This window comes from Calonectris borealis, chromosome 2 (genome assembly GCF_964195595.1).
Source record: "Calonectris borealis chromosome 2, bCalBor7.hap1.2, whole genome shotgun sequence".
NCBI classification, from domain to species: Eukaryota; Metazoa; Chordata; class Aves; order Procellariiformes; family Procellariidae; genus Calonectris; species Calonectris borealis.
Window position 1 is genome coordinate 38,409,610 of NC_134313.1, and position 259,681 is coordinate 38,669,290.

Below are 259,681 nucleotides of genomic sequence, written 5' to 3' on the forward strand. Positions count from 1 at the left end.
GAGTGTAATTTTATTAAATATGAACAACTCCCAAAGAATTCTTTCCCTAACCCTATACAACCCTTTTTCTTCCCCAAAAAGCAGATTGATAAGAAACCTTGCACATACAGCTTCAAAAGCCACCAGACATTTCAGCATGCAGGATGGGTTGATGCTGTTGGCAGGATACATTTAATTCTTACTGTAGATTGCAGACAAAGGCAACAGCACCTTGAAATGGACCAGCTGTTAATATTTGTGGCAGCTATTTGTATGGTATTTCCCTAGTACATGGTGGGGACAGACTCAAATTACTGACTTGAACAATTTGGTATGCAGATAATGAGAAACGGTGGTTGGATAATGTAATACGGTAGTGCCAAGAATAAGCATTATAATATGTCAGCAGCTTTTTATTGAATTAAAACATGATTTTTAGGTACCAAGTAGAGTGCAGTTTCAGTGCTACTACTTTACACGTTCTCTGAGAGCTTTTCATCTCAAAAGTTCTAAAAAAACAAAATATAAGTGAGATACAGAATTTTCTTACCTCCTTGGTGAAACTGAGCAGCTGTTTAACATCACATACAACAGCACAGTTTAGGACAGCAGTTGCTAATGTGGGAAAACATACCCAGATGTTGACTCCTTGTCATTTTAGGATCACATCTTGCTTAGATATTCATGCTCAGAAGACTGAACTCTTTCATGCGTTTGAAAACTCTCTTTTCCCCTCAAATTCAAATATGAGAGGAAACCATTATTTTTTTCCACATATAAAAGCAAGATGTATATATGACTTTACTGACATTTCTCAAAGTCCCTGGTCTCAAGGCTTTGCTTTCTTGGACTTCAGTACTGTGGCGACACATGCCTGAACACTTGCATCTCAAAAGGCATTGGTAAGGAGGAGGAGAAAGGACTTATTGCTTTTACTTCCAGAAAGGCTCATGAAAAATCAGAAAGGGTCCTCACAGGGGTCACACAGACATCTTTAAGGACGGTTAGCCAGTTTTGACAGCTACAATAAAGATTGTCTCAAGACTGGAAACTGATTTTCCAGGCTAAAGCAATTTCAAATCCCCAGACTGTTATCTGACTTAAGTCCTTTAAAATTTTATTTTTATGTTCTTTTATGCACAAAGCTATTTTGAGTCACGTAGCCACATTTACATATGGAAGGAAGTCCAACACGCCTGCCCAGGGCTAATGTGTTCCAATAGGTGCCACAAGCCGGGGATTCAGAGCAACAAAATGCTCCCAAGTGCTTTGGCTAACTCAGAAGTCCGAAAACTGCTGGTTTATATATATAAAAATGTATACATATATATATTTAAAATATATTTTATATGCTGACCCAGCCACCATGCACACAGCTAGCAACAAGATCACGAGAGTGCTGCGCTTAAGGAGTGCTAGACTAGGCAGTAGCTGGCTTGGTCATTATCAACAACAAGTTTGTTCAGACTGCCCGAAGATGATCTTCAGCTCATGTTGAAGCACTATGCTTGGATTTAAGATTTTCCACACGGGATTGATTCAGAGCTCAGTGTGAGCCTATATAGCTAGGCAGCAACTGGTTTGTTGAATGTAAGCAAGTCTGTCCATGGGCACAGAGTTAATCTGGTGCCTGACTGACCAGGTAAATATAGCTTGGATATGCCCTCAGTTTTCAGCTGGAACCACACAGAATAAATATGACCACAGAGTAAGCTTAAAAGAAATAATTTTTTCCTCCGTCACAAAGTTGTGCAAGTACTGTTACTTAACTTAATTGGCAGGGGGGGAGGGGGACAGAATATATTTCAATGTCTAATTTAGACATCCATTTTTACACATACTTTTGCTATTGTGCCATACTTTTCCAAAAACCAAACACTAAACATTCAGTTTTACATTTACCAGTTCCAGCTAATCTCTTGTCCACGGGTTGCATTAGCAAGGCAACAACACGTCAATTGATAATGACTTACCAGCACAGTCCCAGAACAGATGTTAGAAGGAGATCACCCGTCAGGCGTGGCTTTGGAAGCTTCCCGTCAGAGCACGTAACAGAAGACTGATCCCATGAGCCTGAGAAACAGATGATTATTAACGGGACTTATATGACAAAGTTTTTGGCTCAGTCCTGTAGAGTTCAAGGACTGAAACAAACCTCGAAAAAGTTCACCACAAGGACTGTCAGGAGGACAGCTGCTTAGGGAAAAAATAAAAAAACAGTGACCCACACTACGTGGAAATGGGTGGAGTTCAGTCCATAGACAAAGTACAGACACAAAATGAACTGAAAACCCTGCTGCTAAGTAACTGTGAAGTTTCAATACAAAGGTGATTCTGAAGCTCTAAAAAAGGCAAAATATCTTAGGAAAAAACTGACTGCAGGAACCAAAGGGATACAATGTCCCTAATGACATCCCCAAAAAATAATGGTTTTGTTTATGGTAATAGTTTAAATCAGAGCCTTGGTGATGATATTTTAACCAAAGTTAACTAATACAGTTAACAACAGATGCAGACCATATGGAAACCAAGGTAACCAAAGCTTTCAATTCAAAGGGGTAAGCCTAACCTGGCCTACTCAGGCAGATGGGAATGTGTTCAGCCAGACAAGAAGTGACAAAACTTTTTTGAAGAATGATTTTTTTAAAGTCATATCAATGATTTTATACTCAACATAGAAACATTTAAAAAACATCAACAAAAGCAAAAAATTAACTAAACAAAAGTAGAAATAGTTAAAAAAAAAATAGTCTCTGGGAGACAACGTGATTATCCAAAGAGCCTTATCTCTATTCTCCTTGCTAGACTAGGAGGAAGATTGAAAGGAGGGTAACAGTGTTAGAAGGAGGATATCAAATCTTTTTGCTTCATCATCTCTCCAGAAAAGAGCAAAGAAAATGTTTAGAAATTAGAAAACACAAAGACAGAAAAATAGGTTGCTGGGGAGGGGAAAGATCATAGCATCCTTCAATTACATGAAAAGCTCTTGTAAAGAAGAAGAAAATCATCTGTTCTACTTGCTCATGGTGGAAAGAACAAGTAGTGACAACATCAAAGGTTAAACATTAAGAAAGAACTTTGGAATAGATTTTCTGGGAAGGTCACAGAATTTCCATCACTGGAAAAGGTTAGACAAACATCTTTCAGGAAAAAAGATAGGTATAGCTGATCTTAGTTTAGGGACTTCGTGATCTCTTAAGGTCTTTTCCAGGACTATTCTCTATGATTTGGCAACTTAAGCAGTGATGACAAACTTCATAAGTTTTCCTTTGAACTCTTCAGATGTCATTAAGATTATCCAGACCCTTTATTCTAACAATTACTCATTACATAGATAACGAAGGCAAAGAGATGACATCCGTTATTTTTCCAACTACACCAGTCTAAAAAGATAGCATTTGAGGCACATGTGCCTTTCTGAGAATAGCAGACAGAAAAGCAACACATTCCCGTCATTTAAAAGGACTGAGTTGCTAGTTGGAGAAGAGCAGGTGTACTTTGTACTGGCTTTTAATACGAGGTCATGATGTTACATCATTCTTATGGAAATAGTAAAAGTTAACATGCTGAAGCCTTGTTTTTAGCATCAGAAACAAATTCTAGTCTCGTTAGCATCTTCTTTGTTCCAGTTAAAAATGTACATTTACCTCCACAGTTGCTATATTTCATACTGAGAAGGAAGACGTAAGGCTTCAAGGGATAAAGTTCGCTCATGGGAGCTGAATTATGATTCTTTTTCCCTGTCATTAAAAGGGAAATAAGATAATGGTCAAATGGGAATAATGGTGAGAATTCAAGTATTATCCTTAGCATGTGGTCAAGGACTCTAGTGACATGAAGAGATAAGCACCAGCCTAGTCTGATCACATGGTTGCCGATCATCCTTCTGTAGGACAGACTCTTGTACGTGCACTTGGTTGTGACAACTACTCGTTGCCTGTGCATCCCTCAAGAAAAGAACAGCAAGGTCTGGGTTGCAAGAACAATTCTTCCTTGCCATCCAAGCCCTCACCTGAGGCTGTCAAAGGAAGGGAGAAAACAAAGACTGGGAAGGTTTGTTCATGAAACTATCTTTGCCCTTCTCTGGAAAAAGAAGGTCATTACAGGAGTGTGCTATGCAGAAAAATTACTTGTAGGCAATTTTTACAGGTGATTATAAATAACCTTTCTGGTTATGAGAAGTATAACCACTTCAGTCATAAGACAGACAATAGTGCTGTTGCACAGTCCTGTATTCCCACTTCACTCAAAATAAAACTAGATGCCATCAACATAAGCTGATGCATGTAGCCTTCTTTACAGATCTTGTATTTCCTTCACATTTTTCCCTATTAAATAATCAGACCTGCTCTGCAACCTTGTTCTGTACTTTCTATTTACCTCTACAATGACCAATGGAAAAAGTTCAGGATACCTTTCTAGAAACTGTATTCTACAAACTCTACACATCTATTGAGGTTGAATTTCCCTTATTCCTCCCAGAATAAGCTTTCCAGAGATTTTCTTTCTTTCAGGAAAACCTCTATCCTATCCTATCCTATCTTACCCTATCCTGTCCTATCCTGTCCTATCCTATCCTATCCTATCCTATCCTATCCTATCCTATCCTATCCTATCCTATCCTATCCTATCCTATTCTATTTCAATCCCTTTAGCCTCATTTTTGAAAAGTTTCTATGTCCCAGTTTTGTATGGCCTTTATTGGCCTTGATATGTACATACCATCTAAAGATAACTTTAGAAATATGACATCACACAATATCTACATCATTAGACACTAATTACATGACATCATTGCAGGCCAGTCTATTAGATCAAAATTTCACTAGCCTTTTTCCTGCTTTGCAAATCCCATGAAGGAGCTGATACTGCCACTGAAATCCCTTTTATATGCAAATCAACAAGTCTGTCTAAGACACAAACAAATATAATCTGAGTTGTTAGCTATAGCTTAGAGACTCTGCTTGCAACATTTGGACAAACAGAAGCAGAGGCTTCTCCCTGGTGATCTTCTATGTTCCATAGATCAAAGACTTTCTAGCCTTTTATTGGAGCCAGTTTAGGAATTAAAAGATGACTTGGCCTGTTCAAACATCAGACTTCCATAATACTTGGAATGGAATTAGAAAGCCTTAACAAAGCCTGTGGTTTAGAATTTGCACTTCTCCTTTAAGCTTAGAATCAAATCATATTTTCAGTGTTAACTACGTTTAAAAAAACAGCCTCTCTGCTAGCTAATAAAAACTTGCAGTCATCTTAGCTGTACAAAGTCTCTAGTGTGTTTATCTGTTTGAAGGAACTAGGTCCTTACTTCCAGATGGATCGAGTTCAGCACTTATTAAAATCAAACCAAGCCAGTTTATAGAACAGAAATGACATCCTTAATTATTATCCAAGTATTTTTATCTATTGCTTGTAAATATGTGAGGTCAGATGTACCTTTATAAGAAAACAAACATAGGAAAATAATTCAAAGTGACTGCGCATGTAAAATAACTTCCAGCTAAGCAGGAAAAATCATTTTTGGAAGAAAAGCTGCAAAACCTCTCAAAAGGTGTTCCTGTGTAAAATGGCCGTGTATTAACATGCCACAGCAGCAGCTGGCTCTTTACGAATGTCTTAAAGACAGCAGTGGGGTTTGACACCCCTATAACCCTCTTGCAGTAAACCACAACTTCAACGCACCGTCCTGAGCACTTGTACTGCAACGGACAGAAGCGGGAAGTGCAGAACAAGCCCTACACCACCAGCACAAAGCAGGACATGTCCGGAAGAGAACAACGCCACAGAACGCAACTTGTCTCCAACCCTGAACTCAGACTGACTGTGCCTGCTCCCAAATCAGAAATGGGCTTTCCAATTTCTGAAAGCAGAACAGTCTTCTGAGCCTCTAGCACCCAATTCATTTTTGCTTGTACTATTTAAAGCAACATCTGCTTACCAGGCATGATTGACTGAAGGAAAAATCCACACGTTCGTTAAACAAAATAAGAAGCAATTATTGAGATAAGGTGCCACTACATGGCAGTATGTCACTACTGGAAAAAAATGCTCAAGCTATTCTGTCCCAAAGCTATATAATAGGGCTTTTTCCTTTCCTTTTTCCCCTTTAACATCATATTAAAAGCATCCTATTAATTTAAATTTCTTCAGGGAAAAGGGATAAGATGGAAGGTTGTCTTTGGCTAATTTGTTTATTGGTCATGCACAGTAAATAAGATTTACATTTCTGTAGTTTCTACATAATAGAGAGAAAGGCTTAATAAAATTTTAACAGATAGGAAATATATTAATATTGCAACAGCATCAATCCTAATGATTTCTGACCATTTCCAATCATTTCATGATTTTGAGAAGCAAGTTCAACAAATAATGTCTATTAATGTCTATACCTAGCCAAATATTACTGTACATTTGTCACTTTATTTCTTTCATATTTCATCAAGCATCAGTAAGTCCAGTATATTTTTTGCCAGAAACTTGTTATAAAATACCCTTATTTATTACACACTATATCTCTGCCTACTAAATAAACTTACAAAAGCTCTGAGAGAAAAGAGGAAGATAAAAGAAGAGCAGAAAAAAGAACAATATTCTTTTAATCTTCTGTGGACTCTTTGTAATGTCAGTTACCAATAGATCTCCTTTCTCAAGCAACTGGCATGTGACTTGTTCCAAAGATAGATCAGCAGAGCACCACGCACAGTAGAGGGAAAAAAAGAAACCTGGCATCAATCTCCTAAGAAGGTATTCCCAACCAAGCCAAAAGCCTGGTTTATAAAGCCCACAGGGATGATCATCCATTTAGCCATCTGCAGACCAAACCACAGAATGTCCTTTCTTCCTAAAAAGCAAAATTCATGTAAAGTCAGATGTGCAGGGAAAACAAAATCTTCTGTTCCCAAAAGCTTATGCAAACAAAAAGGGTTTGCAGGCTCCATATCCCATGATTTTTTTGTTCTGCTGCATTTTTATCTGCTGGAAAAAATGAACACAGGGCTGTATTACCAACTGGTAGCTCACAGAATTTCTTCAGAGTGCAATGCAGTAAGGTACCATTCTCTTGTTTGTTGTGTTTCAAATGAGAATTTCAGGAAGGAAAACAAATAGTGTAAATGATACATAAACACCCTTGCTTTTACCCACTCAAAAATCTATGGTTGATATATACACACAGTGTAAGATTTCATAAATCCAAGACTGTCTGAGACAAAACAGGCAGGTGAACTACCACAAAGACAAGGAGAGTGAGAGCCACAGGCTTGGCTGCTGTTTTGTGCTCTAAAAAGGTCTTCTGGAGGCCAAGCTCCCCGAACCTTGGGGAGGACAGCAATTCCTTCAACAGACTTACTCTCTCGGGAAATGCAAAAGAGCAAGCTCATCCCTGAGTTCAACTCGGACTATGATACAGAAAGCCTATCCATAGAAAAACAGAGCTAGAAAGGATGTCAGAAAGTTGTGTAGGAAATTCCCAATTCCTGTGCAGGACCCACTATGCCATGCCAGCTGAGGCAAAATCCAGAGCGTGTCTTCTTCTGTGGGGAACGGTACTCTAGGAAGCATAGGGAACAGTTGCAATATGCACCATCGACGGTGTTTGTTACCAATGACCGGTGCTTCGTGGGTAGAAATGTGCTGCCATGGCAGCAAGGGCTGAACACAAAGGCAGGAATTAGGCTGAATTAAAGGAAAATGCCCAGTCATTAAGACCATTTTTATAATGTAGAATAACATCATTTAGTCTGCTGGAAGCATAGGAGGCCAAATCACTTTCCAGCACTCCCTCTCCCACAAAAACTTCTGACTTATTTCGCTGCTAACGACTTCGAGTCCCTTCCCTCTTCTCTCTAAATGCTCTTTTGCAGTGGTCCTTCCTGTGATTTAGATACATTAGAATTGCAAGCATGAATAAGTACCTCACTTTTCTATCATGCTGTGTAAGTACAACACATTTAAACTAATAAATGTTCATTCTTCAATTTTTTAAATAGTTTTATTACTGATAATGGGAGCTTCTGTACTTATTCATTACATTTGCCAAGGCCCTTCTTTAGTAATTGATTTTGAGTTTATATTACAGTGTGCTCTGGATTAATATTAACGTGTAATTCTAAGCCACTTTTGTCTTGCCTTACTGGATTAATTTAATGTCTTTTTAAAGACACAGCTTTCTGTGACATCATTACACTGCCAGATTTATAACGGCCAATGAAGTCACCATTATAGCTTCTCATAATTTTCCTCTTTCACCAATGGTCTAATATGCCATTAGTCCTACTTCTCAATTATGAATCTAGCTTCTGGACAGGTAACCTTTACCTAGAATACAATATTTAACTCACAATAATGGTAAGAATTACTTTACAGTGACATTTTGATTAATAAACCATAAATCAGTATTACCCAATTTCAGTATATTTCAGATGCAATAGATACGAGAAACGGTATTAAAATATAAGGATTAATATTGAAAATGTTGCCAATGCTTCTGAAAGAACTATAGTTCTTTCCAATTTTTTAATCCTAGTTAAAAATCTTGTTATCTGTCCTGTTTGTACCTATCTGTAGCACAGAAATTTCCTTGTATAAGGACATGCATATGAAATTACATTCAATATTATATGAAAAGCACCTATTGCATATTGTGTTTTCTCTTACTTCTACCTTTGTTAATGAGTGATTCAATATGTTTGTGCTCCTTGTACTAGGTCTAACATCACTAGTATAGAGAGTAGGTGTGAAATTAATAACTTTCTGTAAAACCATTAATTTTGGCAGTTCAAATATTTTCAGCCATAAGCTGTACCTTGGGCAGGCTGTACCTTTATGTCTGCATGCTTGCTTTCAGCTCAGTCACATTTTCTCCTTTAGTTTCTCTCAGTTTCAGGGTCTCTTGGATGACAACGAGGGCCGCATGTGTTTTCTTTCTGCCCCAGTGTAGTGTTTGAGGCTCAAAGTATTTATTCTCGTTTCTTAACATTAAGACTTTTGTGTGTGTGTGTGTTGAATGGTGCCAGTGGCTTTGATTAATGACAAAGTGTTCACGTCATGAAAACGTAGTAGATCAATAGCTGGCCATGGCCGTCAGATAGGACTAGGTTTTCTCTAAGGAGAAGATTCTTTATTGCAACAAAAACTAACAACCTATATATCTGTCTACACAGTTAATTTGCATAGATATACCTCAATTGGTTCTGAAATTAACTTCAGATCAACAGTCATAACTTTGGTGCCCTGGGCTAGTACGGCTACAGGAGATAGATTTATGTTATCGTAGTTGTATAACATTTTTGTAAATGAGGGAAAATAACTTATTGACAACCTGATCATATGAACAGTATTCCTGTTCCAAACTTCAGATGTGTTTAAGAAATAAATACTCGTGTGTGGTCTTTCATTCCCTCCCCACCTTAGCAACGATTCTATTTCTCTGGGGATAGAAAAAGGAAAATGCTGGAAACATGGTGGCCTGAAGAAATAGCAAGTCAGAGAAATAGCAAAAAGAAGGAGGAAAAACATACTGGACAAATCAAACTGAGTACTAATCTTCAGACAAGTTTCCTTGGATTTTACAACCTCTATCATACTGTTATGGACATTTTTCATTTATCAAACCTCCATTCTGACGATTCACCTATCATCTCTATACATCTAACTCCTCCAAGTTTGTTGCAGAGTTCAAATGAGAAATAATGATGTAGAAGTTGCTCTTTTCATAGCATCCAAAGTATTTATGAGGATAAATTTGCTCCAGGATCATTGCTTAACTCTTCTGTTTGCCACAGGGCAAACAGTTCCACCCATAAATTTTTAACTGTCGATGTGAAGAAGAAATAATAGTTTTGATTTTTACATTTAAACTTTTAAATCCAGGATTAAATTTACAAAAATCCACCGTATATAAATTTGCCTTCTTACTTACCTTTCAAGAAAAAAGACACAAGGGGGGATGAAAAATATTTTTAAAAAACCCAACCTTTCCTAAAACAAAAGTTGAGTATCAGTCACTGATTTAACTGTATTTTGCATTAATGGATCAACTGTCCCTATCTCTGACAACTAAAGATAATGAAAAAATACAAACAAAATACAACAAAGCTTTGTCCTTTGTTGCAGGGTCAGGAGATACAATCACTCACTTAAACTATTAAATGTAATGCATACAGGCATAGGGAGATGAAAAGTGCCAGTTTAAATTAGCTTGACCTGAAGTGTTGACTCCTGGACAGATGGCATAATATACCCTGACTTCATTGCTGAGGCATTAGAAGTACACAGCAAGAGCCCATTGTGATATTAAGAAAAAGCTCAGAAGAAAACTCAGACTGAGATCCAAAAACCTGCTGGCCCCCTGTGAGGCTCTTGGCTTCCTTTTGCCAGACCTATTACAATATAGAATGAAGTCTTCTCAGTTTTAGCTAAAGCAATGCAGTGCTCAGGCAATGAACACTCATTTTCTACTTTCTACCGTCTACAGAGCAGGCTTTAGGATGAGATTCAGAGTCCTAAAGACCAGGCTAACAAAGGGCAAACCAGTCAAAGTCAATGTATTCTTTCCAGGAGAAGGAAAAGCTAACTGTACCCGAACCTCACTGTTTGACAAAGCTGGCGATCTTTTTAAGGAGGAGTGTACAGGCATAAAAATTAGGTAGATCTGTAAATCCGCATATTGTATTTCTCATGAGACAGCAAGAGTCATCTAAAAAAGTTTCTCCCCCTAAATCTTTCTACTTTTAGCAGAAACCAAAGGATCTTCCCACATACACACACCAACCAACACATAATTTTTTTTTAGTAGATTTTAAATTAGAAGAGAAACAAAGTGCTTATCCAAGTTCCCTTTTGCATTCATTCTCAAAATTGGGAGGGATGTCTCTGAAGTGAATAGATAATTCACTGTCTAACATCCTGAGAAACAGAAGCAGGGGTATAGAGTGCGGAGCACTAACAGAATAGTTGGGTATATAAAAACAAAGAGCTAAAGGCTAATGGCATCTCAGCGAGTGAAAGGCAGTTAGGAAAGAAAAGCAATTAGCCATTTTTACAATGCATGAAAGTTGGCATCGTGAAAATGGTTGGCTCCAAATATCAATGATTTACGTCCATCTGTTTCTTCACCAGCACAGGTTTGCAGCTACACACTTTGGGAATTTAGATTTTATGGGCTCTAAGTGGAAAGGACACATCACAATACGAGTGCCCAGCATTCATCAAACAGGGTCACCGCAGCTCTAAAGGTCATCTGGGTTCTGTTTTGTTATCTGGTCCCTTTATAAAACTAGAGAAAATAATATCCCTGAAATCTCCTCATGCTTCCCTCTCCTGCAAAGGCAGAAAGCATAACAAAGGGCAAAGAAAGTTAAGAAAAGAGATGGTGACATTGGATGAACCTTGCATGGAGAGAAGTTGTGGGATGCTCTGTATGCCATGTTTGCATTACTTTGAATAGTTGTGCCCAAGTTTCTCATTCTCTTTAGTCATTTTTATGTACTGAGATAATCCTACAGGAAGCCAGATAGTGATTTATTCCATAAAATGTATCTAATTCAAATTGTTCCTGCCAGTGACCACACTTTCCATTCTGTTTTGGGGCCATAACATAATCTTGTTCTTTTCCCTCACCCTCCAAAATCTTTATTATTTTACAGACCGTAAACTTGGGGAAGCTCTCATTTTAAAGGAAGAAAAGAATTAAAAAATAGGAAAACATTTTGTCACCTACAAATCAGCTTAACATGAAACTACAGTGATTCAACCTCAAAGCCTGGCAGCAATCTGTGGCTTTCAGGACGGGCTTCACTACATTTTGCAGCTTCTCCAGGCATTTGCCTTTTAAAATTGTGTTCTGCCTTTGTTACATGGCTTGCAGAAAGTCTGCACACCAAGAAATCAAGTATAAAGTGTGGTTTATTTTCAGCACAGAACACCTCTTAAAGTGTGAATGATTTCTCCAAAATTTTAAGTGCATAACAAGAGAATGATTTGTGTTCCTACGTCTGTTTTTTCTAAATAGTTAGTCTATTAAAAGATATTTAATGCTACAGATACTGCCTTGCCTAAAATTAGTTATCTAAGTAAGAAGTTTGGATTTAGCCTTCACCTAGCTAAGGCATTCTGGCACCTGCTTTATTAACTTAAAGCACCCTCTTAAATTTAAACATATTTAAGCACCAACACCAAAAGTGTTGGGCAGTTTCCATCAATCTCTGAAGAAAAAGAAAAAACAACACACATTTATCTCCCTGACTAAATTTAATCATGCATATTAAAAATGTTGGCTTTTATGACTAATGGAAAGTCAAAATACTTTCTCGGTGTATTATTTTAAAGGATTTGCAGCACAGTGGAGCTTTCTGAGCAATCACAACACTGTGCCTATATATCCTGCTTCTTATTTATACCCTGATAGCGCCGAGGTGGTGGATAATGGCTCCACTGTTGCAGTTATTGTACAGACAAAACTTTTGCAGCAGCCTTTGCCAAATGTACAGTTTGGGCTAATACCGAGCTGGAGCTGAAGGTCTAATCAGAGAGCACTCAGAGCAAGTGAGGGAATATTAAAAGCTCCCTTGCAGTTCAGAGCAAAGAGAGGCCTCTAAGTAGGGCAGATCTCCATTCCTGGCTGTCAGAAGGCTGAGTTGTAACATGAGCTGGGCTCCATTTGCTTTTCCATTTATATAAAAACCTTTTTGTTTCTTTTGTTATAAACTTAGACCTCCAGAATAAAGCCTGGAGGAAGGGGGGAGGGGGAGGAACACTCACTGCCTGAAAGATGTAGCTTGTTGTTCGACCACCTTATGCAGCATACAGTTCCCAGCTATCTGCCGAGCCTGCAGCAGCCCCTCTATGCCAGCTATAATCTCTTAAAAAATAAAGTACTTGTCCACATCCAGAGAATCCAACCCAGTCCCTGCCCCCAAGGACTCTACATTGCAGAGGAAAGACTAAAGCACACCGGGAAAGAAGAGCAAGCAAAATCGTTTCCTTTTACAATACTTATAGAGTAAGTCAGTCTTTAGGAGACATTTTAAGATGGGAAGACCTTTGCAAATCAAGACTTCAAAAGCAGCTCGTGGCAGAGAGGAAGAAATCAATAGGATGGGAATAGGGTAAGCATATTAAGAAAGCTCTGCATTTGGCATTACTGACGGCAAAGGGAGCAAACCTTGGACAGAAGAAGATAAAGCTGGGAGAGGCTATAGGAAGCTGCCTCCAGGGGCAGCTATATCTGTCAAGCATGCTAAGGGGAAGTGGCTTGGTAATAAATAAGAATAATGTATTGATCATGCAAGAGCAGCATATTCTACTACCTTGCTACACTTCAAAGAGATTAGAACAAGAATAGTAAGTAGTAGGACATTACAAGAGTTAACGTGGAAGATATGAGCGAAAGCACAAATATAAGTGTTCTAGTTTTCTGCAAGAGAAGACATATTTACCTCTTAGTCATGCAGGGAGGAAGCAACACCAGCTGTGTGGATGTACTGGTGAAGGGAACTATAAAGAAATTAAAAGACTTTACTCAGCTGAGACTTATGAGTAGTAATAAACAACAGCAACTATGCTCTTCATAAAATCAGTTTTCATTGCTTTTATGAAGAACCCTTATCACTGCTTCCATTTTACAGAAGAAGGAAAAATTATGTATAGCTAAGTGATACAAATCACCCAAAGCTGCCGAGGGTGGCAGTACAGGGGCAAGAACAGAAGCACGGTGCTTGGAAAACCCCACAGCATTTCACCCGTGAGGCTGCATTCCCGCTGAAGCCAAATGCTGCCGTAGCTAAAGGGAAGGCAGAGGGAAAACTCTTTTGCAATGAGCAATGTGAGATGCATGAGGAGAGAAAATGAACCTCCAGGTGAGACCTTCGTCTACTCCCCTCCATTGAGCAGGTTGAGTGCTATATACAAGGACTAAAAAAAATTCATTCTTCCTCCAAATGTAAATTAAAGTGTACTGTAGCTATTCAGTTACTCCCTATGGCTTATCTCAGGCCTGTAAAGACAACAAAACCTGAAAAGAGAGGGAGTTGCAGTAAATAACCAATTACTAAATCACTATTTAGGGCTGTACCTGGTTTACTATGCTAAATGTAAATTGAAAGAAGGAAAGATGGATCTCAAAAAAGAGCAACTCCAGTTTGGAAAGCAGTAATATGATTACCTCTCTATGTATTGTGTGAGCTCTATAACTTAAGCTAAAGGAACTAAGCAAAGTTTCCAAAAGATAAATAGCCAACAAATTTCAGAGATCTGCAGAGTGATAGGAACTTTTATTTTTGAGAGTCTGCTCTCATATATGCCCTCTCATTTAAAAATTACACAGGAGAGTTCCTTATCACAAACACTTCAGTCATTATTTATATGTAGATTTTTAAGGCTATATATTTAAGGGGGAGGAGGAAGAAGCAAGTGATCTGGGCAATAGCTACCATATTTGATAGCACTGAAGGTGGTAGCTATTCCAGAATTAAGTATACACACACCTCTACCATATATAATGGCAAGTATTTTATTACTGCACATGCGAAGGAAAAACCTGCTCAGAAAGATATGAAAAGTAGTGTAAACACATATATGTACATTGAGGAAGCTAGTGAAAATATGAAGGTGAACACAAAGGAAGAGCCCTGTTGCTCAGAACCTGAAAACTGCGCAACATCTCTTACCACACACTGCAGGCCCCCAGTGCTTATAGAAAATATAAGGGCTGAATGCTCATAAGGTTGGGAAGAACTTAATATGACCTATCACTTGGATGATAGGTCTGCCATGCCTTGCTCCATTTGAACCTCTCTGCTTCCCCCACCACTGGAGCAGAAAGACCTTGGGGCGGGGGGCTGCAATGGTCTGAGGTGAAAGGAAAACAATGGGAGAAACTGTTTTCTTTTTCTTCCCTCCTACGAATCCCACAGGGGCCCAGAAACCACATTTTATATCAGATTTTGAGGGCTGAGTTCTCAGCCAGTGTTCTGTAAAACATGCTTTTTCATGTTATAAAACCAGAAAAAGCCAACAGCTTTAACATTTTAAATTCTAGTCTGTTAAAACAAGCTTATTTCTATTTTCCCCTCAGTTCCTTCTTTTTTTTTTTTTTAATTGTTCCAAAGCCTATAGTGGCAAGTTTGACATTTGGCCAAGTTTCAGTATGAAATTTTATAGCTGAGATAATATAAACTTCTGTAAAATGAAGTGGCAAAATGCTGCCAATTAGCTTTAACAATAACTGGAAAGGGTAATATTGCTTCTGAAATAAGCCCCTTTCCTCTACTTGTTATTAACAAGTGCTGAAAGAGATTACTTTTTTATAGGTGCTATTTATCTTCTGCTTCTCCTTGCTATTGATTTATAAACATATAAATAACATATGAAACATATCCAAGTATTTAATAGCACAGACATATGCAAAGTCTCAGAGTCCACTGTCATACTGCTTTTCAGTAGCACAATTTCATTCATTTAATTGACCTATTCCTGATTTATAAGCCACAGAAGTAGAGCAGAATCTGATCCACAGAGCAATAGGATCTTTCTCTGTAAAATTTGGTGTTAAATGTTAAATAGTCAGTGCCGCAATGATCAAAAGATGCCACAACAGTAGCAGCATCTCTGTTATTCTGAAATTTTCTTGCTTGTAAACTTCAGACAAAACCTCTTTTTGTTTGTTGATGTGAGCATTTTAACAGGAAACAGGAGTTCAGCCACTAAAAAGCACTTTTTTCCTGACACAAATTTCACCATTGTGCTGTGATTGACAGCCATCCCAATGTCTATAAACAACCTACAAGCCTCCCAAATTGACCATTCAGTTCCTGCGTCCAACATTTAAACACTGAGCGGTTTTTGCGCTCAATAAAATTCCTTTTCATTTCACCCTGGGTTGCCATGTCTCTTCAAACAGAGACAGAAAAGCAGTGCTCTGTGTCAGACAGATTTTAATTTTCAGTCCTCATCCATTCGTACAATGTAGACACAAGCAAACAAACCCTACCCAAAGCCTAGCAACCCACAGTTTAAACAGTCAATGCGTATGAGCTACGGGATGAAGGCCTGGACCTGTTCACACATGAATAAAGAAGATTAAGATTTTCTTTCAAAGACATGAAGCCTTTTTGACAGCCTGTGTCAACAGCGCTGTCTGCCTCTCAATGTGAAACAGTCTTCTATCACAGGTTCCCACAGGGAGGTCTTGCTTATTAGCATGCTTTACACTTCCATTCCTTGTCAGTATTTAATTTAAGAATAAGGGTGCAAAGTTTTGCAAACTCTTACTTACCCACAATGAAAGGATAACTTACTGGAGACGCTGAAAGGAAATACCAGCTAACATGAACACCTACAGGGTAGACTTTTAAAAGAGGATAACCTACAAGGGAAAAAAAAGCAGTGGATGCAGTTATGTTCTCTATTTGCCACTGAGGGAACGTACTAGTAAATTTGTAATCACAGAACATCTTTTTTAGCAGGTTATTTGTGTAGAATTTCCATCAGCCTGCATTTTAAGTGTAATACGTGTGCTGCTGTGCAGGGCAATATTTCAACTAAAATTTCAAACAGAAAAACAAAAAAATCCCCATCCAAACACCAACAGTAATACTGACTGAGTTCACATAGAAACAGAAGACGGGAAGGGATCTCCAAAGTCATCCAACTGAGTCCACTGCTATCACAGGCAATATGACATATAATCCTTCTCAAAAAGTGACCAAGCGCTCTTCTAAAACAACACTGTGCGCAACAAAAAGCCAAAACCATGGTTTTCGCTGAAGAGAAAGATTAGTCCTGGCTGAAACAATTTAGATACCATTTTTCTGAATGAATGACAGCACCAAGTCACCATTACGTACTGATGGTATCGTATTGTTTAAAATCAAAATATTCTAAGACTCCAATCTTGCAAACACACTTAGGGAGCTGTTTAGATAAAGAAGTGAGTGGTCCCAGTGAAGGTAATTGCATCATACAGATGCAGAGCACATGCAGCTTTCAGGATTATGGTTTAAATCTTTGGAGCTAAAAGTAATAGGAAAAAACCATACCTCCTTCAATATTGGTATAACTTTTGTTTTCAAGAACAAACGAAAATGTTGAGTACTGTATTAGCCCACTGCTTGGGTAAGATCACAGATTTGTTATCAATTTGATCATCCAGCTTAACATTAAGAATTTATTTTGAAATTATCACATGAGAAAGTTAGAATGTTCAGGGCAAAAAACTATTTCAACAAGGAATGGATTATGTCTCAGTGAAGTAAGTGGGAAAAGCTCCAAATTTGTCTCAATATTGGACTTAAAACACACAATTAAATGTGAACCGTCCTGAAAGCCAAGTCATAATCAGTATCATGGGAAGCAAGATCTCACGCAGGAAAATTATAAAGATTTTTTTCCAAAATTCCTAAGATTTTTCTTAAGGTTCAAAATACTTTGCATCTGTATTTTTTAGGGATTTTTTTTTAAAATCTTCCAGCTGAAATAAAAGGAAATTAATGTTTCATGGCTCTAATGTAAAATTCAATGTGAGATACAGAAAAGAGCTGAATGACCTTGTAACTAGAAATAAACAGCTGAGACAAGGAAGGATAACTAGGATTACATGGATCAACATTTAATGCATCAAAAATCTTCCTTTAAAGCTATGTACTGTACACAGTAATGATTCATAGTCTTTCACAAGTATCTGCTTAGCAGATGCTTTTTAACAGTATTCCTGATTTCTTCCCCGCTGTCTGAAAATTGTAATCGAGTGTGTGAAAACTAATACAATTACACCAAAGATACACTTCCTTTTATCCTGGTTTAGTACATCCCAAAGAAATATTCTAGGTTTTTAATTAGGTATTTTTAAAACAGTACACTTCGAGTTCTACAATTTTATTCTGGCCAACATTTATTTCTGTCAAGCAAGTATGTGACTTAGTGCACTGCAGTTATAATGCATAACATATTTAGTTATGTTCTCAAAGCTACATATTTGTTTAACAGAAATAAATGTCATTTCAAGTTTTAATTTGCTAAAGTTAAATTTGTCTAGACATCTAGAGAAAAATTACATAGGCAAAACACAAAGATAAGTAAGTAAAGAAGATGTACAAATACAGTATGCGTGCAGGAGTCTGGATTTTATTCTTTCCAATGTCAGTTATTTATAGGTATTAATTTTGAGAAGGAACACTAGGTTCTAGCAACTGTTAGTGGCAGGCCTATAAATAAAGCATCATTTCCACTATAAAAGCAAAAAAGCCCCAACAAATAAAATTGTTGATTTTTATTTTCTGATCAGTTCTTTAAAGTTATAACATAAAAAATGAAAGCATATATCCATGCCTTTGCATCTTTTTCTTTTTTTTTTTCCCCACAAATTAATTTATTCACTGTCTCTCAGGGTCTCAGGATGCAGTCTTTTGTTTTGCTTTGTTTTATTTGAGACAGATGCATTACTTGGAATCAAACACGCTTTTTAGGTTTAGATGTACAGTGCATACTATTTGCAAGAAACACTCTCAAAGCAGTTTGGGGACCCCTGCATAATTTCATTCACAGACAGGGACTCATCAGAACCACAGCATTTGTAAAAAAAAAAAAAAGTGCTAAAAAAACCCCTTGAATTATTGTCAGTTTTTGAGAAAAGGAAAATTTAGCGATTTTCTGCCATTTTTGTGTTAATTTTCATCACCGAACAAGCTGCATAACAAAGTTCATCAGCAGAGAAATTTCACAAAGCCTTGTGAAGTCCCCTTTCAACATGGCTGCCATCTCCCCTTATTCTTTCCCAGTTGACCTCAGTGGGCTGTGATTTTGTAAATGGGATTTCTAACCCTTTGTTCTTAATGGGATTCTCTTTTCTCCATCTCCTAACCAGTTAGGAGGTCATCCTTCTCCCTGGGGGCATTTGGCTTTACTGTCATGGAGCACAATGGGAAATAGCCACCCTTCAAGCAATTCTCAAGAAATTTCTCTGAAGCATGAGATTTGAGGGAACGGTGGTGGTGTTATTTCATAACTTTCAGTTACAGCCGGCAGGAGTAAATGTGAGCACGTATATAAAACGCTTCTCAGAAGTCCTCACACACGCTAGATCCACTTGATAAAGCTGGCAGGAAAGAGGAAGAAACTTCTTTTAAGAGTGTGTCTGAGTGACAGAAGGGAAAATTTAGGAATGTGTGTCAGGGGATGGGGAGTGGAGAGCGATGGGGCAAAGGCTGGCAGATGGGAGAGGGAGGAAGTATGGGTGTTGCTTAACCGTGAGCAGCTACTCCCATTCATTTTATCTGGGGTATCTTTGGAAGATACTAGTGTGACCTGTAGGCAAAACTGGTGGTTGCCAAAGGCAAAATCTGTGTGTGACTGAAACGTTCTGGCAGTTTCAGCTGTTTCAGTCATCAGAGAGAAATCCAAGCCCTGGTCATGTAGCAGGAGTATGCACTCGTGCTCCAGCTCTCACACTCGGAGGCAGTGCCCTCGCACACACATGCCCTTACCAGCGGCTGTTTACACAGGCATGCCAGGCTGTTCCACAGACACTGAAATTCCATAATCATAATCCAATTGTTACTGTATGGCACGTGTGGGACAAAATCAGGGTGAACTGGATTTTCTAATTTTGTCTTTCTGTAACTCAGCATTTGTAAAGCGAATGGCTCACAGGGTTTCTTCTTTTTACTTTAATCCACATGTGCTACACCTGTGCATGCTCAGGAAAAAAAAAAAAAGACACATTCTGATCAAGGTTTTGGGTTTTTTTAATGATTTATCAAAATGGTGAAGTGTTTAAACTGGAAACCAAAATCACTTACATTGAGATGCAATTGCAGTACCTCACATCTTTTTTCACACACTGAATTCCCTGCGCAAGCCACCGCTTCCACTGGAGTTCCATACGTCTCTCCCTTGGTACATAGACTATGAGATTGTAACACCCCTCAGCAGCTTCTAAAGAAATTTTGGGTTGGGCACTGAAAGGTTTCTGCCCCCAAATGGCATCTTACAGGCAATCATCATGTTTCAAAGCTGGCATGACATCAAGATGATCAGGATTCATGCCCCTCAGAGCTAGTGCTCCCTGATACCCACAGTTCATAAACAGTATTTCACTGTTCACTCTCAGCCAATATTATCAAAGGCAGTTTTACAAGCAATCATATTCCAAACATAACTGAAGCTACCCTACAGTTCTAGGATGTCCCCCTGCATCAGTGATCAATTGCATGGCACCTCCAGAGTGCCCAACTATAGGAACACAATACAAAACGTAAGGCTGGTCTGTTCAATTTATTATCACGTCACAATCCTCAAACCTTGCTTGGTGGGATTGGGAGCATGGCCCTTCTTGTCTTATTCAGGCTTGCTCGGAGTGTGAACATGGCCCAAGGGGTTAGATCATCTAGCTAGTATCTTAGGTAAGCAAGTGGACAAGCATCAGTCAGGTCAAAATTAAGAAAGAGAAGTTCTCCACCCTCGTGAGTGTGAGGTTGGTTGGCCATACTCACGAGGGACAGTAAATTTCTTCTGAAGATTTCGGTGTGGTAATGGACAACCTTCCCAGGGTGATACCTAACAAATGATGGCACCTGTAGAACAACAATTTTGAGGAATTAATTTGTATGTTGGACCCAATTCAGTGTTGGGCCTTAATCCGTAATATTTCAAAATTCTATGGCAGGATATGTTCTGTGATCAAACAGACTCTCAGTTTTTCCAGTACTTGTTACCCTCACCACAAAGGCAAACAAGGCAAAAATCTGTTGCCTAATGTTTTTACAATTTATAGTGTGTTCGACATTCATTCAGTTTACCCATGTTGTTCCTAATCCTAAAATACCCAGCTTTAAAACAGGGTATTTTGCAGATTTTTACAACTTTAGAACATCTGCACCAAATATTGTGGGAATGCTTTAACCCAAGTTCCAAAATTATACATGATTTAATAAAAGAGTTGTTTATGTTGGTTAAACAACAGTCAGCTATTGAAAACAGATTCATGGAGGACAAACAGCTCTCGTATGTGAATTGTTTAGGTTTATTGCATTGCCCTTAAGTGTATTGAAATATAAGTTATTAAATTAGTTACTAAGCTAGCTTAGCCTTACAAATCTATGTTTGGGGACTCTGTAAGCATTTGATGGCACAACAATATTAGCATTTGCAAATCAACCTGTTTGAAGAGTAACGGATAAACAGGAACAGCATCAACAGGAAATGTTAAACAGTTATTAATGTGTTTATCTGAGAAGTTTTCCTGTCTGTAAATACAATTATTTTTGCATTGCCACTGATGACGATTGACTGTGATGAGTTTAAATCTTTCGTAACTATGGCTCCACTTAACGCAAGTGATCGTATGTTTATGCTGAAGTTTGCAGTACAGCCTAGATTTGGTCAGTTTAGTACCAGAAAAGTTACTTAAGGTCCCGAAAGAAGTACAGTGTGATCTCTCTTTGTGAAATAATTTATTTTCATGGCTGCCGCTCCATGTAAACTGTTTTCTTTGCAATTTTGATGTAGTTTTAAAAAGCCATAGTAAAATGCAGTTCCTGCTCCAACATGCGAACAATCTAAAATATCAGAAATATGTTGGGTAAAACACGCAAACAGAAGATGGGACTAGTTAATATTGAGGTAGAAACAATTAATGACTTCTCTACACACTGTTTTTTGCATGCACTTTTCTGCAAGTAGCTCGTTTATAGACTAGTGAGCGCATAGATCATCTTTACAAAGCACTGCCAGCAGACGAAAAATAAAGAGTAGAACAGAGTGTGGGGTGGGGGTGGAAGAGGAAAGAAAATTATGTACAGCCATTAGCAAGGCATCTCTCACTTAGAGAATATGTAAGAAGGCAGATGTCATGTATTTGCTGAAGTATATTTCCACCTGTTCTCTATTCCCCATCCTCACATCCTCACACACAGCTCTGCATTCCTCCACCAGGGCAAAGGAGGGCTTAGCTGTGTTAACATCAGGGTTGGGAATTTCCCTCCAGTGTTCATTTTTCTGTGAGACAACATATTCCTTTCTCTTTCGGCAACACTTGGCTCACTAACAGGAGAATGTGACAAAATTTGGGTAAGAAAGCATCCAAGGTTTATAGCCCATAGAGCCAACTCTTCCCACCGCTCTCTGCCAGCCTCCTAGCAGATGTTCTACAGGTAGTGCCAGGGTCCAACTGCTGCTCCTGATAGAAAAAGCCATTCAGCTCACCTGCTGGAGACAGGAGCTTTGCTATGACTGCTTCTGCAGCCAGCTCATTTACTCTAACTAGAACAATCCAATCTCTCCCCCTGGGTTAAAGAACCCAGGACCGTAGGAGACGCAGATGCCTTACTGGATAATTGAGACCTGAGCATGGCTAGACAGGAATTGCAGCCACCTGGTTTGCACACAGACGCAGCTTTTCTCCTGCCAGGGAGGCAGGCTCAATGCAGGCTTCTGAGAAAACATCATTTCATGAAGTGCCAAACACCCAGCGGTGGCACACTTCCTTCTTTGTTCTCTGCAATACAAAGCCAATGGTCTGATTTCTCCCTTTCCAGAGGCAAGGCTAATTGTCTCTCAGAGAATCCGTAGAGCAGCAACAAAACAATGTGTTGAGAATAGATATCAGATACGGTAAGAGCAAAGGGAGGCACACTCATGCTTCCTCCTGTGCAGCCATCAGCAGGCGTGGAGGTCTGAGCAGTTATCTCCCAGAAAAATACTGAAGCGTATGTGGCATGGCCACAACAAGCCATATAAGTGGTAAACAAAGCCTGACCCATGTCCATTAGGGTCATAAAAATAGAATAATTACAAGTAATCAGGTCCCACATTAGTATCACTAAAATCTTTGGCACTACCACTTATCACAGCTCCTTCAACACCCCGCACAAGTTCTTGTTTAACACTGACTCACACAAAAGTGTATCTTACATTCAAGTGATAACACAAACCCTTCTCCACAGTTCTGAGGTTCATAGTTCCCCAGTTCCAACAAGACCTTATCATAAATTATCAGATAAGATGGGATCACAGCGTGACTGAGGACAGTTATGAGAAATCTGAAGTTGTTTGGTAGGTTTAGTAGAATAGCAATGGAACACAGATGAAGAATACAGTAACACAAATCATAAAGCCTTATTGTCAGTACTGGAAAAATCAACTTTTATGTGACTAGCCCCACTTTTAACAAAACATTAACTTTTTCCACAAGTGAAATATTGGGTGATTTGGTTGTTGGGAGTGGGCTGAGGTCTGATACGCCTGGTTAGTCTTTGGTGGGTAATTCATTTGGATCCTGAACACCTAAACCAGATGTTTGTATTTAATAGGTCAGTGAGTCTCATAAGCAAGTCATTATTTAATAGTAGAATTGGGTATTTCAACATCTCTCACTCCTTTTCCACTACCAAGCAGACATAGTGTCACACATACATGCTTTTATCACTTGTGTGCAGCATACTGTAGGCATTTAATAGCTTTAAGAGTTGTATGTAGAAGACTGATGTAATTTTTTGCAGTTTATGAGAGCTCTAACTGTAGGTTTATAGGATACAAAAGTTTAAGTATTCTATATTTGGGGCAGATTTGGAGGTGAAGCAAAAAAATAAAGTGATGTTTGGAATATAATACAAGTGTGACACAAATACCACAACAGTCATCTGTTAAGTCCTCCTCCTGACTAATTTGAGTTACAGTTGTATTCATTAAATTGCATTCACAGCTAGATACTCTACTGAACCTTTCTTTAATGTTAATCTGGAGTGAATTTATTGGGGTAAGTCTGAGTTCCAGTTCTTTTTTTTTAAATGCTCTTTTTCTTCACTGAATTATTTTGGATTTACTCCAGTGAAATAGGGTAGGGTTTGGCCCATCATACTCTGTTTCAAAGATTCCATTGTTTTCAAATATTGGGTTGCAAGTGAACCTGTGATATCCCTAATTTATGAAGAAATCTATTTACTAACTGAATTCAGATTTATATACAAATAAGTAGAAAACAGTCAAGAAACGTAAATTTGAAGCTTATCAAATCTATCTTGCTCCTTTTTCTCCATTCTAGAATCTGCCAACTCATGTTAAGTAAAGCAGAGTTTACAAAGTGGCAGGGCAGAATTTGGGTCCAAAACTGCCACAAAGTCAAAATAATCACTATTCTTAATACCAAAGTTATTTATTTAGAAATGTTATATGGTAAAATGAAATTTTGCATGGTATCTTTATTCAGCAACATATCTTTGTATAATCCAGAATTTTAGAATAGGATAGCCTCCTGCTGAAATGACATTTAAAGACAGATTTTAAAATAAAGGAATTGTCCCTTAATATGAAAAAACAGATCCTTTTAGATACATAATTTAATTAAAATTAGATATTTAAATCCAGTTACAACTGTAATAGATAAACATTGTCACATAGTATCAATAAATAGTTAAATATTGAAACAAATATTGAAGTAAATATGGAATAAATTCATTGGAATCTCCAAGTTCACCGCAAGTTAAACATGAATGGTAACAATGCCTAATTGCCCAAATTTTTTTCTATTTTGAGTTGCTCAGAACTTTGCCATATTTCAGTTGTTCATGATGAAGTATGCCCTGCTGTTTGCTTCCTTCAGGCTGAGTTCTTTTGGAGAGTGTCATCTTAAACGGGTCACCCATTTCCAGGAATAATGACAAGATTAAAATGGTGCTGCCCATGTAAAAATGCTTCCAGCTGCCTCATGAAGGAAGTCTAGCATCCTTGCCGCTTGGAGCAGGGGCATGAATCTGCTCAGTTAGTTTCTCCCTACAAAAGTCTGTGGCAATTAAAAAGTTGATGGAGACAGCTCTGGAAAGCACATTGCTACATGCTCAGCACAGTCAGCTGGAGTCTGGCAGCTAAATTCTCCAAGGATCCTCTGGGCCTTGAGCGTGCCTTGTCCCCACACAGCTCCTGTGTGCTGGCCAAGGGGCAGAGCTGACAATGCTCCTGATTCTAGCCCATCTCTTGCACCATATTATGTTTTTCTTAAAATGCCAAATTCTGAAGTCCTGCTGAGCTTAAGAGAATCTCAGCTGCCAATATATTTCTAAAGGTTTCCAGCACTCACTATTACAATGAAAAGCCTGAAAACATGGCGTGAGTACATGCCGAAGTCTCAAAAAAAGATTTGAAAAAAACCTCAACAACCAAAAATTCTAATAAAAAGAACAACAGAAGTCTTTTTTTTTTAACGCAGTCTTATGACTGTAAAGGCAGTTTCATGATTTGTTGTGGTCTGCCTCCTTATTTTTTAAATGCTTGTGGCTGAGAATACTGGAAATATGCATGCGCTTCCCTGGGAGAAGCGCTGCAAGGGCTGGGGTAGTCTTGTCATGCAGTTACTCCAGAACTGAAGACGGAAAACTGTCCTGGCAGTAAAGGAAGAAACAACACGATGCAAAGGGAAAGGGAGACGAGGAACCAAAAAGCACGTGTTGAGAGAGGTCAGAACCAGAAGCTGGGGGACTGGACCAAAGCAGAAGGGAGCAGGAGAGGGCTGGGAAGCAGAAATGAACGTGTCTATAGCTGGTGGTGAAATTGTTCCCTTCAGAAATTTGGCAAGGAAAGCAGCAGTCCTGAGTCCCTCTCTGGTGCGATGAAACCCACTGCTGTGAAAACCACTGCTAAAACGTGTGGCTGCACGCTAGGTCATAGCCTACCACTGCAACCGTGGACAATTCAGATGGCTGAGATCTTTGCTGAGTTCTGCAGTTTCCAATCTTCTTGCTGGCCCTGCAGTTGTAGACAGGCATTCCTTTCCCTGCTCCTTTCCTCAGTTTTCCCTGTTAAAAAACCATACAAAATAGAACCCAGAAAAACAAAGAATCCCCCCCAAAAGCGAAAAATGTCAGCATTCAGGTTGTTACAAATCAACTCTGTACATGTTCATTATGGCAGTCTCTAATGACACTGTTGTCCATTTCTTCCGCAGCCTCCTTTGTGTGATTATAGAACAGACAACAGCCGCTACATGGCTGGTTCTTCTATACTTTTTCTCAGATCAATGTATTAAATACAGGATAAGTATTTATTCTTGGTCTTCGCGTTCGGTCCTATTGTTAGTACTATCATAATGCTTCACAAATAAGCATGATTTTCCTGAAGAAGTTCTCTTTCCATTTCTTACAGCTGGTGCTGGGATTGGCAGTAGGCAGCTGTGAGAAAGTTAATTAAAAGCATTTGATCACCATCATATGAAGAACCCTGTGGCAGAAACAGAGGTAAGAGCCAGCTCAATATCGGAGTGTTTTTCAGCTTCTTGTACTACTAATATTATCCTTTCTCTTCCTGAAAGCCTCTGTTTTGTTCACTGACACCTTTCAGCTTCTGTAAAAATACACCAAGCGTTCCCACAAGCAGACTCATGCAATCAATCAGGTGACCAAAGCTCTGTAGATGCAGGGCTAGCTCCTGCTCTTGGGATTTCTTTTTGCAGGTGATGTTGGCACCGTGACTTCTGGCTCTGAGCCTGGCTGCGCAGAGAGACGTGTACCTCCCACCTCCCCCTCTAAGAAGGATGTCATCAAGGAGACCCCGCACGGCCCAAGCATCTGGCCGTATGGAAGAACAGCAATTGATGGGATGGAAACAGTCCAGCCAGAGCTGGACTAACAGTTGGATCTTGCCCTCGTAAGTACACTACGTTCTGAGCACTTAATAGGTATTGCAATTATCATGTAATTAAAGAACACCGTAACATGTAGAAGTAGGTTGAACTAATATTACTGAGGCAGCTTTAACCCCAGCAAATTTTAACTTCTGAGTGTTTGACTTGCAATCTTAGCATTCCTGTAGTGTACTTTTCTGGATGTAACAGTCTCTATGTATCTGACAATATGCTTCATGCTTCATTTGCCAGAAATGTTATGAGCTTTGAGTCAACACATTAGGAGCATGTCTCTGTTTTCAGTGGCAAAAGGCCAACTTTTAATTTCACTTATTTGCCACTGGCTAAACTGTGTCATTTCCTAAACATTTCTTAATTTTTAAAATAAACGTCTCACCAGTATTGCAATATACTAAAGCATACTGTTCAAATGACTGTAAGGGAGAACAGAAATATGTAGATAAAGCATTATATATGGGGGAACTAGAGGTTTCTACTCCATTTTTGTTTTGACAGCATAGGGTGAAAATTTTTGTATGTACTCCTCTGTTTCAATTTAAATGTTATTTTGGGTTTGGCCCTATTTTGCTTTGAGCAGGATTCTGTTTAATTGGCTTTACAGTTTTGAATTCATTATATACAATGTTACAGAATAAAACAGCAGTGCAAACTACAAGGTAGTTTGGGTGTTCCTAGAAATATAGGTAATATGGATTAACAAGATTTGGCTGTGCTTAAAAAAAGTTTTGGCTAAGGACAGATTATAATGTTAAGAAGTTAGATGATTTTACTTTTTCTCCAGAACAGTGGATTAAAAAGACTCCAGCACTGTTCTTCAGCAATGGCTGTCGTCTACAATCCCTATGTATGCTACAGATGTTCACTTGTAGAGCATCTCTTTATTTTTAGGAGAAAAGCTCCTCTAATGTATCATGATTTTTTGTGAATTCTCTGCAATATTGAGAGTTTATTGACACCAGTGTGCATTTGTTCACAACAGTACAGTCTCTGGTTGATAGATCCAGTTACAGTAAAGTTAACCTTTCTAGAGGAACTGGGGACAGTTGTGATGGGAAGAAGAATAAGAATTAAATACAATCTGTCATCAGACTGTAAATGTAAATCAGATTGTAAATGTAATCTGTAAACAGAATTTGTTTGGAATAGCGAGGAGAATATTATTGCTAAACATGCACCAGATTTACTATGAGGGTTTTAGCATTCACCTGAACGTTACACCTTCAAGAAATGGACTTCTCCTTCTTCATGACTGAAGGGTTGGTTTATTGCTGACTTTGATTACTCAGGTATTGCCATCATCACCTGAGCAAACTTCATACCCAGAAGTCACTCCCAATAAAAAAAACAGGTCTGTTTGACCTTCTCCAAGCTGACCTTTTAATTAATTTTAAGACTTTTAGATTAATTCTTAATTGAGTATTCAATTACTTTTAAAATCTTAAGCCATCACAAATATTGAATAACTTTAAGGAAGATCCATTTCTGCTGTAAAAAGAAATGGCACCACCACTCTACAGTTAAGGAATATACAGCCATTGAAAATAACTGGAGCAATCGTCTTTTTTTTTCAGCAAGGTAGGTAGCTTAAAGCTACTGAGCATTAAGACATCAATAAAAGTGTCCAAGACAGTAAATAATCATAATAAGTGATGTCAGCAATTCTTCATGACCTTCCAATTTTATAGCCTTTTATTTGAAATACATTAATAAAAGAACCCATAAATCAAGTCCCGGAATGTAATTAACATGCTCCTATATCGAAATGTCCATTCTGTATTTCCATTGAAATTTCCATTTCATCTGTTTAAATATCCATTGCATTAATTCAGACATAGACCTAATGTTTCTATGCTATGGGAGAGAGACAATTCACTTTAAATATCCATTACAAGTATTTTTAGATTCTATTTAAAGCCCCGAGGAAACGTATGTGATATGCACTTGAACACCAAATTAACTCATTAAGATAAGCACAATTTTGTTAGTGTTAAATCAATTTCTAGTAAAAGCTTGCTTTTTTGTGCTGATAATTTATGGAAAGATTTGACTGTTATAGCTCCCAGCAAATCCTTACTAGGATTTAACGTGTCTGTAATCTTACTATGCTGAAAGTATTATAGATAGTAAAAAAAGATGCTTAGGCATCATTTTTAGAGAATGTACTGTACCTTAAGGCATTGTGGAATCTTCATCCTCAAGAATATCGTTTTTCACTTTAGGGAACTTCCAAAACAGTACATGAAGTGGGCTCTCTCTTGCCTTTTGCTAGTGCTCTCTTGTCATGGTGTAATGTGAACTTTCCACTCAGAGGAAAAAGGGGTAACAGAGAGATGAACCAGGGAAAAGATTCCATTGAAAGGGTTGGGGGTTTTTAAAAAATTCATTCCATTAACTTGGACAATCCCAATTCTGCAGTGGTTCACACCGAATATGGAGTGAATGCTTTCTGAAATAGGTACCAGATAAGATTTTTCACTTAAATTTTACAGGCCATGTTCTCAATGTCTATAAATCAGTGTCACTCCATTTGCACAAGCCTGCAGTTCCTCTGCAGTATAAAACTATTTAAGTCTGAATTATTGTGGTCCAGGCTTCATCCCCAATCCTGTCCCTGTCCCACTGTCATCCTTGCCATAACAGTGTGGCTGAGAAATGGCAAAGCGAGCTGCCACAGGTAGCTGACTTGCTGAAAACAACTCCACCAAAAACCTTTGACAGAGGGGTCCCTGAACAACTCCTTTGTGCAAGCATTTGGGCAGCTGAGTGTGGCTAAGGAGGAGGGAATACCAGTTTAGCAGGGGCAGCCTGGATTGAAACTTATTGGCTGACAAGCCTAAATTGTGTTGGTTTTAGGGAAATAATCTTGCCACCATAAGAATGGGGTGGTTCTTATGGTGGTTTTGCAGGTAAGAGTTTTTCAAATAACATATGATTTGTCTATAAACACTGAGATCATGGTAGCTTGAGACACTGACTGAGCAGGGCAGATAGATGCAACACATCTTTTCAATGAAATTACATTTGATAATAGAAAGCCATAACTCCAGCTTCATGGTTCTCTGATAGAAATTTAAAATAAAAAAAAAAAAACAACCAAAAAAAACCATATCACAGACTCCTTCACTGCACAGATGTGCAGCAGACATGTGGGTTAGTTGCTGAGGCTGCAGTTACAGTCTGCTTTGTAGTAGGGTCATGAGGAACATGGTATGTGGCTGTATCTACCCTGGTGAGTCATGCAGCCCAACATGAGCAGATCTGGAGACCGAAACAGTGGGTGCCAAGGACCTGACTTCCAAATTATCTGTGTTCAGGGGGCTGGCTCAGATGAGCTGCGTTCTTGTCGTGTGAAACAAATGCCAGTATGCTATGGCAGTGCATCAGTGCAGCTCCTGCAGCACATTTTCTGGCTTGGCTTAGCCCAAAACACAGCCGGTCGGTGTGCTGGGAGAGCGCTCTGCAAGGCGGACTGACGACGAGTGGGGATGAGTCTCCTCAGGAGTGCTTGCCTGGTCCAAGCTAAAACACTCATAAAGATACGCCCATATTTGTGTACGAATGCCCGCTGTGATGGAGCAGATGACCTTTTCTGGAAAGATAGAGTCCACCAAGGAAGCTGGTGAAAGTTGTATGTGTGGAGTAAGTTATAGTGTACCCTAATTATTACTCCTTCACTTTTAGATACAAGGCAAAGTTCACCTTTGATACCTGTAATTGCTTTTGTTAATGGTGTTTTTTCTTCATGGCCAAATGTTATATGAAGCCTTACACATCCTCTGGTTTATTTCAGGCATTTTGCTTGAGTAAAGACTCTAGGATCAGGCTTATAGATTCTAAATTCTTAAGATCCTTTGGGAGACATAAATCATGACTGCATATAACTTGGCTGATTCAAGTGAAAGAAAATATATGTAAGAATGTGTACTTGTTAGAAAAATATGTTTAAAGATATATTGAAAAATCAAGTCCTGTTGCACTGATGTCATCTACAAAGGTGGGGCACTGCCTGTGAGGTACTTCAATGTTTTGTGGGTTCCTATAAATCTTGGCCAAGGAGCAAAGGCATTTCAGTTTAACAAGCTAATAAATAGTTTTGAATAACCCACCTTGTGTCTCATAACATTCGGAATTAAAACATAAAGAAAAGCCAAGGAGGACAGAAAATAGAGAAACGCAAGGCTGCCCTCTGCCTCTTACACTGGAAGGGATGTAGGCAGTAGTGATGGAAACGGTCGCTTTTTGACGGATGTCATCCATCGGCTTTTCTGTTTTCTACCCTCTGCCTCAGTAAATGGGGCAGTATATTGTATTACATAAAATTAAAAAGATATTCTGACACAAATCGAGATTTGTTGAAGAAAAAAGTGCTGTGCAGAACATTTTTCAGGGAATTACAAGATATCCACAGGTATGCAAATACATTCAAATGTCGCAAGAGGAAATCATACTCTGTCTTGAGATCTAGCCTAGAATTGATAGAGTTGATTTGCATTTAACATTTTGGGTGGGGCTGGCCCTTTTCAAGGATTTTTTTAATGTTTTGGGATTGCAAGAAAGTCACCGTGGTTTCAGCATTACAGAGTCCCCAACTGCCAGATAACCTGTCAAAACTGTTGTGATCCAACCAGACATTTCTAAAGTAGGAGAGGAAGTGAAAGAGGAGGAGAAAGGCCATGTTCATACAGGATGAAGACATTTTAGTGGACAGACTCTGCATTTTACTGCTGGCAGTCGGTATTAAATTCAATGAAGTGATTTAGCCATAGAACAAAGATAAGTGCAAGGAGCATTATCTCAAAAATTTTTATTGTTGGTATAAGCTACACCTTTATGATTGATAAACCAGTGTCTAAGCTGACAAGTTTTGGCTTTTAACCTGTATTTGAGAGGCAATGTTTCTTTGTGGCTGGTGTCTAGGGTAGGAGGAATAGGAGAAGTAGATGATGAGGATAACATAATTCAATGGTACCCCTAATTATACTGCAATTGCTTTGATCTTTAATGACTTGTTTTAGCTACTTTTGATGGGAACCCTTAGGCTTTTGCATGTGGAATACAAGAAATAAATTTAAAAGAGTAAATTTTAAATATTAATTTTATACATGAAGTGTCATGCCATGGGTAACGTCTGCTTTTTAGCTTCAAAAGGCGCAAGACTGAATCCACACATAGAATTTCAACCAGTTCTTGCTGTAGTTCATATAAGAGCACATGAGCACTATGTGACCGCTGTGGGGCCATTATGCAGGTTGAACTTACAAATCTTTAGGTGTCTGCCATCTTTAGTAATACCTGAGTGCCCCAATTTAAGGTAGGGAATTAAATGTGTAGCAAATGAGAATCACATGGGTAACATTTGGAAAATAATTACAATAAGTAAGTTGATGGAAATCATCCAAGAAAAGCTTTGGCAAAACGAGCTCTGAAGTACATTTCATCTGTGTTTACATTTTTAACACTAAAATACAAAGTTTATATTGTTCCCCTTTAGTCCACCTGGGAAATGAGGGATACTTCTCTTGTATGTTTCCAAAAAACCAAAAATAAAATTGGAAATAAATGTTAAACTGCTAGCTTAAGGGCATATTTTCATCTTGTTTGGAGCAATAATTTTTAATAGCATTAATAAGAGGCATACATACTGGGAGAATAAATCCACCTGGGCTTTTGTGTCAGAGGTAAGTGAGCTGAGCTGTGCATATGTCTTTGTCTACGTGAAATTGGTCCAAGCACGCTTTGTATCTGATATGCACAAGGACCTCAGTCAGTGGCTTTGTCTTCACTTTGCCAGTTAGTCCCTGCATAAATAATTAAGAATTTCTGTTACTTGACTATAGAGTACTTCAGAAACACATAATATCCATTTATTAACCTTTGCAGATTAATTTTCACAATGGAAACACAGAAAAAAAGTACTTGCCAAAGCCTGCCTATGTTAAAATGTTACAAACACAAAGCTCAAAAGAGTATGAGGGCTAAGATGAAGGTGTTATTATTTGTATTTATTTCTCTGTTAGAGAAGCACGTACAACTTTTAAACAAGGATAAGGGCCTTATTGTAGTAAGCTCTGCACATAGTCCCAGACCTTCCCCTGGAGAGACCTCTAGGTCTTCCTTGTGTCCCAGCCACTCACTAGTACCTTCCAGTGACTCAGGCTATGCAAGCACCACCCAGTCAGCTTCCCTTCTGCTGTCCAAATAAATATCAATAAAGTTAGGGGTACAATGGGCAACTTCATCTAGTGAAATAAGGTAAGGCAGCTCCTTAGCCAGAATAAACTGAGGTGGACCATAAATATGACTTGAAGGCCTGTTTAGCTGATGAGTTGAGAAGAACAGTCAATTTTTTGACTGCTGTCTTGCTTAGTGTCCTGGTTTCAGCTGGGATGGAGTTGATTTTCTTCCTATTAACCGGAATAGTGCTGTGTTTTGGATGTAGTATGAGAATAATGTTGATAACACACTGATGTTTTAGTTGTTGCTAAGTAATGTTTACGTTAGTCAAGGACTTTTCATCTTCCCGTGCCCTGCCAGATGCGCAGGGGGCTGGGAGGGAGCGTGGCCAGGACGGCTGGCCCAGCTGGCCAATGGGCTATTCCATACTATATGACGTCATGCTCAGCATATAAGGCTGGGCGAAGAAGAAGAAGGGGGGGACGTTTGGCGTGATGGCGTTTGTCTTCCCAAGTAACCGTTACGCGTGATGGAGCCCTGCTTTCCTGGCGATGGCTGAACACCTGCCTGCCGATGGGAAGTAATGAATGAATTCCTTGTTTTTGCTTTGCTTGCGCGCAGGGCTTTTGCTTTCCCTATTAAACTGTCTTTATCTCAACCCACGAGTTTTCTCACTTTTACCCTTCTGATTCTCTCCCCCGTCCCATTGTGGGGGGAGTGAGTAAGTGACTGCATGGTGCTCAGTGGCCGGCTGGGGTTAAACCACAACACTTAGTAAAGAGCGCTGCAGCAGAGCAGCAGGGATTTAAACAGAATAGATGGATGCCTGACTGGAATTTCCCTGTGAATGCATAAATGCATGTAAAAGACAGCAGATGATGGCTACTGAGGCTGGCAAGGCTGGCTTAGCCAAGACAGAGGTCAGACACGGGATAACCCAGCAGAGGATAAGTGGTGCGGGTAGGCGGTTGTGTCCACCACAGGAGTCAGTAGACTTATCAACACAAAGTGGAAGGAGAGGAGATTGACTAGAGGTGGACTAGAAAGAGGATCCTAGAGGTGGTGTTTTGAGATTAACCACCTGAAACAGATTAAACAGACTTTCTTCTGTGACCTAAGCAGGTATAATTTAGACCTACAACAGGTAAAATAACTAAGATATATCCAGACATGGTTTTTAATTGCATGTACTATTAACGTCACTGTGATTTAAAACATCAGAAGGAGTTGCACTGAGGTTAGTAAGCACAGACCAAGAGGCAACAGCACAGATTACATCATTCAAATAAATTAAAAGGAAAATAAACAGAAGTAACTTAATGTTGTGAACTAGTAGTGGCATTAGCTCTTACAGCAAGTGCACCCTGGCTCTGTTAAAACACCGTTAACATTCAGGTAAAATAACTAAAGTTCAGTAACCCTTGAGCCCACCCTTGAGCATTTCACTACAATCATTAAGTCAAAATTAGTAAAACAATTACAGTAGAGTCTTCACAGAAGGGACACAATTTTATTCCACAAGCGTAATCATCTTCTAATGAACACTTGATTTCTGAATACAATTAAAAAACTTCTCAAAAGTGTCCTCCCCTTTAATTCTGTAGATCTTGCCATGGCATACACACTGAAGTGCAAAACATTCAGAAAAGGGTCTGGAAAGTTCACTCGTAAATCCTAGAATCAAATGCAATCTCAATGGCTTAAGACTGTCAGCACATGCAAACTTCCTCCAGTGTCAGTAGTGGGAAAACTGTATTACATGTAAATTAAACATACAATTTGCAAACTGATAGCAGCTGATTAGACTCTTAGCCCTCAAGCTTAGCTTGGTTTCAGCTCTGCATGTATTCAAAGTACCAAATTATCAATTAAAGAATCTGCTCCTAACCTTCATGGTTCAATGTTCTGGAGAGAAACATCAGTTTATGTGCTCCCCTACTTCCAAAGTCTCCCAGTACAAACTTGAGGCTTCACCCTTTCAATTTACAGGGTCTCTGGGACATGAAATGACAGGACTGCCACCTCTGCACAGGCAAAGGGAAAGAGGGTCTCATGACTCCTCCAGAAAATAGGACTTCTACTAAGATAAAGGAAATTCTTTCTTGGTTTTGGACAGAAAAATTCACTGGCAAAGGCCTGTTCATAACAGAGGTTCCTGTAAAGATGGGTCCACACCACTGGTAGAAACCAGCATGCAGATTCCTGTCTTTAATCTAACTTTCTGGATACTCTGTGAAAAGTTTTGGCAAATTATTATTAATAATAATAATAACCCTGAGGATCCTGGGCTACCCACATGGCCTATAACCACATTTCTAGTTGGCTTGTGAGTGTAGCCTGAAAACATCTGGAATTTCTGGGACTTCACTGTAGCAACAGCCCCACTAAAAAGTAAATCCAGCCACACCAAGACCCGTGCTGAATCCTTCTCATTGATTTTCCTACTCAGAGACCGTTTCTAAAGAGACATCTGAAAGACCATTTTAAAAAATTTCATTCTACTTTGTGCTCCAGCGTGCCTTATATTTGGCTCCGTCATGTTGTGTGCTCACCTTGCAAAGTAGCTAGCATGTTCCTTCATGGCTGTCATGTCTGTTCTTTCTCAAACTTTTTAAAGTTTTCCCCTTTTGTTGCAACTAATCTGGAATGTTTGGCCAACACTAGAAACTCATCTTGGAGGATGTGGTGTACTGTAAGGGTTTTTTTTAAAAAAATTTAAGATTATATCAGTGCTGATGATAAATATCAGCATGAGGGACATACATGAAATTAACTCTCTCTACTTTCGTCATCCTCTGGGACAATAAGAGGACAGCAAGGTCATATCTCTCAAATAATTCACAGCTCTTTGGCACTTTTTGAAGCCATCTATTACTCAGTAAATTGATTTTCTTCTACTATCGATTTTGAGCAACAGACATTTTGTGGAATCTTTCCCATATTTCAGGAAAGGAGCTTCATTTCATCTTTACACCATGAGCATGTCATAAGAATCTCTGTGACAGCAAAACCAGATAGACTTACGCTGTGTGAGATAAACTCTGTGTTTAAAAGCCCTTTGAAACAGTTTTCTGTTATAAACAAACTGCTCCCACTGGGCTAAATTTTACATGTACATATATAATGTTACAGAAAGAAAAAGAAAAACCCCACAAGCTCTCTTTACCAACTAATGGGTACACTTTTTATTTACTCTGTGTACAGTTTATAGCAAAGTCAACAAGAATGAAAATGTGTTTTTAAGTTGCCAATTGCTAATATGATTTCGTGCTTAAAAGCAAATCACAATCTCCCTTATAAATTAAAAGCATCACAGATAATTTATCTAACACACTTGCCAAGCTTTTTCTTTCTGTCAGTTTAGATATAGTATTAAAAATCAACTTGAAATAATAGAATGGTTTATGAAATGCAGCTACCGTCTGTTCTACATTTTTAAGTAAACTTGTGCCAAAAGGAAAGCTCACACAGAGCCAGAAAGTCTGTATGAAATCATTTACTACCCCCCAAAAATGCACTGAAGAGAAATTAAGTTCTGAACTTTCACTAATCTCTAATAGGGCTCCCTACAAGAAGTTGTTTATTGTTCATGGACCAACACTAAAAATGTGATTAGTTTCAATTTGTGAAACATGCTTTGATCATAATTATTACATATTTGAGTGAATCATTAAAAAAAACACCCTCGTTTGAGATGGGATTGCAAGTAAACTGTTCTACAGTAAGGTGTAAGTGGGGTGGAGCGGTTGGAGAGAAGAGAGAGAGGCAGTAGGTAACTTGCAGAAAGGATGGCGTGACTTTGCATGCACTAACATTGATTGCAATAAATCTCTTCTACTTCAAATCAGACATTCCAGTGCTCTATCACTGATCAAATTCAGATCTCAAAAGGCTGCAGCCAGAAAGCCTGGTTTCAATCCACCATTGGAATGGGGGCATGGGTGAAGGGAGGGAAAAATGAGCTAAACTGAAGATGATGAGATCAGCTTTTAAAGTGCAACATAGTGTATTTTAATTGTGGTTTAAAATATATAAAAGTATAAATTCAGGATGTCAACCGTCACGTTCAGAGAGACAATATGAGGTTATTCCAATCCTGGTTAGTGAAAGTGAAACTCTAGCTCAGTAACATAATGGAAAAATAGGGGTTTGGAATCAAATTATAAAAGAAAAAAGAAAGAGGTGATTGATTCAAATTATATTCTGAGAAAACTCAGAAAATACCAAACACATCCAGTCTTCAGCCTGTTCCTCTCAGAGTCCAAAAAAAGCAGAGGCTACAAAATTGCAGCAAAGCTGCAGCAAATTTCGATTGCTTCAGCGCTGGCATGTTGGCAGAGTACAGATGCAGAGTGCAGGTGGGCATGTCTTTGTCCATAGGGCATTCAGAGGGAGCTGAATTATAGAGCTGTCTTGGGACTGGTGGTATGGTAGTGATTGTCCAAAATACATAATCAATTCTAGTACGACATAAACTATGTAAACATTATTACCCATTACATGTCTGTGTTTAACGGTCAGGTGCTTCAAGGAGATCACGAGGACTGGATTACAAAAATAATGTAAATTAAGGTGGTCCAAAATAACACACCTTTGATGATTTCAGTGTTAATGGAGTTGGAGCTAGCATTCAGATCCTAAATTAGTTGGGAACTGAAAGAGCTGACAAAGGTTTAACCAATATCTCCTACCTGTGTGTTAGCCTCCATTAACCAATTCAAAGGACAGGGACTTGGAAAAAGAAAAAAGATCTCCAAAAGCCTCTACCAGCCCAAGAAAACACTGCTCTAAGACCAACATTACCATGACCAGCAGACCTCAACAAGCATGCAATAACTACTGCCCTCTTAAAACTGAAATTGTAAAACCATTAAAAAGCTATGAGATGTTGTTTAACTCATCTTGTTTGGAGATGTTTAAGTACTTGTGAATGTAACTAATGACAGTTTTATATAGCGATATATTAAGGCCAAGTCCCATTTACTGTTATTTACTCTCCTCCTTCAAGCGCATGCTTCCCAGTTCAGGCATTGTTGTGAGGCACAAGCAAACCTCACAACTGCTATCTGGTCTCCTCCCCATCCTGGCTCCTGAATCTGGAAGAGGGATGCTCTCCCAGCCAGCACGTTACAGTAATGGGCAGCAACAGGACTAAGGAGTGCAAGACTTGGAGTCTTCAGTTTTTTATAAAAAGAGAGGTTGTTTCCACAATCAAAGATACTAAGAAGTAAGGAGGAAGGAGGCAAAAGAAGGGAAATGAGGAGGAAAGATGGAATTTCTGAGGTTTGGGCTTTGCAGCCAAAAGGATGTTTGCCTTGATGGCCAGGTAAGGTATTTTGCAAAACCCTGACATTTTGTTCAACCCAGGTCCCATTTTGGTTTAGTTTCTTTGTGAGTGAGCCTTTACCACTCACAAAAGTCTTCCTGTTGCTAACCACAGACTAAGTCAGGAGAGATTTTCAAGACCCTACAAGAGAAAGTGTAGGAAAACATTTAGAAAGCATGGCAAAGAAGGCAGGGTATAGGATACAGAGGGAAAAACAAAACTCAGACTAAACCAAGCTGAAGTATACTGTTCATTACTTACAAAACCATATAAAAATAACAGTTTACAAAGACATAGATCTAAGTCATTGATATAAATGCAACGTTTGAAAGGGGTCATACCACTGTGATGGGTACAGCTTCGAGGCTCAAGCAGAAAAGAGCCTGGTTCCAGCATTACTTAGGAAAAATATGGTGTCCAGCACACATTAAACCTTGCAACTAATACAGCAGTCCATCATAACTGGCACATATTTCTGAGGATGTCAAGTGGAAAGAAGCTTAAAATACAACAGCTGAATGCCATGTCTACCTGAACATAGCTCATTTTTTTAGTAAAACTGCTTTTAAATGTATATATCTGCAATATCAAATTAAACACATCTTTTAGAAGTTTATACTTACAGTGTCACTACCAGCTATAACAGTTTTTTCACAGAGGTACAATGATTACAGCCCTTTCCAGCACATTATTAAATCAATGGACATTGCTCTAAAAGTAGCAAATGAGATTTGAGATGTCTAATTGTTATAAAAGGGTAATTTTATTAGCTCAGTTATACCCAATATGTAATACAGTTATATCAAAGGAATTAGCTCCATTAACATGGTCTTTCTGACGGATGTGATTTGTGATGGGCTTCCCATACATACAGTGTGATATACAATAAGTAATTAATAAAAGTAATTTAAATTGTTGCATAGTGTGCAACCTCGCTGAGACTGAATAGATGTCTTACATGTCATAACAAAAAAGGCAATCAACCATAATACAAATGGAGGTTACTTCTACCCCAGAAATCATAAGATAGTTCTGAGGAACAAATATTTTTGTGTTTGGAACAGACCAGCCTGTGCCCCATAATGAAGCAAATGACACAAGCCCACTTTCCTCCCAGCTACGTAGGCTGAATATTGGTACTATCACAAATCCAAGAAGCAAAGCATAAATATTTCCAGAAAATGCACTTAGTCCAAATGTGCTTCCTAATGATGCTTGTGTCTTCCTGTTTATAAAAGCACTGTCTATTTTTTACGTAGGAGGATAAATTAAAATAGCTCCACTGCTTTCCCCTTTTTGGAATACCCAGTCTTAGCAATGAATTTTAAACAGAAGACACGGTGGGATATTTCTTTGGTATTTCTTTGTCAGGAAGTGGGTGGAAAGAAGGAAAATTTCTTCTGCAGCTATTGGAACTACAATACCAGGCTTGCAGCAACCATATGTTCACATATAGGTGACCTGGCTATATAAAGAAATTGATCGTTATTTAACAATTTAATGCAATATTCTTTATTCCTTTTGTGATAGCAATCACATTTTATAGCAAAATAAAGGCCTCCCCCTGAAACTGATTTAATGGGGACATCAGGGCATTGAACCCAGGCAAAGCTCCATCCGGGCAACTGGACCTCTGACCTACCCATGTGCGATAACCAGAAGGACGTTTTCAGCATAGGTCAACCTTCACAGCACCACTGGCAACTACTGAGCCTGCTCACCAGACAAAACCCTGCATGTCTATAAGGCCAGTAGCCTGTGATTAAGTTGTAATATGAAAAGAGACTTTTAACCTGTGCTGTGTTTGAAGCTCTGCCATAGGTTTTGTGGCTGACTTAGACAATCTTATAACTTACTGATTATGCAATACACACTATATCATATGGAGCAAACACAAGCAGGACCACCAGGCACAAAATGGGTCATTTAATAAGAGAGAGAGGGAGGGAGGGAGACAGAGGCCTGTTCAGACAGCATTAGTGAGTCCCTCCAGAAGATACTTTCAAGCTGAATATCCTGATGGTTGGAGACAGCTCCTTGCAATGCCAGTGAGTGCAGAGCCAGGCTTAAAACCACCCTGCACTGCATTTTTCCTAGCTGTCTAACCACTTTTGGTAGCTTTCTGCATAATTTTCTAGATATGCTGGATCCTACCATGTGGCATCTCACTGTCCTTGTGCCCTTTCTGGAGACTGCAGGCAGATCACTCCATGCTCTGGATACCGTTCCAGAAGCAGGCTTCCAAAAGCTGTGTCATCCGCTAATTACAAGGGTCTTCAAATCAGTATTGGATTTGTTCCCAAGTAAGTTTGCGCATGCACAGGTACAGAGCAATGCCACGTGATGCAAGGCACAGGATGTGCAATATTGCGCTGGACTAAATAACAGCTGTGTAGTCTTTACCAGAAGAGCTAAATTGCCTTTCCGAAGAACACCTCACAAATATTCATATCCTTATTACAGTAATTGGTTTTTACAGTGGATTAAATGAGTCAGTGTTACACTTCCCTGAATTAATGTAAGATCTAGAAATCTAAATGGTTGAATATGTCACCAAATGACTAACAGTAGTCTCGACTGATCAGGACAATACTGTGATCTAGAAATGTCATTTAGAAATGTCTGCACTAATAATTTCTAAAATTTGCATTGTCTTGGCATTATCAGAGCTGTTTTTCTCACTCAGTGAAAACACATGGCAGGAGGCCAGTGGTACAGAATAAAACAGAAAGATGACCATTCACATATCTATTTTGTCCACCAGGGCTAGTTACTGATTTTTGGCACTCAGAAGCAGAGAAGGGTCAAGAACTGCCGGTGAAATATTTCATCATTGGAAAATATTAATTACAGAATCTTCCTGTAGGAACGTGCACAGCCTTTTCAAAAAGGTTGGATGCAAAAGTGAGTGGCCATGAACCATTCAAGCGTGTGTCCTCACAACTAGAGCACTAATTATACTCACATAGCTCTTTTGCCTGGTAGGGCAGTTCCACATTTCATAAAATTTCAGTACTCACAAGCCTAGAGAAAAACAATTTTTTAAAAAAAAAGGTTCTGTATCCTGCTGCCTGAAGCACTCAGGATGTTGGAAAATCATATTCAAAACCTTGTTCTGAATCAAGAAGAGCAAAACCACGCAGCTGTCTTTCTGTGGGAAGTATCTTAAATACCAGAGTGAGCTAGAGAGTGAAAGTAACCATTTCTCTCACTTTTTGTAAGACCTTGATTTGAGCTCAGTGGGGACTAAAACACTTTCTGAATTTGCAGCCTTTCAAAAGACAGGATAGTTGGTTTTTCTGCAGGGGACCTTGCTGGATTTAGCACCTATCTGTGCTAAAATCTATCCATTGGTTTTCTGTCTGAAAAGATTCAGGACATTTAGTGTTAGTTGTTAACTTAGAGCTGTTAAAATTCAAAAGTTACGTGTGGACTCAATAAAGTGAGGCCTGTGTGATTAACTCAGTATGTTTTGGATGTGAAAATGAGATTCTATTAGTGCTGAGATAATCTACATATGCATTTAGTGACATTCCATTAAAGGAATTGTGCATTCTATGCATTACATTGCTTCAGTGTCCATGTGTAGTCAGAAACTCACTTAGCAGTTTTTATTCCAATTTGTCTGAAAAGACAGGAATGAAAAAAAAAAAACAACAAAACCCACAGAAGATAAGAATGAGTGGTTTTCCCTAAACTGTGGGGCTGTGGGAAAAAGTACCTGAAAAATCTTCTTGCATAAGTTTGATCCCACATCCAGATCTCTCATTGCTCTCAGTGGAAGAAGGAATACTTACCATAGAGATTTAAAAGGTAAAAGACAAAACTTGATTTTAGCATAGCTGAAATATGGGCAGTAATTTTGCTGTGATGACTACAATTTCACTTGGCAAATGTTAATATTCATGTCAAAATTGAGAAATAGCAGTTTCAATGCTGGTTTGTGTTTCTAATGTTCTAGTTTTGATAAAATGCCTGTGTTTTGTACAGGAAAAGTGTCTGAACTATTAAACTTTGTTATTTCATAATACACTGTAAGTATGAATGGAGGTGCTTGAAAAGGTTATTTAACCAATGTCCACATCAGGCTTGAGACAAACTTTTTTTAATTAGCTGTCAGGTTAGGATAGATACAGCCTTGATGTTTTTATAAGCAAAGGTCATTAAAAGTCTACCATGATCTCTGTGGGATTTTATTGATAATGGGTAGGAAAAGAAGTAGTGCTGTAATCCAGCCAGGTTCCATGGGGAATTCAATAACATGGTATTCAAAAATATTTCATACAGTGATTCATAGTACAGCTATTTTCCATAGCTTCTAGATGAGCAATAACAGAGAGGCCACAAACTCTAACAACTTTGTTGGCTCAGCTTAAGAATAACCTTTTTATCTACTCTATTATTCACTATTGACACGTCGTTAATTAATAACAGGTTAAATGACTAATAGTTTAACATGAACAATGTGAAGCATGGTACAGTCTATATAGTATATATAATGTCTTCTTTAAAATCAAGTAGGAATGCACCAATGCCTTGCTGTGAAGTTGGTTGCCACTGTCAGTATATTTTGTTTCCTACTTCATGTGAATAGGAAAGTATACTTGAAAACAGATTGTATTTAGGTCACAAATACTTCGAAATTTTGACATTTGGACAGATTGATTTGTCACTGCTACAATGCTGATTTAATGTAATCAGAAGTATACAGCGAACTGATTGCAAGGCTCATCCCTTGGTTAGGTTACAAAAATACAGTTTAGTTTAGTTTGGGGTTACCATGCTTTATGTCCTGAGGAACTTGGAATGGAGGGAGCCCTTAAAATGAGGCAGGCTAAAACCAGGAACTATTCTGCATTCTTTAAATATCATGGCATTCATCTAGTGGTTATCCTCTTGGAATAAGATAGCACCAGCTGAGCCAACAGCACATATGGTATCAGCTGATTGGACCTGTCAAAAATTTCAAAATGTATATAAAAAAAGATTAAAATCTAATCATTAGCCCTAATGGAATTTAATTCAGCATTTTAACATTCATATTTAACCAGAGTAAGATAATAAGACAAAGCTTTCTGAAGTATTATTACTCTTAGCATGGAAATGTCTTAAATGTTAATTTAAATTTAAATGTTTTAAATGTTTTTAAAAATTTGCATTCAACCATTCATTCATATATGCTTTTTAACAATGCACAAATCCAAAAGAGATTTTTTCATTGATGAATTGCTGGGCTTCAACCGTAATCATTATTGAAGTGATACCACATGACATATATCATTTGATTCTGCTTTTATTGCCAGCCATCCAAAGCCAAAGATTTTCTAATGGAAATAATAAATGGATGGGAGATACTATGAAAGCTACCTACCAAATCTACTAAAAACAGATTTCAATAGCGCCTGACTTTCTAGTGTTGTACACCAGTTAAAATCAGAGCAGATTAGTTGGGTGCTGTACTCGTGAGGAACAAAAAGGCCATGTCATTATATTCAGTTACTGAGTGTTGTGCTTTAACCCCAGCCAGCAACTAAGCACCACCCAGCCGCTCGCTCACTCACCTCCAGTGGGATGGGCAAGAGAATCAAAAGAGTAAAAATGAGAAAACTTGTGGGTTGAGATAGAGACAGTTTAATACGTAAAGCAAAAACCGCACTTGCAAGCGAAGCAAACCAAGGAATTCATTCACTACTTCCCATTGGCAGGCAGGTGTTCAGCCATCTCCATGAAAGCAGGGCTCCATCACGTGTAACTGTTACTTAGGAAGACAAAAACACCATCACTCCGAATGTCCCCACCTTCCTCCAGCTTTATAGGCTGAGCATGATGTCATATGGTATGGAATATCTCTTTGGTCAGTTGGGATCAGCTGTCCCGGCTGTCCCCTCCCAAGTTCTTGTGCACCCCCAGCCTACTGGGATGGTGCGAGAAGCAGAAAAGGCCTTGACTCTGTGTAAGCACTGCTCAGCAGTAACGAAAACATCCCTGTATTATCAACACTGTTTTCAGCACAAATCCAAAACATAGCCCCATACTAGCTACTGTGAAGAAAATTAACTCTACCCCAGCCAAAACTAGTATATTCTCCACTCCTTATTCCATATCATTTATGTCATGCCCAGGTCCCACGCTATCTGATACAACCTCATTAACCACCACCACCCCTTCCCATCCTTTGATACAATACACAGCTATCATTCCCTTAGTCAATGGATCACCTCTGTGAAATGTCTGTAAAATGTGCAGAAATGTCCACAAAATGTCCATTGAGTTCATTTAGTCCATGACTTCAGGCTCCGTCTGTTATGGTGGTCCCTCAGGACAGGAGAGGTGGTATGTTGTGTGGAGTTACTCCCCACCAAAGCCAGCTCACGTCATGTTACTGCTGCACTTGCACTGCTTCTTGTAAGGCTTGTCCTCCATTGGTTCAGGTGGTTCCTGCTACAGTAATTCCTATAACATACAACTCAAATCATGAGTTACAACAATTTAAAGGTATTTCCATTACAATTGGCACCCCTGGTCCCTTTGGGCCAGATTATAGGGTTTGACATTGCAATGAACTCCTCCCCTTGCTCCTACGCTGGCTAGCAACAAGGGGTTCCTGCTATAGGAATTCCCATAACACGCAACTCAAAACCCAGGTTACAACAATTTAAAGGTGTTTCCATTACAATCTCAACCATTGGCCCCTTTGGACCAGACCATCGGGTTTAACATTGCAATGAACTCCTCCCTTTGACCTGCTCCGACTTGGACTTATCCACAGACTGCAGTCCCTTAGGGGTGTGACTGCTCCAAGTGGAGCCTTGTCTATGAACCACAGTCTCTCCAGGGGTATACCTGCTGTGGCATAGACTTACCCACAGCCACAGTCGCTTTGACGTGCACCAGCTCCAATGTGGCCTTTTCCGTGGGCCACAATGCCTTCAGAGATATACCTGCTCCAGCGTGGCCTTATACACAGCCACAGTCCCTTCAGAAGTAAACCTGCTCCAACATGGCCTTATCCATAGCTGCAATCCCTCCAGGAGTGTACCTACTGTGTCGTGGGCTTATCCATGGCCACAAGCTTTGAGGTGCTCCAGCACGACCTCATGCACAGCCACTGATGCTTCAAGGTGTATCTGCTGCAGCATGGACTGATCCACAGCCATGTGGAAGCTTAAGTGAAATTTGATCAAGAGCCATTCTTCAAACATGCCTATGACAAGAAAATACTATTGCTATTGTGTATCTAAGATAACCTTGATTCGGTGTTGAGATCTACTCATTTAGTGTTTTAAATCAATCAGAACATAAACATGAAAGCAAAGGAACACATCCATCAATGGGAAATAGGGTTAATACTGGATCCCAGATAAAAAGTAACCTGATCAGATCATGACTTACTTTCTCTAGATGTTCTTGATTAATAACCAGCTTTATACAACATAACACATTACAGTATCATGTTGTGCCTGTTTTACAGCATGTTCATGTAGAAGTGCTACTGGTAACCAGAGTCAAGCCAGCCTGGGGAGGTTCCCAAGATGAGTAATTATTCTTCTTTTCATTCACAATTTGTTATCCCTTCAGTTTGCTCTTTTGCTGTGGAAGATGCATTACTATTAAGCCCAGCATCTGAGCAGTCTGGTGTGGAGCTTGGATACGTACCCTTCAATACCCACACTGTATTAGCATGGGTATTTCTGGAATTACACCATGAATCAGATCAGTGTGAAAAAAACACAACATTTTTTGTTTGCTGCTTTCTCCTCCATCTTGGAAAAAATTTTCTTCCGTTCCAATCCAGCTCACATCGCAACCACCACAAACTGTTTTGCCAACAAGATTGGGAGGGCAGCACACATCAGCACTGGCAAACCTATCATGAGGGGCAGCAATACTTCAACCAGTATTGCTGTAAGAACTTTTTAATCTCAAACTGAAATGACTGTCAAGAAAAGTCACATTTGATTCTCATAATAGCAGGAGGGTCCTATAGAAAGCTTGTGGCTGAAACTGTGTCCAGCCCACATTTTACTTATGTGACAGGGGTCCTTGTTCCACGTGCAGAGAAGCTACACTAACCGCAGTCAGTTCCAGTAACAGATTAACCAGACCATAATCTTTTCCTTGATTTCCAGGTCTGTTATTCCCAAGCACACAGCCAACAGTGCCACTTAGACACAAGGTCCTTGGACCCTGAGCTGAGCTGGGCACCAGTGGAAGTCTTGTAAACTAGAAGTGCTCATCACGTTCATCTGGCAGAGTTGTGAAGCAGCACATTTGGAAGGCAGGAATGTCAATACGAGTGGAGAACGAGCAAAAGGGTCAATCTGAGGATTTTATGTGAAGCAAGACACCTCTTAGACTGCAATGTATTTAACTATTTTCATTCTGGGAAATGAGTTTACAACTCCTGAAGGACTACTTCAAAACATTAACCACAAGGGGGACAGTGCACTTAGTGCTTTTACATACAAGAAAAGTGCGTTCTCAGTGTATTTGTTGACAGTAAGGCAGAGCCCATTTATGATGCCAACTTCTGAATTCTCTTTGACTTCAGTCTGACTATAGGCATGAGCAAGGAAAGTTCTTCCTTGGACAGGGACACTAATTGGCACTTGGCAACCTAATGAGGAATAGTAGATGAAAAAAATCAAAAGCTTGCATGTAGAGTTACAGACCACAGGAATGGAAGAAAATCCACACCTAAAGGCACAGCAATGGATGTAAACATAATGCATGCTTTACGGAGAAAAGAAATGACTCAAGCAAGTGACTTCTTTTTGCCTTATGGTGTATTTTTGCATCCTTTCCACCATAGACAGTCAGTGTATTAGGAATTAATTTTGGCAACAGTTATTTCCTATTCTACCATCTCAACTGATAAAGTATGGACAAGCCCATTTCATCTAAAACACGCCATCCCTCTACCAAGTTGCTTGGAAAAGTTCTTATTTACAACCTCCTCTGGTAATAGCAAACTGGTGGCTGAAGGGGATCAGGAACTCCGTCACATCAGCTGCTTTTCCTGCTTGTTAATTGTAAAGAAGATAGTGCCATGCCAAAATTTATTAAAAATAGATGGCATTAGTTTAAAAAAAAAGGCCTGGAGATTTTCCAGAGACCCTTTTAGCTAATCTTTCAATGCACTGAGTGGTTTTACAGCTAAGTGAGCTAAGTTATTCAGCTAATTGGCAACTAGGTAAAGTAACTTCTCTCTTCCTTTCTGCATAGACAAACAATTTTGGGAAGTCTATAAATGTTCAGTGAAACACGCATTATATCTGACTTCAGATGTTCAACTTAAAGCTTTTTTTAAGTAAAGAAGATCCAGACTTCTTAATCTGCTAAAAAAGGACACCAGCATGCTGTTGGTATCATTTTAATTGCCACAACACCATTATTAAATTTAAGGGATTATATACAATAAACAAATTGGCAATAACGCTATTAGTAGTTTCTCCTCCCCCCTGCTAGGTGGTATTGTGATTAACTCTCCTGGCATTTAAGAGAAGCCTCTTCCTTTTTAATTAGTCCTAGACCACTAATGAAATCTGAAAGCAAAAGGTGTGAAATCCCACTGCTGAAAAATCAATACCAAAGCTCTTAAAATTTTAGTGGTATTGGTCTACAGCCTATACTTTGAAGTTTCTCATTACTTCATTCTAAGAACTGTATTTCTCTAATCAGTCAAGTTCCCTTTTTACTCTACTATCATCAAAGGCAGTAAAAAATGGCCCTACCTGATAGTAAAGGATAGATGATTGCAAAGAACTAGACATGAAAACCAAGTTCCTTTATTTGTTCATTTTCATTACAGTATTGTCTGTTCCTGCAGCCAATAAACACTGGTGTTCAACATAGAGGAAGTCAGTATATGTTACATTTATATAGGCATATTTTGCATACTTGGGTAGAACTTAAGATTCTTTTTCCAAAAATAAATTATTGCTTGTCTGAAAAAGTACGTGTTGGGCAAGGACAATGAATTCCCACCAGAATTCTGCTAAGGAAACAATATATTCAGTATTATCACAATTATCAGCAACAGCAGCATTTTTTACCTTCATTACAAACCAGATTGGGAAACCTATACAAATTAAGGGCTTGCCAGTGACAAAACTGTTGTAGCTACGCTGACTTCTACCAAATATGGCTCTTTTCATTTTACAAAAGACACAAGAAATGCACCTCAAATCCAACCTCCCAAAATGTGGGCAGAACTCCTTAAAAATCTGTATGACATACATTAATATGAAACAAAACATGAGTAACACTTTAAACACTACACATTTACAAATCATATATTTAGGAGTCTAAGGATACTGACAAGTCCATGACAGAACTGAGGTATTTTTAATGAAAGTGCTCCATCCTTATAAATTTACTAAATTTTTACAATTACAGATGGTATTAGAGCAAATCATTGTGATTTGATGTGGCTGAAATGAATACAGAAACAATAAGGTGTGTCTAAAGAAAGTACTTCACTGTGTTAAAAAAAAAAAAAAAGAAAAAGAAGAACCACCACCAAGCAGATTAATTCATGGAAGTTAGACACATAAATGTTCTGGAGAGATAAGAAGCAGGAGTCCACGGAGGTGCTCCTCACATGATTTACTGTTATGCAGGTGAGTATACAAGTTTATTCCCTCTGTGATATCCTGTAGGGTCATTCAGTAAGTTTTGGTAAGACCCATCATAAAGGATACTTACTCAAACCCAAATGCCAGCCCTTTGTGCATACATAAATAGGCAGCTTGGTGTGCAGGACCTGCAAACAACTGAATGTCTGAAAAGGCTAGACTGAGTCTCACCGAGACCTAAGTGGTGTCCAGCCAATCTTTATTAGCATTCTTGAGGCAGAAGGAGTTGGACATAATAATTTTCTTCTCTCGGGTTAGTTTATTTTCCTTCTCCTTGACTACAAAAATTATCACTCTTGTCCTTCCCAGAACTTATTTTTTCTCCAACTCTGTCATCACAGCAATTCATTCTCACCACAGATACAGTAAATGTGTTTTGAGCTCTCTCCTTCTCTCTTATCACTTAATTCCATTTTCCGTTATAGAAGCAATTGTGGGATCAGAAAGCACCTGACAGAACTCCTAGTAAAGTCAATAGTTCATAATTGATTGCAAAAGGAGCTGGGACCAGATGAGATGTTGCAGTCTTAGAGAATGCGTACTGACCATTTTGTCCATATGTGGTTTTGCTGTTTATTTATATGCACTGTCTGTTTATATTGGATCAGCATTTCTCCCCACCACGCCTCATCCTCCACCCTCCCACCCCACCTCCATGTGCCTATGGTGCAATCATGAAATCTGTATCTTGGATCCAAGACGGGACTGAGGTTTACAGAAACCTGTAGCTAGTTCAAATGCAAATAGCAGTAGATCCAGGAACCAATCTGGCTGAAGGCGATTGACAAAAGCCAGTGGTTCATTTTCAGGTTATCACACAGCCAGCGATACATTACCCCTGGCACAAGGGAAGGGATAGTTTCACAGCAGTAGCTGGTGTAGACTCAGTATCAACAGAACAGGCCCTGATGACGTGAGGATGCACGTACTGGCCGTTAGGTAGTCAAACTGCAGAGCCAGATGCTATCCAGCCTCAGTGAAACTGTCATGACTCCCTCACAAAGTTTTAGGTATTCAATAAATCATCCTGAGTCAGTCAACTGAAGGGCAGAGCTCTACACACACTGTCAGCAAAAGAGGTTGCCAAATATGTTGAGCAGCATGCCGCTACGTAAAGATGTCTGGCAGGTCTGGTGGCACTGTCACTAGATGGAAAAAAGTAGTTCCGTTTTCAACTAGCCACACAGAACCAGTGTATAAATAACGTGGGTACAGGGAGGTACCAAACTGAGCTCCCTTGACTTGTACCCTAATGCCCTCCTACAGTCCTGCATGTCAGCAAAGTCACTGACCTCAATGAATTCCAATAATGGGTATTTCCACAAATAATAAAAAAAAAATGTTTCCTCTCCAAATTCTAGGTTAAGTGTTCCTACCTTCAGTTTTGTTCCAATACGCAGCGCAGCAATTAGAACTGTAAAACTAAAGAGAAATTGCTAAGAGGAAAATTTTCACTGTGAAAGATCTGGAATGTTCTCATCTGAAGATGTGAGCTATAGCGTCAAGGATTCCCAATAATAACATTCCCTTCCCATTTCTTGCATAAATTAAAACTATCTATTAATATAAGCTAAAGTAAGACTGTGGGTTATATTATGTAATCTTGTTCCATGACACCTTTTTGTCACCACGTATTTCAAACACACAGTTTGAAAACAAGCTGGCACATTTGATAATTCAGTAGTGTCAAAATAATGCAATAAGGTTCAAAAGCCCACAGCCTGCTTATAAAGGATTCAGAGAGATCTAATTATCACCGCTTTGTGCTATCAATCAATATGCCACAGTGCAGCATCCTCTGTCTTAGTCGAATTGCCTGGGAATAAGGTTCACTGCTTTGTGTGCTACTGACATAGGTCCCGAACAATGTAGGTGGTGCAAATTGCCATATGGTCAATATTAAATGAAAGTTGCGCTGCTATAAATCAAAGAACGGTGCTGGCTGTCATCACTGGAAACACACAATCACTTTCCAAAAGGGCCAAAGGCCGCTACTTGTTTTGTTTTTGCACTGGGCTACAGCTCAAAAACTAATTTCCCAACCCTCACGCAAAAAATACATTAAATTGTACAGTGGTAGATTAAACACTGTTACCTATCTACTTATTCTCCCTGTTTCCACAGTCCTGTATGTTAGCTCTAACTAAATCTCATTCCTGTGAAATATGCCAGTATTCCAGTCACTGAAAGTTATTTTATAGAGCAGAAAACATCATAACGACATGTAAAGAAAGGGAATATTTTATTAAATCAACAAGTTCAACTTCAAGGCAATAGAAGCAAGAAGAAAAGTCTCAATTTCCAAATATTTCACCATAGAAACCTTAAATCTTATCAAAAAGGAGTTTTTAGAATGCAAAAATTGGAAGTGTGTAATAAATTTAGAATTCTGTTTAATATATTGGTCAGTGTTCCTCCTGTCTGTGACATAAATATTCCTTTCCACTGCCATCGATAAAATGATTTCCTCATTCTGTAAAGTTACAGGATCTCTCACCATGTGAATAACTGTTCCCTCCCTCACGAAAGAGAAAATTGGTACCTCTTCGTACAGAATGCACACAGCGAAGGGCAGATTTGAAAGCTCTGCAGGTCAAAACTGGATTACAGTAAATATTGTCTGTAAGTCAAGTTGTGGGACTGGGGGAAACACTTTCTGCAGTTTCAGCACGTCAGCATCAAATAGATGGTTTTCAGAAAGCATTTTTGAATGCCCTCTCACAGCCCTGTCCCGAGCTAGAAAGTCGCTTGGCAGCAGCATAAGCAACACTAAATTGCATCATTTTAAGGATAAAAACAACACCCCTCACTTGTGGATTTAAGTCTGTTCTCAAACCGGAGACAGGACCGTTCATCTTGGGACAGTAGCAGGGCACCCTCCTGGGACACCAGTGTCAGATGACCATAGAAGACTCAAAGTGCTGTCAACAGGACAAGGGAACTATGAGAAGACAGAGGATTTGGGGTGCATCAAAGGATGTCAGTAAGGATCTCTTTGTTTCCCAAACTGATCTAGCAGTCTGCTTACTTGGGGGGCTTCTCTTCGCAGTGATGAAGTAGCCTAGCAGTAGTGGCATGGGCCCTTCAGAAATATATGACCAAGCACTTGAAGAAAGTCTGGATGTTCATTGTGAGCAACACGAACACCTTCCACCATGGTACACAGAGATGCCCACCCGATTCCACTTGCTCAAAAAGACAGCAATAGAGAGATGTACAGAAATAGCCATACACACAGTCCATACAGCGGTACAGAAACACCCGTGTACGAACTCCTTCCACTTCCCAATGCACACAAACCTTTCTCTGGCTGTGAAGACACAGCTGAGGCTCTTCCCATGCTCCACCAAGGAGAGCTACAATGGCAACAGAGCAGCCCAGACTACATGCAAAAGGAAGAGCTCCATGTGGCAAGCCACATGCTGAAAACAGTCCAGGAAGAGAACAAAAAAGGTGCAGCATCAATGCCATTACAGAAGCTTTAAAGGAGAGGAACTTGAAGAGCTCGGAGCACTTGAAAACACACAACCTTGTGGAGCTCAGGACAAATTTCGCTGCCCTTCAGGCTTATACACTTGGCAAATGCCCACAGTTGCCTCTACCTGAAGGCACTCTGAACCTGTGAAAAACTATTAAACACTTACAGGTTGTCATAATGTTAGCCCACACTCAGCTACATATTCTGTGCGGTTAAATGCCATGGCATTCACCCAAGTAATTAAAAAAAAACAAACAAATGATACAAACAAGAAAAGCCCAGAAAATTCCTCTTATCTGGTAGCACGTGATTTCTTGCTGAGAAATATGAACTAATACAAACTAAAATATAAGCCAAGACTACTCATTTTTCATTGAAGAATGGAGAAGAACAGTCTGTAAAAATTCACACCAGCCTGTGAGAGTGTTTAAATACTAGTTTGCTACAGAGAAAACTAAATTTGACGGTTAAGTGAACTTCTCCAATACTTAAAAAGCATGAAGACCATAAAACAAAACACTACAGTATTCATATGACATCATAGGGTATGAAATGAAAATGTAGGCCAATTGCTGGCACACTAAACGGAGAAATGAGGAATTTTTTATTGGCAGATCTTATGAATGTGTTTCATATAGAAAAATTCAGCTTTTACAAACATTACAACATCAACAAAGTATTAAAATTCAAAGATGCTATGGACCCCAACATGCTAAAAGGCGAAGTTGGTTTCTCATGTGGCTCATTCCTTCAATCCTAAGATAAAGACATAGATAGATAGATAGACAGACAGACATGTCAAGGTAAAACTTACAGTTACAAGCATAAGATGAATCTTACCAAGCAGGCAAAATTTTCCTAATTCTTTGAAATGCTTTTGGTAAAATTGAAGAAATACAATAAATAAAATTCACCATAAATAAAATTCAACAAAATCATGACTTTATCATATTGTGTCAAAAAAGAAATTTGAAAAGGTCAAGCCATTTATATTTAAATAGTAGTTTGTTCATAAACCCCCCACAATTTTATTCTTCAAATTCCCCAATATTTTCCTGGAAACCAGTTTTCTCTGACACAAAAGCAAAGCTCTGTTTTCCTGCACCAACATATATTAAAAAATAAAAACAATTCAGACCGTGCCATTACACACACATTATTCACATGGCTCCGTTCCAGTATCCACACTTCGGAACTCATATAGTGGCCTTGCCTGGCATCCCCTTGATGTTCAAAAGAGAAGTGACTCCATGTTTTGGCAATGAACATATTAAAATCAGCAACTAGACTCTCCAGGACAGGCAAGGTATCGAAGGAGAAACATTAGGACTCTACTATGTTAATTTTGTTCAGGCAATCACTGACCTATGACAAGATCAGTTGCCTGCCTGTGGCGCTCTCAAGGGTAGAAGGTGTGGCGATCCATCGAGCTTGAGCAACAACCTGAACTCACGGTGCCATATCAGTACTGTCTGATGCAGATAATTATTGTGACATCTGGTGGGTTTGATCTCTATTTTCCCAAAAATCCTTCAGTATGAACAAATAGGGAAAATAATAACATATTACTCTTATTTGCACTGCATTAGTGGTATGATGGTTCAAATCTTAAAACAAATGAAATATCTTAAACATTCTTATAAACAGTCTGTCAGAGCTGCATTCAGACCAAAAAGCAAAATTGGAAAGAAGGATCTCAGCTTCCTCTTGGAAAGGAATACCCTGGGGGGTGGAGGGGGAGTATTTCCTCCCTTGCCAAGGTACCAATGAAACATAAATCCACGCAGGCTTGTTCCTTGTGCTGAAAGAAACAAACAGCTGTGTTCCACTTCAGTAAGCAATATATTAAAAGAGTTGGCGGGGTGGGGGCGGGCAGAGGGACGACCTAAAGATGTCCCCTGTCCCTAAACATCTTTTGCAAATTGAGCCAACTTAAGCTTCAAGTCTATCATCTCAGTTATCAACCCAACTCTCCTGAAAATCCCCTGGTAGTGGTAAATTACAATTACTAGAAGGAAAAACTAGCATTGCTTCCCAGAAACACTCAAAAATGCTATATTTGGATTGAAGTAGCCACCTCAATTAAGTACTTCAAACAGTATTAGTATGGAGGCAGTGGGAAGGAGGAGAACAGATATTCCTAATGGAAAAATTGTAGCCCTGTAATTAATCTGTGTCAAAGTTCTCCTATCCCCAAAAGAAATAGTTTAGAAAGAATGATTAAAACTTTCAGATGATATTTAATAAATGTCCAAGAATAAAACTGGATGACTTCCAAGCTCATAAAACATAAGAACTGCAGGAGCTGGAACTTCACTGTACAATGCAGAATCTGCTGGAAACAGCAGCGAGGATGCGAATGATCCTTCAGTGTGCCAAGAGGATGCAGCTGCTGGGAGGCTGCTCTCTTCTAGGACAACTTTGCCCACCAAAGAAGAGAATACCCCAGGTCAAAAAGACATCCAGGCAAATGTGGTTATGATGCTTTTCACAGTTCAGAAAGGAGTGGGCTTTTTGAACACAGAATTTATTAATGCTGTAAATAACGGAAGACCATTCTAATGGATGTAGCAAAAACTGTGTCACGGAAGTGAATACCATATAGGCAAAAGTTAATAGTAATATTTCCTCTGTATCAGTAAGCACAGGATAGAACTGTATCTCAGTGTCTCTATTATAATAGACCAATGTATAGCATTTTATAACTAGACTAAGCATAGAACTGAAAAATATCATGGGTCAGGTAAGCAGTTTAGCCAAAAGCATGATACCACATGACCATCAGAGGTCGAAATCAAGCAAAAATCCATGTCAATATCCCACATACTCGGTAGAGGTTATTCCTTAGTATTGGTAATGTTTCGTATCTCTCTGAAGAGATAAGGACCACTTTGTATGACACTTTCAAGGTTTTCAGATTTTTCTGAATCACTAGTGAAGACAGAATTAATGTTAAAAGTATTACGAAGGGTTGTTGAAGTATCTTATCTACTTGAATGTGGTTCCAGTGGAACAGAGCAGAGAAGGAGATACTGTATATTTTTTACATCGAGCTAGATTATGGCCCAAATAAAATGTTCTGACCACAGATACTTCATCTGGATACACGAATAAAAATTTCCACATTCCTAAATTCATTCTCTTATACTGTTAAAATCTACAGGGTACAACATTTACTTTTCTTGAATGAGTTAACCTTCTTCTGACATGTCTGAAAGTTGAAAAATCAGTGTTCCAGCATTTGAACATGGTATTATTCTCTACAAACATTTAGCATACAGAACAAGTGACAGAAGATAACATTTAATTTGTCATACTGTGAATTAATTGCTTTTAAAGGGAAATAGTGAGCGTACATCTCTATCTGGAGTTTTGGCTATGTTTTTACCTGAAGAGCTTTAGCTCTGTCTTTTAAATCGCTTACTGTCTCTGCATAGAGCAGACACAGAATTATGGATGGAGTTGATGCTACAGTCTTTCCCAGAAGGCCTATGCATCACAGTACCCCAGGCAAGCCCATCAGATGTTTTCAACACATCCGCATAGGAAAATATTTCAAATTCTGTAAGATCTGTGTCCAGATGAAAAGTCAATAACAGATAATGTGTTCTGGACACAGAAATGTAGCGTCACCTGGGGGGATAGGAAGTATAAGTTGCTTTGGAATCTCAGCTAAAGGGCCCCACACTTTATTAAACCTGGAGTTGTGAGTGTGTAGGTGTTGGATTACACACATCAATAGGAAGAGAATGATTTCTGGAGGCACTTATGGAGAGATTTTGAATTACAGTACTTATCAGGCCCCAGGGAGCATTTTGGCAAGTTTTTGAAATGCACTCATGAATTCCTCACGCGCTGTTTGGAGACAGCTACAATGAGTGAAGCGTGGAGGCTCGAATGACCCTTTGCTGTTTCATCACATGTGATTTCCAGTGCAAAAGCAGGGCTTCTCAGAGCAGCACATGTGCACCCTGTAGAGCACAAGTCCTTGCTGTCAGTGGCTGACACATCTCATGGCCTGTAACAATGCTTCTTCAGTAACTGTCTGTAACTCTGGGGTGAAATGCTGGCCACATTTACATCATTGCAAAAATTCAAAAGGTTTTACAGGACCAATATTTCATTCTGTTGCTTTGGGTGGCATCTGAATTCAATGTTATCTGAGCTGAAAGAAGACGCAAACAATTAAGATGTGAAGAATGTATTCGAGGGGAAAAGACCTTGTTCTGAGAAACCACTGTCAAGCAAAAATACAAGCACTCGGGTACATGATTTTCTAAAGATAAGGAGAAGGATTCTCCATCTCCAGACATTCTCAGAACAGATTAGACAAACATCTGTCAGAAATGGTTTCGCTGCAGTTATGCTGCCTCAGGGGTAGCAACTAAATGATATCTGGAGGCCCTTCCCAGCCCCATTTCCTATTACACTCCCTCTGTAGGCAAACACATGTGTACGTTTCTGGGAGAGGAGGTCTCTGGCGAGAATCAGCAGCTCAGCATTCAAGTAAGTCACAAGAGGAACGATTTATGTTCGCTCTCCTGTGGTGTCTCTTTAGAGCTGTGCTGTAGCTGGTTTTGGTGGGCAAAAAGAAGGTTCTTTCTGTCTCTCTCACACTTCAGAACAACACTCCGTCACTAAGCTCTCAAAAGAAGGTCCATGAATCTACAGAAGACATTGTGATTCTACTTGTTTCAGAACCAGAAGCATTCTCCAGGATTGGCTGATAATTAATTAAAGAAAAATAATGTGAAGCTCAAATATAATACAGATACGACTCATACAATAAAGATACACTAGTTGGAGGGTGTGTCAAATCCTACAATAGAAATTCTTCTGGAATAGCAGCTGGCATAATATTAATTATGCACTGCCATCTTCCAACAACAGAGATGTGTGGAGCTTCATAGATTAAATTCCAGTTTTCGATAAAGTGAAATTTATACATTTGTACTGTGGAAACACCACTAGACTGCTTTGCTGATTCAACTGAACCTAAGGTCCAGTACACTGTTTTTACTTGACGATGCACCTTGGTAAGTTTAAAGCTGTCGTAGAGGAAACTTCTATGGACAGTATGTATTAAATTTGCTGCATGTTGTCTTAAGCAGAAAAGCCATAGAAAAGAGTATCTGACTGTACTATCCAAAGGAAAAGAAAAAGCTATCAAACTAGATTCTATTTGGCTATGCCTTAGTTTTATATAACATGCCAGGAAACAAAACAGCAACCAAAGTCATAAGGAACAGTCATGTCAGAATTCTAAATTATAAAGATGTGCCTTCTTTTAAACAGCAACTTGGTAATTAAAAGTAATTAAAACTAATTTGACTAATATTTCAGCAATATACCATTAAGTAAGCTAATGCTGTCAAACCAGTGGTCTGTTTAAACTTTCCTGGATTAACCCCAAGCTTTTGCACTTTCAGCTAAAACTGTAAAGGGCAAAAATATCTACAAAACTAGGTACTAACTAGCTGCTGCCTAATCCAAACAAAGTAGAAACCAGGGCTAAGAGTGAATGGGCACCAAACTTCTATAAGCACAGCAAGAGCTCCTTGCCTCTGAACACGGATTTTTGCACATCTTTTTTTGTTGGGAAGCTGCCTGGAGCTAGTCATATAAAGCTACTAAAAGCATGGTAACTTCATGGTTAGCACACTTGCTGCAGAGAAGTCCAGGCTGCTGTAATCTATCCCAGGGGAGCTTTTCTGTATTTTACATTAATAGTTCATTGGATTAAATGTAAAGCATGTCCACATATAGCCAGAGCAATGAAACAATAGTGTCACACACATGCGTGTGAGTTGGCTTTCATTTAGTTCATATATCTCTATGAGTTTAGTTGTTGCAATATAGAATTTCCCCTGCGCTTAGCTAGTTACCTCTGTGACTGACATGTAGACATACCTGAAGCAATACTCCAGGAAGCAGGAAACAGGTTTCCCTCCCTCTCTTGTAATTACTGACTCAGCAGAAAGAGACTTAAACTGCGAATAAAGCCATATTTTTAGGAAGCATAGGGCCAGAAGCTTTTCTTAATATTATATGTGCACAGTACAGCACATATAGTGCTGTTATGGAAGTGTTGTTAAATTATTGCTTAAGTTTTCCAGATAAGGATTTGCTCAGAGAAATCTTCCACTGGATAATATTTCCAAAGAAATTGTTTTATTTTAATAACTTCTGCAAATAAATTTTTTCCCCCATTTCGCCCTCAGCCACACCTACAAACCCTACAGCTAGACACCGGGGTAGCTAGAAGTCACTCTTTCAAATCTGCCAAATGATGAAGTTGACATGAGCAGTACAGAAGGGAACCTATTAATATTATTGTGTTATTGAAATTAATAGAGATACATTAAGGCTGCTTTTAAGATTATCCAGATAAAGTATCAAGGATGTGAAAGTCTTAAAAGGAAGCAGCAGAAACTCATATGGCAATAAAACCCATTTTATTACAAATTGGCCTTTGAAAGAAAGACAGCTGCTTATTAGACAAGCTACACGCATTTTTATATACTGAGATACGTTTGTATTTTTTTCATTAACAAGTACTATTGAGAATACTATGTCCCTACATTATTGCATTAGTAAATGCTTTTAAAAACTAAGATGTAAACATATGGCAAGGAAAAATGTATCTGTTTATCATGGCTCTTTTTCCATCAAAAAGCAGTAACTGAATAGCATCAGCAATGACCCATGAAGTATCTTTCTGAAAAGCACTAAATCTACTCTGTTCCATGCAACTAGAGAGAAGCACATTTCTATGTAGCTTACACTGAACTTTTTGTGATGACTTTGAAGTGCTTGGTGCAGCGTCAAAAACAAAAGTAAAAAACGCCACCTTGATACTCTTGCCAAATTAACTAGAGCAGCACCAAGAAGAATTTCCACAGTGGACTCTCAATTCAATTAGGCACCACGGAGGCAGAGTTTATTCCATAAGCAATTGACAAATGGGAACTGCTTCCTGAAGCTGAAAAGGTCAAACAGAAAATGAGTAAGGCTTCCTACAGCTCAAAGGTGAAAACAAGTTTATCACACATGCCTTCTGCATGGCCTTCCCAGCTGCTGTTTATACTCCCCAGCCCCCTAAGCCCAGCTGCTTGTTGCCTATTAAGCGCATCTCAGCTCCTCCTTGGAGTTCTCCTGACTTGTTACGCTTCATTGCCAGCTTGTTCGCAGTCAGGGTACCAGGTGGCTGCTTCTCCTCTACAATGCCAGCAGTGGTTGCTGGGCTGAGTGCTAGCATCAGCCAAGACTGCTTGCCATACGCTTTAGAGGGAGTAGTGCCAACCACAAGTGTTAAAAAATCATGAGATCATGTCAAAATCATGAGAACTAAAACCAAAAAATGACATGGGATTTTCTGTATGTTTTAGCGTGAAAATAAAGTAATATTTTCCATGGTTTTATCCTCTACCCTTCAGCTTACAAAGTGTCCCAGAAGAATACCATTATTCCGGCCAGTCCCAAGAACAGATCTCAGGAGCCCAAGACGTCACAGCTTTTACAACCGGGACCACTCAAGAGTCAAGGCATCCTATCACACTTCGAGACACGTGCATACAATTCACACTTGCTAAATTTTTAATCATTCTAATGAGCGTTGATGGTACCCACTATACCTGTAACTGAAAAGTTTTTTGCCCTCTGAAGACCAGAAGCAGGATTGATATTCTGCCTTCTGCATAAAGCTTGTCTGCTGTTTCTTCACATGTAATCAAAATATAAAACCAGACATGTCCCTGACCAAATCTCTCTGCACTACCCAGACAAAACTGTCTTCAAGTTCTTAGACATGCAAGAAATTCTAGAATTATGATGCTGCCAAATTTTAATTTCTTTCTCAACTTGTTGTGGGCAATCTTAGTTCCACTGAAGTCAATGAGATTTTTTCCCAGGGATTAAATATGGTCATAATTTCTCTCAGTAATGGCATGAAGCAGAAAGAATGGAGCTTAACAGATGTTCAGTGAAGCAACTGGCAGAAGAAAAAAAGGCACTTTACATTTTTCAGTAGTGTAAGGTAAAATACGAAATGCAGGCCACTAAGGAAGAATAAAACCCATGAAAAGGAGGTATTAGTTTCACAAGACTGCTTCACTGAGCGCAACTGACTAAATATAGCATATCGGTGATAATATGCTCTCCTATATGCAAATGGGTCTTTAAGTATATTGCAAATAAACACAGCATAACAGATTTTCTTTATTGATGACAAATTATTGAAGCCCATCTGAAACGAACTTCAAGGGACTATCCCCATGGGGTTCCATTTTACATATAGGAAGTCTACACTATGATGATACATATAGCAAGTACTTGTTCATCACAATGTTACCCTCCATTTTACTTGCTCCTGACTAAGACAGACCATACAGTTTCTGTGTAGTTAGCACTGTATGTTTGTGGGACGGCAAAAAAAGTTCACACTATGAAACATTCATGACAGACAATTCATTTTTATTTCTTAAACAAATAGATGGTTTGTTATACTGTAATTTTTAATAGTTGCAAGCAATTTCATTATATCATTATGTCTAAGATACAGGAACCAAGCGTACATAATTGAAGACAAAGGAAATTGAGAACACACTTGACAATTAACAGGTAAATGAAATCAGTAAATGCAACTGCCACATCCCTTCATTTGATGTCCGTGCAAAAGCATCTTCTAAAGTTCCAAGCACACAGCACACACCAGTTAGCTTATTTTAAACAGCAAATTTGTTTCAGTAATCCCTATGGGTAACTAATGCTTTATCATATATATGAAATTCCTTTAGGTGCTTTATTTTTGCATGCATGCTCCATTCCTTATTGATATGTTCCCTTTTTAACAGAGTCTTTATTTGTTTTAAAGATCAAAGGAGATAAACTCAATACAAAGCTACGCGGCACGGGCAGCACCTGTTTCTGCTACCCACACACAGACTCTTTCACTCACTCCCCCTTCTGACCTCTCTCTGCAGGTGACCATGAGTGAACAGCTAGTTCTCTGTGAGACCTGAATGGGACATACACACTGGCAGATGTGGGCGAATACTTTAATGTTTATTAATCTAAAAAAGAGTAAAGATTACAAAAATATAAGGAGTAGAAAACCTTAGACAAGTTAAAATACATAAAGTCTCTAGGGATAGTTTATTTTGGTCAGGCAGAGTTTAGTTTATCAAATGTCAGTCCAAAATAACAGGGGTATAAACAAAACAAAAACATTATATTAACTTTATACTAAAAGGCGACAGCTACCCTTCTTTCCTAAGGCCACTGTACCACAGTAAATACTCTGATTCAGTGCGTTAGAGCATCCACATATCAGAGCGGTTCCACTGCTGATACTAGAAAAATAACTTTATTTAAAATTATTATGTATAAACTAAAGCAAATTTTCAGATGTAGTTTTGATCACCATAATTTTATTTTAAATTGTTCTTCAACAATCCCACTGATTTCACAAACCTGTGAAATCAAACAGAAAAACATAGAAATTAGCACTAAAAGTTAATGTACACAAAAATAGGATAAAAGGGAAAATTAATCCTTCATTGTGTTTGCATTTTGTAAAAGTCTTCCATAACGCTGAACTCACAGTTAAATAAGCAACATTGATCAGTATTTTGACGAATCCCAATTCGTTTTTATTTCTAAAATATTCAGAAGCAATCACAGCTTCTTTAGTTATATTGTTTGTTCCAATTATTCAGTCGTTTAGAGGGTTTTTCTGCTGCTTCTTTTTCAATAGTAGTAATAGACTGCAAAAAATTACCAGTGTTGCAAAAAGCATCAAACATAATAGGCAACTGTGATGAATCAGATAAGCTGAGATAGCAATGTTTTCATTTCTGATTGTGTTCAGATTGAAAACCTTCCCCAAAGCAAAATGGAAATTTAGCTTTTACAAATATTTATATACACATATTGAAATAGATTGTTTTGTAAATGTTGCTGACTGTAACACAACTTGCCCCTCCCCAAACGTTTGTAAAAGATGTAACACTGCAACTGGACCTATTACATGGATCCAATTAGAGAATCAGGGTTATAAACTGGAAATAAACACCACAACCACATTTAATTACACAGCTGAATGCATAAAGGTCTGTATGTTACCTTAGAAGCCTTCACCTTGCCATTTTTAAACACTGAAGGAAATCAGGCACAGCAGCTTCATATTTATTCACTCCTTTTGAACATATAAATATGCAAGCCCTCTTTGGGAGATTAAAGAAACTTGGCAGGAACAAACTATTCCCATTATCTCCAGCTAATCAATTAAATACAATTGGAACAAGATCCTTAAGTTTCACTTTGCCTGGTGATAAGCCTGGGCTTTATATCTGATACTGTACTAATATTCAACAGAGCAAGGTACATACCATGAAAACCTCTGCATCAAAAAAAAAGAAATAAAGCCTAGGAAATCTTAGCAACAGTTCTTATCCTTTATTAACCTTATATGTATCTTTTTGTCATTTATACCTAATGTTTAACAACTGTTTTCCTTGGAGGCACTTCATGTAGCAGATATTCAAGCACTGTCACAGTTTGATCTTTAAGTAACAAATTTGTCTTAAGGAGGGAAAAAGAAAAGCAAATATATGTAAGCCTGTTTCATTTGCAGATTCTTCTCGTGACTGTTACCCACAAAAACTCCAGGGATTGTGGTCTTCTTAGCTGCAGAAGGAAATGGGATGCCAGCCAGAAAATATATTCCGTGCTACCCCATATCCATTATGGAATTCTTGACTGATGAGAAATGATATTAGCAAGATCAAATCAACTTTCAGCTGACATGAGATAGAGAAGCGTCAAGGTGGAGATGCAAGAGATGAAGGACACCCTGCAGGGGTGATGGGACTCAATGTACCTGTCTCAGTCCCCCAGTAAGACAGATCTCTAGCTGTCCTCTGAGGTCCCTTTGTTTCTCTCCTTACTTCAGAGAACAAATAGCTTGGACTAGACTCTCACTTTTATATAGCTAAAGGTAGATGAGACGAGTCATACCCTGAGAGGCTGATTTCTCCAATACAAAAAATAATTTAAAAGTAGTTAATACAAGCAGGAAGCCACCACTGACTTACTTGGGGAAAATAACTGAAAAACTACAGCCATTTTAAATTTAGTGAAAGCACACCAGAAAGAAATACAGATAGACATTAGAATTGGGGCCCAGACTCACGACACATTTTAGAAACATTAACTGGTGATTTCTCATAGCTTTGCTGTCAGTTATCACATTTTATCATCCCTCTTCACAGATCAGGGAAATAAGACATGGAGAAAATAAGCGTTGCCCAGATCCTGCTGTAACACTCACACTGGCACTACCATTGCCAAACAAGATCTAACCAAAATGAACAGAAGTCACATATCAAGGATCAACCCTCCTCTCTTCTCCCTCTCCCCCAGTCTCCACATTCATGGATTTTCTCCCTAACAGGGGCAAGAAGAGTCACCATAATTATGTTACAAAATCTTAACCTTTTCCATTACAGAGCTTTTCCTACTTGAATTTGAAATCCTTCCTCTTCATGATAAAAGAGGAATTTCTACATTTTTGGCTTAGAATAAATCTCGGCCTTGTAAAACACATTTACTGCAATAGGATAATAGGGAGTGTTAATTCTTTTTTAGAGCTTGGGGAATACTGGGCCAAAGAAAGAAAACAAATGTCTTTCATAGATCCTTCACCTCCTGGTCATTTTTGTACCCTGGGATTACAGTCAAGCATTCTACTTTTTTTTCTGGTTTCTGCAGCAATCTGGCCTCTCTGCTGAATCAATTAGTCAGTTGTAGAGCCAAAAGACTTTCAAGGCTTTATTTAATGCAAAAGGATGTACTCACTGCTTGCTGCTCCCTGGGTCTTGCACTTCATGGGGTCATTTGCATTCAAACAAATTGAGTGAAAAGTAGGTGTAGAACATGACCAATGTGCTTTGGTAGTACTTCAGGGCTACTTCGTGCTCTTTCTTCACTGCTCTAAATAACTACATAAGGCACTGGTGAAAGATGACTGGGTTTGATAGCTCTTGAAAAAAGTTGGGACAATTTAATGGAATAAAAAGCACACATAGGTTTGCAGCAAGACCTTTTTGGCCTGCAGTGAAACCACTCAGGCAGCATGGCAAATGAAGGAATCAAGAAAGGCATAAAAGAATGAGCCCAGCAGCATAATTTGGTCCCTAACTCTTTCCAATGCCCTGTACTATGAAGGACACATGAAACGGCCGGTTCCTTCCAACTGGAAAGTCTGGACAGCAGTCCCCCAGTCGAACAGATCATCGATATGCCGCTCTAAGGCCAGACGCAGGTCAATAGGATGACTTCGAACCTCACAATTTTCATACGGTTATAGTCACTTGTCTTTACTAAAACCCTAGGGGTATTGCTTCATGAGCATTTTTTGGTTGAAAGGCCAGCTGAAACAGTTTCAGTTCACCACTGTCAGACTCAGATATTCTCCATAGCTCCTCCCGATTCACGCAGCACAAACGTTGGGCAGCCACAGGGCTGAGCAACAACACAGGACTGAATTATCTGAGTAAAAATATTCTTTTTACTCAGAGCTTTTCAACAAGATCAGTTCTCAGTTCACTGCATGCTTTCGCAGAGCTACATTTAAGTTACCTTTACTCAACAAGCGTTCCGGAAGAGCAAAGTCTAAAAGGGGATGGATCAATCTGCTATAATCAAAACTGAATCAAGTGATTTAATTAAAGTTTCTTCATCAACATGCAGCAAATTAGGCTGCATTCCCATTAAAAAGTTGCATTTCTTCGCTATAACGGCTAGCCTTGTTAACTGGTTGTCAGTGATTAGTCAGTAAAAGCTTTAGTTTATTTTATTCTCTGAAATTCTTTAATATTAGAGAAGAGCTTTACTTTCCTAGAAGTTCATTATTTTTTATTATGTCCTTTTAGACTGATCTTTCAACAGCACAATATTAAACTACCTGTGTTTCAACACATAAACTATACTTTGTGATTCAAATCAAATATATATAGCCTGCTATATCAATATGCAGCTAGCGGAGTACTTTTATTGTGACATATGTAAATCAATATGTGTATATATTCTTACTTTGGAAGAAAATTCTAATAAAGCTCAGTACAGTTTTTTTAGTGATGAGCATAGATGATTATCTGTTGAACTTACCTGTATATCTATCCCGAGGAGTTTATACAAGGCATAGAACTCTGTGGAATTCAAAAATTAAGGACAGCCAATATTTTTTTCCTGAAAGCTTAGAACTCCACTTGCAAATGTTTTTTGAATTAAAAAAAATAAAATCTTTTAAAAGGAAAATATTTGTATCACTGCTATTATATACACTGCCATTTAACACTGGACATTCACATAGACAAAATTAGCATGAAAATATTTTGTGCTTTGAGATCTACAGACTTCTATGACTATCTAGAGCACAGTAAAGTTTAACAGTATTTTATTAATATCTTTGTTATGGTCAATATTAATTCAAATATCTTATATTTCCCAGGTGTCTATTTTTGGATCACTAAGGACCGCTATTACTTTATCCAGAGGCACCCTGCCTTCTCAAGTAAATTATTTTTATATTCCAAGGACTAAATTATGATAATAAAAACAACGGGGGGGGAGCTTTGCAGTTTAAAATTACTAGAATAAACCTTAGAATAAAAATCACAAAAATGTGTTTATATGTACATACAGTTATGCACATTTTCAAGCGTTTGTAAGAAAACAGGTAGCGTAAAGGTAGAATCACGATCATTACATCATGCGCATCTTTATCAATGCCTAACATGTAGAGTCCAGGAAAGCAACTGAAATTGCACGTCCAGACTGCTCTTTATGAGAATGAGTAAGTATATTCATAGACACCAAGATAAAAAAATCGTGCTCTGATCATCTAGTTTGACCTCTAGTTTGACCTAGATCATCATAGAGCCCACTATACCTATATAAAGCCCACAGAATCTCCTGCTGGATTATCTATTAGCTGTCATTTAGAAAGCCCTCTCACCTCGTGTTAATGACTCCAAGTTCATTGCCTCCCTTAACTTTTGCTTACAATGCTTAAGGCTCCTGGTTGCTAGGACATAGCATTTAATTTCGTCGTCACAGTTTGACGAGTTGAATCTTTTTTATTTAAATGTCTACCTACAGATACCAAGTCCTCTCTGAGGTTCCTAGTTAAATGCCTTTAGGTTAGGCAAACTCCTAACCGGTTTTCCCAAACCCTGGGTCATTTTTAATCATCTTCTGAAATCTCTCAAGTAATTCCAATCTTTCTTAATGGCAAGACACCAAAACCACAGTTTTTTACTGATGTGATGTGGAATAATTACTTTGCTACTTAACTTTTTAGGCATTCAAGGAATGGTCTACCCTTCTTTGTGACAGCATTATGCCGAGAGCTCACACTGAGATGATCTTCTATGATCATCCTAAACCCATTAGGTCACTGCTTTCCAGGACAAAGCCTCATTATTCTGGAGCGGAGACAGATATGTTTCTCTGGTGCCAGATATATTTCATTTGGTTCAAATATATTTCATCTGGTTATAATAAAGTGCATTTTACTGGAATGTGGCCGTTATACCAGGGGATTCAATTCATTTAATAACTTCAACTTGTCCTTCCCACCAATTATCCAAACCTATCAGACCCTAATGAGCCCCATTCATCTACATCTTCCCACTAGAAAAACTAGGTTTTGATTCCTCAGTGAGCCAGCTTTTAATTTACCTAATGTGTGCCCTGATAATTCTCTATGCCATTTTTTAAATTACAGTGTCATTTTTTATTACATTAAATGTCTTTGGGAATCCAAGTTTACCATAATAAAGCAAGTTGCAGAAAAAGATAACCTTAGGTTTGGAAGCTGTACTGAAAACAGCTTTCTACACTGAAACAAATTTTGAGAATTTTTTTTGCTCACTGCAATGGAAAATTCATAGAATCATAGAATTATAGAATCATTAAGGCTGGAAAAGATCTCTAAGATCACTGAGTCCAACCATCAAACCAACGCCACCATGCCCACTAAATCATGTCCCTAAGCACCACATCTACACGTCTTTTAAATACCTCCAGGGATGGTGACTCCACCACTTCCCTGGGCAGCCTGTTCCAAGGCCTGATCACTCTTTCAGTAAAGAAATTTCTCCTAATGTCCAATCTAAACCTCCCCTGGCGCAACTTGAGGCCATTTCCTCTCGTCCTATCACTTGTTACTTGGGAAAAGAGACCAACACCCACCTCACTACAACCTCCTTTCAGGTAGTGGTAGAGAGTGATAAGGTCTCCCCTCAGCCTCCTCTTCTCCAGGCTAAACAACCCCAGTTCCCTCAGCCACTCCTCATAAGACTTTTTCTTCAGGCCCTTCACCAGCTTCGTTGCCCTCCTCTGGACACGCTCCAGCACCTCAATGTCCTTCTTGTAGCGAGGGGCCCAAAACTGAACACAGGATTCGAGGTGCGGCCTCACCAGTGCCGAGTACCAGGGGACAATCACCTCCCTACTCCTGCTGGCCACACTATTTCTGATACAGGCCAGGATGCCATTGGCCTTCTTGGCCACCTGGGCACACTGCTGGCTCATGTTCAGCCGGCTGTCAACCAGCATCTCCAGGTCCTTTTCCTCCGGGCAGCTTTCCAGCCACTCTTCCCCAAGCCTGTAGCGTTGCCTGGGGTTGTTGTGGCTGAAGCTGCAGGACCCGGCACTTGGCCTTGTTGAACCTCATACAGTTGGCCTCGGCCCATCGATCCAGCCTGTCCAGGTCCCTCTGCAGAGCCTTCCTACCCTCCAGCAGAGCAACACTCCCGCCCAATTTGGTGTCATCTGCAAACTTACTGAGGGAGCACTCGATCCCCTCATCCAGATCATTGATAAAGATATTGAACAGGACCGGCCCCAGTACTGAGCCCTGGGGAACACCACTCGTGACTGGCCGCCAACTGGATTTAACTCCATTCACCACAACTCTTTGGGGCTGGCCATCCAGCCAGTTTTTTACCCAGCGAAGAGTGCACCTGTCTAGGCCGTGAGCCGCCAGCTTCTCTAGGAGAATGCTGTGGGAGACAGTGTCAAAGGCCTTACTGAAGTCCAAGTAGACCACATCCACAGCCTTTCCCTCATCCACTAGGCGGGTCACCTGGTCATAGAAGGAGATCAGGTTGGTCAAGCAGGACCTGCCTTCCATGAACCCGTGCTGGCTGGGCCTGATCCCCTGGTTGTCCCGGACATGGCTTGTGAGTGCCCTCAAGACAAACTGCTCCATAATCTTCCCCGGCACCGAGGTCAGGCTGACCGGCCTGTAGTTCCCCGGATCCTCCCTCCGGCCCTTCTTGTAGATGGGCGTCACATTGGCAAGCCTCCAGTCGTCCAAGACCTCCCCTGTTAACCAGGACTGCTGGTAAATGATGGAGAGCGGCTTGGCAAGCTCCTCCACCAGCTCCCTCAGTACCCTCGGGTGGATCCCATCCGGCCCCATAGACTTATGAGCGTCCAAGTGGCATAGCAGGTTGTTAACTGCTTCCTCTTGGATTATGGGGGGTTTATCCTGCTCGCCGTCCCTGTCTTCCAGCTCAGGGTGCTGAATACCCTGAGGATAACTGGTCTGACTATTAAAGACTGAGGCAAAGAAGGCATTAAGTACCTCAGCCTTTCCCTCGTCCTCAGTGGCAACGTTCCCCCCTGCATCCAATAAAGGATGGAGATTCTCCTTGGCTCTCTTTTTGTCATTAATATATTTGTAAAAACGTTTTTTGTTGTCCCTTATGACAGTGGCTAGATTGCGTTTTAGTTGGGCTTTTGCCTTTCTAATTTCCTCTCTGCACGACCTAACGAGATCCCTGTACTCTTCTTGAGTTGCCTGCCCCTTCTTCCAAAGGTGTTAAACTCTCCTTTTTTCCCTGAGTCCCAGCCAGAGCTCCCCGTTCAGCCAGGCTGGTCGTCTTCCCCGCCCATTCTTCTTTCGGCACATGGGAACCACTCCTGTGCCTTTAAGACTTCCTTCTTGAAGAATGTCCAGCCTTCCTGGACCCCTTTGCCTCTCAGGACTGCCTCCCAAGGGATTCTCTCAACCAGTGTCCTCAACAGGCCAAAGTCTGCCCTCCTCCTCCCAAATACTTAGTTCAATGTGAATTTTTCCAAGATGAAACCAAATATTAGTCAGTAGAAATAAAGTGACATGAGCTAAAACCTTAGTAGTATAGGAAAATAACGGCAGCTTTGAATTTAAGCACATCCATTCAAAAAATAGGATTCTTGAGTCTAGCTCCAACTTTCCCTAGCTGTATTTGAACTCTCCCCTCACTATCTAACAGATATCTAACTTCTGGTAGAAATAATGTCAATCTCTACTTTTGTTTCACTATCTATAAATAATTAAATCCAAGAGAGCAAGTTTCCATGCTAGAAAATTGTTTTCTCTCATTTTCAGGCTCAAAAAGCAGTTATATGAAATAGCGCAGCTTCAGCTATGGGTGTTACAAGACATCCAGCCAAGACCATCCAATAGGCCTGGAGAAATTCTGTTTACAGGAACACAGTCCTTACTGGTATCCATTTCTGAATAGCACATAGAACTGTCTCAAGCTAAATACCTAGCTAAGCCACTGGTACGGAGAATGAGAGACAACGTATCTTCTTTAACTTACATAAGTGCACACTGCAGAAATTTGGAAAATTACTCATAACCCAAGCAGACAAAAGCTTTATGACACTCCTTAGAAAGGTTATGTGGGATGGGGAAATATGACTTTTTTACTCCAGTTTATATTACCACTCTTGAAATATTAAATGAAAGAAAGATACCAATAAATTTCTCCAGAAGATTTATGAATCTGGAATTAAAGTCTCCCAGAAGTTCAACCCAGATTCACTTCTGGGACAAAAAAGCACATATTTATAGTTACTATTTACTACTCACTGGGAAAAATTTCCAACTACAAATACTATGTTCTTATTAACCAGACATGTAATTGACTAATACGTTTGAGCAATGCCTCATAAATACCATACTCCCTAAAGAAACCAAATCTAGCCTTGCCCTAAACTCATACCCACTGAAAGAGATGTTTCCAGTACTGCTATACTCCATCAGAGCAGAACACAAATACAAATAGCTGAATTTGACTGACAGAAATGCAGTGTTTGTGCTAATGTCATAAAGGTTGCAATCAACAGTTGCTGACCTAAGCCTGATTCTGTCATTCTTAGTCATACTGAGTACTACCTGGCTCTAGCAAAAGGAAACTTTCACAGAAAAAACATATTCCAGCAGTAAACTCCTCCTTATCAACTCTGATCAAGCAATTTTCCAAATCTTAGGAACACTTATTTTCATAATTAAGAAAACTAACTGCTTAGCCATGTGAATTTGCTCAGTGTAAGGAATTTTACCCATGGACAAATATTGTACAGTTTGGAATTTTACTGGGACACAGTCTGAATTTCTTGATTCTACAAAAAACTGTCTTTCATTCTTCGGGTCTTTTTCCTAGGTGGACATTTGTGAAGGTTTTTTTTCAATACCTGTTGAAATCATCAGCAGAGTGTCTTTGACTGCAGAGTTTCAAGACCAGTGCAAGAATTAATGGAGTGGAAATCCCACTTTTTCCCAACAATCAGCTTTGATTTATCAGCAGTAGACCTTCCACTGCAAACCTTAGAATAGAGTTTGTAGATGTATAGTAGCAAAACATTTAAGTTTCTTGCCACAGGTCAGAGGGTGAGAGTTCAAGCTTTGTCCCAGATCAGCCAAGCTAGAAATGACCCTCTAGTGCTCCTGTTGGCAACTTGAAGTTAGAGTGAACTGATAGTAGCCACACCACTTAGCGTGCCATTGACTACAGAAACTGACGTGCCTTAAGCAGATTAGGGCAAAAGAATGTATATACATATAGATATGTATTTAATATGGATTAACCAAGCAGCAAGTTCACTAAGAGTTTACATTATTCACCTATCATGTACATCTGCCAAACGGACCAACTGCAGGTAGGGATCCTGGTGTTGCTTTTGGATGGGAAAGAGTTAATTTTCTTCACAGTAGCTAGTATGGGGCTATGTTTTGGATTTGTGCTGGAAACAGCGTTGATAACACAGGGATGTTTCAGTTACTGCTGAGCAGTGCTTGCACAGAGTCAAGGCCTTTTCTGCTTCTCACCCCACCCTACCAGCGAGGAGGCTGGGGGCGCACAAGAAGTTGGGAGGGGACACAGCCGGGACAGCTGACCCCAACTGGCGAAAGGGATATTCCATACCATATGACGTCATGCTCAGCATATAAGGCTGGGGGAAGAAGAAGGAAGGTGGGGACATTCGGCATGATGGCGTTTGTCTTCCCAAGTAACCGTTACGCGTGATGGAGCCCTGCTTTCCTGGAGATGGCTGAACACCTGCCTGCCAATGGGAAGTAGTGAATGAATTCCTTTGTTTGCTTCGCTTGCGAGTGTGGTTTTTGCTTTACCTATTAAACTGTCTTTATCTCAACCCACGAGTTTTCTCACTTTTACTCTTCTGATTCTCTCCCCCATCCCAACTGGGGCAGAGTGAGCGAGCGGCTGTGTGGGGCTTAGTTGCCAGCTGGGTTTAAATCACAACAATCCTCTATGTCCAAGGCTGTGAGACCTGGGGAAATCTGCTGTGTTACTTCTTGAGTTAGGCACCCAAGAAAACAGACTCGGGCATTTGGACAGTAAATCCATGCCAGGACTACACATAGTAGCTCAAATTACACCAAAAGACTGTCTTTGTCTTTTCAAGGTTCTTGGAAGATAGTGATGCATTAGAAATTTCCCCTGTCCTCAAGGGAAAATTCAAGCTGACTCTTGCCAGTCCCCTGAAAGGCCAAATTTCTTCTCATAAAAGCTGGCTAAGAAGTGCTCTGATGGTTGTAGATGCAGCTCTTCTGTTTCCTTGCATCAGTACCCCAGAAAGAAGAAAAACATTTTGGCCAGCTCAAAGAACTCCCACAAAACTGAAGTATTGTGGAAGTGGTAAATATTTTCTCCAGATCCCTCCTCTTTCCAAGAATGATCTCTATGCATCCTCTGAAAATTCTCTGCAGAGAATCAGCACACAAGCAAACTACTACGGGTAATAACAGGGAACTGTCTTCAGAATGACAGCCGAGGAGGAAGACATGTGAGGCCCTGTCTACAGGCTTTTTAGTGACACTAAAATCAAAAAAGAACCACAAACCCTTGGTTTTGGATCATATTGCCTCCGCCATTTTCACTTCTCTTCCCTCAGTGTGTACAGAGTATCAAAGGAGAACACATCTAGCAAGCAGAAGAGATTCAGTTACTAAGTTATAGTAGTTATTAAAAAAGCATGTGTTGATTCCTATTTTTTAATAACAAAATTTACATTAAAAGAGCAATAATTATACACCTCTCTCTCTCTCTGACATAGAGCCACAAACTTAATTAAGCACATAAAGAGGAAGAAGGAGAGGGTATGCTAAAAAAATCAACAGTGGTTCTTAAAAATGTTTTTCTTTCCTTCTTTAACATAACAACTCTTTTAAGCTGTAATCATTTATACTCTTTTACATGAGTACATATTTTATTTCAAATTTTGTCATTATTGGTATGAAGCTTTAAAAGTGATTGGCTTCCAGTTATCTTTGGATCTTGCTGATGAGGATAAACTTTTAAAATGCTGTCAGAGAGCCTGAAGGATTTAGAAAGTAAAGTCTGATTTACAAGAACTGAGAACCTAGATCTCATTTCCATAAGACAAGATGTGCGCTGACGTATCTGTTTTGCAAATGATGTTTGTTGGGAGATGTTGAGATGCCAAAGTGACCCAATTCTGTTCAGCTATCATTGGCTTTGAAAATAGCCTCTTTAAACTCTTACATCTGACTACATTTGAAACTGTTACCCCCAAATTTTGTCATTCTTTTTCTTGTAGAACACTAACCAGAAGGTATTAATTTAAAAGAACTCAAGGTGACTCACACAGCTTCTTTTTGCGTTGTTAGTTTTCCCACTACCAAAAACTAGTTTTACACCTGGCTGCTATTATCTCAAAGTAGTCAAAGAATGTGGTAAATATTATCCACGTATAATTTATTAAAAGCTGAGTCAAAGAACAGGTGTTGCTATTGTAAAGATTAATTTTGCAGCTCTTCTGCTCAAACTCATAAATTATGAACTCCTGGGCCCCCTCAACACTAAATCACACACACAACATCCACACAATTTATTAACTTTGGGGTGAAAAATGATGTGTAATCTTGCCAGCTGCTCTGCCTACAAGCACTGGCATCAGCAAGTATGTCAAGCCCCTCACTGATTCTCCACTTTACAACTGGGAATTGGCAGCTTCTCTTTGACAGTAGTGGCAGTTCTGCACTTTCTTCTTGCCAATGACACTAGCATATAATCTCAGATGGGGATGATTACATTATTGTTGTTATTTTTAATAACATTTATCATTATTAGATTTCAGATACAGAAAGTATTGCTTTGATCAAACATTTTTGTTCTACTCCTTTAGTTATATTAGTAGAAACACTGACCTACTATAAAGGGTGCAGGAGTTAACTACACTGCAGTTAACTGCACAGTCAACATGGGTTCACAAAGGGAAAGTCTTGTTTAACTAATTTGATATCCTTCTATGATAAGGTCACCCGCCTAGCGGATGAGGGGAACACAGTGGATGGATTTTAGTAAGACTTCAGTAATTTTTTGGATTTTAGTAAGACTTTTGATACTGTCCCTCACAGCTTCCTTCTGGATAAGTTGTCCAACTATGGGATAAGCAGGTTCACGGTGCACTGGGTCTTCACCCAGTGAACTGGCTGAAGCACAGAGCTCAAAGGATTTCAGTGAATGGGGCTACATCTGGCTGGTGACCGGTCACCAGCGATGTTCCTCAGGGTTCAATTCTAGGGCCAGTTCTGTTCAATGTATTTATCAACAATCTGGATGCAGGAGTTGAATGCACCATTAGCAAGTTTGCTGATGATACCAAGCTGGGGGTGCTGTTGGCTCTCTTGAGGGACAGGAGGCCTTGCAGAGGGATCTAGATAGATTGAAACATTGGACAATGATTAATGGGATGGAATTTAACAAGTCAAAATGCTGGATTCTGTACCTCAGATGGAGTAACACCAGGCACAAGTTTAAACTGGGAGAGGAGTGGCTGGAAAGCAGCCCTGCAGAAAGGGATCTGGGGGTGCTGGTCGACAGCAGGCTCAATACGAGTCAGCAATGTGCCCTGGCAGCCACGAGGGCAAACCGCATCCTGGGGGGCATCAAACACAGTGCAACCAGCCGGTCAAGAGAGGTGTTTATCCTGCTGTATTCAGCATTGGTGCAGCCTCACCTTGAGTACTGTGTGCAGTTCTGGGCCCCACAATTTAAGGATGTGAAGGTCCTTGAATGTGTCCAGAGGAGGGCAACAAAGCCGGTGAAAGGGCTGGAAGGAATGTCCTATGAGGAGCGGCTAAGGACTTTGGGCTTGTCTAGTTTGGAGAAAAGGAGGCTGAGGAGCGACCTCATTGCTCTCTACAGCTTCCTGAGGAGGGGAAGTGCAGAGGGAGGTGTTGGTCTCTTCTCCCTAGTATCCAGTGATAGGATGTGTGGGAATGGGTCAAAGCTGTGCCAGGGAAGGTTTAGAGTGGACATTAGGAAGCATTTATTTACTGAGAGGGTGGTCAAACACTGGAACAGGCTTCCTAGAGAGGTGGTCGATGCCTCAAACCTGTCAGTGTTTAAGAGTCATTTGGACAATGCCCTTAACAACATGCTTTAACTTTTGGGCAGAAACTATAGCTTACAGCTACCTTCTTTCCCTTCTCTGTTCTAGGTGCCATCAGATCTAGGAAAAACAATTGTTATTAGTTAGGCAACTATCATCTCTACTGACCTGGTGGTAGGACCGAAACTTCTATCTATAATTTACCACTCTGTCACACTGGGCAGTGACAATGATCTACCAGGATTCTTAGAATCTTATAGCACAGGATCTTGGATGCTCAGAAGTCCTGACACCCATGCAATTCAGGCACAGCAGCTATAAAAGAACCATGCTGTGCATCTGATGTGTCCTGAAGCATCAGCCTCTCTGATCACATAATAAGCACCAGCCTATATGTGCACAGCCAGTCCTACCAACGTTTGTGGGATTGTAAATTCATTACAGAAAATACAGAGGAAAATTCATGTGCACAGAAAAGGCAGGTACCAGGCTCTCCCTTTGGCCCCCTAAGGTGAGCTTCAGCCCAAAGATAAGTGAAAGATTCAGGCGCAAGTCAAACTGGACTTACTGGCTTTGGACTAAGATCAGCTGGACACACAGAACTTCATTTTAACACTGTACTAGTGTTAAAAACCTGGCACATGCTCTTCAGTATCTCGCTATGCAAATTGAAATTTCATAGTCAAACCCTGGGCTACATATGGATTTGTGAAACGGGTATATGAATAGAAATTCTTAATTTTTTGAAGTGGTATAATTTAAAAATGTATTCCATTTATCTGGCATGATTATTATTAATCATTAATCCCTTAAACAACTGTTCCATTCTGTGAAGAAATTGGCTTTTTCTTATTTTAACTCTGCATGCTTGAAGCAGTTTTAGTAGAATGTATTGTTTTCTAAACATGCTGATTAAATCATCTGTTCTTTTCAAGTATATCACCTAAAATGTTAGAAAATAGTTTGCATATTCACCCTTGCAGATTACAAAACTACTGCGAATTAAAAAAGAAAATGCAAAACATCTAATATTTTCAGCAAGATTATTTACAGGTACCTTGTAGGCAGATAGAACTTGCTACAGTTTGAATGTATTGCAATTTATAGCATGTTACTTGTTGTCACTTGTTCTGTCATTTAGGTTATGATCCTGCTGACCTTTGCTTATATGATTAGACAACTGCTTCAAAGAGTGTAGGATATTAAGGATTACTTGTGTGATTAAGAATGTTTTTTTCATACGGAGGAATTCAAAAGAACGCAGGCAAAATAGAGATAACTGAGTCACAGGCCTGAGGAGGAAGGCTCTACTTTTCAGAGCTACTGGGTTTTTTTGTGAGTTTTTTTGCTGGTCAATACAGACTTACTTAACAAAGTACCTATTTCAACTTCACGTTACTTCTCTGGAACAGCTACTTTAACACATGAGGACAAACTGTTTCACTTAGTTAAGTAAACTGTGATCTGTGATCATTTTGTCATTGTTCAGTGACTGTCGGAAAGCTTATGTAAATCAACCCTATAAAATTCAGCCCTCAAACAAATGAGTAATTGGTACTTATGAGAAAAACTCCTGTGAGCAGGCATGTCATCTTCACAGGATTTGAAGATGCCAAAAAGAGAAATTAAAAGTTTGAGGGTTTTCGACATATTATCTGGTCCTAACAAATATACTTACATTTGTCTTGATCAGCTTCCACTCCTTCACTTTCTGTGTCACTCGGCAATATCCAAGGTTGATGAGCAAGCTGAAGCTGTTGTAAGAATTCATCCTGCCACAAACAGATCTATTTTAGATAAAATGACAGAGAATGGTTCTATATAAATGCAGACTGTAGCAAAGACTCTAGCCTCAATTAACTAGAAAGGAGAAAGCCTTTAATAAAAAAAAAAATCTTGCTGTGAAATAAAACCAGAATGTAGAGGATATGCACGGTCCCTAGAAATTTTTTATTTAATTCTTATTTATTTATCTATTCTGAAAAAAAAAAAAGGTCTCTTTAGCTATTTATCTGTTATAGCCACAGATATATACATACTCATCTTAGAAATGCAGCGACACAGAACAAAATCTTAATGCAGATATTCCATCTGTCCCTGCAGTTTTTGGACTATGCCTAGACATGTCATGCACAATTTGCTTCAGTAAGGCTTTGATTTGTCAGAACTTTCACTGTCTCCAATCTAGTAAGAACAAGGACCTGAAACTTGATTTAGAACCTATGGTTTTATTGGAGAAGAAGAAAGCCTAGGAAGGAAAAATGCTATGGAAACTTTTGTCTCCAAGATACCATAAAACTCTAAGCATCAAAATATAAATGTTTTACACAGTTAAAAATCCATACACAGCTGAATATATGCTTTTAAAAATGTTTTACAATTGCCTCCTTTTTTATATAATGTATATATGTATATAAAAATATTTTTCCATACGCACACACACACATGTATGTGAGCATGTACACACACAGACATATAAAATACTTTGACAGGTTCCTTTGCAATATTCAAGGTGAGAGATGAGACTGGAATGCATAGTTTTATTTTCAAAAGCAGTTCAAACATGCAAGACTAGTCTCTCAAACAGAACTTAAACATTGGCCAGATATCATAAAATTACTGGCCAGATTCTTATAAGCACCTGAAAAAAATGGGGGGTAATAGCCCTGTCTTCTTTTACACCAGCTGAAAAGCAAAATCTACATATTCAAAGTTGAATTGTATTGCACAGCGCTACAGCATAATTTTTATTTTTAGGCTATCTGGTTTAAAAACAGAAACCAGGCTTTTTAATCAGTTCTTGGAGACTGAAGTCTGTTCAATCAATATCTAACTCACTGGGAGTAAATTATTAATTCTGTTAGTAATCTGTTAAAAAATCCACAAAGACTGCTGCAATGGCCCAACACTAAGCTCAGGCAGGAGCTCCAGGCCTTACGCATGTATTGCCATTTCAAAAGTGCTCAGCGTTCCAGAAGGTTGCTGACTACAGCACTGAACTGGGCAAAGTGTATTGGTTCTCGGAACAGGATTCTTGCAGTAGGAGCGAGTGGCTCTCATGCTGATCAGTATACTTTTTAATCTTCCAAAAACACAGAGCAAAGAACTGAGCCAGGCAGCAGAACAGAATGGAAGTATCTGACCAAAAAGAGAGTCCTCATCACATCGAGTTATGCTCTATACTCCAGTAAGTAGGAGGAAAACTTGTGTTAATCACTGCTATATTCAAATAAGCTGAAGTTTCCTGCTGTTAAGAAAGACAGACCAATAAAGATTACTGAATATCTCTTTAAGCTATCTGGATAAATAAAGTGATTGTAAAATTCCAAGTGTTCAGAAAATGAAATGGCAAACAAGGGAGTCAGTAGTATTTTCATCTCAACAGCTATTGATAACTATCACAGAATTGTGTCACTTTAATGGAATCCATCCTAAAGAGATAAGCAGGATTCAACATTCCTTTGTCAATTTATACAAAACACCAAAGGATAAGGTAAATGCATAAAAGTATCTCTGCCGAAGGATTTGGAATCCTGATTTATTAGTTTTATGGAGATAATAAAACTATTTCTCTAGGTAGCATTTCTTTGCTATAATTCAATTCAGCCTTGAACAGAGCTGATAATAAAACACACCTGTTAGAACTTTGTAATATTATGTGTGCCAAGAGGCAGAAACTCGTCCACAAAATCTCAGATCATTATAAGTCTTGAGCACTAAAAAACCCCAAAACATTCTTAACAGCTCATATGTTAAGTACTTGCCAAATTATTTAAGATTTGTGCTATAAAAAGATTAAACCACCCTGAGCTACAGCATGAAGTTTACTAAACCTTAAGAACAACTCTGAATTGTATTTATCAGTAATATTTTTGTATTTTAGACTTGTTATGTTACTCTGAAACACATTACAAACTAGGAAGCATATATAAGGCATTCAGAAATATTAAAATTCCTGATAAATAAACAGGTGACAGCACACAGTGTAAACCCATGCATATTATGAATTCTTTAATTCAAGCCCCTTATGGTAAAACGTGCTCCTGGTAGCCAGTAATCACATCCTTTTCAACTGACTTATTCTCATCAAATATGTATCAACTTTGTACTGGTTAATTCCATTAACAACACCTAAGGGTAAGGAAGCGGAATTATTTGCAAAATCTTATCATAGTATCTTCTATAGGATTGGCAATATAACCACAGTGTATTCACATCTAGTGGAAATTCCCAGTTCACACCATAAGGCTAAGAAGAATAAAGGCAATTTCCCTTCTTTTATTTTACTGTTTTTATACAGGAAGAGGATACAAAACCTACAATGAAAGTTGCAAAATAATTTACAGCATCAGTCCTGCGTTTTATGTTTGTGATCTGTAAAAGTACACAGAAAGACAGAACTTTGTTGTTCTTCTCCTACCCCAGGCTACCTTTGACTTTTTAAAATTTGTCTCCACGGTCAGAGAGAAGCTGTGACACAAAAGTATGAAATCACATGGCCACAAACAGGGGCACACCTCTAACATGGCAAAAAATGTCACTGAACAGAGATACTTCCTGGGTGCGTTCTGTCTAAACCCACTTCTCGAAGTGACCAGGAACTTCAGTGGGCAAAGATAGCTTAAAAGGGCTCCCAAAAGCTTCTAGTATAACACTCCAAAGATGGGGCTGGGAGCGGCAGATTGGCCATCCATCTGCTGCTTTCTGACATCCGAGGGCCTTTACAGCTTGGCAGAGGAAGGTCTTCAGTATGAATGTGTCATATTAGCAGTTTTCCCCTTGGAAGCAAAGCTAGTCCCAAGACAAGTTTCCGTTAAGTCAAAGGTCACTTGTGCATGTCAGGAAAGGATAAATAGGGTTTGAGCTGGGTCACTAGCAGCCAGTGTACTATTGTGCCCAGTGAGCAAAGAGAAAGAAAAGAATTTGTCACTTCTAGAAGGGATTATAACAGAGGAAAAGATCCTGCATAGAAATGCTGAGATTTAACACCAGCTTTACAGTGGGCTTGCTGGATGAAACTGGACATGCTATTCTAACTGCAAAACGGGGTAATAATACTGTTCATTTCTTAAAGTTCTTGAGACATATATATACACATACTAGAAGTATAACAGGACACTTCTTGTAAGCGCTATCAGCAAAGCTTGGGATTTGGCAAACAGAAGTAACAAGTCACAGCAAATGAAATGGGACTCATGGTTATTATTACCATAACTACAGAAAGGCTGTGGAAGAAAGCATTTTTAATTGCCTGCCTTGTTACAGGAAACATCAGAAGTGATGGACAGACTGGATGTCCCTTGGTGGAGATGCAGTGCTCATTACATGGCACTTTCAGGAGTCTGTACAATAATTCTAGTTGGCATCACATCACTAGTATCAGTTAAGAACAGGATTGCTTAAAAAGAAAGAAAAAGAGGAGTGAAGTGTTTAGTGGGAAACAACGAAACCTTCTTCTGAATATTTTTAGTTAAAAATGAATTTCAGTTCTCATTTTCTGGTATGTGAGAAAATTCCAACACACAAACACACCCACCCCTCAAAACAGGAGACAAAGGGGTTTGTTTGTCAGAAAAGAAATTTGTTACAATCACATTTTTTTTTCCATGGAAAAATTCTCTTTGAAAATATATCAACTGTCAGTGAAGATATTTTCAACAGAACTGTAGTCGCCTTCAGTCCTCACATCTTTAAGTTGGATATCCAATTCTAGGTGAAGAAGTAGCTCGAGTGATGGGATTAGTGCACTGCCATTCAAACACCAAAATGAGGATTTTTTCACCACCAAATTTAAGTTAGATTTCCTCCCCAAATTCTTTAGTTTTAGAGTTATCTGTGCCTCATTTCCTTTCTTTCATAATAAATAATGGAGGCCATATACTTAATCGCAAGATTATACTAAATATCAAATCTCTAATTTTCCTACAAGCATCTCTAAGCAATATTATAATAAACATCTTTAAATTTTTTAAGAAGTCATTAGACTGATAATACATTGTGTCAAGTGTCATACCCAACAGATTTTTAAAACAAATGATACTTCTCAGAAACAATTATCTAAAGGTATGATATTTTTTTAGTCTTGGAAAAAAGCTCTCCAGGCTTTGACAGATGGATTACAAAGAGATTGGTAATAAATGGTGGGAACTGACTTATTCCACCATTAAAAAATTAGCAGTCTAGACATTTAGGTCCTTCTCAAGTCAGTATAGAAGGACTGGCATTTCCTGAGAAAAAACTCACCTTTGTAAGGCATGTATCTGAGATAGACAGCAGGGCTATTCTTTCACAGGTGCTTTTATTTCCACTGCCTACACACTGAAGTTATCTTTAAGGCAGATAAGGTTAGCAGAGGAGAATCCCACTCAAAATTTACAAGGTACTTTAATTTTTTGTTTTGTTTTGTTTTAAACAAAGACTAATCCTGTAAAAGCCATTAATATGGGACAGGATATGCTCTGAATCAACCCTAGTTAACATGCACATAGTATTAGACTGTGACTCAACAATGTTGGACATTTTCTCATTGCAGTTCAGTTTTGTGTTTCGGAAACAAACACCAATGGAAAATTTGTCCATTCAGCGATGCCTAACTAATCATTCCAATGTGTCCAAAAAATGAAAGAAAAAGCAGTCCAAGGAAATACTATGCACTGCCAGCGCGGCAGGGAACAAATACCCTGGAATCATAAAGATAAGATAAAGTTGTGTTTAATATTCCAGAGGTACGTACCTATTAGAAACTGTAAGCCTAATAAAACTGCTATGCATCATGCAGGCAAAACCCTACAGAGCTCATGGAAAATTTGGGGGGCACCAGTATTTCAGTATGGTTTCTGTAATAATCCTGACATTCTCTAATCAGTACCTCTTAAAGCTGAGCAGTATTTCCTTGCTAATTTTCTCATTATTATATTTCAAGTTCTTTTCAGAATAGTAAGTTACATTAGGTATACTGATGCTACTTCAACATAAAACACAATCTAGTCTTCACGTTATAGCAGCTCTTAAACACAGCAAAAACATTAAATTGAAAATCTTACTTCTGATAAACTGCTTCTCTGAGTAGTGACAGTTCCAACAATGTCTCCACTCATTTGCACAGAAAGCCCTGAAGCAGCGCTGAGTGTCCTCCCCATCTGGCTCTTAGATGTCAAAGATCTGCTTCTTTGCATACTAATGATGCTTTCCCTATTTCCTTGGTTGCTAGGGGTAAGAGGCCGTGACAGCAAGCTATTTGGGGTCACAGGTCTGCTCCCCGGAGTTGATGGAGTTGGTGGCCTGTTGGTTTGCGTACTGGGCGTTGGAGGCCTACTGTTTGCAACACTGGCGACCTGTGTTCTGCTGTTAGTGGGCAGCGGTGGTGATTTGTTTCCTTGGAGCTGAATGTTCTTCCCCGTCTGAGTTGGCACCTGAGGCTTCGGATTTTGGCCCTGTGTAGCTTGAAGATTGCCTTGATGGTCAGATGTAACTAAACTATGATGTTGGATACTAGGGCTTCTAGAGAGCCTTGCTTCTTCCCATAGCGCTAGGTCCTTCTCAATATCTGTGCACACACACACAAACAAAAAAGAAAAGAAAGAAAGAAACTCACTTTCTGTTTCTCTCTGGCTTAAAACTCAGTTTACTGATTTTCTCCAATGCAAGTGACAACCTGAAGCTGTGCAGAGAAAAGCTATTCACCCTTAAAATATAAGGCATCAGAATTAACAGTTCAAATGTTTGACAAGTATTTCCTCAAAGTTTATTTACATTTGATTTACTGCAAACACAGCTATCCCACAGAAACAAAATATTACCACTTCATTGAACGTCAATACAACCTATAAAAATCCCTCTCATTTCTTCGAAGTTCTCTCTCTGTGGCTTTTGCACAGTTTCTCATTAGTATCAAACCAACATGGAGCAGTGAGCTAAACTTGCCATCCTCAGCTGCAATGAAGGGCAATCCAAAACTGGTTCAAGGTGAGACTTTTGCTTTTGGCCTCACTGCCTATTGCCCAACCAAAACTCTGGGGGAAATAACTCTTGAACTCTGGCACATCTGCATCTGTGATCCTGTTTGAACCTGAATATTATGCTCTGGCCGACCATCAGTGCCAGAGCAGGTGACAGGGTCACCAACATCTAGAATCCAAGCAGAAAAGGTGGCCACCATTTGGTGGTCCAGTCCCTACCCCTAATACAGCCATAAGGAATAAGATCCTATTTAAAAACATAGTAGATATGGGGTAGTGATGGAAAGTGTCTTCTGAATTAATTTAAATCATATTAATGCTTCTCATAAATTAAATCAGATACATTCAACAAAGTTAGGTGAGGGTAACTGGAATTTAGGTCAGCATGGCTAACATACGAAAGTCCTTGCAAGTGAAAATGTCAAGCTTAAGGAACAGTTTACTTAAGTATATTTTATCTTACACAATTGTTATGAATTTTCACTCTCACTAGCATGTACTCTACTGTAACTTGGTTTTGATAGGGACAGTTGGTTATCTTCAGAAAAGCAATGCCATTTCCCATTAAACTGTACAAGTCACAGACCTAGAAGCTGTAAATCAGCAAGGCTCAATCAATTTAAACATGTATTAAGTGACCTTATATAAAATAAGCATTTCATTTTTATTTTGATAACAATAATTTCAGGTTCTAAAAGTCCTAAAAGAAACAGATTCTAAACTGCATATTGGAAAATCAGATTTTCTTTCACTTGTGTTTACCAGTAGGTATAAAAGGAATGTTGTATGCAAAATACTTAATGATGTGCCGCCTTTAACATTAACTTATTTTATAATAACACCTTGAAAACAGGAAAATAAGCTATGTCAGTTTCATGTTACTAATACAAGATATTCCACATATTTCAAATGCTATTACGAGAAAAGCTGGTAAAACTAAAATAGTTGTGAAAGTCTCAGACAAAAGTGTCTCTCAACTCTTTAAAGATTAAATGTTTTGCTGTTACAAATTTCAAAACATAATTATTGTTTCTAGCACACAGTTAAGAATATTTCTAATTGCTACCTTGCTGACCGCTTAAAATTAATTATTTCCATTTTGAAATAATTATGTCTTGAAGTACTCTTCCATTATGCTTTTAAAAAAATCAATACACATCACTTTGGAACTTGTAAGATGCCTGGCAAAAATTCAAGGGTCAATAAATGACAACGTGGGCTACCTGATTTAAACCTAATGAGGAATATGTCCTTTTAAAGATTCAGCTTAGCCTATGTCTTTGCAAAATTACAGACCTCTAACTTCCCTATGATGATTCAGTATGCTAAGAAATTATCTGAATATTGAATGATTTAGTAAGAGTCAAATAAACACTTTATTCTGGTTCATGTTTCCTTAATTCCATATAGTAATCAAGCCTGCAGATAAACCAATTATTCTAATCTTTTCTCCACATATAATTAACACATTTCCATAGCGTAATTATTCATTTTTATTTAGCATTCCCTTTTTGATTTTGCTTCAATACAAGCTTTTCAACCAGAAAGAAAAGAAAAAAAAAAAATCACACATCTCCAGCTTCACAGTATTATCTGTGTACTATCTGATACATAGTAAATACCAGAATTGAATTATGACTTGGGTTTTTTGAAATCCCTTGTCAATGTCACAAAAAGGAAAATAAAATGCAGGCAACAGAGCAACACAAAGGCATTTTGCTTTCATATCAGAAATACCAGAATAAGAATATGATTAATAATGCACTTACAAACTGTTTATGCATTTAACAGTTCTTCTTGTGATAAAATATATTCCAGAAGTATCCAAAGACCACAAAATCAGTGTAACAAACCAAATTGGCAAGATACTGGAATTAACTACCAAAAAAAATATATTCTCCACTTGCGTGTGATATAAAGCAGCCACAATAACATAAGAGATCGGATCTTAGACAAAAGTATTATGAGCCATAAGTAGAGAAGGAAAAGAAAACTGATTGCTTCAATATCTGATTTTGTAAAAATTCTGCTTTCAAATATCAAGGTACTGAGGCAGTTGCTGGCAATTGGTGCTCTTCCCCAATTTAGGCACAGGCACCAAATTGTGCCTTATGTTACGAGTGAGTTTTATCCAGCACGTAGTCCGTAAGAGAAAGCCAGGCTCCTTAAGAAGGTGTATCTGAGACAGGGGACCACATTTCATCATTACCCAGGTAATCCAAGTCATAATTCAGGCATCTAAATGACTGCCTAGTATTGGGTAGAATTAATAGGTTCCAGTGCACTTGGTAAGAGAACTGAAACAAGGAGACTTGCTGATATCAGAGACACCTGAACTTTTGCAAATGTATGAGACAAATAAGGCTAAGCAAAAACTCAGTATTATTATCTGAGGTCCTCTGAGCTAATTCTTCATGGAAATTATGTTATGCTTGTCTGTGAGGGGAATAATTGTCTCAAGCAGCACTGGTGTTATAATAGGGTATGAATTATTAGGAATACAAAAGTCCAATGTTTAATAATTGGGCTATTTTCTTGTGAATTTCTCAGGCAGACAAAAATTGCTGAATGGCAGAACGACTGAATCCCAAGTTACAGCATTACTGAAATAACGGGCCCAAAGCCAAATGACAACAGAAGCACCGATGTGAGAGAGACGACCTTGTACGTCACACAACAGCAGACTGAATCTCGGAGACTAAGTGAATGTAGTTAGTTAGCTTACGGTCAATTAAGTATTTAAAATTCCATATTCTATTGAATAAGGTAGTTATTACTGTCAGCTTTGTCAAGGGAGATCTAAAGGAACTGCATGTTTCAGAGTATACTGCATACAAGAACAGCTTGTACAACCACGGAAGTGTGACCAGTTAGGACATAAATCAAAGTAGGGAGATCTTCACCAGACCCCTCCTGAGTGACAACTGCAGCAACACAAGGGAAGGCAAGTGCTACCTCAGTGGCAGAAGCCCCTGGAGTACTCAGGTCCCTGCTATGCCACAGAAACCTGATGACCACAGCTTGCCCTGCTGGTCTTCTGGTTCCCACTAGATGTTCCTGGCAGTTTCAGCCTGGAGAGGGGGCTCATGGATTTTCAGTCTAGTTTGGCAGTGGCTACATCTCTAATAGCTACAGTGATTTGAACCAGTCAAAAAAAATTGAATGACAGTATCTCTGTTGTCAGAAACAAACATCGTCTAAAATATCTTCATTTGTAGATATCATAATTTTTAGTTCTTGCTCCATAACGAGCAAAAACTTTTTCTGAAGAGCTTCCCTCGTAGCTTTGTCTTCTGCCTTGACTTCAGCTGCAACAACCCCTAGACAGAAGTACAACAGCTGTACTTCCCTCTAAAGAGGATACAGCTCCCAAGCCTTTCACACCAGTACTATTGGTAGGATAAATGTCCAAAGTCTTTTAGAAAATCGCACTGGAAGTGGTAAGTCTTCTGCCTCACTCTCTGAATGACTTGAAAGAAGGGTCAGACAAATTTCATTTCTCTCTCCACCTTACATACACAGTCTTCATATTCCAATTCTGCGTTACTTTTCATAGAGTCGGCCCATGAAGCTCAGCTTTCACCATATGACAAATAGCACGCATAATACAGGACTACCATGCTTTAGGTCTATGTCATACCTTATAACTAAAGCTGAAGATAGAAAATATTGATTACAAAGAACAACAAATTGCAAACTATATCCTAGGACATCCCTCATTAATTTTTACAGAGCTCTGAAACATATTTTCACTGAAAAAAGGGGGGTTTGTTTGACCTTTTAGACATGGTTACCCCATCAAAGATGTTGCAGATGTTCCACTGCCCACAAGTTAACAGACTTCACTTAGCCAGAAGTCTCATGAACAAGGTGAGCTTTTCCTGCAAAGCAATCTATTCTCAAGCTAAGGGTCCACTACAGCCTCTTCTAAAGACTACTGTAGGTGAAGCATCAGTACCTCCTTATTGCATAAGTCTTGGTGAAATGTGAAAACAAAAAAAAAGTGCATTATTAGGCTGTCAGACTGCAGTATATTTAACACAGTTTAATTACTGTTTAATTACTGCATTTACTGTAATTACAGCAAACTTCATTACATCTACAAACACAACAATAATTGTGCTGTTTCTCTTCAATGAAGAAAAAGGGAAGTTTAAAGTTTTTATCTGTTTTCATCAGCATGTGAGATCATTTTTTCTTTCATCTAAAATATTGGCAGAGCTATGTGGGTGAGTACTGATAGGTGTTTTATGATTCCTTGCTACCATACATACCAGCTAGGTGTTCTTCCATGGTCTGAAGTTCTTTTGCTGCTAAGGAGTCCTTTAAGAGTTTCTGCCTTGGGGAACCTCCAGGTCTGACACCCATGGCATCCAGGGTCCAAACTGTCTGAGACTTACACAGATAAAAAGAAAAGGGAATATTTTTAATCTAGTTTCACATTTACACGTGAAACAATAAAAAAGGTGGTGTCCTCATTTAGAATAGTGAATCTGGTGCTTTTTATGTAGAGTACATAACATTTTATGCAAAATATTACAAAATATCATGTCTTACCTTAAATAACATAAATAGTAGGCATTACTTAAAATCAACGGTTCTAAAGTAATTCAAATATCTACCTTCACACAAGGTCTTGTTCCACGCTGAGACATCATAACAGGACAAATTCTTCAATGATTTATATTCTGTGCAGTTCCAGTTACTTAGTGGGGGTTGCACTTACTTTAAATTACCTTAACATTTGGCACCGTATCTCTGCAAAGCAGCACTTCTGGGAATATCACAGAATTTCCGAATCAAAATTGCCAGTGCTGTTTTATCACTGCAAGAAGTATTCCTTTCAGAACAGCAACTAAATCATCAGGGCAACACAGCAGTTCGGAAGGGATGCCAGCAAACAGACCACCTCCCCAGTCACTTCGCTGTGAACGCTGTGGTATTCAAAATTATCTGCATTTTCTGGAACCCACTCAATACAGTTTCAAGAAATTATTTTAAAATATACTATGAGGTAAACTTGATATGTTTTTTTCATGCTTGTTTTAAATACACAAAAAATATATGACCAAGCATGCAAGACTTGGTCATAAAAACAACAAACAAAAACATTAATTAAAGCATTCTTAACAGCCTATCTGAAATAAATCTTACATTATTACCTAACCAAAATATTTCACCTGTAGTCTAGGGGGTCTTGTTGATTTCCCAAGTTTCCTAAAGAAACATGGCTTATGCAACAGTCTCATTGTCATTCACATCTTACTAATTTTTTAATCTTTCGGTAAATGTCAAACAAATTTAGAGAGGGGCCATGGTTTCAAAGACATTAAGCTAATGTAATTCCAGGGAGAAGAATGATTGAGCAAAGGAGGGAGAGCCAAACTGGTGATGCCATTCATAGAAAGCATACAGGGCTCCGCTGCTACGCAGTCTGCCTGTCTGGAACTGTATCATCAGCAGACACGTGGATCGCTGCAGATAGCTGCAGCACCTGATGGTACTTTTCTGGCTGGACTCTCATGTCATAGGGAAAGGTGTACCACAGTTCAAAGGGTGAACGCGAAAATACAGGTTTGATATAATCTCTATTCACAAAAAATTTGCTTTAACCATAAACACTAAATAAAACATTGTAGCTGCCTTCCCTTTTAGAAAAGTAAGCATAACTCTACAGAATTGAAATGTTATATGGGATATATTTTACATCATTTAAAATCTGTTCCAAACAAACACTGCCTTGTATGCAACCGATCATTGTGAACCATGTATTTTTAAAATATGTTAACACATATTTATAAAGCAACAGCTATACTGTAATGCTGCAAATGCATACATAAAAAAAACTAGTCGTATTTACTAGCATACGAAATAGCTCGAAGCTGCAGATAATTCTGTTGTTATTTACTCACAACATGTTTAGAACACTAATGACATTTTTTGATTTGCCAGTTGTTGTTTTCACACTAGTTCTGCTCTGGTTAAAGTTACGCATATTTAATCCCAGGTAAATACACAGCTGAATAAAACAGTAAGTTACTCAGAAGTGGAGCTGATCCTGCAAACACATTTATTTCAGACATATCACTAGACCTGATTCTCCTGGTCCCCCAAGAGATTTTGAGCATTTGTCACTTCAGTCCTCATTGCGAATCCTCCATCCAAATCATAATCTGACTTGTTGAGGTCACTACAGAATATTAATCTGTATTAAAATACTCACATCTCTAAATGTTTATTTCTAATAGATATTAGTTACCCAATATCTATCTCTAGATGGGAGAATATTTTATTCTGTGAACAATTCCTCCAAAATAAACGAAACCAAATAAGAGATGGGAAGGGGAAATAGAGCCTGTAACAAAACTCTAATATTTTAATTTTTAATCTATTTTTAGATATACTCTTGTCCCCAGATTTTTATGGCAGAAAAAGGCCGTTTGTATATACATTTTATAGTGTATATTTTCATAAGGGGGAAAAAACAGCAGGACTTCAATAATGACTATGGGGGAAAAATCCCCAAGGTTATAAGAATGAATCCTTTTTGAATATACGATTTCATGCACCAATACAGCTCTGATGAAATATGGAAATACTTGAAGACCAAACTGCTCTTCTAATATTCTTAACTCTACTATTCAAGTTTATCGTAAGCAAATTATTATGGATTTTCAATAACTCCCTAACCTCCTACAAACACAGACTTCCAAATGTTCGCCTGGTGAGAGGGTTTCACTCTCCATGTCCTATTTTCTGGAAATGAAATGAAGTTATCTTTCTCTTCCACAAACCTCTACTGTTTCTTCTTACATTCTACCTCTTCCTTTACTGTACTTCTTTCCTTTACGCACAGCAACCATGTAAGACACATACAACTAAGATGACTGTCTGACTAAAGGCAGCTCTCTACTGCCTGTAGTAGAATCTAAGATAAATAGAGAAAAAGTATTCTCTAATGGTAGAATTATATTCTCTAATCATTATAGTCCTTTATGAGTAACATTTACTCATAAAATCATGAGTAATGTTTAAATTAAATCACCTGCCATTAAGAGACTCCAGATCACAAAGATCATCAAATGTCAGCAATACCTTTGTATGTTTCAATACAGGTTTTAAAATCTTATATAAGTTCATGTAAGACATATAGATATGCCTGTGTATAAGCACATACAGGCACACAAAGGCAAGTACACACATGCATTCAATAAATATTTGTGTCTGCCTTCATCCTGTTAACACACAGCTACAAAGACATACAGAGGTTGTGTTCAGTTCTGGATGTAGCACAGATGTATACATTCTTTCTAAGAATAAATATTAATCTTGTATATGATTTAAAACAAATACATTTACATATATTCAGTCTCTACCATTACATATTGTTATATGTTCAAACTCCCTTTCAGATACGCAGTTCCAACACCCTGTGAAATTAATGAGGTAACTTTGGACAATTTTTTTCCCCAAATTTTGTAACTCTTCCTGTGCATTTTTCTGTTCTATGTAATATCATAAGCTTATGGCATTTTGTCAGGCAATAGCTTCACAAAAGACCAGAACCGTATTGCAATACTAGTTATGAAAGATGAGATATTTAATATTAGCAATTTAATTTCATGATAAATTATGTGCTTATAATAGTGCTTCCCAATTAAAGACTCACTTGATAGAAAATAATAATGATCTGGGGAAAAAAAAGGTGCAACAGTTTATTAAGACATTAAAACTGTAGCGTAAGCATTTTTTGTTCCTTCTCTGAAGCTAGGTATTTCAGGGCTATAACTAACAACATTTTTGTAGGCAGGCTCAGGTAATGTTTTTTTCTATATATCTAAATATTAGTGAACATAAAAGAATATTTTTTAACATTTTGAGACTATGAGTTAATCTAAGTGAATAATGCATAAACACAGGCAGAGGTCCTCAGTGTCTCCAGCACACAATTTATGCAACAGCCTTATTGCTAAAAGATAAACACAAGCTGAAAGTAGGGGATGTTATCAAGAAGGCTTTGGAAGCATGTCAGTTCAAATGCAAGGATAAATGAATTTGTACAGCTCTACCAGAATTCACTGGTGCCCCTTCTCTCCACAGGATGAATGGCAGCAGTTCAGATATGTCACCTAAGAGAGAGATTCAGGCTTGCAAGCCATTTATTTAAACCTTCTTATTCCACTTCGCCAAAATCTATCCTTTGTCTACTCGCCAGGAATTGCAGAGATAAAACACTAATGTCAGTCAACTTGGACTTTAATGATAATGACAGTAGGCTGAAAGTAGTTGAAAAATATAGCACATATACTTCATAGAATTCCTTCAGTATCTTCCAAACCACAACTGCCCTTGATCACTCATTAAGCTTTATAAATATTAGCACAAAATTTATAAATGGCCTATTTACATTAACAAGATCAACAAGATCTAAATATGAGGATGTTCCCGAAAGACATTCTTGTATTTCTAACTTGTAGAAACAGCTCTGTGCCCTGTTCATCACCTTCACACTTTGAAGGTGAGGCAATGTCTCTTTACACCAGAAATATGTCCAAACAAGGCCCTCAGGATACATTTGTCAACTTTTAAGGTCAATTATGTGTCCATTTCTTAAGTGGCTTTCTTTACATATCATCATAATTTCTTCACATACATACATTCATTAATGCTTTTTTACATAGATCATTTAGCCAAATTACTGCTAAAATAAAAAATTACAAAAAATAGAGCCAAAGGTAATCTCTCTCATCACTGGTTCCCTGAGCTTCTGGAAAATACCATAACTTACTGGGAATGCCACAGTGGAACAGAAATACAATTAAGGAGGTCATCAATAAGAATAAGAAAGTTTTTCCAAGATCACTATATGTGCTTCAATCTGCAGCACAATGTTAGTTTGACAGCATGCATTAGTATAGATTTTATCCCTAAAAAAAAAAAACAAACCAGTGCAGATGTGAATGTCTTGATCCCACCATTGAGCTGACTTGACATGGGCTGCGTAATACCCACTGACACCGGGGAGTTCTACAGAGGTGCAACATTTCAGAATAGCTGAGGCCTCCAAATTACCTCCAATTACAACATCATCTGCAAATTAAGTGCTTGTTAGAAGATAAATTACTCTTTCTTGCTGACCATAAAAAGTGTTAATAAACAATGCAGCATTACATTTCTATGTCATTTTGGCCTGCTTCAGAGTAAAACACCCAGGTACTTACATGCACGTCCATGCACATACACAATCTCTTTTCAGGTGTGGGAACAGCTTTTTTAAAGACTACCTGAATTGCATGATCACAATGAAACGAGGAAAAGGAGGTGAAACCGAATTAATTAGTTAGTTGCCAGCAAGCTGTAAATATATGCAATGCATTTTGAATGAACTTTTTCTTCTACATAGTTTTGCTAATCAAGTGCAAATTTTATTGGTAACTTCAGGAGATAATACTATAAGAAAGACAACCATGTTTAGCTTTCTATGTATAACCCACCATTTCTTTGCTGAATAGCTTAACTATCTTAAATAGACACATTTGACAGAGATCCCTCCAAATACAAAAAAAAAATCCCCTTTATTGAACGATTTGTTTGCAAGTGTCCCTTCTGTTCTGACCAAGCAGATGGCAAGGACAGTTGTTATTCATACAGTGGAACTTTTTGTGCAATATTTTGTTTGAACATTCTTCACACAACATGCATTTTCTGTAAGAGTTCACCAAATGTTTAATCTTTCAGCTTCCATAGTCTGTTCAAGGACATAAGGTGAGCTAGTCAACACGTTTTTTTGGTACTGTAAAAATAATAAACCTTCTCAGAGCTCTCTTGCAATATTGGCAGCCACCTCTAATCCCCACCTTCTACATTAGGGCCTGTTCTACTTGAAATGCCATGTAATTGAAATTACAAGCTTTTTGCTTCCCATGGCAGTCAGCCAGCAGATTTTATGCTAAACCTTACACTAAAAAATGGTAGTTTGAGTTAACTTACACATAGTTTTTCTGTTTACAGGCAAGAGGGAAGGAGGAAATATGTGGGCACCTGGGAATCACATTTGTTTCAGTTTCTGAAATGTAACCAGAAAAATTTTTTTCTAAGCTTCCGTCCTCTTTTATTTATTGTTATTTGGACTAATATTTTTGAATTTGTCATGCCCAAGAAACCAAAATTTTAGCCAGGTAAAAACAAGGCACTCATTGATTTTTTTTTTTTACATATTTTTTTTAAAGTTCAGAAAAGTCTTTCAATTAAAAATTGAGGATTAAATATTTTCAAATAAGAGTATTTTCACCCCAGAAGACATCTGCCCTTCTGTCTGCCCCATGAAAGGTCTCCTTGGAAGCACTAACCACACGCCGCATGCAATGCCTGCCAGTGGGGCTGATGAACTGAACTTGTGAGGAGCGGTGACCTTTCTGGAAGCAGTCCTTACCCCTGGGCATCCGGGCAGGGAGATGGAGCAGCCCCGCCACGCATGACAGGGGTCAGGTAGGTACCCAGGGGAGCTCAAGTTTTGCAATATGCAACATGATATCAGCAAAAAGCAGGTAAGAAGTGAAAAAAAATTTAAGTACTTCAGGTGTTCTCCAAAGTCAAAGAGAATTTTAGAAGTAAGAAATAATTATTTTGCAGCTATTTGTACAAAATGCTATGTCTGTTTTATACAATTTGTTTTATACATGGGAGGTCTCAACCGAAGAGGTTCAAGGTATGTAATTCAAACTACTTGCTTAACTACTTGCAGGAAATATCACATATTTCCCAAGAACCTTGATATTATGTTCTTCTACTGTCTTGTATTGTTAATTTAGCTAATAGTAATTAAACTTACATATTTGCAGGGTTTTTTGGACTAGCTGTGGAAGAGTTGCACTCATCTAATATTATCTGTTATTATTATTTTTACAGAAGATTTAAAATTTAAAGTTAACATTTAAAATTTTAACTTTATGTGCCTGAATTTCCACATGCTTACAGAAGTCAACTTGGATTTGAAAACTTTTGTATCAGAATACACTAATTTTGTGTATTATAATTCATACTACCTCACAGGCACACTGCTGCTGTTCCTGATGAGGCAGTGGAACCTTAAAATACTTATTTTAATGGCTAATGCTATTAAATAAATGCTAAATGCTAAACGCTAAACAGTGACCCCAACCCAGCAAATAATTTATAGATTTAGTTAAACACTGATGTTTGGGTGATTTAGAGCTGTCAATTATACTCAAACTTGTACAAGTAATTAAGTTGCTTCTCAGCATTGTTCCCAGGGAAAATAGTGGGAAGAGATAAGAAAATTTCTAACAATTACAATTTAAATCATGTATAACTGGAATATAACTATATTCAACATATATTGATAGCAAGAATTAAAAGCTTAATTTTATTCGTGCATGAAGCCTCAAGTCATTTCACAAATTGAATTACCATTAAGGAATTTCTGTATTTATCACAGAAAATCCATGTGTGTATTCCTTCTAGGAAAGCAACTGAAAAGTTCCAAAGCAGTAGGGAAAACAGGAGAAAATTTATTTAGAACAAAACACCTTTATAAAACAATTCATTAGAGTATTTTTCCCACAGTAATAAAGAGCAAAAACCCAAGGCAAATTCGTGCCGAAATGCCATTTGTAGTTGGACAACATTTTTTTCCACAGTTTCTGTTACACTTGGATTGGTTTGCCTTACATGGATAATTTGCAAAGAAAAATATATCTTTTTATGTGCACATGCAAGGCAAGATGAGTGAATGCAAAGATTCACATAAAAAAAACCAATAAGCATGAGTCCTGTTAGATCAGGGCGTAAAAGAAGCAACTCAGAGGGAAGACAAAGGCTACTCAATGTGAACTACTCACTGTGCATGTGCCCTTTCTTTCTGCTAGTCAAAGTAAATTTAGTAACTTCCCCTGATACCTTACTTTTCCATTTCTGTCAGAATGCCAGCCCACCTAATTTTTTCCTAGTATCACTTCAGTGTTTTCTTAAAGCTTGCTAGCCAGATATTTATAAAACTCATTTACAGAAACATAAAGTAAAATAGGACTCTGAGTTCACCACACTGCAAAAATCTCAAGAAAAACTGCATTTTGCCTAGCGCTTTTTGTTACGTTAAATGTTTGTCAGAAAATGAGCCCTGCAGTAAACTAGGATCTCTAAGGACATTTTGAATGCTTGCTTCCACTTTGAATCCTTGCAAACCACTTGGGAAGAGAGCTGATTCCTGTAAATACTTCAAACTGCTTTTTGCTAGCTTTATTCGTTTACTCGTTCGGTACGCCTTGTTTGGGATTGTGGAGCACTGAAAATGTAAGCTCTCGATTTTTCAAAGATCAACTCTCTTCCTGAAAAATAAAGCGTAGCAAAAGATTCTATTAAAAAAGATTTAAAGGAAAAAGGTCTAATTACAAAAACTTCCAGATTCTTCAAAAATAGAACAGTAAACATATACAACGTTACAAGAAAAATCACAATGTAACCATAGTATAAATTACATGAACTATGTTATAGACATAGATGTTGCCTATCGCTTCTAAGTACTGGTATCCAGATTGCTTTAGTCTCCACATCAAAGATCTTACATGTGGACTTATACACTGGACACGAAAAAAGAACCCACACAGCCCTTTTCTAAAGATCCTTATGCATAATTCTTGCTGCTTTATCCCACAATTTTTCTCAAAACACTTCTCCTCCGAAGGCTGAGGCACTTTTAAAGAAAATCTGTCAAATATACATGAGTAGAGAGAAATTTATGATAATGATCCATTTAACTAGCAACAGACTCAAATTACCCTATTGGAATGCAGTACCAGTATTAAGCATGGCACACCTTGAACCAGGTCAGGAATTTTTAAATGTAATATGCACATTTGAGTGAATGCCATGAACAAATTTGTCCAATTTATGAGAAATGTCTGATCAACATCCTATTTATTCTATTTTTCCCACATCTTGTGTCTCGCATAGTAGCTCATATCTCATATAATATCTGAAAATCATTTCAAGTCATGAGAATGTATTTTGGTATCAATTCTGAAGTAATTTTACAGGCGTATTTCTTACTGTTTTGAAGGATTTGTGGGAATCCATTGCAAGAATGCATTTATCTTCACAGCCTTCCTATGAGGAACCTCAGTTTTACCTCTATATTTTATATGTCAAGACTATCAAAGAGTAAGTCTCACTAGAAGTTATTAGGGGACCATGGAACAGATCACTATTCCTTCAGAGCCCTAAAAGGCAACAACAACAGTTGGATCATTTTTTTTCTTTTTGAGGAGATATAGTTGCAGACAAACATACAGTGTTGGATAGCTGAATCTTATTCTGAATAACAGGCCATTTTAAAGAGATAAAAGTACACAATCTACACACTATTTAAGCAAGAGCTTTAAGATACAAAACACAAAAAACCCCAAAAGCAGATGAACTAACAGTTACTGGTTTATGGCTCCTTAGTAACTCAGGCAAAGGAATTTTCCAAGAGCTCAGGAAAGTGAAGCTAGCTGCCTTTGCCCTAGGGAGAGGTTGAGTGGGCAGAGCAATTCCTGCAACTGCTCTTCTTGCCTTCTCTTTGCAGCACTGGCAATAACAACAATAGCCAGTGTGGCTTTCAGAGATTCAGCCCAGGCAACTTTACTGCCCCTGCAGTCTACTGCTCCAGGCAACCTTACCTATGCCTAGAACTAGCAGAGCATTAGATGATAGATATACATATTGTTCGTCTGTTCGTAAGCATGCACACACAGAGCATATACCTAAAAATACTCAGTTGAAGGCTGTACATTTCTGTAGCAAGATTTTGCTAATAAACATAATGATCATTTGCTTTCCTTGAATCTTTATTTTTCTGTGTAATTCAATTTATTTGTTGCTCTTTCCCTATGTCTGCAGAACTGATAAATCAAAGCTGGTAGGTGCGGGTCCAAATCAATAAGAAAAACGTGGGTTCAGAAAATGCTGCAAAATTTATTATACCTCTCTGTTCACTGGTGTGAAGCAGAAAGGAGGTTTGAGAAAGAAGCTCAATGCAATGGCAACTAAAGTTCCGCTCCTTACTCCTTTTGCCCAATATCTGCAAATGCTCTGTGAGGTTCTTGCACTCCTAATTCTCAAAGAGCTTTAGGAATTGACCTGGAACTCCGTATCTGTCAACTGCTTTGATAACTCTGGTTGGAAATACTCTATGTTCAGTATTATTTAGCTTTATTAGTAGTACTTAATCAGCTGCCTGAAAGACCGCAGGATCAGTCTGCATTGTCATTTTTCTTTTTTCTTTAATACTGCCCTTTTTTCCTTAGCTAACAAATACTAAGCCCTTCTTTTCACTTACTTTATCAAAACTAAGTGTGCTATAAACCAGTATTGCTATGGTTGAACAGAAATTAATGTGTCCTCTTACAGCTGTCTAAAATTTTGCAATACAAACAACTATGGTCAAGTTATTTGCCTTAGGAAAAAAGCAATCCCTTCTTTAACCTATATTCAAATTTCTGATGAAATACAACTAGATTCAAAATTCTGATTATATCATTTTTCAAAAATTATTTTATTGCTGGTTATATTTTCTGCAAACTGCAAATCTGCAAAGATTTTCTGAAATTTCAAAATAAAAGAACTGATAAAAGTATTATCAAGCATAATACTGCATTCTTTAAAAAGATAGATATATAAATTAGCCATACATCTTAAATAGACACCTCTTGTTTATTAGTTTCCAAGCAAATGTTACCAAAAAGCTAAATTATAGTTGAGACATTATAATGTCATATTTCATAATGAAATTTAGAGTTTGAATTTTTGTTCTCTTAACTTTGTAAAATTGAATATTATCTGGTGAAATAGATATTTGACTAACTTTTAAGAACATACAGACATAGTATAAAATGACTGCACTTTCAATGGGAGCTATACATGTAAGTCCAACAACATATGGTTTTGTATGAGATTATAATAATTTATTTCAAAATATCACCCTTCCTAGAATGAAAAAATTAAAACAGCCAGAAAACTGAAAATTCAGAAGGGCTAGGTAAATTAAGTTTTCTTCTCTGTAGGATGACAGTGCTGGCAAGCAAAACTTTTATCTTTATGCAAAATCTAATTTTTATCAAACTATTTTTAAAAATTACAGGATTATCCATAAGGGTAGATACTTACAGGTCCTGCCACTTGAGAGGCACTATGAAAGTCGTCAATATCTTCCGTAAGTGTTTCAACCCCGGGTACTTGAGCTGTTCCAAAGAGGTAGAAAAGAATTAAATCACTCTAATTAAGTAAGCATTAGTCACTTCAAAAAGAAAATGCCTATAAATTAACTGTTGGGAAGGTAAATGTGGCTACTGTAAATGCACTGCTTTTCAGTTACACTTCAATGGATTTTAATTTATGTCTGATTTTAATTTATGTCTGATTTTAATTTATGTCTGATTTTAATTTATAAGCTTAATGCAATGTGAAACAGTGCCTTTAACACGATTAGAATGATAAGCAAGCTTCCTTCAGCTGCCAAGGTATCTTGTAGGTTATTTATTATTTTTACTATTAAAACTAAATACTGCTTGTCCTTTACACAAGTGAGTAGTGGATCTTCAGCTTTAATAAAATCAATTGAATTAAATTTAATTAATTCCGTTAAACTAATTAGAATATAATTAAAATCCTTGAAGTAAGAAGTTCTGGTCACTTTAGGCAATGTTTAAAAGCCATACAACCTATAATTTTTGCCCATACTGCCACATTTGTAAAACAACATGACTTGGTGAGAAGTCTAGAATGCCTCTTTGACACATACGTAACAACTTAAAACAGAATTTATGTACCTATGTCAGAGAAAGCAATTTCCAAGTAACATGCTACGCAGTTACACTCTTTGCCTGACAGTCTGCTAGGCACTTAGATGCTGTTCACAAGCAGCCTAAGAAAACAAGATGCCCCGATTTTCCACAGGTCCTGCTGTTCTTCAAACACTTAGCAGGGAGGTCCTTATGTTTCCAGAGTGCTCTGATTTATTAAACATCTCAGATTATACTTACTATAAAGACGGAACTATACTGAAGTATGGCAACTTGGTTACCACATTCATTGCAAACACAAATGAAAGCAGAGGAAGAAGAGGTAATGATGATGCAAAGTTGTGGTCAGAGAACTGTGCAGGAATTGGGAGATGAAGCCACATTTTTGCCACTGCCATACCTAATTACCACATATTTGCATCCTTATTAATTTTTTACTCTGGTCATGCAGTTCCATCTGGAATAGCACTATACGTGTTTTATATATTCCTATTTCTATTGAACATCCCCAGTTTCAAACTTTTCCTCTACATCCAAATGCCTGTTTTGAACTTTCTACTATATTGGCACTTTAAAGGAAAAAAAAAATATGTAGAAGCGACACATCCTAGTCTTTTCAAGTTTCTTCAAGTAGAAACTTTGTAGTTTCTAGTACCATATAATCTATCATTTTCGGTCCTATTATTCCAGGTAGAGCCACAAAAGAAACAAGTCTTTGCCCACACCTCAGAAATATGTGGCGTTGCATACTACACTGCAAAGTAACTCACTTTACAAACAGCTTTTCTCAGACAAATTGAGGAGTAGTTTAGAAATTCAGAAGTGCCACACTTTTCATTTATCCAATATTAAGAGTTTACTCCCTAATAAGTTATTTGTATTTTAAGCTTCCTTCTACAAGAAGGCGCTGACTGTAAAGATCTTATTTGCAATGTCTTCTTTTACTGCCTTGTATCATGGCTTTCACTCAAAGGGTAAAGTACTTTTCAGCAAAAGAGACTGAAACAAGTGAAACAAGGTCCTATGGTACTTATAGGCAACTGGGATTAAATAAACAATTATCCTTTAGTGATACTATTTCTTAATATCCAAATTAAAAAAAAATACACAGTAGTAGATGACCTCTACAATTCCCCCAACCTGAAAAACAGGCTGGGGGTTGACAGATGCAGATTTTTACTGCATCAATCCTGTTGCAGTGTCTATCTTTTGAAGCCTCAGCTGCTCTCCCCATCTATCTGTACAGAAGAAGAGCAAGGCTTAATGGAGGACTGATCCAAGAGACAAACCTGACAGGCTTGGCATCTACAGGGGAAGTTTGCTGTGCAGTCTACAAAGCTGCTTCTTCTAATAAAAATCAACAACATAGCTATTAAATTCTTCCCTTAGTTCTTTCCTGTGAAGTGGTCCAATGGGAAAGAGAAACAGTTTTGAGAGGTGTAGTTTAGGACAGTAAAAAGAAACTGCGGTGTTAAAGCATCTTGTGTTCTCCGATCTTGAGACCTGATTCCCATCTCTCATTTTACTACATGGATCAAACACACTTCTGCCCAATTCAGCAGAATTATACTAGAGGGAAATCAGTGTAGTGGTTAATTAGAACCAGATCCAGATTGTCAGTGGAGTCAGTATAGTGCCTGATGCTGCAGATGATCTGTTTACATAAGCTATTACATTGACTTTATTAGGTGGAATTGATTTAGTAAGGCTTATTTATACGGGCTGTTAGATCAGAAGTGCTGCCAATTACTTCTGAACCTAGTTCATCTGAAATCCACAAGAGAGATGCTCCAGACCTAACAACTTAACAATTTCCCACTAACCCAGAAACAGATCATTATCTAAAGAAAGCTACCCTCAACTTTGCTGTGCATCAGCACCTTGCTTGCATATTCTTGAACGAATGGTTTACATCAGCACTTCCCAATGCATAGTTTTCTCTCAGTAAGATCATTGGTACGGATAAGTAAGTGCAGAAAATAAATTCAAATAAACCTGGTAAGTGAAGCCTGTTAGTCACTTTTTCATGATATAATACATTCTTAAGAGGACATAACTAAAAATTCCGTGCAACATGATGCCTTGGTTACTTAGGGCTTTCTAACAATACCTTTAGGAGTCTCTTTTATCATCTTCTCATACATAATATTTATTGGAAATAAATATCAGATGCACAGAAAACAAATAATGTGCTGTATTTCTAGGAAAGATTGATAGAATGGACAGTTGCCTGAGTTCTGTGCCTGTTCCTAGTCTGTGCCTACTTGTAAAATCCAGCTGTGCTTTTTTTCAAATCAGGATGTATTACTAGCCAACATTTTAGGAAAAAAAAATATATTTTGAAAGGCTGAACATTTTTGAGAGCACCTCTGGACAGAAATTTGGCAGTACCTCACTGTTGACCTCAATCCTTTTGCCCTAGGGGCTTTGCTATTTTCTAGCTATATGACTAACAGGTTCATATATATTCACAGACATGAGGTAGATGTGTTTATAACAACATGAATGTCATTGCCCCACCTACCTATCTAACTTTTATTCCCTATATTTTTATTGGAGGTGGTTTTTTAGGGAAAGCGTTCTCCATCTTCTCTATATCCATACTGACTACAGAGTCAGAGTAGTCAGTAGCATATAAAGTGGTGCAAATTACAACGGCTATAGCACTCTTGTGCTCCATACTCTGTGACCATGAAAGGTCCAGCTTCATTATTACACAGCATCCACCACCTTCTGACAGTTTCACCTTCTCTAATCCTGGTGCCTCTGCCACTTAGCAACAGCTTACTATTTTATTGAAGCCTACAGTTTCAGAAGACGGCCTGGAAAAGTGGGCATATTTCCACTTCAAGAACAAGGGTACACAGAAAGGAAAAAGGAAGGCAGAGATCTGTTCAAAACAAATTGTTTCAGGAACTGTAGAACTTTTTCCTACATGTATGTCTTACCCTTCTACTTGTTTCTACTGCAATAATATCATACTTGCCTATCCCCTTCCTTATCCCAAACAAGCCACCACCACCTCCCTTCCTGGAGATTACTCTCATAACAGAAGAATTTCGCCTTCCTTTCACAGGGCTTGAGTGCAGTCACCAGTCTGGGTCTCTCCTGCTGACAATCTTCACCAAGCTTGTAAGAACATCGTGTTTTGAGATACTGAGTCCCCTATTAAATTTTTTCATAAAGTGATCAATGGGTGATGAAAAGAAAAACAAATGGCGTGACTGCATGAAACCATGCATTCTCACAAAACCAGTTTGAAAAATTTATCTTTAAACACATACTAGTTACTAATGCTGACATACTTTGGTTTACAAATGAGTAAAGAGAAATGAGCGAAAGCTCAGGTTGCTGTCATACCTAATAGCACACCTAATAGCTGTTAGTAGGATAATTAAAAACAACAAAGGGTAGTTCTGATTTGTTTTGCATTAATTAATCAACATAGCTAACTTGTCTGTGGCTGCTGAAGACTAAACTGCAAACCAAATCCTCCAATTAATAGACTCGGCTGGTTCTGCCCAACAGTAAGGGAATGGACTGAAAGATTTATCTTTGCAGATTCTCTGTCCAAACCTCTATTCCCTTCTGTCCCCATTCCAGTGACAGCTAAGATAAAGTTAACCTTCATCAACTTAATCTTCCATAGGAAAGCAGGGCATTCTCTGGCAAGGTATCCCTTAGGAAATACCTTTTCCGTTAGATTTCAGGTATTATTCTTTTCAAAAACATGAGCAGAAATTGAAATAGGACTGAGTGTCCTGACTGCAGATTAGCGCAACATATGATTATGTTTGTACGAGAAAAAATGTTCTTCAGATCTATTGTATAAACTCCTTTTTACTGTATTTTAATTTTAGTCAGTGGTGTTTGGAGAGATCAGAGAAGCATTTCTGATACTTAAAAACAGGGGAGAAATTCAGTAACTCTTTTTATTTTTACTGTATCCTGTGGATGCATTTGTAGTATTAAATATTTCAAAGACCATTCTTTGGCATAGAGGCCAACTGGCAATGGACAGCCCATGTCTATGCTATTAAGCTATTTTACATACAAAATAGTGTGCTAACATACAAATTGTCTACTAAGAATGAATCCTGGCCCAAGGCAGCTTCCAAAATATGCCTAAGAATTATTCTGGAGTGCTAATTGGCCATGACAAAAACCATGTTAGGGGCTCTTCTAACAGATTTGAAGTGTAAATGATTGAGTTCAAATGCCCAGGGACACTCTCTGGAAGTGTTTAATCTGCTTTTACAGATATAACCTCTACTCTTAAATTCAAGATGTTGGTGTTCGGTTTTTTTTTTTTTTAATGAGCAGCAAATATATATATAACTTACCATCAGAGTCTGACACTGCTGGCTCAGATGTTTGAGATACCATGGAGACATCTTCTGGCCTTTCTGCCAAATTATCTCCTTGCAATCTAAATTGTGGAAAAATGGAACAAAAACATTTGCAATCATATTCCATAGATGAGACACAGAAGAGTGTTATCTCTGACTACATACCCTACTCACAACATTGTCCTAATTAAAAGGATAGTTTTGCTGAAAAGCCAACATCCATGGTTCAATCACATCATCCCAGATTGTCTAGTAACCAAAATTAGCCTCTAAGAAACTGTCAACTGAATCCTAGCTCATGTATTTTTGTAAGACTTATTTTAACAACAGAGGGGTTTTGGTGGTACCACATGCATATGAAACTGCAAGCTTCCTCCACTACGTTCAAAAATATTTTAATTGAACAGGACTGTACTGGGTGTCCGTGTCAAGGTGTTGGCAGTGGGGGGGCTGCAGGGGTGGCCTTGGTGAGGAGAGGCCTGGGCTGCCCTGTGCCAGACACAGGCGCTTCCATCTGGCTCCAAAAAACCCACAGCAGGACACAGCTGAGCCCCTCAGCCAAAATGGCGGTGCCTTGGAGAAAACATAGTTAAGGAAGAGCAAACAATGCCACAGAGGCAGAAGAGCAGGGAACAGAAAGAGTGGGAAACAGCAGAGGGAACACCAAGGTCAGAGGAGAAGCTGCTCCATGCTCTGGAGCAGGTACTCCCCTGCAGCCCATGGCCAGAGCTGATACCCACTGCAGCTCGTGGAGGACCCACACCAGAGCAGGTGGATATGTCCTGGAGGGACTGTGGCCCGTGAAGAACCCACAACGGAGCAGATTTTTTTCCTGAAGGACTGCAACCTGTGGGGAGAGCCCACGCCAGAGCAGGTGAAAAGTGTGAGGAGGAAGGAGGGACAGAAAGGAGCCATTATGAACTGACCACAACCCCCCATTCCCCGTCCCCCCTGCATCGCTCAGGGGAGGGGAAAGGAGTCTGGAGTGAAGGAGTGAAGTTGGGCCTGGGAAAGGGGGGAGGAAAGATGTGGGTTTAATGTTTGTCTTTTTGTTTCTCATTACCTAAATCTATTTTAATTGGCAATAAATTAAAATAATTTTCCCCAAGTCAAGTCTGTTTTGCCCACAACAGTAACTGGTAAGCAATTTCCCTGTCTTTATCTCGACCCATATGCTTTTTCATTCTATTTTCTCCCCTTGCCCTACTGAGGGCAGTGAGTGAGCAAGTGGCTGGGTGGGGGACTGGCCCTTAGCCAAGGTTAACCCACCACAGGGAAATACATGCAAGAATATTTCCTCCTCCTTTGTTACTTTTTAAAAGAAAAATACAGTAATTACGGCAGGCTTCATCTTCAGGCTTTCCCCCTGCATCAGCTGACTGCAATGCCTTGACAGCAATTTACAAAAATAGTCCTTGTATCTGTTCTTTTAAATGAGCATCCCAAGAATCCCACCATCCTTCTTCAGGCTCTTATGAATCCTGAGTACAGATTCAGCTCTGAAGAAATGGTTTGTAGCTCTTAACACAATATAACTGCCATTTACATAAAGGTTATCTTACTTTGAATTTATTCAGACATGAAAAGAGTAAGAAAAATACAATTCAATTTTGCAAAGCCCAGGAATCATAAAAATGCATTGAAGTAAAACCTTGGGGAAAGAAATAACTTATCTCTTAAAAAAAGTTCCTTTCTCTCTGTATTCTCACTCTCTGCAGCTGCTTTACACTAAACTTTGAATTAACCTTTGAAACCAAGCAGAACTCCCATATCTGCCCTATCTGAACTTCACATTTCATGACCCTCACAGTTATCTAATATATTTTGATCTTAAGTCATCTATTTATTTGTACCTTCTGAAACCATTCCCCCACACACAAAATTACTTTATCTCTTTTTATTGCCCCTGGGATGGTTTATTTATGACGGAAAGCTCAATGTAAATTCATAATGACTCTTACCTGAGGAGGCAGTTCCCTAGAACACAAAGTCCTCAAGGCAACAAAAGTGTAAAACTTAGAAGCTGTAAACCTAATTTTGAAAATGACTTCTATGAATCCTTTATAGCTCTATACTTGGTTTGTAATGCTCTAGTTACCAATTCTTTAAAAGCCTAGCTTGTCAAACAGGCTCTTCTAAAGATGACAGTCAAACAGAAGCAAATAACTTTGAACCATTATCATAAAGATATTCAAATAGGGAGAAAAGAAATTGCAAATGAAATAACCACACAAAAAAGGAAGATCTCTAAAATCACATCATTTTCCTTTGCATTAAAATTGACCTGTCCTCCTTCATTACATACATATACATGTCTACTGCAAGCACGTATTCAAGCTTATAAGGATATGCATGGAATCTCAGGAACCAGAAGTGATGTACTCTTCTCTGTAGCCATGTTGATAGTTTATCTGTGTTTAATTAAAAGGAAAATTACTCCAACCTACTCTGTTTATATTGCATTCATTAAAAAAAAAATCTCTAGAAGTAGGAGCTGCTTCTTTTATCCCATCAAAATTTTCAAGATTTTATAATAAGTTCCCATTCTGAGCTTTCATAAATCCAAACCAGACATGAACAACTGAAATTATTCTCATCTTATTCTAGAAATTACATATATTTAAGTGGCTCGTTGCCTCATGAAAAAGATGCAAAAAAAAAAATCTTTTCAATGTATCTGGTCTGAAAAGCCATTTTGTATGATTTCCCTTTGTAGGAGGAAATGGCTGGGTGAACTGGGTGGGTCGATCGTGGGTGGATGGGCGAATAAGATGTTTGACATATCTGGACCTCAATTTCACATTCAATTTTCAACTTATTTATGTATTTCTTACATATGGATTCATATTGTAATAGATTTTCATGTGACTCAAGCAACAAAAGAAGTCACAAACACTATTGCTCGCCAAAAGAATTCTGTTACTTGGACTATTCTGATTTCTTCTTCAATAGCAATACTATTCATAAGACACTGCCACAGAAAAATGAACACACTTAAAAATTCTTAAGCAATAGATTAGAAAGAAGCATACGTCTAGAAGAGAGATTATACAATCAGAGATGTATTTTTAATCTGTCCTTGTTTATGCTACTTTCTTCCCTGGTTCATTCTTGCTGAACATCTTCCAAGAAAACTGTGTTGCACCATGCTGCAAGCATCATTAATGTTAGAAGGCCTAAGCTATGAGATCCACTTATCTCGTCCCTGGTACTACAAAAGCATTTTCATCTCCAACTCTTTTTCTTGCAGACTAGTTGTACACAGAAGCGTAAACTCTAAGGTAGACTTGATTCTTTATTGCCAGATAGCAGATAGAAATTCCTTTAGCAAAAAAAGGTAAAATGATTACCAAAATGTTGTGTTGGAACTTTTCATCCACTGCTTTGGAAAAGGCAATTATAAAAAGAGCAATGTATATGAGAATCACATCCCTGTTTGCAAAGCAATCTAAAAAATAGTCGAGCTTTTCTAAACTGGTGGCTAGCTTTGAAAATCTTGGCTGTTATTTGCAATGTGTACTCTTAAAAAAACAAAAAAAAACCAACAACAATCAAGTTACCTAAAAATTACTATCTTACTAATACTTTCTGGACTATTTCAGTTATTAACCAAAACATTATTTCAGCTATTAATTATTTTAAGGAGAGTCTAAACTTGATACCTGATAGCCAACATCTTTTTCTATATACATTCTGTTTATAGTGTGATCTCTTGCTTAGAGGCCATTGTTTCAGTTACATTCAACCAGCTGCATGTTGGAGCTTCAAGAGCTACAAAGGCAAACAGACTCCAGGCAAATATTCCAATTTCCTTTGACCCAAAAGTAGGACTTGTTCCATAAAAACTGCCAAAGACCTGAGGACCAAAGACATTCTGAATAAGTTCTACAGGATGGGTGCAGCAGCATTATACCAGGTCTATCACTACAAACAAGCTTGTGGGTGTGTGAAACACACTTGTGCTGCCAGTATGATTTAGAAAATATGATACTATAAGAGTATGCAAAAAGAGGACAAAACGATTTCATCTACATTCTTTGAATGAGTCACAGCATAATAAAATCCTGTATTGCCTCATCAGAGGAAGGAAACAGCAAATATAATAAAATCCTGTATTGCCTCATCAGAGGAAGGAAACAGCAAATAGGAAAAATAGAGTCAAGATCGAAATCATAGATTTTTTTTTCTCATCCACTACTTTGAAAAGGTCTTTTCACACTCCTGAACAATCTATAAGCACACACAGTATTATCTAAGAAATGGCAGTGACTAAAGGCAGCAAAAAGAAAACATGTTGATTCCTTTAGGATTGAGATCAGGAAAATATTTCCTCTTGACTTGATATCTGAAAAAGCAATGTTTTCTACAAATGTTTAAGATTTATCACCTTACCAAAGATTTTATATTATTTCCATGCAAGTTGCCTTTTTCTACTATGTTAATTATTCTATTAGTGATGGTGCAGTATTTGGAAGTAAAAGTAACCTATCTAAAAAAAACCAACTTTTTTTTTTTTGTCTAAAAGTTCAGCTATCTTAAATTTTCACTAGAAAAATGAAAAATTACTTCAGCATGCACAAAGGCGATATGAAACAAATGTTGCAGTTTTGATTCAGTAACTCATTTATCTAAATAGATTACTCTTTGGTTTAAAATCATGCCCGTGTTAAGGGCATTGCTCAATTCGAGCATTTATGATGTTTTTCTTTCTTAAAACATAGATTGTTGGAGAATAGGTATGTCCTCAAGATGAGAGTATTACAATTTGATATGTCAATAGAAGTCACTTATTTTACCAGATGAAAAAATACTAAGATTAAACTATTATTTGAATGCCAGTTGCTAAACTGAAATGAAAATGAGGTTAACTCTGAGATTTACATTGCATAACCTCTCACCAACGAGGCTGTGTGAAATAACCTACATAAAACCCCATTCTGACTAATATGACAACCTCTTTTTGAACATCTTCAATATTTCCCTGGCAATTTTGAGTGCCCGACAACACCTCAGAACACATTGTTCTGTGGTATCACAATTACTAACCGTCATACTGAGACACTTGTAAATCCCTATGACTACAGAGGTTGAAAAACAACTCACTGACTCACTGATTTCATCCTGCAGGCCGTGCAAGAAGCAATACCCTACAGAAGTATCAGATACTAGTTCCTACTATAGTTCCATTTGCTGCAAAAAAAAGTGAAATAAAGCAGACTAATGGCCATAAATGTTTCAACTTATTTCCATTTTCAAGATGACAGAATGTTCCAGGGGAATTTTACAGGGATTAAATATGCAGCATGTATCTGTAACACGAATTCAGTGACTGGGACATTGTACACCATGCAGGTGGGCTAAGGATTCCGTGCAGGTCTGCATTTCCTGCCTGGTAGATGAGCTCTGTTGAGTGGCTGTTTGGTGGAGTCCAGCTGGAAGAGACTCATCAAGTGCTACAAAGTCTCAAGCTTCTCCTGTGCCTGACCTTTCAGAAAGACCCATTCTAGCACTCAGAGACAGACTCCTGAGCTTTTCTGATGGCACAACTTAATGAGGCAGTGCCTCATGGACTAACTTTATTTCCCTTCATAGTAACCTCCTCATCCCCCCACCCTGTTTTCAAAGCCACAATAACATCCCTGTGGCAATTCAATAATTACTCTCAGGAGAAAACACTGAGTGCATCTTGATCTTTCCTCTAGCATTACTTAGCAGCTGGAAATAAATTGGCAGTATGAGCAGTCAATCTGCAAGATCAGCTTTGCTTTGAGCTTGAACAGTTATCCAGCATATCGTTTGTTTCTAGATTGTACTGTCTGTTTGAATCAGATTATAGAGTCAGATTCTTCCATGTATTTGCATAAAGCAAAGAGTATTCTGATAGTATTAAAGACAGAATGAGTAAGTAATATGAGTGAATACATGCTGTAAGGCTTTTTTAAAGTCAACAATGAGATTTCCATAGCAGCAACATATGCCCCATTAGATGATTTTGAAAAACTAAGTGTGTTTCCCTTTTAGTTTCTGAAATTTACCAGTAAGTCCTTTTGATACTGTAACACATGCTACTTAATTGTGCCCAAAATATTACAGTTGGAGCTATCTATATAATTTTATCTAATTACAGCTATATAGAAGTAGATACAAGAAAGGACCCTTACATAAGGAAGGTCTGTTTTCTGCAATATGCAAATCTTTGAAATGACATCTATTTTAGAAAAAGTAGTTAGAAAACACAGTTCACTAGGACATATTTCTCAGCGATCTTTTCTTCTAATCAAACTGATATTACTTAAGCAGACTGTGTGGTGAAACTTGTCACCACTATCTGAAAATTAGTCCTTCCCAAAACTTGACATATTTGACAATAAAATAAATGTTGACAGTATCCAAAGTCCAGCTGAGTTTATTGCTCTTCTTTATTGTAATCAGCTACATGGCATGTCATTACACTTCTCCATTCTTTTTGTGTGACAGAACTAGTGGTTTTGTTTTAAAATCTCTCCGATACCCATCAATATCCAATTTACATGAGCTATTAAGAGGACAGCTTCTTGACATTACGGTAATTGCTGATTTAGAAGATGTTAGATTGACGACCTCACTTAGAAGCTGAAAAGAAAGAGACAAGATGATCCTACAAAACAATTCCTTATATGAATCCAAAATCCATCTAACAGCATCCTAAAATGACTAATTATAATGGGTACCTAATAAAGCGTGGGCATAGTGGAGATGGAAGAAGAGTAATGCTACACGAGCTGTGATTTCTTGTACCACCCCTAAAACAATGCAGGAGCCCTCATACAGTTTCTAGAGAATAGGACACAGGAATTAAACTATATATTGGGGAAAAAATAACAGGGAACAGTTGAGGAAGCTGAATTAGAATTGTTTTTTTTCCTCCACGATTTAAAGTTGGCATGTATTTTCAGATTTGAAATCTGTGGAAACATTTATGCTTGAGCAAAATGGATTTTTAAGACGTAAAACAAAGTCCTGCTTTGAGGGCAACTATGGGTATGTCTATGCTTGAGCATGTACATGACTGCAAGTAGAGATGAGGACAAATTCCTACCTAACAACTCCTCCAGTGCACTAAATGTAGACATACACTATGATTGTCCTCTATGTCAACACTGTTGTCCTATGATATTCTTAAAATTAGTACTAAATGAAATTCAAGTAAGTCCACGTTACAGCAGAATACTACAATAAAAACAATTTAAAAGTTCACTGGTGAACACCATTCTCGCAATATTAATGGATTAAAAGAAAAAAAAAAATACTTCAAGGACTACCTCAGATTCAGAAAAATAATTAAAAACACTTAACCACAAGCATAGGTACTTTGTAACATCAGGGCCTAATGAGAAGGAATAAAGTATCCAGAAAATAAAGAAACTGAAATGTTTCTGATACCTAATATTGAGATATATGCTCTTTAGTATTTGTTCTTTGTGGAGACTACTAATTCAAAGTATGCACATTATAAATTGCCTTGTGTTAGTGTATAGTAGAGGTTGTGCTTTAGGAAATTTTTGTGTCAAATCAAATAGTAAACAGGAGAGGAAATTCACCTTCAGAGGAGGATGATTGTTCACTCACAGACAGAGGAATTGGGATTATATTTAGATTAATACTATTCTGACACAGTCTTCCAGAAATATGTCACTTAACTCAAATAACCAAATTCCCAGTCTATTCCTCCCAAAAATGAACCAAAAAAACCCAAACAGAAGAAGGGTTATCTTTTTTGGACAAACTCTCCTTTAATCCCCAAATAAACAACTACAGGCAAGAGTTATATAATCACAGGGTACATGGCTGGCCTTCAAATTCTGGTACATGACTATGGGACTTCTTCTTCTTTTTAAACTTAGCAAACTAAAGCTGGATAAATTTGCTCAAATTCTGATGTTCCCAGAGGTTAGCAACAACAGAAACTTTGAAATTCTACTTGAGAAGAAATCCTGAAAACCAGTTATTTCAAGACAATACAAATGCTTCTGCTGGCTTTTTAGTAATAAAGAAAAATTCCTCCAGGGGTTCCAAGACAGTAAAGGGCACTCTCGGAGAAGGAAGTGGGAAATTACATGTCTGAGAATTGCAGCTCCAGCCATTCTCTCCGCTCTGCCCTGTATCATCTAAATTTTGTTGAATCTGGATAATTTCTGTAAAACATTTTGGTTTTTGTGAATCATTATTTCCTGAAGAACACACATTTCATTGGAAAATTCCTGATCTGCTGAAGACTCACCTGACTTCTTTTAGATAAACATAGTGAGAAGTAGGGGAAAGTTCAGCAAAGAATCCTTAAATCTTTCAGCAAAAAGAGCAATAAAGCTGTGTTCATGTTCACCCAAGATCAGTGTACATTTTTAAGGCTACAACCACAAAGAAAAGTTCTCAATTCCAAAAAACAGAGGTAGCATCATGTTTGTATTAGAATCTTAATTAAGGAGATTTTGGCTTGTTGAATCACTGATTTTGCTTAAATTATTTCAAAGTAGGTTAACTATGCTCTTGAAAAAATCTTAACAAATACTGCAGTGATTTACAGTTAGTTTCTTTATGAAGTAGTTATTAATTTGGATCAAATCCTGTAATATACATTTTGTAAGATTAATGAATATCATGAACTTATTAACAAAAGAAACTTAAATATAACATGATGATATTTCTTTGGCAACCAAAAGGAATTTCAGCCAGAGATGAGGAGAGGGATAAATTGGACTTATTGGACTTCCTTTTTTTTTTTTTCCTTTCAAATCATCTGCTTCCTTTCTGTAATTTATAACATTACATCTACATCTAACATCTCTCTCTGATATCACTGTAATACTGAATTATAATTTCCCTACAACAAATACATAACTCCAGGAAAGTTATAGCAACAGAGATCAGACAACAGAAGTCCTGAAAGCCCCCACATGCTTTTAGGTTACATTGAATGTTTTCTTGCACCTTTCCCTAGCAACCTCAACACCACTCCAGTAACAGTACTCCAAGCTTTATAATAATTTGTCCTGACTTGCCTATAATATGGTGAGTCTTTGTTCTCAAACATACTGATCCAAATTCTGATCTCATGCACCTTGACTTACTGTCTCCACAAGTTCTGCACTCCTCTATACTGGTGTAAAATCCAAAGCTTCTCCAGTACCTAAATATAAAGCCAGGAATTTCTGACCTATTCCATTTGTTCTACTAATGTCTTTTACAAAAATAAAAATGTTAAAACTGTGCCAGCAAAATTCTTAGTGTATTCACAGGTACAGAGACAAGAAGGTATCAGTTTTTCAGCATAGACTATGCTATAATGGTAAAATTATATTAAATAAATATTATTAAACAATATACAGGCAAAAGTACTCTTTTGCTGGTAAAACTCTTCATCTGCTTTAGCTATGTACTCTAGCTTCCTAATGATTAGATTTTAAAAGAAGTTGATACACATTTCAGATCAATAAACTATAGAAGAAAAATGTCTTAGATCTATGGAGGCAAACAACAGAGGATTGTGAATTCCGTAAGTAATGAGAGTGGCTGGCATCTCTCAAGTCTGAAGTAATAATGGGAAAGGTCTGCAGCATGTCACCTTGTTATATTAAAAAAATCAGTGTCATAGCTTCTGTTTTCACCATAGACTAAAATACAGGAAGCATCTGCATTGAAGAGAAATGAAGCATGAGGACTATTGGATTATCCTGCAGAACATTATCCAGGAAGGCAGATGGTTCCAAAACTAAACTATAAGACCACATGAGTAAATACAGATATTTAAAAAAATTCTAAATAAAATGTAGGAATATAAACTTAGTGACATATTCAGCATACTCCCCAACAGAGATTTATAATTCCTTTAAATCCATTTTAAAGAAGTGGTGCAAAGCTCTCAGGCAGGAGTATGTTGTTTCTACCATCAATTCTATTTATGTGAGATATACAGCGTTCGTATTCTTTGAGTTTCACCCTGATCTAAGTTACAGTTAATCTAAAATAACTCCATTTTCACTGATACTATTTGGATCACCGTCTGTTTCTTAAGGTCACTATCTCTCAGTGCTTGCACACTAAAACATAGCAAATTATTTGAAAATTCATAAAAACCATAGTTAAAAATGGATTTTGGTTGAAGTCCATTCTCTTTCTGCAAATTAAAAGCATTATTTTCCAGTCACCCTTGAAGATTTTTGTGGAAAGTTTCCATGTCATCAATACGTAATTCACAGCCATAATGTTTTCAGCTGGTAAAACTAGAATATCCACTTGCTGAGCAAAACACAGCCTGCAAAATAATCTTTTCTGTGTGTTGTTTGCCTTTTCAAAATGTCTGAATGCAGGTCTTTGTCCATTTAAATAAGTACACTCTGCAGCTATTTCTGAGGAGAACCAAAAGTGGAAATATATTTCCCAGAGTAAGGAATCCATAAAGAGACTGAATTATCTAATCCTTTTACAAGATGGGGAATTAAGCCATTCTTACAGCAATCTTTTATCTGCTGCTGGCTTCAAACCATTATCTCACAGGAGAAAAATTACAGTCTTTGTCAGTCTTTTCAGATTTAACACTCTTTCTTCCCCTGTGAACCATTTTTTCTAGGACTTGTGAAAGAGTTTTGTGTGTGTGCGCTTGTGTGTCTTTAAGAGCTATATTAAACTGTTATCCAGAGCCTCAAATTATGACCAACAAGCTTCCCCAAGCTCATGATCTCCTGGCTTCCTCCCTATATCATTTGCATCCAGAAGCAACTGCTATTGCTGATATACATCACAGTGTAGCACCAAACAGCAAGAATCTATAAACACTGCAATAAAGAATTAGTTTGCAAAGCACACATCAAAAGAGAGCAACGGAAAAGAAGGGAGAAAGGCTTGGGAAGGCACTTGTCTTTTTAAATTATTGAGGGGGTTAAATGTGTTTTGTAGCAGAAAAGAGAAAGAGTTGTCTTGACAAGAGCTACAAATGAAGGACAGGATGGAATGGATGTTACCCTCTATTAAACTGAGAGACAGTACAATAATTTTCAGGACTAGACAAAGTAATATTAATTTCATTTTCAAATATGCTCCTACTGCTTTCATTATTACAAATCAAGAATGGTACATTCAAAAGAACTAAAAAATCCTTTAAGTCTACTTTTCCCAGAATTTCTCAACAGCATTTTTAAATGTTTACACGTGTACCAACCTCCTCATACCAGTTCCATCTTTTTACAACCAGCCTGAGATTAAAAAAAAAAATAGCTACTGTTGAACAATAGTTCTTAGAAAAGATGTTCTAGTGACACATCATTAATTCACAGCATCTTATACTGTATTCTTCCTTCATAACCAAAACCAGATACTAATTCCCTGTCTGTAAAGCTACAGTAGGGCTACCTCCAGATGAACTTGGCGCACTAAGTGCCACATTTCCAAAACCTTATCATGAGAACAATACGTTAGTACGTATGTTAAAGATGCAATTCACATGCAAAGTTTATATACCTAATATATATGTTTCAGGTATAAGTCTACTTTCACTAGCATGCAAGCACTTCTCTTTCTTCAAACAGAGTTCTTCCATTTTTCTTATGCTGATCGACAGTTATTTATGTCAAAAACAACAAGTCTACCCCACATGTGCAGCCTTTAAGGAAATAAAATAGCTGTTAAATCAAACGCAGAGGGCAACGCTTCGTCTCTGAAACTACTGCGTAATGCAAGGACACAGACACACACTGTTCCTTTTAAGGAGATATATGTTTCATCTGAAAATACTGGTTTGTTCACAGCTTACATAATTTTTGGTAACAGATGATGTTTTTATTATCACAGTATTTTGTGGAACTTCTGATAGGTCTGAAATTATTGCTTGGTGGATTTATCCTGTGGGAAATTCTGGTAAAAAAAAGAGGGAGGAAAGAAGTCCAATCCTCCTGGGATTTCTGTCTGAGCACTTGATATAAGTCTCCTGTCTTGTATTGTTCCCTTCCCAAGACACAGTTAAGATTTTGAAAATAGAGAGACCTTGGACATTCTTTTAAAACACACATTCATTGGGAGTTTGCTATAAAACTAATTAAGGTTTGGGATTAAAAATGATAATATCTTGTGCATTTTAGAGGTCAAACTTAGATCCATGAACTCTAAAAATAATTTGAAATTACACAGATATTCTCTATTTTGCATATAGAGAAACACGAGTCGGTGAAAGAAAAGGCAAGCCAGTATGTTACTCTGACAACTTAGCAAATCAACCTACTAACTCTTAAAAATTAATTTATGTTCTCTGTCTCTGATAACCACTAGGACCAGTAAAAACATTTTCTGAATTTTTTTTTTCTTTAGTATTTTCCTATTTTCCTGAAAGAACAAGTAAGATACCAAAGTGGTACACCACTCCAGAAAAGTGGTGTAAAAAAAAGATAAAAGTAGTTTATTTTAGCTGTATTTAATGCTTACAAAATCAAGAGAAGACAATGAAAACACTATTGTGGTTATTTATGCATCAAAGCTGGGCAATTTAATCACTGCCCAGATTCAACTCAGCCAAAAAGCTAAATGAAAATTTTTTGCCTAATTTTTTTTGCCACAACTTTTTCTTTGCTTGGAATTCTTTTCGTTTTTCAACCTTCTATATGAAGTTCTAAGTAGCAAAAGGAAAAATATGGGTTTTCTCCACAATTTTCCAAAGACATTTTTAAAAGTTATAAAGCACTACTATACAGAGTTTCATTTGCTTGTTTGCCACTCTTAAAAGGAAAAAGATGCAAATAAAACACTTTGTTTAGGGCAAAACCTGTGAAGCTAGCACAAACAAATATGAGGAAAATTCAGCTCTTTGAAACAAGAGGTCAAATAAAACTAAGGTTACAAAAAAGAAAATAACGGGAAAAAAGAATGAAAACTAGCGACACGAGTCATCTGGAATGCTTAGTACTTTCTCCTCTGTAAGAATAGCCACTTAGAAATAGTACACAGACAGAAAGCTAATATGAAAAGCAAGACAGGAAAGAAAAAAATATGTATATATAATCAAAAGGTTTGGTAACATTTGAAGACATAAACTTCTTAACATTCTGTGCATGAACTCCAATCAGAGAATTTTTCCCCAAGAATTATTTCTGTACCAACTACTTTAGTTTGGAAACTTTTTTTTCCCTTGGTACTTTGAAGTCATTTGTTCCCAAATTTGTTTCTGCCAGAAACTGAGTCACTAAGCTGGCCTTACTACTACTGGGCAGACATACAAAAAACTGTTCTTTATGCAAATACAGGTACCAAACCACACATATACCTATATCCATTCCCTAGTACTACATCACAGTGTACAAAGCCAAACCAGGGATTATATGGAGGATTTGAGAGGTTATTCTTTCTGACACATCCATATATTACTGATTAATTAAAAATTAAATTGTATGACACGATATCGTCCTGTTTCCTACCTTTCTGCTACATGATTAGACAGAAATTAGCTGTTTCTTTTAAAAGATTATATGTTTCAAAGGTATTTGCACATGGAAAAAGACTTAAAACTTTTCTAAAATGCACAAATAAGCAAAGTACAAATCCTACAGGGTTCTTTGTTACATTTCTGTGAAAAAGGCTGCACTCTAGACACATCAAAACCCATTTAAATGTACAAAAGGACAAATTTATCTCAAATTCGTCATGGAGAATAAAGCTAGCAGGGAAAAAGGGGTCATAATGATTCAAAATCAAGCGGTCAATAAAAAACAGAAAAAATGGAACTTAGTGGGGAACAAAAAAGATTTAGATGCAAGTCATCTGGATTGCTCTGCACCTTCTGCTCTGACAGAATACCCACTATACATTTAGTTACACAGACCTTTGGGGAGTAGCAAAGAAAGCAAGAAAAAGAAGAATCAAAACTATGGGTCAGGTCTAAAGAGGAAATGTAATGTTAGGTTTTCCAAATAGTTAGATCATGTCACATGACAATTTTGATATCAGAAATTACAATTTATTCTCCTCAAATCCTAATTCCTAGTCATATGCATTCCAGGATCCACGATTTGTAGGTTCCTCCCCACAAAACGTTAAATTAGGAAGGAAGTTAAAGTCTATAAAGAAAAACAGGGATTTAAAGACATCCTTTGAAGTCACATACACAGTGCTCTACTCCTAACTCTGTTAGGAATAGATAATTTTATATTCCGAGTGATCAGGATCTCTTCTATCTAATTCCATCACCTCTTGGTTTATATTAACACTGCAGTTAGAGGGATGATTATAGTTCATGTAAACATACCTGAACTGCCTATAAATACCTGAACTGCCTTTAAATTAGCATCTGCAGATGCTATCACTGAATAGTTTTGACAATTCATGTAGCAGCTAAGGAATTTTTGCACAAGCAGAAATCTCCCTGCCAGATTTCAGTGTAGGCATAGCCTTTTATCATCTCACCCAGACACCACGTACTGTTACACATGCTCAGGATAAGGGGAAAACAGTCCATGGAGTTTTAATGTCTTTTAGTCCTGCATGCATTTTCAAGGTTCTACTTCCTTTAGAGTGATTCACACCAAAACGGTTCAGCCTGGGAAAGAAGACTTCACACTGAGACTCGAACAGCAGTCTGCTAAAAACAGAGCAGTCTGCTAAAAACAGACCAAACCAAGTGATGGTTTGGTCTAATTTGGCAGAACATAAACCTAGACCACCTATTAAAAACCACACCAGCAGCAAACTCTGCATCCTCCCTTCTTCCAGGATCTATGGCATCTATATGGGATGTCAAAGGTTGCCCCTCTTCTTCACCCTACCTGGTCAGACTCTATCCCAATGTTGCATGGTGCAGCAACCATTCCCTGACACCTTCCTGTCCCCAGCTGTGGAGTTAGTCTGGGATTACATGCCTGGACAAGACAGGAGAACCCATCCCATTTCAAAAGACAAGTCAGCCATCCCAATGATTTCTGTGCAGGGAACACAATGGCAATGAGAGCAAACTAGCCATAAACAATAAGGAAGGGATCTAGTGCACAGCTGAAGTTGAGGAAGTTCAGTAGGCTTCCTTCCTTCACTTGAGGAAATCTTCCAGGAGCCCATCATCTTTAACTGCTTTTTAAATGCAGTCTTTTGTCAGTATTTATGATCTTCCTCACAGAGGAAATTAATTTCATTAATTTTTCTCTTTGTTGTCTGAAGTTTCCGTAGTGGTGTCTGTGGAGAGTACATACAGTAACATGGCTTGTTTAAGAGCAGTTTTTTCTCTATTTACAGTCATCAGCTTTTCTGCTTTTGATAGTGAAATGAGATCCACTTGTCAAGCTTCAGACACTATTTTCTGCACACCTCATTATCAAATTTTCCACCAAATGCTTCTTAATGACCTCAAGTCTCATGAGGATTGTTGTAGTTTTGTGATACTCAGATAGAGCATCTCTATACAAACTCTTACTCTGTAAGAATCTAAAATGATCGAAGCTAGATTAACACCAGAGAATTCCCTGACCAAACAATTAAGTCCTGTTCTTTTCTAGAGAGATATATCATGGCCAATTCAGACAACAGTTCTATTCTTTCCACCATTATTCTGCAATTTATGACATATTATAGCTGGTTCCTTCAATTCTCTTGTCTCCTCCCTGACACGTTCATAGTCCTTATGGCTCTATGTCATGAAGAACTGCTTCAAGTCCAGTGGTGTATTTCAGAGAACCTACATGTGATTTTTAAATTTTACATAGTATCATGTAGTTTGTATGACTATGTCCCAAGTACGCATGGAAGTGGTGGAGATCACACTGTAGAAAACCACACTTATTAAAATATTGCAAAAATCCAGATGGTTAAAGAAAAGTTAACTGGCCTTGGTAAATAAGCAAGCTAACTTGAAGATTGTTTGGAAGACGAGACATCTTAAAGGAGTCAGCAGTACAGATGATGAGCAGGGCAACAATGAAGATGTCGCAGGCAAGGCAAACTGACACGAAAATTTTTGAGTATTTTTTCCAAACTAAGTTTTCAGAGAGCATCTGTAAATGGCAGCATGCACAGAGCATCTCATTTATTCTCATTAGCAGCTCAAGCACACAAGTTACTACACTTGAACTGTACTCCACATCCCAATGGTGACAATTAGAAAAGCCACATCTACTTTTTTAATGTACAGATGTACTTTGTTTGTTTATACCTATATATTTGATTCCTCTAAAATGTTAAAAGGCCTTAGGACATCGTACTTTTGCTCTAGCTAATATTAAAATATTAACTAAAATATTGCATCTCAAACCTACATTTGTATGCGACTAGTGCTCCTTCTCAACATTCTTGTTCAGAAGCCTTCAAGCTTGTGGCACAGTATGTTTTCTATAATCCCATTTCTTTTTTAATCACATGCAACCCCTTTTTTGTATTCTATTGATGTTAAGAAGAATGAATGCAGCCCTTGCGCTATTAAAAACAAAAAGCTTCTTACTTCCAGGAATGCATTGGCAAGACTCCACAAGAACAAGATTTAACTTTTGAGCATGGCAGTGGGCATACAAGGCTAATGGGTGGTCCTTACAAAAAAAAAAAAAAAAAAAAAAGAAAACCCCCTAAAATTTATTCAATAGTACATAAATATTATCTTATACCTTATGCCTGATTAAATTCTTGCAAAACGCTCAATGTGCAAGTAACAATAGATGAGAAAATATGGAAGTGTTTTTTGGCTTTTACAAATTGTCATTCAGATCTTTATTTAACCCATATGAGTGTTGCTTATGTGTGAGGGTGTCTTATGATTCATCGGCCAAACCTGAATTTAATTTGTTTTGCCTGTATGTGAGAAAGGATTCACAAAATTGTGTTATAAAATGAGTCAGTCTATTCTCTAAGTCAGTCAGACTAGCTGTGCCCTAAGATGACAAAGGAATTTTTATTATATTAATTTTGCTCAAATGATCTAAATCCAGATCAGTTGTACTAAAAGTGTCTTTGCTAATTTTCCGGACTAAATAAGAAACAGCAAACCTTCCAAATACAGGTTTTTTTGTAGCCTTTTTTTCTGTATCTATAAACCTTGTTTTGTTCCACCTTGTGAATGATGTCACCCCTTTATTTAGATGACTTAATATGCTTAACTTGCACTGTAGTCCAAGAGCAGCTATGGGAATAACATTGTTCTGTAGCTACTTTCCCATTTGAAAAACCTCTTAAAGCTGTTATCCATCTGCATTTCGCTCATCGTGTGTGAAACATCTATACAGAAAACAATAAGCTCTCTGTTTCTTACAGCTATATTCCAATCTACAAACCAATTTATACTCCAGGAGAATTAACCTCTCCTTTTATTTCTCTTTCTCTCTCTCTGTTTTTTGGGTTTTTTGTTTGGTTGGTTTTGAGGGGAATTTTTTGGGTTTTTAATCATAAGCTGTAAAAACCAACTTGGTGTGATAGCTTGAATCTCCCATCTTTACCTCCTAGATGTCTGGGTGGAGAACTTTACCTTTTATTAAAATTACTGACCTTAGCTGTGATAACTCTATCTACCTATTATTTGAAGATGATTGGTGAAATTACCAGCACTGAAGGTTAGATACCAGTTTCCAAAAACTTAAAAGTTTGGGGGTTTTATTCTAGTTCAAATTATGTCCATCTCAGTCTCATTTCTTATGGTTCATGAAAAAGCTCTTACTTTTGTCGAAGAGACTTAAGGCAAGGGAGAATGTTTTGGCAAATGCAGCGCCTCAATCGCATTGCAGGTTTTCCCCACAATATAAACTGGATTTAATTTGCCTTGTAACAAAGTAGATTTTTATCTCTAGCTATAGTCACTCCCATTTGGTATTCTTTTTTTAAGATCTTCCTCTGACACTGTGTTAAACACTGCATCAGATATAGAATAGGGGATTTCAAAGGGAAGAACTATTACTGCACAGAGTAACAGCCTATTGATAATCGGAGAAAACCAGCTACACAGGACATTTAATACTAGCTTGAACTAAATGCCAGTTACCAGCAAAGGAATAGGGCTGTACTGACAGAGAAAGAGGGAACCAGAAGCTGCTATTATGGTCCTCCTATTATTACATTCTAGAATTTGGGTCCTGATTTTCTCATATATTTGAGTGGTACAAAGGGAAGGAGCTAAACTTGAGCTAAATGAAGTCTGATGACAAAGATGTCAGCATGGGGCAAACAGTTGGTTCAGTCCATTCTTCTCACAAGTCACTGTACTCCCATGTTTAGCCCATTTGTAGGAAGCTATAGAAGCTACAGAAGAGATAAGACATATTGCTGTACTGTACCCTACTGCAGGTGCTCTCAGTGGGCATACAGAATTAAACCAGCACTCCTCTCAGGCTAAAGTAACCTACACATAGCCATAGACCTGATCTCTCTAATTCTCAAATAATGAGGAAGCTCTAAGGATCTAGAGCAAGAAGATGTAATCATAGTAGCAGGAAGGTCTAAAACTTACACACGATTTTAATGAAGAAGTAGGGTGGAACTTTGATAAGACTGTCCTTTCCAAAAAATTAAGCCAAATTAAGTTAAAGCTAGTACTGAGGAACTCCTTCAATTGTTTAAATAAATCCCTCTCAGAAGAGCCCCAACATGTCCAAGGAAGTAAGGAACCTTCTGGAGGAGGTATCATAGAAGGTAAATTGACTGGCGAGTAATCAGAGCAGAGCGTTTTTTAAAAGAACTAGATTATGCAAATGCAAGAGTAAAATTAAACTTTTTGTCTGAGCCAAGAAGCACGTTTCCTAACATTTGGAACTCCGCCAATCAATTTTGACAAGCCCTATTATCTACAGAACACCCACTGCCATTAATAGCTCCATTCATTTCAAATCATTTTATACAACCAAAAAATAGGTAAAATTAAGAGGAAAGACACCTGTTTAATTGTAACCAAAAGTATGCATAACAACTTATACTGACTTCCTTTTCAATTGTATTCAAATGTGCCTACAATCAAATCCCATGTATTTACATACAAACTGTACAGTGCACAGACTACTTAGAGAATATGAAAAAATAAAAATATGCTTTCTAAAACAAATAAATATACTAATAGGTTCTGTATTATGACCTTGCAATAAATACTAGGCTTCGTCATAACAAAAGATGACCCAAATACTCAGGCTGTGATTTTATAGCACACTATTTTCAATGGCTATATCACTGAGTAACAGAAAATTGAATTGCTCTGGAACCAAACAGGAAAAAAACCTATCTTCATGTCCTTGAAGCCACTTGCTTCATGCAACTCTCTCCACCCACTACTTCAGCTGCTGCAAGGAGGCACTGGACAAATCTGCTGTGGAGGTATTGAAAGAGAGACCTAACTGCACTAATAACTCTGTCTTGAAGTAAGAGAGGAAAGGTGTCCTCAGACTCAGTAAGATGGAAGGAACATTCCAAAAGGATAGACTTCATCATCTTGAAGAATAAATGCTAGTTTCCTCACTACTGAATACAACGGCAATACACATTTCTCTCTTGACTTCCCTTGCTACTAATGAGATGGTATATTTTTTTAATTCCTCCAAAGTTTAAAGAAACTGCTAAACCGCAACAAGAGTGAAAAGAATTAATGAAGTAGGTATCATTCAGTTCCTCACTGACTTCATTAAAAAGGGTAGGGAATGAAATGAAGGTGTATAAGTGAAATAAAGCACTGCTTTATATTCTCTGATAAGTGAAGTGACAAAAGGGGATTTTATGAGATCTTTCTCTCACAACTCATATTTTAGACTGCAGAGTCATACAGTACAGCCAGTTAAAGGACAATAACAATAGCCAAGGTTGCTAGGTTTGGCTCAAGATCTGAGCCATTTGTTCCCTGGTGTGCAGGATTGAGAGAATATATAGTATCTGGGCACCTGCTGTTAGCAGCTACTTTAGGGAATTTAAAATTTAATTAACATTCATAGTAATCCACACAAGATTTTATGTAAGTTCTAAAAGACCATGTAGAAAACGTAATATTTCTATTTTCCATGGAAAACCGATGCCAGTTGAAAAAAGGTGACACGCTTTCATGTAGCTAGTTGTTTGGAAACATTTTACAACATAAGCAATTTGTTTCTAGTGGGAATTGGGAAGAATCCCATGACTAGCATGTTTGCTCTTTTCTTAAAGCATAAGGCCACACTGCTGACAGCAAAACTCACTAGAATTACAAGGCCATCCAGTCACTACTGCTCTGACAGTACGGTGAGCTGAAGTTCCCCGAGCTCCACAACCTCCTAAAGAGATGCTATTGCATGGGATATTCAGTATGCCTGTAGTTATGCTCCCAGAGCATCAGAAAATGTTTTGAAGCCCCTCTTCCTACATAAGTGCCTTTTAAAAGTAGTAATTTACAAGCAAAATGGGAAAAAAGTAGAAACGTAGGGTGGCATATGGCCAAACTTTTGACTTAATTTCACCACAGGTTGCTTTTTATTTACAAGCGGCTAATCCCCTCTCAAACTACACAATAGAGCAGCTATTGGCAAAGGCAGGCAGATAAAATTGGCATGCCTCTGTATTGTTCTTGCTAATCTGAACCATTAACAGAAGGGTGAGAAGGCTAGTTTTGTCATTTAAACAGGCTTAAATCCTTTCTCCAAATGAGCTTTTGTCTACATAGAAGAATGCATCTAGGAAATTTAAGGGGTTTCTGTTAGTGTTGCATTCTCAAGTTGACTTGGCTACAGGAATACTAACCTGTTTATTTGGCCCTTATACTGTAAATGCAAGAATTATTTCCAGCTGTCAAAACCAAAAGGGGTTCAACCTGATTAAATTATTTCTCAGAGGTGAAACAGGATGAGATTATAAAGTGCTAAGAAGCAACTACTTGAAATCCTGAACTGCACCTGTGCAACTAAATCTCCATTTATACAGGTGCTTTTCAAATTGGATTTGAACCTTTAAATTCCCTGATTCATCCCCTGAAAAACCACAGAAGCTCAAATAACTAATGAAATTCAGAGACAGAAAGGCTTAAAATAGTTTCAAGCTGTGAAGTAAGGCCTAAGACTAACTATGTTCTTTGATTCATTGTTGATGCGACATATCAAGCATAAACGTAAGTTGCACAACCCAAATGCCACAGGTCATAGGGTAGCCAGTAGCTAAGTAATTATTTTTTCTTTGGCACAGGAGAGGTCATCACTTGGCCCATAAGCACAATACATAGCTGAAAATCTGGGGAAAAGAATGTATTGGTTAGCGTGGTCTGGTTTTGTTTTGCTTTTTACCTGGCACATCTTGCGCAGATATTCAGTGTGACCTTTGCTTGAGGCTCAGCCGTATAAGCACTTCGAGTTTGATTGAATTTGCTCCCAGAAGACATCACACTTGTTACTCCTTCCATTCTTAGATCATCAAGATCCTCTGCAATAAGACAGAGTAACTGGATGAACACATGATTAAATTTTGTAGCAATAAAGGTACTTCACCTGTAGAATCACTAAAGAATGGAACAACTCAAAAACCAGGAAAAAACCACACACAGTTACTTGTATAATAATAGGAAAAGACATTTGAGAGGATTTTTATTTATACATATTATCACCCTGTTTCAAGGGGTTCCTTGAAAAATATTCAGTATCATTTCCACTTCAAACAGCTGCATATTTTTTCAATCTTTATTTCTCTGATTCATTTATAAAAAACTTGTCATCAAGAGATGCTGTCCAATAGCTCCATTTGACATAGGGCACATCGAAGAGAAAATTATTTTTTTTGAGGGTATGCGCCTCCTCTGAATTTTTTCGTGTCTATTCACTTAGCAATGAAGAAACATTGCTAAAATAAAAGTGCTCTGCTAAACCCAGAAAATGTGAAATGGATACATATATCACATTGAAAGAGACCATAATGTGCACACTTATACCCACCATATTGCTGTAATATTCGGGCAACTCATAATAATAACTGGATTTTTTACTACTGTAAAATCATTCCCATTTTGCAGGAAGACAGCTGAGGCTGTCAGAGAATTTTTTGCCCAAGATCACACTGGAATAGTGTAGCTCAGTTAGACTGTAAATGAATTCTCTTGGTTTACAGTCAGGACATTCTTTAGAGATAATCTAAAGTATTTTTTGCTAACAAAATATAGGCAAGTTCTGTATACCTAATGTATCCATAAAGCCCAATTTTCAGTTGTTTATCATTTGGTTAGGTTCTAGCTGAAAGGTGAACAAGAAAAACACTGACTAGCTCCTATTAAATGAGCACCAACCATTCCATGTACTGACTGATGCATGTGGCTTATGGTATACAGTATGTGATCATCTAATTAAAATGTCTTACAGATAATGTATGTACATGTATTTTCATATATTTATGTTTACAAAAGAAACCTGATGTTAAAGGATCTCAGGGGAGCAGAAAGTGCATAAAGACAGACTTTAAATCCCTACATCAGATAGGGAAAAGTCACAGAGAACTTTAAAATCAGAATAGGCAATGTTCAATTAGAATTTAAAATACACAAGTAGTCATTATAGATACACAGTAGAGTACCAGGCTCCTCTTCATACACAAAAGAGTGAGATACAATTCCTCTAATCATCACCTGAAATATTTCTAGTTGTCCTCTATAGTTCATAGACGCTATTCTTAGCGCTGTGCTTCAAACTCTGGGCAGTATGGTCAGATTGTCAGGATTATGCCATGTTAACAATACTCTTTTTGGGAGACACCCATTTTAATAAGCAACATCCAAGAACAGCAAGGCTAAACTTAAATGAAATTTTTGTGACTAAAGTCCTTGAACTAGATTTTCTTATCTGTAATGTTTTATTTTAGTGCTTAAGAAAACTCTCCTCCCTCCCAAAATTCATTGACTTGGTGGTATAAATTGACAGTTCCACTGAAGTTTCTGGCATCGATTTACACATTTCCACACCTTTTTCTTTAAATTTCATCTATGGTTAATATACAAACTAATTCAAAGGACTTGAAAGGCTATATGATAAAGAATTATGAAATCAATCATCTATAAGTCATTTCAGAAAAGGTATTACATATTCGGAACACATTATGTATTAAAATAAATACAGTTTAATTGTGCTTTAAAGAGGTGTGAAAAGTTCCATATTTTTTAACAGATGTAAACCACTGGATGGATTATAGTTTAAATGAAATTGAAGCATATGCCTCAGGTTTTTTTTCCCTAAACAGATGCGATTCCTTTAAATGAGGTTTTCAACTGTTCTCTGCTTGATTAACTTTTGGCTCTCTGATGACTAAGACTGTTTCAATAGAGCGATGACATAGGCTGCCCTGCATCATACCTTTTATATGTGAATCTGTATATGAAAAACATGCCATTTTTCATTTTTAGTCCACTATCAACATTTTTCTCTCAAGAGAAAATTAAGTGAAACTTTGTGCAAGAAACATGGATTTCAGAGGTGCCTATAGATGCAGCTAAGAGACAAGCAGGCAGACTATTATGCAGTACTGATTTATTGTCACATGCTGTTAGACCAATAGCAGTAATGTGCATGCTAAAATGCAGATTTTAAAAAAAAGCCTACATGATATACAGTTGCTAATTTTTTTCAAGGAATTTTCATTGATCTAATTCAGCATTGGGTGGAATTTGTCCATGGCAAGCTACAAAAAGCTGTTAATATTCCAACTAGACAGAGAAGTATAACCCCATCTACCAAATCCGAAGAATAACTGCAGCGTTTGATTTAACTTTGATTACTGCACTTCTGCCTCAGTATTGAATGATTTCAGTTTCTTCTGGATGCCTCAAATTTACAGTGCAGATATTGCACTTTCTTCTCATGAAGCAACTGGGCTTTGAGATGCTGCCTGGTTCCCAATACCCGTAACTTTGGATGGGAATTTTTGAGTTGTGAGCAAGTTTACGTGCCATCTGGCAATCTTCCTGATTGACCACATTCATTATTGAAGGCCTTCAATCAAAAAAACCCAACAATAAATCATACAGTAATTTTAGTACTAAACTCTGTGTATGTGTGTGTATATATTGTTCAACAACTGATGCATGTTTTGCAGAGGAATATTTGTTCATAAATAAGGATGTTATTAAAATAAATACAAACTATGAGTACAATAATGCATTTTAGGAATAAAAAAAAGGTTTCCAAATGTTCAGATGTTTCTATGTAACATTAGAAAGAATCAGTCTTAGCAAAAAAGGGTTTAATTGAGAAGTCAATTCAGATACAGGGTCTGGAACACTGAATCTTTTCTCTTTCTTTGTATTCTTTGCTAGACCAACTAGTGATGATACAGCTCAGCGGTTCAGGGATTTTATTGAGCAGCAATGAGGTAATTCACTGAGAAGAGAGAGAAAGAAAAGCCAAGGTGATGACTGCTTATATGATGGCAGACAACAATACTGTGAAACTTCTCAAATCCTTAGAAAATTGTTACCTATCTTTGTACAGTGATAGGCTGGAAGTTCACATAAATGAAAAAATCTTACTTGTGCTAATAAAAGTTTGTTATTTTAATGCATGACTGTGCACTGTGTTTCTGTGTTTTAATGTTAATTCTCTGCTATTCTTTACATGAATAGGGTATGTGAAGACCCTACCTTGGTCCTATAGCAATTTCCATTAAGTATGTTCTGTGTAGTAAAAAACCATACCTACAAAAAAACCAAAACACCCTTACATTTTTCTCAAATCAGCAATTCACCAAAATAAATTCACACAGCTGCAATCTTCATGCATTGCCATAACAATACGTGAAAATACTTAAAAGTGAGATAAAGATCACAAGTGTAATATAGCATAGCACAGAACCAGATGTTTTCTATATTAATAATAATGCTGCATTAAGCTAAATTCTTTGTGATTTTTTTATAGACAAGTTTCATCAAAAAGGGAAGGGGAAAAAGGGTATCTATTTCAGCTAAACAAGAACATAGCCCAGTACAAGGTAATGTTTTTAAATAGAACGTTGTTTGTAATTATTTACTTCCTTTCTTTTTGGGGAGGAAGGACTGAGGAGAGGGAAAGGGGCACTAATGTCAAGTATTCTAGAAACTGTGCAAGATTGCTTAATGTCTTGGGATGAGAGGGTGTGGAATCATCTTACAAACATCTCCTACAAGACTCGCACACCATTCACTTTAAGGACAGAGCTCTTCTTATGCAAAACTCCTATTAAATGGCGTGAAAGTTCAGTGGCACAGAAGGCTTATGTAATCAGGTTATGTGCTACATTGTTTGATATGATCCAGTCACTTTTGTCTCCTTCCTCCGTTATAAAACCTGTAGTAATTTCCCAGGAGTAATTCAAGAAGTATAAGGTGCAAAGCTGGAAAAAGTCCTGGTTCATCTTTAGAGAGGTTATGACAGCTTAGAGTTTGTCTGTTCAGTCTAATGCTAAGAAAAGCACTAAATGTTTTCATGTGAGAGTAAAAAATTCATATAATGAATTCTGATTTATGTTCTTGCAGGTCACCAGTCAAATCTGATGCACCAGTAAAATAATCCCTCTTTCTCTGAAGCAATGAATTTCTCAAGGCAGTGTTCTTACATCATGGTAGACATTGATGTATTCCATGTACATGGCATTGATTTGTCAAGGATTGTTGACTGAAGCACAGACTCTTAATATGCCCTACTACTCTCATTTAAAAAAAAAAAACCACAACCAAACAAACAAACCTCCAAAAAAACAACAAAAAAAATCAACCCAAAAAAACAAACCAAAAAAACCCTACTGCTGATAGCGGTGCTGCTTGCGTTTCAGGAATTTATGCTACTTTATATGTCATACTTGGATGTTTCTTATTATGTTAACCAATCCTCTCTGTTTTAGATAAATTTTCTTACCAACATCAAGAGAGCCCAATAAAAATCCCACCTTAATTCCAAAAGAACTGTTGGGACAAGCAGGAATTAAGCTTCCCGATGAAGAAGAATCATTAATTTAGAACACCTGATGCTCCACTCCTGAAAATGATGTTTAATCATTTACTTCAACAGAAGCAAAATTGGACTTATCTTCTGCAATACACTAGCTACAGGACATCTCACTTTGTTTCTTCTTATTCATCTATGACTTTGATGTCATGGAGTAGACAATGCTGTTAGTCTGGTACATGTGTTCTAATATGTCTTCCTATTAACATCTTCAAATATCGGAATTTGGCCCAGTTCAGACCCATGCCATAGATGCTTGATGCAAATATCATCCTAAGTAAATCCATCAAGAGACTTTCACTCCTTAGAGCCATTTTAGATTCTTGAACCCAATGTTCTGAAGACATCTTACTTTATAAGCATCTCAAGTTGACAATAAATCCCCTAAATGCTTGTGCTTCCACTGATGGACACACACAAAACCAACTGAAACATGACACTGCTACGTCCTTGAGTTTGCATGTCTACTTCTACCTGTATCATCTGTCAGAGCCAATCTAGCAGAATCCCACCCCATGGTCAAAAACACAAAACCAACATAAGACTACAGAAAGCAGCATTGTTTGCAGGTACTGAATCATACAATGAATCATTGATTAGAGTTCTCACTTTTAATCAGCAAGAGTGAGAGGAATCTGTCTTCAGTTTCTCCATCTTCCTATTTTAAGCTGGGACTGGAATTAACATAGGAGGTAGCCTTTTCTGATGAAGATGTTCTAGTTTCATTAAAGCACACTTCAGTATCTTAGACAACTACACTAAGCACTGGCCCACAGGGCTCCTGCTTATTCTCCCTTTTTCCACTAGGTGGGATATTTGTTTACTACAGAAAAGAAATTACTTGCAGGCAAGACTGATGGAGCACTGACTTAGGAGATGAGAGCGTCTCCAAGATGCAGTGTCTGGGCTCCAGACTCTTGCTCCAAATCAGGCAGATGAAGTTTATGAAACAAGTCTTGGATATCCCAACTGCCCAAACCACTGACTTGAATGCAACATCATAGTCTCATTTTATTTAAATGAGAAAGTCCATAACCACAGTTGAAAAGAACTGGCATCATGCCCTCTTATCATTCCCTACTGGTAATCCTAGGACAAATGATGTAATACCACCAAATAACCCCTGCTCACCCACTAGTTCAGCAACAATAACTGGCTACATAACCACGGTTGCTCCACACCAATAGTGATTTCAAACACATTGGTTTAAACTATTAACTAGGTAGTTTCATTCAGTGCTAAAGAATTATTTTAAGCACTTTATTTTTACAATAACAGGAATCTACTATTGATTGGAGCACATTAATTACTTCTACATTTCCAATAAAATAAAATTTAGAGTATTTCAGTTGTTACATCACATTCTATAATGCATTACTGCAACTGCCATAATTGTACAAAACTACTTGCACTATAATAATAATAATATAGAACCACAAAAGGGTCATAATGAGAAAATCCATAAAACAACCAGAAATTCTGGACATCAGAAGGCATCTAAAGGAATGTCTTTTAATGTTTTTCCTTGGCAAACTTTCTCTTTTTTGCACTTCAGCTTTAAGTAAAACAACTTTTAAAATTAAAAGCAAATTTTGATCAATATTTCTAATCAGCTCCAATTCTGATGTCATTTATTTATGCAACCACTTATTTATTTGATATGCAATTCAGACCTCAGTCCAACTCTGCATTCTTAAAGAAAACCACTAAAAAAGCTTTGTCATAATAATAGAATAAGCCATGTTTAAATCAGTAAGCTTTTTTTCAATCATATCAAAAATATCAAAGCATTAGAAAGGAATGTATATTTAAAAGGTTTCATTTTGTTTTTAATTTCAGTTTGTTTTTTTTATTTTCTAACAAAGAGGAGCCAGCCATAATATTTTTCAAGTGTATTTGGTTAACGTAGTACAGATGTTCCTTACAATATATATCCAAAATATTGAATTTCACATTACATTGTCGCTTACATTTTTCTTTACTAAATCTATTTTGAATTAAACTGATAATTTGCATGCTGTTCATATGAAGTTTTACAAAAATGAGGTAAGATGAATAATAATTCATTAATTAAGTAGTACAACTCACTAAACAGAAAGCAACTACAGCGAATTTTCAGCCAGTCAGAGAAGATACTAAACTGTTTAGCTTTGTATGAATCAATTTTTGCACTGAGGGCCATATTCGTATTTCTTTGCATCTGCCTAATGTACTCTACCAGCCCCTTGGCAGGATTAAGCTTAGCTGGCTTGTCAAGAGGCCAGCAGAAATTCATACACCTTTTATCGAAATGAAAGTTGAGGCAAAGCATAAAAATTACAAATAATCTTACGCCAAACATTTCCAGTAACACTGAACCTTCCAACAGCTTTCTTTTGAAAAATTATTAGTACAAGCATTGCTGGAGTGCCAGTTACTAGAGCATCTTTATGCTCTCCTTCATAAGCCTATCTAGATCAAGGATTCCTATAGTGGGAATATCTCTTTTTCCCCAACTGCTTTTTTCTTTTTTCTTTTTTTTTTTAATTAAAATTATCAAATTCCAAATGTATTCAAACACCTTACTTGTCCTTCAGAGAATCTTCTTCGTGAAGAGAGAAACACACTAAGTAAGAAGCAAGATGCTTGTATAGCTTAAATTTTCTACTGAGAAACTAGCACATCTCCCATTTTAAAAAAAGTGCTTTTCAGTCAAGCACTATACCCAAGTGCACCCGGCTGCAGACCAAGCTGTTGTGTTAGCAAAGTTCCAGTAAATTTAGGGACTCGTATATGACCAATCTCAGACTGGACAGTTTGGGTAGGCAGAAAGAAATCTCTAAACTCCCTGTGTGCACAGGCACATTTAGCAAAGGATACTTAGCATGTTGTATGTGAAAGTTCATAGTAAGCTCTAGGTGCATTAAAGTCCTGACTGAGACAGTAACGTATCAGTAATTCTACGATAATCACCAAAACTCTTAGATAATAAGCTAGAAGAAACAAACTGTGGATCTTTGTTATTGCTCTTCAAACTTCTGCCTAGCTGCAAAGGGACAACTGCCCTCCTTGTTACCTCTGCTAACTGTGAATCAAAGATATGAATGAGTATAAGACGGCATCCGACAACTGCAGCTCTGCTGTTTCTTCCAGTTCCATCCCTCTATCAGCTTGCATCAACTCTGCTTTGTCCTGAGACAAGACCATCTGTTTTGTATCACTATCCCTATTTTGGCCAGACACTGGGACATCTGGAAGACTGCACTGTCTACACTCAGAGAAGCAGAGACTGAGCTGGATACCATCAGCATACCAATGGCATCACAGCTGACAGTACATGCTCTTCCTCAGTCATTGATTAAATTCATACCACTGACATCTTTTGAGAGAGGGTAGAACAAAATTCTTAAATATAATTTTATCTCTCCAGCTGGGTCAAGCAGATAAACTAGCAGGTATGTCAAAACCATCCCACACATCCAATAGATTAGCCAGGTAATAAAGTTCCAAATAAACCACACATTTTTCCAATAATTTTTTTTACTGAAGAGAAGTAAATGCTTTTTAAAGAATCTTTTGGTTACTGAAAAACCTGTGTAGTTGGGGGTGTTGTATAGGTGCCGCTTATTCTGTTAGATTGTTTTGTGTAACCTACCAGTTCAGTGCACTATCGGGTTGTTTGGTCATGCTTTTGGTTTGGATAAAAGAAAATGAGCTTGCACAAGCATGCTGCAATACAAGACAGAGAGCTGGCTGAAATGGAAAACAATCTAGTGGTACATATAATATATATGATTGCTATACTTTCACTGAATATTGCAGGACAAGATTATTGCCTAAATAATAAATTAGGCATTGCAGCATGTTAGTTCATGTAATGTTAGCTCACACCTACTATGTTATACATCATAGAGATACATTTGCTTTTACTCAGCACTACTTTATCTTCTGGATATGAATTAGAACCACACATTTCTCCAGAAGATCTCATTACAGAACTATAAAACCATCTTGTAAACAAATCAGAAAATGCTACCTGACAATTCTGCTTCTCAGGACATACTAAGGTTAATCATGACTCATTCCACTGAACTCAAGTGGAATTTGCCATTGACTCCACAGACTGAAACTTTATCTAAACTATTGCAAGTTTCTCTCTTTTGGGTTTTAGCTCCTTAATACGAGAGCTGTGAAACTCCCATAGATCTTGAGACGTGTTTAACTTTGGAGCCCACAGCACTGGAAAAGAATGTGAACCACATCCCCTGGTGGCCACCGTATGCCATCCTCTGCAGAGCATAAAAACTGCAGGCTAACTATTCAATGTAATTCTATCAATTGAGCGGGAGGCAGAGATCCTAGAATGGAAAGCCAATTCAACATCAGATAGCAAATATTCCTCAAAGAGTTGTAAAAAAACAAGGATGAGGGAAACAAAACCTTAGGAAGCACAATCATCATATGCTGGAAGGAGGCTGCAGAAGAGAGTACATCATATCACAGAAGATAAATTACTAATTCAGTGTATTTCCCTTCTCAAAAAGAACCAGCTGTACTAAATTCCTAGAGTGCAGGCAGTTTGACTGATAGATAACCTAAAAATGAAATGAGGTCAAACTTGCAGTACAAACCATATCAACAGGAGGAACAGAGAAAATTTAAAAAATTAAGAAGTCTACACTGAAAGCATCTTCAACAATATACGGCAGAGGAGATCTATTTCAAGCAAAAAGAAAACAGGTAGCATTGCACAAAGAGGAAAGTTAGGTCAACACAAAAAGGCCAAGTGATTCATGGTTTTCAGTCTTCAGGCGCACTAGCAAAGCTCACTGGCCCTGAAATACCATTAGCTCACGTGGTGGATGAATGAGGTCAAACTCCAAGGCGCTAACCAGCGGTCACTGAGGTGCAGTTCTGTAATCCAGTAGCTTGTTCCCAGTGATAGAGAAAGTCCCACTTATTTCTGTGCTCTTTCCCCTTTCTACCATTCCCAGAGATATTGGTGTTTGATTCTCATCTGACCCTGGGAAAAATATTATGTTATTGCTGAAATCTGTTGCATCTGGCTTAGTGAGCTGCATTGGCACACTGAGGGGTCATACAAGCATTAAAATCAGTTTAAAGGAAACAACAGGAACATACAGCCTTGTGTGGAGGAACAGAGGAGGAAGTAGGACCACCTTCTTTAATGAAAGAAATCTATCATATTCAGTTAGGCTCAGCCCATCTCCCAGAATTGTATCCCAAGGGGTAAAAGCATGAGGTATTTAAGCAACACTAACAATTCAGAATATGAACATGTTGCTACAGGACTAAAGCACCAGAAGAAAAGAAAAAAAAAAAACACAAAACAAAACAACATGTTTATCAAAGTATCAGAAATAAAAGTAAGACAGACATCATTTTTACACTGATGGAAGGATACCCCATCTGCAATTCACCTGCTGCTTTTAAGGACCTTAAAACTTAGTGTAATTTTGCTTCTCTCAAGACACAAGAATCACAGTTTTTCAAAACTTTATATACTTTATATTATATCAGAATATTCAAGTATGTATTCAGAAAAGCATTCCTAATATATCAGCACAATATGATTCTTAATAGTATGTGTAACCACATTAAAGATATTACTTCGGATTTTTTTTAAAGAAATGTATTACATTTGCCAAGTAATCACTGCCTTTCTGTTTTTTTTCTTATTTAACTGAGTAATGCCAAGCTGATACAATGTAATATGACTGAACTTGTAAATAAGCTTGAACATAAGCAGGTTAAGATCTCTTGCTATCAACATAGTGTCTTATCTTCTCATCACCTTTTCTTCATCTGTTTTAGAGTTCCTGAAATATGGTAATGTACATGAATTAAATGAATTCTAATATTTGATATGACTGCTCAAAGACTTTTTAAAGTGAATGAAGATTTAATGGATGAATCTTGCTCTACCAATAGTTGAAAGAAAAACTGAAGTTGCAGCTACTTTGAAAGTTATCACAGAGAGGTCATCAATGTGTTCAAAGAAATTTTCAAAACTTAGTAATTTATCAGTTTCATTATCATGGATACAAATATTATTCTGAAACTAATGTACAGATACATTTGCTTATCCATAAAATGATGTCATATCAGTTCAACTGCATTCTTCCAAACGCAGCACCCCTTCGGTTTCCCAAAATACAAGAAACACTTTGTAACACCTGATAATACTTCAGCAGATCCACAGAAATACTTTTTTCAGCTCCCAAATGACATTTTCAATTGTCTATGTAGGCTCAAAGTTCCCTTCCAGGTGAGTACCCCAAAACAGTCCTGAGCAAGAAGCTCTCCCAGCTGTCAAAAACTCTTACTATTCCCTATCACCTGAGCAGCTTAGTTTGTAGACCTTCTCATAACTCTTTCAGTAAGCACCCTGAGTAAATACCCATAGCAGCTAACATAACTCCCCATCACACCAGTGAAGTCTCCCATCTGTTTAACGTTCTGTTCAGGTATCACCTACTTATGAAACATTTATCTATGTGAAGATTCAATATAATGTGAAATACTGCCAAATCGTTGCTCATTTACAAGTTAGAAATTATGTCCAATATAAACAAACCAAACCAATATAATCCAAACCAATTCTAAAGAACAGGTTATCAGAAACAGAATTCCCAAGGCACTGGTGGTATAATTATGATGTTTATAGAATGTGAACGTTTTCACAGAAGAGTTTTGATTCCTTAAGCAAATACATTATTCAAGCCTTTTCACCAATGCTTTTGAACATATCAATAGACAATCAATATGCAAAGATGAAAAAATAACTACTGCTCAGCAGCTAGACCTTAACAATATTTTGTCTCTGGTAACTAAACATACATTTAGAGCAAATTTCACAAAACAAGTATTATATTTATCAGATCATTATGTGAGTATTCATGAAAAAACACAACATTAAATTCAGCCTAATTATTTGTGACTGACATAACCCAGTTGCTATCCATTTCCTGAAAAACATCAGGAAAATGAGTTCCTCTCAGAAATACTCAAATATGTCAAAAGATTTTTCTCTCCCTCTAAGGGCATCCAAGTAAGCATGAAAAGCATTTGATAAAATCCCCCACAAAGATACATCTCCCCATAGAGCCAAATAATGTCTGCAAATGAAATATGTCTGCAAACTATTGTCAGACACCTTGCCAAGTCTCCTCTATCCCAAACATTACTTACAGTACTTCTGCAGTTAGGTGATAGTGATTGAATAATTAAATCTGTGACATTCAGAGGAATTGTCTCTCTGCAGTCATTAATTCACATTTGCCTATGGTCATATATACACTAACTAACTAACTGAGAGTCAGAAATAGAAATGAAATGATACATAAAGTTCCTTTGTATATATAAAAATGACAATCATTCAGTCAGCTTCTGAGTATCCTAAATAAAATATAGAGTAATCCATATATCAAGAAAAAGCATTTGACTTCAATGTGCTGGAGTAATCTTTTAGAAATGTGGCAGGTGAGAAAAAACAATTCTACAAGTAAGCATTAATTAGGAATGACTGTATTCTCTATGTATAGGAGAGAAATGAGGACTCTGGTCCACAGTTCAATATTTGAAGATGGAAATATATGTTCAGTTACAGTTATTTTTTTATACTCTAACAGGGAACTACCACTGGTAACTTCTCTGTAAGGCATATGCAGGACATGCACCCATGTTTTGCAGATGAAACTAGCTAATTTGCCATCAGGTGCTCAGAAATCTATAAGCAACGAGAGGAACGTTTCTACATAAAAACTGTAAAACGTGCACATGGCAAGTATGGCTTATCTTCCCAATCTTGAATGTTTTCAGTTTAGTTTAGTTAGGCAAAAGATTATGTATGAGCACAAAATCAGTTATCCTTCATTTGCATTTCACATAAACCATAAATAATGATTTATAATAATGATTTATGAACAATAACGATAAATGCAAATTTTATATAATACAAATACTACTTTTTCCAGCTTACTGGACAAACTTTAATTCTCTGAACAATCTTGAAGTGGAAATTTCATATCAGAAGAGACTTGAAAGAAGACTAAGAAAGGATTATATGCAACATTACTTTGATACTTCAATGTCAGCACTTATAGTTTCAAAAATAGGAAAATTTGAAAGTCAATTAACATCTTAAAATTCTGCAATAGTGTAGGAATGTTTTGGAGAAAAAAGAAGGTATGTTCTTTACCTTTGTTGGAAAGGACAAATATGTGATTATCACTTTTTTATTATGAACTATGCCTTTAAGAATGATTTTGTATTCTTATTGTTTCATTTACATCATCTTTTCAAGTTTTTATTCTCATCATATTGAAAAGAAAACAATCTCTTTATAACTTCTGGTTTTAATAAAATAAGGGGAGAAACCTTTTTGAAGCCACAATTGGATTTGCCTCTCTTTGCATCTGGTTAAAAATCAAAACTGAAAAAAACTTATTATTTGCATATTTATTTATATTTAATTATTCCCAGGACTGTAAACCTTCTCTGAAGAGAATGAAAAACAATGGAATGACTACAATTCTTTTCATTTCTATTTTATTCCTTCATTATTGGAAAGTTCAAAGATACACCATTTCTTTACAGGGAAGAAACGTGGGCTACGTTACCCAGAAAACAGTAAGCCAATAAATGTAACCTTTTTGTGTTCAAAACTCCTCCTCCTGTCACAAAGGCACACTGTAACCTGAACTGCTCAGTCCGGGAATGTATAAACTGTATGCATTTAACATCACATACATACATATCCTATTAAATTTTCATTTCTTTTTCAGCTGCTCAATATCTCAATATTTTGCTAACCATTTCCATCCTCATTTGTATATATTCTTCCAAAGGTGACTCACCATATCTCCTCCCATGATCATACTCCCTCTCAGCAAAACCTTGGCTTTATATGCATCAGTGGCCAAACTCATATTTCTCTGCAGTGAAGCCAGGATTTAACTCTTTTAAGTGTGCTTCCTGTGCAGCTTATTGTTCCAAGATAGTGATGATTTAAGGAGCAGTTTCACGATCAGTTTAACCTAAACTAAGTCTGCGCTGCCACTGAAAGATTCAGACCTGCCTGTCTCCCACTTCATCTGACTAACACTTCTCATCCCCACGCTAGCAGCAGTGCTCGTGTGGCCCACAACGAGCTGGGCCAGGGAGCTCATCTGCCTGAAGGTTCTCTCCTTTTTGTTGGGTTGATCTTTGGCCCAGCTCAGACTCACTCTTCAATATCTTCTTTGAGGTTTCTTGCTCAGACATGGACTGGTTTAAACAGGCAATCAGAAGAGCTGATTTTAAAATACAGCTTAATACTTTTTCAATTCAGTGTCTGGTGATATAAAACCAGTTAAATTAAACCAGGTTCATGGTTTTCATGGCTGGTTATTGAAGTTAAAATAGAGGATACCACCAGGAAGGATCTTCATAGAAAATAACAATATATCTTCGTCTCCCTGAAATATCACTTTTATTTTCCTTAGAATGTGAAGCTGAAATCCTGCAGGCTACAATTTGAGCCTACAGTAGATATTAGAAATCAGTTTTAGGAGTTATTTTAACACTTCTTGTTTTGGATTTAGTTTATGCAAGAAACATTGTATGTATTACCTACTACTGCAATGATAAGTACAGAGACAACATACAGAAATTGCCAAAACTTTCATAGCTACAAAGCAAAAGTTTAGAAGATAAATTTGCTCCAAAATAGATATTAAGCTTAAACCAACACTCCTTCTCCTTCTGACTACAGCAAAAATACAATACGTGTAATAAGGACTCAGAATACAGAATTACATACAACAGCTTCCAATGTCAACTCATACTTACTATAACTCCGTGGACTTCAAATGATTTAATATCAAAGATAACTCAGATCCTTATATTTAAATCTAGCATATTTCCTCTTTCTTGCCTCATCTTTGCCTATGAGCACACTTTTTTTTTTATATATTTGTTATTTGGATGTATTCTTACTGTACTTGCCTCTCCCTCACCCTCCCAGTCCTCACTAATTACGCAAAGGCTCTAGTAGCTATTTATGACAACAAACAGACATCCTTCAGCTGAAATGCTCCTTTAGGTTATTTTTTATTTATCTTCCAGCATTCTTATTGTGTGATGTTATAAACTGATGATTACCCCCGATTTCTCTTCTTACTAATTCTTCTGGTTTTGAATTTCTCATATCCTGAATTGTCTTCAGTCTCCATAGACTCCCACTCCATCACTTCTCCTGCGGTATAGCCTTTGCTACATTTTGCCTCTTTCTCATCTTTGCTATATTAATAGTCAAAATGTCCTACATATAATAATACTTACTGGCAGTATATTCACATACAAAGAACTATGTCTTCATGAATGCTCAGTCATTAAAGAAAATGCAAGAAGAGAAGCTGGTAGCACTACTTTTGATGTCAGCAGGTGCACTGCAGTTATTACAGCGATGTGTCTAAGCTAGCACTGAACTTGCAACCTCAAGGTATGGTGTGCCACATTAGCTCTGTGAACCACAGCAATGGCTAATGAGCTTCCTGGTTTGCTCAAAATTGCTACATACACAAAAGCTGGCATTGCTAGTGGTATCTCACTTGGACTGCTTGAAGCTATCCTTTGTTTGCAGGGCAGTCACAGCATTTACTGTAGTATTTGTAATTTTACCTGATGAAAGTTCTGTCATGTAATTTGTTAAGACAGTAATCAAAGCAGACAAATAGGATACTTGAAATTGTAGGTGGGCTGAACAGCTGTTTAGAGGTGCTTTTATTTATTTGGTTTTTAATCTCTCTCTCCTCTCATTTTTATCAAGACTTTCCAAATCTAATTTTGAGTACTGCAAGTATCAGAAGAGTTACCTTTCTGAAAACAGGTTCCCTTTCTACTTTGCTATAAATGATCTTTTACTTCACTCTATTCTTTCTTCTCCATGTTTATTCTTCCTCTATCCCCTTTTTTCAACTACAACTATTAGAAAAAATTATTCCACTTCAAATTAATTTTACAAAACAGAACACTCTCAGAATCTCTTCACATGCAAAACACTATTAGAAACAACGGCTGGCCAAGCAACAGCCTTTTAACATATGTTGAATCAACTGTTTTCAAGTAAGAACAGGTACAAAATTTGGATTTTGTCATGTTATTTACTGTTTGTCATATTATTTACTGATTGCAGCAATTTAAAATTACACTTACCTTATGATTTTTAAATTCAGTGTTGCACTTGATACCATGTTCAACAGTAAGAGGACACATAGACAATAAAATTAAAATTTTGCCTGGTCAGTGAAAGAAACACAAACAAAAAAAAGTAGAGGTAGTTATTCTGTAAGCAGCAAACCTAACGAATCTTGAATTCTTATGGATTTGTGTTACATCCCAATAATTCCTTCATGCTAATTTCAGCTGTTTCCCTCCATATTTGTTATAGTATCCTCGCCCTAGTAATTCTGCCCATCTTCCTTCTTTTCCTCTCCTTCATTAACTCAAACAGCTTGTCCCAAATTGCTTGAGCAAGTCAGCAGATGCTTTGTTTGATTCAGAGCCATAATACTGATCAATCTGCAACAGTACCTCTTTAGTTTGTACTGAAGCTTCAGGGTGGTACTAATGAGATTGTCTTCTATCCAGATACCAATTTTCAGGAAATTGGAAGAAATTTCATATATTAGAGACCTTTCAAATTCCATTGAAATCTGTCAGTAGATTTAAAAGTTACTAGGACTAGAACTCAAAGACAGATGGGCACACCTTACAAAATCATATAAGTGCATAGAAAACCAGCCTCACAGGAAATCAGAGGCTGAAAAATTACAGGGAGAAAAATGGTATACAGAGGATATCACTACTGGTTTACATCACACTAAGCCCATGGCTTTGCAACTATGTGACTGTGAACGTTTCCACCAGTTAAATAGACACTGGATAAAACAAGTGTTTTATAAATCCCTTTTTATCAGATTTCAGTAGTCGCAGTTTTATAAGCTTTTGTCCTTGAAATATCGAACGTGTGAGGTCTCTGGCAGACTCACCCTGCCTGATGTTGCTACCAGCCGAAACCATATTCCCCTCTTCTGACAGACATTGCTGCTCTCCTAGGCAGAAACAGGCTTCCTTAATGCACTCGGCTGAAAACAACAGTGATTCACAAGCTGATTTACAAGCAGATCAGATGTCTCTGCCCTGAGGGCTTCCATATCTATTAAAGGTGCAGGGCAAGGCAGATGGCTGAGGGTGGCAATAACTTCAGCCAACGATCTCCTGCTGCAAGTCTGTCAGAAGCTGAACAAGAACCAATTTATACTCACTAATGATTTTGCATGCCCTTTTTCATTCCTTCTCTAAACTGGTATGCATAAAACTCTTCAACTCCTGTCTGTCTCCAATCACTTCCCTCTCACATTTTCCAACCTCCTTCCCTTCTGCTGTACCCACTCTGAGATGAGGGTGACTAGAACATAAAGCCTTTACACCAAACCAGGATAGCTTACAGGATACACACATGGGCAACTGAAAAAGACTCGAAAGAAGTCAAACACAGTATGCCGTGCAGACTGTTACATTTTGACCTAATAGCATAGGTCTAAGGTACCTGGCTCCTTTTATGTCCACAGCTGTTACAGGCCTGCAAACACCTCATCACAACCATTCACGTTAATTTAGTAGTCTGAAAATTGTAGCAGTCGTTCAAATCATTCTTTCTCTTATGTTCCCAGACATTTCTCAACCACAAAATTCATCTACTGTCACATTGTTAATTTTTAGAAAATTCTTCACTTGTTTTTGGTCTTGACCAACTTGGATATTTTTGTGTAATGTTGTAAATATCATTTCACTTATCACCTACCTCCCAGTAGAGGCTAATAATATATTAAACTATAACAGTCTAATAGAGGTACTCCACTGCTACTGGATTGCTAAAATAATAAATATTAAAAAGCATCATGCATTTATTCACTATTACTATTTTGCCACATGGGCAGCTTCTAATCCATGACAGCACTTTATTTCTCACTTGTGACTACTTTATTTCCTTAGGATCCTTTTGTGAGAGGCTTTGACAAAGGTTTGTTATGAAAGCCCGAGTAAGTCATACCTACTGGTGCTCCTTAGCCAATATTTTGCCAACACCTTCATAGAATCATAATTACATATATAAAAAAGGAAAAAAGCTGCACTCAAGCCTAGTCACTGGAACAGTCCCCTTTTTATAGCTTTCTAGGGAGAAAAATAAACTTGACATCACTACACACAGCCACCTTTAAAAAAGGGGGAAAAATCCCCACCGCTAAAATGGCTGGTTTACTAAATATTGAGAGAAAAGAGAAAGCAATGATTAATTATTTAGTGTTTGAGCCCAATATTAACCTCAGAAGCAATGATATAGCCCACATCCTAACCACCCATTTCTTATCAGAAGCTGTGAAATATTTATACAGAAAGCCTTCTGATGTCTCCTTTCTAAAAACTGGGCCTAATAACTAGCTAACTAAAAATTAATCAAACTGCATAGGTAAACTCATACAAAAATTTAAATACCAATTCTTTAAGTGACTTGAAACAAATTTTTTAATCAATTCAAATTTTTTTAATTTTAATTTAAAATAAGGCTTTACTTCAAAAAAAGGGTATTTTCTATTTTTATTACACAAGATATCGGTTAATAAGTAAGTGTTGGGCTCTGTAATATTTCAGGTAAAGAAATATTTATAGAAAGACATTCAGTGGGAGTTAATGACACTGGGACATTACATATCAGCTGACAAACAAACCTGTAATTTCCATGTCGCAAAACTGATGCTAGTAACATATAAGAAAATACTTATATATTTATAATTCTTGACAATTCTTGGAATGACAGGGTACAATAGACGTGTTCTGATGTGTGCTGATAAAATGTGTGGGTCAGGGGACGTTAACAAGCAAAACCAGAACTTAACTGACTATTACTCCTAGTGAGACACTGGACATGCTTATATGCTCCTGAATACTGCTACATCATGTTCATAACTAATCTTCACACACAGGTGACCTGAAATACTGCATAAATGTGATGTTATACCACCAAGCGCCAAAGTCTAACTTACAGTTACAAACTTTCTGAAATTTAACTCTGTGGCAAAGATACAAGTAAAGAAACGTGGTTTTGCCTTGCATTCACAATTTCGTCAGTAGAACCATTCCTTATATTAATTTTGTAAATCCTGGCAGCTTCCCCTTTGATGCAGCCTGATTACACCAAGAAAACATTATCTATTTCACAGCCAAGATCCATTTATTTTGTATTGGGCAGATTGCCTTTAAGGAAAAATGCAATGCCTACGGGGTACATGCACCATTTATTCTCTACCTAAATTTCAGCTCATTTTGTTAACTGACCATGCAAAGGGACAATAGGTGAGAGTCCATCCTGTTAAAATATGTAAAACCACAGACAGAAGTATTTGCTATACTGTTAGTTAAGGAATGCCTCTCTAGAGGTTAAAAGCGCACAAGTTTTTCAGAACTGAGCAACTGTTCTGGACCACTGAAAACAGAAATGTAGTTTGATGATCACCAACAATATTCCAGATTCTCATCCCTTCTTTTAGGAAAAGCAATTCTGAGCTGATAATGAAAAGATAACTTTGGTGTTACCTATTTTGTATTTCACACGTTTCATGCTAGTATCTTTTCTAGCTGAACGTCACCAAAAGTATTTCAGTGATAAATGTCTTCACACTAACAGTGGATGACTGATGTTCACATGTCCATGTTAATCCTTTCAGCTATATTCACAAATACTGCATCATGAAGCTTAAACATCTTTCATTCCAAAAACACCAGGTTTCCTATACTTCTACCCAATCCAGAACAGATTTACTCCAGCTTTCCTACCTAGCAGCGATCATTTTGGTAGGTCTGTCTCAGAGACAGTGATGTTGGAACCTACTTGTTGCTATCACACAAGCCTGAGAAAGCCTACATGGCACCAGTCAGCATCTGCCTCTCAGCGGACAGGCCCTTGGAGTTTCCAAGGGGCTGGACGCCTGCAGTTTAAAGAAGTGCTAGCTCTAACCAAAGATGAGATTTACATGCTGCACACTTAAGTCAAAATGCCATTATAACCCTGTCTCCTCACTGCAGAGTTTGGACACGCACCATGCTTGTCAATTCTGAGATAGGTGGCCCAGGTCTGTAATTGCACAGTCCACAGAGGGGCTGCCCCTGAGCCACAGATCTTGCCAGTCCCAGGTGGCTCCTCCGTGAAATCGACATTCTTGTCAATTGCACAGCTACTGTTAGCAGGGAAACTGACAAGTGCCAATTTCACCAGCCTGCAGCAGGGGAACTGGGCATTCTCAGACATGAGAGATGTTTAAAATTCCTGTTTCAAACTTATTTGGAACAAAACATTTAAAGAAAATAATAATAATGTCTGCTATTCAGTCCACTTTAACATTGACACTTTTTCTTTGAGGCATGTCTAAGTAGGCACGTGAATTATAAGTGTTACAATTTCAAAACTAAATTGCATTGAAAAAATAATCTGCCACTTTCAGTGATCCGCAGGGTACAGGGAAACAGAAGAAAGATATAACTACTTGTCCCAAGAAATGGCCTCTCGTTTTATTAACGTTTTATTAACGAGAATGCTACAACATTCATTCTTACACTGTAATTCCTGACTTCAAATTTATAATCTTACAGGAATCCTCCCCTTCACGACAATGTCTCAGGAATAATACCCTATCATCAGTAATAAAGAACAGCAAAATTCTGTCGTCACAGAAAAGATGATATATGCATATGTATTATATATATATACACACATATACAGACTATTCTGCTGGAGAGTACTTGAGATCATTCATACAAATACACTGAACTTCAGGTGGAAAAAGTGACATATATTTTCTCAACAATAGAGACCATGATTCTGCAGATTACTTAATCTGATTCTGCAGATTCTGCAGATTTACTTCAGTCACCTCCCTGAAAAAGTTATTTAAGATAGAGGCATTTGTGACAAGCACAGCTTCAACTGTTGAACAATTTCCACAGTACAACTCTTTTTCAGTTTCTTAAAATATTAATAAATATTTGCAATTTCATCTTATTTTTTCTTACTTCTTGTACCTCTCAAAAGGATTTTTTTTTTTAATTTGTTGAGTTAAATTGTTTCATCCATTTTTCTAAGGGTTAGGAACATAAAAGTATGTTTGCCCATGTTAAGAAAATTAAGTATCTACTTCACTAAGGAGTTCTTTGACTTTAGACACTGAAGCAGGAATCCAAAACTTTGTGGCAAGTCATGAGAACTTCATTGCTATCAGACATCTTATAGACACTTCTATAGAAAACCCAGCCAATGTGGCCTACTTTTAAGTGTCTCAAAACTTCAAATTCATCCACAGTTAGTAAAAGCTCTTAAACTTAACAGCTTATTCTGTCTACAATATGGGAATACGGACAGGTGTAAACTGCCTGGTGAATATTCCATCTCTACGTAATACATTCTTCTCAAAGGCTCCAGTATTGTACAATTAACCATTTTTTTTCTGCTGTATGCTTGCCAGCATTGTTCTACCAAGCACCAGAACTGAGACCATGCCTGCCAGTCAACCCAGAAAAAAGAAAAGATGGAACACAATGCAAATGGAGAGAAAAGTGAAGGATGGGCTTGGCTGGAAACAGGCACAGATAACAAGAAAAAATGTAATCATATATCAAAAAATTATCTTGTAACACATATGCACAAGGAGTTCAAATTACATATGCAAGAGAACCCTAAGTCTAGTATTTCTGAATTTCTGATTAAATGTCTTGCAGTTTTACATATATACATACATTTTAAAAATTTTTGGTTATATGTTTGATAACCCACTTACTAATGGTAGAGCTCACAAAGTTACTGCTCCTTGAAGTACTCCTGCAGGTGTCGTTTTGTCACAAATGAAATTCCCTATAAATGCACTTTACTTTTTGCTTGTTAAGCTATAATTATGCCTTTCTTTTCACTTGCATTCTTTTCTTGCTCATTCCAACTCACTTCAGTTAATATATGGCATGCCCTGACAAAGTAATTCACACGATTCTCCATTCTGCACTCTTCTCTCTGAGGAATTACAGTTGAATTGCATCACAGATTCAGGTAAATACTTTATTCTCTACAGCAAAGTTTAAGTCAAGCTACTGATGGTTTCCAAGCTTGCACCTGTTTATAACGATCACCTTACCTTATTACATATGATCTCACTGAAGGGAAGATGGGCAATGCCTGTGCTCTAGAAATAGATATTCTTTAAAAGCATCTTTTGAATAGTATTAGCTTGTTCTTTCCTCTAATCTTCTATGAGGAAGTGATCACTCACACACAAAAAAAAAATCTATCAGCCGTGGCTTTTACATTACAGACTGTTGAGCCTTTCATATTCCTAGGTCAAAATCTTCTATTAATATTTTGTAGAAAGATCCCCTTAAAAAATAGGTGATTATATCTCAATGCTACATTTCCTTTTACAAAATAATTTGCGAAACGAACTATTTTTTCCCTTATGAGATAAAGGGAAGCATTAGGGCTTTTCTTCATTTAAACCACGAGTTCTCTGAACACCACTTTCTTTCAACAGACTTAACTAACTCAGCCAACTATTTAAGATAGGCTTTTGTATAAACAAATCAAACAACAAAAAAATCCAGAAACTAAAACAGTCACACCTTAAACAACTCACCAGGAAAACAGTGGCAGGATTAGAACCATTTAAAATTCAATTTTTTCCATGTGATTCTAACAAAGGACCAGGCATGCTACAAACTAAAAGTATGAAGTACAGTCTGAAAAGAGGAAGCAATACATATACAATGAAAAATTTGCTTTGCCAAAGAGAAGGAAGCCCTTTAAACTCATTTGACCTACAACATCTTTGAAGAAAACAAATTACATAATCAGTTTAGTAGGAGAGGTTTGACAGCAGCTGTATCACTAATTTCTTAGTTTTTACAGTGATCAACATACACTTCATAAGTTAATCGCAAAAATTGCATGTACATCACTACTTTTCATCAAAATTGAAAAAAAAAAAAGTTAAAATCTAACTGTCCCATTAGTCCAATATGTCTTTTGAACACACCAATTGAGCAGAAATTCTGTTACCAACAAAAACCATTTTATTTTCATGAAAGAGTATCGAATTGGTTAAAATTCCAAACAGCTAAAGTTGGAAATACTGAACCAATTTTTAAATTTCTATACATTTACATTTTCTTTCAAAGAGTTTATTTTTCTGGTCTCTACACAGAAACTATTTTTAAACCTTATTCTGTGATAAACATTTTATAGAAATAATATCAATTTCATAAGCAGGAGAAGGATACCATAATCACTGTAACTAAACACGGACTAATTCAATAAATTTTGCGGATGAATCAAAGATGACCATTTTGATGACCACCTTGTGTTTTACATCTCCTTTGTCCTACCCAAATTAGTTCATTCATTCTGATACAATTAACTGTAGTTTTGTACTACATATTAATATATATTCGATTAAGCACACGTTACATCATATACTATGTCAGCCTTTTGGTCTGTACATAATTTTCCAGCACTATCTAAATGTCACAATTGGTAAGTCTATCATTATCTACATGCTAAGTTAATTACAAATGCTATAAAATTAAATTAAGTTCAAATGCATCACAAAAACAATAAAGTTCATTCTTGCAAAAATTTAAACTCATCATCCTCAGCTGAGTATCAGCACTTCTTCTCTTCCCTACATATTTATTCCCTTCCCTATGCTTAAATAATTGCTTTGCTAGCAAATTTTACAAAATTTGGGATAAATTACAAATAAAAGTGAGCAGCAGCAGTCTTTATGAGCAACAATTGCTGATATGATTCTGCCACATTTTGACAAGTGTTGCTCTCTGAGTTCACTTGCTTCTACATTAATCAAGATGACATAAGCCAGATATTCACAATTTGTACGATTAGATGAGTCATGCGACAGGCTTACAGCATCACTGACCTAGACTTGGAAAATCTGGCAAAAAGAAACACATTTTGTTAAAATGAACAAATCTAGGCAGTTTCAAAGATAGCCACTATAATGCAGGCTATAATGGAGGTTTGTAAAGCCTCATTTTTTGCTGCACATTACAGCATTTCTTGATTATACAGAAGAATAAGATGTTTGCTTCCTCATATGAAAATGTTACTTCTTAATTTCAAGGAGAACAAAATAAAAAATCTGTTTCTCATTTCTTCTGCATGTTTCTTTTAAATTACGTGCATGTATCTACAATCACAGGTTTAAAATTCATGTTCATTGCAAAAAGCAAAAAAAATGATTTTGTCAGAGCTTACAACAGTGAGCTACAGAACATTAGTTAAAAATTGCTTATCAGTTCTTGCAGTCATATGCAGTCTTCAGTGTGAATTTGCATACATTTCTTACCAGAATAAAGCACCTATTTTATTTTTATAACCTTTGAAAAGAAAAATACCACAGGTTTACAGTATAGTGATTTTTCCCGTTTTCTTGTACTCATGGTATTTTTTTCCTGCAACGTTAAGCACTTTGTTTGCCTTTTAAATAGATTAAATTTAATGTACGTTTAGATTAATCAACCTATACAGAAAAACGCCAGCGCCCCCTGGTGGGCACAGCTGCCTTTCGACAATACAGCCTTCACTACCCAGGGATTATTTCGTAGTAGCCATAATCATCAATCACCGTATTTAATTCCCTTCCTAGACACCTGTATTTTCTAGTCATCCAATAGTCTGTGGAACTAGATCTGTAAACTGGAGAAGCATTTTATTCTTTACCCCAAACATTCACATTTGTGTCCATTTTTTCTATAAAATACATGGGACAGGTTTATGAAAAATAATCTGTAATTAACTTAACTCTTTTATTTCAGCTGCGTATTTAAAAGACAATCTCTTGGTAAATTAATTAGAACTGGCAATTCACATTTATTATGTTGGCTGGTTACTCTAAAATAAGCTGAAAACTGTTGCAAACTCAAAATGAAACAGAGAACACAAGAATGACCGTAGGGTCCAATCCTATTGCAAATGGACATAATTGTCCATATAATGTATAGGAGCATTAACGCACTAAGAAACAGTCTCTTTGTTTTAGCAGGTCAAAGCCTAAGTTTGTTCACAGCACTATTCACAGTAAATAGTTTTGCATGGCTTTTAACACTGCAGATTCATATAAAATATAAGGTTATCAGACAGAAGTCTCACCTGAACATAACTCCCACTGATATCATTGCAATTCCAGGGTAAATAGCAATCACAGTATCCCAATTATAATGTCTTCAGAGGATAAAATGTTTGGTTCAGGATAAAGATATCATTGCAGCACCAATGAGATACAGACTGAGTTGCAAATGTACAGTAGCACTGGAACCAGTACGCCAGAACCAGTTACCCCTAACTCAGGAACCTATCAATCCACTCTGGAATTATGTTCATCTCTGTACACAGAAAGTATATAAGGTCACATCCCTGGGCTCTCAGTGATACATAAGCCAAGTCATTCTATCTATTATTTCCACTGTATTACAGGAAACTCCCTTCTGGAACTGGAAATAAACTACTCACGGGTGTCACAGGCGGCAATGGCATTAGCCTGAGACAGTACTGAAGAGTACTGCAGAAGATTAAGCCTATACCAATCATTTTCAGAGAAAATCATGACTTTTTCAGCAATGGATTTTGTGTATGTCCAAATACTTGTGTTGGAGTCATACTCAAGTTATGAGATAACTTTGCATCCAAAGACAAACCTTTAAACAAGCTTCCACTGAATTCATTGTACTGTATAAAATTAATGGGAACCTGTTTTTGTAAAAGATCAGTATAAAACAAGCAAAAATCTTTAGGTTTAGTCAATACAGAAACAGAAGATTTCATTATTGTCCCCTGTTCATGTAGCTTGTTCATCATTATTTAAAGGAAAATATTACTTACCCATCAGAAGTTTCTTTTGCCCTTGGATTATTTCTTTTCTTCAACAATATTAATTTCATCAAATTTGAACAAAAATTTACATGTTTGCAAAACCCTGATCTAAACATGCTGTTTCCATTTCTTTTTAATTGAAATAAATAATTATAAGCCCCAGCAATATTACAACAATGTTAATGAATTTTGAAGAATATGAAACAGAAAATTTAAACTGATGTAGAGGCTCCAAAGTATCCTGACTAGGCTGTGCAGCAGTCGAAAGGGACAAGGTGTTTCTGGCTCTCAGGCTCCCACACACCTTTCCTAGCACTAGTCTTTTCTAGTTCTGTATCTTCCTCTCCTCACTTCCCGAGATGTCAATGCTGTACTTAACTCTGCAGATTGCAGCAGTGAGCAGTGTGACTGTGCATCTGTCTGTAAGACATCTATCTGTCTGTAAGATATTGCTGTAAGACATCATCTCTCACTTGTTCAATAACCAGGACTGCTTTGTATGGGTCACAACAACATCTCTTCCTAAAATTATTATATTAATTGCATTTTAAATAACATTGCCTTGTTGCCTGTATCTGCACTATCCATAGTCTACTTCAGGGATTTTAGAGACATGAGGTTGTTGCTGATTGTCTGCAGAGATTCTATCTGCCTGCATATGTAATTTTGTGATGCTTCTTTGCACCAAATATACCCATATTTTATCAACTCGTATTCTACCAGACAAAGTTTCCAGTTGTGCCTAAATAAATCCATATGCTCTCTATTGCCTATTCACTGATTTTTTTGAATTCTGCATTAGGATTGTTCTATCCAGATCCCAGGCGTTAATACTACACTTCCACTCAACTATCCACCTAACCTGTATATTTAGCTAGCTTCTTCTAGCTATATATATGTTTCTATCACACAGTCTGGGATGTCCTCAACTTTGTGCTCAGAGGACTGACTTTTCCATCTATCTTGTCATTCTCCTATTCCCCCCAAAAACTGTCAGTTAGATGTGTTTTCAGAGCTAAATGGGTCAAACTTGTTAGTTCTACTAACTTTTACTCACAGCATTTTACCTCCACATTTTAACTTCCTGTTATTGCCCTCACAGCTACTAAGCTACTTATTAACCTTAAAAAAAAGATGGTAGCAGGTTTTAAAAGTTACTTTTCTGAAGAGAAAGGAAAAATTGGAAGCCGTTCACTACCACCTATTTAGATAATTTCACCATTTCAGTCCACCTAAAAGCTGACTCTTTTTGTTCTGTGACAAACTTGAGGATATGATTTATCAAAATACCCTTTGTTCCCTTCCAGAAGCTATTCACATGTGGTAACTTGAGTTCTCATATAAGTGATATTTATCTACATTAACATGTAACATTAATATACCTTCTCCTCCCTATTTTTACTTTTCTTAATGGCAGAGAAAGGAGAAGCTTCAGTGCTCAGTCTAATACTGAAGAATTATTAGTTTCTCCCAAAACGCCGCTGAAAGAGCCATAGTGCTCCACATGAGAAGAAAGTAAGCTCCTGTCTTAACAAGTGCCAATACAATTTCACTAAGTCATGTAAAATTAAATCTATAAGATTATGAATGTAACAAAAATTATATATTTTGATTATGAATGTGTTCTGGTGATCATTTTATATGGCATACATCATCAGTCTTGGAGGGGAAACAGGCTAAACAGAAGTTTCAAATCTAACTCTTAATAGAAGCCACTAATATCACTGAACAACATCAAAAAAAGCAGTAATTAAAACTTACTTTAATATATTAGTTAGGAATAAACCACAAATAACCTATGCCTCAAACACATTTATAGTGCCAAACTCAACTATCAAAACCAAATAAAACAGAAAAATGAAGCAAATACAGTATAAACTATTGGGAAACAATACCTAACAAGTTTTTAACCATAATACTCACATAAGAAGGTAAGATGTTCATAATACTCCTTTCATAATACAATTCTACTTCCTTAGTTTTGGGTGCATCAGATTCAACAAATATTTTACTTTAGAAATTTCATACACCTTCCACTAATTGTACCAGAACCTAAAACATCTATATGCATTATGAAATGTAAATAAAAAACTATTTTCTGTAAGTAGCATTAAATTATAGTTTCAGCAATCGGAAAGGCTTCACCAAGTAATGAATGTATCAGAAAAACATAATATGAATTTTTGGAAAAGATGCTCTGGTGTTGTGCAGCATGTGTTGGTGTTGTTGCACATGACAATGGAATCAGTTTTTCTACAGGCATTTCCAACGCGTTCCTCTCAACAAATTCCAGTTTAGAAAGAAAGACAGAAAACCACATTTTGAAGCATTTCATTCATAGTTTTCTCTTGGTTTATTTCGTTTCAATTCTTTCTTTGTGTTGTTATATATATCATATTCTGTCAGCTATTATAAACACCACCATGATTTGGGGTGTAATACCTAGGAATTTCTCTTGCAATAAATATATTTTATTTATTATATATTATTTATATTTATCATTATTTTATATTTATTTATATTTTTAATATTTGTTTATATTTATTATATTACTTATTTAAATATATAAATAAATCTCTATTGCCACCCACCAAAACCCTGCTAAATTTATACTCCCCTGAGTGGCCTTACTGGCAGTAATTATCTTCTTGTAAGCAACTTATCTGTATATAAAAAAAAGGACAAATTATTTAGAGGAAAGGACGCTCTAGCAATTCAGAAAAACATGACACTAATCAGCCACATATTAACATGAAAAATAACTTTAAGCTCTGCTGTGTTTGGATATAATTTTTTGCCTTCACATCCTTGCCTCCCAATATGAACTAAATTCACAAATGTCTCTTTGAATAAGCCCTCTTCCTATCTACTACTCTGAGGAACAATCTCTCCTCAGCAGCTGAAAAGAGCCCCAAAGCCGAGGAATTCACTGAAGCAGGTCAAACACTAGCAGTAAGGGGTTATGGTACCTGAAATCAGGGAATCATACTACCTCTCACTCTGCTTCCACCTCCCTAAATTGTCCTGATAATTCTGCATCAATCCTATTCTCCCACCATAAAGACAGTGATTTCAGACTGTGTACAACAGAGTAGTAAGGAAGCCTCACCAGAGCTCATGCAGTTCCACTGCTGCCTTCTGAATCTCCAAGTGAAGAAATTCTGTCATTTCTTACCAAAGTATGAGCTTGACAGTTGTAACTGACTCTTTCTTTCATGCTTCCTTTCCCTGCACGCTCCAAAAAGAAATGAAATTGCTCAGGAACTGGCAGCAGTTTAGCACACAGACTAGTCAATCAAGTGGGCCAGATCTCCCCAACTAGCTTCTGAACTCCAACATTCATATTTTGAGCTTCAGTGTAAACTAAAGAATAAGTATATGCAGAGGCTACTGCAGATTACTAATACTGGAGAGTCAGTGGCCTCACTAAAACAGATCCAGGCACGAAAGCAATTATATCCATTGCTGGATTTCCTTATATATTGCCACTGAAGGATTTCCCAGCAGTATGTCTAAACTAACCTAAGTGTCCTTAAGAAGTACGAAGTAGTTTGGACATCCAAGGGATGAGCATCCTAGGGATATCCCATTCCTAGGGATGATACAAGAACAAGGCAAGTACATAACGATATTTTACTAGCATAATCCCTCAGCCCCAGCTGATTCATGGCCAGGGACTTTCTGAAGCAGAGGTAGTATCTATATCTTGCAGCCCTTGATGTATTTTTCTTCCATTAACCTGTCCAGCTCATTTTCAGCATATGTAAATTTTTGGCATCCACAACACCATCAGCAAATAAGTCCATAGATTAACTGTGCAGTACATGAAAATATATGTCCTTTTATTTGTTTTGAACTTGTCTACAGACAGTTTCAAGTGAAGCCCCACAATTCCTATAAAGGAAAAATCAGTAATCAGTTGTACCTTGTTCACCCTAGCTCTAGTAACCTATTGTTCTAACTCCAGTAAGCTACTGGAGCAATGCTTGTTCATTTAAGCCCTGATTCAACACAGTAAAGCAAATGTTTACCTTGTACATATAAGGAACACATGAGCTTTCTACCTACTATAGAACACGTTGTCTAACTGAGGTAACTCACTAGTACAGCTCATCGGATATTTTCCCAATAAAATACACTTTTATTCAGAAAAAATAACAGCATACACTATGGAATGTCTGGCCTTATTCAAAGAGCCACAAAGCATATAGCAAAGCAGGATATGTGATACTAAAGACAATCACTAGGAATGTAGAAGAGGGAGGTTGAAGTCCTTACCTTGCCCTTCTCACATATGCAAATAAACCTAGACCTATTATTTTTCCTATCCCAGCTCTTCTATTCTGTAAGAATAATGAATATTTATTGAAAATCCTTGGCCATTTTCAGCCACTAAAATTTCAAGAAAGGATCAGAATTATACAGCATGCAGTCCTCAAATATACAGGTTCAGATTGTACCTCTTCAAATGATGGGAGACACCAAGGTACATGAAGCATTCATGTTGGATCAGACCTGAGGAGCAGCTAGCATAGTGTCCTGACTCAAACTAGCCAGCAGCATATAGATGGTAAGTAAAGATCCTCTCAGTTAAGTGCAATTTACAAATCTGGACTGAGATAGAGAATGTACCAGAACCAACATACTTAGTAAAGTGGTATTGATCTATCTTCCGTGAATTTATCTAGTTTTGTATATTTACAGTTGTAGTCTCCACAATTTTCTGTGGCAATGCATTCTACAAAACAACTATGCTGAACTCATGAAAAGATACTTCCTTAAACTTCATAGCTTAAAATGTTATTCAAAATATGCCACCTGACTCAACCACAGCTCTTTGCTATTTGCCCGATGTGCTTGGCACATCTGGAGGTGGGCAGAGAAATAAGATCGGAGAACAGAGTTGGCTGTGAGAATCACCTTCTTGTCTTTCTTATAAATGGTGTTGGGGTGGGAGAAAGCTTCTTCCTATAGCTTCTCTAAAGGAATCTCTGTGCCTCCACAGCCATTAGACGTCAGAACTGCAAGCATTTACAAGTGTAGAAGAGTAACACTCTGATCCCATGATATTGGGATCAATATCACATCATAATGAGTGATATATACCATGGTGCTGTGTCACTTTGCCTTCCTTTAGAAGAAATACCAGGCATACAGGCCATAAAAAGGCTATGATTCTTTCAGGTCTCTGATTCGGACAGTCAGCGGACTAGGATTACACAGTGTCCCTGCTATGTTCTTTAGTTAATAGGCTTAAAATAAGCTTTGGTTCCTTGTGTGAACTGTAAACAAATGACATTTTAGGCTCCTGCACATCATGATATTCAGTACACATCTATTTCCTCAAAATGAATCATTCTTTTGAAGCTTTTTATTAGCTTATGTAACTCATTTCAACTCAAGAGAGTCTAGTATCTCTAACTATAATTGATTTTCTCTCTCTGTTTTCCCTTTAGCAATATGAAGCACAATCAACTTCAGTTTCAACCCATTTTATGCTTATCAAACCAGAAATAACTACACAAGAGCCGTATCATTCACAGAGCAGTAACATCATGACCGTTCATAAGCCTGGTTCATATAATAAATCCTTCTTTTGCTCCAGTAATAACCATTGAGGAGCACAAAAGCATGTAAAAACTTTACACACTTTGGGAGGTAATGCAAGTGAAAAAAAAGCAATAAAGCAGTGCTTTTTTTTCTTTCTCTTTTAGATACAGAGCATGTCTCCTCTTTCCAGCTGTTGAAATTTGAAGGAAACAGAAAACTTCATACGAATAGCTTCACAAAAGTTATGACCACCAGTCTGTAAGACATTAGAAATGGAAGCATGCAGATCTATGACAATTTCCAAAAAAGCTGCATCTAAGTATTTATCTACACAGTAAATTTTTTCACAAATTTCACTAGGAGGGCAGTAGTGATGCAGATATACAAAGACATTTCACTTGACTTTTGAGGATATTCTATAAGATTAATAACTTTACATTTTTTTTAAGAGAAAAATAATGCTGGATCATACCTTGCTGAATATTTTCTTGGAATCTGAGAACATCAATGTTTATTATTGCATTGAGTGTAAAGAATCAGCATTCAGTGATAAGAACATGAGACAAATAACACTGCCATTATCACTTTCCCATGACTTGGGCTAAAGCAGTGATCACTATCTCGGACTAGACAGAAAACATATCTTCTTCCAGTGGCATGAAAATACTGTGCTACGCTGACTTTCCTGCTTGCTTGTGATTCGAACCTGAGGACCATCGTACAATGAGGAGTTCATGATCCACAAAACAATTGACCTGAGCAGGCTCAGGTCTGTGCTGTGCTATGCTGTGCTGCACATATCACTCGGCTGCAGAATAAAGTTAGCCTGCTACTTATAAGGGAGAAGACTGTAGGCAGCTCCCACTTGGCATTTGGCAATTACACCACTTGCACGGTCTTATCTTAAAAGTGACCCACCATGTTGTCATGTGAACATCTTTTTGCTCGACAGTAGAAATGCTGAAAGAAATTCTTTACTTATAAGAAAAAATAAACTGAATTATTTACTTCTAAGAGCTCTAAGGACTGTAATGTTGTTGAACCTTAGCATGGCAGCACCTGTGCAGTGTACCGTGCCATGACTAGAGGTCTGTCCGATGTTGCACAACTTAGGGTTCCCAGCATCTGAAGGCATGTAAGATTATCTATGCTATCCCCTTTTTCCACCTCAAAAAGGTATTTAAATCCACACCTTATGGAGTCTGAGTGCCCTTCTAACGGAGATCTGTAACACACACTTGCACCAGTGCGTTACATCCGGCACTGAAAATTTTGCGATGCACAGTACGGCTAGTCTCTGCATGCAGAAGAGGCCTACTGTCTCCCAGCGGTGTCAGCTTCTGTGCATGCACTACACAGCAGATGCTCACTGGTAATGTTGCCGATTTCCCAATAGCTTCCAAAAAAGAAGAGTCAGCAAAAGGGGACATGATGAGCAATTCACACAGCTTTCTCCCACACGATCACTCTACTTCAACCCCAACAAAACAGCCTGCGGGCCAGAAAACTGTTCTGAAGATGTAGTACAACTCACATACCATCTTTCCCAGGGCCTTGTGGCCTCTATTCTGGCAAATGACGTATTCTAGTCACATAATGGAGGAGAAGTTTTTGTCCAGCTGGGAGAGACAACAAAGAGGAACAACCTGCTGCTAATATTAGAATAATTTATCAGGTCTAGAGTCTGTTTCCTGCATGTTGCCAAAGACCACTAGGAAACAGGGAAACCAGGAATGTCTGTTGAACCAGAGGAAATGTACTGAAAGCACTGCAGATTGGACACCCTTTCATTAAAGCACTCAGAGACTTATTATAAAAGCAGTATAGACTATATAAGGGGTAGACTACCAGACACTGAGTTATTGTTTCATCCTACAGGCAAAGGCAATCTCCACTAAATGCTGTTTATCTCCTCTTGTTATAAAATGTAAATATATCACCAGCCAATCTTTCAGGGGTGTTACAATGATTAAGTAATTAACATTTGGAAAGCTCTTGAGAAAAAAAGAAATTCTAAAGATTAGAAGAAGAGTTATTAAAACAAACAAGACATCAGGTATCTCCTGATAGCAATATTAAAAAACATATTACTACCTAAAGATTCTGGTTTGTTACTGCATAGCAAGAATTACACATAATAAACATGAGGCAGACAATCACTGAACTTTCATTTAGGATTTCTACATTGAGAAAAAAAACCACTATTACTGTGAAACCAGCTCTGAAGAAGAGAAGAGATGGTTTTACAAGTTCTAATGCTGCAAACATTTAAATATAATTCAGATATATGATTATTTGCATTGAAATCAAGGAGGTTTTTCAGAATCATACAGACTGGCATATGCATCAATGTACCTGCAGGAAATGGACTTCAATTATCAACACCTTTCACTTCGACCACACCTGTATGAGCTTCCTGGGTACGCTTATCTTTGGAGTGGTGCTTGATAGTTAACTATTGCATAGCATGTATTAATATATGGTAACATTCTTAATATTGTGAGCATGTCCAAAGATTGGACAACAAGAAGAAAAGAGGTGATTGAGCATTTTGACTAAATATCAATATTGTGTAAAAAAATACAGAATTTCTTTTTCATCTTACTTACTTGTAAAAAGCTCGAGAATGTATATTTAAGTCCAAGTGTGCTACAAAAAACCTTATGCTTTTACTGTGTGTATGTTTATGCATAGCAATACATTTAAACAATTATATTCTTACACTTAATCAAACAATGGATTTTTTTAAAACCAAATGAGTTATGCTTTGGTAACTGTTCAATCAGTATTCCTGGCAATTTCAAGGAAAATACAGTTCTGTCCTCTCCAATGGACATCAGTGAGATACTGAGGGAATAACATGATTTCAAAGTCTCAGTGGACTTCAGCCAAATGCGAAAGACAGCTTAAGCCCAAATGTCATGGAATTCCAAAAGGACTGCAGAGTTTCACAAACAACTACTTCAGCTCCCTATTAGATTTACAAAACACAATACTTGGCATTATGATGTATACAAAACGAGCCACTTGATACCATTTTCAGTCGCAGACCTCAGTTGCATCACCCTTTTACATTTACAAATACATGTGACTTTACAGTTACAGTTCTCAGCTTTTTAAAGTCATCCTTCCACTCTGATGTAATCTGCTAGTAATCTATTTCAGCCACCTGCATAACTGAACACACTTAGAAAGTTACCAGTGTGTTAACACCCCTCCTATGCATCTTATGTTACACATAAAGAGTGATAACTGAAATCAGAATGTAGCCCTATAATAGCCTTTTTCATCTTTGTACATATATTTCTTTTGAAATGGGTTCTGCAGAAGTATAACAGCTTAATTGTTTCTTCTATTTGGAAAGTTTCATTCTAGCTAAACCTTCATTGACAATTCTGATGTGAGTACTAGGAGGCTTTTTTTAAAAGAAAATATACCAACAGTCAGTTTCATGCTTCTAATACATTCTAATAATTCTAATAATTCTAATACATTCTAATAATTTCTAATACATTCTAATAATGTATTAGAAGCATGCTTCTAATAATATTGTAATAAATAATAATATTCTAGTAAATAAATCAACGAAACTCTGAAAAAGATTCTCTTGAACACACATAAAGATGGAAGTTTGTGTTCTGCAAAAACTTGCATTTTAAGTAGGGTAAAATCATCTGCTATAAATAGTAGAATTTATTTTCCCAGAATCCAGACTTAGGAGCGTGAGGGTTTTTGTAATTTTTTAAGAAAGGGCTGAATAAGCAATGAATACTGAACTCTAAAGGGAACAAGTCAAGCAGCTATATGCAACAATGCCCTGCAATTCAGTGATGGCAGAAAGCCATGATTTGAAATTAGTTATACTGCATATAAACAGTGCAAAAAGCATCAAAGCAGTTAATGGATTAATGCAGTACATAATACAAAAAATTCAATCCCAGTATCATCTGGATTATTACTGATCTGGAAAATATAGCAATGAAAAATACCTATGTTTGCTGACAGAAACTTAAGTTCTTTATGTTACCTTCAAAAGAAAATAAAACACCCTACCTGTGCAACACTGTCATATCCTCAAGTTTTGAGCAGTTCTGCAGGATGTAACCTAACCGTTATATCAAATATAAACCACATACTGTCAGCAAATTGCAAAATGAGAATTAAAATAAAAACCAGTCTTTCAGAAGCACAGCAATTTCAACACTAAGATGTGCATATTGAACTTTCTATCAGTGGCAGTTACTATAACATGGCTATATTACAATCACTATAACCATGGCTATTCATCAAATATGCCATGATTTTGCTTCGGAATCTCAGAATCACTTATATAACACTCTACCTGAACCAGAGGTCCTGTTTGTGACCTTTCCTAGTTTTAAGTTGATTTTGTATAAACTTTGCCAGTTTTGATGAAATGGATGATAGAAAAACGTCCCAGGTTTTGCATGGCACAAAACCAGAATGGATTCTTACAAGCGAGTCCTTATTAAAAAAAACCAAAACACTTGTTTGTACACAGATAATATTCTGCCCAAACCTCAAGACACTAGAAAATAAAATTTCCTTTATATTGCCTTTCTGGTTCCGGATAACTTGAGGGTTTCAAATGTCTAGAAGGAAACACCTACACATCTATTGGATACCTTTTCCTCCCTATCTCCACAGAAGTTAACAAAAGATACTACTCCATATGTGATACATAATAAGGCCAGTAATATCACACACACACACTTACCTACTGTACCTTCCAGATGCCACAGAAGACCACTTTAGGAGTCCTGTGGTTTATGCCAGTACAAGACACCCATTCAGCTTGCTTTTTATGTCACACTGATAAAGTTGGAAAGATCTGTAAATTGCAGGAGGAAATAAGGAGATAACGCAGCTACAGACTAATTATGGCCTTCACTGGAATCCATGGATCAGTTCTGGAAATACCAGCGGATTCCATGAAGACTGCAAGCCCACAGTCACAAACAGTGTGACTTCCTTCAAACACAAAGAACTAATTGACCCACTGTGACACCTGAGTGACCCAGCCCATTATGTCTTCTTTTCTGTAAAAACAAATGCATGCATCATACTTAAAACTACTGAAAAAAAGAAAGTATGTATTAATTCACAATTATTTAAGCATAACAAAAAACTTTTTACCATGAGCACTATCAATCACTGGAACAGGTTGCCCAAAGATGTCATAGAGTCTCTATCTTTGGAGAGAGTCAAAACCCAACTGAACAATGTTCAGAGCAACCTGCTCTAGCTGATTGTTTTGAGCAAGAGTGTCCTGGTTTCGGCTGGGATAGGGTTAAATTTCTTCCTACTGCTGTGTTTTGGATTTAGTATGAGGAGAATGTTGATAACACACTGATGTTCTCAGTTGTTGCTAAGTGCCCTCCTAGTCCAAGGACAGTTCCCGTGCCTACTGACTGAGCTAGGTACACAAGATGGGAGGGAACATCATCAGGACAGCCAGCCCAGCTGGCCAATGGGGTATTCCATACCATGAGACATCATGCTCAGTATATGAATGGTAGGCGTGATCCAGGAAGTACCGATTGCTACTTGGTTATCGGTCAGCGCGGGTGGTGAGCAATTGCATTGTGCATCACTCATTTTGTATATTCTATCATTATTCATTATTATTATTTTTCCCTTTTCTGTTCTGTTAAACTGTCTTTATCTCAACCCACGAGTTTTTCTCACTCTTATCCTTCCGATTCTCTCCCCATCCCACTGCGGGGGCGGGGGGAGTGAGTGAGGAGTTGCATGGTATTTGGCTGCCTGCCAGGTTAAACCATGACAAAGGGGTTGGACTAGATATCTCCAGCAGTCCCCTCCAACCTCAACTATTCCGTGATTCTATGAAGACTGTAATAAGGAAGCAGAAATAGAGTAGAGCACCATGTGTTTTTCTGATTTTTAGATTAAGGTCCAACCTGAAACAAATAATTTGTGATAGAATTCGTAAATGTAAGAATGCTGAGCTATCCTGAGATTGTGTATTTCCTGTGCTTTGATCCCACATAAAGTTCTATACAGCAAAAACTGGGAAAAGAAAAAAAAATTTGAAATCCATGACTACCTTTTAAGTATCTTACATTGAAGCTTTTAAAAATGGCAGAAAAGAGACTACTAATTAACTTTCTTCAACAATTTCCTTCCTTTCACAACTGGTAATTCTAGGAAAGAAAGAAAGCAGTGAGCATAGAGTCTTCCAGAGTTCAATTTAACATACAATACAGTCTACTGGAAAATTACAATCAAATCCTCTGGAGAGGTTACAAAATCACATTGCGTAAGCTATTTGTAGCTACTAAGTCTCAAATAAAACCTACTGAAGTTAGAACTGTGATACAGCTAAGAAAAAGAAGAACCAGATGAAAGCCAGTGAAGCTGATTCTGCTCCTTGTACATAAATACATTCTCCAAGTAGAACCTGCAAGTGATTTATGTAGGGAATCAAATTAATTACTTTAAGCACCTGAAGCGTTTGATATTTCACGGGATTTTGATGCAGCTAGCAGTTTATTCACACACATATACAGTCTTCATTACATTCACTCCTGAAAGTTGCAAGTTAAACTCTATGAACCTTCACACAGCTGCTGGATACTTTAGTTTCAAACATAGGGAGCAGATTCAAACTAATCTATGTTTGATCAGATATTACACTTTTTAGATTAATCTATAATAAAACAGTATCAGAAAATACACATAATTTTTTGCAGTTACCCAGCAGTTCCATTGCATCATCTTCATTGTCAATATCTTCTTCGGTTACAGATGGAGCTGTGCTTTGAGCAGAATCAAAGGAGTCCTGAGAAAGCATTGCAGCCAGCAGTTTCTTATGTTGCTGCTGTTGTTGTTTTAGTCCTTTGGTTTTTGGCTCCATTTTTAAGCTGTGAGGGAGGAAAGCACAACTTTCTCTTACTGGTGCTCTCTGCAGAATATGTCACACATTTGTCAAATTTCTGTAGCCCATGATGTCCTCCAGATCTGAAGGTTAATGCTATCAGATCACACAGAAACCAGCTGGTTATCACTCATTCCCTGATCACTGGATGTTATAAGTCAGTTTGTGTTTTCAGTTCCTATCTAAAGTTTTGATTGATGATGGGAAATTTCCCATTGCTTTTATGGGCATTAATCAAGTCTAAATAAGCTACATATACAGAACAACAGGATGTCGATTACTAATCATTATTGCTAAGGCATTGATCGCACAGCAACAAAGCTGAGAACAAAGAACTGCTCCCTTGAGTGGTTATGTTATCACGACCCCACAGGATTAAGAACTAGATAGTTATAACAATTCTCATGGTTTGTTGACTTGTGTCCCTAACCTAAATAACAGACAACTGGAACTGCGCAGAAGTTAGCAGAGGGGTCTAAGGCAGGACTTGCTACAGTTAGCAATTTCTGATTTCTTACAATATAAAGATAAAGACAACAGGACAGAAGTTTGGTGCCCCACATGAGGGTATCAGCAACACCTCAGACTGTCTTACAGCCTGTTGCAAGAAGGCAGATCTGTTGTATGAAATTTAGTATAATTAATGATAGTTCATTTCCCACTGCAAAGATGAACACTAATAAGACAAAGTGGACCTTGGAGATGAAGGACGGGCTTTGCATTTAGGACATCAAGTTATGGATGGGGCCTCTGCAAGCTCTAGTTCATTTCGGGCTCTAAGAAACAAGAGCATCATATTAAAAATCATCCAAATTCCCCACTGTGTACATACATTATCCCTTGAGGAAGCTTCCCAAGAGCCTTGCTGCTTCTCAGAATTTCTCCAGGAAATTTTTCATGTAGAAAACTACTAGCAATGACTTGGAAATGAGCTTAATCCTATTTTCACGGTGTTTGAATTTCTGAAAGATAAGCTCAGTCCCAGCAGGATTGCCATCAGCACTTTTATATGGTCCCTTATCACATATTAATATCTTACCTTGCTCCCTTACAGCAGCAACAGATAGCAGTACAAAACCACTGACAAATACAATCTTTCCTCTGTAGCAATCCGAACATTAATGGCAAAAAGGTGACCCTTCATCAGTTTGACAAGACATCACTAGCATAGCTACCTCAGACTGGCTATACTATCTTTTCTAGTCAAAGTAGTAGTGAAACCTGTCCTTTCAGTTGCTCAAAATTAATTCCCCTTCTTTTTTTAAGTAACTGGGCCTGGCTTTCGGATATACAACATGTGTGCTGCTGTTGCTCATCATCACAGGAATGTATGTTTTTAAGGAGGAAATAGTTGTTCTTTCCCACTGTCCACTACTGAATGGAGCAAAAAGTGAGGTTTGTGGTTGCAAATACAGAAAAAGCAGACAACTCATAGATTCCCAAACACCATGTATTATGTATACTCATAATGATCTGAATTTCAGCACTATTGTGTTAAAAAGACCAATACTAAAAATGGGCATGTTATCAACAGACCAGTGGTCCATAGGAATATGCCGTCCTCTGCAGCCTATCCAGACCCCCATAGGATGCTATGAATGTGTAAGAACCCAGGGCTTCCCCTTCCACCAACCAGAAAAAAATTTGTACGCTATGATCTGTGAAAAAAACACAGAGAGAGGGAGTCACATGACAATGATGGCAATTACTCTACCAGTGATCTGTCAATGCCTAATCCTCTAGATATTTATATAGTATTTCATTCATGTAGCATTTCCTTATGTTTAGTGACAGGTAAAAGAAAACATATTACCTGGAAATAATGGGACAATTACAGTTTTTACTTTCCTGTTCTTATGCTGTAACTGAAGACTAGGATTAGTTTTGAGAGTTTGCTGGCTTACCATATAAATCCTGATAATTAGTGATCAATAAACTATCACTTTTTATTAAAAGTGTTGCTAAATCAAATTTAACAAGATGTAATTGGAAACATTTAATATGAATTTCAGATTACCTTTCAGTTGCCAGGTAAAAATGTGGCTACATTAACTATGAAGTAGATGAAAGAAATACAGATGAGGTAGCCAAAAATTCTTTACAACTGATAACAAATTCACTCTTTTGAGAGTTTCATTTAATCTCATAAAACCCATACTATTCCCACTACTTTTGGATGTACTAGGTATACGCTACATTAAAACTAAATTATTATTACTTATTACTTGTCTCATGCACTTGGTGTATAGTCAATTCTAAATTCTAAGAGTACTCTAATTCCCAGTAACGCTGAATCAGACCTTGAAGAAACAGTCTTAGTGAACTGTAATCAAACATTCAGATTAACCTTGATCAATACAGGTCTTTTAAACTTCCATGTATAAGTGGCATCAATTTTAGTATCACCACTATCCTGAAGATCTGCAATTTTATGATTATTTTGCAAGACTGCAAACATGCTTTTTATAAATGCCTTACAAAAGCTGATGAAATGCTAATGAAGCAAAGAATTATCCCAGACATAAAATCAGTCATCCAAATGTAAATCCATATGCTGCATGTAATTTAGTAGTTATTGATTTCCACTGAAAATCAGTATTCCCACTTAATGATACATATTTTTCAACAGGTCTTCAGCGCTTACTGCACCTAAAAACTAGAGATATTGGTGTTCCATAAGTCTTTCCTGGCATCAAGTACCCCATATTCTCCTTATTTCATACGCCAGACAACGTGATTTTGTCATGATATTCAACAAGACTTCTCAAATACTATTCTCTAAGCCATTAATCACATTTTTAATTATAGCATTAGTTGTGAGGTTTCTCACAGCTTGTACCACCCTCTACTTTCTCTAAAGAGAAAAATATTCTGCTTTGAATCATCTTTGTTACTCAGAACTAAACCTCTTTGCTTCCGTCTAGAGGTCAGCGATGCTTATTTCTGCTCCTTCCTATTGAGAGAAGGGATACAATATCCTCAATTTGCTCTGCAACGTGGAACAGATCTTTATTCAGTGTCTTTATTGGACTGCTGAATAAGGAAAAAGAAACCCAGGCCCTCACAATCAAGCTGCAGTGCTGTTTGCTGACTCCATTACTTTCCCAGGAACTGCACTGGAGAGACCCAGTGTCTGAGTTCTGTTGGTTCCAGTCCAACGTCTGGCTGAGGCGTCATTACTACGTGCTGCTACTTCTTTGAAACAGTAGTACATGCAGCTTCCCCCACAATAATCTAATTAAAAGAAGAAAGAAATGCTCATGGATAACAAACATTCCCAACATGTAAGGAAAGTTAATGAATACAGCCTGTAAGAGTACAGCAAGTGACAGACTAGTTTCCCCGTGACAGGGAAGTGAATTCCAGTGTAGAAAGCACATGGAGGACATAGTGAAGGAATATTCACAATTCAAACTGGGGAATGAGAGGCTGGAGAGCAGTCCTGCGGAAAGAGATCTGGGGGTTTTGGTTGATGGCAAGTTGAATATGAGTTAACAGTGTGCCCTGGCAGCCAAAAAGGCCAACCGTGTCCTGGGGTGCATCAAGCACAGCATAGCTAGCCAGTCGAGGGAGGTGATCGTCCCACTCTACACTGCACTGGTGCAGCACCACCTCAAGTATTGTGTGCAGTTTTGGGCGCCTCAATATAAGAAGGACATCAAACTATTAGAGTGTGTCCAGAGGAGGGCGACCAAGATGGTGAAAGGCCTTGAGGGCAAGACTTATGAGGAGCGGCTGAGGTCACTTGGTTTGTTCAGCTTGGAGAAGAGAAGGCTGAGGAGTGCCCTCATCGCAGTCTACAACTTCCTTAAGGGGGGCAGTGGAGGGGGAGGTGCTGATCTCCTCTGTCTGGTGACCAGCGACAGGACATGGGGAAATGGACATTAGGAAAAGATTCTTCACTGAGAGGGTGGTCAGTCACTGGAGCAGGCTCCCCAGGGAAGGGGTCACGGCACCAAGCCTATCAGAGTTCACAGAGCACCTGGACGACGCTCTTAGCCATATGGTTTAGTTTTAGGTAGTCCTGTGAGAAGCAGGGAATTGGACTCGATGATCTTTATGGGTCCCTTCCAACTTGAGATACTCTATGATTCTATGATAACACCTTAGATCTTTTCAAAAGCAAAGCAGAGAGCTTCTGCCTTCTTCAAAGAGGAAGAAAGAGGTGTCTGCTGCAGTTAGAGTACTAGTTGTAACCAAGAAGAAAGGCTACAGGGCTGAGGGAGAACTGTAGGTGTTTAAGGCAATTAACAGAGGCAGTGCACAAGCTTTACATTTTTTAAAAAAAGCATGAATCCCTTTTAAAGAAAGGCTGTGAATACTTCACTTTCAGTGATAAACAAGTACCTTTAAATCACGGAAAATGGGCTCCTTGGAAAAATTATAATCACTTCCATGTAGCTGAAGCACATTAACAAACAAACATAGTCCTCCACCCTCAGTCAAGCATAATAAATTGTCAGAAGTTATTTACTGCAGAGAATACAATTTTCTCTTTGAGAAAGAACTGTTATTAACACCAAGATGCTAAGTATAAGAACTGAAGATTAATTTAGGAAGTCCTAAATAACATATGTTAAAAATAACATAGATACTGCTTCCCTTGTCTATCTTTCCTTTAAATGAGAAAATCAGATTTATCACTAAAGTGTCAAGAAGATTAATAAACAGCTACTACCAACTGCTGAAAGACAGAAGGGCTTGAAGTATCTGAATGAAGCTATACATCACAAAATTATTACACAATGGGCCCCAATCTTGCCAACATACACTTAGCTTTATACATGGGAATAAAACCATGGGATTGCAAATGAGTATAAAGTTAATCACATATAAAAGCATGAGAAGAAACCAGTCATATATTAATATCTTCCATTTATTCGGCATGCTGCCACACTATGGCGTGGGAATTTAAAAGCCCTGCTCTCCGCTCTCAGAAACGGGGCGTTACAAAGACAGATCCGCTTCACAAATTACAAAATTTCTAGGCAGAACCAAAATCCCACCTTCCTCCAGGACTGCTGCTATCCTCGCTGTCCCACTGCTCATTTTTATTTCTTGGTATTGGTGGCTGCAGCATCTCAGCAGCCAGTGGGTCAGCATCATTCTCTTCACGACCAATCCATTCTCCAATCACACGAGGTCTGAGAAGGGGGGTATTAAAACCTGCTGTGTCCTGAAGAGAAACAAAAAAAAAACCAACAGAAACACTGCACTGCTTGTTCTCAACCACACACGTAAATAGGAAAAGAAAAGAATAGAAAATAAAACTATTCATTAAAAAAGTACAAAACCAGCACAGTACATTATAATTTCAGAGGGCTACAAAACACCCAGAAACAATCATGGACTAATGAAAAGATTCCCATTAATAAAATTCCAAGAGAGATTTGCCTGCCCTGATGCCTCAAATCTCTCCTATTTCTTACTTTTCAATAGCAACTGTAGAAATCTGGAGTATCGTCTTGAAAAATTATAATTTTTTTTAATAAACACAACTCTTAAAACCAGCACTGTGTCAGTCCTGCTAAGCAACAGATGAGGTTACTTGTATAACGAACACCCCAATGAAAAGACTGTTGTAGATTAATAGCATCACTCTTATTTGCATTATGAATTAATGCAAAACTAATAAATACATCTGCATTTGGCACTTTAAAAATAACCCTGTTGGGATTTACATAATGTACCTTTCCATTCTAAAATGGTATTAACATTTTAATAAAATGCATTTCTGAAACTAGTACTCATATTTTTAACCACTTACGGGAAGAAGATAGCTGGAGAGGATTACAAGAAGCAAGCAAAATCCAACAGGAATATTCAAAACAATAGCGATGATTAGTATCATTATATTAGGAATTTAGATTAAGGAAACAAATTGGCCTTAAAAATTGTATGAAAAAGCTGTTCTGAAGTGGTGAGTATCTCTGTTCTCAATGTTACTGGAACGGTTGTAGATAAAAGGTCATGTACAACAGTATAGTCGAACTAAAAAACAGGCATATATGCAAAAAAAATAGACATGAAATGATGGGATAGGAATATTTATTTTGCTTTAATTAAACTCTTTTCTAGGGTAGCAAAGACATTTCAAATACAGTGTTCCTAATTAGGAGACATATATTCTACTCTTATCCTTTAACGAAAAAAAATTTTAGGGAAACAAATCCTTGGCTGTTACCTAGCTCAGCACCTCAATAAATATTCCTGCCATAAAACAATGCTTTCCAAACAAGGAGCATCTGGAAAAAGTATAGCACAGTGATTACTCAGCCTAGCAACCATATTTTCTCATGTTCCTAAAAACAAACCATTTTTAAAGTCTCTTCCTAATTGACAAAGATATGGTAAAAGCACAGTTTGAAGTAGAGGCCTCTACTGTAATGTAACAAACAAAAAAAAGTCTGCAAACTGCTTTCATATGACTATATTTACCCTGCTCCAGCTAGACGCTGTAATTTTGCTCAGCAGAACTCCAAGAGCTTCCATTTTGACAGGGCCAAATATGACCCAGGCCCTGGATTAGACTCGTTCCCCCTTGCTCTTTTGTTCTGCTTTCTGCAATGTGCCTGTGAGTGCATTACCACACTCCACTCTCCATACGTCTGTCCAGAGTTTTCCATCACTTGACTAATTCGCTTTTTACACAACGTCTGTTTTCTGCAAGGTTGATGTGGCACAGTAGGACCACTGAAAATGGAATGCAGCCAATACAGAAGAGAGAAATCTGAGGAAAACACCACAGCTTCAGAGGTTTTAGAATACCTAACCACTGGTGAATTTCTTTTATACACTTACAAATACACATTTTGTGCATCTGTCTGGTGCTGTGTCATAGTCAGGTAATGTAGACTAGATGACAGTGGCCTTGGTCACTTGACAGGCATAACCTGTCACAGGTGTGACTATCATCATATGCCTATGAGCTAGGGAAAAAGATTATTCCACTGCCCACAACGCCTTCATGACACAAGGTGCCTACAGCAGTTTAAGTAAGAACCATTTGGCCCCTTCTGAGGTTTATTCCTGCTACTCTAGCCATTTTCTTCCTTCCCTTTCTCCCTAGGATAATTTCTAATAATTAATAAAAAAAGGTTGCTGGAGCTAGTTAAACTTGTAACAACTTGCAGTGTCAATTCTTGCTAAAAGCTTTCAGTCCCTTAAGTGAAAATGAAAAACACCTAAGAATTTGCCCTTTTTTCAGTACCACAAGTTTTTCCTGACACTGTACACTGCACCATCAGCATATGAATAAGTAAACCATGAATGCTGTGTCTATCCTTGTTATGCTGATTTCTTTTCTAGACGTTTTATGGATTAAAGTAGCACTTTCATACTCTACTTAATAGAAATGTAATTTACATTACATAGTCATGCTTTGCCTCACTTTATCACCTTGCTTTCCTTTTTGAATCTTGGTAGATTAGCACACCACAGTTTCAGTGACCTAATTTATTTTCTTCCTTTCAACTACATTAGCAGTCACAGTGAAAACAGTAAATGGAGAATCAGAGACAGCTGTATTGAGAACACCAGGACGTTTATTTGGCACCTTATTTCAAAAGCTTCAGTAAATTCAGATGAAGTATCCTGTTCTCAAACAAGTTTTTTATATTTTTCTTTTATATAAACCTTACAATCTTAACTGATTTCCAATTCATATTCCCTCATAAGTAACAGAAGAGATTGACAGTGATATTAGTGTACACAGAAATATTTTCAGGACAGGTAGGTATTTAAATCTGCACTAAATGAACCTAGAGGATTATTTTATGGTGTAGTCCAGGTGTCATCCACTTTTTATACACATCAGCAGCTACCAACTTGACACACTTGAGCTTCCTTTATGTGGAGACCAGAAGAAGGGAAAGACGGGAGGACAGCTGAATCTCATCTTCACGTTGGGCTGAGATGTGGTTGCAGTATGCAACCCCTACCAGGGAGCACAACATCATCTGTGTATCCATTTATTTAAGCATAGTTTTAAAAGCTCAGTATTTCTAATTTCTGATACGTATTTTGAAGGAACCTCCATAATGAGAAATACTTTTGGGTGAGCAGAAATTTATTTCATTTTATGACTTAGAGTAGTTATTTCCCCTATTTTATTAATTACAATCTGTGCTCATTGTAGTAATACTACATGTAACAGGAAAGTATACCCTAGACACAGCATAGAAAAAGATGTTTTAATATTAACCTTGAAGGTCAAAATCTGTTATGAATTATTAGATCATCTTTACTCAAATCCGATTTCGGATCTCTAACACATTATTAATGTTTAAAGTGACTGAAAGACATTGTTGGGAATTCCGGACAAATTTCATGATGTTATGACAGGTCTCACACTATCTGTGAGAGCTCCACTACATGAAGCTTAAGTAAAGCACCAATCCACGGAGTATTTGGATTATGTGAAAATCTCATCTATTTAAAAAGAAAATATTTCTACTCTCAGTATTTGCAATGGAAAAAAAAAAACAGCTTGGTAAACATTCACTAAGTGTTCTTTAGAGAATCAAAAGCCAGAAGATGAATAAACCTTCCCCTGCCTCCTTTCAAATTGCTTTAGAATGACATCATTTTAGTCAGTCTTCAACTGTGGGAAGAGGTAAAGGGTGTGACTCCTTATTTTGTATGGTCTGGTTCAGAAATATTGCTGAAATGGGTACAATCATATAAATGCGTTTCAAACCTATTTCTGCATTGTAGCATGCTGGCTACATTCTGCCTCAATGTATCTTACAATGCAGACATGCTACAGTGCAACATATATCACAGTTTATTTTGTGACATAAACACAGGTAGGGTCTTCCAGCAGCAGGAAATTCTAGAGGAAGCACATCATCAGTAGCCCCATGGTCAGAGCATTTACGTAGGACACTGGAGCTTCAGTAGTATGGCTAGTCTATACTTCTGCGTGAATTTGAACTTCCACTTCCCTGAACTTCCACTAGGGAAGTGTCCTAACAGACTTAGGAAAAACCCTGGAACTCACAGTGAATTCAGTAGTTTTTCCTCTATAATTTTTTAACCAAACTAGAATTCTGTGAATTTCACTGAAAGGCTGACATCCTAGCTCAACTTCTTCGTCTGTGCAGATAAAATTCTTCACATTATTCAGAAGCTTTAGAAACCACACACTTTCATGCATAGTTTCTATGCAGCGGTAAGGAGGGTGAGTCAATTCAGCAATTTGTATTATATTAACTCTGCACTTCAGCCTTAAAATCTGTGAGTCACAAGGTGTCCCTTCTCATTTTCTTTCCTTACACAAGCAGTGCCAGTTGCTGATTTTACATAGCTTCCACGGCCTAGAGACACGGTCTGAATCATCAAGGGAGACTGAACACCAAACTCTGCAAGTCTGAAGCAAATGAGATGAAAAAAGAGGGAATCTATATCATAAATCTGTTTTAATTGCAATAATCTCAGGAATTTTTTTGCAATTATATCAGTGAACTCTGAAATTTTATTAGACTGTGTCAAACTGAAAGCTTCCATTTTGATTGATCTTGTCTGCCTGTATTTTCTCTACCTCTGTCTTGGACTGAAGCCCTAAGTACTGGCACAAAGCTAATACTAGCAGATATTTGACAAGAATCCGTTTAAATGAAACGCCCTTCCACAAAAGTGATTGTAATTCAGAGCAAACTGTTTTTCCAAATCCAAATGCTCAAGTAACTAAGCAACTAACTAATTAACTGGATTACTTGGAGAAGAAGTTACATCAACCAAAAATACAGATCAAGTATTCCCCTGACAAAGGCAGCTAGAGGTTACTTCAGCCAGAAATAAATAATTTTTAAAAAAATAATTACATAATGAGAAACAAAAATAAAGAAACATACACATGCATTCTCTATTTTCTCTGAGTTCATAATCTAAAACACAGATAAAACAGCAGGATTATGGGCTCTGTCCTAATCCCCAAGAATGTTCCCAATCGTCAGGAAAATAAAGCAAGGAAGAGCATATAGAAGAATTTATTATTGTATTTAGTTTTATGTCTCTTGTGACATCTATGCAATGCCAACGTTGTAATAGAATCCAATGCCAAGTTTGGGCATGCTGTTCTAGACCCATGACATCTACCTGAAAGGTTAAATGGTTAGTCCAAACCACAGATGAATGCGGTTTGAAAAATGATTCAGTGCTGCCACAGCCTAGATAAGGAAGCTGCAGTATTGCATGTATTTCTGGGAAAGGAATGACAATGAACTTGACTACATTTATGCCTGAAAAACAAACATCGCCTAGGAACATGCTCAGGTGAAATGGAACCAAATTCTGTCTAATGTTAAACCATTATCAGGTAGTCTTTGGTTGCTTTTGGCCCAAGCCAAATCATACACTTAGAAACAAGTCACAGGAACATTTCAGGAATTAGCTCGTGTAACGGATCATTCCTAAGAGGCAGGATTCCACAGAATGGTCCTGGCTATGCTTAATTTCTTGACAAAGAACTAGTCTTTATCAAAATCCTTTAAGGTGCAAAACAAGAAATAGAAATGAAGTTCACTAAAGCCCACGGAGACAAAAAATTGCGCTGCTTCTGTAAACCTATCTTGGAAGCCTGTTGAGCAATGCTGCGCAAAGGATGCATGCCAAGAGCTTTATTGTTTGGTTTTTTAATTTATTTTCCAAATAACTTTTGATTTCAAGAACATTCAATTTACCTGTCCTCATCAGAAACAGATGTTAAAGCAGATGCAGTATTGTAAAGGTGTCAGGTAACATATGCTATTGAATGTAAATAACACATTGTCAAGTTTTATTTAAAAAAACCCACCACCTTCCAATTTTAAATCATAAACAATAAAGTACATGGTAGCAAAAAGAAAATTAACTCTTTGCTCAGACTGGATCCTGAGGAAATTCACCAATGATGTTTGCCATCTCAACTTTCACACTGAATAATTAAATTTTAAAAACATGAATGTTTTTGAACAATAATCTATCACCATTTAAAAAAAATTAACACAGAAGTATCTCCTAAAAAATATATGTAAAAAGTACATGATAACAGGCTGTAGCCCAAAATGTCTTTTTCCTCCCACAAACAGTTTTTCATAGTTTTTTTTTCAACAAACAAAACCAAAAGAAGAGGAGTTCTTCATAAGTATTCTTAAAGGTAAGGGTTCTAATGGAAGGACTTTCTAATTGTATTTCTCATCACTTCTGAGCACAGTTAAGGAAAGAGTAGGAAGGAAGACTTAGATACTGTTATACTGTTAATATGAACAATGAGATAAAGCAAGATCAAGGGCAAAATAATAAGTAAAGGCCATCATTTTGAAATGGCAGCCCCATATGCACATGACTGCATGGTGACAGTGATTAATCTTGTCTAACTGGCCTTCCCTGGAGAACCCAGTGGAGATATTTTACATGCACTTGTGTCAGAAAGGTTCATGCCCTCATTTTACTAGGAGAAAGGAAAGATATTTAAAAAATGGTCTCCTATATTAGGATTATTCGTGTGTCTTGTATACCTTTTGATCCTATTTCCCTGCTAGTAATGGTTTCTGACACCAAGAACAGAACCCAAGATTCTTGGCATTAGAAGTGTACTGCTGTTCACTGGTGAGATTAGGGAAGAGAAAGGTGTTCTGTTTCCTTCGGAACTTTGAAAAATTAGCTTGATTACTCTTTCAGCACAGAATTCATTACAGCTAAAACTAAAATTCATGTTAACTGTGTAATAGATCAAAAGGGCCAAAACAGAAGAGATCATCGTTTGTTGCATTCAGCAAGGAAGTAAAGATTGATCTTCATGCCCTGTGCATTCCTGATCAAATCTAGGGAGAAAAAATTAATCCTAGATATTCTCACAAATAATATCTGAGAATGCAGAACTCATGACTTCATGAATAAAAGGTAATTAAAGCTAAATGTTTCCAAAAGTACAGGAAGTAACCCAACAGACTATATTAAGCAAAGATGGTATCAAGATTAAAAGCATTTCCATGGTCTCATTAAGAGTCACTTAAACTCAGTGAGATTTTTTTTCCATAGTTGACAGCCCATCCTGGATCAAGCTCTTAATGTATCAACATATACTGTACTTACCCATATAGCTTTCCATACCCAAACTTCCTCTGAACCCCACAGAACTGAAGTGTGTATGCCAGGACAGGGAGATACAGCTCTGATTGCCTGAAATTATCACAATCATCTGTCTTTTTGTGCTGTTCATTAGGCATACAGTAAATCTTACCTTATCAAGTTCATCAGAAATAGCAATGCCTGAAAACAGAACAGATTAAAAAAAAAAAATATTTAGAAACATTTTTTCCTTAAATGTCTTTTACTACAGTAAGTAAAAGTAAGGTTTAATCTGAAAAGTTTACAGTGTTCTCTGCACACTGCTGTACCATGCAATGTATCATACTTTGTTTCATTAGTGAAATTGCCTGAAAACAAAATACTCTTCTTAACTTTCCTCAAGCGCAATATTATCAAAATGAGTTTTCAAAAGACTATGGAAATGGAAACAGCAGATGTGCCAGTAAAGTGACGACGAGCTTAAGTATACTTTTACCTGCTTTCTAAAATTAAACCAGCAACATAATATTTACATATGGACACATTATTATGCAAATCTCACCCTGACGAGCATGCATAACATCATGTTGCAATTACAGGGCAACATGGACATGACTCTTCTCTCTTTCTCCATGGCTCAATATAGAAACAATTCTATGAAAACATATGGAACTTAAAGGGAGGAAAATCTCAAAGTAAAATTTCACAATAGAATGCAAAACAGTTTTTCTAAACCCTCTGAACAGGAACTTGTTTATTTGCTCTTGTCCCTTCTGCTGATGCTTGCCTGAGGCTTTCCTATGCTTGCTTCCATCATGTCATCTAACTCTTTTGACTATCCTGTAGCACATTAAACATGCACACTATTCTGGTCTCCGAATTTTTAACACATCTACACGCCTCAGTCACATCGCATGAAGAGATCAAGTAATCATACATTTAATGCTATCATGTTGAAAATTCTGATTGAAAGCAAAGCATTTCCCAGGTTCCTATGAGGTTTGATATGAAACATTTCCAGGTTAGAACTTCAATTCAAAAACCAAAGAAAAGCATCTCCTGGTGGTGAAAATAAAGTGGAGAACTATCCATGCATAGGAAGAATACACACTTGAAAGTTGTTTTCGAATTCATATCATGTTATCAAGGCAACTTCTTCCAAGGAATGCAAGAGATGATATTGCAAAATATGTAGCACCAGCTGAGTGAAGAGTTATTCTTTCTAAAATCACACTAAAGACTGCAGCAGTATAAGCTTATTTCCACAACATTTTTATTTCTTACTATTTGGTATACCATAACTACACGAACTCTTTGGGTTTTTACTGTGCTTTTAATCATTAACTCTATATGCCTAATTCTCAGTTTACATTACTTCCTTATATCAGTTTTTGTTTTCAAAACTGTGAAGTGCTAGGAGAACTGCAATTATAATTTTAAGACCTGATCAACACCTAAGAAATATGCCAGGAGTTAACAGAATATCTTCAGTCATTCAATAGTTATGAAGTAGATTCTATTGAAAAAGATCCATTCTGCCTAACCCTTCTATCCCTCACAGTAATTAACCCGTTTTAATAACTTCAGACTTTTATTTAGCCCAGACACTACACTAATGTCCATACAGTATAATCAGCAGGTTGCACCAACCTGAATCATTCAACAGGACTTTAATGTGTTATGAATTTCTTCAATCCCCAATCGGCATTTGCTAGAGAGAAGATAACTGCACTCTTGGAGGTAGTAAAAAAATAATTCAAGGTTCTCTTTATCTCAACTTTGAAAACCTGATTTCCATCAGCCAGCTCTCCATCACATTGGATGTATTTTGCATAACCAAGGTCAACCCATTTTACAACAACAAATGCTTTCTCTAAACAGACAAACTACCTTTTCTCAGCAATTTCCCATAATGTTAAGATGGTTCATTTTCTTTTGATATAGATTTATTTCCTCAGACTGGAGATTGGTCGCCTTTTCTTCTGCTTTCACAGATGCTCTGTGAATGGGTCTTTGAAACCTGGGAGCGGACGCAAGAGCAATTCTTCCCTGTGCTGACTTATATGTTAAAAATATTTATTTTCAAGTATAGCAACAGAAACTACAAAAGGTAACCCTGCCATTTCCAACTCTATTCCAAAAAATGCCAAATGCTTTTACTATTCAACTGCTTATGTTGCTAATCAAAGATTAGCACTGAAAGTACCAAATAGCAAATGGGAAAAACTGTACATACAACTGCACGCCTCACACAAAAAGCTCTACTAATTTCTCTGATTAAGTTACATAAAAGCAAATAAAATTGAAAAACATCCATAATCTAAAGGAGTGCGTTTAGTAAAATGCTTTTTTGTGTAAGTCCCACCGGTTCCACAGAATTTACTCTGAATTTAGAGAAGACTAAGCTAAGTAATTGAATTGACCAGAATGCCTCAAATTTTTTCTTTACTAAATTGCAAACAGTAGCAAGACACCAAAACTAACCGTATTTCTTAGATAAGCATGTAGAGAGATAGCAGTTTCTGAGGACATCTTGCCAAAATAAAATTTTGAAAGTTCAGAAAATTTTTATTTTTGCAATCACAGAATTAAACCTGCAAAGTCTTTTTATACCTCCCTCTCTGATGTGGTATCAAGAGAAAAGAAATTCTTGGGAAGAAATTTCTTAAGGACCTTGTTGCAGTAATCTTGGCATGGTGGTTCTTCTAGAGGCAGGATTTACCATACTGTCAGTCATACAGATCTTTATGTTATGGCTTCAGCTCCATTAACGTCAACAAAACTCCATTAGTTACTGATAATACAACTCCATTATCAGAGACCAGGATAAATTAACCCATAAAAAGGTGGGTGTAAAAAAGCTTCTCATTTTCTTCCAAGACACTACTGCACCACACACTCAGTGTGTGCCCCCTCTTACCAATTTTCTTTTGCAATTTCCAAACTGACAAAATATCACGGCTGAAGATGAGAGGAGGGGGGACTTGCACCCTGTGTGCAGTAGACAGAAAATCGCAACAGTGAGGTGATTTTTTGGGTGCAGATCTCAGGTGGAATAATATGGACTCCAGTTTTCACAAAGTAGTTCCTCAAAAAATTAAACCCATTGCATATATTACCATAACATCAAAAAAAACCCAAACACCTTAATCCAGAATCCTGAGAACGCAAGTAGAGATACAGGAGTATTTAGGATTTCTGTTATTCTCTTAACCCTTAGCATACTCCTGACTTTTTGATAGTCAAATAGGTTACTGACAGTTACTTTATTTTCAAATAATACATGGACAATTTAAAAAACTCGAATTTCTACAAAGTAATGGTAACAGTGGTTGCTGTCTCCAGTTCATGTAATTGCTAATATGTAGAGATCAGTGTTTTTCAAAAAGAAAACCCTCTTTTCACTTATTTTCTATATTTGACAACAAATAATTGGTTGTGTTCTCTGTACCTTGTATAGTTACTTTCATTTTTTTTCCTGTGGCTTTCATACAATGTAAAAAAGGAAAAAATAAATTTTATTTTTTACATATTCTAAATAGGAAAATGTCATTGTAAAAATCACAGACCACTAGAAACAAACGTACAGCCCATTCCATGAAACTACTTTAAATGGAAACAGCTATGTTTCAGGTTTAGGTAAAACATCCATAAATGTAGCCAAAATGTCCACACACTAAAAACTTTTTACCTAACAATTCAGTCACTCCCTCAAACTGTAGCCTTTTTTCATAACAACTTAATCCTAATCACCAAAAAGCTCCGATACCAGAAAAACTGACACACCTAGTTTGTTCAAGCTTGAATCCAATGGCTTTGTTAGAATATAAGTTATTAGGAACAACTGTTTCTGACTTCCCTCAGCTTAAAGTATTTAAAGCCTGACTCTGCACGATGGTGAATGTAGAGAACGGAAGTTTTAGGGCTGCATCATCATTGCTCTGCCTCAAGTCACTGAGCAGCAGATAAGAAAAAGTTCTCCTTTTCTTGGGGAAGGTTTTCTGATGTCAAAGGCAAATCCTTCAGAAATAAAGGAGTATGGCTTTACCCCTTCTCTCACAGCAGCTGTTTCTCACAGACAACATTTGCTATAGTTTTATATCATACTATGATTGACAACTATACAATAGTCCTACCATTCTTACTTTTTGCAATGAGAAAGTGCAGTGTTCCAACTAATGGGGTGAGAGGTTTGCTTGCCACCATCAGCTAAGGCTCACAGACAAGGTTTACACTGGGAATTAGTTAGGCACCTAACTGCCAATTTTATGTCTTTAAAAATCCTCCCTTTTACAAGCAATTAAGGGTGCTGAATTTTGATCAGGCATCACAAGTACCCAGCCCACTCAGCTGTCTGGTGAATTACACAGACAGATTCAGGGCACTTGTTTCTCCTTTTGAGTGTAATGACCTCCGTGCTGTAAGGGTGCTGGAACAATAAAGTAATTGCTCTGAACATGCTTTCACAGTCCTTCAGAAACGCTCCACAGCCACAACTACTGCCATCTCTGATCAGCAACAAATCCGGAGTGGGGCTGTTCGTGCTAGCACAGCCTCTCTCAACTGGAACACTTTCATCCTGTCAATAGCTTGGTTTTTGAAGAGAACTGGAAGAACAAGGTACTCTCTGATCACAAGAAAGGTCTGGCACACTGGGATTAAATGAAACATGACTATCAGACAATGTAATAACAAAGCAACTTATTAATACTTAATATACTTTAATTACTATTATCATGCCTACATTAAGCAGATTGCCCAAAAGCATATCTCACTGTATTAGCCATGTACCTTACAGCTTTTTTATACTTAAAATATTAAACCAGTTGTTTGTCATGCCTTTTTTTAAAATTAGCATGGATTTTTAAATTGCCCATACATATACAAAACCATTCTTCACATGGTTATCTTAGATTTCTGTTCTCAATCTTTTATCCCTTCCACAATCTGCAGCAGCACAATGGTAAGAATGGAGAAATAAAGATGATCATCATTACAGCATTATAGCATCATCTTTGATGAAAAAGCCACTTCCCAAAATGTATCTGCACCTTGTTTTAATGAAGTAAAATCCCTTTAGAGTCTAGAATGAGTATCTTCCACAGTAAAGAAAAGACTTTCTACTTAGCACATTCTGCTTAATTTCTAGCTTACCAGGAAATGAACTTTCTTTCAAAAGAAAAATGAACACTGTTAATAACAATCCCGTGAGTCTTAAAAATGCCTAGCTCTTTCATATGCAGTTCTTAGCAGAAGAGTTTTATTTGTTGCTGCTCTCCTGCAACAAATACAATTAAGCCAGTACCTAATACCTCTCCACTCAGTGGTATTATTCCTCTTTGAAGAGTGATTTTTAGACTTCGATGCTCTCAATTCAACAGTACAAAATTAATTTGCAAAACAGTAGGCACCATATGAATTCAGGTCTTTTTGAAATGGCAAGTCATAAAATCCCTGCCCGCTGCATTATTCCTGATGAGCTTTACAGTAGCTTAAAAACTTGCAATATCTTCATATGCAATACACACCTGAAATACAGAACAGGTGTTCTGATAAGAATGAAACTTCAGAGACATCTACCATTTTTGCTTTTATTTGTGGTCCTTAATTAATTATAGGAAGAAATAACACAAAATAAAAATTAGTTGAGATTTTTTTAAGATTTACATTTTTCTAAATGCACAACGTAGATCTGACAAGTCTAATGTGTACCTAGTCATAAGAAAATAAAATGCTACTACATTAATGTGTGCCAGACTACCATTATTCAGCTCAATGGGAGCAAATAGCTTACGCATTTTCCTAAACGTCCAGAAGATGGCCACAGAGCTCCCAATAGCCAGTTTTCCTACCGGCCAAACAAAGCCTTCTGGATTTGACGTATGGAGTTCAGACATACTAAGACAACCCCAATGCAACTCTGACTAACTTGACAAAATTCATTCTCAGGATTGGTCTAGGCCAGGGAACTTGTGGATGGCTGGACTGTCAACCTCATAGTGCATCACAGGTTCTGTAACAAACTCCAGGACAGAAACAGCATTATTATTCTACCATTATCAACACTGCAGCTTTGAGCATGAACACAGTAATACCATATCATGTATCAATTGCCTGGCAATTAACTGTCCCAATGCATTCTCCTATCCATTGTAAATCAGGGGAGGCATATGTTCCTTCACGGGAGGGACAGGCCATCTCAGATGTACTTGCATTTCCCATGGCAAAACCTTGTGCCGTACTGGAGCTGGCAGCATACTAAATTCTAGCCCCATGCCTGTTTGCACCATGTATTAAACACAAGGTAAATTGAAATTATTTATTTCACACCATCCTTGGATTATAAAGGACAGAAAATGGTTGTTCTGGTTGCACCAAACAAAGCATTTCCCCCAGAAAATACGTACACAAGAACCAAACCAGCTCAGTCATTTCTGTATAGGAACTTTACAGCAGATTTGTCATTGACTGTCATAATAGACATTCTTACATTATTTCCTTTACTTACATTGAGTCATTTTACAACTTTCAAAATTAGACATATTTCCTCCAGTAGTAACTCAGAGATTTTCTGTGAGGGCGTATTGAATTGAAACCTCAGAATTCTTGCCAATGACAGGCATATGTCCTTATATTATTAAACAACTATGTATCAAGTTTCTATAGTGGTATCCATCTTGAATTAGGATAATATTCCTCCCAACATCTAGCCATATAAGAACAAGGGAAACAGTGTCATCTACAAGGCACCACACATTAACATATCAGCACACTATACAATAGTATAGTCACTATCTAGGAAACACGGATTTAATCTCTCCTCCCCATGGTGGCTTTAAAAAAATAAAAATAAATAATCCCCAGCAAAAGAATCTGTGCTTCAGACTTGCAGCATTTCTATATCCAAATTTCTGAGTGGCTCCAATGGAGAATACAGGTTTCAGGATTAGGTCTGGTGCGTAATGAATTAGACAAACAGAGGGAGAAACAAAATGCAAAGTACCCACCAAATATTATGTCCCAGAAACTCTCCTAGCCAAGGTCATCTGAGAAGAGAATAATCAACACTGCAGAATCTTTCAAAACTCTTGATTTTAGGGAAAGGTGTACACTGCAGTAGGTTGGTTAAGGTGGGTAGCCCACAATGGCCAATAGCCAAGGACAGAGTCATAGCTCACCCTTCTACTACCCCCTGAATGCCAACCCTCTTCTTCTAAGAACTAGAAAGTACCATATCCGAGAGGACAGTCACACAAATCCCAGTTCTGCAATAGCATTAGGGAAACTTTTAGTAAGCTGAATACTGTTCCAGATAAAGACACTGTAACTCAAAAAGAGACTCTAGTCCTGGAACTTAGAGTAGGCTCGATCAGAATGGCAAACACCTCCACAAAGGTAATTAAATATTTAACATCTGTAGGAAAAAGATACTTATAACTGAAGTAACAGTTATCTCCCAGCCATATAAGCCCCGCTTTATAATTGAATAACAATAATTATGTTCACATTCTTCCTGTTTCAATCTCAGAAAATATCATTATTTTGTATTATTACTCGTACATAACACTAAAAGAAAATGGATTTTATGAGCAAAGGCAGTATCAGATAACAGCTGCAGTACTGAGATAAAATTATCTTTCTTAAAGGTTTGATTGAGCTTATCTAAAAATGTCGATCTCAAAATAAATCACAAACATTGATCTCACACAAGAATAACACGATTTTAAAGTTCAGCCTGAACAGAAGAAAGGAAAAATCCTCTACAGAATACTAATGACTGGTTTTGTGGTTCAATTAGCAGAACACATTTAGGGCTAGATGCTCAGCTGCTCATGGATAAGTCATTTTTATAGACTAAAGTCCATTTCAGATCAACAACTGTGTACGACTGAAAAAAAAATACTAAAGTCTTATGTCTTAAAACAATGTCGTTCATGAGGTGATTGATAAAAGTCTAGTTACATGTCACACAGGTGTGCATTCGCAGTTATATCACCATCATCAGAAATACCTGGTTTCAGTGGGAAAATTCAGAGGTCTCTGATAAAAGTTAGTTGCATTCCATTCAAGTACATCTTCCATAACCAGAATGTAAATCATTAACAGTTTCCTATAGTGTAGATGCTTCTAAATGAAACCCCATTCTAACGTGTTTCAGAGACTGCTAAATGCATTGAAGTAGTCCATGATGTATATATTAAACTTCTCACATCCCACATACTCGCAGGTTCATCCACAAAACCGAGGACATGATTTTAGTAGTTTGTTAACATATTGTGATCTTTTTTTGAACAAGTTCTACCCTTATGAGGGTTTTACTCGTTGCTTATCTTCTTCCCCATAAAAGATAAACAGAACATATGCTTTTATGTTTATCTTTTTCTTAAAGGGGTAAGATCATGCTTGTCTTTCTTAAGCTATGCATAAACAACATCAACTGATTCTAACATTATGAGAAATAACAGTTTGAGATACTCTGGAGGGACTCAGAGATCTTTCATTCTTGGAGATATTCAAGAGCCATGGACATGGTCCTGGACAACTGGCTCTAGGTGGCCCTACCTGAGCAAGGGAGTTGGACCAGATGACCTCCAGAGGTCCCTTCCAACTTCAACCATTCTGTGATTCTATAATTCTTTATGGTTTCCAGCAATATTTCCTACTAGATTGCAGATGGCTTTCTTATTTACTGATTATTTATTTATTGATTACTCCTCTTCCAAATTAAGAAACAAAAGAGTACTTTTTTCCTATTGGTTATAGCTAGATACCATTACTTCTGGGATTCCTTCCAACTAACTGACTTGGATTGGTTCACAAATAGCTTTGGTTATGTTAACTTACTACCATTTTCTGATCTTAGTATGTCTATTGAATTCAAAGCATGATAAATTTGTTTCTTCCCCTCTGATTTGTGGTATCCACCTGGCCTTAACAAGTATTCAAACATTACTAACAAAATGTTGGTTATCTCTGTTGAAAGGCTATGTGTAATTATGAAAAAGTACCTATCTCAAAGTAGAACACATTGTCATCAAATGCTGTTACCACATGTAAATTGAAACATCCAATATGCATACATTTTCAATATGCACTCTAATCCTTAACTGTTCATATAAAAGATATAAAGTTGTTCACAAAGCAGGCAGACTTCATATCTACTTTGCAGCAAGCTCTTGCTGATTTAGTCCTCATTTTTCCCACTCAAAACACTCATAATTCACTGTTTTCCACCTCTTGTTATCTATTTTTCTGTCGTCAGAAGATGGGGGTGAAGACAGGTATATTCATGAGCAAGATCCTTAGCTATACAGGAGATTTTAACTCTCTTTAAAAGGCAAACAGGCCAGAAGGGGAAATACAAGAGAATATATTTGAAACAGCATGGAACTTTTCTTACTTATGATCAGCTGAGGAAGAAGGATGATGGCAATAAAGATGAGAGACCTTGCAATCGAAGAAAACGAAACATGCACAAGGGAAATGCAGTATTTTCCTGTAAGTTATTTCATAAACCAAAATCTCCCCTAAGTAGTTGACTTGATAGTTCAAAATCCGCTTCAATGACACACAGCTAATTGGAGAAGCAAACGAAACCCAGGTTTCCCACATGAGTGGGCCTCTGGAAAATAGTATACTTAAATCACCGAGCTCCAACACACTTAGACCATAATTATGGCAATACTCTTCTCCAGTCTCTCAAAGCTTACAAGATACTGCTAACATTGAGTGCAAAGTTACTTTTAGTTTCTCAGATCTACTGCAGCACAGAATTGCCCATGTATTGTCTTGATGGAGCTTGGGAGGAGGGCTCCAAATATAAGGAAATTCAGTTTTAATCACTAGGAGGACTGAACATAGGAGAGACCCGACATCCAAGTGCCTGAGCCTCACCTTCCAAAGCTTTCAGGCAGTTTTAATTTTCTGTGAAGTGCACAGCTTTGTCTCAAAGCAGACATCTAGACTATATAGTGAATGAAGCAATAGAAACTAGAGTTTAATTCACAGGCTGTGTCAGCTGCATAGCAGGCAATGAAGTCCTGGAAACTCACTACAAGATCCAAAGCTTATCTTTAAAAATGGAAATGAATTCCAGGACTTGATGGAAAATTCATTTAAATTCAAACATCTGGTTTTATGTGGCACTCTTCCCTGTTAAAATACTGAAGAATGAAATGAGAGGGTGCTGTATAAAGCCATTGATACGTTGGTACATTGTCGTCATTTGCGTACTCAACTATTTGTTGAGCCCAGTGCCTGTCCCATACTACTTCAAAACAAGATTAGTATCAAATGTAGCATCAGACTCATAGACTTTACAGTCGTGCTTGTAGAATCAAAAGCAGTGACTAGCCTACCCAAAGCAAGCATTAACACTGGAGAAGGTAGCTACAGGACCTTGGCGTGGCTTTAGTAAAATTCACCACATAGGATGCTTGTTTGGGTACAGTACAGAATGAGTTTCACGTGTCTTACACTTTTAAAGTTCTAGACATGTCTATTCATTGAAACCCTCTAAGATATGTGCTATGTGCAATCTGTATTCTACCTTTGGGAGAACAATAAAAACATATTTATTTTCAAAATTATACCTTTTCTTTTTTTTCAAACTTTTCACATTTTTCATTTTGAACTTTTGTATCATCCTAACATGTAAGAAATCACAGCACAGAACAGATCTATTTCCTGGAATGATCTGAAAATCAGGAGCACAAAAACTGGAAACAAGGACATACAGCTTAGGATTAATCTGATGCAAGTTTAAATGATACAACCAAAAAGGCTAAAGTGCAAAATGAGTGAAAACTACCAAAGAACAAAAAAAGCCACAAGAAAAGATATTATAAATACACTAGGAAAGGAGGACAAAGTAAAATACAGAATTGTAACATCAAAGAGAAGGAAAGCAAACAATAGATGATAAATCCCAGTGTTCAATACTTTCACTGCTTCAGTCTTAAAAAAAAAAAATTAATTGTGGCCAGATGTTTAACTCTAGTGATTTTAAGAGGAAAAACTGCAAGTCAGATGATGGAAAGCTGAAAGATATTCTGATGACTTAGATACATTCATGTTGGCAGAATCTTGTGAAATTCATTCTAGAGCACTTAACTAACTAGCTGAAGAAACCTCTAATCCAATAGCAACTGTCTTTCAGGAATGGAGAGGACAGAAAAGGACAAATACCGTATCTTTCTTCAGAAAAGAAAAAGGGAAGATGTGGGGAACTACTAACCAGCAAGCCTAAATCTGACAGCAGCAAGAATATTTGACAAAATTGTTAAATAAACAACTATCAATATCTAATGGACAGGAAAGGTGATAAGAACCAGCCGACATGAATTTATCAAGAATGAATCACATCAAATCAGTCTAATTGCTTTCTCAACTGGGAAACTTGCTTAGTGGATAAGAGGAGGAAGTAGATGTAAAATACTTCAGCTATAATAAGACTTTGTTTACTGTCCTAGATGATACTCCAGTAAACAAATTAGAGAACTACATTCTAGGTGAATCACTGCAAGGTACATAAACATCTGGTGGGAAAAAACGCACTTACTGAGTAGCTTTCAAGGGCTGGTTGTCAGATCTGAAATGGAATCATGAAGAAGTCTGACAATATTTCCGTTAATGATCTGGATGAAGAAATAGAGAGCACATTCATGAAAGTGAATTTAGTATCAGGCTGCAAGTGATTTAAAGCACTCTGGGGGATAGGATTAAATTCCACGTTATCTTGATAAATCATCAGAAAACGTCAAGTACTAGCAAGAAATAATGAAGAAAGTTTCATTTGTGAAATAACTCTATGAAAACCTGACTCCAACAACACTGACCAGGTACCTTCACCTCCAGTCCAAGTGTAGGACCCAGAAGAGCTGCAGTGTTTTGCACTGCAGTTAGAAACCTCTGTGGCAAAGAGAGGTACAGAATGCTGCAAACTATATTTTAAGTATAAGGAAGCCAGAGCCCAGTGGAACCTACACAATATTTACAAGGAAAGACAAAGATGTAGGATTGACGAGTAGATTTAGTCCTTTATTATTGAACTCTCACATCTGATTGGTTTGTATCTCCAGACAGTGAATAAATAACCCTTTCTGAAATTGAAAAAAAATTGAAAAATTGAAAAAGAATTGAAAAATTTCTGTTGAGCTTGGTTACAAGTCTCTAAAGGAGAAAGGCTTGAAAATGACACTCACACCCATCACAGTAACACAGTTAGGCAATGTGGGGCTGCAAATCAGAGACCCTCATTGGAGGTGGTTTAGCTCCTCCTTAAAGGCAGATAGACCAATTTACTAGAAATGTATTTGAAGAGAGCCCTGTAACTATACTACTATAATTAATATAAATATGAAAATTGCTCAGAATATAAATTGTTGTGATCAACCTAAAACATTTGGGAGCGAGGGAAATTGGGCAAATTAGTTTTGGGTATTTGACACAATTTGGAAAAATGCTGAATCTCAAAATCCTCCACAAAACAGATCTTCTATTCTTCATTCAGCTCTGTTTCTGACTTCACCATCTGCAATTTCTCCAGTGAATCAAGAAGGGCCATGGATAAAATTTAATGAGAGGAGAAAGAAAATATTTCTCATTCAAATGTCTCCCAGACCATGTCATACTTGGTTTTCATGTACCATGGCAGAGAGCACTTTTCATACTTTGATAACTGTTAGCAGTGTTTGCTCCCACCAATGTACTTCAGAATTCTCTTCTACAGGAAAGGAAAAAAAAAAAAAAAAAAAGCTATTCCTCATCATATCCAGTAATTCTCAGAGCTATTCCTTATGTGACCATGCTATTTTTAAACACTGCTCCTATTTGACTATGTCTTTTAAGGGATAATATTTGAGTTCTGTTATGAAACAATTGGCTACCATGTTTTTGAGTATTTATTTGAGATGCTTTAAAATATTTATTTGAATTGCTTTTGAAAACTGGAAGGAATTAAGTGGGGTCAAGGATACAAAACACCTAATTGTTTTTCAATGACAGGTCTAATCTCCATCAATGAGGTTAAGTTTTCACAAAGGTTAATCTAATCTAACTGCTACCACCCAAGGGAGCAGTCTTACTGCTGCATGTTCCCACCATTTTCCTTAAACCAGCCTCTTGTGTTGATCTCGTTATGAGCTAATTCAGCTCACTAAACTGGCAGAAAACTAATATAACAAAAACGGAGGTGCAGGGGAAGTAGTTTCAGTCAGCAGGAGAACTGCTAAATTATCTCAAGACATTCTGTAAACCTCATTTGTAACTGCCGATGTCAATGAACTCGGTCTTCATTGAACAGAAGACCACCTTCTTGATATATACTTCCAAATTACAATTCAGGCTGCATGGTTACATTAAAAAACTAAAATCAATCAACTTACTGCGAGACAGATTCTCAAGGGCTTTTCCAAGTTTTTTGCTCTCTTGAAGAATATGATTTAGTTCATCAAAATCATGGTTCTCCGGTTTTGTCCTCCAATCCCATTTAGGATGCTCTATTGACCTTGGCACTAAATGTACACAGATATATAGATGAAGTTTAGATTTGGTAGTTCAGTCTCCTACAGTAGAAAAAAAGCTGCACAATGAGTTTACAAGCTCAAGTACCTTGAGTGGAAATTACTTAACTATCCTCTTATTTTAACAGCTGGAAATATTTTCTTTGGTCAATGTGAAGTAAAAATGAATACATCTATGAACAAATGCATACTTGGGATAATTCTTGCGACTGAATTAATTGGTAAACACGGATAATTAATATTAACAATTAAAACAATAAAAATAATGCGATAACAGAAAAATGTAATAAAAATATTGCACATGAAGGTACTTGATTTACATCAAAATAGAATTGTGTGTCCTAGGGCCAATAAGGAAAAATGTCAAAATGAAAATGAGTAACTGGTACTTTTGGCTTTGTTAGTCATTTTATCAAAAAGAAAAAAGAAATATTTTAGGTAAAACTTTTAAAACAACATGTATATGCAATTTTTTTTTAAAAAATTATAAAGTGTAGGTAACAGTTCATAAAAACAGTGAAACAAAATATGTCCCTATTTTTTGTGCTGTACAGCCTATAATCTTTACTCCGATACTTAAACAAACTCGACCTTAGGGAAGGACAGTCCTGAGCATACAGTCTCATACTCATTATCTATTACCAAAACCTTTGATTTAATTTTAAAATAACAGTTTCTCAACTGCTGAGCTAACTTTACCTACAATGGCACGGAAGAAGAGAAAGAGTTTCTGAGATGTAGGACCCACAACGAATAGAGCTGTATTGACCAATGTGAACATTTTGAACAATTTGTAGAAATGAAAACAAAAATGATGCTTTCCCTGGAACTGCAGTTTAACATGTTCTTTTTGCCAGTGTTCCGAACTAAGCTACCTGCTGCCTTCGCCACCAAATGTTGGCGGGTTGTCTCCAAACATAGCATTACCATGCTGAGAATTGCACGTGCTGGTATGAAGATGATGATGCCTAGTCCACATTCCCAACAGAAAGGACCAGTTAGATTTATCAATGGTTGCTAACTATTCACTTAAAAATAACTTCAAAAACAAAGCCTATAATGTCCAATACATCTTGGCCAGCTTTGAAATTTTTATTTACTATTTTGACAACTGTCAACTAATTTATGCTTACAAACTTCATTTTCATTACATGCTAAGAAGGAAACTTGCAAATCGTGCAAAAAAAGTGGTATCTTATGATCATTTGGAATTTCAGAGTGCTTTTATGATGGTATGGGGAAATTGTGCTCAGACTTCGAGTTCTGGTAGCTATTACAAAATGTGTTAAATAACTGTTGCTATTGAAATTTGCCTTATTGCTGACTGCCTTCTGTGTCAATACAAAATCTGCTCCACTTTGGATCAACTACACAAGGGAAAGTTGAAATTAAGTCAATAGCCATCTTTTCCAGCTAAATAAATGGGACAATGGTATGTTTAAGTCCTTCTGTCACAAAGAACGTGATTCCATCTCGTGTAGACATAAACCAAGCCATCTTCAAACCAGACATCTGTACACAGTCTAACAATCCAGACTATATTCTGATCTGTAACATCCACTCAGGAACCCGGGTAAGTATTAGGGAAGTTAATACATTAGACTGCAATTACAGACATCCTCAAAGACAGAAGACAAAGGAGACATTAAAAAGTACCTACAGAGAAAAGAGTAGGAGGAAAGAGACAGAGGAAGCTTCAGTAAGGAGAAGGGAAGAGAGGGACAAGTTGGAGTCTCAGAGTCCGGTTCTGCTTTGTGTTCAAAAAAGACAAGTCATGTATTTCCTTCTGAGGACAATGTAAATAATGAGCTATGGTGGTTCCTAGTGAATAAATACAGGCCTTAAGATACAAGGGTATGACTAGCTTCTACCTAGATGGACAGCTTATAATTTTTGTTCATACTTTTAAATGCCAATCATTTAATTTATAATTCCCTGGTTCAGGAACCACTATGTTAGTTAAAAGTTATCTAAATTTTTGTGTGACCAAAAATTGCCTCCATTCATAGACCGTAGCTTAATTAAATTAAATAGCACAACTTCAGTATTTCTCATCCTTTTTCTTATTTACAGAAAACAAAATGTTCCATCTAGTATTTTTTCTAAACTTTTACTAACTGTAAATATAAATATTTAGTAAACTAGAAAAGAAATTTTATAATGAGGTCTCTCTGTTTTCACTCACCTTTGTTTTACATTGAGATCACATGCTCCTTTACCGCCTGCTTTTTCAGCCATCTCATTTTCTCCCTTCAGTGTACCAACACTATATTCTACAGCATCACTCACTCTAGCCTACCAGCAGTTTGACAGACTTTTCTTTCCATGTTTATACTGAACTCGCCACACCACAGAAATCTCACAGTACCACCAAAATACAAACAGGCAATAATGTAGTGTAGTAAAACCATGTACAAAGATAACCAAACCTTAGAGCTTCCAGGTTGCAGAAAATTTCAACAAGCTGGAATTTGGTATCATGTCAATTTGAAACAAACCACATTTTTCAAAATATCAAAGGACAGAATTTTTGAGAAACCGTACCATTTTGAACTAAAATTTGTCATGGGACAGAAGCTGAATGAAAAACACATAAGTTCTACTCAACAACTGTGAACTTTCCCCAGGATCAGCAACTGCCGAGTATATGGACCAACCTGCATCAGGAAAATGAGAGTATCAAGACTCTATCCTTGGAAAGTAGGGAAACTTGCTCAAGAGACAATGGTCAGGTCCCTAGTTTCGGAGATATGTCCCACAAACACAGGAAGCTTGGACTGCATCTCACTAGATGGATCGTGGGAAACCAGTAAAAAACATGGTGGAAATTTGCTCTGCATGCTGGTGTACTACAGTCTGCGTTTCAGTGAACCATCCTGTACTTCAGTGAAAATGTATCAAAACAGATATGCTGTCATGGAACATTTCTAGGTTTCAAAAGAATTTGTTTCAACAGTAAGTTTGGTTCATTCTATTGAACCAAAACTGAGGGGGAAGTTAAGCAGAATTAGAACTGACTGAAATTTTTATTACTTCTAGAGAAGACAGAGTTCTTCTTACTTACCTACTCTTCCAACTAATGAATGGATACTAAAACTAAAATCTACTTCATTACATCATGTGGCATGTGTCTCTCCTTTCAAGGTTCATTTTCTGCTTGCTTACAAATGTTTTTAAAATATAAACTTGTATCTTCCCAACTATAGGATCAACAAGCACTGGTCATTTTCAAATGGATGGCTTTGTGTGAAGTATGCAGAACTGTATAAAGACCATACAACCCTTCCTTGCGATCTTTTGAAATACATGTTCTTCTTCTGTATGTATGAAGTCCATCATATATAATTTCCATGCATATGTCATTAAACACTTAGTAAAATCCTTTCATAGTATTCTGACCTTCCTCTTTCTTTATTATACTCACTCATTCCTCAAAATCATCATATCAGTAATTTTAAATCTCTCACCACATTACCTGCCTCAACCTCATCTCTGTTATTTGAGAGATTTATGGAACACTTTCTCTTGAAATTATTTGCCTACAATTCAGAAGATTTATCACATCTACATCATAGCATTTGTATAGAAATATTCCAGTTTTCCCTTTATGGAGCTGAAATTTCCCCATCTCATCTCAGAAGACTGCAAAGACATGCTTTCCAGCCTTTCTGATTTCTGGTGGTGCACCCCCCCGACAAATGCATGTCAGATTCATTTGCAGATGTGTTATGAATTCTGTCACAAATCAGCAGACCTTTATTTTTTACTGGATGATGATACAAGACCAGTACTGTTTTTATCTATATATACATGTCTTTTCAAGTTGCAGACAGAATCACACCAGTTGCTCATTAAATCCTACATTTCATTAATACATTGTATGGCCACCTTATATCTCAAGCAAAAATATGTGTTATTATTGAGCATAAAATTACTCATGTATTTAAATCTCGCAACAGCATTCAGATTAGGGTTCTTTGGTAATACAGCCAAACTGGTTTACACAGTACCTGGATATTAAAAGGCTAAGAGGATGATGGCCTACAGTCCTAGACTGACCAAGGGCAACTAGAAGTACAATTACAACATTGTAATTGTAAATGGGATATGGTGAGAATGATGAACTGAAGCAGAGTGAAAGGATGATCTGTGATCTGATTTAATATGGAGGCGATGAAGAGATCAACCTACTTTCCCTAAAAGTAGCTAGCTGGGAAGCAAGAAGTCTATTTCACAAACTGTTTAGAAACTTCCAAATTTGTTCTTCTTCAAATACAGGATGGGATCATCTGAACATTTCATTAAATATATTTATATATACACAAACACACACACACACACTAGGAGCCCCAGCTTCAAGCCTCATTCTTGCCAGACAACAGCAGCAGCTTCTGCTTAATTATGTTTTTGCACACACCACACAAGTGGTCAGATCCCTTAGATACCACAGTTTCTTGTTTGTGTGTTTGTTTCAGGTGCAGCTGAGATCGTAACAGGCAGGAGGAGGGACTGGAGGAATCTTTCCAGTAAAAAAGCTGAATGCATAAGGAAGAGATATCTGTGCAGAAATAACATGCACAGTATCGTCAACATCAGCTCTGCTGAAGTAAAAAAATGTTTTCTAACTAAATAAATCAATTCTCCTGATATTTCCAAAGATTCCTATGAAATGACAATTCTCAGTTCTGAATAAACTTACAAGTTCAGGATCATTTGAACAAGATAGTCATAAGATGAAAGCTCTCCAACAGAACACATTACAGCTGATGGACTCCATTACATTTTGGGTTTGTTTTGGCAGTTTTGGGGGGCTTTTTAGGTTGTTAGGTGTGGGGTTGTTTTGTTTGTTTTAAACACAAATCTGAGAGTAAATCTTTAGGTCTCAGCAGGCCCAAAACATTCTGTTTCTCAGACAAGTCCTTACTACCTCTTTGGAGAGGCTTTGGAAAAAAATGTACAATGGCACCCAAAAATGTTTGAGGTACCTGCTGAAGGCACAAAACAAATGGAATATGCTGTGCACGTCTGGACAGCGTAATAAATGGCTTCTGTACATGCTTTCTTTCTGCTGATCTGAGTGTTTGAAGGGGCATACGATACCCCCTGATTTTGGCATAAACCCAGCACAAAAAAGTCAGAAAAGTCAGTATTAATTTGGTTGATGGCAGAAAATAAAAGAAGCAGCAAGTTATGACAAAAAGGCACATGGTTGAAACCAGCCTCTGATAGCAACTAAAAAAAATGTAGTTCAAATAGACAGGTATTTTCAAAAAGCTGCAGAGACAAATATTTGCAGGGGCGAGTAAGTCACGAAAATAATAGGAGGAATCAAGGTTTAAAACAGTGGTATGGACAAAAAAATAGAAAAGGACGTAAACAGAAAAGCATGGAATCAGAGGATAATTAGGCTGGAAAGGACCTCTGAAAGTCTTCTAGTCCAACCTGCTGCTCAAAAGTGGTCCATTGAGGGCACAGGTTGCTCAGGCTATCCAGTTGAGTTTTGGGTATCTCCCAGAATGGAGATTCCACAGCCTCTCTGGACAACCTGCTCCAGTGATTGACCACCCTCACAGTATAATTTTTGTTGCCGCTTGTCCTTTCACTACACACCTTCAAGAAGAATCTGGCTATGTTTTCTCTACCACCCTCCATTGTAATAGTTGATGGTGACAATGAAATCTCCCCTTAGCTTTCATTTCTTCAGGATGAACAAACCAGTTTCCTTCAGCTTTTCCTTGTCCATCACATGCTCTAGCCCTCTCATCATCTTGGTGGACCTCCACTGGACTTGCTCCAGTACACCATTGTCTATCATGATGTACTCCAGATGCCATCGCAATAGTGCAAAATAAACACTGCTGGCTATACTGTTGCTAATGCAGCCTAGTATGCAGGTCACCTTCAGCGCTGCAAGAGCACACAGCCACAGCTGGTTCATATTCAGGTTCTTGTCCATCAGCACCCCAGGTCTTTTTCTGCAAAGCTACTTTCTAGCCGTTCAGACCCCAGTTTATACTATTGCTCAGGGTTATTCCATCCAAAATGCAGGATTTTGCATTTGCTTGTGTTGAACTTCATGAGGTTCCTTTCAGTCCGTTCCTCAATCCTGTTGAGATTCCTCTGAATAGCAGTCCTGCTACCCAGAATACCAACTACTTCCCACAATTCGGTCTCACCTGCAAACCTGCTAAGAGAACATTCTACCTCATCATCCAAGACATTAAGAAAGACTTCTAAATGGTATTGGTCTCAGTACCAGTCCCTTAAGCATGACACTAGTGATAGGCTTTCCAAATGGACTTTGCATTGCCAGTCACAACCTCTTGAACCCAACAGTTGAGCCAACTTTCCACACATTTTGTTGTCCACTTATCTAGTCCATATCTCACCAATTGAGTTATAAGGATACTATGGGAGACTGACAAAGGTTTTGCTAAAGTCAAGGTATTAAACATCCACTGCTTTTTCTTTCATTACAGGGCCAGTTATTTCAACTAAGGGGGCAATCAGGTTGATCTGATCAGGCGTGTATGAACTCATAAATCCATGCTTGCTGTTCCCAATCACATTTTCCTCCTTCTTGTGGCTGGGAACAGCTTCCAGGAAAATTTTCTCAATAACCTTCCCAGAGAGTGAGGTTAGGCTTACCAGCTTGTAGTCCCCAAAGTCATCCTCTTGCCTTTCCTCAAAATCAATGTGACGTTTGCCTTTTTCTAGTTATCAGGAACTTCCCACAATCATCATGACCTTTCAGTGATGATAGAATGGCTTTGCAATGACATTAGTCTCCTCTCTCAGCATGCTTAGAATGAATCCCATATAGTGCCATGTAACTCTGCTGCTAGACTTAAGGACTTGGGTAGCTTGAGAGCAAGCTTTACCAATTGAAGAGCATTATTAGATGCCCTTCAGTCTACAAGGACAGATCCTTGAGTCCAGTCTTATTATGGATGTATAAATTATTTCCTTGCTTGACATGTGACCTGGTAGTTTATGGAGTGCCCAGCCTCCTCTTTGTCCTGGGACAACCTAAGGACCAACAAGCATGAAACTTGTAGTAGGCGCACAAAAGAAGCGATTGACATGATGTCACAACCCTACCTGGGCTAAAGAATGAGAACTTAAGATCTTTAGGAGATGGCATGGAAGTTACATGATGCGTAACACAGAGTATGAAGTGCAAGCACTGAGAAGGAGGAGAAGAACATAGTATGATGACAGGAACAGCTCACAACACCCTTGGCCACTGTTTCTAACAGTGTATCTCCATAAATTGCTGTTATCCAGCAAAGACCATTAGATTAGACTCAGATTATGAGTGACTATGACCACTTCTCTGAATATCCCTACTTACTCTTGAAAGTTAATGAAAATCCACATGCTATTTTTGGACTGACTTAAAAATGCATGTGCCCATAGAGAGGCACAGTGGAACTGATGATCAAATTTGAGTCTTTTTGAAGCAGGGAGTGTGCTTCATGAAGAAGAAACAGAGACACATGCTCCATTTCCAGAAAAAATAATCCATAAATCTTGCTAGGACAATACAGTCCTGAGAAAAGCTGTGCTGTGGGACACAGCCCTACCTGTAGGGCTATTTTTCACTTGTTACAGTTATTTATTCTCAATCAAAAAGGTTTTATAACCATACAGGACTGCTAGTTACGCAAAAGCACAGTGTCTCTATCGCATAAATCTATCATGATTTACTTTAAGCATTGCTGTGCTATATTTTGACCTGAGGTCACTGGGAGATTTTTCTTTTGACTCCACTGAAGTCTAGACTTCCCCACCTTGCTTTTAGAGAAAAGACAGCAAGCCTTCTATTGCAGCATACTATATATCTCTGTTCTCATCTGGTCCATCTAATCACACTCCAAATTATTAAAAAAAATTTGGCTATTATAAAAATTTCAAAGAGCTACAATAGTCAACAGAAGAAAATATAATTTTGCAATTTATTTTGGAGAATAAATCTTGCATACACACTTCTGTGTGTGTGTGTACCTATACATATATATGTATGTATATCGTAGATATATTTATTTGTGTAAAAAATCCATTAAAAATCAAGCTTAAAAATTAAATTTCTTTAATAGCCAGCACATAGGAAGCACTACATTTCATTAAGGCTTGCTGCCTATGTTTTTACTACTTCTATTTTACTGGTCATTGACAATATTCTCTTCAGTCACTAGATTTCTGTCCTGCCTTTTCTTTCAGTGTACATTTAGATTCCTTCAGCAACTCTCAGAGCAGTACACCTGTTCTGCTGACACTGCTCCCATATCATGAACAGTATCTGTTCATAATTCTGCATTGCTTGACCCACTGAAAAAAATCTGTTATTAGAACCAATATAAACAGAAGAGATTTTACACATGCATAAACGGCAATGCAAACTAAAACATCAAATCATAATCAGTATCTGAACACAAAATTGTTCATGACACCCAGATATTCTTCTGTTTTTTTATCTATCTATCTAGAATTCTATCTATAGATGACAACATAGGGCATTAAATATTCATAATTCAAGTGAAAGTAAAGCAAGAATCAAACCCTTCTAGCATATGTATCTAGCCATTTCAACCGCTCATAGTTTGCTTTCCATTTTAATCCTAATTCAACAGAAAAACATACTACGGGTTTGGAAGTATGCACAAATTAATAATGTAGTGAAGCTTTCTTACATGACTTGGACTCCGGTGACGGTGGAGAAATGTTGGACACGGCAAGGTCGCTCTTTGACTTCTTAGGCTTTTTTGCATTTACCTGCCAAGGTTTATCATAACTTCTAAAATCTCTCCTTGTTTTCTCCTTATTTTCTGTTAAAAGAATCAAATCAGGCAATTACACCATTTGTAGGTCATTTTTCAAAGACTTAATAAACAATTAATCCAGAAAAAACAAGACCTATCAGTTCAAACCAAAGTCAGCTCTTTGTGTTCTCCTATTTCTGATTTATGCTAAATTTCATATATTCCTTCCGTCTCCTAAACATCAAAATTCAGAAATTCATTAATATGTTTTTCATTAAAAACACAACGTCTTATTTTCTGTTATGAAAAAGTCCTTAACCTCCATTTATTCTCTTACACGTTTGACAGCCTATGCTTAAAACTTTACATTTGATATAAATAAAAAGTTGATTTGCCAGGCAACTAACATTTTGACTATCAGCAACTATTTGAGATCTATTATAGTCTGAAACAGATCATCTGTCAATTTTTAAATACAAAACCAACATTCTAATAGTAGCTTGCACCAGAATATCAAAGCTAAAATTTCTACTTTAGAATCAGAGCAGATACTATTTCAGAAATTTTATTTATGCTTCTGAAGATCTACAATCATAAATTATTCACACTGGAGTTCATAAAGTAGTAATAGCATCTTCTCATTAAGTGTTGGAATGATGGGTTGTTAAAAATGTGTATGATTAAAGAAAATACCTCAACAGAGACTAATCTCGGGCACAAATACACCATGGGAAGGAAAAAGAAAAGCAAAGAGAAAGGGAAAGCAAAGAGGACAGCAGGGGAATCAAGGGACCTTTATATGCACCTTCTTTCTCATTGAGATTGGGTTTTGTTTCCACCCTATAACTCTGACCCGTACTCACATGATATGTAAATAGGCTGAGCTGGTAGACAACAATATCTATTAAATTCAGTATATCCCGGACAAACAGGATTTATTGTGCCTGCTCAAAACCACAGAGTAGTACCTGTTCAATAGGTACACGTGCATCCAGGAAATCATGGACGAACGTGTGGGAAGATTATACTGGAGACTAGCCCTTTCCAGCATACAGAACATACCTGATGTTTCACTCTCTGCCCAAAGCGCAGCAGAGCCAGACAACGTTCTCTGAAGCTGACTGCGGTTCCCCTGTTTGGACTGAAGATGATCAATTAGAAATGGGATTGGCTGGTCAGGTGTCTCTGTTATCAGCTTGGTCATCAACTCCTTTAGAAAATTAAAACAAAACAAAAAGTTAGTGCAATATTGCACCTAAACTAATCTTGTATTTACTAAAAGTAAAGGAGCATTTATAAAGGAAAAGCTCATTTTCAACTTTGAATAAAACAGCCAGAAACACCCTTCTCCTCAAACTAGTGCTAGCTTCACCCTATGAAGTGTTCACATCTGAAGTTCTCTTAGCCTATAGAGTTACTTGTCCACTGGAATTTACGTTACACAACCCAACCCCCGCTACCTGCTCAAATTTACCCAAAACAATCTGAATACTGTTCATTTAACCATTCAGAACAAGCACCTTTTCAGAGCAGCGAGTAGCTCTTCTCTGACCCATATATCCAGGTTTCTTCTAATTGGAAATTGGTGTATCATGAAGGTTGGTGCATTTTTGATCTCACCCAGACATGGAACAATGATCTGGTTAGAATATGCATTTGTATCTGGGAACTCCAAGGTCTGATCAAACAGACAGACGTTTCTTAAAGCAAGTCCTCCAAAATATTATTGTACAGACATGAGCAAATATTTTATTACACTGTTGCAGACATAGATACGAACACAATGTCAACAGGAAACCATCTCCTATGCCATGCATTGATACTATAATTGCTGCTATACACCCTGGCCTTGCAGGGCTGCAGAATGAGAAGCACTCTCCATATTGCTGCTGAGGTTCTTCCTGGCTCCCTAGACATAAAATACAGATTAGGAATCCAGAAAGAAGTTGTGGCTCTGTGCTGGGCACATGCCCCAAGAGGAAATCAATGACTAATATGGGAGGTGACCCTGAAATCCACATAATTCCATAGGAAATCTGTGGCTGCCACTGCAAAACGAAAAAGCTCCACAGAAGTAAAAAATTACAGGAATGTACAACAAAATCAGGACAAAAAAACTGGGTAAGTTATTAAGAGCATTTATTCTCTCTTCACCTACCCCCAAACATAAATCTTACCATAACTTCCACACACTTAAGTCTATCTCCGCTTCATCTTTTCCACACAAGTTCATTTAATGAATAATTTTTTAAATACCAAGTACAAGTACTGACTTGGTACTCCCATCAGTTAGTTGTACTCGAAGAAGATACTTAAAAGGGAGTATACCAAATAACAGTAAACATGAGTAACAGCATGCAGGATTTTTAAGACGCAGCAAGTTATCTTTGCCCACTCCAAGAGACAGAAATAAGCCTTCCATTTCAGAAAGAGAAATTTAACTTCAGAAAGCAAAAAGGAGAAAACATGCCCAATCTCATGTCTTGTGAAGACATGATCATCTGTGACGTGATTTCTGATAATTATCTACAGGGAACCAAAAAAAAAAAAGTGTCTTTGGTTTTGAAATGGAACTCCACAGGAAGAAATTAAGCTACTTACTAATCTTAGAAATGGTAAAGCTATGGAGTGTAACTTCATCTAGACTGTCTCTCACCAAGGTAGGAGAAACCCTCTGATATACATCACACAAGACAAATCCAGAAATTGGAGTAATTAATATTTTGGTTGCTTGGCAACACTCTAACAGCAAACCTTTTTTTTTCCCTGCCAAAATGCAGAATTAGTGACAAGTGAAAAGATGTAATCTTGTGCTTGTAATGGACCACAATAGCAGTAGGAATTCCACTGCAGAGGATTCTATTACCAAAGGAAAAGTGTCGATCTGTAATAGCTGACTTGTAAATTAAATAATTTTTCTGAATCATGGTTTGAAAACTATTTTTCTGTCTTAGATTAATAAAAACAAGATGATGAAAACTGAGATACATGCGTTGATACTATTAATTTTTTAAAGACATGCATGGGTGACAGTCTATTAATAATACATTCCAAAATTAATGTATCATTAAAAAAGATAATACAGAGATGAAAAATTTTAAAATGTCTACATGTCAATGTAAGACAAATGCTACTTGATTATTGCCATCACCAACTTGCTTGTCACAGGAAGAAATGGTCTTTAATTAACAGAAACAGACCTAATAAAATAAAATTGATTATAGGATTCTTTACCTTGTTCTGAGACATAGCAATAAAACTAAAGAACCTAATTGCACAAAGTACAAAAAAAAAAGTGTTATTCCGAGGTGATGTGAAATTAGCTCCTATTCAAAAGCACCACTTTTTTATCTACTGTTAACTTATGGATAATAAGGCCTGAGTGATACAGAGATCTGTGCCGTCCCAGAGCACAATCAGTTCTAATCTGTGACAGCAATTAGAAAAGTTGAAAGAACTATAGATATAAGCTACTTTTATCTATCTGGAGTAACAAATGAGTTGTACCAGTCCTGTACACCTAAAGCAAAAAAGAAATAGCATTCCTGGAATCCTCATAAACTCAAAATAGTATGCAGTTCCAAAAAATACTACTTATTTGTGTAATAAGCCCCAAACTGATTTGCCTCAAGCACTTCCAGAGATGTCACTAGAAGTAAATACAACTTTAAGTCAACACAAAGGTGACTCAGATTATGAACCCTGCCATTTAAGGAAGACATAGCTCCTTACTATGAGTATTCCGTTGCAAAAGGGAGTGAAAAAGCTCTTAGGGATTTGCTTCTCAAGCTGTTCCAAGCAAGGTGTAGAAGTGGTCTCCAACTTATTACAGCAGGGTTCCTGAACTCTGCTGAATTTGCAAAGAACACCTCCACCCCAACCGGTGATAACAACAGCCATGGTAATAGCTTCAGACATATGCTCTGTGTAAATCCACATTCACATGCAGGAGGTGTTATCTCCTTCCATATTCCCCTGCCACACACACTGTCAGAGATCCCAGAAGTAGGATCACAACTCCATGATCCTCACTGCCTTTAGCCTCCTACCAAATTCTGCCACCCAGTCCATCAAGGGACCTAACTCCATCCGCTCAGTCCCCAACCCGTGCTCTTCAACCTCATGCTTCCTTTGAGACTCTTTGTCATCCCCAGCAAATTGGCAATTACAAGGAAATACGTTATCTGTCTGTGTTTGGTTGCTTGGCTATGCCATGGGGTGGAGGGGTGGTGGGGGAAGAGAAACAAAACAAAACAGAAAAAAAAAAACCCAACAAAAAAAAGCTAAAAACTTCACACAGGTAGTAACTGTACTTAGTGAGCGCTCAGGTCACTTTTTAATTAAAAACATATACTTCACTGAAGATGAAAAGACATTACAGATTAGGAATGCCTATTAGGGATATTCTCATCTTAGCACCATTCCCTAGTAAAAGATAAAATATTTTAAACTTCTGATAAACTATCCAAAGTTTATTTGATGCTCTCATCTGTTTCTCTGATGACATCTTAATAGACAGCAGGAATAACATACTACATGGTACTCTAAATATACTCTTACAAATTTGAAGTGGTTCAAAAAAAGATGACAAAAGTGAAGGTATTAAGTAAGAAAAACTAAAGGGTACAACAAGCTATAAAAATAAAATTTCTTTTTGGTTAGCAGCAGTCTGATCTGACTCACAGTGTGCTAAGTAGGCAAGGCTTCACAAGAAAAAGGAAAAATGACCAACTAGTCTCAATGAAGCTGTCTCTGCATTAACAGCAGAATAAAAATGGCACAAGAACATTGAAACTGAGATTCATTTCTTGAGGAAAAATTCAACAGATAAGTTTCAACTATGCACGAAAACAGAAATGCAAGACATGTATGTCTCTTAAAATTATTAACTATACTTTTTGCCTTTCTAGCTCAAATTTCTACGTTTTCTACTTGTTCCCAATTTCAACTAATTCAAATAAGAAAAATAAAAAATTTTGTCTACCTTTATAACATGTTCTTCTGTGCACAGTATGCCTTATAACAACAAATAAAAAGTCATGGAGGATTGGGTCTCCATGCTGCCAGATGAACTACCCATTATCTCTCACCTCCTATCTTCTTTCCACTGCTATGTCTTCCTTTCACTCTTTTGTCTTTTCTATCAGTGGGACTCCCCTCAGTCTCTCCCTTCCAGCCGTGTAACAAGTGAAGAAGCCTGTTCAGATGTCAATAGGTATTAATTCCCTGTGCATCCGCGAGAGACACTGCAGCACAGAAAAGGAGTGAAAGGGAACTTGCATGATTACTACAGACCAGAGCACTAGGGTGAATATATTCATTTCTGCTGCTTCCCCACCGTATTGCCCCAAATTAGGTTCTGCCCTGACCAGAATGAGAAAGAACAGGCAGAAAGGTGATATAAGGTCCAGAAAAACTGGCAGTTAACTTCTCCAAGAATTTTACCTTCCACTGTGCAAACCAAAAATGAAACCAGTTATTTCTACTTTCTTCTGTAATGTATCTTCATATGCTTTTACATTCACTAGTTTTATTAAACTATGTAAGATAGACTGTTTTAAAAGAAACTTGCAAAAGTTGATCTGTGGATACTTCCAAGAGAGAGATTCACACACATGTTGATAAGGCTGCAAAAGATGTTGAAAAAAACAGGTCTAAACTAGCAACTTAATATATTAATTCTTTATAAAGAGAATAATCTTTCACTATTGTGCTATCCTGAGGTCCTCTATCAGTTATACAATGCAGGCTCAAATTTTAATTTCCTTGTGACTGTCCATGCATTTAAAACAAATGAAACAGTCTTCACAGTCTATTAATCATAGGCCAAATTACAAGAAAGCTCTAATTAGCTATGTCTAAACATACCTATCAGGTTATTAAGTTAATTAAGAGACATTCTGTCTTGCCCTGTAATTGATAACAGTAACTACACAACAATCACAGGTTTTGTTTTTAACTATATAGACTTCTACGGACTATGGCAGAGTGTGCACAGATTTTGGCTGTATTATGCTCTCATTTCATGGTTTAAATTAGATGTTTAAAGCAGGCAGAGTAAATTGCCCTCAGAAGATGTCTGACTCTCTCTCCTGACCAAACAAAGAGACTAGGTGGCTTAGCTTAAACTACAAGGTTTTGATGGGATTCAGTTCCAAATTAAGACAATTAAATACAGCAGTCTTCACACCGATGTCAACGCTGATCTTGTCGATGAAGAAGTCAAGGAGCCTAGAGAGCTCCCAGTTGACTAGCCAGTGTATGTCCACTTGGGATAAGAAGAATGGCTCCCCAGGCTCCACTGACTGTACTGGCTATTTATATATATCCATTGACTACAATGGAGCTTAGACACTTAGAAGACAGGCAAACATCTAAATTTACATTTGCTAATCACTTCAACCAGTCTGTAAGTGAACAAAAAAGATACAAAATTGAGTGAAAACTTGTGGAAGGAAAGTAAGTTTAATGAACTTTTTAGTGATTGACACATTTTTTCTTTAGAATCCCTTTCTGATTTCTGCAGTAATAAAGCAAGGAAATAAAAAAAAAAGGAAAAAAAAGTAAATTTCAACATTATTCTTACTGGCTAAAAGTTTGCAATTCTTAAATGAAAGCAGAAGGGTAAACATCACTGCTTCTACCACAAAAGATTATTTTCTATTGAAAGGAAGGAAAAATACCAGCATCCTTCTTTCTGAAAATAGCTAGGCTTTAAATCTTCTCAAGCAATTCAGAATTAAAAGAAGAAAATCACATTGTAGACTATAATCAAAATGGAATTCAACATATTTTAAGCATTCATGAAATTATCACCACGTCTCCCTATGAAATTAATTATTCAACACACAGCAAATCTCCACATAAACACAATTCACGTGCCTGCACCACACTAGTTGTTTCAAACTAATCAAGGTAAAAAAACAGTTGAGTGCAAACGTCTACAGGATTAATAGTCCCATTCAGTTTGTTTGTGAAAATATTCACTTTTACCTGGAACTGACTAAAAAATTTTCAATCAACACTTTCTTCATTCAAAGCCCCAACAGTACTCATTCCCGTCATTTCAGCTAGCTGTGCAGCTAAATTTAATATCACAAAACTGCAGTACACAGCATGGCACACACCCCACAAAGAAATTACTTTGGACGTACAACTAAAGAGAAAGTACCAAGCTGATATGGTGGCCCTGATATTATGGAACAAACAAAATTCCCCTAGAGGTGGCACTGGTAGGGAAATATACAATATGGGACTAGTGGCACAGGTAACATTTTCAGACTCGGACAACTACCATTCAAAGTCTCAAACTGTTTTTTTTCACATCTGTCATAGTTTAACCCGGAGGGCAGCCAAACACAGCACTAGGAAGAAGTTTAACTCTATCCCAGCCAAAACCAGGACAGTATCTCAAATCGGGTTGATAACTCTCCAATATACAAAATTGGTACACTTTTGGATCATACAATGAGAATAATAAGAGGGAGTCTGAAAACAAACATCACTGAATAGCTAACAGTCCTCCTTAAATGTTCATCTATTAACAGAAGACCAATTTTTGGGGCTACGTTACTAACCATATGTTTAGGGGAGAGTCGGGAGAGCAGAATGGAAACAACATATTCTTTCCACTACAAACCCTTTGCAAATCATATAATCAGTTTCCTGAGTTGGATGAACTAGCCCTATCTGACATAAATCCAACCCATGTATGTAATAGTTGATAAAATATGCATCATTGATCCTACTAAGTGATCCAGAAACAAAAACCTTTTGCATAGATGAGGTCTGCTGGACAATTCCGAAGTTTCAATGAGTAAGCTCATGACAATTTATCAAACTCCACCATGCACATCATAACCTGCAATATCTACCTGAACCTCTTGCTTTATTTTTTTACTTAGGTATCCTTTGAGGGTTTTTTCCCTCTTATCTTATTCTTGATATTTCAAATATCATTGTCTCAAATGTATTATACCACTTGTGAGTTCACAAAATACCTTCAAACACCAAGCACGTCAACAGTTACCACGTTTTCTCCCACAGTTTTCAAATCACAAAGATTTTCTATGATAGCTTACACTTCCTTCAGCAGTCCTGTATCTCTGCACAACAATCTCACGCTTGTGGAATTATGCCTACCATATCATTATCTGAACTCATCAACGATTTATCAAATGAGAGTAGTTCGTGTTACAGCAGAAACACTGTAAGGTTTCCCTAAAGCGTAGTTCAGAAATCTTCCTTAGTTTCCACCCACTCTATCAACCAGTGGAAATTCTACCCTAAAAGCAAGGCACTTCACAGTTCAACCAAGAGAAAATGAAAACTACTGGTTTTCTAAAAGGTCTGTAGGATTTTCATCGAAAGGATTACTCATAGATAAAGGCTAGGAAAGACTATTACAACCTGGACTGATTTCCTTAAATTACAGCCATAAAACAACACTGACTGCACATCACTGCCTTTCCTAAAACCTAACTCAACAGGCTAGAGCTGATCTTTCTCTGATCAGCTGAAGTAATCTTATTCCAATTTCAAGGTCTAAGGTGAAGCCACTTGTTCCTCTGTGTTCAATGATTCATTACTGTAACTGTTAAAAAAATCACATCATATTTCCACTTTAAGCTTCACTGACTTAGCTTCTACCTACCTGGAACAAACTTTTTTTCTGAGGGAGGGTGATACTAGGAACTAAAGCAGTAGGTATTCTTGTGGCTACCTCTGACCCCAGCCAGCAGCTAAGCACCCACCAGCCGCTCATTCACTCCCACTCCCAGCGGGATGGGGGAGACAATGGGAAGAGTAAAACCAAGAAAAAATCATGGGTCAAGATAAAGGCAGTTTAATAAGCAAAGGGAAGAGAGGAAAAAAAAAAAACAAAAAACAAGTGATGCCAAGGCAATCACTCACCACCACCCACTGCCCAGCCAGTCCCCAGGCAACAGCTACTTCAGAAAATTTACCCTCAGCTTTATATTGCTGAGCATGATGTCATATGGTGTGGAATATCCCTTTGCTCACTTGGGGTCAGCTGTCCCAGCTGTGTTCCCTCCCAGCCTCCTGCCCACCCCCAGCCTGCTCGCCGGTGGGCAGAGTGAGGAACAGAGAAGGCCTTGACCCTGTGCAAGCACTGCTTAGCAATAGCTAAAAGACTGGTGTGTTATCAACACTGTTTTAGTCACAAATCTGAAATACAGCACCATATGGGCTGCTACGAAGACAATCAACTCCATCCCAGCCAGATCCAGTACAGTACCATTACAGTAATGATTATTAAGTGTTTATGATTGGTGATCAGAAAAAGAACACTGTTCATGAAGAAAATAATTAGTATATTAAGGGATTGACTCAGCAAAGGACTTAAGCTTAGGTATTTTTTATACATGAGAAGTAAATAATTACAAAGCCAGATGCATGATTAAAATGCCTTGATGAATTAGATCACTGCTCTGTGACTGAAGAATTGCAAGCATTTCCTTCCTTCCAGGAGCCTACCCAAAAAAACATTAGGTCTTTTTAGAATCTAACTATGCAAATATGTTTTGCAGATTGATGGAAATCCTTTCAATTGCATCCCATGGAAAACTTGAACAATACACATTTTCAAAATGTGTGCAGCAACCAACCACACCTATCAGGTGCTTTTTTTTCTTCCCCCCTCCCCCGGATCACTTATCCCAGTAAAGTTAAAAAATGTAAATACATGTTTCTAAATTAGATCACACATTAGATATACTACTGATATATTACCAGAAGACAAACTTATCAGAAATACATGTTGCATATTCATCACTTCTCATGTTTTTTTCTAGTTCCTATACTCACAGTTTAGGGGAATTAAACCGATTGATTTGTCAGTGCTTAAAGAAAATTACTATGCAAGACATGATTTTACACTTTCTTTTTTTTTTCAATGACAGTCACATTATAATATCTAAACCCACAATATCAGAATTATGACATTGATAATTCCCAGTCCTAAACTGGGAGTCCTAAACTTAGGAGCAAGGTCCACACCCATCCCACCCATTGCCTGAAACAATGTTACAACCAGCAAAGAACAGTCCTGGCTATAGTGCAGAAGCAACATCCCCTAATTCCCTTGTTCGCTTCACTGCACTGGTAGGTACAAGGTGAGCACCGGGCTTTCTTCCACCAACAGTGGCATGGCCTCAAAGAAAACACTGTCAAATCTATTTTTACAGCAAACTCTTCAGAACCACAAGTTTGATAGTTTGGTGCTGTGCTCCTCTCTCCCCCATTTCACATGGCTCGCTACTACTGTTCTGTCTATTGCACACAAAAAGCATACACAAGTGAATAATAAGATTAAGTTTTTGTAGATAACCACAAAGTACCTACTGGCAGCATGAATCTAATACGCTTGTGCTAGACAGTCACTGCCTTTGATTGCTGCCACGAACTTCTAGTTTAGGTCAGCTGCCAAAGCGCTGCTGAGAGCACAAGCAATTGGAAGAGAAAAGTCAACTTCCAAAAAGCTTAGGGCTCAGCCACACCCCAAATAAATTCATAGCCTAAGTAAAGACTATTTTCTAACACCAAGAGTTTCAGCACTGCTGAATTTCACAGTATTGAATTTTACTAGTACTGATAGTATCAGACTAACTCAGAAAATGGTCAGTGAAACATTTCAAAGCAATCTGAATTAGATAACTTAAAAACAGGGCTTAAATACAATAATTTAAATTTCTTATAGGAATAGGATTTCTGCTCTCATGCAGAAAAAATACATACACATGGGGGCAAAATGTGCATAGCTGGAAATACTGAATATATTCAGTATTTTTTATTATTCTTATGGGTATCAATGTAAAAAAGAGCGAAAAAGGTTTTCCAGTATTTTGCATATATTCAAGGAAATACATTCATTATCCTTGTAATGACTGGACAACTGAGGTAAATGGTAATTCATATACTCAATAATGTATTCATAATATGCAATCCAAACTCTACCTAAAACATAAAAGCATTAATTCCTTCTCTTTTTAAAAGACATTTATTTGCTGTAAAATTACATTAACGTAAATCTGATACTACAGGCTGTGATGTATCGTAGAAGTTAGAAATGCTTGTATTCCGTGAATTTTCCCAGTAAGTCAGTCAAGTTTATATCATTTATATGTAACAAAATGGCCCTTCATATATGTGAAATATTTAGATTGTTCATTTTGAATGTCAATTTTCTCCACTCCATATTTCATCCTTTTAAAAGCCTGTCAAAACTTTGCTAGCTGTATAACAAAAACTGGTGGTGAGAAGTCACATTAGAAGGCCTGATATTTTACTCAGACAACTTCCTCTATGGATAGCAGTATTGGAGTGAGGAAAAAATTACAATATGACACGTCCATGGCAACAGTTAACATTAAAAATTTGTTTAAAATCAGTTTTCTTACAAGCTCTTTTTTTTTTTTACATTTCTATTTTAAAAGCTACTAACTGTATGCCAAACCATGGCACCTGAGGCAGAACACCAGGAGGAGCAGAGCTCTTTCAAACAGCAACTTCCTGAAGAAGTTACTGCAAGCTGCTTAACAGTGCATACCACTAGAGACATTTCCCACTGGGAACTGTTTGGCAGTCACCCACACAGCAGAAGAGCACACTCAGGACTTTTGGGTGAGCTGTGGACACACATTTCCAAATCCTTGATCCTTCACTCAACTCAGTCATGCAGCTTTGCCTACTCATTGGTTTCAGCACAGCAGGTACACTATCAGCCACCCAATGCTCATTTATCCACAGGATAATTTACCAGCAGGCACGAGGAAGACTTCTGAGGCTGACCCCACACAGGAACGAAGGAGACAACAAAACAACGGAAAACCAAATCAACAATAATATGCCTAGCATAAAGACATTAACATAAATACAAATATTTGGAAGTGCAAGTAAAACCTGAACTCCAGGGTCACAGACGTAAGGCTTTAAATCGTTGAATCTTTCCAGACATCTCTCCTAGGTATGTGTGTGTGTATATATGTGCAGAGATTTCCAGTATTTAAGTAATCTGCAGTTCTAGAAAAAGAAATTCCAGTGTTATTGGAACATCCACAATACAAACTTCAGCACACCACTTCAGACCTTCTGGGCCATTTTGAGGCTGTCACCCAGTTCAGGCTTTGGACTGAAGTTCAAATCCTATCACTTGCATAGTGCTCCTTAGGTGGTAGCTTTAATATACAGAGAGTTTTGAAATTACCCTTTGGACTAAGACACTAGAATCATACACTGGCCATAAATTTAGAATTAGAAATAATGTTTTTTTCCACTTACATATCCACTTTCTTTAATGAAGTCTCTTATAATAAATTTACTTCTCAAGTATGAGCACAATCGAATGGATGGTTTTAATCTAATGGTTTTATTTTTAAGTATGGCTTACTACAAAAGAGTATGAGTGAATCTGTTTAATTTTCAGTTCAATCATTTAAAATTAAATTTAAAGTTTTTATTATCAGAGTTCAAATAATTATTTCAAGGACTGTGGGGTTATGCATGATTGTACTGGGAACACTATGGGCCAATAAAAGATTTCAGTATCTAAACTGAGAGCTAAGGAGAATTTAATTACCCAAAACTAAAACTGCATCTTGACAATCTCTGTAGTATTGATACCATCAGCTTGACTTGAAAATACTCCAGGTACATAAACTGTAAGTGAACCTTTGTAATCTGATATACCTCAGGAATGAGCCTGTTTTATCCAAACACTTCAGGATCTAACAAAGTCAATCACGGGGAAGTGACCAGAATGCAAGACTACATTTCCAGAGTAGCTGCCTGAATAACTATGCTACAGCCTGCTGAGGCTTGCCTACAAGGAGGTGGTAGTCTAATCCCTGTAGGCTGAACAGGACACTGAACACAGGATCTCACAGTCCCTAAGCAAGTGAATAGAAGAGGGATTCTGTGACCATATCTTCCGACCACATTTTAAATTCAAGAAGCAAGCCTTGATCAGTTCTAGTGTCGCCTGAATGCTCTAAAAAAAACCCAAAAAAACCCTGAGTAAATAAGTTTTTGCCTTCTTAGTTAAGGCTTTGGGTGCTGTTTTCACAGGCAAATATAATGCAATACCTGGGGAAAAATGCTAGAAAGTGTAATGAAAATAACAACTGTGAATAGGCAACGCTGGATTGCATGAGATTGCAAGTGGGAAGTATCTATGAACAATAGGTTAACATGAAGAAAGCTGTTGCATACAAAGTTGTGGCAAGCAGCCTTGGTTATAGGAAGAGAGAAGTGATAATGACATTGGATTTCAGGTTTCTGAATATCATATAGATTAGTTTGAGCTTCTTAAAGTTAGAGATGTTAAGTATAAAAGATTATAATTTTTAAAGATTTAAAAAACACATTTACCATGTCTAAATCTCTTTAAATGTTTAAAGTTAAAGATGTAATGATGCAAAAAAGAATTTAGAATATTGGTTTTATAAGGCCACTAAGGGATCATCTGTCCATGTAATAGTGTCTTTGGATGTAAACAATTGTGGAGATTAGTAACTCAGATGCTAGAGAAGATAACAGGATCTACAAGAGATTTCTAATGAAATCACAGAACCTTCCCAGCAACAGTCTTTCAGATCCTGCAAAACCTGATGAAGACTAGACAGACTGGCATCTAAGATTCCTGAGAGGTCTGATGGAGTTGGTGTTCTCTGACCATGCCTAACGTGTGCCCAATATTAGACCCCTCAGAAATATAGTAAAACCAATACCTGCCAGCTGCATATGAGCTCTGGTTCTCATTCAGGATGCTGGAACCTAAATACAATATAAGGCTACCATCAGCCTGAGGAGACTCAAACCCACTTCCCTCACCACACAGGATACTGTCTTAAACTCAAGGCTATAATATAGCAGAAACTTTCTAAGCTGCCTGCTAAATCTATGCTACTGCATGGTAAGATAGATAGACAGACAAACAATTCAGGCAGTAACATAAGAGGGAGCACAATTTGACAATTCAGTGGCTAGTATTAAACAGCGTTTAGATAAAATATAGACACAGTCCTTTGACACTGTGGAGAACTGCTTCACTTCTAGCCACACTTGAAAGAGAAAACAGGGAACTGTTACTCTGAAACACTGCTAGCATCATCCCTCAGGGAAATATTCACATCGTTGTGTTTACGTGCACAGCAACACCTGTTTTCAACTCCAGCTTGACACTGTAGACCTGGCTAATATTTCAGACACTTCTCTGTGCTTTGGCATTTAGTACTATGGGTGAGTTCTTGCTTAGTATGTGGGGTTTCCGGATCACCATTCTGAGACACGTACTACTACTACCCATGCATGCAGTGTTCGGACCTATCAATGTGACTAACGTGACTTGTAACTAAATGCATATCATTCCTTGGATCACGCCCTCAATGATTTTTTCTTTGTTGGCCTTCTTTAAAAAATGAGGTCTTGAGAAATCCCATAACTGCAATCACAGAAGTATGAACATTAGGGAACCTCTTTAAGTTAGCGTCACTTTTACACAACAAAATCCCTTTCAGACATTAAAGCCTTATTTTCAATGGAGCCTTGGCCCGATGCTCATTCCACAATATGAAGTTTGCCTCTGGAAGCCACGACACGGATGCCTTCCATGGGTTTCTACAGCGCATGCAACTAACATGTAACATACAAACCACAGGATAACAGGCATGATGAAGCTGCCGACAGTCAAGCCCGTATTGGAAGAAAAAGAGCTATCAAATGTCCATTAGCAGACGCTCCATTCTGACAGCTTTTGGAACAAGGCACTGTAGATCATGCATTATCTGTAAAAGGCAAATCAATATTACTTCTCCTGTGGAAAAAGGATACAAGTAATTACATAACTACAACATTACATTTACTCAAGGTGTACAGAAAGATAAATATGAGATGATGTTTTAAAAAGTTCCGCTGTCCAGTGTATGTAGCCAAAGTTATTAAATATTCTGTATAAGTTCTATGCATTAAAATAATCATAAAAATTGTGTTTTCAAAATTTTTTGATCTTCACCAAGAATTTTTAAACTATTCACATGGACGTTCAAATAATAACCAGCAATTACAGTGACACAAAATGAAGAATGTGAGTTACTAGAGTCCAGGGTAGGGAAGTTCTAACACAGATTTAATTATCCTGACTTTAGCTGCCTACATAAATTAACCCTAAATTTGCTCAAGTAATGATCACCGAACAAATTCCAATGAAGTTAACAGATGCTCCCTGATTGTTAGAATTTACTTAAATCATGTCATTTGGAGATGTTCCTTTAGTACAGCAGCTAAACAATTGTTGGTAATACTCAGTCTAATTACAAGTTTGAATAGATTAATATCTATTCAGATATGCATCTTAATTTCCCATTATTTACCTGTGAGAGATTGACTTGGTCTCATAAGACTTCATACCAATGTTGTAATCAGCTTTTTAAGTAGAACTAAATGTTTAATATGCACCAATACAACAGAGATTTCTGAACTGGAAAGGTCAGAATTTGTTGCCATAGAAAAGTCTGGAAATGCATTTTCACCACAGCAAAATACAAAGGATTCTTTTATATCTGCAGAATTTATGTGACTGGAACTCCTTAAATAAGACTACCAAGTAGTTTTTATATAGCATTTTAAGAAAGCAAAAGGTTACTTCACATATAAGCAGTTGCTAGATTGATTTAAAGCTACTTATATCCTTTTTTTCCCCCACAGGAAAGGTCATGCTGATTTGCCTTTTACAGGTAACACAAGATGCACAGTATCTTGTCAGTATAATCACCAAAGCCACTGAAGACTATCTGCAAGCAGATAGCTGATAGTTCTCAAACGCCTCTGAGAACACACAGTCACATTCAGTTTGGTTCTACACAGCTCATACTCTTGCTTTTCTAACTGCAAGTGGAAATTATAAAAATCTCCTCATTTACTATTATAAGTAACATTTTTATATTAGCAGTCATTTTAACCTACATTCATTTAGGGGCAGATGAAGTTTTTGCTTAATTACATACACACTTGAACTTTGCCATTAAAAAAAAAGTAAAACCCACAATAAATCAGAATGAAAAGAATTGGTCACTTTAAATGCAAGAATATAGGAACCTTTTGCCATGCAGAAGATTCAGCCCATGGATATAACGAGAAAATTTGATTATAAATACAGAAATTCATAATATTACAATAAGTAGCTAAATAACTATGTTAACTAATAAAAAACAATATTGTGTACTACCGTCTATTACATGCTACCACATGATACTATTATATTTCTGTTGGATATCAGTGTACCAGAATTTATCTTCAGCCCCAGCTGGGAAGATATATTAATAATTCCAGTTCAGTTGGAAGTAAAATCCACCTGCGATTGCTTCCATATTCATTTTTATCAACCATCAGTTAAGCCAAAATTACTTGTATGATTTTCCCCATCAGTGAACAAGATGACAGAGAAACTGCTTTAATGATATCTTTTTTTTCTTAATATTATTTTCAAAGTTCTGACAGATTTCTAACATGCTCTGCCTTCATGGAATCTCTTTATTTCAAGTCACATTAAAATAGATACTTCTGCTGCTCAAAGCAGAGAAACTTCTGAGAATGACTATCCCATCATAGTCAAACTAAAAAACAAACTGAAGATTAGGCACACATAGGGAAAAAGACACGCAGGGGTCCATTTTGACCTAAACAGTGCAGGCTTGAAGTATTCAGGTTTAGAGTGCAACATCAACCACAAAGAATGAGGTATGACAGACACAGTAGCAAAATTGCTAGGGGAAGGAAACATTAACATTGAGTGCAGAGCTACCCATGGTCTACATGTCTCCAGCCACCTTCTGGGGTTCCCAAACTGCTTTCTGCTAGCGCTACCAGGTTCATTGCTCTGCCTGAGCCCTGAGAAGGTACAGTCACTGCCTCTGTCTCCATCTAAAAATGGCCCAGGCTTGTGGAACAATCCTCAGGCTGCCATCCGGGATTCTCTTGAAAAGCAGGCCCTTTAGTGTCAAGGTTTGAATACACACAGACCTGGCCAGTCTGAGGACTGAACCCAGGAGAATACAGAGCCTACTGAAGATGAAGAACAAGCTGCCTAACTGACTGCTCCTACAAAGCAAAATCTATGCTTGCAAAGCAGGCAGCAAGCTTACCTTCACGAAAATGCATGCTCATACTACCGTTCCTCCAAGATCCCCTCCACACATTTACTTACATCATTTACTGGCTTTATGCTGCCTTGAAATAAGACTCAAAAAGCATTGGGCAGAAGTTCTCATTTGCAGTATGTCTGGACAATTTCTATCACAATACAGTACCTTTTCCTTGTTGCAGCCAGCAGATGAAAATACAATATAAAGATAGTGGAGTTTTTCAGCAGATAATTGATTTAACTACATATAGGAAGGATAACCTATTACATTCCTTTTGCACATCTTGAAGTATACCCAGAAAAAAGACACCACCATATTCCCTAAAAGGCATGGAAAGACAGAAAATGGCAGGCATAATTCGGTAGTCATATTAAGAACAGCATTGTTATCTGAGTGACTTTGTAGCTTTGTAGCTTTGTTCATTTAAGAAATACTGTATTTTATTTTAATCCTGGAGGATGTAATGTCAAAGATTCAATCTAAACACTTGTACCAGGACAGTCCTGAGTTAATCAAGTTATTTCCACATCCAAACATCGATTCACTATGCCAAAACACAACTACAAGATCTTGTGTGGAACTGTAACTTGGATGATTTTTTTTCACTCATGTTCGGCGACTGGAATCACAGGGCCAAAAAAGTAACTTTACCCACTACACAATTACATTTACACAGGTGATGTTACAAATTAGGAGAGAGATCTGATCACCATCAGAAGAGATAGAAGCCTCTCACCCTACTCCCATGCCTACCAGACTCAGCGTATTGCAAAGCGTGTCCCTTCCGCTGGAGCACCATGAGTGTCCTGGTTTTGGCTGGGATAGGGTTAAATTTCTTCCTAGTGCTGTGTTTTGGATTTAGTATGAGGAGAATGTTGATAACACACTGATGTTTTTAGGTGTTGCTAAGTACCTTCCTAGTCCAAGGACAGCTCCCATGCCTACTGACAGAGCTAGGTACACAAGATGGGAGGGAACATCATCAGGACAGCCAGCCCAGCTGGCCAATGGGGTATTCCATACCATGTGACGTCATGCTCAGTATATGAACGGTAGGCGTGATCCAGGAAGTACCGATTGCTACTTGGTTATCGGTCAGCACGGGTGGTGAGCAATTGCATTGTGCATCACTCATTTTGTATATTCTATCATTATTTATTATTATTATTTTCCCTTTTTGTTCTATTAAACTGTCTTTATCTCAACCCACGAGTTTTTCTCACTCTTACCCTTCCGATCCTCTCCCTGTCCCACTGCGGGGGCGGGGGGAGTGAGTGAGCGGCTGCGTGGTATTTGGCTGCCTGCCAGGTTAAACCACGACAATGAGGAAGAACAGATCCCCGTACAACTTCTGCACAAAGACACTGGAAGACTCACTTTAGACAAGACACTTCCTCCTCAGAGGCTGGATGTCTATAATCAAGCCCAGAAAAGAGTGCCCCAGAAAATGACTCTTCAGCAAAAGATAACTTATGGACAGAAGTGAAAGAACAGTGTGTCTGTTGTACTCTACAAAGGAAAATATCAAACTTTGTTGACAATATACAACGGATGTTAGATACGATGGATTACAGCTAGGCACGTGTTTTACAGACGAGATGGTCCAATGCCAAATCCCTATTTCTAAACACTCAGCACTATACAGCTGCACCGACACTGCAGACTCTGCGTCAGGCTGGGCTGTAACTGTCCCTGGACTATAACAGCACATAACTGGGTTTTGTCCTCTTCATTTTTGATTTGGATAAATTTCATGTTTGTTTTTCAAATCTCATTTCCTATGTTAAAACAAAATTATGCTTCAAAGCAAAAAAAAAAACACCAGAAACACTTGAAAGTTAGGTTTATAATTGCTCATACAAACTTACTGTGGTTCACTTTTATATATATCACAGTAATCACACAGACCTTTAAAAAAACATTCTGTAACACTCATTCAGCTTGGCTTTCAATGTCATTATTTGAACAGTTTTTGTATAAAATATAAAAATAATGCTCAAGTACTGGATCAAATGCAAAAATCATCCAGCTGGTGGGAGGCATAGAAAGCATTCCCTTTTCCCACATATACATATACATATATATTATATTATTGATATATATCAGGCTCAGAAAATCTTTTGATATCATAGAAAACTAGAAGAAATAAACTCAATGTTCCACTGAATGTAGGGCAAAAAGATGCTATGAGAAAGGCTTCTTGATTATTATAACAGTATCTATTATTATAAGGACTTACAAGAATGGCAAGATCCCATTTTGTGTAATACTATGGTAAGTTTTCATATGCTCAAATATTAGACAAAAATACTGTATAAGTAGTCATGGAAAAAACCATTCAAGCACTTTTGCAGTATAATGGCTATTATTTGCAACATCTTAAATTCAAATGCTTCCAATTATTTCAAATTTTTTAAAATTGGAAAATGCCTCAAAATATCTAGGGTTTGATTACAGCTGAACACAAATGGTAATGTGGCATAAATAAGATACAGCAATATTTTTCCAGTGGATAAATGTCGACCTATTCCCAGTCCAAAAATTTGGCCAAACACTCTTCTGAAGGTTCTGAGAATAGCCATTTGACTTAATAGTCCATCTCCAGAAAGAAACACCATCACACGCATAACAGTCTATTCTTATGGGCTTCTTTTTCAAATCTAAAGCAATAATCTAGTTTTGCCCAAATACTAATGCTCAGTTTTTTGTACATCAGCAATGGACTTTTTTTGACATTACTTCCAGAAAACAACAACAAAAAAAAACCCAGCATATCCTACCGTTGCATTCCTGTCTAGTGATTTAATTTTATATGGATGGCCTATATTTGTGATCACTACTGATCAATGTGAAAGAGAACCATGAAGAGGGAGGACAGAATTAACATCATGGATATTTAAGGCCTATGTTTTCCCACAGGATTTATCAGTTTGTTCTCAGCATAGTCAAACCACGGAGAGAGCTTGTAGGAGCTTAAGAGACATCCAAACTATAATTTCCATCAAGCAATTCAGCCCAATGAGGAAGTTCAGCTGAAAGTCAACTCATCACAAAAACACTACAGGTTGCTTTAACAGAACATTTCAATTTATCAAACTTAAAGGTTTAAAGGAAGTAGTTTTCAACAAGAATAAAAAACGAATAAAATATTTCTACCCAGTCCTAAGTTGTACATTGCTGTCAATCCCTATCTTCCAAAATTGATGGCTATAAATTTTACATTCTCAGACCTACTCACATCTGCTCATCAAGGTATCATTATGAAGGAATTAAGGTAGTATACCTTGCATCCTGAGGACAAACATAAAATATGATACATGAAGACTTAACCTAAAGTGTAAGTGACCCAACTACTGTTAATCATATTTTTGGATCTCTTTCTTTTGTACCTCTCAGTATAATACTAGCACTTATGGCTGAAAACAACATTTATTCAAATGCAAATTAATATGTAATGCTACCGGAAAAAAGCTGAAGCATGTATATAGTTTACCTTCATGATTTGTCGCATGGATTACTCATTATTTGTTCCATTAAAAAGTTACTTGCATGCCCAAGTCCTTACGGAATCCTCACCTAAGTAAGTAATGTGAAAAACCTCCCTCACACTAGCTTTAAAGAGCCGTTGAAAACTGAGACCTATGTCAATACCGAGCTGAAAAAAAGTCTCTGAAATGAGAGGATGTTGGACACTTCTGTTTGGCCTCTGGGAGGACAAGTGCATTGGTTGCACAGGCTTAAGGCTGACACTTATCATATCATGCCCACAAATAAAGTAGGTCTGAGATAATGGGGACAGCTAAATAAATATCAGCTTACATAAGCAGGATACACTTTCTACTCTGTAAGTTATAGATTAGCTAAGTTACATATATGATTGCAATATTAAAGCCATTTTTACATTATACAAAGCATAACTATGAAATAAGAAAAAAATATTAATATTGGTTTCTGTGTAACAAAAATATAATATAATAAAATATATTTTCCATGAGAAAAAATAGCAGGACAAATGGCTTTAAAAGAAGTCATCAAAAAACATGGGTTCTAATAATTACATCATATGGATCAACTTATTAAAATCACTTTCTAGCCCCAAAAAGGTAACTTCAACACATACACAAAACTGGTATATTTCTAAAAACTGTCATTTGCACTTTGACCATCTCCTCTATGTAAACTGTCACCACAGATCTAGTCAGCATGCCCTCGCTAACCTACCTAGGACATGACCTGGGTAGGACATCCACGAGCTGTTCTCTGGCTTAGGTTTTCAAACAAAGGACTAAAGGAGTATATTTTACAAGAAAGCTAGAGCCTTAAGTGGATATTTAAATAAGTACTACTGTACTAACAATTGAAAACTTTAAATGGGTAGCAACGGTAATTTTTAAGGACAGATAATTAGATTGTACCTAGAACTGTAGTTGGGTCCATCATTTCTCATCAGACACTTCTACCCTCAAGACTGCCAATGGCTTAGGCAACTAAGAATCACTTCATTTCTAGAAGCTGAGATCTGGGTAATTTTAGAAGATGTGATAGGTTTTTGGGTTGTACAGCTATTTTTAATAATAGCCAAAGAATTATTAATCTTATGTTTTAATGGTTTTTATTTAGAAAACAATGCCTGCAAATCACTGGTGTATGTTTTTGTTTGTTTCTGACACAGCAAAGTAACTTCCCAATCCTGACAGTGATTGCCCAATTAAAGCTTCCTGATGACTTGATTGCTATTAATTTAATATTAGACTAAATTTGCCTGGTTACGAGCGAAGGTCTTCCTCTTGTAAATCAGGGCCTCACCAACTGCAGCAGGGCTCCCTGTGGGAACACAACGTACTCACATGGACTGCTCTGCAGCCTTGAGACTTGTCAATGCTCTGAACTGCCACACTAAGCATGGGAGAAGGGAGGAGAAATCAAATTTTTTGAATGTGTGGCACCAATTAATGGGATTAATAGCACTACCAGGCACTGAGGCAGCACAAAGAAAGAAGAGGAAGCAGAAGGGCCATAATGAGCTCAGGGCCTTGATGTGAAAACTCCTAAACCATGTGAAGACTGTAAGAGCCAGAGGGGTTTGCAGTCTCTGTGCAGATAAACAAGACAGACAAAGGAAGGGGAAACACAAGCACAGAATAATACGTGATAATGCAGCGGGACAGCAGTAGCTAAAGTAGGAGCAGCAGCCAGATAAGTGGCTACAATTTCAGTACCCTAACTACTGTGTATTTTATTTCCTCTCCTGACTTCTTAACTTTTTCTTCAGTATTTAAGTAAATGTTAAGTGGATATTCATTTTGGCCAACTTCATTCTTCTAACCTTTTTTCTAGTATTATAGAGAAACACAGAATAAAATAAATTCTCTTGAGTTTCTTATTTACCTTTGTTCCTTTTTCTCCCCTGCTATCTTCTTCTTTCAGGTATTCCTCCTTCACAGGATGAGAAATCAAAATTAAATCTGTTACTCTAGCAATTTAGTCTTCTCTTTGTGTATCCCTTCTTTGCTCCATATTGGTTAAGTCTCCATTCAGCCTTTGTCTCCAAATAGCTTCGCTATCTTACACTTTGTATTAGACTACAGGCATTATTACCTACTGGCATTATTCTGAGCCAGGGCACACTTAGGAGGAGCTCTGAAACACCTTTTGGCGGGAGGGGTGGCTCTACATCATGCAAAAGGACGTGTCTTAAAAACATATTCAGTGAATGAGCTGCAGCCTGCCATCTCTCCAAGGTTAACCCTGTGCAGAGTTCACCCTCAGCACAATTATGGGTGGTGTTTCATGATGGCACACCCAGAGGAATTTCTGGATCTGCAAACCTTGGTTTTGTCCTCAGCTTGTGCTTCCCTGGACATCTCTGCTTTGTCCTGACTAGGCAGAAAGGACAAGATTCCTCAGAATGCTTAGGAAGATGAATACCCAGGTTACATTGGGTGTATTGAGCGTGTCATGCCCAACTGGCCTGGACATGTGCAGTTAATACAATGTGTCTGAACAGGAACACACAGCACCTACCGCATTTATGCAGGATCTTTGTCCAGCACACATGGGATTCTCAGGTGTGTCCCAATGCTTCCGAGCAACTATATGCATTGCATAGCACGTGCACATGCATACACACACATTTCAACCTAAGAAATCCCAGTACACCCAGTCACAGAAATCCAGTAATCTTATCCTGTGTTTCTCTTTTCTTTCCTTCAAATGAAACTATAGCCTTACTCACACCCATGCCCCCAGTTCCATCTCTACAAAAATATCACAGAATATGCCTCATAAAATTTTTTTCTTCCTAACTGCCCTCTCCATAATTGCTTCCATAGGTTCTCTCCTAAGGTCATCTACAGATGAAACTACCGTTCCTTTTCAGTTCTATGAATCGTCTCCCAAGTCTCCAGAAGAGACTGCTTCCACTTACTTAGGCTTCTAGGACAAATTCTGCTATCAACAATATAGAGTAGCTTTTCTGCATTAGTGCACCAAAAGAAACATGGAACTTATCACTCAGAATTCCTTTCTTTGAGTTAGAGGAATCCTTCACAATCATCAGTTTACCTCTCCACTCATACAAATGTCAGCAGAAACACAATGCCTATCAAATTGGAGCGTAATGCAATCTTCATGAAGGAGTTTGTGGCACAGCAGCTAGTGTTAATAGTAGCGCTAAGGACACCTTTAACTCCCTGGCAAATCTATACTCAAGCAGTATTGCCATGATCAAGTACTAGAAGTATGAGTCAGACACTGCAAAACATGCACATTTCTTTAGATGATAAGAAGTTATATTTTCTTGTATTTGCCCTGTGTTTCTCACCCTTCAGTCATACTCCCAGCATCCACAAGCACTAGAACCTTTCTTTAAAAAAAGAAAGTACAGATCCCAGGTAACCATTTGACTGTAGGGACTGAGATTATACGAAAAAAAAAAAAAAAGAAAAGAAAAAGAATGCGTTGGCAATGTAGCATTAATCTTTGTCATGCCATCCCCTTCCATTTCCTATCCATTCTCACAATACTCAGTGTATTCATATGGTCCATTTCCTCCTAATTCATTAGGCCATCCTCCCTAATTATTCAATTCCCTCTTCTGCTCCTTCGCAGAAGGGACTGGGCTGGACTCCATGACATTCTCCTGACCTATGGGGAACTGCAGCTTTAAAAGGCAAGATCCATATGAAGCTAGCTTAAGCACACAAGTTCCTCGTATACAGGGCTGAGCAGTTAGAACTCATGGAATGATTTGGAGATCACTTATACCCATCTAGCAACTTGCTACTGGAGAAAAAGGCAGCTGTGCTCCTCTCATTCCCCTCACCCTCTGGCCATCTACATTTTCTCTCCTAAGTCAATGCCGTGCCCCTCATCAGACCACATGGTGACCCATCGAGCTAAACCAACCGAACACTTTTCACTTCTTTGCAGACTTCCTTTTCTCCTATTTCATCTTCCCAAACTGGGTAACTGTAGTATGAGACAACCGCCGGTTCTGGAACAAGAACAGCAGGAATGGGCAGCCAGCTACGAAGATGAACAGGACCTGCAGCAACTGACTATTGGATCAGCCGCACAACCTGCAGTTCCGAGTACTAAACCACCAGAGTGTCTGGAGTAAAACAAGCTATGAGAGGAAGAATGATTCAATTAAAGAGGCTCCAACACAGCTGAAAGACCCAAACTCTCATGATTCCTGCCCCAGAAAACAGCTCGTCCAGAAGCCAACAAAAGAGCTTGATAAGCATATTGTTCCAGCTACTATAGAGAAAACTCGTGCATGAATAGAGTGATTTTACTCATTGAATATTGCAGGGAGCTGGCAACATGAGAAGAGAAAAAGAACGCTTCATGTAAATACACAAGAAGGTAACAATTTCCACTCTCCGTATGGACAGAAATTTTATAAGAGGTGGCTAATATAAAATAGCCTCCTACTTATCATGCATGGGTAAGCAAGTTCACACACATTCTTCATTTTGTATGGGCATTTCCCATAATTGTAACACATTTCCTTACAGTGCTATGTAAAGTTATGTTCAAAACTCAGGCTTTTCACTGGAAACTCTATGTTTAATGCAAAGACAATACTTGAATTTTATGTGAATACGGAAAGAAAACTGCCCAAAACAACAGAAGAGCAAAACCAGAGGGGCATCATAACTTCAGCCTAACGACTTTGCCCTGAACACTTCTGGATGCAACTAAAAATAGATATTCGGTGAAACTGAGTAGCCGAAGGAGAAATTAACACAGCATGGCACATGGTACCTGACATAAGAGTTAAGGCCATCAAAAATGTGTCTGTTGTAAGCTTTTTAAAAGGATATTACCCTCTATACTGAGAGCAGATATGGATGTTGGGTTGTCTTGGCAAAGGCATAAGTGTGCATTTCAAGTGATCATGCTCTTTTCCTACGTCCTAGAATTAAACTCATGAATCCTTGTTCCTCATATCAAATGAGTGCTGCTTTTCATCACCGTCAGTAATGTCTGAAACAGCACACTGCCTTAGTCAGGAGGCCAACAGTTTCCTAATAATTCTATTTGAAAATTATTTTGCTTTCAGCTGGGTTTTAACTGTTTCTGATGGTTTCAGGTACAGAAGCATCTTCTCTTAACACAAAAGATATCCCTCTCTCATACTTCACAGCTAGGAGAAGAAGAAAGTGTGCATCTCTGCAAGTGGGATAATACAGAATACAGTCAGTAACACCTCATTTTTATCCGGATATTACAGACATTAAGGGGTTTGGGTAGTCTTTGTTCCAAAAGTCAGTGAACATAAAAATGCCTGAAGCCACCTCTCGAGTCCAAAGGTAACAAAGTATCTCCATTACCCCTCACTCATACAAAAGCACATATACTTCCCCCCCCCAAAAAAAATCACAAGACAAAAAAAAAAAAACAATCACTAGACAAATAAAAATGAGAAATTATCGGTTCCCACCTCTTCATTTACATAAACAAGACAGAAAATGTAAAGTACCAAGTGGGAAGAAAAGACATTGAAAAAAGGGAAGGAGTATTGACGGACCTTCAATATCAGAGGCAAACTGTAAAGGAACATGATGTTAAAATGCTCTTAAATATTATGTTTCTAACTCACTTTTTAATGCTTCCGCTTACAAAGTAACACTTTTAAAAGAAGCAAGCACTAATAACAGGTGTGTTTCTAGATGTGTCTTTTTAGTCAATGCCAAGATAAAGAAGCTAACTAAGAAACCCACTTGCTCCAGAAGAGTAAAGAAGCACATCACATGTGGCAGAAATGCCAGTTAAGGTACTAGCTGCCCCCTTCCCTCTCAGAAGCTCCAAAACTACCAGAAGGCTGAGACTGTGCTGACTCTGGGGTACAGATAGCATCTAGCCCACTTGGAAAAGCATAAATCAGGAACAGCAAAGAACACATTAGAAAAAAATTAAAGACTATGTTAAAGCTATTAAACTTTTTTATTTAATATTTGACATTTACATTTGTCCTTTGTACCAAAAGATTGGCTTAATCAAAAGAAACAAAACAGTTGAAGAGCTTACTTCAGGTTTAATTAACACCATGCATTAAATATCATCCAAAACTTGGAAGAGACTTCATAATGTGATAAAACACAAAGAAAAGAGCAGTAGTAATGGGCTTATTTTGATCCAGACTGATTCATTGCTACAGGGGTTGCCAGACAAAAATTCAAAATCATCACTGTCCCAGTGCATATCCTAGAGCAAAGACATTAGACTCATAGCATTTTATTTTATTTTATTTTGTTTTAAACAGGAACATCTGCTAGCTCTAGACCTTAGCGTTGAGCAGCCAGGCTCTGCTGGTACATGATGGTGAGAGCAACTCAATTGAGAACTACCTCTCATTTTCCCAGCTATTTTTTATGGCAAGCTAGTTATACCTTCTGCTCCCCCTCTCAAGAAACAAAGTAACTGTCATTTTGAGAGTTTAAAAACATTAAAAGTTAATGTAACAAAAGGAAGTTATTATGATTCTTTCATTTTATCATTGCGTATTTTACATACAATTCTTCAAATTTAATTATTACTATTAGACAAAGAATATAACTTTGATTTTTATTTCTTTGTGTGTCTTGTGCACAGAAGGAATTTTTTTTAAAAAGTGATTAAGAAAGCCCACATTTCCCTTTCAGGAAAGTAATGTTTTGCCACTGTGGAAACAAGGTTTATGTGATTATCATCTAAGTTTGTGACCACAAATGCATACCTGTATCTGTGATCTCTTTTACTGTCTCTTTCCAATATATTTTTAAACCTTCAACTAATTTCAGCCGAATTTCCAGAGGAGTAGACACCACAAAAATGCAAGTTCTTTCAAATGTTGAGAGATTAACTAGTCAGGTAGCAAGACCAAAACACGTGATTTTCCTCATTCAGGAACAACTTATTTTCTTAAACCCAGATTCCGCAGGAGAGAAGAATTATGAATGCCTCATCCACAGGGAAATTTCTGACAACTTTTGCATCTTGTTGGTCACCACAAAACCCAAGCAAAAAGTATAAAGCCATTGCTCATGGAACTGTTTATTAATGGAAAAGGGTCTGTCTATAGTTTTAATAAGGGTTTTTCACTTGTTTTCCCTTAAAGATAACTTTACCAAGGCAACTATCAGAATGCATAGTGAATTCTCCGAAAAGCAAAGGACATCTCCACACCATTTTTTTCCGTTTGACTTCCATTCCTCTTAAGTAGGTCTTTTATTTCAGTGCACATCAAGCCTACCACAAAGTCCCACTGTAGCAGGCAACAAAAAAAATTAGAACTTTTCTATGATTCCCTACCCTCCACTGTGTAACACTGCAGCATTTCCACATCACTGCTGGTTTCCACGCATCCTTTGTAAAACAGCTAATATTGGCTCCTCTGAAAGAGGGACTGTCAGGCTGAAACTGTCACTGGGTAATCAGTTAGTATCTAAAATGATGCTCATGATGTCTAAGTACTGAAACACTTGGTCTTCCAAAGGGTCCATCTAGCTGCCTGAAATTAAATGCTTCTCTATGTAAATTCTCATCATCCAGAATACAGACCCTTTCATGCTAGCCACAGAATCTAACCAATTAAGCATAACACCAAAATAAAATAAAAGATGATTTCAGCAAGCTCAAAAGAAAACAATTATTTGAGAGCATTCTTATCATTCACATTGCAGATATTGTAGCTTAAAACATAATTTGATACTGTGAGGAATCTTAAACTGGTAAATGAGACACTCAAGTTGACTGTGTCTACATTGTGTATTTAAGAATTGAGTGCAAACATTGCTTCAGAAGATGGTCCAAACTCCAAAATTCATTCCCAAACTTTGACTAACTCAGTCACAAGGTGCACTATAAATATGTTAGTCACAAACAGGTGCATTAGGATGTGTTAAGGTTTAAGTCAGAAGGATAGTTATTTTATTTAAATTAAATAATGGAAGCTAGTGCATAATACACACCAATAATGCCACCTCATTTAGGAAAAAAACCACCGTAAATTTAAAAAAAAAAAATTAGTTTCCTATTATTTTTGCTTCAGGAATTTTGTATGCTAAAAGAAAACAAGGTAAGTGTGGTAATATGAACACAGCCTTTATGTTGTTCAAAATAAAAATTGTAGTTCTAAACCCACATTGCTTCGAGAAAAACTCTTAGGTAACCAGGGGTTTGGTATGTTTATTTTGAGAAGAGTTATTTTGGATTTTTATAATTCAAAGAAATTAGAGTCTTCTGGTTTGCATAACAACAATGTACCTGCCGGATGCTTTTTAGCTGCAGTTCTATAAATAAGAAAAATCCAAACCACTACATTTGTCTCGGAGCTCTTGAAGATTTATTGCAATCTGTTCTTAAGAGTGCTGATCCAGCTTTCAAATTCATAGAAACTAACTGTCAGGTTGCCCAAATGAGAACACAACTGGATGCTGAAGGGGTGCAGTCATACAGAAGTCTAGATGTACTGATATTCACAGGCAGCAGGATTATTCATTGAGATTATTAGCACACAAAAAGAATTTGTTGGATTGGATGCTTAAAATGCGAAGTGGGTCAATACTTCACTCAGACAGAAATGAGTGGGTGCTGATTCTGAATACTCTGTCCCAGCCAATTTTAGGCACACACCTCCTGTTCACATTTTAGAAAGATGGAAAAAAAAACAGTGAAGCTTCATCGCAGAAATAATTCATATTTAGAATTCTTGTTACATTCCAAGTTAAATGTAAAAAAAAAAAAACCTAAAAAAAAAATCAGGTAATGCTATGCTACATGTTGCCACAAAAATCCCAGAAGAGAGGCGTTTCTAAAAGGCATTCCTCAAATCTAAACTGGGTGTCTTACCACAGCATTCTCAGATGCCAATAATCTCTTAAAGGAAGATGCCTAAGCTTTCAAAAGTGAAAAGAAAAAAAAAGCAAAACCACAATACACAAAACCAACACAGAATAGGATAAGCCAGCTCATGAAACCTGACAGAATTTAAGGGGTTAACTTAAGACCTCACGTCAGCACTAACAACACCTGCATGGCCTGGGGCATTTAGAAGTTGACCTATAGGGTCATGGGAATTTTACCTGCAAAAACCTTAGGCAACTGTAAGATGAAATGTCAGCGAAGTAACAATTTTGAAAAACCATGATTTTTGGACCTACATTCAACAGGGAAATAAGGCTGAAGTAGCAGACTTGTTTTGCAATCTGTCTTAAATCTAAAAATTGACACAGTCTCAGATGTACACACTAACTCCCACCCACCCTCCTTCCCACCTTTAAGCTATAAATAAGAATTTAACTCATAAAAATGTTTGGAATCAAGTGAATCTGTGTATTACCATTCATAGCTGAATGGATAAGACTTCCTACTATCCGTTAACAGGTACTGGTAGTCAGTAGGAGACTGATGCCTGCTGAGTCAGCCTAAGCTCATTATTTCTTTCTCCAGAAGGTTACTCCTACCTTTCTTTATAGAGATGGAAACAACTTTTTAAGCAAGGGAGGGCCTACAGTCTTCCTGCATCTCACATGTCAGCACTTCTCTTGAACACTTCTCTTTTACACCAATTAAAAGATAATTCAAGTGTCACACCATAAAAAACTTCAGCAAAGAAATAAGAATGAACTCATCTGCATATGCAGCATGCGCTGAAGGTAAAAAAAAGATGAAGTCCAAAAGAACAGATGTTCTTAGGTAGACACTGCTGGTTAATGAAGTACAAAAAGCCCTAACCACGGTAACAGAAGGCCACAAATATAGGACAGAACAGAGAAAAGAGACACTACCAGGGTAACTGCAAGCAACTGAAACAGAATGACCAGCTAGCAACTAACAGCATCTACTGCTCTTGACTGTAATGCAGGGGAATCACACTTCATCATCAGGAAACCGCCGAGTGTTCCAGCCATCAGCTAACTGTGCATGCGTAATTGTCTAACATCTACGGTGTAAAGTCCTCCTGATTACTGACAATTCATGATGCAAGTATGCAATATGATCTGTTTATGCATCACCATCCCTGCCTTCATGTCAAAAAGCCTGCATGTCCTCTCTCCACTTTCTTCTTTCCTGTGACTGCCCTCAATTACCCAATATTACTTTATGCACTCCCTAAAATGTTGGCTTGAAGCATATATTGAGCAATTATAGTCACAACCTGCTTAGCAAATAACACTGCAGAAAATTGAATCCAAGTCTACTTTGTTTTGACTTGGTATTAGAAAATTAGTACTCACTGCAAAAAACGATGGCTGTCATCCATGACAAGTGGTGATTAATTAGCATCAAAACCAGAAGTGGTGTAAGAAAATGCTAGCTGTTCCTGAATGAAAGACAAAGCACAGGTCTCTCTTCTCAATGTGTCAGAACTTTTAGAGGCTGAAAAACTGATGCGTTAGTGAATATATCTGACTGTGAACGCATGGTATTCTTGATGCACCACAATGCATATATAATAGAAATACTAGTATAGAGTACAAGCTTCACCCTATGCGTAGCCTTTGATCAATTCCCATCAATCTTCCCCTTACTAAGGACTACAAGATCAAGCACAGGTTGTAGATCTTCAAAAAGCTGTTGAGAACAAAAAATACGTCACCAAAATAAAATATATAAGTAGATTTTCAATGGCTAATCAGGAAATGGAGGAGATAAGAATTACAATCCTTTTCCTCCCAGTGTTATGGATTAAAATAACTTTAAACAGCTACATGAATGGTACAGCCCTGTATCTTAAATTCGGGTCTAAGTGGATTTCACAGAAAAATCTCTTCCTGGTATACAGGAGTGCACTAACAGCCTGTAGACAGCCTGCAAGGTTATGCGAAGAGCCTTCCACAGACTCCTCCTACCACGATGAAATTCCTACATTATAGTGATTAGTGAAATATTTAGTGATATTATGAAATGCTGTAACAAATACAACTTCTTCGTTTTTTCCTCCACTATTAATAACTAAAGCATCCTGCTATTTAAACAATGGAGATGAGCATCTTACACTTCTGAGAAACTAGGTTAAAACACAGTGACTCAGAACAGTGATGTCAAGTAGTTTGTTTGAATTTTAATGTGTGAAACAATGGGTTAAGAAAAATTAGAAGAAAATGACAGCTGTCAAGGGCCTAACTCCTCAACAACCCTTAATTCCCATCGAAATATACAGGAGTCAGTTACATATACAGCCCTAGCAACTGTGTTGATTGAACAGTCTTTTATTCAGAAATTGAACCGCACAAATGTTTCTGTTTCTATGAATTCTAGAACTAGAAAAATCACCTGCTGTTCCCTAGTACCCAGTTACAGTTCCATCAAATGGGGTTTTATTTATTGCAAAATGAACATAACACCTCTGACACTGAGCCAATGTAATCTGTCACAACAGCCTCAGCCCATGCAAAATATAAAAACTGACCCTTAGCAAACAGTTTTCTAACAAAATTTGAACTTTATGAGGGTTGGCAAATGCTACCCAAAACACACACTACACCAGAATAAAAGAGATTTCATACGTAGTAAGCTTGATTGAGAACAAGTTAAATACTGAAAAAGGGAGACTTGTGTCTTCGGGTAATACTGCCAAAGTATAATATATGTGCATTTAGATGTAAAACCGGTATGAGAAACAGAATGATAAAATGGTAATAATCACGGTTGCTCTAGTACCCTTTTAAATTCTAAGTATTCATAGCTTATGCACAGAAATAGTAAAATATGCACATCTGTGCATGTACAAATTCAAGCAAGCGCATCTTTGTAAGACCATGGAAAATCTACGGCAAAAATACGGCTCCCAAGTGTATGACTGCAGATAAAAATTTCAGAAAACACCACCGACACTGACTTTTCGCAGGACAAATTTCATCCCCGGACAGATTGCCCGGTCCGGAGGGCGTGTTTCCCGGTGGGGAGGCATCCACCTCTCCCTCCTCGCTAGCCGGTCACGGAGGGACAGCGCCTCGGGTCTCGCCCGCGGGCCGTGCGGCGCCCAGCCCCGCAGCTCGCTGCTGAGTGCTGCCGCCCTGGAGAGAGGGGGGCTTGGGAGCGCCACCTCCCCCTCACCGCGCACGGAAGGTGAGCCGGTACGCGGCTCCCCGCGGCCGGACGGCCAGGGCCGGGCCGCCGTCCCACCAGTGCGCGGCTCCGCGGCCGCCGAGGCGACGCGGGCAGCTCCGCGGGGGCGCCTCCAGGGACTGGGGCCGCGGGTGGGAGGACGAAGGGGCACCTGTTTCACGGCCCGTGCGGGCGCGTGTGAAGCAGAGGGCGGCGCGTCCGTGGCGGGGCGAAGAAGCGGGGCACATCCGCGGGATGGGTGGGAAGGGCTGCGCGGAGCTCCGACACTCGGAGGGGCGCGGAGGAGGAACACGAGGGCACACGTGTGGTGTGAAGCAGAGGGCAGGGGGTGCCGGCGCTGCCCTCCCTTCCCTCCCCGGCCGGGCAGACGCCGAAGCGGCGCCTCAAACTCGTCCTCGCCCCTGCGCTCACCTGTGCTGCGCGGGGAGCCGCGGCCATCGTGGGGGCACCCCCGCCCCCACCGCTGCGGAGCCGGCCGGCAAGAGCGCACCTTACCTCGAAGAGGGGACCGATCTTATTCTTCTCCAGGTAGGCTTGGATCCTGGTCTGCTGGTGAGACGCCATGAAGAGCTCCGGAGGCGGGGGATGGAGCTCCTCTCCCCCGGCGGCGGCTGCAGTCCCTCCGGCTGCTGGCGGCTCACTCCCCCGCCGCCCAAGGGCTGCCCCAGCGGGAGCGGGGGGAGGCGCTGAGAAGGGGCGGCAGCCCGAAGTCCCCGGGACGGAGCTAACTCAGGTAACCGGGGGGGCAGCCGGGTGCCAGTCGCCCGCTTAACTGGGCGGGGGGGGGGGGGGGGCGGTGGCGGGCTGTCTCCCCTCAGGGAGCAGCGGGCGGGCGCTGCTTGGAGCGGAGCATGGTGCAGGGAGGAGAAGAGCTGCAAAGGCGGCCCCCGAGCCCGCGCCGCTCCGCGCTCTGTGTGTGTGTGCGTGTGTGTGCGTGCGCCTGTGCCTGGCAGCGCCTTGGTTACGGGAACAGCCGCGGCTCGAGCTGCCGCCCTCGCGACAGCGCCGCTCCCGAAGCCAATGGCCGGGGGCTCCTGTGAGCGCCGCGGCCGTTGGCGCCCGTTGACGCCCGGGCTCCGGCGCACAAAAGGCGGGAGTGAGGGAAGGAGGAGGAGAGCGGGCAGGAGGCGGCGGCGGCTGCTGCTCTGCCTCCTTCCCTCCGCCGCTGCTCCCGTGCCCGCCCGGGGACGGGCTTCTTCCCCGGGCGGAGCCGAGTTCCCGCTCTCAGGGGCCGCTGCCTGCGCGCCGGCGTTTTGCCAGGGACCCCACCTGGCTCCGCTGCCCCAGGCTGGGAGTACTTCGGGCGTGGGGTGAGCGCCGCAGGCCGCCCGGTGTGAGGGGCCTGACCGGCACTCGAAAACTTCGGCTGGTGGAGGGTCGCGGGGGAGTGAAACGAGTCGCTCAGCGAGCAGGGAATGGGGGTGCGGGGACTACAGCCAGCGCTATTCTTTAATTTTTGTTTAAATTATTTTTAAATCTTAAAATGCTACCTCTCTTATGATACCTATGAAATTCCCAATTAGCCACGCCGAGCATCTTAATACAATAATCAGAGTAGCTATGTGCACCCTGGTTGCAGGTTGTGTCAAGTTCCCTCCAACAGCCAAGGGCTCTCATCCAAAACCCGGTGGAGTAAATGAGAAATTTCCAGCAGGCTTCAGGGAGTAGTGAGTTAACGGCTACATCAAAGAAGCAGTATTTATTCTTTTTCCACTTCAAGTAATTAGTTCCCCACCTTTTCTGGAAGCAGGGTCATAACCAGCTTTTTTTTCTCTCTCTCTTTTTAGAGAAGAACAAACAAAAACATGCTTCTTGGGATTTGACACTTCTGTTCTGCAATAACTGATTCAGCTGTATTAGCATCCACCTGTTTAAAAAAAAAGGTAAAAAAGACAACATATCTTATTTTTTCATAAGAATTTTTTAACAGCACAAAACAGCTTTGAAGAATATTGGGAACATTCAGCACATCTGCTGAATCAGGCTGCCTGCACCCAATCAAGCAGTGTTCTGCAAATGCAAGAATACAAGCCTCTCCTGATTCAGAAACCATTGAAGAAAAAGATGAATTTTGTCAGGAGTCAAAAGATCGTGAGTTCGGTTCCCACAGCCGTTGACTGTTGTTTGACTTCAAAGTCCTCCTTACTGACCTAAAACTCATGCCTCTACCTAGAAGGAGGTCAGGTGTAAGTGTCTTATAAAGAGAGTTGCACCTTTTAACGTAAGCAATAACTTGTAGAATTCTTTAATGGTTTTGCTGGAACATGCTCAGTTTCATTACTCGTCCCAGTCTCAGTGAGGCAGAGTGTTTATTTTCTGTAGTAGCCACTAAAAAATGGCCTTTTTTAATTTGGATTTTTAGTGTGTTGGTAGTCTTCTAAAATTCATATCAGCTCCGAGTTTTAGCGTACCGTCTCCAGCAAAGTACAGCTGCTTTGCCTGGTGCCACTTAAATAATATGGTGCTAAGCTAGTTTAATCAGCCTAATGAGGATCATACAATCATAAGGGTAATTGCCAGTGATGCAGGTTCTCTATAGTGGCTCTAATGATTCCCATCAGATGAGGATGTTTGTAAAATTTCACAAATCTCACCAGAACCCAGACTGCTCCAATAGATAAGTCTCACACTTTGCAAAATAATGCTTCCCTCCCATGATCAAAAAATGAGAACATGTTTCTATAGCCCTACACAGGCTGACTTTTCAAAGCAGCAATACTTCCGGATCTGCTGGGACCTGACCACATCAGGACCTGCAAACTATCACGGCTCTACGTAGACCAATAAGAGAGGACTGAAGAAAAGAAACAAGACTATCAGCAATACAAATAGAGAACTTATTAAAGGAGGTTTTAAAGATAGCATAACTGTCTACAGTTGCATATTGTGCAATTGGCTAGATCCTAAGATCTCACTGTTAAAACCTCAGAGTTTTGGGGTTTGGTTGTGGGTTTTTTTTTTCTCCCCCAGAATCACAGAATGATTGAGAGTGGAAGGGACCAGTCCAACCCCCCCCCCCCGCTACAGCAGGGCTACAGGTTGCCCAGCACTATTCCCAGATGGCTTTTGAATATCTCCAAGGATGCTTTCTGGTGTCTTGTCATTTTCGCTTCCTATTTCCCTAGACCTTCTTTTCCCTCTCTTAATTCTCAGCCAGACATACAATCTAGACTTTCCGGTTGGCTTGGGAGACACACTAGCAATCCTACTATGGCTGGGAAAGCTTCCAAGGCTAAATGCAGAATTAGCTTTCTAAACAGACACACCTCATAATCCCGTAGCTCCCATAACACTTAACTTGACAGGTTATCCTTTGATATGGATTAAGCACTTCAGGGAGACATGAACACAGTCCCTTACCAAGAGCTTCCTGTTACTGTTTCCTAGTTGAAGGTCTCCAGCAGCTCTCTAACAGAAAGCTCTCTGAGTGCTGAAGTATGGGAGTGCAGGTGTGTCCTGCAGAGAGCATAGGCTCAGTGACACAATAGGGTAGGAAAAGGAACTTCGCTGTTAGCATTTTTTCTGCTTTTCCAAGAAAGCACAAAAACTTCTGCTAGATTTAAGACAAGCCACACTAAGATAGCTATTAATAAATACCTGTGATTTGCAAATAAGCACAGAGAGCTGGGAATGTCCCTTCTGTCCTCTCAGTTGTTAGGGAAATTTTTTTTATTATTTATTTAATTAAGATACTTTAAATTAGTTTTTAAAATTGGTATCAATACAGGTCTTTTATCATTTAAATACTGAAGCATCACAGATTTTTAAAAATCTTTTGTATTAAAATTACTGATTGGGACATGCATAAACTTATATTACTCTCATCAATCTTTTTGTATGAGCAAGTGAACACTAAATTACTTTACAACCCAAGTAATAAAATATAGTCTATGTATTGTGCTTTGCTATGATCCTTGTTTCATTTCGCAGATACTTTTCTTTAAAGAACAGTATACAGCATACACTTCTACGTTAACACTCAGGACTGAACTGCAAGAACAGAAATGACTGCAAGAATTTGCACGCGGGCATCAAAAAAGGAAAGATGTCCCGATTTCAAATTATATACACCACACAAAGCAAAACCCATAAGATTCAAAAAAAAAAGGGAAAAGGACAAAAGAACAGAGCTAATTTTAAGATGCTTGTGACCACACTCTGTTTTGTGTCCACACCTGTGATATACCTGAGTGCCATCGTATGTTGGTGGTTTTCTCATCCTTCACTCTTCTCACCAAGAGAAGAGTGTGCGTGTTTTGGGAGGTTGTTTCCGGTTTGACTGACTTAGTTCAAGAACTTCCCTACAGTAGGGGCCCATTAAGTAATTCCATAGTATTCTACATAATTTCAGTCCTGTCATCCATTTTTCAGGAATAAAATTCTGCAGTTCCAACACTGAGCACCGAATTGTCAAAGTTATGGGCACTTGCAGTATCCATTCATCATTGCTGGAGTTAAAATACCCAGGCTTTACATGGAAAGAAGGTGTTCTTCAGGAGTCAGAGCTGCCACTGCCTAGCAGAAGAGGAAACTGATGACTTGGCTGTCTGTAAAGGTACTCTGTCGGTCACAAATACCTGGTGCCAAGTCAACAATTTTCTCCCTGCTGGCTAAAATTTGATCCATATGCTCTGTAGGAAGTTTATTTTTTGAGATGGCATCTGGAGTGCAAAAGAGACATTAAGATCTAAGAGAAATCTATAGTGGCAATATATGAATTTATTACAAACCTTTACATGGCTTTGTAGCTCCCATTTTATGCTTTATGTTTTAGCTATCAAAAATCATCATTGGAAATTCCTTAATGAACCTTTCAAAGAACAATTGGGGGGGAAAAAAGAACAACTAGCAGGCACATTAAAAGAGGTAGTATTCCTCAAAACCTGCTGATATTTTCTTGATAAAGCTTTCAATTTTGTCAATGTTTCCTTTAATGTAATAACTTTATTACAAAGAATTCTTCCATTACTGTGGTCTGTTTCTATTGAATTTGATATTGTATGCAAAGTCATTATCTACTTCATGAAGAAGTAAGAGAGCCATTGGTCAACAGCTGACTGTAAGAATGCTTGTACTTTAAAAGAATGCAACTGAAGTTACCTTCAGGAAAATAAAATCCCTGAGTTCCTGCACGTTATACATGAGGCATTATTTTTTATTGCTAAAGCATAATCTTGGAACTTTACAAACCCCATTGTAAAATTTTCTAAAACAGCACACACATACACGCTGGCTGAATATTGCAGTGCTTCAAGCTGTTTAAAAAAAAGGAGGTCTAGCAGTTCCTGACCTAGAAAGCTGCCATCTAGCTTTTTATTTAGTATTTCCCTAAAAATGGATCTGCTTAGATAGCATGTTGTCAAAAGAAATTGAAGCATCTTAGTACATTGTACTGAAATATCCAATTTACCTTTTATCCCCTATCAAGTTAGCAGACAGAACTGGGAATAACATCACTGGAGGGCTCATGCCCATGGTTTGGTATACTTAATTTTGTTTGGTGTTTTTTTTTAAACCTACTCAGTATAGGATAATGTCCCCATAAGCATTAGCTTGAGTTTAGACAACCTTGAATATCCTTTCTATGGTTTTCTATTCACACCAAGGTAAGAGCCATACAACTTCAAAATCTGGGCCAGACTCAGACTTGTAAAGAGCAAGGATTCCTTTGCATCACCATTCTCCTAGAGAATTCATCCTAAGTTTTGGATATTTTGTCTTTTATACATTGTGATCTTGGCCACAAACACTCAGCCTCTGTGGTAAGACATTTTCTATTCCCTGGGAACTTAAAAGCTTGCATTATCCTCAGGCTCTCAATAAGGACAAGAACAAATCACTAGAAAATCCAAGATTCATAAATGACACTGTGCTTAAGGAGGATGAGTGACTACCTCTTTGACTCCTCTTATTCTCAGATGTATTGTATAATTTATTTTCATTCATCATGTTCACTTTCTTGCTTCCACTATTTTGTTCAGGAATGCTCTTCTCGCATGCTATTCAGAGAAAAATCCATCTAAACTTGAAAAATTTAGTTAATATCATATTGCCAATCCAACCATTAATAGAAATCACTACTCTTTCAAGACTTTATTGCAGCTTATATCCATTTTTAGCACTTTTATAGTTGTTTTCTTTCTGTTTGGCTACACATAAACATAATACATTAGTAAAAGGAAAAGTAGCACTACTTACGAACGCACTGATAGAGCAGGACCTGACTGTATATATTAAATACGTTTCAAGGACAAATCTGCTCTGACATTTCACAGTTTAAGTGCAGTACAGAAGACTACAGTCAGGCATTATTAGGGAGCAAGCTAAGACTACAGTGCAGCCTCCTAAGCAGAGCTCTTAGTACCGTCCTAAAGATGGATAGGCCAGATTCATATCCAGCTACACTAACACCCAGGGTCTCAAATAATTATATAAAAGACTTACCACACCAACTGACAGTTACATTCTTCTTCCTTTCTGAGGGATACAAATAATAGTTTAATTATTGGGTAGTGGCTAAGAGCATAAAAATACAAGCCTTCAAAAACCGTTCCTTTCCCCTCCGTCTCTAGCACTGCCAGACCACAGGAGCACTATTGTCTATGCACTGTTGGCATTCTGGTAGTGTGGATGGCAGAGGGGACTGAACCAACACCTTTTGGCATGTCCAAGAGCCTGGTCTAGTTCCTTTAGCCCGTGACTACTAACTCTAATATTATGCAGACCAGCCACTAGAGGGGAATAGAGAGTCACACTCTACTAACACGGCTTACTGCATTGTAAACTGCTTTGCAGGAAGATCTCAGACGTGGCCATGAACAAGTGCTGTACCTGACTCAGCTAGCAACTCTGGTTCATACTGTAGTCCGATTACATTTGTGCACGCATATTGCATTCAGACAACAAGGTTTACTTAAGGGTCTATAAACCTGGAATATGTTTGTATACTCACTGCATAATTATTATAAATGTTTGTACTACTAATTGTATCCTAATCACTTGCAGCGGTGAAGTCAGGTAGGCTGTGAACCACCAAGCATTTCAGCATGTTTTTCACCTAAAAACATACATGTACATTAGGTTGTCAGGTGCTTAAAGATAAATGTATTTAAAGTACATTGCTAGATGATGACCGTTTCAAGGGAGGGCAGTGGGGACAGCAGAGGATATCAGTCTCGGCTAACTCTAGCCTAGGAGGGCTGTTAAGCCTTACCTGACTATAAGACACTCCTCCGGGAAGCTATTGAAAGAAGGTGACGTTACTAAAGCTGCTAAAGAGTGAACCAGTTGTTGTGGTTTAACCTGGCAGGCAGCCAAATACCACACAGCCACTCGCTCACTCCCCTCCCTGCCCCCGATGGGACGAGGAGAGAATTGGAAGGGTAAGAGTGAGAAAAATTTGTGGGTTGAGATAAAGACAGTTTAATAGAACAGAAAAGGGAAAAATAATATTAATAATAATGATAATGATAGAATATACAAAATGAGTGATGCACAGTGCAATTGGTCACCACCCGCGCTGACTGATAACCAAGTAGCGATAGCTACTTCCTGGAACACACCTACCATTCATATACTGAGCATGATGTCACATGGTATGGAATACCCCGTTGGCCAGCTGGGCCAGCTGTCCTGGCTATGCTCCCTCCCAAGCTTGTTTTGTTTTGTTTTGTTTTTTAAGCTGAATGTCCTTGACTAGCAGGGTACTTAGCAACAGATGAAAACATCAGTCTGCTATCAACATTCTTCTCACACTAAATCCAAAACACAGCACTAGGAAGAAATTTAACTCTATCCCAGCCAAAACCAGGACACCAGTGCAGAAGCCAATCTAGATAGAGGAAGTTTAGGACAACTGGTTTTCAGATGCTCAAATTAGCTTTTGTGTATACAACTTGGGCTCCTCTGCTCTTAACAACACAAATTAACAATAGTCAAGGATTCTCCTTACTCATCAGGAATCCCCAAAATGCACAGGAGACTGTTTTCTAGGTTGCTTTTTAGTGCCAGAACATACCTAAGAATGAACAGGATTATGCTCAATGAGCATACCAGTAATGCCAACTTCCAACATTTAAAAAGGAAAAAAAAAAAATATGTCTAAGCCAAAATCATCAAGAGAGACCTTAAAATAGATTTTAAATCTTTAAATTTCACAGTTTCAAGGCCTGTGGGCTCCCCCCAGCCCTACGTCCTCCCCTGACACAAAGCTGTGATCTTTAGTAACTCTTTTTTTATAGTGAAAGCAAGGACTCTGTTGTAGCCATTTGATTGCAGGAACTAGAGGTGGAAAAAAACCAACGCTAAACATAAAAGGAGTAATGGTAAAAAATACATGAGTTGGCAACGCTGCTGTATCTTCTTTTCCAGGGTTAATGGAGCTGGACTTGAAGACAATACCCAGGGACAAGAGCTTAAAAATTGAAAATTTACTAACCTAAAGATTGCTATCTTCACACAAAAATCCAGGCAAAGAGGTATGTGTTGCTTTTTAGTGAGAGGGAGGCTAGCAGTGATCCCATTTAATTTCCTGTAGTAGGAAGCTTAATAACTATTCAATAATAATATCTCCTCAGGTGATTACTGCTTATACTTGGAGGGATGTGAAATTAGAGGAAGTCCTTGAAATATTAATGCCAATGCCCATTACAGTCCTTGAAGAGGAGGACAAGGACCTTGGACTGAATGTGCTATTGAATGCTTGCCCTTGGCAGCGTTGCAGCCATCAGACACACATCTGATTCTTTCTAAAGGGGAAAAATTCTTGGCTTGGGATCCATCCCCCTGGGTTTGTTTCTCGTGGAAAATGCTGGACACAAGGTTACTTCATCATGGCTGATTTGCTTAATTGGAAAGAGAGATTGATATTTCTGCTATGAAAGTAACTGGGGTTTAACATTTCTGCATCTATCTGCATCTGCTTTCATAAAGTTTCAACTGATTTTCCTAAAGCAGCATGTGTGCAGGTCTTCATAGGCTGCTGCCTTGATAATGAGTTGCATTTTCCACCTGATACACCAAATCTTAGCCATACAGCTGTCTTCCACTAGCAATTATGAACTTGGAGCATTTAAAAGAATATGCATTACAATAAGAACGTACATCAGACAATTAGCAAAAAGGTAATTGAATTTGTCTCCTGTCCCAAAATAGAGGGAAAAGCTTGGCTTGTTATTAGTAACATGACATCCCTAATAACATTTAAAAATGTATTTTTAATCTAGGATTAATTTTTGAGCACTTGATAAAGCAATTTACATTTCATAAGCTTCATTGTCCTAAACAATTTTGAAATAAAGGATTATCTTCTGTAGCAAAATTGAAAGGCTCATTTGGAGACTAGGTTACCTATGTGCCTGAGGTTTTTTATGAAAAATGTAGACGGTTATTTTGCTGGAAACTTTTTTCATGCAAATAGAGGAATGTATTGTCTATTTTACAGAAACATTTTAGGTTCAGTCTTGTTCTTATCAGGAAATTTAAATTCCAAACACTACGTATAAAAAATAATATGCGGGTTGGTACCGACTTCCCCTCAAAAGAATAAAGCATGCAAATATAGGCCACATATATTATAGAGATACTAATTCAGTGCTTATAAACGACACTGCAATTAACTGTTAATTGTATTTTTAAGTGTTCTATAGGAGTCAAGATTGTAATGTTTTGGTAATCATTGGCTGACCTGCTTTAAATCGTCTTACTAGTGTGTTTACATGAATTGGACCGCAGTTGTTTTATTCCGGTTGGATTTGTGGACTGAGTCTTGAATGTTTTGTTCTATGGGAAATATTCATGCCAACTGACCCATGTAGAATTATACTGTATTTTTCATACAGCACTATAGAAATTCAGCATAGTGGCTTTCTTTACAACAAGAACTATTTTTAATTGTTAGGTAAGCATTAATACATGACTTAAAAGACTGTAATTTATGGACTTCAGTACCTTATCAAAGGTAAGCATAAGAAATTTTTCACATCTGTCTGGCTTTTAAGGCTTTTTGGCAAATGCTGTAGGGGAGGATTTTTAAAAAGAAATGGGGATACCCAGAATTGTGAATTTACATAAGGACTTTTTGATGATGTCTAAACGATGGCGTGGAAGCTGAAAAACCATGGAGAGAAGCACAAGGACTAAGTGATTGGAAAACAATTAAGGGAGGAAACTGTGCGAGTATCTACATAACTAACATAAATAGTGGGAGTGAGCAAAGTACTAGAATCATGCAGTGTACAACATTAACTCTCTGGAGAATGCGGAAAGGATCATAGACCAGGTACGATGGTTAATTAGAAAATGGTATCTGGCAAGCTCACTATACTATGCTACGCTGGCAGTTTTGTCAAAGTAAACAACACATTTGTCTATTTGTACCTAAGAAGAGAGGAAAAAGTTCCAAGAGGTTTGGAATCACAGCTGCAAGACGGAGCTTATGCCTCTAAATTTAGTGGGATCAGTATCAGGTCCACAGTAAGGATACAGGGTAAAAAGAACAGAAAGCCTGAAGCTTTGAAAGGAATTTTGAAAAGTTGTATTTCAGAAAACAGAAATACATTGATCTGCCAGATTTGTTGGTGCAGCCTTTTTCTTAAGTGGCAACATGCTACACTTGAGAAAAAAAATGCGTGAATGAACAGTCTGTTCCAAACAGAGAAAATGTAAGAAAGATAACAGCATTGTCGGTATTGTCAACAGAGTGTGAGCATGTACACAGGTTGCTATTACTGATCTTTAGATAAAGTACACTGGTATTTGGAACATTTCAAAAGGTTTGGAGAATCAGTTTGGATAGTTATCGGAGATTAAGTTGGTAGTGAACATGCTCCTAAACAATTAATCCACAAGCCCATTCAGGAATGCAGTACCCCTCTTACTCAAATGTTTTTTTATTGTTTATTAGTAAGGATGCTCTGCAAATTCAATAGTGCGGGGAAAAAACCCAAAGATGACTGGGGTTTGGTCTCCGGTACCTAAGCACATCACTCAGAACAATCCAGATGTTCACTGACAATGCATTTTCCTACCATAAAATCAGCACTCCTCTCTTTTCCTACTTTGCACTGAGTTTTCTCTGTCTAGTCTGTAAAGGCCTCTTACATACCCCACTTTCCCTTCTACCCCTTTCTTTGGCATAGATTAAGCATTCCTGCCTGTGAAAAAATTCTTTGTCCCAGGATCTACCCTAACTACTTTCATCTCGGATGCTAACATGGGTTCCAAGGGTGGGAATCTCAGTGTTTGTTACTTTAGGCTTTGTTTTGCCCTTCTCATCTGCCTATGCTGAAACATTTGTAGTAAAGATACTTCTGCTTAAGGTTGCAAATCTGATGTCTCAGTTCAATTATAAAGAAGGTAACCAGCTTCAGTAGAACTTTGTTTCAATGACATTAAGAAATTGTACCCCAGGATTTAGTACTCTATCTCCTCCAATGGTAAAGTCTTGCTTCAAGAAATCACCATTTTAGTCTTCTACTCAAGCTCCTTAGGACAGAAGAATATTTGTAGTTATCTAATACCAGCTCTGTAGAAAGAATTATTTCATTGCAGATGTTCTCCTCCATCATCAAGTTGCATTCACCTCTGCATTGAGATTGAAGTTGCACTGATTTTCAAAATTCTTCAATCCCCCTTCCACCCACCATTCTTGATAAGAATTTTTCAATCTCAGCCACTGCCCTTATGTAGGTTGGTGTAGTCTTTTACCTCATCCATAGTCTGCAATGATGAAAAGTTTATATTCTGTGTCATTTACTGGAATATTAATATTTGGAATATTTCTACAAATCTTTTATTTGCTAGCATCACAACAAAATTTTTTATTTCTTTTTAGTTTAAAAATGTGTACCCATTTGAGTCATTATGTATGACAGCAATGAAGCTATGTAAAAATATATTTTCCTTTATAGAGTTATGACTGGCTGGTCCAAATTGATGAGCTGTTTTCTACTGCATTGCATTTTAACAGAAATTCAGATAGGTTATACACTGGTACGAGTTAACAAGTTATAAGTCTTTTCATGACAAAATTAACTCTCACAGTAATAAAATTTTCTTCTTAGTTTGAAAGTAGGTTAGCAATAAGAAATATTGACCTTTTAGTTTGTTAGTGTTTCTCATAATCTGAATAAATTGATGTTTCAAATATGAATTCCCATTCCACTATAACCAGCACCTTAAACCAGTACGTTCCAGTCAAAAGCTGGCTAGCATATGGGTATCCTCTTCAAATTTTCATTCAATATATTAAAAAAACACATAATATTACAAAATTATCTGGTTCTGGTTTCTGAAAGAGGTTAAAATCACTCCTGCCTCCCATGAGTATATTATCTAAGGAGGTCAGGAGAGAAACTGCCACCTGAGAATTATTTTTAAAACATTGTAAATGTATCTTAAAGTGTTTTTAAAGTAGTTTTAAGTGTTCACAGAAAGCATTGCACGGACAAAGGAAGGAAATTGAAATACTACAAGAAGACATTTTCCTCACAAGTGCAGAATAGAGTGTAGTTCAGTTTCAGTTCACATTCAAGAAGCTTGAAAAACAACATATCAGAAATGCAAATGTATACAATATGTTTAAAGACAAATATAATGCAATTGGTCTGGGCAGTAGCTAAATCAGGAAATTGACTGTAGTTGTAGTTTATTTTATGAGAATATAATATAATTAAAAGACCGTTGAAAGGGAAGCTTATATACATCAAAATTACTGGATTAAGACATTATGTTCCTCATATAAAATTCTGCCCTCAGACTCTGAGGCAAAGGATAAAGCAGCAGAGATTGTGGTAATGGAGTTAAGAGCCCCACAGAGCACTAGAGAAAGTCATACTGCTAGCACAGTTCAGAGGAGGTCCAAGGAAGGAATCAAAGTATCATTTCAAAATGAAGTGACACGAGAACATGTGATAAAGGAACTGCTTGGGCCCCAAACAAACCCTTTCTTTTTACAGGCTTCAGATCAGCCCACCCCTATACCCACACAGAATGAGAGTAAAGAGTGTGAGGACACTCGTAGCCTTCAGTGTCCAGCCTGGACTGGAGGATAAAGTTACCAATGGGCAAGGGATGGTCTCCCAACTGATTTGGAGCTTGGAGATGCAAAAGTAAGGCTGTTGGTGCTCAACTAGAATAAGATTTGCCACCATGTATTAACAGAAGACTAATACTGATCCCTGAGAGCAAGAAAGGCGATGCTTATAGATTTGCTTGGACATTAAAGTGACCTGTAAAAGGATTAGTTCATAAGTCCTGCAGAGTTTCCTTTAGATTTGTAGAGTAAGTGAAATAAAAATTCTAGCATGACTAGGAAAATTTATGTGGACTACAATGGTGGTGTTGAGCTGTGGGTGTTGTGGTTTAACCCCAGCCGGCAACTAAGAACGACACAGCTGCTCGCTTACCCCCCCCTCGGTGGGGTGGGGGAGAGAATGGGAAGGGTAAAAGAGAGAAAACTCGTGGGTTGAGATAAAGACAGTTTAATAGGTAGAGCAAAAGCCGCGCACGCAAGCAAAGCAAACCAAGGAATTCATTCACTACTTCCCATCGGCAGGCAGATGTTCAGCCATCTCCAGGAAAGCAGGGCTCCATCACGCGTAACGGTTACTTGGGAAGACAAATGCCACCACTCTGATTGTCCCCCCCTTCCTTCTTCTTCCCCCAGCCTAATATGCTGAGTATGACATCATATGGTATGGAATACCCCATTGGCCAGTTGGGTCAGCTGTCCTGGCTATGCTCCCTCCCAGCTTCTTGTGCCCCTGGCAGAGCATGGGAAGCTGAAAAGTCCCTGACTAACTAAACACTACTTAGCAACAACTAAAACATCAGTGTGTTATCAACATTATTCTCATACTACATCCAAAACACAGCACTATGCCAAGTACTAGGAAGAAAATTAACTCTATCCAGCCAAAACCAGGACAGTGGGATAAGATCAGATGTGTTTTCTCATATGGCCTACTGAACAATAAGATCAGAGACCGTTTTGGATATAGTCCAAGGAGCATGCCAAGCAGAGCAAAAAAGATATGAGCTGAAGGAACGTTAGGAAATGAGTGATTACAATAAAATCAGATATAAGATGTGTGCAAAATGCATGCTGCAAGAAGAGGTAGTGTGCTTTTAAGAAGTGGACTGGAACTGGAGTTTGGGAAGATGTAAATTGCAGTGGTTGATCTATCCTAATGACAAAAGTAATGTCACTTTGGATAAAATAAGAATGAGAAATTGGGCCATATAGATACAAAACACTCTGGTGGCAGACTAGGAATCAAATAGGTTTCATATACATTCTGTTCAATTAAGTTTTCCTAAAGCAACTGGACTGTGATTATAATTTGCAGTCTGATATTAATATATGACCCAAAAGATTCTTAAAAAGCTACCCAGCACTTTGGCAAGGTGACAGCCACAGCAGAATCACATGTAAAACATTTGCAAAACCTTTCAAAAGTGCAATCCAGGTGAAAAAAAACAATTGTTACTTGTTACAATGACATTTCTGTGGTGCTGTATTTTCTATCAGCACTTTTCTTATGTTTACCTGAACTTTATTCTACTCCTGCATAACACAGGGGAGCTTTTCAGTTGTAAGAAATTTCAAATTTCTTAGGTCAGGATTCTAGAAAGAACAATTTTCCTGTTCTGTATTAGACTAGGCCACAAGACTGCCAGGCATCGAGTCTTTATCAGGTGAAAAAAGAGCTTTTCTGTATAAATGTGTTACTCTCTACCAGCAGTTGAAAAAGGCATTCCCTTTTCCAGTTCAGAATTTCTACCAAGTGGGCTTACTAGAAATCTTCCAATAAGCTATAATGCACTGGGGAGGGAAGGGGTAGCAAAGATCTCTGGCATACACATTTCTCCTTATACAAAAAATGTAGAATGGTACAGCTTAATACATTACAAAGAGATTTGTGATTCTTCCACACAGCCAAAGTTTTACCTCTTCTTATAAGTTGATATAGAATGAACATGGATACAACTATGTAGGCTTGGGAAGGATACAGATGTTCAGTTTGCTTGAATTAGCCTTATCTTACCCAATTCTGTGATGGAGACATACATTATTACTTGCAATAGAAATATGGAAAAAAACTTAGAGTTTCAATTAGAGAAAGCCTAAAAATCCAAGAGTTTGCAGGCAATACCTTTAAGATAACCCTTTTTGTCTGTGCATGAGGACATTTATATGCTCATTCCACAGAGTGTGGCAGAAACTAGTCAATAGGTAGGAAAGTGTTTGGTTTTCACAGGTGTAATTATCACTGGATAAAAAATACCCTCTGCCCTACATGTCTGTCTTCACTCTCCTCCAACTGGCAATCAGCATGAACTTTCAGTGTCACAGTAAACAGCTATACCAACAATTTGTCATAGTCTTCTACTCCAAATGAGTACTTTATTTTGCAAACTTTAACTACTTGGATGCTATTATGCATATGTTAATATTTGATTATTTTATGTAATTAGCAAGTCCTTATGGCTCTCCTTTGTATAATATGGTCGTTGTATTCACTCCTTTTTTGTTTTTTTAAGTGATGGCAGAAATGAACAGTTGTTCTCATTGTTCTGTGATCTCATCAGCTCACACACACTAATTTAGGTCAGGCTGCACCAGGTTTGGATGCTCTTCCAAAATACATAAAGGGACTTTAGTAGATTGAATTAGTGATTTGCAACTTGACAATTAATCTGGTGTGATTTAATGCCAAATGAACTGGAAGACACTGGATTGCTGCAGAAATTATTTGTGAGGTAAAGAGTGGATTCCAGCTCCTGACCAAATTCAACTTCCTTCTTCAGAAGGGTTTTATCCAAGTAATATCATTACCATTAACATATATAATAAGATTTTCCACTTACACATATGTCAAGAATACTTGTGGGCAAAGATGCTATCTGAGATTAAATTCTGCAGAATTTGTTCCAAAGATTTATTGGCATCTCCCTTTTAATCACATAAATTAATAGTGGCTATCAAGTACACAGAACTCTCCAAAGGGCTTCAACTCACCCTGTATTGCAGATTCAAGTACTGAACAAGAACCTCTCATGTCTGCTCTCTGCATGTGAAAATCAATTCCAGAAATTAAAAACCAAGGGAGAAGGGACAAGTAGGAGACCCACCTTTTCCCCAAATCCTCAATTCCCTTATCTATTCCTATAATGACCCAAATTCTCCAGTCCACTTCAGAAAGTTTTCTAAATTAATCTCAGGACCTTTTACATTTGCTGTTTTCCTGCCTTTGTGTCACCTTGCATTTTTTTTACCAACTGTTCAAAACTGGTCTTAAAAAGCAGAGGGTTTTTTTGTGGGCGAGAGTTGGGTTTTCATTTGTTTTCTAAAGAAAAGATTATCATTTCTTTAGGAAGCAGGTCAACAAATGTAAAATCTGCTACCCGACTGCAGGAGTACTGCAAAATTGTAATTGATATATTGAATGAACATAACATAACAACAAGGAACCAGTACATTTATAATGGAATTGCAGTCCACCTATAAGACACACAGCTCTAGATTGGGTAAACGTTGTTGAGGAATGGTTAAAAAAAAAAGTGATTCCAATTATGGTAGGAATTTGAGGAGTATGGCAGAGAATACAGTATAAACTTATCAGCAAAACAAGGACTAGCGTATGACATTTGGTGGAAGATTATTCATAAATTATCAGAACTGGGAGGGTGAATCGTAAGACAAATTTAAAAAAAAAGGATTTTTCAATCAAATGGGGTCAAAACTACTAGCACAGTTTCTACTAAATAGTGTCAGTGTCTCATCTGTGAAATTGTTTCAATAGGTAATATGGACAAAAATTGTAACTACTTCTATTCTTGAACTTCATTGGGCATTTATGCATTTCTTTTAATGTGTATATAGGTTAATTTAAAAACCTTTAAAATCTTTTGAGATAAGTTCTTTCTATACAAGGAAAATATTATATTATTAAAAGAAATATAAGTGTAAATATATGACATATTTCAACAGAACTAATGCTTTTAGTGGCAAATAGATTTTTGGATTGGTAAGTTTGTTATATAGCTAAGCCAAACAAATGCTGCATCTGGAGAGCAAGTAATACTTAGGAAAAGACCCTGCATCATAGAACATAGTAAAATCCGAAACATAAAGGCAAATGAGAGAGAAAACTCGGTAATTAAAACTTGTGATGACTAATGGAACAAATTTTCTTCATTAGAAAAAGATTCACTGCAGAATTCAGCATGGTTAGAAACTTAGACAAAGACAGGCAAGTCAAAACCGTAAGGCGCGCAGATAGAAATTGCTTACCACAATTTGGTGAAAATTCACAAAGGCTGGAAAATGTACTGTGTAAGTATTCCCAATATCTAATAAGGGAGCCAGGGCCAGTAGGAGCACATAGGCAATTAGGTTAGCCTTGTTGTAATAGAAGTCATAGAAACTGTAAGATCAAACAGAAGCAATATCCAGATGTTTAAATTTAGGCATCTAGAGACAGCTGAGACTTGTTCCTGACAGTATTCATACTTATGCTTCACTTTAGAGATCTTAATAGCTTCACAAGCACAGAGTCAACAGGAGCTGAGTGGTCTGTGTCTTGGGAAACATGAGACCAGTCCACAGAGACAGACAGGACAAATGGAAAAGAAAAAAGCCAGGGCAAATGCAAAAGAACAGAACAGATTTAAATATGTGCATACATATATACACACACACACACGTATATATACATACACATATTTGCACAGGTAGACCTCCCATACTTTTGTTGTAATTTACATTTTTCTGGATTTAGATCTTACATACTACCCAATATATTCAAAATCCTGGTAGGTAAGATAGCAAGAATCTTCCCAAAAGCAGTGGCAGACAATAATTTTTACTTCTGCAATGCATACAGAGATGTGTAGCAAAATGCTTATGATAGATAACTTTTTTTGAGCAAGCAGAAATGGCTTAATTTATTTCAATAATGCCATTCTTCTTTATAGCAGCTGAAAGTGGGTTATCTTCATGCTTAACTTCTATTTTGCATAACTTCACGTTAACACAAAATAAAACAAAATAACTTCTCTGAAGTCTAAAATAGAAATTTTAATCGTAATGGTTGCTTTTGAAGTAGTTTTATGTTTGTTCTAAGTGACCAGATACTATCAGTTCCAAAATGTGACTTTGAACATTCACAGTAAAGAAAGAGCTTTTTTCTATTGATGCCAGCAGACGTGCAAAACCACAAATGATACGAAATGAACATTGACTGTGTTTCATTATCAGCCTGTGGGTCAGGGCAAGCTCAGGTTCATACTAGAATATCATAAAAACATCGAAAATTAGAGCTAGAAAGCTTTTCGAGAGGTCTTTATGCCATCCTTCGGTCCAAAGGCAAAATCAGCTACGTCTGTATCACTTATGACATATGTTTGTCAAATATATTCCTCAAGACCTGCAGTGTGAGAGGCTGCACACCTTTCCTATTCCAGCTCTTCACGTTATAACAGAAAGCATTTCCTAATTTTCACTTGTTTTTCCTCTGCTATTTGAGATCTCTCACACAAAAGACATGGAGGGAAAAAAATCTCCATCCTCTTTGCAGCAGCATTCAATATATGTGAAACTCAGTTCTAGTTTTTAAAAAAAAAAAGAAATAGTTTGTTTTCTGGTCAATAAAAAAGAAAAGCCGTTAAAAAAGGTTTAACAGAAAAAGTGTACTTAAACCAACTTTTTTTTTAAAAAAGTACAGTTTTCTATAGAATATTCAGACAGCTAAGAAAACAATGCTGTTTTGTTCTAGGAAAGCACGTTTATTCTTTGTCTTCTCTCTCTCTAATGATTCTTGGCTCTCTAAATCTCATTGAAACATTGTGCTGTCACCGGTTGCTACACTGTAGGGATGAAAGTATGTGTTCTTTATCATCACTATCTCTGTGTTCTGTTATTAATTTTTCAATAGGTAACCATGACCATTCCAAAAAGGGAGGAAGCAGAATCTTCCAGTCCTCATGGGGAGGCTATATTTTAGCCAGATTTCCATCTCTGCATTCCCCTGAGGAATCCCATTCACTATTTTTATTGGCGGCAAAGAAAACTAAGTATTCAAATATTTCTTCTTTTTATATTTATATGCATACCTTATCTTCTTTTAAAGCTCTGGTTTAGGATTCTGTTCTCTGTCTCGCATCCAGGCCCTAAAACTTAGAAGATGAGTTACAACCCTTTTCTTGATATGTTCTTGGATTGAAGCTTTTTATTATAGTAAAGAAGTTCTGACTTCTTAGTCAAAAAGTCGTGTTATGTTCATGGTTCAAGTAATTACTGTAGGCAACTATTTGATGGCACTTGACTGTAGTTAGCAGTCTGGGACTTCCTGTTCCTCCTACTTTTGCTCTTTGTTATGGTTTTTCTAAGTCCCTTTACTACAGAAAATGAAATCTCTTAACTCCCATGAAGGTGTCCAGGGCTATTTGAGAAGAACTGAAAATGTGTTATTAGTTTCAAAATGGCACTCACCTTTCTATTGTATTTTGTCATTGAACAGTTTTATCCAGAAGTGATGAAGCATTCGATCTTTATCTTTCTTTGCCTTTCATTTGACAGTCTAATGAAATTGCTGACGCATCCACCACACATTTGAAGTCAATAGTAATAATTGGGTAAGTGGTATGTAATCATGTTCTTGGCATGTAAAGAACCGTAAATATGCGTCTGCATTATCTCTGAGATCCGTAATAGCGCGAAAAGGCCAACTACTTATGGTAAGGTCAAGTTCAAGACTAGTGCTTTCTTGAGTACACTGACTTCATCCACACTGCCGAGTAGGTGCAGTGCAGCTTGGCATACCACTTACCTTGCATCTCTTCACACCTGCACAGAGGCGTCTTGTGTGACATCTGGTGAAATATCATGCAGTAGACACAGCCAGAGGTATCCACAGCTACCAACTTCAGTTCAGCGGTAACTGCTGCCTGCTGTTGCCCCTCTTGCTCCTCCTGCTCAAGAGTCTATGCCATCTGAGGTGTATCTGGCTTTCCCTAGCCTCCAGCATTGCATAACATGAGCTATTGCTATGTAGATAGTCAACTATCTGCAAGAACTGGTGTTTGAAAACTGGCAGTGCATAGAGGAGACATTTCCATCAGCAGCTCAGGTCTCTGACCACTGGGCTCTTGGACACCATTCTAGCCAGGCTCCCCATCATAAAGAGGAAGTTTGAGTCCAGAAGATCAATGCCACTTGTTGAAGATACATGGTTCAACACTCCTGGCATGACCAGAATTTCTCCTGGCATGACCAGCAGAACAGAGATGCAAGACGTGATCTTGAAAGTGCCTCATTTTACCAGAAAAATCTTGTAGAAATAGTTGTAGTTTGGTTTTATATTCATAGCCATCATGCTACATAAAGCCTTTCCTGAGGAGCTTTTTTGCTACAGGCCTAAAGTTGAAGGCTTATAGTAAAATACTCTGGACTCCTTAAAACACAGCCCTGCAGAAACTCACCAACTCAGCTGATATGTCCTGTTTTCAAAAATAACTTAAGCATCTTATTATTCTTCACTCAAGGCTTAAGTAGCTTTTGATCCAGTGCTCGATTTAGACACGCAAAACCATGCGTAGTAGTTCTGCATCCAGTAAGAGACCATGGACCATGCTGAAATCCAGATTCAGTTCTGTATCATAATTTCCATCCAAAAGAAACATCTTGACATTCTGGATAAGTACCATCACTGGTATTTCAAAAAGGTGGAATAAAATTGGAGCTACTTGAGACATTAGTGAGTCAGAGCCAAACACACCTAGTCTTAAACGAACTACCCCGTCCTCCACTGTTTCAATACAGCCAAGTAGAAATATCTTTGCTAACATTTATACTACAAACAGCACAAGAGGCAGAGCCATATAAGGATGATGTTTATGCCTCTGGAACCACTGGACCAGCAAATTTCTAGTATACTCAGGCTCCAAATGCACTCTTTTCTTTTTCCTTTCCAAAGGCAATAACACCAATCTAATTCAGATGTACATAGCTGTCCCTACTGCAAAGAACAAAGCTCTAGTTTTCATTAACCAATGTTCAGCTCTAGAAGACACCCCCAAATGGAGTCTGAAAAACTGGAACAATCGATGCACTTTTCATCTTACAGCTTTATGTAATTGCTTAGCAGGTCTTCTCAGCTGACAAGTCACAATGATTTTTCAACCTTTTCACAGCTTATAAAATGCCAGCCCTGAGTTGTTTCTGAGATAGGTAGCAAGACACTTAAGCTAGCACCACTTAATTGAACATGGTTCCCTCCAACCTCCTCTAGGGATAAGGAGATGTGACAGCTCAGCTGAATCCATTGGAATAACTACCTTTTGCAACTATTGAAATGAAAAACGGTAAGAAGTAGATTTTTATCCCTGTGTTTGTTTTAATTTAAGCTTGAGGTTTGAGCCCTGAAACATCCTTCGGAGAGTAGAATCTGTAGGAGCAGACACGTCTGAGAATTTTGAAAATACAATGAAAAAGCTGCTTTAATTTTTTTCCTAGGAGGGGTGACCCCTGATATTTTAAATGATTCACTAAAAATATACAGGAATTCACTCTAAATGATCAATACCAGTCCTACATACAATTTTAGTGATTTCAGTCCCAGGTACTTAGTAATTCAAGTTTTTCAGTACTTAATAGTCCTTCTCTCCTAAGGAGATTCTTAATATCTTCTTTATCACTGAAAAAAAAAATTAGGTTTTTTTTCCACAGCAGATAAAGCTATTTGGTGTTGCATAAATTCCAGTGGGAAAAAAGAAAAGAAAACGTATCAGCAAAGCAGACCCCCCCCCTCTTCCTGGAGTTAAAGTTTCATTCAGTACACAGAAGCTCCCTGTTCTTCACATTTCTATGGTGCTTCATTTGCTTTTGCTTACTGTAATCCAACCATACAGAATTTTCTACCTAAGTGTTGGGGGGGAGGGCTTGGGGTGGTTTTGTTTATGTTTTGTTTATGTTTTACAAATATATTGTTTCCTCTACCTCACTTTTCTCACTGCAAGTTCTGAAGGACTGTTGAAAATTAATTGCCAAATTGTTCTTTCTTTGGATACCAAACAGCCACGTCAAGGAGATTTCAGGAAGAATGAAGTTAAACAGTCCTAAGAACATCACATTTACAGTCTCTGGACTTTTTTTTAATTCATTTTGGAAATTAAGAGGTAACTAATGCATTAATGCATTACTTTCCCAGTAAGTATTCTGCAGTGACATAAAAGCAAATGCATATTGACAATATAGTCCTTTTACTGATTCCTATCCTGAATAATCTTTCTTTGGGATGCAATATGAAACTTTTTTTCCCTGTTTCACAACTTTTATACACACACACACACAGTGTGCATCTAAAGAACCCTAAATAAGTAAAAAGCAGAAAGAATGTTTGTTCCAGGTACACGTCCTAGAGACATTTTTTACAAACAAATTAAAGCAATCATGCACTCTAAGGTTCAATCAAATCTAAATTTAAACCACTGTCAGCTTAGCCACCTGAGCCTGGAAGATGCTTCTGCACATTAAGCATCCTCAAGGGCTCTTGCCACCAACAAAAAATGGCAGAAATTCTGAAACACATTTTCTTCTCTTATGATCGTAGGTGTGATCCTGCTCTCAGAAACCCCTTCAGCATTAACAACATTATGGCAATCAACTATGTATGTTTAATATAGCTTCTGAGCAATATCAATGGCTAAAGCCTCCGTATCCTTCTTTGCAGAATTACAAAATTACAATTTATACAACTTACTCAGCCCAAGTCATAAGACGACTACAAAGTTATGTCATTATCTGAGCGAATTTTATGAAGAAAAAAAATCACCCTGAATGCAATCCAAAACCTATTCAAATCTATGGATATATCAAGGATGAATCTGTTGCTCTAATTCTTCCATAGTTGTTTTTCCTCCATGTACATCATAGATTAGAGTCTGTATTTTTCCTGAATATACAATGCTCTGTGTACTTGCCCAGCTTTCAACCCCCACATAATGTGAGAACTCAACTTTGAAATGTTTTATACTGCCATTCTGACCATTCTTTTGGTTTCATCTGTAGGAGTGAGAGAGCTTTCTCTCATCTTCTCATTCAAATGAAGGCTCCTTCAAAGCCACCTGAGGCCAAAAGAGGTTTTGCCATTAATGTTACTGGCTTTTGAGCACGGCCTCTATCTAAAGAACTTACTGATCTTACCAGGTTGCTTATCTCCCCCTCCTCCTCAGCTGCTCTCTTCTTCCTCACCGAGTTAGGTAATTTGGAGGCACTTGAGCAAGAAAGATTCTGTAGGCTTAGAGAATGAGAACATGCTAAATAATTAATACACTGATGTAAAACTTTACTTGTCTTGCTCACTATGTAGGCAGAATACAGAAATATTGATGAATATATTTCTTTGTAAACAATCCATTTGTTAGAACATTTAGGGCAAAGCAGAGCTAATTATCACCAGCAGAATTATAGGCTCAGCAAATTGTATATCTTCTCTTTTGATAGCTTCAGAATAAATACCATCCTAATAGTTAGCCTGAAGAGTATTGACAAGGGCCTGACTTGGCATGTCTGGCCATGTAAGCCCTTATTATAGGAATAATCTATTGTTATGTGGTGAAATAATTAGGGTTCAGCTGTTCCTGGAAGCCTCTGCAAGAAGAACTGAATGATTCAGCAGTGCACCCTCTCTCAGTTGGTGCTTCTGAAAAGTTATCAATCCTCCAGAAATCCAGAGGACACGGATCTTCCTCTCCCACTTTCATGTAACTGTATATAGTGCTTTGCTGCTAATAAAATCAATAAACAGAGGTGGGCTGGACTCCCTGTCTGTAGGAGGATGACCTGGCTATACCACCTCACTCAAGGTTATGTGTGAGCTCTGATCTGACATTTGCATTTAAGAAAACTCCTGCTAGCGAAATACGCAGGAGAATATCTACTTTGTGTTTCCAAAGAGGTTAAATCATTTACTAGATAACGATAGAGACTTACGTAGTTTTGGGGATGCCCAAAGCAGGCAGGCAGGCAGGCAGGCAGGCAGGCAGTTGACTATGGAATTTTACTGATGCAAATACCATGACTTTAAAGGTTTGTTGGCATTAAGAGCATCAAAAACTGGGATACAGATGCTTGTAAGCAGCGTTTGCATGCTTTTATATACAGAAAGAGAGAACAGAAACAGAAAGACCTTAAAGGTTGAAGGAATAGTATTATTCACATTTTACAGATGTTGAAGCAGAAAAGATTCCATGCATTAAGTATTTACCTTAAGTAAATGTAGTGACTGGAAACTGATCCGAGACTTCTTAAGTCCTTGCCATGATCATGAAGTATCTTCCTTTCCTAACTTAGTTACAATCCTGCAGTAGGACAGGGAGAGTATACATAACATTTCCACATGGATCTAAGAATGGTGTGGTATCTAGAGGATTGAACAACAGCATGAATATGATGACAGGATAACAATCCTTTAAGATTATTATGGTGCCTTTCATTATCCTCAGAGAATACTTGTTGGGGATTAGTTCTATCTCTGCTCTTTCAACAGAAACACTGACTTACTTGAGTTCTGATCTTCCAGATTATGTACAATTTTTAAAAATCTTTGGGTAGTTGAGATACCTGGGAAGCTGTGGTGGTACAAATACAATACGAGTAATAGGGTTCACAGTGGGTGGGAGCCAGCCAGAGAGCCTGTCATTAGGTGGTTAGCTGAGACATTTATATATTCAAGGACATTTTGAAAGGAGGTTAGAGAAGAGGAAGCTCTGAATATAAGCCAGAATCTCTGAATAACTGATCATTTTGCCAGTAAGAATTTAAATATAACTTGCCGTACACTGGGACTGGCAGTTACGGGGAAAGGTCTCTACAGCAGTGACTCAAGCCAAATTAGACAAATACATAGTGAATTGGACTACAAGTGAAAGGCTGTTGCTTTGACAATATTAAATACTGGAACTTCATGTGAGTATGAAAAAAATGTGCACTGCTCTTATGACTGGAAAATCATAAATGAAAGATCGAATTCGTTTATAAGAATTGGTATTTCATTGGACTTCCATTCTGAAGGAAGTTTATGACACCATTAATATTATCTCCTTCATCTTACATTTTATATGCATCTAGATGAGACTCTTAAAGCTACCTCTTTACAAATGGTGCAGATAGCCTGGTGGAATTTTCAAAAGCGTTTTGATGCCTAACCACCATGGAAATTATTTGGACTAGGCTTTAGAAGTCTTAATAAGTGGTTGTCTTTGTGATTAGGCATCCAAATGCAAATATCTCATAAAAGGGATTTAAGACTTTTCTTGCCGTAAGTCAGAAGAACTTAGGTGTTCACTGTAAAATTATCAGAGCTGGCTAATGGAACAGGAGCATTAGTTCTGTTCTCAGAAGTGATTGATATACCTGGACACTTAGCATTTGTTGACACCAGTGACTAAATGAATAGAAGCCAGGTTGCATGTCAGAGTCCAAGTCTAAAGCCGGATTAGTTCCTTCGATCCATATCTTAACGCCAGTTGAATATATATATTTTCCGATAACCCAGCCCCAAGTCACTCTTGAAAAATATGGCATAATTTCTGATTTTACTTTTAGATAACTACAACTTTAGTATCTATACCAGGATGTCAATCATTAAGTCCAAAGATGTTACTCAAAATGGCTTGTGAGTCTGCCTAAACTCTCCAGATGCCTCCCTTCTGCCTGAAAAATCCCCTGAGCGACCGTAGCTCTGCTCTGGGTATGCCTAGGGCTGATGGAACAGGCAAATAGTTTGGAGCCTAACTCTCATCTAAGTGCCTCCAGGATCTGGAAACAAAGCAGGCCTGATCCACAGCACATGCGTTTATAACATCTAACACACATGAGACTGGGCCACATGCTGAAAGGGTATACAAATCTTCTCAGACTTTTTGGCCTGGCAATCAAAAGTTTTTAGTCCAAACTAAACATCATAGTCTCCTCCACCTGAAAACGGTTGAATGTGCTTATCCCAGGACTGCACACCAGTGGCCTGGCTGTGCTCTAGAAAAGGAGCAATTCTTTATCTCTCCTGCTGAAGCTGCACAAGATGCACTGGACTAACAAGAGTGCAAGCCAGAGGAACTTCAACATCATCTCTGGTCTGTCCTCCCACATTTCATGCTACTATCCGGTAGCTGAAACGCTACACAACTGTCACTTCAGGATGCAGATAGCAGATTATTTTTCAGTAGACTGACTGTTAACATCCAGGTCGACAAAAAGTCTTATTTCCTACAGCAGTATATTTGAACAGTCCTGTATGTGACCCAAACAGCAAATTTCACAAGAAGGGGAATCACATTTCTTCCATTTCACCCCACCTTGTTCAAAGCAGACCTCCTACCACGTATCACAACTTTGAAATAATCTGGCAGAGCTTGTATTTCTGCACCAACAGCCCTGCTCAGTGACATACATCAGACCAATGCTGAATGAAACAGAAAATGGTTGTGGCTCAGCACATTTGAAATGCCTTCAGCACCTGTGATTTTCTTTCCTTTGAACATGAGCAGAGTCCATTTTCCATGCTGGTTTATTCTTTGGCCACCCCACTGAGTCTGCTCTAAGGAAGGTTCACAGCGATTATTAGTGTTTGGAAAGAGGGAAAATACGACTTGGAGAGAGGAAGAACCGTAGAATATAAAGTTTATATAAAGTTTATATAAAGTTTATATAAAGTTTTATATAAAGTTTATATAAAATTTTCTACTTCTTTGGAGAAAATTTTGAACTGCTTTGAATTTTATTGAAATCCTCACTATAATGAGGGATATGTCCTCATTCTTTTGATCTAATATGGCCTAAAGCAAACTTAAATATTAAGGATACCTAGGGACAAAGTAGGGCTTTCTACTGTTTTTTCTGCCCTTCTCATTCAAACTTTATTACCATTCTAAAACATTATATAAGCAGTTTTATTAAAACATTAACATTATTAAAACATTAACATTAACATTATTAAAACATTAACATTATTAAAACATTATATAAGCACTTTTATTCTAACTAGTACAGAATATCTGTTTCCTGTTTTTCTAGCAATCAGATATATGAAAGACCATCAGTAAGGCTCATATTCTACTTTCACTACTCTGAACTGTATTTTTTATTATAAGTTCCTTTAGATCATAGCTAAACTCTAATGGAAACAGGGTGCACTTTTACCAGCCTCAACAGAAAGCGCTTCGGTCACTCCTCCGTCTTCAGAGTCCTCTCTTTGCCTGAGGACAAGTGCTCCTGCAGGAAGCTCCAAACAGGCTGTGGCCTGCAAGAGAGGTGTTGAAGGCACAACAGGCTCGTAACATCAATGTGACTGGAATCTTAACTTCTACTGTTCCTCTGAAAGGCATCTCACCTGCTATGAATAAATGAGTTTATTAAATGAAAGAGGAAAAAAAAAAAGAGGAAAAGGTCTTAAAATCCCGTTTAACACATTGTTTTGTTACTGAGGACAGTAGAGACACACGGATTACTTCTCACATTAGAAATAAAAATAGGAGCTATGATTAGGTGGGCAATTTGTGTTTCTTTAAATATAACGATTAAGACTAAAAGAAATTCTCTTTCTTCTCATGACTGTTGTGTGATGAGTATCCAGATAATGTAGTTTAGTCCCACACTACAGTTGCAAATATTAATGCAATCTCGGTGTCATGGGAACTACTCCAGAAATGAAAGCCTCCTGTCTGTTCTGTCTGTATCAGGCCCACAAATGTCCTTTAAAATTGGCACATGATTATAATTATTTCCCTATGTTTCCCAAGCTACCAATTTTCCAGGGTGTGCTATCAAAATTCCAAACACCTACCCGACTTCTTAATACATAAAAGCTTTATGTATTTTCCTATTTCGGAACAGCATCTAATATATTGCTAAACATTCAATCAAGCTTCACTTTGTCTTGAATTTGAATTCAGCTGTCACTCAACATATTTTGAAATGTACTACAATACGAGCAAGTAGCATGGTAGCATGATGAGGATCAGACATTATTTCTGTCTTAATCTGGGTGATACTTTGTCATTAACTTTTGCGATGATGCACTGACTTTAGTTAATGCAGTACTGATGTTCATTTGCTTGCAATCATGCCCTGTTATTGGTTTGATTAGACCTACTGTATGGCTGGTTGATGACAAAACCCCATTGATTACATGTGGTCTGCTTCTCATTTCCAGTCAAGCTTTCTGTCTTGAGACATGAATAGTTTCATTAATTAGGTGAACTAAACACGTTGACAAGCATTCAAGCTAGTCTGGTTCTGGCATAATAGTCCCAGTGTTATGGATTCACTCTCTGTCGTCGATGAAAATTTGGTTATTCATTTAAAAGAAAGCAGAATCAAAACCTATTGGTGTTCCTTTTATTTGATTATGCTCCCAGAATATATCCAGTACAATTTCCTCCTACTTTTAAAAGCTGTTATGCTTCACAAGGAAAGACACCAATTACTTATTCCAGATGTTAAAATACCTCGTGCCCTGATGAAGAAATCTAAATAACAAAAACGAAACAGGACTAGCTAAAACCTAGAGCTTTAAAAAAGTTCTGGGTGTAAGTCAAAATAGTAAGAATTTACATTGAGTCTTCTATGAAGGATGCAGTTGTTTAATAACATACCAACTGTGCGAAATACTTGGAAAAACCGAAGTCAAATCTTCAGGACATTTCATTGCTGTGTTGACACTGCCTAGCACTTCTCTTATCTTGCACTCCTTTTCAGTAACGAATATCTTTTTTTCCCCCATCCTGTCATGTTCTGGAGATGCATTTTCAAATCTTTTTGCCAAATTAGGGCTATAGAGCATTTTTGGATGCTACCCTTAGTCCCAAGACTAAAATCAATGGAAGAGGCCTCCCATCTGTCTTGTGACTGGAAATGGGCATTTTCCCCCCCCCCCACGACTCTAATCCATTAATCTGCTTTAATGCAACACAAGCCAGTAGTACGTTGGATGTGACAGAACCTGTACCAGCACTGGATGTTCCTCTCAGGGAGCAGCAAGAGCAGGTCCGCTCCCTGAAGGAGGACATGCCAGGACCTGTGGGTGAACACAGCCCAGTGGCCTTCCCCTGGCAGGACCAGGACAACAACAGGCTCTGCTGACAGTCCAGGGATGATCCGACAAGGCAAAATATTGAATCAGGTGCAGGGTCCATCTAGAAAATCCAGTCAGAAACAGCAGAAGATGGGACTAGAGGCAAAGCTACCCAGGTTTCAAAGTCCACCCAGAAGATGAGGCTGGAGACCGGAGATGCCCAGGCCTAAGCTGAAATGCTGCCCCAGATCCATGGCCAGCGGGTGCAGAGGTGAGGCTGGTTGGGGCAATTAGGGCCTTTTAGTGCCCTCAGGACCCTGGAGGCTCCACAGAAGAAAATGTATACAGAAATGAGGGGGGAAAAAAAATCAAGTACTATCTGGGAAAGCAGTTTCAGAGAATTAAGATTTCTACAAGCAAGAATGAAATAATTGTTAGCAATTCCACTTCATTAGTATAAGCAAAGTATGAGCATCATCTATCCTGTTTCTGCATGACATAACGAGCCATAAAAAAGAAAAGGCAATCAAATACATAGTAAAAGTAAGTTTATGAGTAACATTTAAAAGGAAGTGTCTTAACTTTCACAGATTAGCTGACACATACTTTGATGTGAGGCAAAGATACATTATCTTTTTTGAATTGTGGACTCACGCTGTGCCTCATATGACCTCTGACATATAAGTGTAGCAAGTCCCTTTGCAGACATTTTGACTTTCAAATCAACCCATGATTTGATAGCAATACTTTCTCGTGAAAGATAAGAAATAACTGGACACCCAAATGCTACCATGGTGTAATTGCTATCTTTCTCAGAAGTTGTTTCAAAGCACTATTTATTCCCGTTGTGTACATTGATCAAGAAAATAATTCTTTTATTTCTGATGTATTCATGGCAGCAAGTCAGGACCACAGAAATGAGGAGCACCGAAAAAAGAAACCTCACTTATGATGGTAGAAAAGCAGGCCATATTTGAAATCACCTGGTCATTTCTGCTTCTCAATACTTCTCCGACATTCCATGCTGCCTTCCTTCACAAACTTATGGAGAGAGGAATATTTAGGACAGAAGAAAAAAAAATTAGTAATCTATCTTTTGAAGTCTAGTTATCCAGAAACACTTTCATCCTCACCCTCCTCCCTGCCAGCAGAAGATGGAAAACAAAAGGGATTTTACAAAACCATTGTAGCTGCTT

General features: G+C 37.8%; 1 protein-coding gene and 1 long non-coding RNA gene across 2 annotated transcripts; one reads left to right on the forward strand and one right to left on the reverse strand.

Moving 5' to 3' along the window:
• Positions 1-60,679: 60,679 nt before the first annotated feature.
• C2H8orf34 (chromosome 2 C8orf34 homolog) lies at positions 60,680-230,328 on the reverse strand. The gene is made up of 14 exons (XM_075140648.1): positions 229,906-230,328; positions 197,753-197,900; positions 196,622-196,756; positions 187,791-187,919; positions 174,578-174,606; positions 167,361-167,530; positions 162,174-162,340; positions 124,253-124,388; positions 103,044-103,129; positions 98,066-98,139; positions 87,175-87,295; positions 81,986-82,488; positions 76,621-76,714; positions 60,680-61,694 (listed from the first exon to the last, which is right to left on the reverse strand). The coding sequence occupies exons 1-14, from the start codon at positions 229,972-229,974 to the stop codon at positions 61,687-61,689; spliced, it is 1,869 nt and encodes a 622-aa protein (XP_074996749.1). The 5' UTR covers positions 229,975-230,328; the 3' UTR covers positions 60,680-61,686.
• LOC142078178 (uncharacterized) lies at positions 229,676-233,507 on the forward strand. Its single transcript, XR_012672146.1, has 3 exons — positions 229,676-230,143; positions 231,198-231,293; positions 232,096-233,507. It is a non-coding gene; the product is annotated as an uncharacterized LOC142078178 (long non-coding RNA).
• Positions 233,508-259,681: the final 26,174 nt, after the last annotated feature.

Bases quoted from the DNA above. Each gene is read 5' to 3' on its own strand.
- C2H8orf34 (XM_075140648.1), bottom strand. From the start codon at position 229,974: ATGGCGTCTCACCAGCAGACCAGGATCCAAGCCTACCTGGAGAAGAAT. The intron at 103,130-124,252 runs GTAAAAAGCAAA...TCCACAATTTAG, and splicing joins ATCTGCGCAAGATGTGCCAG to ATTGCAAGGAGATAATTTGG. The intron at 76,715-81,985 runs GTAAGATTTTCA...TGTTTGTGGCAG, and splicing joins AGAGAAGCAGTTTATCAGAA to GATGAATTCTTACAACAGCT.